Source organism: Pezoporus occidentalis, unplaced genomic scaffold (assembly GCF_034315485.1).
Source record: "Pezoporus occidentalis ecotype Australia unplaced genomic scaffold, CSIRO_AGI_Poc_V1 ctg79, whole genome shotgun sequence".
Lineage (NCBI taxonomy): Eukaryota > Metazoa > Chordata > Aves > Psittaciformes > Psittacidae > Pezoporus > Pezoporus occidentalis.
The window spans coordinates 2,524,956-2,769,640 of record NW_026916147.1 but is presented as its reverse complement, the minus strand read 5'-3'; the positions used below and the strand labels follow the sequence as shown (position 1 = coordinate 2,769,640).

At 38.6% G+C, this 244,685-nt stretch overlaps 2 protein-coding genes and 1 long non-coding RNA gene across 7 annotated transcripts; 2 read left to right on the top strand and 1 right to left on the bottom strand.

The window, feature by feature from the left end:
• The first annotated feature begins 5,738 nt into the window (after positions 1 to 5,738).
• On the top strand, positions 5,739 to 9,023 carry POU4F2 (POU class 4 homeobox 2). The gene is made up of 2 exons (XM_062602773.1): positions 5,739 to 6,039; positions 6,493 to 9,023. Exons 1-2 carry the CDS (start codon positions 5,749 to 5,751, stop codon positions 7,432 to 7,434), a joined length of 1,233 nt encoding a protein of 410 aa, XP_062458757.1. The 5' UTR covers positions 5,739 to 5,748; the 3' UTR covers positions 7,435 to 9,023.
• Positions 9,024 to 28,251: 19,228 nt separating this feature from the next.
• TTC29 (tetratricopeptide repeat domain 29) lies at positions 28,252 to 165,407 on the bottom strand. Of its 5 annotated transcripts, none has more exons than XR_009961592.1 (12): positions 165,242 to 165,407; positions 162,233 to 162,329; positions 158,711 to 158,794; positions 141,689 to 141,912; positions 129,245 to 129,430; positions 106,029 to 106,241; positions 102,729 to 102,814; positions 86,760 to 86,851; positions 79,421 to 79,544; positions 76,174 to 76,405; positions 42,547 to 42,654; positions 28,252 to 28,517 (listed from the first exon to the last, which is right to left on the bottom strand). XR_009961592.1 is itself a non-coding variant. In XM_062602788.1 (12 exons), coding segments are annotated over exons 1-12 (1,452 nt in total). In that variant the 5' UTR covers positions 165,282 to 165,407; the 3' UTR covers positions 28,437 to 28,516. The 5 variants fall into 5 exon arrangements, 4 of the variants coding, with proteins under 4 accessions (XP_062458771.1, XP_062458775.1, XP_062458772.1 ...); XM_062602788.1 differs by lacking the exon at positions 42,547 to 42,654 and adding an exon at positions 28,644 to 28,716 and having other exon boundaries at positions 28,437 to 28,517; XM_062602787.1 differs by lacking the exon at positions 42,547 to 42,654 and having other exon boundaries at positions 165,242 to 165,406.
• Positions 165,408 to 165,606: 199 nt separating this feature from the next.
• Positions 165,607 to 239,056, top strand: LOC134155515 (uncharacterized). The gene is made up of 4 exons (XR_009961593.1): positions 165,607 to 165,854; positions 165,981 to 166,061; positions 215,630 to 215,753; positions 238,276 to 239,056. It is a non-coding gene; the product is annotated as an uncharacterized LOC134155515 (long non-coding RNA).
• The last annotated feature ends 5,629 nt before the right edge of the window (positions 239,057 to 244,685 follow it).

Here is a 244,685-nt window from a genome sequence, read left to right as displayed (position 1 = left end):
ACCTATACATTGGTGACAGCCTTCTCAGAAATGTGATGTTTTCATCACCATTTTCAATGGTTATCACCTGTCATCGTTTTTCTGTGATGGTGCCTAGTTAATCCTGGGCATGTATAAAGACATCAGCCAACACCTCTCACGATGGAAGAGGAGGAACTCAGATTTACCTTCAAAACACTGCAGAAGAAGATAGAGGACACTGAACATTTGGAAGGGCTGAGAGCTCTGCACTGAGAATGTGCCCATGCTGGTGACCAAATGGAAAATCAAAATGTTTTCTGTGAGTTAGAGCAAGTCTCGAAAGATCACTGACATATGAACACTGTCTTTTGTTGCATGGACTGCCTGCCACCAGCCCCTGGGCACAAGGCTGAACACACAAGTTCTCATCGCTCCTTTTAAATGGCATACAGAGGTGAGGAGGAATTTTTTGCTTAATTAGGGGATGTGTTTGGAATATGATTTGTGATAATACATCCATAACGAGGGAAATTAATGAAAATAATTAATGAAGGATAATCTAAGATACCGGGGTTTTGTCTAAATCAGCAAGAGTAGAGTCCCAAGGACATCTGCAGTGTGATTTATAGGATTATTTTTTTTTAATGATCCCTGAGATCTTAATGTTCTCAGTGCAAGGAGGGATTGTGGAAGTGGTTAGGAAGGGATCCCACCTGTGAGGCTATTTGTAAGATAGGTTGCTGTGAGAGTTAAAACTGAATTTCTTATCTACTTCATATTGTCCAGTATTTCTTTTCCTTTAGTAGGCACTTTATGCCTGTGAATTTTCCTCTTTACAATTTTCACTTATCTGTAAGGAAAAGCAGTGAAGTTTGCTACATATCCAGCTGCTTTGATTTCACACAGCGTTTGGACAGCAGGTGTATCTCAAAAAAAAAAAACCCTCAACAAATGAACAGAAACACAGGCAAAATCTTGGCCTTGCAGGATGCTCAAGGCCCTTGAGCTATAAAGCATACAATGGAAACTTGAATTAAAATGATGCATTGAAAATAACTTCTGTATGGAGCCATGGCAAGCCAAACAGATGATGTATGGTGCTGATATCAGCTGTTGTTTAATAGGGTGGCACAGCATGGGGTCACCATTGCCACTAGTGTTAACCAAAGCTACGGATACAACAAGGTCTTTCCCAAAGCCTCCAAGGCTGTCAGAGCTTCATTAGAACCCAAGGTGTGAGCACCCTTGGTCTCCCATGACAGACCAGGCCCACCTCAAACAGCAACTCTAGTGAGAAGAAGGGGTTGAAATCCCTGCCATATACCTGCCAGAAAGCCCTGCACAGAGGTAGGACCTGCCTCCACCTCCAGCCAGCTTTCACCCTCCCTCCTGGAAAAGTACTTTTTGGCTGGTGCCCTGAGTACAGTGTAGAACATGCCATGTATGTACATGAGCAGAGGACAGGCAGTGTGACCCAAATGGCTCCTGCTTAGTAGTCTGCTCACATCTTTCTCCCACAAAGAATGTTCAGCTTTCTTTGTCTAAAATGTTGAGTGGTTATGAATAGTAAGGATAGACTATCTGTAATTATTTTTAAATTATTAATGGTTTTGTTAGATCCCTTCACTTTTACATTAGGTTTCTGTTAATGTAAGTTAAATCAAAACGTACTTCAGTTCCAGGCAGCTCCCAAATGTATTTTTCATTCTTTCATAACATTACTTCAACTTCTCGATGAGGTGTCTGTGATAAAGTTTGCTCCCGAGCCGGCAGACTCCCAGTCCTAATGAATTCAGCAGAAGCAGCACCGAGCAGGCTCCCATCAGCCGAGCTAGATGGCAAACAAGGAGGCCAGAGCTGCATTGCCAGTTAATGTAGTACCCCCAGCTCGCAGGTGTCATACCCTATTCATAAGGAAGACTGCGGAGGCCACGGGAGTATCATTAAAGACAAGGGGGGAGTTTATCAGCATAACTGAGTTACTTTATTGGCACTTTCCATTACACCAGACACTTCTGATCAGGAAATATCTGCCTAGCGCCTTACTCGGGGCTCAGACGTCGCAGGCGGTGAGGAGTGGGTATCTCACACCGCCCTGCCTGCATCCCTGCCTCCGGAGATGCTCTCAGCCGGGGCGAAGGGCTCAGCTCAGCGCCGGACGACCCCAAGTTATATTCTATCTCCTCCAGAGAGCCCCCCAACTCCTTCCGTTGTCCCTCAGTTTGGAGGGGTCCGGGAGCCCGGGGCTCCGCCGGGACGGGACGACCTCTGGCCCGCCACTGCCTGCCGAGGGGAGCGGCGTCGGGGAGGGGAGCTTGCGGTGTTAAACGCATGCATTCAACACAAACGCCACGAAAATGTCTGGATAAATTATGCAGAGGGATTTCTGGATTTCTTTCAAGTAATTAAGTTTCGATTTCTTGCATTTATTTTAGGGCCAGGAAGCACGAGGCGCCACGGACGGCAAAAGTCTTCATTGATCGTTCCGGGCTTTAAGTTTGACTTCGTGACTTGACTTTGCCTGCGGCGGCGGCGCGGCCCCGGCGAGGACGAGGGGCGGCGGGGCCCCGCCAAGGTTGCATCCCCGGTGCCTGCCCATACAGAAACCAGATTTGGAGGGAAGGAGAGGGGAAGCCGGAACCGGTGCAGGCAGCGGTGCCGGGCTGAAGGGGGCGAGGCTGCAGGGGGTGCGGCCCGACGGGGCGGCCTGTTCCGGTAGCTGCCGCCACGGCGCGGATTGCAGCCATCCGTTTGAACCCGCGGAGGCGGGAGCGGGTGTCCCCTCTTGAGCACCAGGGGAGCGGCGGGGAGGCTGCAGGGGCAGCCCCCCAGGTAGAACTGGGGCTGGTGCTGCCCCGTGCTCACAACAAAGGTAGAGTTTGCTCAAAGTGTAGCCCGCATCTTCATGGATTAAAAATTCATAGGGCGCATTAGGTTCGGTAAAATATGAATGTGCGTCTTTAAATTTTAATCGTAAATCAGAACATGGATACATGAGAGGCGACAGTGATTTCTCCCCAGATGTCTGCGTGGGTCAGGCTGTGGGCGTGGGCAAAGAGAGGGAGGGCTCTCCTTTTATTTAGGAGGCCCGACGGTGCTCAGAGCCGGCTGTGGTGCCCGAGGCCCCGGAGGACAGTCGAGCTTCTGGGGGGCGGCGGGGGCTCCACCGCTGCTGCCGCTCTCCTGGGTGTCCCTCGCCACAGCAGGCAGAGGGTGCAGCCGGGCAGCAAAAGCAAACAAACACCTCCCAAAACCACAGGAAACGGGGGCAACAGGGAAAGGCGGCGGTGGCGGGGCCGCGGGCAGCGGGTTACTGGGGCTTCGCGGGGCCCGGCCCTCAGCCAGTCCCCTTCTCCTGGGGTGCCACCGGCAGGAGCGGCCTCCGCGGGAACCCCATGGGGCCACCCGGAGCCCGACACCGAGGAAAGTTTTCCCAGCTGTGCCGCCGCGCTGCTCCGCACCCTGCTGCACCCCGGGCGCGGCCGCTCGGGGCGGCGGTGAGCGCTCCGCGTTTCGGAGGATGGGTTGTCAGCTGCTATTAAAATCAAGATTAATTCATATTAACGATATGCGTTCTCAGTTCTCCCGTGTGACAGCATACATTAGAACAACTATTGCGAGTAATTAAACTCCGTGCGGGAGGGGTTAAATGTATAACGTGGAGGGGGTTTATCCTCGTCCTTCTCTCTGCCGAAGTTCAGCGGGGGAGCCGGACGGGCAAAGCCCCTCCACGGCTCCTCGGACCCGGCGCCAACGAAGTGTTTTCTTTTTCTTCTTCTTTTTTTTTTTTTTTACCTCTCTTTCTCCCTTCCATCAGGAAGCGGGAGGTTTCCCTCCTTCGCCCGCACGCACCTCCTGGCAAGCCAGGGCTGAAGCGCGAAGGGCTGCGGCAGGGGATGGAGTGCGGGAGCGGCCGGGATCGCGGAGGGAGGTGGAGAGAGGCGGGGGCACGGGCAGCCTCCTCCCCGCCAGCCCCTGCCTGCCACTGGTGGGCCGCGCCCTGCCTGGGCCCTGCCCGGGTCTTGTGAAATAAGGCAAAAATATTCTTGATGGCTTTTTCTCGGGCGTTGGAGATGCTCGGTGCTTTCGAGTAATTAGACAAGCCAAAAGCCTTTTGAAGATGAAGCAAATTGGACAACCCTTGTTAATTAGAACATAATCTAAAGTTTGAAATTATATCACTCATGAAGTAGCCTAATTAAGATGACGATATGTTAATAGCCTACTGAGACGCGAGGCGCGGAGGTTTGGCATGAACTCCTTAAAGGCTTGCAAGAAAATCCTCTTTCCTATGTTGTCATTAATAAAAGATTTCTATAGACTTCAGCCTTTCAACGGTGACATACAATTTATAGTACACACAATGCATTAGCCCATAGTGCTGCTCAATTTTTTTACTATTATGAAAACTAATAAATTCGTCAAGCTGAATTAAGCATACAAATCAGATGAGGCATAACAGATTACATATTGAAGCGCTGTGTCTCCCGAGCCTAAATGAAATTTCAATCTAATAATTCCTTCCTGGCCCGGCCATAATTTGTTTAGAGATGTTGTTCTACTTCTTTCCAAGCGCTATTCGCACCATAATTAAATGATACTCAAGCTTTTAACTTTGATTTATTTCGTTTCTCCGAGCTGGCGACAGTGAGAGCTGATACAATGTAATTTTTTTTTATTTATTTCCCTTAAAATTACCAAGTCTGCTGTTTAGGTGAGAAATTAAACACCTAAGCACTTATTTTAACCTTCCTGCTGCAAAGTGAAATTCATGGAAATAAACCTGGCCGCTGCCAGTAAAATTGACTTTCGCAGATTTCTTTTCTCTTTCTTTTGTTTTTCCCTTCTTCTTTTTATTTTCCTTTTCTCCTCTTTCCAAGGCAGCGGCAGGGGGAAGTTGACGGGACAGCGCTGCTCTTCTGCAGGACGATCCCTCCAGCTCCCCGCCTGCGGGGAAGGGGGACACCAGGAGGGAGACATTCCCGGGACGCTTCTCCCTGTCCTCCCCTCCGCCGCCCCCCCGGAGCGGCGAACGGGACCAGGGCAGCTCCCGGAACACTCCTCGGGTGCGGGGTCGTTGTGAGGAGCCGGGACGGGACTTTTCTTCTTCTTTTTTTTTTTTTGTTTTGTTTATTTTTTTATTTCATGGCGGTAGATTTGAGGCGGGGGCTCCTCCCCTCCCCCGCGCCTTTTTTTTTTTCCTTCTTTTTTTTTCCCTTCTTTTTTGGCTCTTTCCCTCCCCGTTCCGTGAGGCTGCGGGGCGCTGCGCGGCCGTGAGTGCCGGAGTAAGCATGGGGGTGGCGGGGGGCGGGCAGGGAGCGGTAGCGGGGGGGTCGGGGCCGAGGAGGCAGGCGCGGAGGGGCCCTTCCCGAGGAGTTGGGCTGTAGTGACAGGCGAGAGGGGAGGGGAGGGAGGGGAGAGAGTAAAACCCACCGGCGCGGCGGCGGGGAGGGCACTTCGAGAGAGGCGAGAGCCGGCGCCGGAGCGGAGGCGGCGGCGGACGGCGGCGAGCGCCGGAGCGGAGGGCGGGCAGGAGGCAGCCCGCGCATCCCCGGCTCGCCGCAGCCGCCTCTCCCGACAGCGTCCCCCCGGCGGGGCTCGTGCGGCCGGCGGGGGCCGAGTCGGATTTTTTTAATTTTTATATTTTTACTTTTTCGCGCTTGGGGGCGCGGAGGGGGGGAGCGGCCGGGGCTCCTGTGGCTTTTCCGGGGGGTCCGGGCCCCCGGCCCCGTGCCCCTGCCCTCCTCCGGCGGCTGTCTACCGGCGGGCCGGGCCGCGGCGAGCACCATGATGATGTCCCTGAGCAGCAAGCAGCCCTTCGGCCTCCCCCACGGCGGCGGTGGCAGCGGCAGCCTTCACGAAACCAAGTACTCGGCCCTGCACAGCGCCTCGCCCTGCCCCTCCGCCGCAGCTGCCGCCCCAGCCGCCAGCTCCCCCAGCAGCAACGGCACCAGCGGCTCCGCCGGACGCGGCTCCGGACCCGGCAGCAGCAGCTCCGGCTCCGGCTCGGGCTCCGGCTCCGGCGGCGGCAGCGGCGGCGCGGAGGCGATGCGGCGGGCCTGCCTGCCCGCCCCTCCGGTAGGTGCCCGCCGCCCGCCGCCCCGCTTTAAGGGGAACCCCTTGGCGGCCCCCGGATCCGCCTGATGTTTTTTTCATGGCCGCGCAGCAAATCACCCGGCGCCGCCGGGCGCTCGCCCAACTTATGCATGCGGCGGCTCCTGCCGCCCGTATTAATTTTTATGACCTGGGATGCTGCGTGCGGCTGGTGTGTGTGTCCGCCCGCCCGCCCGTCCGTCCGCCCGTCTGCCCGCCGCTGGCTGCCTCTGTGCGAGCGGCTGCGCGCCGCGCCAGCTCCCTCGCCCCGCTCGCTCCCTCTTCTCTTCTCCTCCCCCCTTCTCCAACCTCCCCCCTCCTCCCCTGCTCCAGGATTTCTCTTTTAACATGCTGGGAAGGTTTTAGTGGCACGGCGGAGTGCGCGGGGAGGCGAATTCCCTGCTGAGCGTTATGTGTGCCTTCTATTTGCAATTGCAGAGCAATATATTCGGCGGTCTGGACGAGAGCCTGCTGGCCCGCGCCGAAGCCCTGGCAGCGGTGGACATCGTCTCCCCGAGCAAGAGCCACCACCACCACCCGCCGCACCACAGCCCCTTCAAGCCGGACGCCACCTACCACACCATGAACACCATCCCCTGCACCTCGGCCGCCTCCTCCTCCTCGGTGCCCATCTCCCACCCGTCCGCCCTGTCGGGCACCCACCACCACCACCACCATCACCACCATCACCACCACCAGCCCCACCAGGCGCTGGAGGGGGAACTCTTGGAGCACCTGACGCCGGGGCTGGCGCTGGGGGCCATGGCGGGCCCCGACGGCGCCGTGGTCTCCACGCCGGGCCATGCTCCGCACATGGCCGGCATGAACCCCATGCACCCAGCTGCGCTGGGCATGGCCCACGGCCACGGGCTTCCCGCCCACATGGGCTGCATGAGCGACGTGGACGCAGACCCCCGCGACTTGGAGGCCTTTGCTGAGCGATTCAAGCAGCGCCGCATCAAGCTGGGGGTGACCCAGGCCGACGTGGGCTCGGCGCTGGCCAACCTGAAGATCCCGGGGGTGGGCTCCCTCAGCCAGAGCACCATCTGCCGCTTCGAGTCCCTCACCCTCTCCCACAACAACATGATCGCCCTCAAGCCCATCCTGCAGGCCTGGCTGGAGGAGGCCGAGAAGTCCCACCGCGAGAAGCTGGCTAAGCCAGAACTCTTCAGCGGCGCAGAGAAGAAGCGCAAGCGGACCTCCATCGCCGCCCCGGAGAAGCGCTCGCTGGAGGCCTACTTCGCCCTCCAGCCCCGGCCCTCCTCCGAGAAGATCGCCGCCATCGCCGAGAAGCTGGATCTCAAGAAGAACGTGGTCCGCGTCTGGTTCTGCAACCAGCGCCAGAAGCAGAAGCGCATGAAGTACTCGGCTGGCATCTGAGCCGCGGCCGCGGGGAGCCAACAGCATCACCGTAACAGATAATAATAATAATTAAAAAAAAATATAAATAAACAACAGCAACGAAAAAAAGCAAGGAAAGGAGGAGCCCCCCTTCCCCAGCCCACTCCACAGCCCGCCCCGCGCCCAACTTTCTGGGGGAATTTCCCCGCGGAGCCGCCTCCCGGACCCGGCCCGGCAAGTACCGCTGGTTTTTATTCTTACAGAACTCGCCTGGGTGCAAGCGCGAAGGGAAATCCTCGTAGCGGCGTGGCCGCGACGCCAGGGCTTCCCCGGGACCAAAACTTAGAACCTAGAGTCGAGGCTTCGCGCTGCGAGAGACGTCTCGAAAGTATTTTGATTTAAATGATGATGATGATAATAATGATAATAATAATGATGATGATAAAAAGGCAGGGTTTTTTTCTGCATTTACACTGCGTATTATAAATATATAAATATATATATATTTTTACTGTGGTTATAATCCTTTTCCTTCTCCGAAGTTATAACGCTTAGGGAAAGAGCTGATCCTGCTGTGTTCACTGGTCTTCAAAAGCTATTATTAGATTACTGCCAAACAAGCCCTTGTAAATTATTAATTTATCTCTCTAGCAACTTCATTTCGTGCTCATTCTAATTAATTACACCTCTTTAATCTAAGTCTTCATACAAGTAAAAAAAAAAAAAGGATAGTGAGAATCAAATATTTTGTGTTGGTAGGATTTATGAACGTGAGCTTTTTCTCTTCTTCTGAACGTCCCTTTTGGCCATCTGTAAATTGTCACCTAAACCTAAGGTATTTCTCTGGCGAGTATTCTTATTCGTACGGCGTCGGCACCCTGTAGTAGATGTCCTACATTATTTGTGTAGCCTGATTCACTGTCCAAGGTATTTGTTTACCGCGTTACATATTTAATGGGGATTCCCACATTGTCCCCAGCACACGCTGCTCCCGGAGCGAGAAAGGACGCGGCCGCATAGGTGACAGAGGGGAGGGAGGGAGGGTGTTGGGGTTGTCGCTTCGGGTTCCTTGCCAGCACAATATCCGTCTTTCTCAATTTCAGAGATGTATCGCGACGGGATTCAGACTGGTTCGGTTATTTATCTATCTATCTATCCGGTTGCTTATTTATTTATTTATTTATTCGGTCGGTCGGTTATTTATTACCTTTAATCACAATGCTTTTCCACGGAGGAAAAGTCCCTTTTGGAGGTCTGGTTGTAGCAAAGCCAAGTTTCAATTTGTAGGAAAGGGAGGGAGCTATGCTGCACTGCTTGTAAATTCACAACTGGTTTGGTACATTTCTTTTTGGAACGACAACAATAAACAGAGGGTACTCGGTTGGGTCCCTGTATGGATTGTAAATATTTCATTGGCGCTGAAGAACATATAGATATATTCTTACAGATTCTGCTGTACCGCTGTTCTATCCGAGGCTGTTTTGAAGTCTTAAGTTCTGTACATGTCCCGATTTCGTTTGATTATTTTTGTTTTGGTTAATAGGAGGTTTATTTATTCGAGTAATGTACTAAGTTATTTTTAAATGTTGTTGAATCGTCTTTCATTAAAAAAAAAAAAAAGGGAAAAAGGGTTTTAACGTTTTCTTGTCCAAACGCGTTTGCAGCCTCATGCTTTAAAACCCTCTACCCGAGCTCACCGCCGCCTCCGGGCCGGGGCTTCGCTCAGGCCTCGGAGGCGAAGGGGTGGTGTCGGGGTCCCCCAAATCGCGCAGCTGCGGAGGGGGGAATTAGGAGAGTGGCCCGAGGGTGCGGGAAGCACCATGGACAGCGCCGAGGTTGTCGTGGGCAAGCGTGTGCGTGGCCAGAATTGTGCGTGGAGGTTGGTGGGGGATGTGTGTGTATGTATGGGGGGTATGTGGGTCTGGGGGTGCCCCGCCGTGCCCCCGCTGCCCGACCCGCTCTTGCCTCCCGGCGCGGGGCAGCCCAAAGTGCCATGTACGAGCACGCGCAAAAAAACAACAACAAAAACAAAAAGAAGGGATGAAAAAAGTAATTTCCCCGCGCGGCGCTCACAAAAGCCGGGGAAACCCGACGGCGGAGGAGGGGAGGGGGAGAGGAGATCATCCACCAACCGCTATTAAATATTCATATTTCCCCCCAGTCACCAGCTCCAGCTGCATCTTCAAAGCCGCTTGGGCACGCCGAGGGTGCCGGCCTGCTGGCGCGGCAGGGGCGGTGACTCCGCGGGCGCGGAGGGCCGCAGAGGCATCGCCTCGTCCTTTCCCCTCCCAGCACGGCCGGCCCAGGCAGGTCCGCCTCCGCGAGCTCGGCATGGCCAGCGCTTGTCGCTTCGTTACCGTCATTGCTACGGTACCATAAAATCCCGCGGGCACGCAGGGCTCCCGCAGGTGCTCAGCGCAGCTTTTCTTCTCCTTCAGCCCCTGCCGGGGCTGGAGGCTCAGGACGGCTTTTTGGGAAGGGGCGGCGCTGCCCTTCAGCGGAGCCCGCGCACTCCTGCGCGCGTCTGCGCGCCCCGGTGAAGGGTCAGCCCCAGGTCTGAGCTCCCCGTCGGACCTCTCTCCCCCCTCCCCCCCCCCCCCCCGAGAAATGCTCCCCTGCCCCCTGCCGCACAACCTCTGCGGGCATGGGGTCGTGGGGGTGGGAAAAAGGGGTGAGGGCAAGCCAACCCGGCAGGGACCTGGGCCAGTGGGACCCCTGAAAGCAGCAGAGAGCCCCCCAAAACTGTCAGCAGGTGCAGGCAGCGGGCGGAGAACAGCCTCTGAACTGCTGCTTCGCCCTCTTAAATGAGCCATTCACTTAAAGGCTATTACTGGCGAATTAATAAATTACACAGCGAATTATTAAATCCAGATAATTACAAGGAATAAGTAAGTAATCATTAGTTATCTCAGCTAATTACTGTGGGTCAGAGCGAGCGAGAATGTGAAATCCTCCTCGGGAATTGAAATTAACTTTGCACAGTGAGTCTCTGCTTGACATCCCCAGTCTGTAGGCACATGGCAGCTCCCCTGTGAGCTCGGCTTTCTATTTAACTTGGAGAGAATGGAAATAAAATTAAGTGGCGATGTGATAATAGGAAGCTGCTTAGAAAGCAAACGCGGTGGGTTTTATTTTTTTTCTACGTTTTACTGCCTGAAGATTGACTGCTCTCTGGTTTCCCAAAATTAAAAACCTGAGGCAATTGGTCGACTTCCCCCAGTACCTGCCTGTCCAACACATGCAGATTATAACAAACGAAAGGACAGGAAGGAACCGGGGGAAGGGGGGGGGGGGGCTCCGGAGGAGCCAGGCCGGGCACCGGGCATCCCTCCGCTGCCGCTCGGCACCGCTGCCCTGGCCGGGAGGGGATGAGGCCCCGCCGTGCTTTGTTTTGGGAGACAATAAGCTGCCGAGCGCTAATGAGGGTCCCTGGCTCTTCCGTTGATCTTTCGCCAGATCTGTCCAAGAGCTGATGAGTGTACCCCCCTCCATAATCCATAACATCACTTCCCACTTTCCTTCACGTGCATCTTTTGTATACAGCAGATCTATAGGAGGAGACTCTCACGCTGCCCTCGCCGGGCTTTGCCCGCATTAAAACAACAACAACAACTGCTGTGCGTGCACGGCGAGAATAATATCTCGGCTTCCTTGCCTTTATCAATTGCAATTAGGTGGACAGTCTTCCCCCTCTTCCCTTGCTCCAGTCTGGGATGATAATTAAAATTTAATGAAGCCTGGGAGTAGCAGAGCTCTGCCTGGGGACGCTGGAATAGAATATTTTAACTGTACATTTACACCAAGTGTCTGGCTTCAAAGACGTGACTGCTTTTAATCTCGAATTAGAAAACCACAGACCTGAAATTAAATATTAGCCACCCTCGGCCTCCCTTCCTTCCCGACACACTGTCACACCCGTGTTTGCTTGCCTTGCCCCACGACACGCACACCCCCGACGTCTCGGGTCTGCAATTACCCCCGCGTTAATAATGGATGGCTTCGGCGGGGCGCGGATTTTTTCCCTTTGCCTTTTTTTTTTTTTTTTTTTTTAATCGGGTTAATGCAATATTAATTGCTCGTGGCTGCTATAAGAATGCGCCGCGTTTTCCAGAAACAAATCGATGGACCGGGGTAGCGAGCGCGAAGCAAGAGGCGCAGCCCCGGGGTCGCCCGGGTGAGTACGGCCGGCCCTCCGCGCCCGCGCAACTCCTGAGCCCTGGCGGGTGGCAGCGCGCCCCGGCCTGCAGGGCACTGAAGGGGGAAAGATAGGGGGATCACGGGTTTTCCCCCCGAACCACTTCCCTGGAGGGGCTGGCTGGTCTGGGGTGGCGCGGAGACCCCGGCCCCAGGCCCCCGTTAGCGAGGAGGCGGCAGACGCCAGCAGCAGCCCTGCTCCAGGGCAGCCCGGTTGGTTTGTGGTCCGGACGCGTTAACGGGGAGGGAGGACGGGGACACAACACTCCCCTCCCGCCTTTATTGTTATTGTTGTTTTGGCAGGTGGGACCCCTGCCCTCCCGGAGGAGGGAGACCGGACCCGCAGGAGCGGCCCCTGCCCCGCGGTTCTGCTCGGCTTGGCTCACCTCACCCGCAAGGTACACGCAGTGTTGGGAGGGAGGAAGAAACCCCGCAGGGAAGCGTGAAGGGGGATGGAGAAAAGGAATCCCAGCCCACCAGCCAAAAACAACCCCCAGGCAGGCTCCGAGGGCTCCCACAGAAAGCCGGCCTCCCCTCCCAGCGGCGGGGCGATGCTGACCCGCTCACAGAACCCCAGAGGGTCGGGGGGTGTCACAAAACCAGGGGCTGCCTCCAGCTCCCGGACAGGGTGGGTCAGGCCTTCCCTGCCCTGCCACCGGCACTTGTTGCCAAAGAAAATTGAAAGCAAGGAAAAGAACATAATCAAACCAAAGACCTACCCCAAAGCTCAACACAACCTCCGAAGTGACACAACAGAGGGAGAAAAAAGGCCGGGACAGCGCCGGAGTGGGTGTGTGTGAGCAGGAGCCAGCCTCGCAGCTGTGCCATCCTTCCCGGCCCTGCCCCAGGGGTAGCGGAGGGTTGGGGCAGGGCCGGGGAGAGGGCCCAGAGCGACCAGCCTCGGAGAAGGACCAGTCTTCGACCTTCTCCCCCAGCAAACCCTCTCCGCTGCCCGTGGGGGCCGGTGGCACTGCGTACGGCGCGGAAGGGGCTGTGTGTGGAGAGGGGTCAGAAGCATGCGCGGCGCCCCGCGGTGTTTCCGCAGCGGGCGGAGCCGGGGGCTGCGCACCCCGTCCGGCTGCAGCACAGCTCAGCGGCGCGGCGGGGCTCGGCTCGCTTCTCGCCTCCCCGTTTATACAGAACAGGATCATTTACATAAAGTCCTTAAGGCAAATAACTGTTGGGTCTCTAATTTATATCTGATCGAAAATTAGCCGTCATTATGCGCTCCATTAGCAGCGTCTTTAATGTGCTTCTAAGCACCATTTGTCAAGCGGCTTGTTAATATCCTTCAAGTCTTTAAAGTTGAGAGCTCATTAAAGAGTGCGCTCTGTTATTGATGTAATTTAGATGAGTTTGGAAGACCGAGCGCGTCGCGGACAACCTGGAGGAACGGGGAGAGGCTGCGGCTCCCCCCGGGGCAGCACCCCTCACAGTGGCGCCGGGCCCTGGGGAGTGGCTGCCCGGGGCACCTTCGTGGGCTGGGGCGCAGGGCATCCCCCGGCAGCGGGAGTCGAGGGAAACCTCTTTTGGCCGAGGCGGAGTAAACCCCCTTAATGATGCGCAGACACGGCTCCGGAGGCTCTTCCCCGTTCCATCGGAAGAGCATAAAGGCCAATAAATTACCTCTGCCGCTCGCCTGAAAATCCACCTACTCCGTCGGGGTTTTTCCCTCCGCTGCCGCACATCACTTCGGTGCCGCCTCAGGCGGTAGGGAGCCTCCTCCGCATCATCCCCCCCCCCATCTCCCCGAGGCTCACCCGGCCCTGCTTGGCTGCGAGGCTCGCAGACCTGCCCCAACCCCCCCGGCCGCAAACCCCTGTGAAGAGCAGGCAGGGAGGGGGGAGGCCCGGCTGAGCCCTCCCCGTCCGCCCCGGGCGGAGCGGGAGCTTGCGGGGACGGTCTCCCCCTCCTCCCTGCGCCGCCGTCCCCGGGCTTCCCCCGGGCGAAAGCAATAAAGCGGGTAATTAGACTGCTAAAGACGGATGTAAATAACGGGGAGGAGGCGGCGGTGACAGCCGTGCGGAGGGGCCAGAGCCCCCGGGGAAGGGACACGGAGTCCCGCAACGCGCGCCCCGAGGCCCCGGAGAGGGGCCCCCGCTGCCCTGGCGGCATAGGCAGAGGTGGGGAGGCCGCCGGCAATCACTCTCCTCGCAGGGGGGGGCTCTCGCCATGCATCGGAAAGTCCCCTTTGCCCCCGGACCCTCCCAGAGCCTGCGGTCAGCGTCCAGGGCAGAGGGGCTGCGGGGAGAAAGGTACCAATGGCCTTTAAAACCCCGCTGCAGCCTGGCACAAACACCCGCACTCCCAGGGGCTGTAACCGGCTTTCTGCCCAGGCCTGCCTCAAATGGGTATTTACCTCACCACAGTCCTGGAGACACACTGACACCCGTGGGAACGTCCATCTCCTCTCCAGCTGGGAGCGAGACCTGTGAGCAGCCTCACAGCCGCATCCAGCCCTCCCTGCCTCTTGGACAGCGAGCCCGGGGGGGGGCATCTGTGCTGGGTGGAGTGCGTACAGCCCTAGACCTGCACGCAAGAGGGCTGGTCCTGAAGAGCTGGACATGTCTTCTTCTGATCACAGGGTCGCTGCCGGCAACGTGAGCCCCCCCCGAGAGCCACCACTGCTACACCGGTCCCAAATACTCTCTGAATAGCGGAGGATAATGCCTTCAGGACAACGAGTGAAAGCATCAGCCCAGGTAGGCAAAAACAAGAGGCACAAAGAGCCACCAGAGGCCCAAGGCTGACGCGTTGAACGGTACTTGCAGAAGTGCTCATAGCTGTTGCCACCAGGAGCATACCGGAGATGTGACACAATGGCACATTGCTGTGCACGTGGCTGGCATGTGCTTTCCTTGTCTGCATGTGGCATCTGGGGATTGAGAGTCCTCAGGGTGTGTGTGAGTGCACGTGTGTGACCTGCTGGATTTGAGAAGGGCTCACTGCATGGTGGAAAGCCTTTTCCTACCCATATGCTCACTTGAAACCCTCGTAGCTTTTCTCCTGCCCGTGGCACCATGTTATTTTGACGGAAAACTATGGAAGTAGGTGGGGTAAACTTAACATTGAGAACATACATATATTTTTGGGGGGGGGAGGAGGGGACATTTTACAGGGAGTTAGCTTTGTCTGTATTTAACAAAGACATTAAAAGCCATCATGTCAAACATAGCTGGGCAAACCAGGCCATGCCAAACAGAGTGAGGGAAAGCCCTGGAAAAATCTTGTGTTAGAATGATGAGAACATTTTATGGCAACAGCACTTACAGCTTTTAAGCAAATGAGAAGCAGTTCAGGTTCTTGCCTTATTCTGTGGGCAGACATGGTAGCTGTGCAGCAGTGAATGATCTGTGTACAGGTCCCATTCCCATCCCAGTAATGACTGTGACTCTTGGGGTGGGCTTCTGGCAGCTACATGTGTGGCTGTGCCCACCAAGCAGCAATGAGAAGCACAGTGGGCCAGAGAAGAACTTGATGAGGAAGGCTTGAACAAACCTCACCATAATAAAAGTGTCTATCCTGCAGGTGCCCACAAACACACACTTAAAACAGATACTATGCAAAAGATGTAACTTCTGAAGCTGTTTTTATATCCTGAGTTGTAAAATTCCTGGCCTGATTGCTCTTCATTTTGGAAATACAGATTCCTTAAGAATACATTCTTAAAATGCAGCATTGCTAAAAATGACTGTTAATGGACGTGCCTGGTGCCTTGACACATAACTCTCCCAAGTTTTTTGTACTTAAATACCTTATGTGAAGATGCCCTCAATCCTTTCCTACTGGCCCTTCCTCATGGAGCAGGGGAAGCTCAGCTAGGATCCTCTTCCTAAGTGCTGCAGCTCATCCATGATGGCTGGGGTGTCTGCCTGTGCCCCATTACCCTCCCACCTAACTGCAACTTAAACCACTCTGTTTCAGCTTCCATCAACAAGCAGACACAGGGTGGATGTCAATAGTGGGCTGCGGGTGGTAGAGGGTGACATGCCCAGTTCTTGTCTCTGTGGCCAGGTTGATCCCTGGTCTGCTCAGGATGGATGGGGAACACTCACCTCCCATGGCTGGGTGGCTGTATTCAGAGAGGGGTGATGGCTGATGCAGCCCAGGCTGTGCAATTGCTGCTGGCCCTGGTGAGGACACTACTAAAAGCCAGTGCTGGGGCCTGTGGCAACACCTGTGCTACAAGAATACCACCATCCATGCAGCATAGCTGAAGGGATGGGATCCTGGGAAGCCACCCAGTGCAGCTCTTGCTCGAGCCTGGGTTAGCGCCACAGGTCAGCACCTCCTGGCTGTGCCTACATCAGGAAGTGAAGCAGGATAGGGGCACCAGCCTGGGCACAGACAGCTCTGCCAAGCAATGCCTGGCCGTGGGCTGGGAACAGTATGTGCTCCAAACAGGCAGTTTGGTTGTGCCTCTGCGGTTTTGGGCAGGAAGAGAGGAGGGGAATCAGCAGTCACACAGTGCCTCTTGGCCCCAGGGCTGGAGAACATTTCCCAGCTGGTTCTGCAGACTGACAGGGATGCAGCCACCAGAGACCACCTACCACTTACCTAAATGTTTTTCTTTTCCATAAATCCTCTTCCCTGCTGGGGAAGTCAGGCTGTGTTTGGCTTGGGTATGAAACCCAGCCCCCCTCCCCATAAGGTGCTGAGCAGCTTTGTTCCCCTGAATTAGCCAGCACTACTTTTAACTCATTGAATAGTCTGGAGTAGAGCCAGCCAGCTGATGGGCTCTTGTCCAGATGCAATTTTACAGAATCATAGAATGGTTTGGGTTGGAAGGGACCTTAAAGCTCATCCAGTTCTAAACCTTCTGCCACAGGTGGGGACACCTTCCACTAGAGCAGCTTGGTCAAGGCCCTGTGCAGCCTGGCCTTGAGCACTTCCAGGGATGGGGCAGCCACAGCTTCTCTGGGCTTCTCTTCTTCCTAATGTCTAATCAAAATCTCCCCTCTTTCAGTTTAAAGCCATTCCCCCTTGTCCTATCCCTACACACCCATGTAAAACGTCCCTCTCCAGATTTCCTGTGGGCTCCCCTTAGGCACTGGAAGCTGCTCTAAGGTCTCCCTGAAGCCTTCTCCAGGCTGATCAAGCCCAGCTCTCTCAGCCTGCCATAGAAGAGGTGCTCCAGCCCTCTCATCATCTTCATGGCCCTTTTCTGGACTTTCTGAACAGATTCACATCCCTCTTGTGTTGGGGGCCCTGGAGCTGAAAACAGTACTCCAAGTGGGTCCCACATGAGTGGAGTAGAGGGATAGTTTTATGAGTCAACGGCACCAGGATATGGTAAGGTCTGGACCTTGCCCAGGATGTTACTACTTGTCCTTTAGATGAGCCTTGAGCAGCCTTGCATGCTTGGTAGCCCCTGCACACATGCTGGTGAGCAGAGATGGGGCAGGCACAGGCTGGAGCCAAGCAGCTGCTCTGCTGGGGTAGCCCATGGGGATGGTATACAGCCCCAGGAAGATGGGGAGAGGGTTTTACATTTTTAGGCAGCTGTTAAAATGTTTTCATTTAATCAGCTGCAGTACGTACACCTCAGTTAAGCAGCTGTCATCTGAGCTGGTAACGGGGATGTGTAATTTCGATTCCTACCTTTCTGTTTCAAAGCTGTGTCGTTTTGAGCACTTTGATCCAAAGACTAAACTTATTGTGGCATATTTATGTAGATGACATTTTCATTCACTCCTTTATTTATTTATTTTTGCAAAACACATCACTCCCAAGGTTTCTAGTGCTGAGGCAGAGGTGCCCTGTGAAGCAAAATGCACAGTCCAAACTCCAGCACTTGTGTGTGCTGCAATAGTCCCATCTCATATGTGCTGGCTTGAATTGCAGGAGGAAGAGTGCAAGCAGAAAAGGGAAAGCCACACTGGGTATGAGTGACAGTGTATTTAACACCATGTCCCAATAGACTGGCTGTTGTTTTGGTTTATTAAAGGAGGTTTTTTTTTTTCCCCCCCCTAGAGTTTTACAAATCTTTCTGGGTCTTCATGGCAATTCAGTGCTTTTGCCCCTCTCTCTGGTAGTATCAGAGAGCCTTAAGTGACATGGTCTAGTGTGAGGTGTCCCTGCCCATGTCAGGGGGCTGGAACTAGATGATCTGAAGGTCCTTTCCAAGCCAAACCATTTTATGATTCTATGTGCTGCTACCCCACCTTACAGTAGAGGAAAACAGACATTTGGGATTGATGAGAAACTGCAGAGAAGTCTCCCAACTCCTAGGAGAGCGCTCAGACCAGGAACCAACCCTGCTCCATCTGATAGTACCTCCAAAAAGCTGAACCAGTAATGTCCTTGCTTATCTCATTGCCAGGACACTGGCAGCATGACATACCCATCGAAACACCCATTCACCTCCAACCTCAACCTCCAACATGGCAAGATGTGGTGTATTTCCCCACCAGCAGCACCACAGTCATTTTTAAAGTTTAGCCTCAGGTACAGCAGAGGGGAGGCTGAGTGGCAGTGGAATGGCAAATGCGACTTCCCTAGGTCTTTTTGTTGGGTTCTCTGGTGTCAAATAAGGCACAAACTCTGACTGATGCTTTTCCTGAGGACTGAGCATTAATAAAACTCCTTGCCTGGGGCAGTCTTTCTGGTACATGTGTGATTTTCTGCCTTTTCCCTTGTGTGGGTTGCACATGGGGTCCCCTCTGTCAGCTGCTTCACTGCACAAAATCTGGGGGGATATATTCACAGATAAGCCCTTTCTGTGTTTCATTGGTCTGAAGTGGATTTAAAGCAGTTTTAAAACCAGTCTGAGGCTGATGGAGGCAAACAGAGGTACAAACAGACAGGGACAGCCATGTGGAGTGTGGTCCCCCAGGCCCTCCTGAAGAAGCTGGGCTCCCATCTGGGACTGAGTCACCTGAAGAAAAAGAGATGCTGCTTGGGTGAGCATTTCAACACCCAGGGTACCTCCTTCACTGTTTCCTGCCCCCTAGACTGCTTCTGCTGCAACAGCCCTCATCCTCCCAGCGCCTTAATGCACCTTCTGTCTGAGTCTGCCTTTAATTAAGTGGGTCCTCCTGCACATGGACATGCGTGAACACAAACAGCCCCATTATCCACATGGAAATGGGCACTTCATTCCTGTAGCAACATTTTAAACATCCTCACCAGTAGTTTTAGATGTCTTGTCTAAAGATCACATCAAGAGAGCGCTGACTGATAAGATTTAACTGAGAAAACTCAAAAGGTTAAATTGAAAAATAAAGGTTACTCCTTAAGAAACAACAGAGGCACAGAACTTCTCTAAAATTCTCACATTTACAAAAGATTCTTTGATTCATACATCCAAACTTTGAATCCTTGGGAAAGCAATACTGATACCAACCCTCCCTTCACCCTTCCATATCCCTTCTTCCCTCCTTTACCTTTCCAAATTTGCCTATGGGCATCTGTGAGCAAGTTTTCTTGACCAGAGGAAATCACCTGCTGGCCTGGCTGCTGGTGCTGGGCTGCTCTGTTAGGTTTTGTGCCAGATCTCACCCAGTGAGACCTCAACCGGGTGTATGTTTTAGGCATGACAATCTTTAAACTGTCCTTGGCCCAGCAAAGAAAAGAAGCTGCTTACCACATAATGATACCCTGCATGCCTGAAGGAAGAAAACCACCTGCAATTATAAAGGACCAATATAACAATTAATGTGGTTCATTTTCAGTCCAGGCTTTGTAGGAAGAAGATGCTGCTCCGCCTTTCCTCTCATTTCAAGATTACAAGCCTTTCCTTGACTTAGGGAAGCACTGTGATCAGATTAAGGCCGAATACGACAGACCAACATCTCAGTACATGTGTAGTTCTTTATTTTGAGGTATCTGTAGGCGCTTTTGGCTGGCATTTCATCACACCTCAATCTTCTTTCTACTGAAGCAGAATCGCTCTCATACACTGTAAAACAACGTTCCTACCTTACACTCTAGGCAGTAAGCTGTAACTATAACACGCACATGCAGCCCAATCTTTTTTGCGCCAAATACCTCTGCAGTGCCAGCTGTAAAAGTGTCATATGTATAAGGCATTGTACTGCCTGCTGACACCCCCAGGTTAGAAGTACTCTGCTTCTGAAGCTGAAAATACCCCTGGAGTACAAAACCACCAGAGTAATATCAATTGCAATTACAAGTCTCAACTAGATATGCAGTGCTATGGCCTTTTCAATATTACATTTCTAGGGCAACTTTTTCCATTGTGCATCATTCAGTCACGTTCAGTCACAATTTGTTAAATAACGCAGGGGCACTTCATCATGGAACAACATTTGAGGTGATTTACAGTTCCGTCTTTTAGCAGCACACCTGTAAATTGCCATAAATAATGCTAACCCCTATTAAGGAGACATCAGGGTGCTTCCACGCTGAGAGAATAAATGGGGAGGCAGTTGTGTCTGATACTGGGTAAGAGCACTACCAGTTTACAACTCATTGTGTTACTCTGATGTACAGATCCATTAGCACCCCCCACAGCTAGGTCTCAAGATGAAGGTCCGAGTTTCTCATTTAGCAGCAGGCTGGCATACAGAGATCAGTGATATTCTAGGCCTTTGTTTTTCTTGAGGTATGATAACAAATCAGCTATTTGCAGCAAAGCTCAAGTAGAAATAGCTCATCATCTTTACTCCTCCTCTGGATCAAGTATTCATTCAACAGGCATACAAGGTTGACAATGAAGGAAGGCTGACAAACCAAAATCATAGGCTATAGCAGCACAGAGCAAATCCTACTGTTTCAAAGGCTGCTGACACCTGAGAACTGGGGAAAAGTTGTGAAGTCAAGAATAAACACAGATAAACAGAATTTATCCACTTTTCATGAGCACACATGAGTTTACTCATTTTCAGCACTACAGGGCAGTTTCATTTTCCCTAGCAGTGAAAACAAGTTCATGATCATTTCAGAGATGTGACTTACCTTTGGTTAGGAAGCGGTTTCAGACAATCAGAGAAAAGAGACGGTGGTTCCTTGTAAAGAAGAAACTGCCCACACCAACTTTTTGGCAAGTGGTGTGGGGTGGGTGAATGACCTTCTGCAGCACCCAATGTTAATCAAATTGTGAAGACAGAGGGGAGAATATGAATGAAAGGGAAAGAGGAAACAAATGAGCACAAGGAAGAGTGGAGAAGAAAGTGCAAATAGGAAATGAATACAGAGGCTCAAAATCTCAGTTTTACTGGCATTTGTATTTGGGTTTCAACCCAAAGCCTTTCTGCTGGGGAATGAGATTCCAACTTAGTTGTGCTGTGAATATCCACTTACCTCATCAACAGATTAATTTATTTTTAATACTGTGATGCTGCGTGGGGAAAAGGATGAGGGAAGAAGACAAAGCTCCTAACCAAGGAACTGGTCACGGCAAAGTCATGGAAAGCACTCCCTTCTAAAGGGTGATCAGTACAAAGGGATGTGAAAGAACAGCTAATGATGGCATGACCACTTTAAATTATGAAATAAACTTTTTCAGCTCATAGCACCATTACAAACACTTGTGTTTCCAAGGTGTTGAAGATGATTTGCAGGTAGAAATTCAAAAGGCCTGAGTACAATCATCAGGAAGAAAAGGTGCAAAGACATGTAATTCAGGGCTACCAACATGCAGATATTTATGTCAGCTTGTAGTATCTGGGGAGGCTTTGGAGCCTTGGCTTCAGAAGTCAGGACATGACATGAGAATTGCAGCTTCCATTATGGAAAAGCTGCTGCAGGAAAGAGCTTTAGCATATACCCTGAATAGACTTCTAAGACTCAGAAACCAGAGGAAAAAGTAAAGGACTTCAGCTTGTCTTCATTGAACACAGCTCTCAGGACCTATACAATGATTTGAGACCATGCAAATGATGACCATATTTAAAGCAGACTATGTACATGTGCTGGTCTCACAAAAGATGAGGAAAAAACCTATTACACGAAGTTTTTGTTCATTCATACAGCTCTGTGGAGCCCGTGTAGCACTGCAAAGGCATCGGAAGGCCTTGCTGTGCTGTGGAAGAATTCATTCAGCCTGTAGCTGGCATAAGCCCTCTCTTCTTCATGGGTATAGTTGTTACTCACCAGATGTGGCCACATCCAGGCAGGTGCATGCTGGGCCAAATGCTCTGAACTACATGTGGCATTCAGCTGAACAGAACTGGCTCTAGTTTAGAGGTGTGAAAGCCTCTTTCTGGCTGGCTTGCTTAGTCAGTACCATGACAGGCTCATCATGTGCAGCCCATCATCATGTGCTCTTTCAGCTGATGAAGACCACTATATATTTCCAGCACCTTTTTCCTTTAAAAAATAGTTAACTCCACTCTTACTCACAGTCCTGAAGATATTTCACTCATGTCTGATATTATGAAATGTACAACAGGGACTGCAGAAATGAATCACACCATCCAATGGTGAGATTAAACCCAGCAGCTTTCAAGGGAAAATACATTGTCTCACTGATGGAAATACCACAGCTCCCTACAGTGGGATGTGGGATCTGGGAGAAACAGAGGGGGTTACTTCTTGCAAATATATTAGTTTAGGTTTTTTATTATTTTACTTTGTTCACTTTCACAGCATGTTTTTTCATTTACTTTCAATAAACTACAAAGTTTACTGGCACAGATTTTCTAGCCAGGTCCCACTATCCTGCAATTTTCTAATTAGGAAGGAGGAGGAAAGCAAACCCCTGGAACATGACTTACACCAGTAACCCCAACCAGCAAACTCTGATTGAACATCACCTGCTCTGAGGCAGTTTGGCATGTGTGCATGGGCACAGCTTGTGCCAGCACAGCACTCCTGGTCCCCAGCTACTGTGCCAAGCCTGTTATGCACAAGTTATCTCAAAGATGGTTCCTAGTCCCAACATCTTACAGTATAACTGGCTCCTACTGCACTTAAAATATTCACAGTGATCCTTGACATCTTTCTTCCCCCTGCTAGAGCCACCTTTGCTGGCCGGCAAGTTTGTGTTTCAAGAGACTGAGCTGGCTTGGTCCACGCTGATTTCACACAAGGGTTTTCAACTGTCTGGCTAATGAGAACTTCCCCTACAGGCACATCAGTGAGTCTTGTTTGTGGTGTCCCCCCTTAGTTATTCAGAGTAAGTATGCAGTGCTAGTACTGATTGTACTGCTTCTGTGGAGCCCCAGGCTCCGGTGTCACGGCAAGTACACAGCCGCTTGGCTGACCTACAGCCATGATTTAAAAACAAACCCGACACACTGCCACATAAGGGAGCTGCTGCCTGCCCTTAGAACCTCCACACAACCAGCTCAGGAGCAGCTACACCTTATAAGCCTGCACTGGTGTCCATGCATAGCTGGCTCTGTGTATAGGATCTGCTCTGTTGCTGGCAAGGCCAGATGCACCCTCCCCTGCTCCCATGTAAACAGAGAATGCAAGTGCTGGATTTCAGTGTGACAGAAAGAATTTAAAGTGCCATAAATCCTCTCCCCTTTCTGTTTAACTGTCCCTGTCTCAAGCCATTGCTTAGCCATTTCTGCCAAATGCACTGCAAAATGGGAATGCATTGGTGATACTGCTCTCCCAGAACAGACGCTGGTGGAGGCGAAGTAAAAGCAAAGGCTCTAATTCATCAAAATATTCTAATCTCACAGAGCTCCTCTGAGAGTATCGGGGCTCAGCAGACATGAAAGCTCATTGCAATTCAGAATGTAAAAGTTAAAGAGGCTGCTGTGAGAGAGTGGGGCCTGGAGACAGAAGCCAGGTAATCCTGAAGTTCCCTTATCATAAATAAATTTTGTCTTAATCTGTGCTGTGAACCTAGCATGAGCTTGCCCAGAAAGCAGAGAGCAATGCCAGGGAAACTGATTTCCTGGTACTCGCACAGAAAAGGGAGAGTCTGTAATTTTCTTGGCCAACTGATGCTGAGGAGCCGGGAGGCAGACAACTTTTATGAAAGAAACAGGGGAAAATAACTGTGACCACCATGCTTCAGGGAGGGCTCTTTGAAGACGTCTTTAGAAGCACTGCTGTGTTCAGTTCAGATTCAAGCCACTTCAATTACAAGCAGTAAACTTGTGACCAGATGGGGCAATGTTTTCTGAAACACTCCAGGAAGACTGAGGAGCAATGTTGGTGGGGATAGAATAGCTCAGTGTAGAAGAAATCAACCTTTCAAAGGTGATTCACTGCTGCAACAGGAGCATGTATGTCCCAGATCAGGGGCTAAACATGCCAATTATGACTGCTGGTATTGAAAGAAGCTGCCTCCTACAGACAAGGCTTACCTCTCATCAGTCTGTCTGGGGAAGAAGATCTCAGTCCTGTCTGGGCTCCAAGCTGAGTGCGAACCGGGATCCACTGCCAGTCTGTGTGCTACTGAAAATCTGCTGTCTATCCTCCTGCCCAGCCATACTGCAGGCAGCCAGGCTGCAGAACTGAAGAATGGGAAGCTGCTGGAACAGTTTAAGACTTTCCCTCCTGCCCTATCACAATCTTACAGACACCTGAGCAATTCCTTTGGGGCTGCACACCCTCAACTCCCAGAGACTGCAGGCAGGGCCATCACCAGTGGTTCAGATCTCACCCAAGTCAGCTGCTCTTGTAGCAGAGTTGTCTGTCAGCCTTTTGTGTGGTAATGAAACAAACAATGTTAACCCAAGTGAAACAAACCTACTAATTCAGCAGAGATGGGGACAGGGGATTTTGGTTACTAAATTGCTTTTTTGCTCATTGAGATTAATTCCTCCCACATGCTGCAGGTGAGCTAAGTTTAAACAGCAGACTTTCAATTAAAAGCACACTCACATCTTTTTTTCTTTCTTCTTTGCTAAATGGGCTTGAGACCTTGCTTGACTAGCAGCCATTCTGGGCTTTTATTCTGCAGTTTTAAAAACTAAACCTTACATGTTTAGAAAGAAAAGTTTATCTCCTAAGATTAAACTCCTGGCAATCCACTTTACCATCACAGCGGCTGGGCTCCTTCATGCTCAGCATCCCTCTTCAGTGTTATGCCTGTGTCAAAAGAAGACTCACAAATGGCAATATTTATTAACATATTTATTTATCTTCAAAGACAGCTTATACGTTCTATCTGCTTGTAAGCATATGGCAAATATAGAGGCGCTATGAAGTTATGCTGTCAAACAAGACACAGTTTTGGAGAAAAAAAACGTTCTATTTCTTTTCTTTGTAGGATCTGTCTTTAGAAATACCTGACTGAATCTCAGGACAAAGGCCTTGATGTACACCACTTCTGAAGGCTAATGAGTTCTCTCCTCATGTGTAATAGCTGAATCTCACTTAACTACGTAAGACTTTAACCTATTTCTTGTATTTTTACATGTATATTATGTTTTTTCAGTTATATTCTACTTCTTCATAACAGTAAACTAAAATGTGGCTTTAGTAATGCCTGTTATCAATCTTATTTATTCCATCTATTTCTTGGTAATTATGTATAGTGTATTTCTTGGTCTATATTTGGATGGCCTATTTAGAGATGAATAGATTCCTTCCAGAATGGCAATAACTTTTCTGTGACTCAAAGATTAATTTTCTAAATGGCTTCACAGGTGAAATACCTTGTATAGTATCATAATTAACAAGATATACCCTATTAATGGCCATAAAACATGATTTTCATAAACAGAATTCTTCCTGAGATATAACCATCCCCTCTGCTATGAATTGTTAGTCAATACCATCTGACACATCCACAGTGAAACCTACTAAAACCCTATTCAAAAAGCAGTCTTAATTGCCAGTCTTTCATACCTTAAGACAGAGATTTTAGAGACATCAATATTACACCTCAGAACTATTCAGAGATCCATCTGCTGTAATGTGTTTGACAAGCTTTTGTTTTGAAGCAGACCAATTGGCATTATAGGCTAAATTAATTTACCTGCTTTCCTAACTTCATTAAATTATGCCTATAATTTCTCAGGTACACTAAAATTTACAACTGCAATTCATATTCTCTCTGGAGTCCTCCTTTCTGATTGCAAAGTCTTAAGGGCCAGGGCATTAGGGGCATTCTGGAAAAACTTGGAGGAAGGGTTGCAATGATAATGAACCAGGCAGAGTAGAGATTAATTCTATTCCATATGGGAGCTCCTTAAAGAAATTAGAGCATCTCTCATGTGAAGAGCCAAAGGACTAAAGTTCCATTATACTAACTCTAATCTCAGCCGGACTATGTCTGACAAGAGATCACCAAACAAATATTGGAAGAAGCATTGGTAATTCAGAAAATGGTGACTTCTCATCTAAAGAAATACTGAGTCGTTACTGCAGCCAAGTATCTGTGAGCACTGCACTTCACACTGCGTCACATGTGGTGACAGACCAAGGCCTGCCCATGACCCATGGAGTTTGGGCTGTTCTAACAGCTGACAGGTTTGTTCCAGGATCTTGTCCAAACGATAAAGTATGGAACAACATTCTGCCTAGCCTCCTTGCCCCATTAATTTGAAAGAGAAAGCAGAGCCTTCATTTTCCTGCTGAAAATGCCTGTGAGGAGCAGAACAATGCCTGAGAATTTAGCTCAATAAAGATAATTTTCTCTCAAAGCTTCCTGATGCTAGGGCACACAGCTTGCATGTACATTATTACAGGCTAATAAAACTTCCCTTATTTTCATCAAAAGATTTAGGACTAAAAAGTATAATTAAAAAGTATGGGAAAGTTAATGCTCTAGAGGATTAACCTGTGACAATTTTTTCCACAACCATATAAAAATTATCACTTAGTAACATGTCCAGTTTGGCAAAAAATAGTGATTATCATGGACACTGTTTAATATAACTGCATAATAACTTCTGGGACACGTACACAGAATGGTCAGTTGCTGCAGAAATGTACATGAGGTTAAAAACCATCAAGAATATAAAAACCTGTCTTCCTTGAAAAATTGAGAATTGTCTTTTCTAGAATGTCTGCTTGGTTTGTGTTATTTATTCTTACTATGAAGGATAAATTAAAATACACCATTTATTTTGGCAATATTCTGATAAATATTATCAAAAGAATTTGACAAGTTCTTTTGTCAAATTTGTCAAAATTTGTCAAATGAAATTCCAGTTATTTAAAATAGCAACTTCTTACAAGCAGTCATACTAATCAAGATCAGAAGAGTTTGCACAAAATTGTGCTGGTTTGATATGTATATATATTTATGTCAATAGCATTAAAATATAAGGGGTAGACTGGATACTCCTTTTGTTTATATTAAATTCATGGTCCTGTGTATCATTTTTCTGGTTTTCATAAAATGTTCACCTCTTTTTAACCCTCAGCAAAGAGATTTGTATCTTCATGTGTGTGCATAATTACACATAGGAACATATTTTTCAGGTTTGTAAAACATTTTATAAATGAATATTTCTTGGTGTTCATTTAGCAATAAGCTTGGTATTCAGATGATAAAGACCTCTAAGTAAAAATAAAATTATTGAGGTATTGTAATTACATTGCATATACACATCAAAATGTGTACATTATGTATACTCTTATTAGACCATCAAAAATGGTCTAATAAGAGCTAGTTAATGAAACGTTTGACGAAAACGTTTCTACCATGCCTTAAAACAGGGAGAAATTCTATTGTCCCATGTCAACCAGTTACTCAAACTGCAATCCTGAAGAAAACTGTGAATTGAGTTATTACTATGGCAAAAGCTATTGTTTGCTCAAAGACTGCCATAAAAACTGATTACAGGTCTAATGGATCTTGTTTCAAATGCTGAATCTGGAAACCTCTGTTTAAAGAAACAAATGGTTGACTGTTTGGATTCAGAAAGCTCTTTTTATGTGGTTTGAAAGAACAGATTTTCTAATACATGAAATTATGAAAGCTTGCACCAGATAAAAGTTAAAGGTTCTAAATCCTGCTTTTACATATATTTTGCAAAGTGATAACCTCCATCTTCTGTCCTCTAACTTTTCTTTGGACCAATAGCAATGGCAGCTGGAAAATGCCTTCTGAGGACTGTGAAGACAACAGGAGTCTGACTGCTGTGGATTGTATGGGGAATCCACAGTCAAGAATTTCATCAGCTTGAAATGGGAGACAATTCTCTACACACACTCCAAAATCAGTGCTTCAGATTATTTATTAGAAAGAATTGAAGCAGATTTTTTTTACCTGATTGTGTGAATGAACACAGGCTTTGCTCAAAGGGAAATTTCGTGTTCACTTTTGAAAATGTGATGTACAGGTATTCTACCAGATGTACTTTCATTGTTAAATACAGTTATTTCAGCTGTGCCTGTAGATTAACATTGCACTTGAGACAGTCAATGACATTTCAAATGCTTTGATTGTACAGGCTTTCAACACTTTCATGAGCGTACTCAACCAGATTTTAAACAAACAGTTGTGCTTTGGGTCCAACCTGCGTTATAGATTAGGTAAAAATCGCATCATAATGTGCCACCCATGTTGGATCTACTCTATTTAAGCTACAGTTGAACAGCAACTGTTAAGCACAGCTGCTAAAATCACTGATAGCCCTATGAATAAGGTGTCAAGCTTGTAGTTGATTTTTTCGGAAAGGGAGAATAATTTGGCGTTTAACGAAAACTCTCCAGGCACGTTCAGAACCTGATTTTACAAGGTATTGTGCATCTTGGATTCCCACTCAGTAGGCATAAAGTATGTTTATTATCTTAACAGGAGGATCTTGACTCTTTGAAAGGCAATAAGCATTTGGGGCACAACATGAAAAGTTTTTATTCTGTATTACTCTTTTTCTTTTGTATTTATTTCAATGACACCAGCTATTTTTGATTAAAAACATGCAATACACATTGAAGCCACATTTCAGTCATAAAAGAACTTCCAGCTCTCAGATATTTATACTGTAACACTGTGCTTCCATTTAAATGACAAAACTCCTAGCAAAATTCCTACTTGGTTGCATGACTCTTCAGTGATCTTCCTGTACTCATTACTAGCTTCTCTGTAAGTAAGCAGGCATCTTCTATAATGAAAAACAGCAAATAAAAAACAGTAAATGTTGTAAGTATATATACACTTTGATATCCACATATTTTATATTTGGGTTCAGCATCTGATTAAGGCTATGGATTAACAGCAAATACTGTACCATGAAAGATCTAGATCTGGTGTCTCTGGAAGAGGCTCACAGGGCTCTGAAGCACTTGTTTCTTTATCAGGTTCTGTTATTAAAAAATAAAAAAAAAGAAAAGAAGTGCATTAATGTTTTAGACTCACAACATTCTTAATGGTAAAAAAGCCTGTAAGGTTTATTTGAAAAGTGCAATACAGTAAAAAGTCACAGAAGAAGGAATCTAAGACAATACAGAGGTGAGCCACAAAAGTCATAATCTTAGAATACAGAAATTATAGGGTTTTCTGTTCTTATTTCTTGCACTCCTGTGAAGCTGCTCTCAACCAGACCAGTTTTGCAGGATAGTTCCAGGTGGGACCAGCTGAGGAGCCAACAAAGAAGATGCATATAGGAGAAGACAGCACTGAAAGATGGCAGGCAGTAAGAAAACTATCCAGGGGAAGAAGCCAGCGGTGCCAAAAGCAAAAGCAGAGTGAGGAGGTTGGATAAGTGATGCTGCTACCTCTCAGCAGGGTCCTCCTAACGGGATGTAATCAAAAAAGCCAGTGGCTGGGAGGCAACGGCTTAACTGCAGCTTTGGGCAGCCATGCATTTCCTTTGCTCCAGTGATCTGTGATGCTCAGCCTTGCTCCTTCCTTGCTCTATCTCTGCGCTAAACTGCCACCTCCTAGCTGCACTTTCTGCTCTGTTCTCAGTGTCTGTCCAGCAAGTCTCTCTCTGCCTAGTTACAACCTCCCCCCTCTCTGGGGGATGGTTTCCTATTTTGGGAGCTACTGATGTGGGTCACCTCCTCAAATGAAGAAAGTGCACATATATCTAGTCCATCCCTGACATATATTTGTCAAATCTATTCCAAAAGGCTTCTGACGAAGGTTGTTTCACAACACCCCTAATCTCTACATTCCAGTGCTTCACAATCTTGTAGCTCAGTTTCTTCCCTGATACTCAAGATAAATATTTATTGCAAATTAAGCTGATTTTTGTCTTTTTCTACCTTTGGTAGACATGAAGAGCAGAGGAATGCCATCCTCTTTTATAACAACTCCTTATAGCTTGAGAGACTATTTCCCTTCCTCTAATCTCTTTTTGAGGTCTCTTCAATATTTGAATTGAAGATTCAGTCTCTTCAATATTTGAAAGGAACTTGTGTTTTGTAGACAAGGATTATCTGGACAATCCTTGGCTGGATCCCCCTTAATTTGTCACACCTCTTTGTACTGTGCTGCCTAAAACTGGACTCTTTCTTTCAGCCACAGCAATACCAGTGGTACTTATGATATCCTAATTTAATGTCCAAAATAAATACATTAATCCAGTTCTGGTGGAGATGAAAAGTAATGTTCAAAGCAGTGTCTCTGCTGATGCAATGTTTGGAACAGATACAAACTACTGGACCACTCAATACTCAATAAAATTTACATTTCATCATATCATAGGTTTTTATTAAGCAAAATGGCTAACTAGGACTTCATCTGTAGTTGTATTCAAGTAAGAATAAGACAAGTAAAACTATGAACAACATCTGAGAATTACTGTAAGTTGTGATATGAAGTCTTATTTTGTATGAAGGCAACATGTATGTTAGGGATTTACTGTATCTTTAGCAACGTAGTTATTCCAGGTAACATCTTCTGAAACCAGGCTTGAAGTACATCAATGGAAATTCCTTTACTAACAGACCACGTCTAAGCAAAAAACCTAACAAAACCTAGTTGAATTCAAGGCAGTCTGCTCACAGCTGCAGAGTCTATAACTTCTCAGTTTGGCTTAGGAACTCAAACACTGTGAAGCAGCTGAGAGCCTCATGCAATTCCAAAGTGCTAACAAAGGGTCTGAATTATGTTGCCCTACCCAGCTTTAAACCAGGGCAGCATTATTGCTCTTTCCAGTGGAAGATTATTGTTGAAAAAGTGGTACAAGACAAATGGGTGACTCAAGCCCAAAATGTGATTACGTTTGTGTAGTAACATGCGTATTTGCAAGTAAATACACATAAAAGTGTGACTCTGACAGCAATGTATCTTACATACACTGGCACATGCAAAAATGGTGGGGATGTGTACATGATGGGGAATTATAGCATAAATTGCTTTTTTTATGCACCTTTTGGCCTTTTGCCTTCACACTTGGACACCAAGCTATTATTATCTGATTAACACTTCTACCCTCCCAGCAAATATTAAGCGTATCAAGGATAACTGATGGAATACTGGACCATAAATGTTTTCTTGGCATTTTTTTGGTGTGTGCTATCTAGGAACAATAAAAGCATCTCATATTCATAATGATAATACATACATACCACCACAGATCACACCATCAAGCATTCTTCTTCTATCATATTGTGTTGGGCAAAATGCAGAGATAAACATTAATATGTATTAATAGTATGCAAATATAATTTATCATAATAGGATGTTCCTGACACATTATCACTGCTGTTGATAAAATATAATTAAAATTGTCTGGCTGAATTTTCAGTGCAGCTAGAATTGGCATCTCTCTTCTTGCTGTTTACATGTGTCTGTCTAAAGAGTGTTACACTCCTAAAAATCTCATTATTCCATTATGTTCCTGGGAGAAGGCTAAGCAGAGCTGCTAGTTCTTTACAAAATATAATCAGTGAGAAGTCATACAGGAGAATGAAAGCTGCACCTACAAAGACAGAAGCTAGAATGATCACTAACTCCAGAGAGGGCAGGAATTTTTGGCACCATTCTCTCAAAAGATTCTAAATGACATGAAACAGGCAATGCTCGTGTTCCTGAGCTTGCAGGCCCATGTGATGGGAAAGCATTCAAATCCAGGTTTTTAATTGTTCAGAGTTTGTTGGACTCTATTAAACAAGAACTCCACTGAAAAGCTTCATGAACTGATGAAAGATCATAAGAGGACTATTGTTTTGGGAGCTGAAATTGCTTTGGAAAAAAAAGAAAGGTAGTATTTTGAGGAGATAACAAAAGTTAAGAATGAGAGTAGCATGCAGGAGGTGACCCAGAAACCATTTTTCACTGTCTCTTGCAATAAAAGAATGAGGTAGGATATACTGAAAGCAGCAGGCGGTGAGCTTGGAGTCAAAGGAAGGGCTTCTTTGTGCGTGGCTAACTCATCCTTAGAACTCCCTGCTGCAGGATGCTGCAGGAATGCCCTAATTTTCTGCAGGCTCAAGAAGTAACATGGCAAACAAAAGAAAAGTCTGTACCTCTCCTACTCTACCACTATAGATAACTGGATTAAGTGGCATAAAATCCTCTAATACAATACCTCAAACAAAGGCAGCAACAGTGCTGTTACGTTTTCACGTGTATTTAGGTACACATATGCAAGCAAGACCATATTTGCAACTGCTGTTAACGTGAGTGAACTCTTACTATGTTGTACATATATAAGTATTAATATAAGCAAATGCAGTGTTTTCGTTACTGTTAGTCTATTTTCCTTTAATACAGCTAATTCCACTGTCAGCCAATACTGTAGTTTTGTCACAAGAGGGAGAGAGAGAAAGCAAGACTATCTCACCATATTCTTTATATCCTCCCCATGATTTAGTAGGGCATGCTAGATTGTCATGTTGGTGTAATGCAGCTGATGAGATATAATCCATTATTGTAGTTTAAAAATTAACTTGCATTTTTAAAGGTCATGCAAACGGTTTTAGTTATATAATCTGTAGAACGATGTAATGAAGTAGTAATAAAGATACAGCAGAAAATAATATGACTGCCAACAACATGCATGTCCCACACTCGTAGAAGATCTTCCTATGTTTTTTTCTGTCTTGACAAATGAAAATTGATGCAAAGCTTTTTGAAAAGCAGATTGGGCCTACATGTTTATCCATGTATCCTGACTAGGTTCGCTTGGAATGGAGGCAGTTGAACTTCAAGGTTTTATGAATATAAAGATTAATGAATTTGTACAATTTGGCCATGCAAAGCATTTTTATCAGGCATATTCCATTTAGAATAAGCAGTAAACCATATATAAGGGTTGTGTCAAAGTTTACTGAATAGGGCCCTTGGTAGCTAATGTAACATTTCTCCAACAAATCAAAGGTATTGTTCTATGCTCACATGAATACACAGTAGCCATTACCTTAAATTTAAAACTCACTGTAAGCAGCAAACACACTGTGGGAATATGAAGGCCATATTGTATCAGTGGAGTCTGCAGAGATTTTCTTCATATGGCTTTGCCTGGTTGAAATATATGTTGCAGTTGAAAGCTAAAGGGATTACTTTTGAATAGTCATCACAAAGGTTGATTATATTCGTATATCATTTAGCTGGACCCTGCAGGCTATTATTCCATTAGCTGTGCTGGCCCTGCACTGTCAAAAAGTTGATCATATAATGTAAAAAGGTTACATGCTCTGTTAAGGTAGGTGAAGTAACTTGAAACAGTAATCTTTTAAGAGCACTACAGCTTTGTACTTGAAAGTAGATTGCATTTAAAATAAATACTCTCAAAATGGAATAAACACAATAACCCTACCTCTGCTTCTTATTTGTCCTATTTTGAATAGGCTGTATATAATTTGAATAAGTTAATTGTACCAGGCAAGATTTTTGCTATATTTTTTCAACCTCATATCCGAAGAACTATACTTCAAAATAGCTGTGTCTTTATGTGAAATGCTTACTGAAATCATGTCTCTGGTGAAAAAGATTTGCTGATTATATTTCCCTTGCACATACAAACACACGCACATTTTCTTTCAGTGCTTAATAAAATGGATCTTCAGACGGTTCCATTATGTGGATGCCTTAATATTATTTTATGCTAAAATGTGGACAGCACATTAGATTGAAAGCATCTTACTGTTCCACATGGCAGAGTAATCATGGGCTATCCCTAGATAGCAAATGCTCCCATTGGGAAAACAATACCAACAACACAGGCTAATGAATCACAATAGTTATTAATCATGGGCATTTGTAAGAGCCACATATAATACAGATGAACTCTCAAGATTAGACAGGTTAGAAGGTGGAACCAAGGAAAGGACAGGAGATCACCCAATTGCATTTTAGAAGTTTACAGGTGAGTGTTTGTTCTAGTACAATTGTGCCCATGCTTGCTTCAGTCTTTCTAAGCAGGCAGAAAAGAAAAGAAACAATTTAGTCAGCTGGGTTCACTTAGCTTTCAGATCCTTGCAGGACAATGTGGCAAAAATTAATAAACAAATAAATGCACACCTACAAGACCCTTAGGGCTTATGGCCTAGTTAGAAATGAGACAGCACTTCCTTTATTAGACAAAGTTGTTTAATTTAGATTGTAAAAGTAAGAGTTGGTTCTTTTTCAGTGTATCATATATATTATTCAGGGCAATGAATAAGTCTTTATGAGTACAAATGGGAGTCTTTAATGAACTGCAGCAAGCATTTGAGCAGGTATGTTTCTCTGAATAAAGGCTTCACAGATGGGTAATTTTATGAATGAGAAGCAGAATTTATTTTGCATGCTTTTAAAGAGCCTACTCAACTATGGCACTATAAGGAAAGTGCAAGATTTTTCTGGTTTGGATGAGAAAACCTAATGGGAATATGAGTTTTTCCCTGCCTAATAACTTCTATTGTTTACTTATTCATATTCAGCAGTCCTCAGACAAGTTAATCTTCCTCTCTCACAGAGTTTGGGCATGTGCCAGACATTTGTTCAATGGAAATCTCTCTTGATCTTACATCTTTCAGTTCTGTTCATTATGAAAATTATACACTCATCTGACAATGTAGTACAGCAGCATCTTTTGCACAAACTCTTTCTTGAATATCAATTTTAACTGTTCTATCATGTCAGATTGTTGACTGTAGGTAGAAAAAAGGTATTTTCTCAAGGCCAAAATATGACACTGTGTCTTTTGTGTATCTGGAAGTTAGGGATCACAAAAATTCTACACAAATTTTGGTGACACAGAAAAATCAGCTTTCAAAACAGTCATCAAGAAGATCATTTTGAACATGAAGAAACCTAAACAAAATACCAGCCAGTTTTTAGCTTATAGTTTTACCTTTACTGTCAACAATTTTTTTATGAAATCCAAACTATCAGTTTAAAGTTTCAACACAGCATCTCATCTCTTGCTCTACTCCAACTGAAGCTAGGGAGAAATTAAGGAAACAATGTTTCTGATTCAGTATCTTGAAATGGGTTAAAACTTAAACAGGGGAAGTTTAGATTGGACATAAGGAAGAAGCTCTTCACTGTAAGGGCGGTGAGGCACTGGAATGGGTTGCCCAAGGAAGCTGTGAATGCTCCATCCCTGGTGGTGTTCAAGTCCAGGTTGGACAGAGCCTTGGGTGACATGGTTTAGTGGGAAGTGTCCCTGCCCATGGCAGGGGGTTTGGGACTAGATGATCTCAAGGTCCTTTCCAACCCTAACTATTCTATGATTCTATGATTCTAAAGTTTCTCAGTCAAGGCAAAATTTTCCAGCAACATAAAGCAGGATGAGTGCCTGCCCAGCTGGTTAATCAAGGCTTCCACAGTGCAGAGAAGAATTCCCAGATGGCCTAGAAGGGTTTCTTTCCCTTCACCCTCCCCCACAGAGGCAGAATAAATATCACAACTGGAACCTACTTTCTCTCTCCTAAGGACAGGACAAGCCCTAGGGGAGCTTACAAAGTTCTGAGCAAAAGGGGTGCTGCTCACTCTTGTGGTAGATGCCAAATTCACCCTTGGCTACCCTGAGGAGCTGGTGAGGAAAACATACAAAGAGTATAAAAACACTTCCACTACCTCTGTATGTGCTGAGACCCATGAGTTATTAAAGATTGAGCCCAAAAGCTAGTTAGAAATCCTTACAAAAGGAAATCTTTACCTTGCTCACAGAATGTGGTATTTTATAGTCCTGGAGAACTTTTGCCAGCATTTTAAAAGATACTACTATAGGCATTTACAAAAATGTGTGTATTTGAATGATGTAAGCACAGAAGTTTTTAACACTGTTTTATAATCACGAGTAAAATATAAACTCATCGCAAAGCATAAAGAAGCAGTAAGTGGACTGATGTTTCAGACAACATAATGATCATAACAGAAGCAGAATATTTGGTTTCAATTTGTGTGCAGAATTATTATTGCTACATTCATTTTAAACCAAAGCAAGGTATATCAGGTGCTCAGTAAATAATTACAGTACAGTAGATGTGAAAACACAGATTTCAGACATAGCAATGATTCTAAGACCAACTGGTGCCCAAGCCAGTTACCTGAAAAAATCTTGCCGTCTTTCCCCAAATCACTAGAGTCCTTGTCCTGTAAAACTTTTAAATAGTCTGTTTGAGAACCTAGTTTATGCACTTATTATGCAACATTTTTACATGGCTACACATAAAACCTCATATCTTATCCTTTACTCATAACATGCATTAATTCTGTTAAGTACTGCTATAAAGGCACAGTTAAAACCTGCAAGATAGAATAGGAGGACAGTTCATAATTGCATTTTGCAAACTCCACTTTGTATCCATTGAGCAAAATATGTCACTGAACAGAGGAACTTCATATTTAAATCACTGGTAGTGTGTGATTTTTTTTCAGAATATGCAGCTTGATGTGTCTTCAAAGGATCTGGCTACCAGAGAGTGCTTAGTACCCCTTTCTCTGAAATCCAGGTCTCTCAAAGGTGTCCCAAAGGGAGGGAAAGCTGGAATGATTATTTAAACAATTCCTCTTACTTAATTATATTTCATTAGCATACTGTGGTTCAAATATAGTATCAAACTGCTCTGATTAGATGCATACCTGATTTTAACTCATTTTCCTTAATCTCCCTATTTTGACATGAGTGCTGTATGTTATTTTATTGAGAGTTTCTTGCTCTGCAGAACTCATTCTTTATGTTCTGGTTTGGCTCTGCTGTTTCCTGTCTTCTAAAGGCTTGCCTACTCTTCTATAATTCTATGTAAGAGTACTTCTCCATGGTTGAAACTTCTTTATTTCAGCATCTTCAGTGACTATCCTGCCTGGTGGCTCACAAACTGTTTATCATCGAGGCTTCTATAATGCATTTTTTTTTTTTGCCTGGGAAACTGCCTTCCAAGAGCTTAGCCAAAGGTCTCTTTCTGGGTACAGAAATTGATGTCAGTAAAGCTGAGAAAATCCAGCAAGGCATCTGCTACACAAAGAAAAAGGATCCCAGGGAGACTTTTTTCTCCTTACCTGACTTTAGCTTTACATCTTCTAATGCACCTTAGGCATGAGTGCATCCTCTCTGGCTAAGGAGGTGTAGGGGAAAAATCTGGAAGATTGTGTTCTTTAAAAGAAGACACACGATCCCTTATGGAAGTATCAATTTTCTCGTGACTAAGGTTTTCTGGGGAGAATATCATTCTCTGTAGCAGCTAAGGTCCTTCTCTAAAATTGATGCAAAGCGGTCCTACTTCTCAGTTAAAAAAACAATCAAGAAAAAACAGCTGCTGGAAATTAAGGTCCTGGTTTCAGGAACCATGTGAATCCTGGATTCACATGTGGTGACATGTATACAATGCTGTGAGATACTTCTCTCACAGGCACTTCAGAGAAGCTTCTTTGTCTCAGTTTTCTTTGCTGATTTTACCAACATAATGAGATCAGACCTACTTTTCTTCTCCAGGCATTGGGAACAATACTTTTGCTGGGCAGAGTAATATTGAGTATTGGGTTTCTCCCTCTTAGCTTTTGGATTTATGCCCATGTTCTTCCAGACAACATGGGACAACTTGAAAGGCCACTACTCTTCTTCTGTCTTCACAGTTGAGAACTCTATCTTTCAGGCCAGTCATCCACTTCTTTGAATGAGAAATGGATTCACAGGAAGAAAAGGTTACACTGAAAAATGGAAATGGATTTTCTGTTTTATTAGCAGTCAGCATACAACTTGTGAGTAACTTCAGAAAGTTATAAAACTACAGAGACTTCTAAGAACATGCCAGTAGAAGCTAGAATTTAAAAATAGTTGCTTTGGCTAATCTGAGCCCTACCCTCAAGTGATGCAACCAATGCAGCTTCAGTGAAGTCAGCGTTGTTATGTCAGCTTAGCCAAATTGCTTCAAAATAGGCCTTTTAAGAAAACATTTGACTTCAGTAATTTTAAATTCACTTTGAACTATGCCATATCAATCACATTGCTCTAGGAACAGCAGAGCTTGGAAACATCTACTAGGCAAACAAATGTTTTCATAAAGTAAAAGATGTTGCTCTGCCACTGTATTCCTTGACTGCAGTGACAAGGGTGAGATGAGAGACACCACTGGATACTTCCAGTATGGCAGAGACTTGAGACTGAAGGAGGGCATGGACTTCTAGGCCTGAGGGTAGGAGAGCAAGGATTTGGTTTCTTTTGTACCTTTCCCCCAGCCATGATGGAAGGGGAAAAATGAAACAGGGTTATTTCTGTGTTGCTGCCATAAGTTAGACTGTTAGGGGACAGTTTGACTCTCAGTTCAGTCCCTTACAAAGGCATCAGCCGAAGGAGAAGACACCATTTCAGTTACATTTGCTGCTATTTGAAATGCCAGTGACAAAAATGAATGACAAAATTCCGTGCTATAAATTAGAATAAGACAGTCCCACCTGGAGGTTTAAGAATCTCCAAGCAAAACCTCATTCTAGCAAGAAGGGATATTTCACAGGCACAGATCTCGAGGTTTGCCCTTCTTCCAATAGCAGAGCTATTTGATCCTGGTGTGCAAATTCAATTATTAGGCATAAAACTTGAAAGTACTTTGGCTTCTTCTAGATTTTGTTTAGATTGTACCTGTTATATTATGAACTAGCTAAGAATGTATGTAATATGGAAGAATATAAACGCCAACCATCCACAGAGGCTTTATTTGAACTGAGCATTGGTTTGTAGTGAATTTGACAGGCTCTGCTAGAGCAGTACAAGGCCAGTGCACTCAGTGACATGAGCAACCGCATCCTTTACACGCATCTTCAGCAATCATATAAACTCGGTGTGCACAAAGAGGGCATGGTGGGTCACATGCAAGCCTGCCAGGCAGATGGCAGTGGGCTCGCAGGCCTGGAAGGGTTTACTTGTCTGACTGCAAACCTCTGTGGTGAACTGCTTGCTGTGGCTCTATTTAATTCTTAATCTTTGCTTCTCTTTAATTCCTAGCTGCTTTAGAGACCTGTTGTAACACAGCAGGTAAAAAAATATTCACATGTACTGTCAAGCCTCCCCAAAGAGCACTAACTTGACACGTAGGCCATGACAGCTGGGCTTGGACTACTAAGAAATCTAATCCAGGGTTTCCATCATCTCAGTTGTTGCCTTTCTTTCATTACAGTCTGACTCAGCCCCTAATGGATTCAGCTTTATAAAAATCAGAAAAAGGGGAAAAGAAAGCAATTTATTCATGTTTCACTAGATCTCACAGAAGACATGAAATTTCTCTAAAAATGCAAATTATTTTGTGCCACACAAGTGAGACTGGGCAGCTAAAGCTCTTAGAGGAAGGGTCTTTCCCAGGGCTAATGTTTTTATGCCCAGTGATTGAATAAATCGATCCCTTTATTATCACATCTCTTTTACTCTCCTTTTTCTTCAGAACCATGTAGCCAAAGGTACCAAAGCACCCTTTTTAATTCTAAGAAAATTGATTATGCTTGTTAATTTTGTTTTTAATCCCAGGCATATCAAAATAAACACCATAGATGTGTAGCAGAAATCAATCTCTCTTAAGCACCAAGTTGGTAAAAACAAGGATTTAGTGAGAAGCCAAGATGTAAACAACTAATGTACAAACTAAGCCCTTATTTATGTAATGTGCCTTTATACAAGCTCAATATAAACCTGAAAGAAACTATTTCAGAAGAGCAGAAATGGTTTACTTGCACTGCATCAAAAATGACCCCATAAGACCTCCTTTACTGAGATAGCCCAGATATTTAATGTGAACATATGTTTTTAAAGGATTTCTTGTCTTATGTCCAGTCATTCCTGTTAATTCATGGGACAGCATACTGCAGATGTGCTCTTTTTTATGTTACATAAAGCAAAAATTACATTTAACAAGTGTAAGGTTGGTCATAAAAAATAAATAAAAATAGACTCTTAAAAGCGGGGAAATCACAAAGTGAAGCTATCAGTCATTCTTATTGAGAAGTGTGAGGACAATGTGAAATAAAACTTGCACATCTATGAAGAGACATTCCTAATATGCCAGCACTTGGCTGTTATTTCACGTTCTCTATAGGTTGCTTTCATCAGCCCAATATTTCTTCCTTTAGGGTAAGCCACGATGAACATTTTCCCTTTCTAGTCACTGACTTCAATTTCAATAGAAATTAAATATTTTGAACCTATCTGCAAGTTTGTTTACTTGAAAGAATTGAAACCAAAGTCAGCGTTAGTTTTTGTGTGTTTTACTTCTGGGTAAGAACTTTAAGCATGTGTTGTAACAGCAGTGTTCTTCATTATCATAATTGTTTAATATGCAAATAAAATAACTTTCACAAGATTATTTTTCTAATACTAATCCAAATCTAAGTACCAATTTGTGCACCTTATTGATAGGCACACTAATCATTATAATTGATATTTCTGTATGGTTTTACTCCTTCCTGAGTGCAGATGAGATAAGCAATAACTCTTTAAAAAAGGAATATTCTCTTCTATTTTTACTGACACAAATGATGTTGATCAATCATCATCGATACACACATCATTTGTAGTCAAGTACTATTCTCCCCAAAACCACTTCTTATGTTGGCATAAGATGGCATATTCAAAGACTTACCACAAGGAATTTCTAATTAGAAGCCACTCTTAGAGTTTTAGTACAGTGTAAATTCAAGCCAAGACATGTAACCATACTTGGCTTGTGAGGCTGTGAGATCAGATTTCCTTTAATCAACACTTAGAGGACAGACAGAGAAGTTGTTCCTTCGGACCACTCTTCAGCATTTGAAACTACAAAAAATTGCTGTCTCACCTCAACAAAATGGATGGAGTTCACAATAAGTTAACAGTAAGACTTAAACACAGCTTGAATCTTCCCCAAAGTAGGCACTTTTGGAGAAACACAATCCCAGAACCAGCCTTCTTGTAAAGTTCCACAAGGACTAAGGGTAAGTTTAGTTCTTTGTAATAGCTAGATACAGTGTGAAGGGAAAGATCAGTTAAGACAGTACCAAATGCCATGCAAATGACTTGAACAGACCAAGAGATGGATTTGAAGCACAACTGAATGTCACCTTTTGGTGTGCTACTTATGTTATTGGTAATGTTACTTGATTCATACCGGAATATCCACAGAGGCACATCTGCACAGTAGCTAAATCACTTCTGAATTTTGCTCTTCCTTACTAATCACAATTCTAAATGTCTAAGTGAAATTCAGAAACAGAAATCATTCTGTAGTCTTCTAGGATGCTGCTAGTTTAGAGATCACTAAGTAAATTCACTGACATTAAAAATACAGACTTCTCAAATACATATCTTTTAGATCTATTTCCACTCTCATTATTGTCTGTAATGGCAAAAAACATCACAATTAATAATTATATGAAAAAGCAAATTTACAAGGAAATTGGTTTTCTGATTTTATAGGAAAAACATGTCACAGAGAGCAATATTTACAACTCAGTTCCCTGGGAGCTTTTAAGAAATGCTGCAAGAAACCAGAGTATTTTATTATAACTTATTCTGAAGCTTAATTACACTCACACATGCACAAAGGACTTACAAATAAATAAAGACTACAGCTACTGGCATTTTAAAAGTAATTTTTGTAGAGAGGTTTGTATTATGAAATGTGAGATATTTATCTGAAGAGTTCCAAAACTGTTTATGGACAGCTAAATTTCTGAAGACAATGCTAAATATTTTTTAATATGTCAAATAATATGTTTGCTGAGGTTGCTAATATGTTTGTTGTTGACCAAAAGTGAGTGTAAACAATTTAATGTGAGCTGCATCACTGCCAAATTAGTAGTTCAGGTGCGGACTGAATCCTAACTTTGTCAAACATCTCAAGTTTTTTCATTAACCACTGGGGGGATTGGTATTAAATGGTTGCAATTTTAATAACCTGAAGAACAGAATTCTTCCAATAGTGGCAACTGAATCCTGGTGTTTCTAATGAAACATTTTTTGTACAGCCATATATTTTCTGTAAAATATTAGGCTGAGGTTTTTACCTTTCACTCAAGTCACCAAGGGAATTAAAAATCTTAAAACTACATTTGTATTCCATCTCTCCCCAGCTATACTAAAATTATGGTTGAACCTCACTCCTAAAAATGTTAACTAGTGAAAAAAAAAAAAAGAAAAAAAAAGAAAAAAAGAGGGTGAGAGAAATTAAAAGCACAAATAACTAGATCCTCAATAGTCTTAAAACATGCCATGAAAAACTATGAAGTGAATCATAAACTGCTGTCCCAAAACTGAATCAGGTATCAAGGAGTGCCTGAGAATTTTCATTTTTTAGTTTATAAGTTTGAATCAACACCCTCTGTGTTTTTAGGATCATAATCTAACTGTAGCAGTCACATATTATAATCTTGTTTATGTAAGTATTAAATCCTACCTTAACAGAAGTCCCTAACACTTTATGTTAGGATTTTTTCAAGACTTCTCTACCTTTATTTCCTGACCTAAATCAATGAGCCAATTCATAAAACCCCCTCTCTTCTTCTATCAACATTATCCTTTAACTTTAAAGGTCTTCTAGCTTGGTGTTTCTTCATCTGTGTAGGTGTATGCACTCTGATAACTATGGTGGGATTTGGAACATTTGCTAAGTATTTCATTGCATGCAAAGCTCACACCAGCAAGCTCAAAAGGATATCTGTCTGGTTTTGATTTTTTTTTATAATTGCATTATGATGCTACTTAACTAACTTGAAAGCAAAGAGGCCTGACATCTGCAGACAAGGCCTTAATACAAGGTTATATAATATAAATTGAAGGTTAAATTTTTACTTACGTACTTTTATGTTTTGTTCTTTTAAATGTAGGTCTTGACTACGTAAAGAAAGTAAATAGGAAAATCAGCAGGCTGAGGACACCATAAAGTAAAAAATTAAAAGTTAAGCTGTCAAGAAAAGGACATGAATTTTTTATCATTTTTACTTCTTTAAATTTTTTTTCAAGCATTTAAACAAACCATGACATTTTAATTTAAACATACATCATACAATTGTGAGAAAATGTAATCTGTCAAAAATGTACTATGAGAGCTTTAAAGATAACTTTGAAAAGCTCACACAAAATACCACAAAACACACACCACATCCAAAAATTCCAAAACAATTCAGCAAGCCTACCACCTTTAAGCATTGCTTTACAAACAGAAGATCAGCCAAAAAAAGAGCCACAAAGGATCACAAACTGGATTTTCAATCTCTTTTGAATCCCTGACCCCCCTTATTGGGTGACCAGGCAAAACTCTTAGAAGATGCAAATCTATCTTTGAGCGCTGATGTTACTGCTGATTGTACTGTTTCATTGCATTTATGTATTCCAAACTCTTTCTTTTCCTTTCTCTCAAATACACAGAGACTTGTAGGATAGTTTCACTGAACTATTCCCTCCATTTGTTTCCCCAGAGGTTCACATTGTTCCTCCAATATGTAACGCAGTGGTATTTGCCTAAATGAGCAGACAACTTAAAGCAATGTCCCTTGAGGAGTAAGTTTCTTCTTCCACTCCCAATTTGATGAAGATGTTATCTCTAAATTCAAATAGTGACATTGCTATCAAGCCAAATTTCATCTCTGATTATTTAACCAGTGCTATGAGGAAAGAATTAGGAGTGAAGTCCCTGTGGGAAAAGAAATTCAGAGAAAAGATGGAAGAAAACCCTGAAGACAGCAAAAATGTGAAAAGAATAATGAAGGAGGAAGAATGAAGAGCAGAAATGGTCATGAACAATACAGCACTTTTTCTCAAATGACTAATAAGACAATACAGTGAAGAACCAGTAAATCACTAAAAGTTTAGTTAACCCAGAAGGTTGTATTCTGATGCTGATTACTGTAGAAGCTTTCCCAGGACTTTTCAACATGCAAGAAGGTAGATACAGATGTCTCTAACATATAGCTCTTAATTAAAAGCAGAATCATGGCCTCTGTAATTTGACATGCCTGTCAGAAATTCCCTTGGATACCACAGGAGTACGTAGCTGTTTTGCAGTCACTCTGTATCCTGCTCGTTTGCCACTGACACAGAAACCTGTTCACTGCTGCAGCCCAAGAGCATCAACTTGACACCCTCCCTGCACCTACAAATAGCTGATGACTACCTGGCTTTAAAATCAACTGTAATGTTAACTTGCACAGTGCCAAGATATTTGAAACAATTTTCTAAAATAAAAGAGCCAAAATATGTCAGGGTATAGGCACAAAAAATACAGCTTAGTCATTTGCTTTATTTTATGAGGACTGCACAAAGGTAACAGCACAGATTTCAGGTACCACATTTCCACAGATTATATTGTTTTCCAAACAGAATTTATTATTTCTACTTGTACCCTTCTAATAAAATAGTGGGAAGAAGCATAATTACATGCTTCTTTTTAATTAATTATTTTTTTTTAAAAAACCCCACACACTAGAGTTAAAAGAGTTCAAGGAATAAAAGATAACAGTAGATGGGTGAAATGTATTCTTGGGATGGTGGTCGCTAAGGAAGACCTTCAGCAGAGACATACATCAACATCTTTATTTTCTAGGTAAGACAGAGGAACAGTCCCAAACTGAAACATCATTAGAGGAGAATTAGAACAAAGTCAGAAATGAATCAGTCAAGAAAGTGGTACTTGTTCAAGAGGTTTAAAGGACATACACATACCTATTGCTTAAATCAGCCTCAACACCAGAATAATAAAAAGTGTTAAACAAGACATTAATTAAAACCTATAATTTTCCCTGGGAGGAGAGACCCATAGAAATCTGATTCCATACTAGGCAAATTAGCTACTATTCTAACAAAGGATATAATGATAGATAAATGAATTAAAATGTTATAATGAAGAAAAGAAATCAAGATAGCTTTTGTAGAGTTCTCATGAGATTATTGTCATTTTGAGGAATGCATGAGGATCTGGTTGAATATTACTTGGTTGATTAGATTCTCAGAATGCTTCAGATAGCTCCTCTGGATTAATAACTAGTTAAAGGTAGGAAATAAAGGTAAGAATAGATGGATTGATTTTCACTATGGAGACAGATCAGTGGTGAATTCAGCAGGGATCTAAGGCAGAATTTGTACAGTTCAACATTAAAAAAAACCAAACCACGAAATGTTAGTGAAGAGCAAAGTGACAGAATGTACTGCTGATAAAAAGCTACACGGCGTAATCAGTGTAAAAACTTTAAAGAACTTCAAAAACCTTTTGTGACTGGGCAATAAAGCATTGGACAAAATTCAGTGTTGATAAACACGAATTAATACACATGTGGAAAACAGTTCTTTATGTATCGGGAGATTGCAAGCTTCAGGTTGATAGAAAGATGACTGACCGTGGGATACAGAGATGTGTATATTTTCATGAGCACCATGAAGAAGTGAGGAATGATAACTCACTACTTCTCACAGAGGAAAAGCTGAGGGGCCACAACTAACTGTAACACAGTGAGTTAAGGACAGATTCAAGGAAACTGTATTTTAGCTGTGAAATTCAGTGAGGTGCCTTGGCTGCCAAAATTATGCAACATTTAGAAATACGCTAGACAAGTTCATGGACAAGTACAGGAGTGCTTATTAAATATTGTGAGATCTACACTCAACAGCTTCTTCAAAAAGTTCCTTTCTTGCAGGTTGCTGAAGATGTGGAGAGAATACCAGACAGAAATATCGCTTCCAAATTTCCTGTTCTTAAATTTTTTCCTAATGTATTAGCCACTGCTAGATATATACCAGACTAGATAGGCCTTTGATCTAACTTACTGCAGTCATTTTTCCAGTATATCATGTTAATAGTAGAAAAGAAAGATCTCTAATAATGGAGATTAGAGAAGGGTTAACATAAAAAAACCTACATAGGAACTCTTGGAATTGTTCCCTGTATAAAATTAGACTCTGATAAACACTATTCCAGGGTTTTCATCACTCTTTAAATTTCCCATTTTTGGTCACTAAAACTCAATCTATTAAACTTTACATTTCTGAGTGTTAATGCCCATTTTGCTCCCATTCAAAAGCTACTAACAAATGATGGTTTGTGAGCACTGATCTTTCCGAGATATGAAATGATAATTTTTACTTGCAAAAAGTAATAATCTGTAATAGTAAATAGTAATCTGTAAATAGTAATAATTCTATCTGTCATGCTAACATGAAGGTATTTAGACTGTTTTCCTAGGTTTTCTCAATCATAGAGCATAACAGCATTTCACAGAAAGACTGAACATTAAACTGTTATTCAACACTTTACCCAATAGCTAGATCCCTTTACTTCATATACTGAAATTGGGAGCACACTACTAGTTATTAAAAAACCCAGTAGAAGCACTGATATTTAAAAACAGCAGTGCCATTTCCTAGAGCGAGTGGAGTTTACAGGCTAGTCTTCAGCTTGCAGATCATCTGCAACAGCCCTGTGGGAGGATAGTTTTTATAAATAAAATATTTGTGAACAGCAGTAGTCACAGCATTATTACAAAGTCCAAAAAAAAGATATCAAAGGGCACTGTTGCATGCGTTGAGCAACAAGTCTGCATTTTTTTTTCCCTGAACAGTTGTATGCTTCTGTACCATACACAGAAAAAAAAGAATTTTTAAGGTAGTTTAAAATACAATGCAGGATACATTTTTTAAAATGTAGTGATATTACTTTTGTGCATACATGGAATTGTTTTTACCTACTGAATTAGTTATGATTGTTACCATCTTCACATATTTTGCATTTGACTGAGGATATATTCCAAAATCATTGCTTATGCCCTAACTCTCTTTTTCAGCAAAAGAGTGAAAGGCTAGGGCAAAGCTGGAGAAAACCTTTTAAAAACAAGGCAAAATCACCCTCAAATTTGGCAGACTTCAAGCCTTTGTGCACACACACTGGCCCTTGTTCAGGCTCCCTCATTTTTGGCAGAGTAACCTAAAGCAACTATGTCAGGAGCATGGAGAATGGTGATGGGTAAAGAAGTCTGCAGGAAAATGAATAAAGCTCTACTCTGTATCACCTTTTAACCGAGTTGCTGTAGGCAGCCGGAGAGTTGACGGTGTGAACCTATCTCCAGGCTTTCAATCATTATCTATCTGTTGTCGTCTTCTGTGAGGGACTTTATCTGCTAAAGAAGCATGGTCTGTGAAGCCATGGGAAATTGTACAGTAGTTTGCAACACACCTTGAGTCTTGCTACAATAACTTGGGAACTGCCTTGACTCCGCATTCCTGTGGGGTAAGCCTGATTCCTAAGTGTTTATTGTGGAAGTGCAGAGGGCTTAGGTAGGTACAGACTTCATGCTCTCTCTGTTAAACGAAATGATGAGGACTTTGGGATTTGGGTTATAATTGGGTGATGAAAAAGCTTTCTTGAGTATTGAACAGATCTTCTTGAGTATTGAACAGACTCAATTTATAGAAACATGTTTGAATGGAAATGCTAAATAATTTTTGGATAATATGCTTATAATACATTTATCATTTACAATGAAAAAAAAGTGACAAACTAAAAACCTGCATAAATGTATGAAAACAAGTTCATCAAAATACATCACCCATCATGAAGCAAGTGCCAGCAATGAGTCTGCCAGATTCAAAGGCATCAATACAGTGCGATACACAATCTTAGTTCTTGGTAAACAGAACATTACACTGATCTGATTAATGTGAAAAGCATGATGATCCAAGAGCATACATTGGGATTAAATATTACTACCAGACCTGCACATCATTCAGTAAAAATGGCAGGATTTTTAATCCTTTAAAGTACTGCTACTGCATCACAGTCCAGATTTTCAGAGATGCTATCACTGGGACAAATACAAATATCTGTATTGATCCTGCCATTTCCTCCCATGCAATGTCATTAGCTTCAATCAAAGACTCTGAAACGAAGCTGAGCCTCGATTTTGCGTGATCACCAAGCATAAATTTTATGGGTGGCAGTAATTTATGACAAAATGTTGCGGCAATCTCTGAAATTTTTAGGGCATCACAGCATGCAGATAGAAACTGTTGCAAGCCAATAGATTTGCTTGCAGATTTGGATCAGATTTTGTCAAAGATCTCTGGATCACACGAAGTTATTGGTAGCAGTATTTAAAAAGAAAATATATTTTTCTTCTGATATACTAATATAAAAATGTTGGTTGGTTCTTAACAGTTCTTGTTCACAGCTGAGCATGGCGGCATTGGTCACAAAAGATTGGGCATTAACCTCTTAAAATGATGCAATTTTTATTTGATTTATTTATAGGAAATGCCTATCATAAGCTCACAAAAAAGAATCAGCCCCTGTTTTTGAGATTAATGTGAATGCTAGCAATGCTATCCTTGTGGCTTCAATGATGCATTTTTATAAAGCATAGTCACTGCTATGTCCATTCTTCTAGCAATCACAGTATCTTTACTAGAAACCTGTTCAAGCAAGCTTCCAGTGCAGGTTTTGTTTCCTGCATATATTTCAGTGTTGAAATAGGAACTATGCAGCACATTCCTGGATTATATTATCTGAGTTGAGGGTGAAAGCCACCTTGTATTCCTTTGGGTAGGATGTGGGAGTTGGAGAAGACTTTAGCTGAGATCATCCCTAAACATTTATTTTTTATTTATCTTTTTTTTAAACAGACTTGTGCCTGTTGTTCCCCTTTCACGTACTCTATCTTTGGTGTCGTATAGTATACATAATTTAAATAACCAGGGAATCTCTCTGGGCTCAAAACCACCTGCTGGCTTATATTAGCTAATTAATGGTGATTTATCCAAGTTACTAAATTGAGTGGAGCTGATTGCCTTTAGGAATTTTGAGGACGTTGTAAGAATTTTTATTATAATTATGCTTATTTGATAGGCAGTCCTCTTAAAATACTTTAAAAAAATGCCTGCCAGCTGATTTTCAACTGTGCCAAATGAAAGACTTTGTGTTGTTTTCTACTTGAGATCATGTATTCAGGTAGTTTGTTTACTGTGCTACTCAATTTCATCTTTCTCTGCCTCCCTCTCATTTTCTCTTTTATATTAGGGTTTATTTGCCTAGGTTTGAAACAATGACTGCTTGAAAAATAGTACTGATCTGGAACCTGCAGAGCTTAATCATTTTCACAAAAACTAATATAGCAGATTCATTTTAGCCAAACTTCTCTGTCATGCTGACCTGATTCCCAGGGCCTGAAAGTGTGAATTTAATGGTGGTACAATGTCTGAGGTAAAAATATAATAGAAACCTCTCAGCAGTATATCTATTGGATCAGTGTAATTTCTTTTTTTTCTACTGGTCTCAATGTCTCTTAAGGCAATCTAGTCTGCAGACAGCAAAGGAGGCTAGCCTTCTCTTTTATTGTGATCCCAATGCTACTTATACTAAACAAAGAATAAGCTCCCTAGATAAGGTATACAGTAGACATCTGTTAAACACAGAATCCTAGAGGAAAAATTACCCTTACAAAATTAAACTGTTCTTTTTCTGTGAATTTAGGAAGATACTACTATGAGGTCTATCCTGAAGACCAGAAAATAAAGTTATTACAATTTGGCTGTATTGCCATTGCTTTTTAACTTTAGGGGTGAGAAAGTTTCTCTCTTAATCATTTTCAGGTACTAAAAAGAGAATTATATACTGTGTTTTCTAGAAAGTAATGAGAACCTGGTGGTAGGTGCATTGGCTTCCGGCACACATTTGTACATGTAAATTTAATGGAACTAAACTAATTCACCAAATGGAAGTAACTGTTTCAGTGTATCTCATGCATGAGAAATTCTACTCTTGCTTTATCAACTCTTCCACAAATAATCATATTGTGCAAATTCTTTCTACAGAGACTCATATGATAAAGGGCACTTAGGATATGACCCAGCATAAGGGCATGTAGTGATCGGACAAGGGGGAATGGCTTTAAACTGAAAGAGGGTGGATTTAGATTAGCTATTTGGAATAAATTCTTTACAGTGAGGGTGGTGAGACACTGGAAAAGGTTAACCAGGGAAGCTGTGGCTGCCCCATCCCTGGCAGTGTTCAAGGCCAGGTTGGATGGGGCTTGGAGCAGCCTGGTCTAGTGGAAGGTGTTCCTGCCTGTGGCAGGGGGGTTGGAACTGGATGAGCTTTAAGGTCCCTTCCAACCCAAACCATTCTGTGGTTTTATGGTAAGTGTGCTCTCACAGATTCTTCTTTATACGAAGTGTTCTGACAAAGCCTTGTCTGCTACTGCTGAGTTGGGAGAAATTGTAGACAAGTTTCCTCAAAGTCTCAGTTAATTTTATATGAGAAATTATATAAAAGTTATTATTTGTAGAAAATGTCTTTAAAACTGGAGTGCTACATTTAGGCATTTAATGCGACATCTTTGACTGAATTCCAAGAAGTGCAAGATAATAGTGAGAAAAAAACAGTCCTGGAATATTTTTGATCAGAATCAATTTTACCTGAATTATTTTGGACAGGCACTTTTGTAGCATACTATTTAAAACCCCAGTCCCACCACCACACCCCTTCCCCCCATTTCATTCTTTTTGTAGGCTTCTTATAAGTAAAGTGTGTATTTCCATTGGGAGTAATGGGTAATCAACATCTCAAACTGCTTTAAATATTTAGGTATGGCTTTCACTGCCTAATTATAAATAGCCAATATTGAAGAGATCTGACCTTCAGTTTCAGCAAGCTTTTTCTTGAATAATGAAAGATTAAGAGAAGCATTAATGAATAACTGTGCTTTTCTGTGGTTATTTAAGAAACAAGAAAAAAAAAGTAAAAAAGGAGAGGAAAAGTGAGTTCTTAACATTCCCAAATCAAATTAGTGGCAAAGGGGCAAATAAATACCTGTCTCACACTGCACAACCTTCAGTGCCTTATCCTTTCCAGATATTACTCCCTATGTGCATTTCTGACAGTCTCAGTCCTTCCTGGGTATCAAACGTGGCTTAGTATGAAAATCAGACTCCATCATTTTTGTCCAAGTTAGGCTGTTCTTTATCATTAGGCTTTCCTCTCTGAATAGTGTTCAACGAAGTAAACCAGAGAAATTCAGAGTAATTTTTTCACTGTTCATTCATTAAAAATTATCTTACTGTTCAGCATAATGGGAGACAGGGAACAGAAGTGTTACAGTTCACATCTGTAGTTGAACTTGTTCACCTTCATCACAATAAAAGCTACAGAGCCTTTGCTGTCTTCTACAGCAGAATAACTAATGCTAGAATTATTTTTTTTTACTAGAAAACCACACCTTTTTTGGCAGAGAAGACAAAGCCAACTCTCCCTCCAGTTTCTCTACAACCTTTGATCTCTTAGTTCCCCTTTCTCCTTCCCCTTGATGTTCTGGTCTCTCTGATCTTTGTTCATCACTACCATATATGTCTGTATAATCTCCCACTCGTAATAGCTTTAGGACAATCAGAACCTCATCCTTCATTTCTGGCAGATGTGCATTTCTTTGGAAATGAAAAGCTAAGTAATCCTGTGGTCTCATTTTAGACCAGTTTGTCAATGACGTTCTGCAGGACTTTTTGATTATGACTGCCCGAATTCAATGAGCAGGTCAGCGAATTATGTCTATGAGCACCAGATTTGCAAGATTGTGTAATAATGAAAAATACATAAAAGAAAATACAAGGGACTCTTTGTTGTGTCATATCATATTTAAAGTATTGTCTGATTTAGCACACTCAATTGCTGCCCATGAGTATGTACATTTTGCTTAATATGTTGATAACACTGAGTTTAAATTTTCATTAACTTTCTGATATATTTACTTACTACATCCAAAATAAAAGAAGCCTAATCATTCAGTAACTAATTGTTGAAGAGCATAAGTAGCTAAACTTGAAAAACATGATAAATGAAGTATTTGCCATCACCAAACAGTAAAGCAAGAAATGAAAGTATGAGTTATAAACATAGCCTCAAAATCTGCTGCACTGCACAGTCTGAAAGCAATTTATTGCAATATATATGGCATTGTGATATCTAGAAAATGCATACTTATTGATAGTCCTTATTTTTATCCTTATTTCAATTTCTCCCCCACAAAAATGAATACACTGATCAAGTTAAATATTATTTAGCTGAAAAGCCACTGTTGAATGGAATGAAATGATCTTTGTGTCTCTAACCAACTCCTTCACAACTGGTAAAACCAAATTGAGCTTAAATTCAAATCTCTGAGTAAGAGATGAGCCAAACTGCCTATCTGTAGAATGTATTTCATTTAGGATCTATTCGCATTTAACACATCTAGGAGTGCCTGATATTTTGAACATACTATACTCTTCAGAAATAAGCTGTGCAGCTTTGGACTCATTATTATTTTCAAAAAGAATTTCTTGTGAGAAAATACACTTTAACTCATAGGTACTGTCTTATGCAATGTACTTATTAAAAACAGCACATCCCTGTAGCCCAGAGGGCTGACAGCTTCCTCCAAAGCTGTACTGCTGCTCTGAGCTAACCTCCAGGGGCTACTCGAGAGTGATGCAGACTTCATCCCCTCCTACAGAGTCTGAACATTTCATACCTACAACAGTCTCAATCTCAGCTATCCTGAGAAATGCTATTCCTAAGGTGGCTACTGAACTTCACTTCTGGTAGGGAGGCAGTTTGGCTGAGCAGAGAAGAAAAAAAAAATCACCTATCATTTTCAAAAGATTTCAAACAATTTTATGAAAGAACAAGAGCATGGATTCAGTGCAGCTGAGGGCTTTTTTCCTCCTGCTCAGACACAGGTAACATTTGTTTCCATTATATCACTCATCCGTGACTTTTTATCTCACATGATGAAAATATAACAAAGAAATAAAACTGCCAAACTCTGAGCCTTATGACTGAGACAGGGAATGCTCACAGACAGCACTGAAGAACAAAAAAGCACTGAACAAATTCAGTTCAAAAAGACTGATCATATCCTGAGGTAAAGCTAGGGCTTTTTTGTTGTTGTCTGTTAAAAGTGGCATAAAATCTTTAGAGATTTTTTTCTCCTAAGATGATATTTCTCTAGTTTACTAGATACACTGTTTTACTTTGCATGAACACCCTCTTTGACATAAAGTTCAGCCTTCGGGCTAGCATCACTTATCCCTGTTTCCAAAAATCCTCATATTTGATCATCACATTTATTAAGTCAGACTCTGAAACAGCTTCCATCGTTCTATAGCCCTTTTATCTTTCTCTTCCTCCTCTAAAATGTAAGCAATCAAATAGTTTAAAGGCTTATAAAAGAGTGGTGAAATAATAGATACAGATTAACCAGAAAGTATTGTACTCAATTATTTTCCAAATAGTTGTCTGAATTTCAAATCCATAAATACTTGTAATTTCTATAGGCCAAAAGACATGGAAAAATGCTCAGATATTTAATATTTTACAATTTACACCTCCCTCCCCGATTTTCTGTTTGCTCAGTTTACCTTCAAAAGTCCTAATTTCTTGGGTTATAGATCCTTTAATATTGAGTACAGGGAGAAAACACTGCAGACCAAACAGAACTTCTTTCAAATTTATCTTGTTAGTTACCTATGCCTAAAGTTGAATTAACATGGAAACATTTTTAAATTGAAAAATAAATTTTAGTGAAAATCATGACTATGTCAGAAGACTTGGCAGCCAGAGAAACAATCTTGTGAGGGCACATAAAATGTTGAACAAGAAAACGTATCCCTTGGTGATATCAGCCAGTGAAAACAAGCATTTCAATTATAGCATGTGGTCATCTTTGGATGCTAATTACCAGAGGTTCTAAGACTCAAAAATGCATGTAACAAAACATTTTACCTTGAAGTAGCTTTAAAACAGTAATTATACAGTGCATTATTTGGAAAACATATCAAGGCAAGATTGACTTGCCCTTGGAGAAGCAGGAAAGTTTTTTAAAACGAAGTAAGAACAAGAAAGTAGGAAATAATCTCCACCCCAAATTCTTACTTGCAAGCTACTCTTGATCCTAAACACTACTACTTGCAAGCTACCCTCAATGCGTTTTAAACAGGATCTGTGAACCACTTTCCAGAGCAATTTGGATTGGAACCCCTCTTTGACATATGTCCCAATCATACAGGAATGCCATATTCAGGTTTTCATAAATAACTAAATACAGAATAGGAGCTTCAGTATTCCTCACAATTCTAGTTTTGATTACAAAGGTCTCTTAGAAATCATTCAGTAATTTCACCACTTTCTCATATGGTGCAAGCTTTTCAGCATTTGCAGAAAAAACCCATGTACACCAATGTATGCACACATACATTTTGTTACAATCAAACAATTCATGTGAAAAAAAAACCAAACCAACAAAACCCCAAACCCTAAGAAATACACTGAATTGCTGCTAGACCCTCTACCCTCCCACACTTTCTAGCCAAAGCTGCCAACATTAGCCTTTAGGTTCTATGCAGAAAGGATGGTGATGGAACTGCATGCTGCTGCTCCCTTAAGATAAACTTGTCAGATTTTGGGCATGCAGCCCAGGGAATAGCAAAGGAGGAGGTCACAAATTTAGAATATGTATGTTCTCTTCAATGTAATATTTGAATGTGAAAATGTCTGTACCTGAGGATAAAAAATCACAGAAAAGCAAAAAAAAAACCTTGTCCTATGTAGCCAGCACATTCATGAAAGTGCCATTAATAGCAGCTTAATATGAGGTCATGCACATGGCTTAAGCCCCAAGAGCTAATGCTTTGGAAGGAGACAAAAGCTGAAAATGTAAAAGATTGAATTTACTACTTGTAGTAAATCCTGGTAGATTTAGTAGATCCTGTAGTAGATCCTGCCAGCCCAGAGCCTGATAATGGTAAGAGATAAAATGGGCCTGGGCTGGAAAGTTGACAACGGAAAGTTGACACTTGGTAATGCCTGTTCAAGCAGGATGAAAAGACTGGTTTGTTATTCTAGCCAGAGAGAGGAGAGACAGGCAATGGAAGGAGGGAGGAGTATGAACTGCAACTGTGAACTTTGCTCCCTAGAGGCAAAAGTGGATTTCACTCAGTCTTCTTAGCTTTCCCTCACATTAAACCTGAATACAAAGCTGATTCTAGGCTTTTCAAAAATAGGCAAAACTGAATATTGTTACCCTAAGAATCTATTGGATGAAAATTAATACTTTGGAAGCCTTGAAATGGTTTCTGCAGAGGAGCAGGGATAAGAAGAGAAGAAAGAACTGGAGAGCTTCCATGGAAGAAAGGATGAGGGGATAATTTGGGGTAGGCAAGGAATAGCTCTCTCTTACTATCCTTCAGTCAAGAAATAATTTGGAAAGCTACTTTATAAAAAATATCAACATCTTAAAGCTGATGTCACAGATGGGCAAACTGAGGTACAAAGAAATTATTTTACCGAAACTTTCGTAGCAAATGAGTGTTTATTTTCAAATAAAATGCAAGTTTCTTTATTCTCAGAAAATAACAGATATATCTCCAGAATTACAGCATGTTTAGAATGCTGCTGTTTGTATGTTTGTATGTATGAACAAATATATATATGTGTATATAAATCACACTCATCCTAGTGCAACTCAAACCATTGAAACATGTGGACATATATATATATATATGTATATAAAATGGACATCACACAGTCTGTTCCTCAAACTGCTGTAAGTTTTTCCCAATGGCTAATCGGAAGCATTCTTCCAGTAACTGCACTTTTAGTTCAAGCTATCATGGACAAAGATGAAAGATCATTATTTATTTTCTCTCCCTCTTCAAATTATACATTTCTCAAATCTGCTATTGTGTCTTCCCTCTGTTTCTCATGTAGAATCAGAAGCTCAAAATCTATAATTAATCTTTTCTTTTTGTCACAATTTTTAGATACTTTTCAATTTTTCTGAACTTTCTCCAGCTTGTCTGCATACCTCATAAAGCATGATATCCAGAACCACCTCGGTACTAAGTTGAGACCTTATCAGTGTCGAGTAGACGGAAGGATTACTTCACAAGTCATCATTTTTTCATATCCAACAAAATGTTTGCAGTTTTTACAACAGCTTGACACTGTTGATTCAGGTTCAATTTGTGCTTTACTGCAAGTCTAGATTTTTTTCTTCCCCTCTCTGTACAATTGGTACTTGCTCCCTTTTTTTAACTCTGCACGTGTTTATTCTTGATTATATAAACTCACACACACACGCATTCATGCTGAGAACATTACTTTTGGAATTGCGATACCATGAAACAGAATGCTTATGCTCCTTCCCTAGTTTGTATTATCTGCAAATGCAATAAGCATACTCTCCATTCCAGCCTCCAGAGAAGGAATGAAAATACAAGACAGTACAGACTCAGATCCCTGCAGAAGCACATGCTAAACAGCCTTCCATTTCTAACAACAGCCACTGATAGCTTTTATCAGTCACATTTTTTGTAATCATTATTCAGTCACTTAATAGTAGGTTCATGTAGTCCATGCTTCATTATTTGCTAATAAATATTGTGTATAATACTATGCCAAAAGCTTCAGACAGACTATAACATATATTCTCCTTATTTTAACTTCTTTACACAGAAGTCCTGTTGCCCTGTTAATTATTTTGGCTTTACACAATTAGTTTTGGCAAATCCATTTTGGCTGTCATGCACATCCTTGTTTTCTCCTAGGTCTCTGTTAAATATTTGATTCTATGTTCTGGTATTTTTCCAAGACAGGATCTTAAGTTGATCTTTCTGAAATTCCTTGGTGGCTCCTCCTCTTTCTCTTTCTAAAAGCAGGCATCAGGTTTGTCTTTTTCCACTACTCTGGAACCTGACTTGACCTCCGTCAGTTTTCAAAAATGGCTAATGACCTCAAGATTGTTCCAGCCAGTTTTTTAAGTGTTATAGGATGAAGTTTCTGAGGCCCATCTGATTTGAAGAGCTAACTTCTCTAAGTACTCTCTAGCCTACTTTCTGCTGCTCTAGCCTTAGATCTTCCTTTTTTTGTGGCAGATATAAACTCTGTTTGCCACATGATCCCAGATGACCTTTTTCAGTCAAGATTAAAGCAAAAAAAGCATTAAAGCACATTGGCCTCCTCTAGGTCATCTATTGAGAGTTTCTCCCCTCTGTTGTATAGCAGACTAGTACTCCCCTTGATCTTCCTCTGGTTAATAACGTACTAATAGTTTGCTATCCTTGATGTCCCTTGCTAACTGTATCTTTACCACAGCTACTCTTATTTTCTACTTTATCAGAACATGAATCTTTTCTCCTCTGCTACATGTTCTACTTTCTTCATCATACTTCTCCATATATACAATTCTGTATGATCAAAAAAAAAATAAATCAAACTCTGGTATATTGGTATACAAAAGATGTTCTTTTTGTCTGTATCAACATATGCACTTCTGCCTGAAAAATGTCATGGTGTTATGAATTTTTCAGTATTAGGAGAAATAGAGGTGCTATATAAATAATGCTTTAACCATTTATTGATTGGTGTTTTAACAATATCTGACTCCGCTAAAATCACAACTAGATGACTGGAAACTCATTGCTTTATTTAAACTCTGTGTTGCAGCATTGACAATTTTGGAGACTTGAGTTTAGGGATAAAAATTGGTGCTGACAAGCAAATTAATTGGAAAGAAAATTATACTGAAATTAAGCATATCTCAGCACTGGACTTTTGGCATGTGTCTCAGTACAGGTATTGAGAGGTGGTCTTAACAGAAACAGATCCTCTGGGGCCTGGCAACAGTGGGGGCACCATATGGGGTCTGTGGTCTCAGAAAATGCAAGGAAAAGGAGAGGGAAAACTCAGGAAGGTGGACGAGAAGGAAATGTTATAAAGGAAGACGACTACCATGGCAAGAGAGAATAAGAGTGAGGGAGAGGACAAATATTTTGCTGCCTTTGGGGCTTGGAAGAGCTCCTAGTATCTTTGTCCCTCAATAAATGTGAAATTTATTACTAAAATCACAGAAATTATTTGTTTCTTCTTCAAAATACATCTGAAAGAAAACAGTAAGAGGAATGAAGCAACCATAAAAGCTTAGCCTTTTAAAGCTTGTTTAAATCTTTCAGCTGAACTATATCTACAATAAGGGTCCAATCCTAACCCTTACTGCAGTGAAACTATTCATATGGGCAGAGATTACTCACACGAGTAAGAATCACAAATGTGTTTTCTAATGTGCTGATACTGAAAAAAAAAAGGTATTGATTTTTCTGCATGTTTAAAGGATGCAATGTGAAATAATATAAAAAAGGCTTTAAAAGTGATCTGATTTCTGTTTATCTCAAGTTGGAGAGAAAACAAATTAATAATTTGCAAACCAACAAGAATTTAACCTTGAAATGCCTCTGGTCATGAACTGTTTCAAGAAAGGAAAAACAAAATTAAAACGAAAACTGAGGATTACATTTTAAAATCAAGAAAAGAACAGCTTCTGTACAGAGGAAGTGTTTGCTTTGTACTCTGCACAGATGCTGTACAAGCAAAATTCACAGTATATTAATATAAACTGTCTGAAAAAAATTCGACCTGATTTCATAAGACCAGCAAAAACAAAACAAAGAGAAGCATGACGTTTATGGGCTTTTTTCTATAGCACTGCCATGCAAGCTGAGCTGTGGAACTCTGATGGAAATATTAGAGCTGTTGTGCCTGAAAAAACGCAGTGATCATTTCATTCTTCCTGTCTTTTAATGCTCCAGGGTTTTGGAGACGAATAGGAGCAATAAGTTCACTTTGCAGAATTAATGCTGTAATTCTTTATCATAAGAGCGGAGCATTACCTCAATCTGATTTTTCTACAAAATGGTTCAAAGTCTATTTTTAATGATGGCCCTAATTTGTTAACACCTTTTAAATTATTAATACCCTTTATATTCAAGTAGTTATTGCATGTCATAACAATGTATCTATGCAGGGAAATTTAATAGTATTTTCTGCATGTCAAGAAAAGGCTTGTTCTGCAAAATGCTATTAAAACTGATAATGAGCTAAATATTTGCCATAGCAAACACTGAAATTACTATATCAATCAACTTTGGGTTCTCTTATTCAATAAACAAAATTTAACCTATTAACTTTGCCTAATTTTAGGCAGGAAAATGCTTGTTTTCAGGCATATCTTGCCCTTGACTTCATATCTTTATCATCTGATAACTACATTTTCCTGGCCAATTAAGCCATTGTTTTGAATCAGATGTAGCAATAGAAGGCTTTATTCTGTCTTGAATGCAACTATATTACTAGATCCTGAATGCGATTTCCTCTGAGCAAATTTAGACTACATTATAAGGCACACATCTATCACAGGAAAACGATAAGCTATGTTCCTGAAGACACCTTTCACATTAAAGAAGAAGAAGAAAAAAAAAAAAAAGGATTTATATTAAGTCAAAAAGGTAAAATAAAACCTTATAATGCAAATCTCTTAACTCTTCAGTTTTCAGTATCTCCTCAGATTTGTCTATGTGGCAGGATGTTTTGGCTAATATTTTTTTTTAAATGACTCCAGAAATATAAAAACTGCAAGCAAGCATCACCACTGGCAGGCACAGGAAGGAAAGAATCCTCTTTCATGAGCATCTAAAGCATAAATCCAAATGCTGATTGAATACCTTACACCCAATTCAGGAAAAAAAAAAAAAGGCAGGTTCCACCTCTGAAGAGTACAAGCTGAAATGGCTTATTGCATAAGATGAGAGCCTTGCCTCAACACTGTCTGCTGGTGTGTGATGTTGCTGTTCACGCCTAAGTGCCTATATTCGCCCCCTCACTTTACTTTTGTCACAGCAAATTGTTGTGTGATCAAGAAGGATCAAAGTGCACCCTCTAGAGGCTAAATGCAACCTCTGGCAGGATTGCAAGTCACCCCTCACCCGAGGGCTGCATTTGGCCCTAGATCACCTCTTGTAAACAAAACAACCGTAGGCGGTTGTGAGAGAGGTGTTAAAAATACTATTTTTGCATTGGTTTCTTGATGCAAAACGCTAGTAAGGAATGTTCTTTCACAAGTGTATCCTGCAAGGCATTGCTGTCTGGGATAATAAAACTGCACAAACAAAATGAAGAATAAGATTTTCTTATGCCTGCCTGCAATAAGGGCCACGTCTTGCTCATGCTGGACGACATCATGAAGCTCATAATAATTTCAAAGAAACTGAGGGGAAGCAAAGGCAGGCAGGCTCCCCCAGGTTCGAGGAAAAGAGTTGTATATACTAATTCAATAGCTCATCGTTCTTACTCAAAGACAATCTCAATATAGAATATATCCGGTTAAATGATTCAGAGCCATTCCTGAATAGAAATTAACTGTGCTGTAAACGTCATTTAGGCTACTTGTAAAGGCTCATGCTTGTGAACCTTGTTCCTCAGCTAACAATGAAAGACTACTTCTTTTCTCATATTTCACGTCCTGCTATACCTCCCTGCTGCTAAATAAAGCACCCATGTGAAAGAATACCAATTTCATTTAATTAGGGGTAAGAACAGTATTAAGTTATTTTGTCTACATAAATCACATGAAGAGTGGACCTGAAAGTACCAAAACCCCACTCAGAACAAAACCATTACGTAGTAAATGTCTTACACTTGGCTTTCCAAGACAGTACTCTGTTCATTAAGAAACAATTTTCTATTAAAGATCTTATTTTTTGTACTGATTATTAAAAAAAGCTTTTTTTTTTTTTTTTTTTTAATGGATACCATGGATTGGTCATAAATACATGTAATGTCTTAAACTCTTTCATAGTTTTCTCTGGTTACCAAGATAGACCAAATTTTCAGGTACAACTTTGCAATCATTCATGTATAAAATTGCATTTGATATAATCAAATCTGAGTTTGTGTCAGGAATTTGTGTGTAAAAGCAGTTAAATTATAACAGCAATTCTGTCTCCCTTCCCCCCTCCCCAGCATAATAAAGCCAGGAAATTCTGAATTACCTTAAGGTTATATTTAAAAGAATCTCAGATTTACAAAACAGTTGCTGTTGATGGTTCAGAAGCAGTTACCTTGTAGTGACATGTAATATATATATAAAATGACCACTAGTGGCTGCAGTTTCAGTTAAAATTGATTTTAAAAGCCACACTTTGCTGTTTCAAGTATTTCTGCTTACAATACTGCTAACATGATAGGAAAAAAAGAAGGAAAGAGTGACTCTGCAACAGGGGAGTGTTGCTCACTTCTAGCTCATACCATGCCACCACAGAGAGATACAGCATCAGAGGTATGTCATGCAGAAGCATGTGGCATCAGCCAGGTATACCCACCCCTTCCAGGCATCTACTGAAATTGAGCCACTGTGGCTTCATCTGAGATTGTTCTATAGGCCAATTTTTTAAGTTATTATATTTGCTAATTATGGTTTGTTAATCTTACTTTTAGCATATAAAAAGTTGGCTAAAATCTCAAACTAGAGAAACAAAACTCTGTATAGCAAAGCAAATATGAAAGAACCTCATGGGTCTCGGGTAGATATGAAAATCAGGCAACTGCCAAACGTGTATACACATACTGTATATATATACATATAAATATGTATAAAAATAAAAATTCTGTGCAGTCAGGATGTACAGCCTGGAGAACTGCACCAAAATCAGTCAATGGAGGCAACTTTGGAATAAGGAAAGAACTATGAAGAGTCAGGATTACTTAAAAAAAACCCAAACTGAATATATTGGGGGTGTGCATGCAAATAATCCATTTTTTAATCAAAACTGTCATTTAAAATAGTAAGTAAAAACTAAAGTTGCAGCTCACTCTTTCAGCTAACACATATCATCTGCTAACACCTCAGAATCACAATTAAAACAACACTGATAGAGGGAAGCTTTTTTCTTCTGTTCCCAGGAATCTATAGATTACAATCCTTCAGTCTTCTAAGTAATGATTACTTCTGAAGCTCTTAAGCCCTTGTTTTATCCATGGAGACTGAGATTCTCAGGACATAGGAAACCTCAATCTAGTCTAAATAAAATGCAACAGTCTCCTTAATATCTAGACCACAAAGTTCTGTGTACACAGAAATTATAAGGTTAGGAAAAAAACATTTTCCCCTTAACTAAATGTGACTGTTAACGCAGGGCACGTGCAGGTCCCACACATGCATCCTTGGAAACATTTACAGCTAGAGAGGCATTGAAGATGCAATGATTATGAGAACTTGAACACAAAGCTTAAGTTTATGGAAATCAATAATGGACAACATATCTTAAGTCTGACAATGTTAATAGACAATTTTCTTCTTTCCATTAGAAACACTCCTCTCCCCAACATCCCCAAACACAGCGGCATCTCACAACATAAAGACCAAAATGGTACATGTTTTTGCAGTGCTCAGTGCACATCTAAGTAGGGGAAAAAAACCACCCTTATTCCCCAGCAAGGCTCCATCTATCAGTCTGAAGCATTCACAGCAGAGTGAGATGACTGAAATTGGTAGGAGAAAATCAAACACACCTCTATTTCATGTGAAAAAAATGTATGGAAGACCAACTAACTGCCTGGCCATAACTGCTTCTATAGGATACTCATTCTGTTCAACTGTGACAAAGTCTTTTTCCTGAAGCAATGTCTCCTTGAGCTGAATGCTTGCTGGATGCAGTTTGAGTGGGTTTTACTTTCTTACTTGATCTGTTTGGAGATTGATACTTTTTGTACTCTCTTCCTTTAGTTATAACTTCTGCAGAAGACAAATAGAGCCTCAGACTTTTTTCACAAATGAGCCCTATGCAAACATATAGCCTTGCCAGCTTCTGACTTAGAAGCTTCTCTGCAGGAAGCTAATAGAGGCCGCTATGGTTAGATCTTAGGACAGAAAGAGGAGTGACATTTAGAAAAGAATTTGACTTGAAAACCTGGACCTAGGAGGCTGCTGCAGATAGGACTATTAGAAGGGTCCCCAAGATCAGAAAAAAAACAAACCAAACCAAACAAAATGCCTTAATTTGCCATGGGAGGGGGGAAAAAATATGAAAAGGGAATAAAAGCATTTGATAAGGGCTCAAAAGATAAGCCATTTGTCTTGTAAATATTTCGATTTCTATTTAAGAAAGACTGGCAAAACAGGAAGGACTTAGTACAGCTTTATAAGAATCGAGGGTTGTGAAGGCACAGAGCAGTAGTGTAATCATATTTATTTGAGGATATGGATTCAATTACTGAACTCTGAACCTGGAGAAAAATCAGAGTCTGGTTTGTGAAGTATCAAAACATGCTGTCTAAAATGGATAAAGAGACTGTTCAGATCTCACACCTGGGTTTCTAGAAGCACCCTCAGTCATAAATAATGACCTAAAGCATTTCATTTGAGTTCAGTTGCACCTCTAGTAAGTGTATGATTGGATTAACTCAGTAAGATGAATTCAGAAATCTAGCTGCTTTCCTGCTTAAGAAACTTATGTAAGGAGAAGAGTCCTGAATTATGTAAGAGACTTTGAATAACAAAGCTTCCCAGCACTTAGAGAGACCATTTAAGAATTAGCAGCAACCCTTCCCCTGCATTGGTCTAGTTCTTGCTGATGAAGCCCTTGTTTTTCCTGCCCTTTTGGACCCAATACCAATCTACTATGCTCAGCTGAGTGGACTAGTCCTACTGGACAATATAACTGGAAAATAAATAAAAAGGAAACAGGATCCTTGCATCTACTGTCTACCTTCTTCCAGAAGTCATGCTCATAAGAAGGAACTACATCCTGTCATATCGAATTAATAATTAAATAAGTAATCCTTATAACCATCCTTTTCAGAAATCACTATAAAATTTCCTTCTAAACCCCGGCACTTGTCATGTGACTCCTTTCCCCCAAGATTACTGCAAAGATGGAAGAAATGAATTTGAAGTCCTTATTGGATAGAATAGATGCGAGTCTGAATTACAGGCAATTTTAGACATAAAGGTAAAATGTTCTAGTCTTTTCCTGCATCATTTTAGCCTTTAGAATAGATTGTTCATGGGTGCTGTGGAAGTTCCATTGCCAGATATTTTTTAAGAACAGGCAAGACAAACTTCTCTTAGAAATGACATAAATACAATTACTTCTAAGTTGGGGCTGGAGAAGATGATTTCTTAAACTCCCTTTCATTACTATTTTTCTATGATCCTATGTTTATTGTCCTGGTTCATTATATTCCAGTTCTGGAAAAGAGTAGAGTTTATGCTGCCAAGACAATTTGGGTATCTTCAAATTAACCCCACAGGCTTTTGCACTGAGAAAGACTGCCAACTGCTCTTCACGTTTTCCCTAGCCTGCCTATGATCCTTCTAACTGGCATCTAGTCAAAGTAAGATTGAACCTGTACACGTATGTGTTTAAATGAATCGAAGTCCTATAGTTTATAGAAACAAACGTTATAAACTGATTATTCTAAGCAGCAGATTGTGTTTATGTGGAATCTGAATATATCTGCTTTGATTGTCCTATCCAAGTATCTCTAAGTAAACAAAACCTCTGTCTCCATGCCTGATCACATTCAACTCCTACGTCCTAGGTAACTGCATCATCACAAGTGGTGAAGATTCCAGCTTTCTCTATCAGAAGACAATTATTTCTTCTTTACAGACTATATTGAGGATAGGTCTTTCTCTAAGATTGTCATTAAAACACACCCAGGGAGCGCACACAAAGAAGGTGGCTTAAAGGTGCTATATAATATTACAAAACAAATGAATTGAGCGAAATTTAAAGATAATTATGCTAATAAGCTTAAAGTATAATAATACAACTGGAAAGAGGCAACAAAGTAGCAACTTGTTATTTGGTTTTCAATATGAAAAGATGCAAAACATTTGTCAGCCTTATTGATTACACTTAGCTTTAACTGTTCTTACTCAGCTGTAGGTAAGCTGTTAAATGATGAGAACCCCAAGTAGTAGCTAAGTTATTGCACATACATAATGCCTAACTGTCCTGGGTTTAGCAGTAGCAGTCATTTTTTCTCCTTCTGAGTAGCTGGTTCAGTGCTGTGTTTTTGACTTCCGGCCTGGGAACGGTGCTGATAACACTGATATTTTTAGTTACCTTTCAAATGTTTTAGTTTGGCCAAGGACTTTGTGAGCCTCATGCTCTGCCAGGGAGGAGGGGAAGCCAGGAGGAAGCAGAGACAGGACACCTGACCCAAACTGACCAAAGAGGTATTCCATACCACAGCACGTCATGCCCAGGATGTAACTGGGAGTGAGCTGGAAGGGCTGGGAGACTGCGGGGTTGGATGAGGTATCAGTTGGTGCTTGGTCGGGCTGGGGGGGGGGGGGGGCTGGTGCTGAGGTCTTCTATTCTCTTCCCTTGTTATTTCCTTTATCATTATTATCATTGGTGGTAGCAGTAGTGATTTGTGTTATACCTTAGTTACTAAACTGTTCTTATCTCAACCCGTGGGAGTTGCATTCTTTTCGATTCTCCTCTCCATCCCTTCGGAAGTAGGGGGAAGGAAAGAAGGGGCAGAGTGAGTGAACGAGTTGCCTGCCTGGTTTTAAACCACGACACTAACTCAAGGGTTCAAGGCTCAGCTAGACAGATTAAAAGCACGTTATACAATTATATATATAAGAAGAACTTTAGCAATCAGCATCTGAAGAAATGCCATACTGCAGATGCCACAGTACTGTTATGACAATGAATAACACACACGATGGTAGTCTCTTTCTCCAAATATCAGATGTCACAGTGTGCAATTTATTCACATCAGAAAGATTGTTTAAAACTTACACTGTAAGGAATCTAAGTTCCTGAACTGATATTCAAGTCACTTTGGAATTGAAAGGGATGGAGAGATTTCATGTGTTGTATTTGGAACAGCACTTCCAAAAGACTTAACACTGATGTCTTCTTCAGTCTAACCAAGGAGGGAGAGTAACAGTTTCCTGCTGATTTGATTCTGTGGTGACAAAACTGGCATGAAGAAAGGAGTTACACTGCAGTCTGCACAGTTACTTTATGCTGCAGACTGTGCATAGTATTACCAGCTCCAGATGGCTCAGGGAACAAGGGATTTAATTTGGGGAAAAAAAAAAAAATGTTGCAAGAATCTAAATGTAAGACTTAAATGGGAGATCCTAATGGCCGAAATGTAAGATCCCAGATCTACCACACAATAGACTATTGTGGACCAAACGGTACATTTTAAGGTAACCCCTAAAAATTATAGTAGGACTTAAAATGAAATAAAAATTAGCCAGACTATATATAGCCTACAAACCAAACCAAACCAAAACAGTAAACTGCTGTAAACACTTTTAAAAGGTTAAGATTACGTCAAAACTTTCCAGAAAATGGGGAACCCCGTGAGATATACTGGTACAGAGATGTAGATATGCATTGTTCCATGTACAAAATGATGTGCATATATATATATTCTGCAGGTATAACCAAGGATCAGAGTTCAAAACGCCCTGGAAAATCTTAACATCTGTGCCCAAATCCTCTAGATCTCTTACTCAAATGGGAAAAAGTCCTCTGAAAATAAACACTGATTGCCTCTTCAGTCAAAGGTTACAGTGGATTCATTGCTGACTTCGTCCATTTGCCAGCTGTTGGCAGTTGTTAATACAAGGATTTGATTTCTTTATCCAAGCATCATGAGCACCACATTAGTATCTTCAGAGAAAGATCTTGACTGTGAGCTGCAGTTCCGCTGCCCCAACTCAATTACTGCATTCTTGAACTGCAATGTATTCATTTGTGGGCAGTGGGGCAGCCGGTGGGAAGGTATTGATTGGAGTACAGTGTCATGTGTAGCAGCGAGAGTAAGATGAAAAGTGTTTTCTGCTTAATGGGTTGGTATTAAGTAGGTGGGAATGGCTTCTAATTAGCCAACAATTGCTATGTTTCTCAGTTTCCCTCCCTTCCCTCCTCCCGTCGGTCACCAGCTGCCAATCTCTCTCTCCTTTTCCCTTTTTGTGTGGAGTTCATTGCTCACTGTAGTGAAAGCCTTTGTTTAAAAAAGAGGGCTCCCAGGGTCTCATCTGCCAGGGTACAGCTTGCTGCCTGCGATGAGTAGCAACTGTCAGTTTATTTTATCTCAACCTTTTCATCATTCTGCTGAAACTGGTCGAGTGAAACCACCTGAGAGACCTGAGGATTCAGTACCTACAAGTCATTAGCCAGGACTGCTCAGTCTCTCTCCCTCCACACATCAAGTCAACTGAACACTGCTTAAAATATTATCCACTTTAACCCCGTATTTTCCTATGGATGTATAGAACTCTTCCTGCATCTTTTGAATTATACTTGCATGATCATTCCTTAAACATGCTACAACTGTGATTAGTAATATATTTTTCAGTGCTTCTCAACCCAAATGCTCAAGCAACATGCTTTAGAAATACAAAATATAATACACTAAAATTTATTAGAATGCCTTCAGTCAGAATCTCCCTTTTATCTAGGTTATGTTCCCCAGCATACCACAGCTAGCAATTCTCACAATTATTTGAACGTCTGTTTTTCATAATGAATCTCAGGTAAATGGGATAAATTCTGTTCACAGTTACACTTATGCAACCGCCTCCCCCCCGCCCCCCCCCCCCCCCCCAACTCAACAAGATTTTATGGGCATAATAAAAAACAGTATTTGGTTCACAATTTTTAGCATATTTACATTTTCCTCTCTTTGCCGTGTAGTTTCTCTCTCTGTATGTACATATACATGTATATATAATCCACATGTACTTCCACCTTCCAAACAGCTACTATAATTGCACTACAACAATTAATAATTAAAAGTATGTAATAAAAAGATTTTATTTTGAACTAAACCCAAATTAAATTTATCTAAATCAAATTTCAAAGTCATTAGCCTGAACAATCTTTTCCTGGTAATCACAGCTAACTTGTTGCTGTCATTATTAGCTACTAAGTTTTAATATAGCAACTGAAATATTGCTTTCCCCCATGCAAACAGTGAGCTATTTCAAGATATATAAGAGATGACAAGAACAGAAACCCAGATATCCTCCAATATATCGATTGCTTAAAATCATTAATGTTTCATCTCAGTTCTCTTCTTACTGTGCATACTTGCAGAAGTATCAACAAAATAAAATACAATTTGCTTTAATATTATTCTCAAAAATGAGCTAAAGGTACCAGTGAGGATAAGCTTATTTTCAGGGAATTACACATCTCAAGATGCTGTTTGGCAGAGTGAAAGAATCTGGAGTCAAAAGACTGGGCTCCCTAGTACCCTGAAGTGACTTTTTCCACCAGGAGAACAAAAGATTCAGGTAAACAGAGGGCTTCAAGTTCTGCACACGGGATAAGGAATCAGTGGATAGCCCAGAATTACGAATATTGTGCAGCATGCAGCCCTCTCCCCTCCTGATTCCTACCAACTATAACATTTTGATTTTCCTTGACACCAGCTACTGGGGCATAATCTGAAGTTCTCATTCCTCAGATTCCATGGGCTCACAACATGAACTGAGCAAGACTGCTATATGGCATACTCAACCTCCATTTTTCAGGTTAAATTTTATATTGGCAGTGAGTTAAATGCACAGTCCTAACTATGCCCTGGCTGAGGTACGTAGACACAATCAGACAGCTTGATGTTCATATCATTTGTAAATATCAAGCAGCACAAAATACACCTTCACAAAAGAGACATAGTTTGAGTACAGGCTTTCACAGACATTATCATTAGTGTATGAATAAGAATAAAGTTCAGATATGATGGTGATGGGCACCTGCACTTACCATTTCAAAGACTGCTGCATAAGATTAATTCCCCACAGAAGCTGACACTAGCAGCACTGTTTGACTAACATCCATAGCAGCTACATCTCAAAAATCAAAAAATGTGCCAGAATTTTTAGGAAAAGGAATTGGATTAAAACACTGTAGCAACCATGGAAAAATATGAAAAACCCCCTTGATTCACAACAATTTCAAATTGGCCTCCCATGATCAATTACTCTATCTGATACTTATTATTTTCAGTATTATAGGATAGTAGCTACACGTTTGAAACGGTGCACTTGTATGACACACTATGGAAAATACTGTATAATTACTTAGCTCTGTGGCAAGATTTGTATGAGCCCTTAAATAAGAATATTTTGTATTACAGATAATATTGAATGCTTAACTAACTGAGTAGAAACAAGTGGATGAGCCTGGGGGCATGGTCATCTGCTTAAGCATTCATTTGGATCTTCAAGGTAATTAATCACTAGTTGTATACTTAAATTTAGTCAGTCCATTCACTCAGGTGATTAAGGCCTCTTTAAAGGTTATTTTGATACTTTGCATTTTTCTATTAACCAATTTACTGTGATATTTAATAGGAAGTGTGATTCTTTCCAGTGTATTCTCTCATCACAGTGTAATAAAGACACAGCATGAAGATCGGTGCCAGAATGCCAAGTATGAAGAAACTAAAACACCGCTCTTAAAAAAACATCTATTGATTCTACTGCAAACACAGAAGATATACCTAATAAGGTATAGATTGAGATGCGAACTACAGGGTATAGGGGTAACTGACTTCTGCTCTTTGAACATTGACTGGAAACATACATAAAATTGGGGTTTGGAATGAAGGTGTGGAGCCAAAAAGTGGGGAGAGAATAATTTACAATATGGAAGTGAAGAACAAGAGACAAAACAAATGTAGGACACCGAACAGACAGGAAAGGACGAAAAACAAGAAGAAAATTACTGTTTCAGAAACTGTTCCAAAAAACATGATATATTCTTAGTGATTATGGAAAAGAATAAAAAGAGAGGTGGATTTTTGGGCAAAAGAAATATGGTTTCAGCTGCCAGCTGTTTTGCATTATGACTCTTCTCTTTGTCAATGCATTTCTTATGCTCTGGACTGCAGGCAAAGCTGAAACTCCTAGGTGCCTCCAAATCAAGGGTTTCTCTGAAAGTGTCCTAATGTGGCTGGGCAAGACTTTCTGTTTGTTTTGTGCCATTCAAGTGTCCTAGAGAATCAGAGCAGGACTGAGCTTCAGCTCTGAAAATTTAAACTGGTAGGGGACTACAATTTGGAAGAAGCACTGACAATGCAGTGCACAAAGCTATACTAGTTCCATGGATAAAGCTACACTAAAGAGTCTGACAATATATTGTAGCTTGAACACCACTTCCAATGTTGTTTGTTTTTTTTTTATTTTTTTCACAAGAAAGAACAATTCACCTTATTTAGGAAAATATTTTTTGCTGATCTAAAAAGATTGTCTGGGAAAACACAGCTGGATGGCAACAATGTTTAGCACAGGTTGTGTCTAAAGAAAATAAATGTATGGTGAGATTTAGATGTTTCCATTGAAAGTATAAGATGGAAGAAAAATCTAGATGAGATCCAAATCCTCCTCTGGTTAAGATGTTTATATGTAACTGATGTCAAGAATACTCACAGTCACATTAGGCAGGATGATATTGAATTTTTTGAAGTTATAACACCACTTAGCTATACAAGAACTGCCAACTCTTGGCAAAAAATATGAAGAAACTTCTCCTACCATATTATTCCATGGCTAAACATCAAAATATTCCACAAATCCTCTCAAATTTGGTACTGCCAATCCACACACCTGGTCTGAGTCTGATCCTGTGTCGCAATCCCAATTAAGGCAGCATTAAAAGAACAGGAAAAAAGAAAAAAAAAATCACAGGAAAAAAACCTGGATAGTGCATTTGTACAAAGCATGAGAACACTGAATATTAACACTTCCTTGTCAGACAAACTTCAGCCATCAGCAGAAAACACAAGCTACTGCACTCACAGCTAAACTGACATTTAAAATGTGTTCTCAGACTCTTCATTCAGAATCTGCTGAGTCAGGCTGCTTATCACAATGCAACAAAAACCTTCCCTGTCACCCTCAGTTCTTTCTGTAGTTCAAGCAATAATCACTCTCACTTTCTAAAAATATCAAAGTAGATAAGTAGACTTAATCAAATACTTAAAACCAAACCCCAATTAATAATAAATAAAATATGTGAACCACTGTCCTGGTTTGGGTTGGAATACGGTTAATTTTCTTTCTATTAGCTGGTACAGTGCTGTGCTTTGGCTTTAGTGTGAGAATAATGTTGATAACACTCCAATGTTTCTGTTGCTGAATAGTGCTTACCCTAATGAAGGACTTTTCAGTCTGTCATGCTCTGCCAATGAGGAGGGGCACAAGAAGCCTGGAGGGAGCAGAGACAGGACAGCTGACTTGAACTAGCCAAAGGAGTATTCTATACCACAGAATGTCATGCTCAGTATAGAAACTGGAATTGGAGTTGGCCAGGAGATGCCAATTGTTGCCTGGGGATGGGCTGGGCATTGATCAGTGGGTGGCGAGCTGTGCATCACTTGGGTTTCTTGGGGTTTATTCCTCTTTTTTTCCTTTTCATTACAATTATTATTATATTTTACATTAGTTAAATTATTAAACTGCTCTTATCTCAACCCATGAGGTTTTTGTTTTGTTGTTTTTTTTTTTTCCTTATTCTTCTCCCCATCCTATTGAAGGGAAGAGGGAAGTGAATGAGTTACAACTCAGTTGCTGGCTGGGGTTAAACCATGATAAGCGCATAAGATGATTTTCTGAAACACATCTGTTCCATGTCATCAATGTCTATATGTAAGCATGCTGGTTTTCAACAATTACATAGGATATTTTGCATTAATATCAAAGGTACAGCAGTAAAAAAATAGAAAAGACTGAGATTCTTTAAACAGAAAAGTGAGAAAAGCTAAAATTCAGCAACTGGTGAGTGCTAGGTGATACGAACAAGCAGAGGCAGTACGAGTTTAGAAAATTTTCAGGGAACAGTAAAGACAGAAACACCTCTACATTTTTTTTTCCTAATCATTTTTCTTTAAATGTACATATTTTGACATTTCTAACCACAGTATTTTTCCAGAAGAAAGCAAATTATTCAAATCAGTAAACCCCACAAAAATGGGAAGAAGCTATCCTATGAATTTCAGTGGGGAACACTTAAAGCATTTCAGCTACTTCTGAAACATGCTTATGAAGAAGTGAGCCTTTGTGCTCTGGTACAGGGACAGCCTTGGAATCTGTACTTGGTTACATACCTTTCAATAATTTAAATTCATAGTTCTTATTTAATAGTGGGAACAAGTGTATAATTCCCTTATTCCACGTTCAGCTGTATTTTCTCAGAAAACACTGAAACCTGTCTCTAAAGTCCTTTCAATTTCTCATTATTTTTGGTCATATTAACAATTTGATATTGACGTATATCATAAACATATAGAACTTGAAGGAGTGTCCATTACAGATCCTACATCCAGAGTCTTGCACAGTGAACAGACTGCTGAGAGGAAGATGGACCCCAGAGGGTTCTTGTGAGGCACAGGCACGCTCTCAACTTCCCAAAATGAGGGTCTGAGTCATTCCCATTGTCTTTACAGCAGTGGTTGGGAAGAAAGTCATAGTTTGTCCTGTTCAAAATCAGTCAAGCTACTTTGTCACTAACTTTACTTGACAACATAGTTACAAACCCCACTAATATGCCATCAAAAAGAAACATGTTAAAATAGTGACTGTATGCTAATTTCAGTCACCATACAAGCTAATATATATTTCCCTTCTGTACATGCTAACTGAAGAATAGACCTTTTAAAGTAATAAATATAAGAGACACAGACAGTGGTTTTGAGGGAGTGCATGTATGTGCACAATTCTGATAGTCCTACGTCAGTATCACGATAGGCCAAAATCTGTGATAGAGCTTTAAATATGAAATATGGAGTGAAAGGAACCTGTTAACCCAAGCCACTACCTTTCCACTGATATCACATAAAAACTATTTTATGGATGTTTATCTGTGTAAGGTACAAATACTTGCTGGTTTTATAGTTCTGATCAGTACACCATGCCTTCCCTTTTAAATATTCTCAGATCACAAACTCTGCTACCACCAAGGCAAATTTACTGGGCAAATCAAAATATAATTTACAATGCATGTTCCTGATGAAGACTGGCTTTGATTTGCTCAAGTACAGTCGAGCATTTTGGGTACAGTGCCATGGCATAACAATTTTCCTTAGCATGCATTTGAGGTACCTATTAAAGAAGGAAAGATAAGATTCGTACTGTTAGAAGTTTTCCTGGAATTAGTGTTCTTCAGAAAGAAGAGACAGTAAAAAATGCAGTTTATCATGTTCTAAAGAGGAATGCTAGAAATAGTTCTGAAGTTGATGGTACAAGATAATTCTGTTGATTGTAGGACGTCACAATTGATGATATGGGTAAGACAATAATTTACCCTGCAGTTATAGCTATTAAAAAAAAAAAGAAAAAAAAAAGAAAAAAGACCAAACCAAAACAAGAAAACACGGAAAACCTGTGATTGTAAAATGTGCCAATTTTTCAGAGTTCTCTGATGTTAAGAAATGTAATCTAAATTGTTCTCAAAAGCACAGAACGTTTCTCAAGAAAACAACAGAAGACTTTTTAGTATGAGGAAAATGATACATTTTAAGTCTACTCTTAAAAGTGTTTAGATGATTTCAAGCATCAAAGACCTCTTGCTGAGGCACAGCCCTACTAGATGCAATGACCTAGAAGTTGCCAGACTCACAGAAAACACAATTCCTGGTCAGCATTTCATGTAATCAATATAAAAAATCTGATCCAAATTTTTCCTGCCTTCAGCACCTTTAATTATTCTTCTCCCTTGGAGATTATTTATTGAAAGACTTGTGAAATATTTTTTCATCAATGTTAGTCGTGCTGTAGGTTCTTTTTTTAGGTTCTAACATGGAGTCACAAGCCTTTTTATCTACTGATTCTGCTGATTGTTTTGAAAATATGTTTGACTAATCATAACAGATCAATAAAAAAATTATTTGTTCTTGCAGTGGCATCTCACAGTGGCATAAATATTCCTTTTGTAAGCGAAGACAGGTGACCAAGTCAAATGCAGGAGATGGAAACGTTGTCCTTTACATTTATAAACACAGTTTTCTGACAATCCTGTCCCTTTTGTCCATGACAACTTTGGTCAAAGCATCCATTTTATTAATAAATGTTGAGATAAGTTGAGTAATTAATGGTTCTTCCTGCCTAGTTGTTGAAATGATTGATTTAGAAAATAAGTCTTGGTTGAAAGACATAAGGTACATGGCAGTACTTGAATTTAAATATCATTGCTTGTCTAATAGTCTAAGTATTTATTCTGTCTAAGAATACAGAAACTACCCTGATTTAAATTTTTTTTTTTTGTGACAGAAACATTATTCAGTCAGAAATAAAAATTTATTACCTTCCTGTCATTAAATCCCCCATGGATTAAGAATTAGTATTGTATCTTGTCTTTAGCTGTTTCATCCTAAAAGGACTGAGAAAAATCTAGTAGGTTATTGATGCTGAGCTGTTTGAAAGAGCTAGAATTACTGTTCTATTATCACAGCAGGAATTTCCAAAGTGATGAGTTCATCACAGGATGCACAGACATTCTCCTGGAAGGTAGGATAAAGGCTGTACCTGAAACTCAAAGCCAGTGAATAATATTGAATTAATGCCAGGTCATGTTTTGCCAGACAAAGATATTAAAAATGTAATGCCAGTACTAACAAGAGATTTGGCACACAAAACATGAAGAATGTTACAGATTGTGCTGACAGTGTGACACTATGTTTTCCTGGATGTAATCTGGGGTATCATGAGAGTAAGCTTGGAGCACTAATGAGAAGAATGATATTGAACTGGAAGAGATGCTAAATATGCAGTAGCCACAGGGTTCCTGGAGTTAACTGGAACTAAAATAAAAACTAATACTGAAAGTAACAGAGGGTAAACTAGGCAGAAATGCAGAAGGAAGAGAATCTCAGCAGGCAAAACTTGTTTCTGGCATCATGCTTGCCAGGACATAAAGGGTTTTTCTAATCATACTCTTTTTATCCCTAAGTACCGTTAAAAAGAAGCGTGAATCTCAAGCTTAAAGGGGCACATACCATTTCAGGATATAAACAAGTTTCACCATTGACTGGAGAAAGCAATGTATAAAAGTAGAATGGAAAACCTCTTTAGGTGAAAGAAGTAAAATAAATGTTGAAGATACAAATATCATCCTATATTGTTGAGGCTCCTGTTCTTTTGTTGTTGCCATTGTTGATTTTTCTTTGCCTCCTATTTACATCAGCTACAGCTAATGATCCTCATGTGAAATACATATAAAATTGCTTGACATTGGATTCTTCTTTGACCATATTGGGATTCTTGGCATGTGCACTACAGGTCTAGGAACTTACTGTCCTTTGCAGGAGACATGCACCCAGTTAATTCTGCAAGCCACCAAAATCTAAGAATGTGCTGAATATTCACTTATTGAGGCAAAAATCATAAATATATACAGTCATTGAAAAAGAAACCCAATGTCATTGAGAAAGGACTGCCCTGTTACCATCACTAGAACTCCAAAGAGTGTGCTACCTAATTTGTCATCACTTTAGCATGCCAGTGAATGTCTTTGTTCCACAGTTCTCAGTTGCTTCCAGTGTTGCCTCTGGTATCCTGGCTCCTATTAAGCTGCTAACATCTTTGAATATCAGTCTATTAAACCACTTATTTTATATATAAAATTTACAATTGAAGTTATACTTCATTTTCCAATGCTATTAAAGGAAAAGGTACAAAAGAAAACAGCAGACATGCAGTTCTTTGTCTTTGAGAGTATGATAACTGAGGGAATTTGGACACAGTAACTCTGAAGCTCCATGTTACGAATTTGACCCAGCTGTCATTTATTTGCACTATACTCCACATTCACACTCTCCACAGGAATACAGAGAGGAAAGCTTTAAGATGTAGTACACTTGTCCTTTTTCCTTCCAAAGAACAATATAGTTTAATACTATCAATACTTGGAGATAATGCATTATTCAGTTTTTCTTGTATTAACAGATAGCAAAGGGGAAAAAAAAAGTAAAGAAAATTTAACCCATGAAGAGGTCTACTCCATACAAAGTCCTCCTCTACCCTTTATCTCAGATAAGGAAACACAGTGAAGAAAACAGAGTAGGTTTGGTTTTTTTTTTATTCCTTCCTTCCTCTCCAATGTCAAGTATAAGGATGCTAAAAATAAAATAGCATGTTCTTCCGAATTCAAAACTATGCTCCCTATATCAAGCAGAAATTATTTCTTACTTTTAGAAACAGGGAACTTATCCTTGGATGCACATGAAAAACTGTCCAGAAATGAAGATTTTAAAATTTTTTTTTAAGGATTAAAATAATGATAATTGAATAAACTAATACAACACTGCTTGCCCATAACGATGTTTTGGAAAACAGCACCGAAAAAAAGTAAGTTACCATCCATAGCAACTACTACTATCTGTTTCTCGTTGTTATATTTTTTCTCCCCGTTTTATCCCTGTTTCTACCTGTTATTAAACAGACTTAATTCAGCCTTTAAAATAAGCGGACAAAGGAGTAAATCTAACCCCATTCAGCACGTGAATTAAACCCAGGAAATAACTTAATAAAAAACCTCAAGAAAAATGACTTAACTGTTGAGGACAATGCAGCACTAATGTGTTTCATAACCAATGTCTTACCAACTGTAAGAGGGTCAGTGCACATGTCACTTCTGTTCTCTTTCCATGCCAGCAGATACTTGAGGCTGATGACATCTTCTGCTACTATATGGCTATTAAATGGCACCATCAGTTTATGAGCCTTTGCAATGCCATAGTAAGCTTTTGTTTCATCCACTAAGGGCAAATTATTTAAAGTTTTTGCTGTTTCATAAGCCTGACTGAAATATTCACAAGCTTCATTATAGCTCCCCTGGTAAAGAAAGAAAAAAAAAAAAATTGTAAAAACTACTTCTAGACACCTGTATTTTATCCTGACATTATTGTTAGAGCCTGTTCCTCTGGCACCTCAAAGATGTTGCAGCTGAGAGGCCAGACCACAGAATGACTCATGGCAAGGTATTAAGCAAACCTCCCTTGCTGTTTCCTAAGCTCTAAAATCCAGGTAACACTGCTCACATCTTTCTCAGGAGCAAAACTGGTTTTGTAGTATTTTGAACATACAATACAAATTAAAGCACCTCTGGATGATGCCTTCCATTCTCTCTTATTGGTGTGGAATTCTGCTGCCCTGATGGCACAAACTTCCTGAGTGAAAACATTTTCAGAGCTGTTGTATTCTTTCACTCTCAGCTCAATTTAATAAATTTGAAATTTCCTTGTGCATAGAGCATAAACCAGGAGGAGAGACTCCAACTGATACCTGTTGCACTTGATATTACTTTTGGGGATCAAAATTTATATAACTGCTAAAATGTGCATGTAATTTAAAAAGGAGGAAAGAGTAACAGAAATTCAGGTAGTCTTTAAGCTTTGTTTAATACAAGAGAGCAGATTCAGGCATATGGGGATACAATAATGAACAATAAGCAGTAGGATAATAGATGAAAAGCAGAAACATCTACATATCATACTCATGAGAACTATAATAGGTTAAGTGATGCAATTAGTGAGAGGAATACAACAAATCAGGCTAAGAAACTTGAGAAAAGTAAAATGAAAAAGACACTGTGTCATGTTAACTGACAGAGTTTGCATATTAAGTAAGGAACTCTTAACTTACTTAACTTACTTAAATTACTTAAACTGGGAGAAATTAGACCTAATACTTGCACATTACACAAACCAAGGCATTTTAGGAAACAAGAAATATACGGGTAAACCAAGCCTGTCTAGAAAGCATGAACCAATTGTTCAGCATTAAAGAAAGACAGTGATGGTGATGGAATAGTAAGATGACAGAAATGTAAAGATACAGCAACAGCATGGACAGAACAAAGTGAATTTGGTCAAAGTCACTTTATGAAGAACAGTAAAAGTTATATACCTGGTTTACTAAGGGCTCCCTAAGGACATATCTGGGTATAAATGGAGATATCTTTTAATTCGATGAAAAGGATAGTACTACTGCAAATTGTGTCACCAGGGAAGTACAGAGTTGAATAAAAATACCCTAATAATGAATTAGGGAATACTGGTGATGACAGCTGACACCAAGCAGGCAGTGACCCAAGAGAGGAAATGGTACTTTAGATTCAGTTTTGGTAAACATTGCTGACCTTGCAGAAAAAATGGTGTATAATATAGGGAATTGTAAATCTTGAGAAGATTTTATTTTATGTTTAATTTATATATTTTATGTAAATTAATTAGATTAAGTTACTAACTTTCTTCTCTTCTGCACCACTACCTCAGTTCAAGGCAGCAAATTCTGAAACGTGAAGGATAATTTAGATAATAACCAAAAAGTGGTTAATTCTTAAAATATCAGTTCTCATAGAACTGTTTATTAGCAATGGTGGCAGAAGCAGTGAGATATAGTTAAGCAGAATTTAGTTAATTATTTTTTGAATTTGGAGTAGAATAATTTAGCCAGTGTCACATCACTCTACTTTCTTCTAAATTTTAGATCCATTTTAGAGTTACTTTAGCAAGTTCTCAAGGACTCAAAACTTGATTTTCAATGTGAAATTTAGCATTTGTGCTAAGAATATATGTACAATAGAAGCCTCTTAAGCTAATACAGAGAACAGAGTAAGAATATTTTCTACAGCTCATGAAAAAAAGAAATAGGCCAGCAGCTTTGGTAGTGGGATTTCTCTGTAAGAGAAATCCAGGAAAAAACTCAAAGGCATCTGATGGTAGTGGAAGTGAAAAGGGGCAAGTATCCTCTTCAATATATTACACATGGAAAAGAAATTCTGACAAAAATCAGGGCACAGAAGCTAGAAAGGGTGGTTTTGAAATGGGATTTCTATTTTTATTTTGTTCATAGTGGAATTGTTTCCTAATTTCCACAGTGTACAGGCTGTAGGACATTGTTTTTATTACTCATTGTATCTAAATAATGTCATGTAACATTTCAGCTCTAAAATAGGTGTTTAAGAGCTCAACATGAATCTTTCACTTCTGCAGCAATGTTTTTAACTCTTCTCGTTTAAAAAAAGTGCTACTGCAGTGCAAGTGCTACATCTCTAGATGCGGTAAGGGACAGAGTAAGCATGGAAATCGCTAGTCAGACAGGCTGCCAACAGAACTGCTGCCTTTGCAGGATCCATCCCAGAACCATTCAGTGACTGACACATGGGTCTGAAAGAAGCACTTCAAAAGACCTTAGAAACTATAATAAAGGAGTTTCTTAGTCACCTCTGGCTCAATTTAATATTGCCTATCAATGACTATCTATTCATTTAGACAGGCCAAATCAAAGCCATCAGACTGGATGGAGGCATAAAGGAGGGAAAGCACTTCCACTACCAGAACACTACCAGCACAGACCTTTGCCAAACTATTTGTTGCTAGCACCCACTTTTTAAATTTAGCTGAGAGAATGTAGAGAAAAAATAAAAGCTAAATTAAAATACTGCTTATTAATACTCAATATAGTATACATTCATTTTAAAAAAGCATGAATTTCAATGTGTAGTACAATAAAATTTCATTTGCGTTAACTCTTTATGGGCATATGAGGCTTGAATGGTGATTTGGATGCAGATTTTCACAACATTGAAAATTTTCCATAATCTGAATTTGGAATTTTTACTCACCTTTTCTAGAACAAACCCCTATGCGTTAAATATCGTGTGAATTTTTCACCTCACCCAAAAACTTATGGCACATTTTATTTAGTCACACAATATTTTCTTTGGTAGCTCTTGTAAGACATAATACCTGGATGAAATAATTCTGGGCCATCTCTTATGCAAACTTAGTTTTTTACCATGAATTAAACCCAATTGTTTGACATATTACTGCAACCAATACTTACTCTTTCATTGTAAATATTCCCAAGTAATACACATGCATCCACCAGGCTTTGTCTTAGATGAGCATTCTCAGCAGCCTTCATGAACTCTTCCAAGTGCTTTGTAGTTTCAGCTGCTTTTCCCTGACTGAAGCAAAGGACAGGGACAAAAACCACTCAGAAGGTTTCTCCAAATGCTGAAGAACTATCTGCCTGTTCTGAAGCAACTTTGTGATGACTCATTCATGGTTGGACTTTATTTCCGAAATAGTCATCTGGGCACTACCTGTGCTGAGACCAACAAGACAAGTCCACACAGAACCCCTGAGGGCAGAACTGGATCCTTTAAGTGAAATAAAGTTTTTCTTCTGAATATGGTGCCATATTTTACAGCCACAAATGAAAATGCAGGGGATGATTTTATAGGGGTTTTGGAGTTTCCATTTTTTCCAGGTTTTTCTACTGAGCAGCTGATAATATTTTCAATATAGCAGGACCCCACATCCTAAAAAATAGGGAAAGAAGGTAAAAGGCTAGTTTTTCACTAAGGCTTTTTTGGGCTCCTGTCATTCAGAGATGCCATTTCTTGCTCTAGAACCCTGGTGGTGCAGCAGTAGCTCCATAACAGTGCTGTCTCTTAGTTCTGGGGATAACAGCCTTTCCCTGGATGCAATATTGCACTTTGGCTGGGTGGATAAAAGGCTGCTGGAATCACACAGGCAAACCTATAAACTGTGGATTGCAGGTGTCACCCCCAAATCCCAGTGAGATCAGAGCAACCTGAGGTCACAGCTGAATCTAAGTTGAAAATTGGCTAATGTACTTTGACAGTAACATTTGCAGATTTCCTTTATTTTTTAATAAAGCCAGTCATATTAACAATATAAGATCTCTGCAGTATGATTACAAGACATAAGATAGATATCTAGGTTTGCTTGTGAGTAAGCCACTACACTCTTTTTCCCTTTAAGGCTTAAGCGTTGCTGCAGCTGACCTCAATATTAGCCATGAACTTGAGTCACTAATGTAGGAGCATAGCATACTAAATGTCAAGCCACCAAGCAAGCCAGAAAAATCTAGGCTTAATTAAGAAACTCAAGAAATAGAATTTCCTGTAAGTGATAAAGAATTGTGATTTATTTATCACCATTTTAAAACACCTTAAAGTTATCTTCCTGCAGCAAATGACTGAGGTTCATTTACATTACAGTTTTTATTATAAACTATATTAGGGATATGTGCTTTCAAAATCTGTCAGAAGTCTGCAATTCCCTCCCATTAGAGTAATTATAACAGGATAGACCCTGCCAGAATAGGAAACACAACAAAACATGGCTGCAAATTTACAATATTGCAGTGATTATCTATGTGACTGAGATGAGCTAGATTCCTAGAAAAAGATGCTAAAACACTGCAAACCAACTACCACATGTTATAAGCTACCATAAACCTTAGTTGTCAATAAGCAGAGCTGGATTTACTACAGTTTCCTAATTAAGTATTTTAATATAATGAGAACATTAAATATGCTGTACTGTAAACATCTGCCAAGCATCAAAAGGCTTCTAAATTTTAGAATTAGAAACACATTTTTTTAAATATTTTTTTTTTTCCTAAGAAGAGAAAATCAAATGTTCCTCCACAGAAACACAGCATATGATTTATATAAGTTAAAGGACAAGGTTAAAGTGTTAGACAAATATTAATTCCAGTTTTTCTAGTTTTCTATATGCAGTGCACAGGTGCAACTTGAAGAGCGTATTATATGGTATAATCATTAAATCCATTCAACCAGACCTTTGAGAGTTAAAAAAATATATTCTGAGGAAAAGGACTCCTTGGTCCAAGGAATGAGAATGAAACAGTGCAGAATATTTGTGTATCAAGGTGATTCCAATTTCCAATTGGGAAAACAGGACTGTTAACACCCACATCCCCTGACAACTGTCCAATTATGTATATCACACTTGGCCTACTGTTTGCAGTAGAAGTAATCAATAAAGGATGTGGTTGAGTGAACATAGATTTTGGTTGAACCAATGCATGAAAACTTAATCATTTACTCAGAGTGGAGAAATCAAATAAAGCAGAGATGAAACAGCCACTAAGGGGTTTGTTGATTGTGCCACCAAGTTTGCAGGCTAGAGGCTGAAAGTAATAAAGCAAATGGAATCAGTGACAGGAGAAAATGTAAAAAGGTTTTCCTAATTTCATGAATTAATAGAAATGTTTTGATGTATTTTTGGTCATTTTTTGTATTTCACATAAAAACCTATGCTCTGCATATAAAAAATATGAAAATTGCTAGGGCATATAACCTCTTTCAAACAGAAATCAGTTTGATATATCAGAAAGATATTCCTCACTGTTAGAACTTCACTTATGCCAACTAGCAATCGGTTGGTAGAGTTTAACAATTTTTCAAAGGAAGTACTTTTAAAAGCACTCCAGCTTGAGATATTTAAAGTATGCTAGAAGGATTACTGAAACACTTTATCCTGTACAAGACCCAATAACACGATGAACAGGTCTTTCCTACTCAAAGGGCTAATATTTTATAGTTCCTTCAAAAACCTACCTGTTATTTTATACAGCCATATACTTTCTATCTCCTTAGACATCACCTCTTTAAATGCATAAAATGTAATTTCCAAAAGATATAGTCATTCATGATCCCACAGATCAGTTATGATGACTTCAGCAGAAGAGATTACAGATCTACAGCAACTCATTTTCCAGTTTCATGCTAAAATGCCCTATGAGATTTTTACCCCTATTAGACTTTTATGAAAATATGCACCTTTTATAGGATTGCTCATGTGATTGAATTGGATGTATAAATCATGTGTCCACAAGAAGTCATTACCATGGTGGACACCTGCAGAATAAGTCAAGAACACGATGCTATTATGTCAGATTTTTCCCTGGAAAATGACATGCCTAAATGCACATGATAGAGTTTTTTAGTTTCCCATGGTCTGTGAAAACATCTGGAATAGATTTCACAAAATATTCCAAAGCTATAGACAAGTTCTGAGTGATTTAGGAAGGCTCAGCTGACTTCCTACAACCTGTCACAAGGCAGTAAGTGTGAACTCTCAGATGTTATGTTTAAAACATATTATTTTAGAGAAACAGCCATCTTTTCTTTGTAAAGACATTACACATCAAATTATTATTTGCACAAGTCTAGCCTAGATCAGATAAAAATACAAGTAAAGAAAAAGTGATCAAGCTGAGTATGGAAATTCTGTCACCAACAGTATGTATTCATGCATTTATCCAATGTTTTCTGAACAGGCTTGACAGAAATTTGCTTGTTTGTTATAAATCAGACAATTAAATATCCAAAAGTTTGGTGTGAAAGTAAACAGAAATGTTTTTTTAAATGTCCCTATGCTGGCTTATCAAACCGTTTTTCTCTGCCTTTTCCGCCTATAAGGAAGAATCAGTAGAGTCAGATCAGCATGATTTTATTCATGAAAAATTCTGTTACTGAATTTTAAGAAGTAGGTTTGCCTGAAATATTCATCACACTGGGTTACCAAAAGTGTTCTGCCAGAGAGCATTACATGGCAAAACAATTTATCTAGGACTGCTTAAGACAGCAACACAGAATCAGAGTATAGTTAAGATTGGAAGGGATCTCCAGAGCTATCTCCATTCACCTTGCTCAGAGCAGGGTCAGCTAGAGGAGGCCTGTGGAATTTTGAGTGACTTTTGAAGGTCCTGCTCTGCCAAGCTCCTTCCCAGCCAGTCATCCCACAGCCTAGGCTGGTGCCTGGAGTTATTTGTCCCCAGATGCAGGATGTTGCATTTCCCACTCCCGAGCTTCATGAGACTGCCTTTGGCTCATTTCTCCAGCTTGCTGAGGTCCCTCTGAAGGGCAGCACAGCCACCTATGTATGGATCAATCATTTCTCCTCTATTTTGTATTGTCTGCAAAGAGGTTGAGGATGCACTTGGTCACATCATCCAGGTTCTTAATGAAGATCGTAATCAGTATTGGTGTCAGTACTATTGTCTGAGTACATCTCTAGTAACTAACCTCCCACTGGACCTCATGCTGCTGTTTACAGTTCTTTGAAGAACAGCATCTCATCTGGTTTTCAGTGTACCTCACTTTCTATTTATCTAAGCCATATTTTATCGGCTTATTTATGAAGAGGTTATAGGTGATAATGACAGAAGCCTGGCTAAAATTGAGAGAAACAACATCCACTGCTTTTCCTTTCTCCACTGAGCCAGTTATCTTATCATAGAAAGTTATCAGGTTGGTGAAGTACAAATTCCCTAGATTATTAAATCTAATCACCCTTTTGTCCTTAATATGTTTGAAAATTGCTTCTGGATCATTTGCTCTGTCACCTTCTCAGGGATAAGAGCAAGTCTGACCAGCATGAGGTTTCCTGGATCCTCTCCCTTTAAGACAGAAGTGAGTGACATTTGCAACCTTCTAGTCCTCAGGAATCTCCCCTAGTTGCTACAGCCTTTCAAAGATAATTGAAAGCAGCCTTGATTTGGACAGCTTCTTCAACACTCAATTCAAATGTTGCTTGTGCTATTTTCTCATGTCAGAGATACTTTACAGACTCAGCTATTTCTGCTGCTTGTGATATAGTGAAAGTTATAATGGAGTTTATCCATTTCTACTTAAAACAATGAATGAATGGGTTTTATGGAATGGTGTTTCATGATCTGTTACACCTCCTAACAGAATTAGCCTTTGAAGAAAATGGATAAAAGCTTCACAAGTCTTATGATCCTCAGTCATGGAGTTCAAGCATTACAGAAGACATAAGGCCCACAGACAGATTATATATCTTACCTGAGACATGTATCCCATGACTGGAGTATAGCTATTGATAGCTACAGGGTGTTCAGAAGAGACAGGTGAGAAAAGAGAGGTGGAAGGGTTTCCCTCTACATCAAGAAATGGATAGAGTGTGAAGAGCTGTCTCTGAAGAATAGCCATAAGCAGGTTGAAAGCTCATGAGTAAGAATTAGAGACCAAGGCAGCAAAGGAAACATCTAATACATGCCACCCAATCAAGGGGAGTCTACTGATGAAGGCTTCCTACTCCAGCTACAGGAGGCGTTGTGCTTGCAGGCTCTTGTCCTGCTGGGGGATTTCAAAATAGTGACATCTGCTGGAAAAGTAGCACAGTGAGCTGCAGGCAATCCAAGAGGCTCCTGGACTGCATTGAGACTAACTTCTTAAGCCAGGTAACAGAATGCCCTGCAAGAGGGGATGTGATACTGGAGCTGTTAGACACCAACAAAAATGAGCTAATTGATGACATCAAGATTGGAGGCAGCCTGGGCTGCAGGGATCATGCACTGATGGAATTCACAGTCCTGAGGGATATGGGTCAGGTGAGGAATAAAGTCAGGATGCTGAATTTTGAAAAAGCAAAATTCTAGCTCTTCAAGGAGTTAGTCAATAGGACCCCTTGAGAAACCATCCTCAGGACAAGGGAGCATAACACAGCTGGCAGATCTTTAAGGATGCTTTCCATAGAGCACAAGAGCTCTCAATCTTCAGGTGTAAGAAATCAGGAAAAGAATGCAAAGTACCAGCATGGCTGAGTCAAGTCCCGCATGTCAAACTAAAGAGCAAGAAGAAAATGCACAGGCAGTGGAAGTAGGGACACATACCCTGGGAAAATTATAGGGATGCTGCTTGGCTATGTAGGGATGGGGTCTGGAAGACCAAGGCACAGCTGGAGCTGAACTTGGCGAGGGATGCAAAGAATAACAGGAAGGGCTTCTAAAGGTATGTCAGCCAGAAAAGAAAGCATATCCCCCTGATGACTACTCCTGGCAAAATGGTAACAACAGACAGCAGAAGGCTGAGGTACGCAACAAATTTTTGGCTTGGTCTTCGCTGGCAACCTCTCTTTTAACACCTCTCAAGTGGATGGACTGCAAGATGTTGACTAGGGGAGCAAAATCCCTCCCACTGCAAGAGAAGATCAGGTTTATGAATACCCAAGGAATCTGAGCATACATAAGCCTATGGGATCTGATGAGAGGCATCCCAGAGTCCCAAGAGAATTGGCTGTACATTTGAAAAGTCATGGCTGCCAGGTGAAGTGCCTGGTGATGGGAAAAAGGGAAACATTGCTCCTATTTTTAAAAAAGTGTAGAAAGGAGGACCATGGGAACTAATGACCTGTCAGTCCCACCTCTCTGCTTGGAAAAATCATGGAGCAGATCCTCCCAGAAGCTATGCTAAGACATGTTGAGGTCAGGGAGGTGTTGAAGCAGGTCTGCAGAAAGGCTGGAGCACCTCTTCTATGAAGACAGGCTGAGACAGTTGGGCTTGTTGAGCCTGAAGGGAAAGCTTATTGTGGCCTTTCAGTACCTTAAGGGGGCTTATAAAAAAGATGGTGGCAGACTTTTTAGCAGGGCCTGTTGTGATACCCTTGTGTGGGTAATAGTTTTAAGCTGAAAGAGGGTAGATTTAGATTAGATGTTAGGAAGAAATATTTTACAATGAGGGTGGTAGCTGTAAGTTATATATTAGGGAACTGAAGAGACCTGTGATTATTGCTAGCCCCTATGTGCTCTGAGAGAAAAGGGATCTAACTCAGACAGGAGAATTTTCTCTGTACACTGAAATAAACCTAGTGAGAAGTCCTCCTCTATAAAAAAATTGCCAACCTCTATCAAGCATCATATGCACTGAAGTCCCCAAACATAGGAGGAATCAAGGATAAGTTGCAACCTTAATTTTAACCTCTTTTATGTTTCTTATTTCATAAGATAATTACATTAGACAACTTCATTTCAAAATTATTTGTGTAACAAGTTGAAGAGTTAAAAAAAAATTCACCTGGAATTAGATTTTAATTTCAGATGCTGAAAGGAAAACATTGAAGACAAACATTTTATTTGCGACAAATTTATATCTAGTTACACATGTACAAACTACAAATTCTTCCACAGAAGAGAGTACAATAAATAGAAACTTAGAGCTCAGAGAGATTACACTGAGACACCTGCTGAAGCTTGTTACATTCTTTAAAGTCTTTTTAACCTGGAAAATATGCCTGGATTCCCATTTTCCAGTAAGATCTCTCCCAGTCTTGGGTAAAACAAACAAACATACAAAAAACCACAGTTCCCAAAGTAGGGAGGGGAAAAGGACATATTATAGTTTACAGGTAAAGAAAAGCTTGGATCATACACTTCAGAAAATATGTACCAGCTTCAAATAACTTTCCATGAAAGGGTCACTTACTGCAAGAAGGGCACTGCTTAAAATTTAAGCAGTCAGTAATGGGAAGTGACAGACCTCTAACAATTTAAGTCTTTCACAGTTGAATGAATCTGCACTGACAAGGATGTCCTAACCTACCTTACCAGGATCTTGGCTATAGCTGCATATGCTCTGCTTAGGCCAGCAGAATCACAAAGTGGTGTGAAGATTTTTACAGAGGTGTCCAAAGTCTGTGAAACAGGAAAACAAAACCCAATAAATACAATGCTAAGATTTTATACTTTTTTTTTTTTCAGTCTCTGTGTCCATATGAAACACAAAATTAAAAGTTTTCCCACTTGTACATTTCTTCCTTAATTAGCTGTAATGAGACTAGTTTTTTGATCATTACTTATAGTTATTTGAAACTACTCAATAATTACAAATTAAAGAGATATAACCTGCATTTAAATCCCTGTATTTTAGCACTTTGCAAAGCCAAAGGGATATTACCTGATTCACAATATAAATTTCCTTATCCATAATTTAAAAGATTTTAACAGGCTGTGCTTTTATGAATGTCTGATAATCAATACCTGAAGATGGTATCTTTTGCATTCATAGTGTTTTAGAATAAGATGAAATAAACTTAATATTTTTCTTTCTTTAAACTATCAACTTGACAACTTTTCTTAGTAGAATCTGGATGCATGGGAAGTCAATAATTTATAGGCTATTCATTTAATTTATGTTGCCTTAAAAAAATGCAGATAAAGTTGTTATTTTTATGACTATTTGCACACACAAGCAGTTTGTTAACATTGGCTGGGAATGCTCCATTATCATGACCACTTCCTTAACCATAGGCTTACAGCTGCTGTATAAAAATGTGTGATCTTAACACTGCCATCACTACTATTGCATAATTTCTCTTTTCAGCCCTTTTGTTGCCAATGGTTATGATGGGAGAGTACATATAAAATTAAATCTTATTCTTTCCTCCCTCCTCTTTATTGCTTGACCCAACCTATTACACACATGAGGAAACAGCAAATCTCCAAAGCCGATCTATGGAAATCCTTTTTGCACATTTCTAAGAAAGGAGTAGTGAATGTCATTTACCAGCTCTGAAGGGGGATGGGAGATACCCAGGGACATATGACAGTATCGTGCATGCCCCAAGATGCCTATTTAAACTAAGATAAAAGATAGGGCATTTTCTATTAAGACTGCATCCGCTGTCATTGAAAAAAGTACACGGGTCAAAAGAAAACAAGCTGTGTATGCTAATGCTGTGGATGTCACCATTTCTACCAGTTTCCACTACTCAGATTTGCTTGTTCTTGAAAGAGTTTTACTCCATGCAGGAGTATCCTTGGACAAGGCTATTTTTTTTTTTTGTTTTTTTTTTTTTCTTTTTTTTTTTTGTTATATAAGCTCTGCACAAAAAGTAGCATTTATTAATATGCACTGCACTAATTACCATACTCAAGTACTTTCTTACCAGTTATATTCTCGGGTACATTAGCATTGCATGTTATACTTGAAGGTCATTCTCAATTGAGTCATTCTCAATTGAGTCATTTTCAATGCACAAGATGACAAAAAGAGCATAAAGACACCTCAGTTAGTAAGTTGTCACATCAGTTCAAAACTCGCCCAAAACTCAAAGTTGTCAAAGCTTGTAGCGTGTCCTTCTAATACTCCAGGATGATATCAGAGATACACACAAGTGTCCAAAAAACAGTTCTTGGGTTTGCATTTAACCCAGAGGAGCTACAACATTTGTTGTAGTAATTGCGTCCATATAAGAAAACCTGCCATAAAAGTGTCAGGAGGTTTCCAAAACTCTTATGTACAGGACTGAAATCCTGAAAGACTTTAAACTGCCCTCTGCAATATTTAACTAGGCCTCTGGTTGTTACTATCTAGCACAAGAATTTTACTTTGGTGCCTAAGGCTTGGGCTACTGTACTTTTCTTTTTATTAAAGATATGAAAAAGCCTAAAAAGTACAGCTAAAACCAAGGGAAAACCTAGACAGAGTAGGTAAAGTAAAAAGTTGGTTCACTGCATCCCTGAAACAGTTACTAGAAAGAAGTAAGTAAATAAATAAAGCCACTTATTTGTATTGATGAAAAGTGCTCATTTTCGTCCCAGATTACTACTATGTTATACAAATCAGACATTTCACTCTAAATAATGATTAAATAACAATAATTAAATCATCTACATGAAAGGGAGGAAATCTTCATAAATTACAATAGAAAATATCATGTATTAGAAGTAGAAATATAATACAAAATATGCTTGTATTTTAAGTAACTCCTCCAGCTTCATATATTACATACAGACACAGAAAGGGATGTATTCTTGATGGAAAAGAGCTGTGCAGTGCCCCTGTACACTACAGTTGCCCAGTATCCATTTATGTAGAGCAAGTGCAGGGGAGCCTCCTCAATTATGGTTCATGCCTTAACTTCAACATTCAGGATAGAAAAAGAAGTGGAGATAGGGCTGGATGAAATGCTGGATTAACATGTAAACGTTGGAGAAGCAAAAGTGTCATTATTAAAACAACATTCATCTCCTTCAGTATTCTATGGTAAATATTGTGCATTAAAATGTCATCTTGGTAACAATGTTTGATTCAGAGATTTAGAGTTACTGAAGGGGCAAAATGTCTTTCTTTTTTTTTAATTTTAGTATTATTTTGCTATGTACAAAGATTTCTGAGGAAGTAAGCTGTTGCAATAAATTTATCCTGATCATGCTAGACTCCATTATAAAATTTCCATACTGTTTCAGAGAGTTTGATACTCCTAGCAACTAGTAGAAAAATACCATTGTATATGCAGTTGAACAGATCAGAATAATGTACACTTTTTTCTCCCTCTGAAAAGAAAATGTAAGATAAGTTTAACAATATAAAAATTCTGAAAACTGCACTGATTCTGATAATGAATTAATTTTTGGCTCTGTATGACAAAGCACACTGTCTCAAACTTCATACTTCTGTGGGTCTACAGTAGAATTACCAGCTAAAAAACCCAAAATAAAATGACAATAAAAGTCATTCATAAAAAAAGTCATTCATAAAGAAATGAAGAGTGGATTTCAACTGCTTGTTCTTATTTATGCAGAATGTGGGAAGGTGGCAGGGTGAAGACTCTAACTTTGTCTTCCACATTGCAGACAACTGTCCTACATGCTATCCAGTATTATTTTGGTGTATGCAGAGTTAAAAAAAAAAGGCAAAAGGGAAAGGTGAAAAGAAAGAGAAAAGGGGAAAGAAATGGAAAAGAAAGGGAGAAAGAGAAAAAGGAGTTTTTATGGTTCCAAAATAGGAATAAATAAAAAAAAACCAAACAACAGGATGCATTGCACAATTTCCCTTGTTTTCCTGTTCAGCAACAAAAGCTGGACGCAGGTGCATCTGGAAGGGCGATAGCTACTGTGGGAGCACCTCTTTCCAAAATCAACTCTCTTCCTGGGTCTTTGTAAGTCTATTGTGGCTACAATTAGTTATAGTGCAAAGATAAAGTAACAAGCTCTGATTAAATCCTCAAACTAGAGCCTATTTGTCATATAGCTCTTGCACTGATTCTGTAGATAGCGGTGATTTTCATGTTTACCCCCTTTGCCAAGAAAGATATTAGTCAGATCCCAGGAGCAGATTTGCTTCTAGTTATCTCAGCATTATGCCAGTATGACCCTTGTGGGGTTATTCTATTAATATAAAACAGCTCCTCCGCTAAGACTCTCCCTCCTCAAAACCCCAGTTTTGTTTTTTTTTTGTTGTTGTCACACCTGTACTTTTATGCATACGCAAAAGCATGCACATACCTCGTTAGCATACACTGAGGACTCAGACAAAAGGCCATAGGCTGTCCTAAACATTGACACATCTGGGGATAATGGACAAAAGAGTAAAAATCGAAGGTATGAATTTATGTTGAATGAAGAATATCTATCCAACTCGACACAAGATTAATGCTACTACCAGTATTTTGCTATTTTGGTAAAATACATTACTCTGACAAAAACATGAAGGCATAATATTGATTTATAATACTGTAACTTTAAAAACCACAAACCCATAGCTCTGGTCTCAGCTTTGCACTTGATATTGTTGTCAAACTTTATTGGAAATACATTTATTTTGATTTCTGAAAATCTAGCTGTGTTTAGCCATTTCACAGCTGGTAAGCAATAAAGATGCTTCTGCCTCATTTACAGATCTTGAACATGAATCAGACAATCAACTGGAACATTAGTCAAAGAGATCAGTAGCTAATGATTTCTGACAGGCACTGCACTAACAGGCTAAGGCCCAGCCTGGCTAGCAAGCATGTGACATTTTTCTGGAGCCAACAATAGGTGTTGGTAGAAGACAATGCAGTTAAGAGAGACTACTGGCCTCATACCACTTAGAAACTCTTAAATACTTTCAGAAAATACACATAGCTCTGACAGTCACTAAATAATCATTTTGATACCATTCAGTGAAAATAAAAGACAATAGAATGCATAGGCATTTTGCAGTTCAGTAAACTCTCTCCCATAGCTCCCCAAGAAATGCATGTTTAAGAATGCCTAAAAATCAGAGTTTCTATTACCATAATTTGAGTGGTTACATGCCTGTGGCCATCCTGGGTAAGGTCAAAGAAGAGTTTCACAATGCAAACCCATATGTATTCTTATTTTGGCCAAAATGCAGTGTGAGAAAGGTTGGACAGCAATAAGAAAATTGTATTGTTCATGTAATGTATTGATTACAATAAACAGAGTTTATTGATCCCAAGAAAGTAATACACCAGTATCAACTGAATGGCAGGCTGCACCTTGTTTAATGATAAATGTATTCGGACATAATGAGCATCCAGGGTAGAAGCAGTACAGCATTGGGTCTGCATGCTCACAGTTAAGGGATACTGAAACTGGGTGCCATGCTGGGGAGAGAGTGAATAGTCCCTGATTTGCTAGAATTGTTAGTTCTCTCTCTTTTCCCACAACTGAAACACATCAACTCGAATTCTGTAAATGTGAACACTAACTTCTTGCCCTTAGTCACATCCAATTACACTGGACTTCACTGTTTTGATAAATAAACTTTGATTCCCCCCCCCCCAAAAAAAAAAACAAAACTCAAACCAGAAATGTTCCTAGAGACAAAGAATTTGTCTGCAATAGGCCAAACTGCTATTCCAGGGGCTTTAATGTGTGTATTTAGATAACTCATAGCATAAGCATGCATCTAGGAGCAAGGGAATCAGGGATACGAGGATGGGAAGGGATGTAGAGGAACTCACGCAGAAATCTGGCTGAGTCAAACACAGAAATGGAGCACCCTTGTTCTAGGACATGGCTGTCAGTAAGGTGTTGCTTGGTTGACACTCTCCCTGAGGGATAACTGTTCTATTCAGTCCCCACTCTTCCCTCCCCCATTATGCCTGGCTATCAAGTGCATTGTTTACCTTGACACTCCATAAACTTGAATGGAAATTCACAATTTGGGTTACTCTGTCTGTATCTGTTTGTAGCATGAGAGAATACAAAAATTTTACTAATTCCTTAACAGTCTACCAAGTTAAGACCTAAGGTTCTTTGTCTGTATTTAGTCTTGTATGCTTTGCATAATACTCAGAGTATTTTGCTTTGATTCTGAATGGATGATATGTAAATACAAGTAACTAACTGGAAAAGTTCCTTTCCCCAGAGCAATTTCAAATGTCTGTTGTCTTCCAACAAGGTCAGGAGTTCACCCTGTATGCTTCATTTTGCTGCACAGGAAACTTTAAAGAGATGAAATGTACACATGATTGAATAAACATTAACTTTTTTTCCCATCCATTTCTTCTGTATTAGCCTCTGGATGGATTACTGTTCTTAATTCTGGCCTTCTGTGCCACTAAATTATATTAGTTCTGACTCTTTACACCTACAACATTTCAGGAATGCAGTCGTAATTTTATTATTTAGTATCTCTCATGAAGCATTTTATTAAAATAAATTAAAAAAAAATAATAAATTAAAAAATCAGCCAGGCCCTTCAAAGCAAACACCTATGCAAGCATAAAAGTCAGGTATTTTAGTTTGTTAATACCATGCATTTTGAAATCTCAACTGCAAGAGACATTACTCTAGTAAATGTTGTTGCAATCCTTATTTAGTACAGGAATGTAATGTTTTCCAAACCAGCCATTGTTGACATATTTCTTCAAAATAAAGCATGGCTTAACAGTCTGGAGTGAAGAAGCTTCATCTGTTACCCTTTAACAGCAATATAAGAGGAAAAACCGGTTTACGTATCCTTTCTATCCTGACAGATGTGACAATAGGTGGAAACACTGCCTGCCAAGAGCTTTTATCAAGTATGTTATAACAACTAGTAATAAGTGTAAATAATAAATGGCTACGATCTTATGGGAAACAGTGGCAATACTAAACAATTTTTGGTGCTTGCTGATGGGAGCCTGCTAGTCTAGGAATTCCCTGGCTTCCCAGTAGAGTTTTGGCCTGACAATAAACAACAGTTTAATACTTTATCTAATCCCAGACAGGAGGTAAGTTCAACAGCAAGCTTTTGCAGATGTTCACATCCAATAATCTATCCATAATTGATGAAACAGGGAGGTCAGATGTAATGGTTGCTACTATTCCAGCAACAAATAAATGGTTATTGACAAAACAAGGCAGTGTGGCGCTGAGTGCTGAACAGTGACAAGCATGAAACAGTGCTGAGACAGAAGTACTGATGTGAATACAGCCCTTCATCTTGAGAATTCCTCAATGTGATGTGTGGCACGAGGGCCACACCGACACATAAGCAGATGGAGGTGACTTGCAAAGGAAAAATGAGATTCTTCAAGTACATAAAAGACAAAGGCGGAGGCTGAGAAAGAAACAAGGAGAAAGGGGTGGATGAGACTGGAAATTTGGGTAAGTGCAATAATGTGAATTGTTCAGAAATGTTTCTGTATAGCAGCACTGTGATCCAGATGTCTGGACTGCTTTTATCACACTGTTATGTCTACATGAATGTACCTTTCTGTCAGGTTGCTGTAAGCCTCCTAAGACATTAATATCATACGATATGCATGTATATGCTTAAATGCCTATTACTTCTTAGACAAAACAGCTAAAAATATTCTGTTTCATGCTTACTAATATCTTTAGCCCACCCATGAACAGGTATTTTTAATTACACAGTTTTATCTAAAAGCAAGTAAATAAATCCTTAAATGTGCATAATGCAATGGAAAAACCTGCAGAGATAATTTTTTTTTGCATACCTTCCCAGTTTAAGTCGGTTAAAAGCCATTATTTTTCCGCCTACCTATATGAGAGTTAAGCAAAAGTTCTTGTTCAGCTGAAAACCTCATGTTCTTTGGTTTAAGCCCATGTAAGAAATGGAGTAAAAGGATTAATAGACTGGTTTTATTGACTGAATAAAACTTGACTCATTTAAATGCAAATAGACACTTGAAATCTTTTGCATCTACTTCAGTGCTAAAAGATAGTATTTTTACAATGTTTACAGTGTAATATTCTAATACGAAAAACAGCAGAATGAAATGGTGGCCGTTATTGTTATATGTAGTAATAAAAAGATTGCAGACAGAAATATTTTAAATATTAATATTACTGAAATCACTTAAAGCACCAAGGAATGTTAAATCGGTTTATTTAGAAGTACAATTTATTTCACACTTTGCTACCAGTTCTTTTGATCAGCTCTGAAATAATACATAAGCTGAAAGCAAAACAGCAAAAACAAATTGCTTCTAGCAATGAAGCAGCAAGCTCCATGCTTTATACTGGCACACTTCGGTGTTTTAACTTCTCAAGCTATTTACTTATCAAAGGATAAATTTTAAATTCCTTAAGATCTGATGCCTGAATCAAGATCTCTTATTCTCCAATCTAGCTATCGATGGTTCTGATAGAGCAAAGTTGTTAAGCATTTGCTGACACCTGAATATGTGCTGTCTCATTGAAGTCAATGGAAATAACTGAATTGAAATGTTAACACGTATTTAATAAGTAAATTGCTGTAGCTTGAACTATACCAATTTGAGAAAACAACCTAATTTTAAAAGCCTTACTTTATAGACTTCTTTTTTTTTAAGCCTGTACATTTAAACTAAACTATAAAAAGGAAAACAAACCCTCCCAGATTATGAATATATTTGCACTTAAGTGCTGAAATTCCTGAGTTTGTACAGTGTGGACACAAATGTTTCATTTCTAAAAATACATAAAAAGTCTGACTTTCATAAGTATATTATCTAAGAGAGATTTTTTTTTCATACAGTTTTTCAGCCATTTCCTTCAGCCCTGGGTATATGTGTGGTTTCACTAATGGACATACTACTGTTAATTCTTAAGATCTTTCATGCTATTGTTTCTCAGATAATATAAGCTACGAACTCAGACATGCTGTAGCTAACTCTTTCCTCCAATTATATACAGCATTTAGGTTCAAGGTTTAACACACATAGGCTAAAAATCCAATATAGTCAGAAGTACATAAAGTAAATAACCTCTATAACATACAGTTGTACTGCTTTGTCATTTTTGTTCCTAGCCTGTGGGAATGAAATGAGTGGAAACTTGTATATCGGTAGTATCGGTAGTTATTTAAAAAAAAAAAAAAAAGGAAAAAAAAGGTAGTATATTTTATTAGGTACTCTAAAAAAGAAAGTTTCAATAGAGTAAGTAGAAAATGCCTAAATCACATTTTTTAACTGACAGAAGACAGTTATTACAGTTTTAGGAACCTCAGTCAGGGCAAGTGGACTAACTGCAACCTTATATCCAATAAAACAGACACTGTATAACTGTAGTCACACTCTGAGCTCCTGCCTTGCTTGGCAAAGCATAAGGAAGAGTCATCCCCATTGGCCAACCTGCCAGAGAATAGCAGAGATTGTTCTCTCCTATCAGCATCAAAAAGGTAGGACAAGAGTGAAGGCTCCATGATTGCTAGCTGCTTTGCCCTGCATGCCCTGCATTGTGAAAAATAGATTCAAAGATATTTTCACTTCCCTGCAGAGCAGCTTAAGGAGTTTTTATGACTTTGTCCCCAATGTTTCAACATATTAGAGCTAAGTAAACCTCCAGTACTGTACTAGACAATTTGTTTCAACTTCAAAGAAAACAGCTAGCAACAATTTCATGGAAATGATTCAGAACCATACAAAGAATTCTCTTGATCTTACCATTTATGTTGTTCTTATTAAAGCAGAAGCATGTAATTATTCTTATTAATGTTGCACTGCAGCCCCTTCAGTTCTTTTGTAAACTCATACGGAGGATGTATGTGAGCAAGTGCATCTGTGTAAAAGATAACATAAAACTTGCCATTTTGTAGCAGATATCCTTAGTCAAAATCTTAAAACAACAGAGTATGAAGTTTGGGAAACTACATTAGATACGTTAAATTGCATGACTTCTAAATTCAGGATATAAGTAAGGCTACATAAATCTAATAAATGCATATAAACCCAGGAACATTCATACCATTTGGGAGTTAAAACCAATCATGCCAACAAAACAATGTCCTCCGTGCATAGCCCCCAAACTTTATGTCACCAACTTGTATTCAGATTCATAAGAACACTTGTGGTCAGATAGTCCTAAAATTCTGAAAAGGTGCTATAGAGTTATCTGATGGAACACACAGTCGAATCTGCAGCTCACTGCAGTTGTCTTGCTCTTTTGGGATGTATGAATGATTAAATTTAAAATTGTAAAAGATGAGATGAAAATCCACCCATTTATGGTAGCCAGTCTTAGGGAACATGAGACTCCTGAAGAGTAAGGCTGATATCAACAAGTTACTAGTGCATTTATTTTCTTTGTTGCTATGGGAAAACATGGAAATGTGCTAATCTGATTTGCTTGTCATCAAGTAATAGATTTTTTACATATGCAACTGTTTTTATTTTTCATGCTCTATAATTTTTGTATAACTTCACTGTTACAATTCTGCAGCAGCACTACATTTAAGACTGTTTTCTTACAAAGGGTATTCTTGTAGGCCACTTGATAAAAATCCGTTTTTTACTGAATGGAGTTATTCTGATGCCATTAACCAAGAAAAATGCAACTTGAAACACAAACTCAAAAGGAAAATGATATCATGTTCCAAGGAAAGTATAATAGACACCATGCCACCAAGGAAAGCATACATGTGTCGTGTACAGAAGAGAACTGAAGGAGAATAGCGTCATTACATCTCTAGGCTACTCAGAATATTTTCCCTGGTTTTTTTTTTTAGGTTTTCAAGAAACTGGCTAAGACAGGAAAACTGTTACCTAGATTAAACTAGCAGAAGGAATCTTCCCTTCACTAAGAGACTGTTGACTTTCATATTCAAATAAAAAGTTAGATCTTTCTTTCATCTTAGGAATTAAGTGCTAAATTATCAAAAAATTGTAACTGATCAGGCATCCACCTTTTTCCTAAAGTTTTGGGTTTTCTTTAAGATTCTCAACACAAATAATTTCTACCTTCTCAATTCCATCAGTATTTGAGTTAGTATATTTTGTCAGGGCAAAGTTCACTACCAGCACTAATTGTTCTCACATTACTTTATTGTACTATCTTCACAAATGACTAGTAGCAGGGTGACCTTTCAGAAACATGAAATTTAATCAGTTTCAGAATTGGCTCAGTAATTCTAGGCCTTCAAGAAGAAAACTTTTCTCTGTACATAATCCATTGTCACTGTCAAGATCAATCAGAAATGCCTACTTTCAAAGATGACTCAGAGCTTTGTTTGTTTTTTTTACTCCTCAGATATGAAAAATACAAAATTTCTATGACTACAGTTTTAAGAACAATTAAAAAATTGCTCTAATAAAAGTGAAGCCTCTAAGAGTGAAGCTGTTTAATGTCTTTTTTGGCAATATGGACAGTGAGATTGAGTACACCCTCAGTCCCACTGTCCATGACACACCCTGAATGTCAATAACACCAAGTTGTGTGGTGCAGTCAACACGTTGGAGGGAAGGGTTATCATCCAGAAGGACCTTGACACACTTGAAGGGTGGGCCAATGCCAACCTCATGAAATTCAACAACACGAAGTGCAAGGCCCTGCACCTGCGTCAGGGCAATCCCAGGCACAGCTACAGGTTGGGTAGAGAAGTGATTCAGAGCAGCGCTGTGGAGAAGGAACTGGGGGTGTTGGTTGATGAGAAACTGCACACGAGCTGGCAGTGTGTGTTCACAGCCCAGAAACCAACCGTATCCTGGGCTGCATCAAAAGGAGCGTGACCAGCAGGTCGAAGGAAGTTATCCTGCCCCTCTGGTCTGCTCTTGTGAGACCCTGCCTGGAGTACTGTGTCCAGAAATGAGGCCTACAACGTAAGAAGGATGTGGACCTGCTGAAGCATATCCAGAGGAAGGCTGTGAAGATGATCAGGGGGCTGGAGCACCTCTCCTATGGAGACAGGCTGAGAGAGCTGGGGTTGTTCAGGAGAAGAGAAGGCTCTGAAGACACCTTATAGCAGCCTTCCAGTGTCTAAAGGCAGCCTACAAGAAATCCGAGAGGGACTTTTTCCAGGGGCATGTAGTGAAAAGACAAGGGGAAATGGATTTAAACTGAAAGATGGTAGATTTAGATTAGGTATAAGGAAGAAATTCATTATTGTGAGGGTGGTGAGACACTGGCACATGTTGCCCAGAGAAGTTCAGATGCCCCATCCCTGGAAGTGTTCATGGCCAGGTTGGATGGGGCATTGAGCAACCTGGTGTAGTGGAAGGTGTCCCTGCCCATGGCAGAGGGTTTGGAACTAGATGATCTGTAAGGTCCCTTCTGACCCAAATCATTCTAAGATTAAATCATTCTAAGATAAAGAATGACAAGACCTCTTCTTAAACTGGTATGCTAAAATGTTGGGTTTTGGTGTTGTTTTTTTTTTGAGCAGGTGATGCATTTGCTAAGCTGAGAATGTTACATTTCATTAGTAGTTGCTAAATATCACTTACAGATGAATAAAAGACAATCTGGTTGATTTAAAAGAAAGAAGTTTGAAATAATTTCCATTGCATACTACCTTTCATGTGTTTTGCAAGTGTTCACTTAAGTGCTTCTTTTTGTAGTAACAGTAATGCAAGATTAAACATAAACTCAGTGTCTACCCAGTCACCATTGACAGAAATGTTCAGCCTTTTAGCAAAGCACTGGGATAAGTAAGCATATCTCAAAGGAACTACCTTTCACAAAGTTTGGGAGAAAAGAGGATGACATTCAGTCCACCATTTGGAATTCCTTTACTGGTTAAGATCCTCCTTGATTCACTAAATTCATGCGTACATATAGGTGTAATCTATATAATTAGATATAATAGATATAATTAGATAAAATCTACTGTGATACTCATTTCAGGGTATCCACATCCCAGACACATCTACTTGTATTCTCTCTAGCTGCATGAGTTGAGAAAAAATTTTCACTTGTTTTGACATAGGCTTTTGCAGAAATTAATTTTATGGTCATAAATCACCTCTGATTACTTTAATAGGGTCATTTCAAATGTGAAGATGTCTTTGTAAGTTCATAAATTTTCTTGATAATTTTATGCCTGTGGCTTGTATATCGTAATTCTGACAATTCATGCAAGTAATGCTATGTCATAAATTACCACATTTATTTTTGGCATGAGTCTCAGTACTCATGAGCACTGCCTCTATTATTTAAAAGTGTAACATATCTGAAACACAGGATTCAATATCTAAAATATAAGAATACTTAGAAAAAGCCTAATGCTTAGACAAGGGATGAGGACTGGAATTCTCCTGATGATTTGGGATGCAACTCTAATTAAAAGAGGAAATAATCCATGATGTCCAACTATTTGAAGCATTATTGAAAGCCCAGTTTAAAAAAAAATTTCCCACATCAAGCCTTAGATTGCAATACCTCATGCAAAATTTCTAATGACACAGAAGTGTTTCAGTTAATATTTAGCTTGTTACAGAAGTGTAAAGAAAAATTAGCAAATAGTAACTTATTTAAAAATTAGTCTAGATGGAGAACTCTCCCTGACAAAATCTATAATGTTTAAGATAAAATCTATATAATGTGAACTACTCATGTTTTGTGTCATATTTTGTGGAATAGCCATTAGGCTTGATTATAAACCAGATGATATGAAAAATATTATGAACATACCACACTGCTACTGAACATAATTAGTTCCCAGGTTTTTAAACTTGCAAACACTTATGTGTTTACATCTGAGTAGGTCCACTGAAATCAATCATATATATCAAACACAATTAAAGCAATTTATACAGATTACACACCAAATCAAATTACGTAAGATTAAACACCAAGTGCCTGGCAAATAAAACACTTTCTCCAACAAAACTAGCCCATTCGATACAAAGTGACTGTGTATTTTTCATATAATAGGCTGCAGCTTAATCATTTCAACCTTTAATTACTGCATCAGATAATGAATATTTTGAACATATGCTTCTCCGCCCTGTTAGAAGACACAAATGAAAGAGAAACAAGTTTATATGCGTGCTACTGTGTGTGCATGTTGGGGGGAGGGAGAAGCACGCTAAACAGCAAAAGGAACCAGTGGCAACAATTGGAGGAAATGGTATCTTAACAGCTGCTCCTTTCAGATTCCCCTAGAAGGAGACTGCCTGAGGTGGACCACAGCAGAAAAGGATAAAGAAGATGAAAACTGATGTAAAACAGGAAAATAACTGCTGAGACCCCTGAATCTACACCCGAATAGTCCCAAACTGTGTGGCAAGACCTCTTTAGCATGCTACAGAAGCTGGTGATGAACTACATATTACCATGAGGCAAACTGGCTCCTAGCAGTATTGTCTGCATGTTATGTGTAATGATAACCAGTAGTCCTCTGGGAATAGGATGCAATGATTTCATCTCTGTAAGCATCTGAGCTCCCCTTGGATACAGAGACCATTAAACTGAGAACAGAAGGGTAAATTTTAGGCAATGATTTCCAATTGGACAGTGAAGACAACTTGTGCTCAACAGCACTGTCAACCACTGATATTTTATTGCTGTCTGTATTGATCACTGTGAAGGACAAAAGGAACTAAAATTGTACCCCTTCTTCTAAGCCCCCTAACACACACTATTTTTTCTGGAAGAAAGTACTTCATAGGTTTTCCATATTAGGAAATGCCATTATAACATAATACAATAATATATAATATTATTTACACTGAAATGTATTGGTATTTTCATTACTGTTAAAATAACATTTTATACTCTTAACATAAAGTATCATTTATATTTTGTACTACAGAGTCTTTTTTGCCTCTTTTTCACATTGCTTTCCTTAACTCTCAGGTGTTTTTGTAAGACCAAACCCAATAGGCACAACCTATCATGTATATATTTTAAATTGATTGTAGTACATTACAAAACTCAAGTTTTCAGAATCTTTCTTAAAAAAAAAAATAAATCTGCATATGACAAAGAGAAATTGATCTTCCAAATGACTGCTGTAATTTTTTGGCAGGAGCAAAGGGGGAGCAATGCAGGGAAGGGAAAATATAAGCAAAATGGATCCTGAGGAGATAATGCCAGGACATGTAATATTTCTGGCACTTTCAAGGGTGGTTTGATCCTTTGCATATCACGGAGACTGTGCAGTCTTGTTCATTAATTAATTTCTCCTGTGATGGAGAGTTCAGATATGCTCTCAGGCTTCTTTATTTAGCACATTTGTTATCTTGCTGCTCGTTACCACTCACACAGTTTATTGCAACTCTCAGAAACTTAACAGATAAGTTGATCAGGTAAGAATGCTGGCACACTTGTCAGTCAAAAAACAATGAAGATAAAGTTCAGTACAAAAAATTCTAGACTAATCTCTTGTACCGTATTCTTGGAAGAGATCAAATAATCTTCTTCTCAATGCTGCTGCAACAATTAAATATAATTTTATAAAATTATATGTAGCTTTTAAAATTTTGAAATATTTTCACATTCAGCTACACACTTTAACTACAACTGATGTAAGAACAGGCTCCCACTTTCCAGCATTCAGTTGATTTATATGGAAGATAGGCATATCAGCATTGAGGAATTATATATAATCAATAACTCTTAGAAATGATCATATCACAAACTGTTAAAAGCAAGTAGGAAGATATTTCAAGACAGAAATCTAGAACCTTTCCTATACTGCAGAGGCCAAGCAAGCAATACTGAAACTCATGCTGAATTCACTCTGTGACTTCTATCAGCCTTTTTCTGAAAAACATAACCACCAGAAAAAAATAACCTCAAAGAATGAACTCTATAGAATGTGTTCATTAATACAATACCAAGTCATTCTGCAGTTACAGGAAGAAACAGAAATAACAATTATCCAGCTGATTAATTGCAATAATAATGGAAAAAATATTCAAATAAATTAATTTTCCACACAATATTTTTAATGGAGGACTGTGAATTCTCTTATGACTGGTACAGACAAAGTCAAGTTGCTGCTTATCTTTCCCCTCATACTGACCTACAATGAACTAGAGGAACCCTCCTTTGAGACTGGAATTCTACATGTAGAATTCTCATTCTGTTAGGATTATTATGCATGGGATACTCAAGGGAAACATGAGGAGCTTGAATTGAAGTATCAACAGAAGGGACTGCATCTTTTTTGCATTACAGCTTTTCATACCAAAAGCGATTCATGTTTCTTCTAAATTCCTGATGTTCTGAAAAGCTGAACATGTGAATTGACATATTTGTTGCTCACAAATATGCTGCATCAAACTAGCTTGCAAAACTGGTGTTTTATACCAAAACCCCAACTAAAGAGTAGCTGTTTTATATACGTATGAATAGAGGAAAAGGAAAGCTAGTCACATATAACCTGAATTATAAATTTATATTATTTCTACAGATCCATGCATGGAAACCTGGACTCCATCAGTTCTGGAATTTATTTGAACCTTAACTGCTTAAGCCACATGGATCCCTGTTTACAGATCTAGATACTGTTATAAAAGGTCTGTGGGCCAAGTCTTTCCAAGTCTTTTCCACTCTCCAAAATGCCTAAGATGCCAAGGAGTCAGAGAAAGGCATTGGGAAAGCTAAAACAAATTTAAAATAAACTTACTGATAATGCTGTCTGGTTTTCTCCTGCAAAATAATACGCTAAACTCAGGCAATATGTAGCTTCTCCTTGGATCTTCATTTCACCTACTAAAGAAAGGATTAAAGTTACACTTTACCAGCATAATCTGTACAAATTACATTAGTACAGACAGTTCTTGCAGGTTCTAAAATAACATGCAGATGTTTAAATACTACATTAACTATTCCCTTCTCCTTACTGTTGCCAATTATTTATTTCCAAAAATGTATACTGACACTTAAAAATAGATGCAATGGATTTAAGCGGAGTTCAACAAGAAAATTCAGCAAAGTCAAAGAAAATATCTTCCAGTAAGTAACGCAGTAAGTAACATGCTGTAATGGTCTCTGTCATGAGTTGCTTAATAACAGTGTCTTCACGTTAGAAAATCACACTAGCCTCTCTCTATATATGAATATACAAAATTAGAGTAGCTATCGATATATAATCAAAAATATAAACACAACATATGTTGACCCGTACACTTTGCTGATGTGAAACTTCATGAAATACCAAGACAGAACTCCCAGTAGATAACATTCATATTTGTTATTCTCATGGTCATTTTGCAAGATACTGTAGGGTGGAATAGCCAAAAAGAAAAAAAAGGAAGGATAACTTACACTTGCAAGAAGAAGTCATAGAAAATTCTGCACAGGCAGTTGCTAATCGAAGTGCATCACACTTTTCCATGCCAGATTTTATTTCAGTAATACTGATCTAACAAACACTGCTTGCTGGTCTTTTTATATTTCTCCCTCAATAGAAAATCATCCATTCAGTACTGAAATTTACATAAATTAATTATATAACTGCTTACTGTATTCAAAAATTTCCCTCCAGAACATGAGTATCCATTAAAAAAAAAAAAAAGTAACAAAAACTCAGTCTTTCTATTTTTCTAAATCCATCTTGTCAAATGAAATAAAGAGTGGAAAAATCAAGCGGAAGCATAAGTACATATTAAGATGTTTCGTAAAGTGCATAAATACAGCTGCAATGAAAGGAGAGATTATCTGTTTACATTACCTACTAATAATTTCTTTATGTTCAAACACATAGAAGCCTACATCTAGTTCTGGAACTTTTTGAATGATATAACTGCTGAGGCCATAGCAGTGCTCTACTTAATACATTACAAAAATTATGAAAAGTCTGCAAATCAAAACCCTGATGGTATTTTCCAGTGCTCAATAACCCTTAAAAGGCTTAATGAGGCAAAAAAAATACAGATGACCAGCGGGATAATAAATGAAAATTTTCTAGGGATATAAAACACTTCCTTCCTCACTTAAGAACAGTCTGAGAGTCTGAAGTGGATGATATGTAATTCCAATTCATAAAATACCTAAAAACAGATGATGGTCCAGAAGGACAGAAATAGATATTACAAATAGTACCCAGAGTCAGTATGGGTTTGACTAAATTAACTATGGGCTTTGTAGGTAGAGGTTATGGTTCTGGAATGGGGACTAGGCAACTCATCTGAAAGAAGCTTTTAAACCTTTATATTTAAAAGGACAATGGCAAGTATATTCTGCACATATTATTAAATTAAAAAAACTAATGTATCTGGTGCTAAATATTGAAGTAATATTATATATTAATTTTATGGGCAATTCATATGCAAAATATGCCCCTTAAGGAATACCATGAAAGGTTCTTGAACTGGTGTGATTGGAAAAACATGATCACTTGAAACCTTCTATCTTCTGAGAAGCACTCTAATAATCATCTTGGATAACCATCTAGGAAAAGTAAGCCTGTAGAAGCGGACATTTAACAGCATCTTATAAGAAACAATGACTATTAAGATTTCTAAAAAAATCTGGAAAATTATAAGTATTTCCATAAAGTCAACTTGTAAGATTTCCCCTCTCTTTTCTGTTCCCTCTCATGTGTAAGAAATGCTCCAAAGCAATTTCTAGCCGATCAACTTCTCACATTATATATAACATTCAAATGCTATTCTATTTTCCCCCAGTTTTAAACCTATCCATACGTAGACAGAGCTTCATACAGACCTTATTTAGAACAAGAAGGCAATCAGGGGTGGTCAGCACAGATTTAATACAGGCAATTTGTTCTTCACCAACCTGACAGTCTTCTACAATAAGATGATTGTCTTGGTGGATGAAGGAAAAGCAGTGGATTTTGTTTCTCTCAATTTTAGCCAGGCTTCTGTCAGTATCTCCCATAACATCCTCATATAGAAGCCGAGACAGCAAAGCAAAAGCAACAAATAGGATCATCCATCAGGCAGAGTGTTGCAAGCAGATCAAGGGGAGGTGATCCTTTGCCTCTGCTCAGCATAGATGAGGTCACCCCAAGAGTGCTATGTCCCATGCTGGGCTCCCAACACAAGAGAGAGAGGGACGTTGTGCAGCAAATCCAGCAAACGGCTGCAAAGATGATGAAGGGACTGGAGCAACTGTCCTTGGAGGAGAGGCTGAGGGAGCTGGGACAGTTGAGGCCACAAAAGAGAAGGCTCAGAGGGGGATCTCATCAGTACCTCTTAGGCAGTAGTAAATAAGATGGAACCAGGCTCTTAGTGGTGCTCAGTGACGGGACAAGAAGCAATGGACAAACCTGGAAATTCCATCTGAGCTCAAAAAAGACGCAACTTCTTTATTGCGAGGGTGTTTGAACAGTGGAAAGTATTTTCCAGAGCAGTTATGAAATCTCCACCTGTGGACGTATTAAAAACTTCACAGGACGTAGTCTATGGCAGCCTGCTTTAGCTAATTCTGGTGATCTCCGAGGGTATCTCCCTATCTCAGCTATTCTGCAATTCTGTAATTTTTTCTTTAGGCTTCCAAGTATTAAGATATATGGAAGTAATTTTGTTTTCTTATGATAGAAAACTGCTTTTTTTCAAGTACTGAATAAATATGTAGAGTGAAAAGGTAGTGTCCCAGCAGCAATCAGCACTCAAAATTTGCCAAACCAAGAGTGACTTCCGAATCAGAAAATCAGTGGGCTGAGCTTTTGTCAGTGACTTTATTTCCTTATTATGACTTCACTGTTGTACACTATTATTCCCAGAAGGTGGGTTTGTTTGGTGTTTTTTTGGACACTAAGCTTTCAGGAACCTAAAGGTTCTTTGCTGTCTGCAAGAAGGCTTTTCTGCTTTAGTAAGATATGGAAATGTATTGATAGCACTGGTCTTTGCATTTCATAGGAAATAATCACCCCGTCAAACACTTGACAATTTATACTTTTGGGAAAAATCATAACATGCATGTTAAATAAAGCAGTGGGAAAGTGTTATTTTCCACCTACCATTTTTTGCCATTTTTAAAGCTTTTTTTAATGTTTTGATGGCCTGTTGGTGTTCATTATTTTCTAGCATTTTGTCTGCTAGTAATGTATAAATTCTCCAGAGATACTCAGATGCCAGTGAATTGTAAGTACGGCCTGTCACATCCTTCCATGTTGAACCAACCGTTAGATGATAAAATGTTTCATAATACTCAGCAGCTTTCAAGGCATGACCTGGAAAATGTAATTCGTAATTACAATCAGTATAATCAATACAATTTTTAAGTTATTAACCTAGAATAATATTCTCATTAGAAATAAGCTGTAGCAAACCATATCAAAATTTTTCAAGACACTTCAATATATAACTTACTAGAAAATTTCCTGCCTAGAAAATACCGCCAAATCTCACAGTTACCAGTAATTCTGTAATTTAAATGTATCACGATTTAAATTAGCTTTCCTTTGTAGAGTCACAACGTTGGGAGTGTGTGATCCCAAAAATGCAAAGTCAGAAGTTTCTAGAAAATACACCTCTTATAGATTCATTAAAATACCTTCTGTGGATCATATATTTCAAAAGCACATCTATGCAGAAGTAACCACAATTCAAACTGTTCCTCAAGCTTCTTCTTTCATAATGAAACCCTGTGCTGAAAGATTTGAGATGTGAAAAATAGAGGTATCAAAAGTGTCTGCTGGGGGGGGGGGGGGGGGGAAGTCAGTCTTCATTCAAATAAATTAATTGCTAAAAAAAGAATTATTATGCAAAGTAATTTATTCAACAGTTGTTACTAGGCCAACTCTGGTTATAGTAAACTTACTGGAAAAACATCAACCATTAATAGATTAAGTATTGATACTCAACTAAGACCTCACTTTGAGGTCTTCAAATATAAGTTAAACATCTTTAAGGCAAGCAAAAGTCTGAAGATAAAGTTCAATTCCTTTCAACATGTAAGTAGTTTTTTCCTCCCCTTTACCTTCAGCTAGACTTATCTCCATGTATACATGCAATCTAGAAGATTTCCATGTTTCCTAGACAATGGAAATTCAATGCCCTTTGAAAGAACAGAATAACTTTTCTTTATACATAATAGGTGCAGAAAAATTGCTGAGAGGCAGGTAAGATGAGACATCTTACATTAATAAAATGTTATACAAAGAATGTTCTATAGCTGGGAGAACTGTGAATGTCTTGCTTCTTAAGTTTGTTTATGTGTGATGGAGGAATCCTGTCCCATAGATCATTAATATATCAGTTGCTATTTCTTTTAAAAGCTGAAACAAGCCATAAACTAAGTTTGTATAGATGTGCTTGCACTTTATACCTCTTTTGAAACATGCTTTATAAGGAACAGTTTCTGTTTTGCTGTTTTTACAGTGCTGAATTCAAAGTACAAAAAGAAGCAAGGAGAAAAGTTGCTTCCCAGCTGCGGGAAAGAAAGCGAGAGGAGCTTGGAGAAGGACCTTCTTTAAGGATTCTGAGAGAAAATGAGGCTAATTCCCGAAGCCTCCAGCCAACCTAGAGGCAGCAGAAGAGTTATGACAGATCCCTCTCATTAACTTAATTTAGATTTTTGTTTTGCATATGTTACCGTTTTATAGCCATGCTTTCAATTTTGCAATGAAACATAACCCTTCTCTTTATTAGAGTTAAATTTATTTTCCTACTAAGCTTCTTTGATGATTAAAATGAATTCAACTAAAACTGAGATGTATAAGAAACTTTCGAAGAAGCAACTAAGAGTTTAATAGAAAAATCATTTTCAGGCTCTATAACCTATGATCCATATAAGTCCCAGAGGACACAACAAAAAGTGGAGTGTCAGGTGAAAAGGGAGACAACGGGCTTTATTCAATTTCATTCTAGCTAGGGAAAAGTATCAGAAAGATGGTCCAAAATGTTGGAAGTAAAAGCATATTGTTATCAGACCCTGTAAACAGACAGGGAAAGATCAATACATTCTTCCAAAAATGTCACAGACTTCATATCAGGCTGAACAAACAGAAATGCAAAGTGAAATTGTCATGACCAGTAGAAGCTGTTTAAGGATTCACTGACAGTTCATGTAGCAGGAAATAGAGATGCAGACTTGCTAAACCCAGATGAAAACTTGTCCATTCTAAAGAGGCTTCCAATTTGAATTTGTGTTTTTGCCCATTGAGTCCAGTTAACTTTTTAGGGCAAGCCCAACCCAGAGGTCAACAGAATGCCAGTTATCCAAGTTGCTAAATGCAGATTTAAGATATTAATCAAAGAAGCTGGCGTTGGCCTGGTGACAAATGGCAAAAAATTGAGTTGAAATAGAGTTAATATATAGTTAATAGCTAGATCTAGTATTGTATCTAGTATTGTATCCACTTGAATCCTCATAAACACATACAGACTTGTCCTTGGAATTCTCCCAAAAGTTTATTAATCAACTGATTGTCCTTTTGAAAGGGTATTCCTAAGTGATCTATTTTCACTACATGTGTGACTCTATTCTTTAGAATAGTAGAGTTTGATTCATGTGTAACTCAAAACACTTCTAGTAAGAATGGGAAGCAGCAAACAAATGAATGGTATCACCTGGACAAGAACTTTGAAGCTGAACACAGTATCTGAGTTTCTCCTAACATTCTCTAATATAATCTCTTAATGGGACATACCATTTAGGTAAATAATACATGCAACCTTCAGAAATATTGTTTAGATTGTTAGAACTATTCGGTACAGTAATTCTTACCCATGCATCCTCACTTGCAGTATCCCCTTGAGAAAGTTTCTGTCAGACTAGAAATTGAACTCATATATTCCATACACCCCATAGTTCTCAAGAGTTGACCTAACCATAAGTGCTGTGACCTGACATCCTTTTTACCAGATCTCAGTAAAACCTTTTTAGAAACAATCCGTCTACATCAAGCTTCAAAACACAAAAGCATCTTTTTGGTAGTATTCAATTGTAACTAAATTGCATTTGACTTCACTGAACTACCAAGAAAGATTATGAGGTAAAAAGTAATACAATCTGCTCACAGAAAAACTAAAAAGAAGAAGCCGAGCAAAAAAATCAAAATACTTGCTAGTTTCCTAAATGAAGGAGAGATGTAATTCCTGACCTGAAAGCCCTTACGTGGTTGGGAATTTGTTTACTGAAGACTTTTGAAGTTATACTAGCTATTTGGAGACCTCTCAAATTCATGGAAGGGAAAACGTTTCAGAGTTTGGATTTAATTCTGCCATCAAAATAGTCTGAAATCCTTTGTTCTCATTGGCAAATGACAAATTACTTCTTTAATCCATAATGTTTATGTGAACTTCAAATGTTGTGGGGAGAAAGAAAAAGAAACATTGTCAGAAGGGTGGCAAGTTCGATTCAGTTAGAATTACGGAACATTCTGAGAGTAAGATTATATTTACCTCACTTGAGAAGTGACAAGGTAGACTTTTAACCGACTTTTTATCAATGGAAAAGAAAAGAAAAAAAGCAAAATGACAGGAAAAATAGTGAGTAGGAAAAGTTTGTAGAAATGCATCTTTTATACCTCTAGGAATTCAAAGAGGAAAACACAGAAGGTGTTTCTCAGAAATGTATATTTCAAAAATTTTTTTGGAAAGTGTTACACAAAACAGGATAGCTATTCTCAGTTGGCAACATTAACAGCAATTGTATATTTCTTTTCCCACTGGCACACAGAAATTAACTCAGCATATACTAAATGGAGTTTGAGAATCTCTGATATCTTTTCCATGTTTATAAAAGGAATTTTAAAAATCCCAACAAACCATGAAACACAATGTACCTCTTACATATATACATATATACTATATATATACAACATATATACTATCACTATTAAAATGTTGTAGCCTTATATATCTTAGGGCATAACAGAAGAAACCCTATCAGCAATAGTTCAACCTTAAATAGGGGAAGTAAACATAGCCACAATATAATTTTGGGAGGAAAGAATCAGTTTTAAACAATTATATGAATACAAGACATTATTCTGCCACTAACAGTATCAAATTTTAGAAATTACTCTTATTTTCATAGCAACTACATATGTATGCACAAAGATTTGTGCTACAGTTTTCACTGAGTTGCTTAGAAGTCAAAAAAATAAATCTATTCATTCAAGCAAAAGAACTTGGTGTAATTTTGTAAATACTGAAGAGAAACATTTTTACATTATCTAAACCTTCTCTTTATAATACCCCTTCCTAAAACCCCCTCCAAAAGTATACATTTGTTATATCAAAATAAATATCAAACCTAAAGGGGGATGCATGGAGACTACTATTTTGCCTTTTTTTTTTTTTAAGTAGAAAGATTGACTAGATATTAACACAAATGGGTTTAAATGTGAAGCTGCCATAAAAGCAGGCACATAAATGTAATTCTCCCAGCCGCTATTTTGATGCACATTTTTGATTCCATGAATATTTTATGAAATGGACCAAACTAAAGCCATATAACATTCCTGCATTACTGATGCTTGCGCCCGTAAGCTACAAACATTAGAGGCATGATTGAGTGCATTAAAATGAACTCATTCAGCAGTGCATTGATTACTTGAAGGAGAAAAAAAACAAAAGGGAAGTTACTCCCACTTAAGAAAACAGCACACAAATTTGAAGTTTTCCATACTAAAATTAAAGATAACAGATTTTAATAATGTGGTATTTAGTAAATAAAGGCAGCGCAAATCTATCTTGAATTCTCTATATGCAGTCCTGATATTAATTAGATGTGATGTTAATTAGGTCCACAGATTGCTTCCAGTAGTGTACAGGTAATTTAAAATGTCAAAATCTGCAAAATGCAGTGACTGACCTGGTGTAGCTCCATGCCTCAGCAATACTGAGAGCACCTAATGATTTCCTTTTCTATCAGATTGTACATTCACCACTGAAAATAATGCCACAGAAACAACCACACAAAAAAGTGACAGGTCCGCTAGGTACATTTCTTCAGCAGCAGTAGTATAAGCAGAAAGCACATTTAATTCTAAAATGTAAACAGTTGTTGAGGACTTTAGAAAATACTTAAATTTAGCTTAAAACAACAACCTAAAGGAACAATAAATCTTTATGTATATTATAGTATATTTCAACCTAAAACTAGGAGATCTTTTTAATCAGTTATTTCACTGTGCAACATGGACATAAAATCTGCTTGAAGCAACAGTTAACAGTAGTAAAAAAGAAAAATGTTATTACTATTTTAAAATATATGGCTTACATTTTAGTTTAACTGCTTGAACTACTTATTTTTAGTTTCATATGATCAGTTATGACAATTTGGTAGCACTATTCACGCTGAAATAGTTAAGGATCTGTCACAGTTTACAATGTGAACCGCTATCTACAGAGGTTGCAATTTTCTAAATTACAAGAAGATGCACTGGGAGGTGTTAAAAAAAGTTCACAAGAATCATAAAATAAGGCCCTCATTCAGTAAACAGTAGAACCACCTTGGACTCCTGAGATAAAATGAATTGTATAGAGGTCACTAGGACTGACTCGTATAAAAGAACCTGACTTTGTGCCATCTGCAAAGGCAAGACAAAAACTGTGGAAAAGATTTAAGATGAAATTTTGTGGTTCCTTAGCTCTAGAAAATTCCTCTAAATCACCACAAATCAGACAACAATCAAGATGAATATTTTTAAGATAAAGTGTTATTTGTGTTTACTATACAGGAGCTGATAACTTTTTTTCAGAAAGATTCCACAGGGAGCTTTAGCAAAATGACATAGACTGTTCATAAGAATATTGTAATGAACACACTGCCTCATCACAGTGTATTCTGACAATTTCCTCAGTTTGACAATACACCAGTAGATCTGTCCCTAGAGTGCAAGCTGCTCAAGGTCAGCAGAAAGCATGCCTGGGAAGCAGAAAGCTTGAGGACATAAAGGAGAGGAGAGAGATAAAAGGAAAGTTGAGCATCACACAACTTGAGATATGGCATTGGTAGACTGATTCCCTGATGCATGTGTGTGTGTGTGTGTGTGTGTGTGCGCACGTATATATATAGTCTTGTCTTCTGGGGCCCTAATTGACTTACCTTAAAGCTAAACACACTTAAAAAAACCTAGAGGATGGGGCATATTGTAGCACCCACTGTAGGACTGTTTAAAGTACTATATATCACGTCATAAACACATTATGATATTAAAAACGCTTTAAAAAGGTGTTGCTTAAATGATTCTTTAAGAAGTACCTCACAAACTGGGATAACACTGGTTTCTCTGGTTGCTTGACTGTCCCTCCCCTGATGCTGCCAACAGTACTGAACTGCAAAGAAGGAATAGTTTCCCAGAGACAGCTGAAACAACAGATGTTTTAGGGATAGTTTACTGTGGACTAGAAATAATAAAAACCCTGTAATTAACTGAAGAGCACATTACCAGAAGAGGAACTGCTATGAAAAATATTCTTTTTCTTAGAAGAAAGCATGAAGAGTACAGGTGGAACAGGCTCTGTTGTAGAGGAGACTGGAACAAAATCCTCTTCTTGCCCTTCTTCCAGTTACTGCACTGCACTCTCAAAATTCTGGGTTAGCTCCAGGCCTTAAGTTGCTTCTAGCTTTATGTAAAACCTGTCAGATTTTCTCTAAGAGACATAGAGCTGTTCTCTATATCGATTTCGACTGCTCAGAGTAACTCTACAAAGAAAATTCAGTGTCAATTACATGATTTCCCCCAAAACTATATGCACACAGACATTACACATTACAGAGTGGTACAAAATATACCATATGGACATACATGAAAGACAGTAATAAATCAAAGAACAATTTCATACTAAGTGTAACCTTAACTTGGAAAGTTAGAAACATAGTTGTGATTACCGTCTTGCTATCTGAACTACATTATATCACTAATGTTTCCCTTTTCTTTAGGCTTGACAGTGAAAATAAAATATTTCAGGCATTTTCACAGAGGGTTAGGATAGAATCTAGAATCTTTGGAGGCTTTGCAACATTTTTTGCACAAATTGGTTTAGCATTTTGCCCACATGCAACCTAGAATAAAAATAAAAGCTCACACTTCCAAGATCAGTTTCCAACTTCAGGAAAAAACTGACAACTGAAGCGGTCCATACAAAAATTACACTAACTTGCCTGTCTTCATTCATATTCAGATGAACTAACACATTTGTTTGCAATCAAAATTCCTTTATCTTTTCAGGTTAACATATTTTATGAAAGCAGCATCTGTTAGATGCCTTTTTTTCCAATTTGTTTGATTTTATATAAACAAACAATTTTGATATATGTCAATTTCAATATAGAGAACATTGCAGGCAATGTTGGACACTACTTGAATAACAACACACCCATTTTAAAAAGAATAGAATTCTTGCTTCACGATAACATTCAAACCTTCTTCTTTCATGTTTGTAAAGCTTCAGAGTGCTTTCTGTATGCAAAGGCTATCTAAGATGCAAAACGTATTCAGGATTCTCACAATGTAAGGCTCCAGGCTCTGAATAAGAGCAGGCCCACACTCAGTAAGATGCTTACACTTCAGGTTTCACAGATATTTCAGTATTTATAGGCAGGTATTCAAATGCAGGGAGGAGAGGGAGGTGAAACTGCTTTGCAGTTAAGTTTTTCACGGCTTAAGGGTTTTTTTAGCTCAAGAGAACTAAATGAAAACAAGTTATATTACAATTTCATCTCAAAGAGTAATATGATCATTATCTTTTAAATACAGAAAGTGACACTGAAGCAGATGAGTTTCAATAGATTACTCTTTTTTTTTTTTTTTTGCTATTTCATGTCAAATGCTTGCCTCAAAGTTTTTGGTAGCAATTACATGTTATTCAGATTCGACTCCATTCCCCTTACTTTTCACAGCTTCACCCTAACCCTAATCCTAACCCTAATGCTCCAGCACCAGAGCTGTTCTATTGTGCAGATAATCTACTTCAGAAGGATGTGTTGAGTAGCAGGTTGGACTAATGACCTGCTGAGGTCCATTCTAACTTGAATTATCCTATGATCGCCTGAAGAGTGAGATATTTGTATTAATAGCTTCATAGTGTTTGTTTTACCTATGACTTCTACAGATTACTGATAATGGCTGATGACATGCAACCCTATCAGCTTTCAGTCCCACTGAGAAGGCACCTCCAGAAACAGTACCTCCCTTACCAGTTACTAAGAGGAAACACTGTCTCCAGGAAAGTTTATGATGACAACTGCTAGTTCAGCTTCAGTAGTCCAAGATCTTGCAAAGCTTTGAAGCAAAAAAATCTGTTAGGGAGCAGGCAGCTTTGAATGAAGCTTCATCTCAATACCAGTCATTAAGCAGTAAATAATTAAAACACCCTGGAAAAGACAGGTAAAATACAAGCAGCAATGTCAGTAAGAGACATGAAAGAGAAGAGAGGGAAAAAGAATTTAAAAAAGCAAAGAAATAATTCATTTGAAGTTTTAATAAAGTTTCATTTGCAGTCTTGTTTAAAGATATATCAGACTTTGGGGACGCAACCTAATTAGTTTTATTCTAAGTTCTAGTCAAAGGCCTTGGACTTTGAATCTTTAACACAGATCAAACATAGTATGATTTACTCACAGCTATCAATACTTTAAAAGGATCTCTTCATTAAATGTCATAGTCTTATGAACATGCACATAAAGCAAACAGCAACATTTGATAGCAAAAACATTAAGAATATGATTCTTACATATGGACATGTATAAGCAATTCACTTGAGTATTACACTTATATCCAAGTGTACATAAAATATATTCTAAAAATATTTCTGATATGATATCTTTAATCGTTCAATGCAAACAACAGCAATACTTTTTCAGCAATTTTATGATGTATTTGAAAATGAACTTTACAATCACCAGATACCTAAGAACAGTAACTAATTTATGATTGGGTTTTTGTGCATATATCAATATTTTTAAGGAAAACATAAATTACAAAGTTTAGAATTAGCACTTTTGCACTGTCGTGAATATTCCAGAGGATCTTCTCATTACAGAGAAACAATACAGAGCTGTTCCCAGGCATTATATTAGGACTGAAATATTCTCCATTTGAAGAATTAAGCTAAGAAAGTGGCGGTGATGGTGAAAGGATTAAGGAAGCTTTGGCAAATCTGCTCATATTTTTCTAGTGTAAAGAAAATTATTAGTTCCCTATGCTTAATTGTAAGTCTTGATACATACCAACTGACTGAAAAGTGTGAAGAAAGCCTTTCATTTTCACAATAATTATTTTCAGAAATTAAAATAAGAACTCTACAGAATTGTCCATGAGTTCTCTTATTCAAAATGTCTCCATTGCCTACAAAACCTTTTAAAAAAGTAATTATATGAAGAAAATTTTTATGACCTCAACAGGGCCTTCTTGCTTTCTTGTTGTATGTTCAGAAGCTTCTTTCAGGCTCTAGGCATATATTAATTTGAACTGAAAACATACCTAATTTCTATAACATCAATTCAGTACAATACGTGCTAGTTCAATACCACTAACGAGCATGTGATGTCATTTATAGAGGAACTACGTTCTGCACATGCATGAGGATGAGCTCAATTATTTAATAAACCTTCTAAATCTGTCCTTCCCAGGAATCTATCTGGATTTAGGGCTGCTTAAGTCTGCCATTGCCTGAGAAAAGCATCTGATCTGAAGGCTTTCTCTCCTAGAAATCTGCTGTTTATACTTTTTAAATTATAGAATCATAGAATAGTTAGGGTTGGAAAGGACCTTAATATAATCTAGTTCCTACCCCCCTACCATGGGCAGGGGCACCTCACACTAAACCATGTCACCCAAGGCTTTGTCCAACCTGGCCTTGAACACTGACAGGGGTGGAGCATTCACAACTTCCCTGGGCAACCCATTCCAGTGCCTCACCACCCTTACAGTAAAGAACTTCTTCCTTATATCCAATCTAAACTTCCCCTGTTTGAGTTTTAACCCACTACGCCTTGTCCTAGCACCACAGTCCTCAATGAAGAGTCCATCTCCAGCACTCCTGTAGCCCCCCTTCAGATACTGGAAGGCTGCTATGAGGTCTCCACGCAGCCTTCTCTTCTCCAGGCTGAACAGGCCCAACTTTCTCAGCCTGTCTTCATAGGGGAGGTGTTCCAGTCCCCTGATCATCCTCGTGGCCCTTCTCTGGACTTGTTCCAACAGTTCCATGTCCTTTTTATGTTGAGGACACCAGAACTGCACACAATACTCCAGGTGAGGTCTCACAAGAGCAGAGGAGAGGGGCAGGATCACCTCCTTCGACCTGCTGGTCACGCTCCTTTTGATGCAGCCCAGGATACAGTTGACTTTCTGGGCTATGAGTGCACACTGAAGCCAGCTCATGTTCATTTTCTCATCGACCAACACCCCCAAGTCCTTCTCCGCAGGGCTGCTCTGAATCTCTTCCCTGCCCAACCTGTAGCTGTGCCTGGATTGCCCCGACCCAGGTGTAGGACCTTGCACTTGCCGTGGTTAAACTTCATGAGGTTGGCATCAGCCCACCTCACAAGCATGTCAAGGTCCCTCTGGATGGCATTCCTTCCCTCCAGCTTATCAACCGAACCACACAGCTTGGTGTCATCAGCAAACTTGCTGATGTTGCACTCAATCCCACTGTCCATATCACCAACAAAGTTGTTAAACAAGACCAGTCCCAACACCGATCCCTGAGGGACACCACTCGTTACTGGTCTCCAGCCAGACATTGAGCCATTGACCACAACTCTTTGCGTGCGGCCATCCAGCCAGTTCTTTATCTACCGAGCGGTCCATCCATCAAATTGATGTCTCTCCAATCTAGAGACAAGGATGTTGTGTGGGACAGTGTCACACACTTTGCACAAGTCCAGGTAGATGACGTCAGGTGCTTTACCTCTGTCCATCAGTTCCATAGCCCCATTATAGAAGGCCACCAAATTGGTCAGGCAGGATTTCCCCTTAGTGAAGCCACGCTGGCTATCACCAAGCACCTGGTTGTTTTTCATGTGCCTTAGCATGCCTTCCAAGAGAATCTGCTCCAAGATTTTGCCAGGCGCAGAGGTGAGACTGACTGGTCTGTGGTTCCCTGGGTCATCCATTTTCCCCTTCTTGAAAATGGGGGTTATACATCCCTTTTTTCAGTCATTGGAAACTTTACCTGACTGCCATGATTTTTCAAATATGATGGACAGTGGCTTTGCAACTTCATTTGCCAGCTCCTTCAGGACCTGCAGATGGATTTCATCAGGTCCCATGGACTTGTGTATGTTCAGGTTCCTAAAATGGTCTCAAACCAGATCCTCTCCTACAGTGGGCCTAGGGTCTTCATTCTCACAATCCCTGAGTTTGCCTTCCAAGACAGTTGGTGTGATCAGAGACTTTGCCAGTGAAGACTGAGGCAAAGAAGTCATTAAGAACCTCAGCCTTCTCCAAATCCAGGGTAGCCATTCTTCTAATAGGTGGCCTACGTTGTCCCTAGTCTGTCTTTTATTTTCTACGTACCTATAGAATCACTTCCTGTTCCTTATGCTCATTTTTTTTCCCAGTTAACTTATGCATTTAATTCTTAAGCAACCAGAAAACAACCCCTGATATTACCACTTTGTGAAATAGCGTAAGCAAAGAATAACAAAGAAAGTTAGCTTCACTTGATATGATGAAAATCAATGACTAGAAGTGTTTTAAATGGTCAAACTGGGTATGCAGAATTCCATGTGCCATTAAGGGAAAGTTTCTTGAAGTTCTCTGATGTGGAGACTCTTTTTAAGAATATGTCTCCATGTGAACTTACAGACCAAATTTAGCAACAGGTATATGTAACCAAAGACATTATGAGACAATGTAAGTTTTCACGTCTGAAGTATTCATGATAAATCAATGGTATTTGGCTACTACAAAATAAGGTCTGTTATATGAAGAAAAAGTAAAAGAATCAAATGAAACACTGTTTTGTTTCTTTTGTTTGTTCTCTCCAAACACTGAGCAGTACAAAAGAAATTTTTATGTCAGTCTCCAAAGGAAACAAACCTATGACATGCCCATACTATCTTCCAGTCAGATTTGCAGTGAACTTCAAACAAATTTGCTAAGAAGTTGTAAGAAGTCTGTAAGATAATAAATTCCCACCACTTTTTAGAAAATTAATAGCTTAAGAATAGACATCTATCCAAATTCCAAACAGACAAACAGGTAGGACTGTGCTGTGCATATTATAGAGGACAGCATGCTGCTTTGCAGCAACTAAGCACTGAGAAGCATGTTCACATTTAGTTTTCAATTTATTACTGAACCTTACTAAGTACAAGTGTTGCAGAAGCATACAGGAAATAGTATTGTATAAACACAGAACAGAATGGTGGTTCCTGACTCAAAGGATAGATAGTCTCTAAATCTATAGAACAGCTACTCTCCTTAAAACCACTGCCATATTTTGAGAAGCATTCAGGCTTCCTATAAAAAAAATTACATAGGGATTTTTATCTTTAAATCTCTTTTCTCTTTTTGGTCCACATTATGAAAAATCCAATTATAAAAAAATGACAAAGGAAGATACAAGGATAATCTTTTACAAAAAATCACAAACTTACCTGAGTATCATTTTAAACCAAAAGAAGTTTCTTACAAAAAGGAATCTCACTTTTCACAAATGTCCCCCACAGTTTTATTTTATTTACCAGCTGTATCCAATTTTGTGCATTGTAAAACAGCACTTTTCATTTCTACATTATACAGCACAATGTGGATTTACTGTTTAAGTGAGCTTAGCATACTTGCAATACAGGTAACAATATAAAAATCTAGTAACATAGAAAGTGCATGTCGGCCATCCATCCCACAGGTGAATTTTGTTCTGGCTATACTTCGTAACCTCCTAGAAGCAAAGGGCAGTACAGGTTTATGCAATTAAAATGTCACAAAATGTTCACACACAAAAGCATAAGAAATTTCATAAGCAATTTTAACTTTTGCCTTTTTAGACCTTTTTAGTACTTCATTTTGCAATATTAATTTTTTTTTTTTTTTTAATCTGAATATAAATGATTTCTGCCTGAAGCCAAACCAATTGGGGAAATTCTGCTTAAACATGCATATTTCCTCTGCATATATACTCATGAATGTATGAGGAGTTTCTCTCATTTGTGCACTACAGTCTTTAATTGAAAAACACTTGCCATAAATACAAAAGCAACAATTTCTTATCAATGGATTAAATAGGACCTGCTAAGAACAAGAAAATAATCAATTTAGGTTTTTTATGTTCCAAAACACAAAGATCTGTAAATCGTTGTTTACCAAACATATTTAGAAATTTGTACTTAATCTTCATAAGCTTTTATCAAAAGCCCATTAAACTGAACAGGAATTTTTCCACCAGCTCTATTATTTCCACCAGCTTTGATTAAAAACTTTAATTTCAGCAGCATGCTTACATGATAGGCACAATCCTACTTCTTGGTCTTAATCCCGATTATCAAAGTTTGTAGGAACCGTGTTTCCCACCCCTACCCCCACCCCCAAATTAATTAAATTTATTTGTAAGTTCCTTGTGTTCAGTAGCCTTTCAACCATAAAAGTCTGTATCAAATTCTAATATATAAAATAGACTGTATTTTATCCATGATTACAGATAGAACAATTAAACCTTTCTCATAAATTAGGTGCAATTTATTAATATTTTCGGGGTGGGTGCAGAGAGATCAGAAATTATCAACTCTGGCATAACACTGCTCTGACTGAAAAGCAACAGGAGCTTAACATCGCTTACAATCAAGGCAGAACTGGATTAAGACTGAACACTTAGAAACCTTCATTAATTTGGAGAATATGGCAGATTTTTTGAAGTGTCTAAGCTTATTTTAGAAAGGACTGAGGAGACCCTGATCAGGAATTCTTTAAGAATTGCAGTCCGAAAACCACAAAAAGACAAAATTTGATTCACAGATTAACTGTATGTTATAGGAATTATCAACGAGATATCTAACATTGTCATTTGCTTTGCATTCTCTCTGTTACTAATTCTCTCTGCCTTTAGTCTTTCTGGTCTGCAAGCATTTCCTTTTGTTGATCCTTATATGCTAGCAGAGTATACATCTGATGACTAATTCGAAGTCACAACTGCATTGAGAGAACAGCATAATGTTCACACGTTTGACAGCTCTTATGCCTGGGGTTATGCAGTTTCTGGCATGGCACCGATTTACATTTGGAATTAATTGTGAAAGTTTTATTCACTGGACTCTACTGTGATATTTTCATGCTTTCTCAAAACTAGTTAAATGCATCCAGAAATGTTTCCAAGCAACCAGCAGTTATGAAAAGGTGTGTCTATCCTAGTAAACTCTCTTAGTCTTCAAAACAGTGTGACTACATGCAAACTGTTAGAAAAAGTCCTTGCAACACTCTTAATTACCAAACTGCACCCATGAATAATTGCAGAGTAGGAAGGTCCAAGTTAGTACAAGCTAAAAGCATTTGCAGGACTAGTAACACCATTTCAGCACTAGGCTATGCTCCAGCAATCATAGACAATCCTGAGCATAGCTTTACTCGTGCAGGAAAGCAACCATGGTGGTCAGTGGATGTCTACCTTTGTTGCTAACCTCTGAAGTATAACTGTTGAGATCCTTACATTATTTGAGGGTGAGAGGGTAGATATTTATAGTAAGTTTGTAGTGATGATGTTTTCATTACTTCCAGAGTTCTTGATGTGACTTTTCCTTCTCCGCTGTCCCACAGACAATGTACCACTAACCTATCCTTTATAAGGGTGTGCCTTAAGGAAAAACACCATCAGATATATTAATTAGTCATCTTTAAGATTCTCTCACAAATGCAGAATTGTTTGATATTAAGATTGAAATTTTGGTATCATCTGCAGTACTTGCTTGAAAGCACTGTTTATTTTGAAAGTGTGTGCACATATGTATGCATACATATGTGTGCATATATATGTATGTATATATACATGCACATACATACCTACCTATGTACACGCATATTTATACAAACACATCTATTATTTGTAGTGGCCTTAACAGTTGCTATTAGAATAAGTACACTTTCAGATATCTGTTTTTATTTTTTTATTATGCTATTTTTTTATTTTGCTTTTTTTATTATGCTTTTGGATAACATAGAAATATACTATACTTAATTTTGTTATAACTTATTTGAAGCAAATACAAGTACAAATTCCTTGTTCCACCTGGACTTGTTTTATTACTGATGTAAGTTATCTGAATCTTTTTGATGTATATTTAAGGCCTACATAATTTCATGACCAGTAGATGTTAACCATTTAATATAGAAAATAAATCACTCAAATATTGTAATGATGAGCACTGGTAGAGTAAGAACCTATGCACACTACCACTAGCCATTATGTTTATCAATACACACAGACTGTTATTTCTGCAAGATACAGCAGTGTAAACCTGAAGTTCACAACTAACTTCAGCAGAATTTACACTATTAAAATAAAACTATCATCACAGGCTATGATAACCGTATTCTCTAGTACGCAGAAAAATGTGCACATTTGTAATGACTGGTATCAACTTCTAAAAACACATTCAAAGCACAGGAATGAACATTTTTTTAAAAACTAATTTCTCTTAACTGAGATTCTGTAACAAAGTCAGTGCTTACTTGAGTGAAAAGTAATGCTAGATTTAATGGTGGGGGTGAAGAGGGGGAGATGATACTGCTTTTTTTTTCAAGTATATAAAGTGACATCAGCACATTTAATAGCTATATGGGAAAATGACTAGCAACCAAACTAATAATTTATTATCAGCCCCCTGAAGAAAGGTGAACTATGGGGTGAGTGCAATGCATGGAACAGGATCATAACCTGTACACTCTTATAATAATCAATGAGCAGCAACTCATTTGGATAACTTGTAAGCAGAGACCTTATTTTGGTCAATTGCTGAGGTGAGCAGCTCGAGAGAGGACACCTTCAACACCTGAGAGGAGGAAGCTCAGCGTCCGGGAGCCTCAACTCAGAGCGGCACCAGCCACCGAGGGAGCCTCACGTCCTCGGCAGGTCTTGCCCAGGAGCCGGCAGCTCAGCTGACGCGAGCAGGGAATCACAGGGGGCAGAGCCAGGAGGAGCGGCACCAGCCCTGGCTGGTTAAAAACCTGCCCCGGGGATCGCGGCGACCAGGGCGGGTGGAGGCAGTTAGCGCGGGCAGGCCTGCGGGATGGGGAACGCTCGCCTCATGACCAGGGCCTGGTCTGGGAGCTGGGCTCCGGGTGCCCCGGCGGTGGCCAGCGTAGGCACCCAGACAGAGCCGATGAGAGGGGAGGCTGCAGTGCAGAGGTCGGAGTGTAGAGGGTGCCTGCACTGGGCTTGTGAGGGGAAGGTGCACAATGGGCAGGGCTGCACCCGGTGCTCCCTGGTGGAGGTCCTGAGGTGCGGGACGCTGTCAATAGACTAAAAGATGTCAGGGAAGCTGAGAGGAAGCAGGACTGCTTGTTAGAAGGGTGGTGCCATAGTCAGGGGTTTGGGTGTCTTGAAATGGGACCCAAGTTAGTAGGCCAGGTCTACTGGGGTCTGGTGGAGCTGCAGAGCGGTTTTGGTAGGAGGCTTGCCAGACTGGTTAAGAAGGCTTTAAACTAGGTGTGTTGGGGGAGGGGGGCATCATTCCATCCCAACACACCCAGTCAGTTGCCAGCACCTATAATAAATGCTTGGAGCAATGCAGAGATATTCCAGCTGCTCCAGCCAATGAGCCGGCTTCATTTGGAGCTCGGCTCAGATGCATCTATACAAACGCCCGTAGCATGGGGAACAAACAAGAGGAATTAGAGATGTGTGCACGTCTACGGGGGTATGATATAATAGGCATCACAGAAACATGGTGGGATGGCTCCTATGACTGGGGTGTTGGAATGGAAGGTTACAGCTCTTTAGAAAAGAGAGGCCTGGCAGGTGGGGGGGGGGGGGGGGGGGGGGGGAGGGGAGCTGCTGTTTATGTTAGGGATAGGCTGGAGAGTATGGACCTCTGTCTGGGGACAGGTGAGCAGTCAACAGAGAGTTTGAGGGTCAGGGTTAAAGGGAGAACAGTGATGGGAAACATTATTGTGGGGATCTGTTACAGACCGCCTGATCAAGAGGACTCTGTGGATGAAGCACTCTACGGACAGATAGGAACAGCCTCACGCTCACAGGCCCCTGTTCTCATGGGTGACTTCAACCACCCTGACATCTGTTGGAAGGATGGTACGGCCCAGCACAAGCAATCCAGGAGGCTCCTCAATTGTGTAGAAGACAACTTCCTTCTGCAAGTAATAGAGGAGCCGACAAGGAGAGGTGCCATGCTTGACCTCGTGCTCACCAACAGGGAAAGGCTGGTTGGAAATGTGACACTCCAGGGCAGCCTTGGATGCAGAGATCATGAGATGGTCGAACTCGAGATCCTCAGGACAGTGAGAAGAGCATGCAGCAGGCTCACTGCCCTGGACTTCAGGAGAGCAGACTTCGGCCTCTTCAGGAACCTGCTTAGGAAGGTTCAATGTGATATAGCCCTAGAGGGCAGGGGGGCCCAAGACTGTCGGTTGATTAAACTTGAATTAAACTTGGCTAGGGAGGTGAAAGATAACAGGAAGGGATTCTATAGGTACGTAGCGAATAAAAGACAGACTAGGGACAATGTAGGCCCCCTCCGGAAGCTGTCAGGAGAACTGGCTACCCTGGATTTGGAGAAGGCTGAGGTTCTTAATGACTTCTTTGCCTCAGTCTTCACTGGCAAAGGCTCTGACCAAACCACCTAAGACTTGGAAGGCAGGAGCAGGGATTGTGAGAATGAAGACCCTAGGCCCACTGTAGGAAAGGATCTGGTTTGAGACCATCTTAAGAACAATATGGCTTCACTAAGGGGAAATCCTGCCTGACCAATTTGGTGGCCTTCTATGATGGGGATTATGGAACTGATGGACAGGGGTAGAGCAGCTGAAGTCATCTACCTGGACTTGTGCAAAGCGTTCGACATTGTCCCACACAACATCCTTGTCTCTAGATTGGAGAGACATCAGTTTGACAGGTGGACCACTCGGTGGATAAAGAACTGGCTGGATGGCCACACGCAGATTTGTAGTCAATGGCTCAATGTCTGGCTGGAGACCAGTAACGAGTGGTGTCCCTCAGGGATCGGTGTTGGGACTGGTCTTGTTCAACATCTTTGTCAGTGACATGGATAGTGGGATTGAGTGCAACATCAGCAAGTTTGCTGATGACACCAAGCTGTGTGGTTCGGTTGATAAGCTGGAGGGAAGGAATGCCATCCAGAGGGACCCTGACATGTTTGTGAGGTGGGCTGATGCCAACCTCATGAAATTTAACCACGGCAAGTGCAAGGTCCTACACCTGGGTCGGGGCAATCCAGGCACAGCTACAGGTTGGGCAGGGAAGAGGTTCAGAGCAGCCCTGCGGAGAAGGACTTGGGGGTGTTGGTCGATGAGAAAATGAACATGAGCCGGCTTCAGTGTGCGCTCATAGCCCAGAAAGTCAACTGTATCCTGGGCTGCATCAAAAGGAGCGTGACCAGCAGGTCGAAAGAGGTGATTCTGGCCCTCTCCTCTGCTCTTGTGAGACCTCACCTGGAGTATTGTGTGCAGTTCTGGTGTCTTCAACATAAAAAGGACATGGAACTGTTGGAACAAGTCTAGAGGAGGGCCACAAGGATGATCAGGGGACTGGAGCAGCTCCCGTATGAAGACAGGCTGAGAAAGTTGGGCCTGTTCAGCCTGGAGAAGAGAAGGCTGCGTGGAGACCTCATAGCAGCCTTCCAGTATCTGAAGGGGGGCTACAGGAGTGCTGGAGGTGGACTCTTCATTAAGGACTGTGGTGCTAGGACAAGGCGTAATGGGTTAAAACTCAAACAGGGGAAGTTTAGATTGGATATAAGGAAGAAGTTCTTTACTGTAAGGGTGGTGAGGCACTGGAATGGGTTGCCCAGGGAGGCTGTGAATGTGCCATCCCTGGCAGTGTTCAAGGCCAGGTTGGACAAAGCCTTGGGTGACACGGTTTAGTGTGAGGTGTCCCTGCCTGTGGCAGGGGGGTAGGAACTAGATTATATTAAGGTCCTTTCCAACCCTAACTATTCTATGATTCTGTGATTTAACAAACAGATTTTTTTTTTTTTTAAACAAGTTAAAATCTCATTCTGTAAAGAAATATCACTAAAATAATGTTTGCTTCAAGCCAAATGTTCCTTTTGTGCCTATAGAAGGCTACGCAATTATTAGTCTTTTCTTTCCCTTGTGTACTGACAGCCATAATCACCTGCATCCAAATACCACGACTGAAGTCTACACTGCTGACACTTCAAATGTTTATCTTTAAAGATTAATGAACATCAGATTATATCCAGCCTTTAGGACAGGGACCAGGATGAAAGTCAAAGAACTTTAAATTTGATTACACAAATATTACCCAGCAAATTTATTGATTCGCTTCCAAGGCAAACAACAACCTTTACAAGTATGTGTTTAACTTTATATTCACAAGCAATCAGTCCTAAGCATATATAGACAACTTCCATTCACAAGTAATAAAAAATACACTGTTGGGTGACATAACTGAAAAAAACTGGTACGAGATATTTAGAGTTAAAAAGATGCACATATGAACAGAAGACTAACTTTGTGTTCCTGCAAATTTTCCTATCTTCCTGGCCACACTATTAATCAATGAAGTTAATATAGATATGATGACTTAAATCAGATGAAAGTATCATGTAAGTGTTAGGCGTCATTCACATACCTACAGAGATATCCTTGTATTTATATAGAACCATAGAATGGCTAGGTTTGGAAGGGACCTTAAAGGTCTAGTTCCAACCTCTAGTTCCAAACTGCCTGCCATAGGCAGGGACACCATCCACTAGACCAGGTTCCTCGAGGAATATAGGCACAAATACATATTCGTATATGTATATATTAATGCACACATACCTGTTTATACATGTGTATTCCTGTATGTATATACACACCCATAGGAAGTGAGCATCTGACTCATTCAGTTCACAAGATAATTAGATTACATAATTATAAATAACTGAGCAAAGACCAATTTACAAACTATATCCATCTGCCTTAATATTAAAATTAGCATGTTTAGAATTTTACTTATAACATCATAAATACTTATGCAATTTTATATGATACCTGCTCCTACACCTTTTCTTCAAACAGAACTTGTGGTTTAATTTTTCACCCACTGAAAATAAAGAGTGCATGGAATACATCTGCTGTCTTTTACTCAGTAGTCCCTCAAAACAAATCCTATGCTTACTCACTCAGCTTTTTCCTTTTTTTTTTCCTTTCTCTCCTGGAAAGAAACATTTGCAAGGACGGATCCTACTATACAGTGGAGCTTTACCCTGGGCAGTGAAAAAACACTTTGCTTTATCTCTTCCTACCAATGTTAAAAATAAGCTTCTCTTTCTAATATTTTACAGCAGGAAAATTAAATTCACCCTTCTCTGAGCATCTCAAAGTGTATTTCATAACTAATTGGATTTTGTAATGAGCTTAAATATATTTAAGTATTCAGCAACTTTTGCTTAATACATCATAGAACTAGAAAATGCTGATTTATTTTTTTTTTTCCAGTGGTTGGATAACAGTAGCGAGACACACTTACTTAGTATAAGCCTTTGAAGCTGCAAAAAGCTAGGGATATTTGCTTTTATGCACATTCTCATAATTTTATTTTTTTAGTAACTGAAGGACCAAGTGAAAAAGCTGCAAAAAAACCCAAAACAAACCGAACCATCAACTTCGATAATTTTATCCTACTGAGCATCAGACAGATAAGCTAATTAAGTATTTTTCACTCAAAATGACGATAACTTGGTTGTGACTGACTGGGCTTTAAGCATGTGCAATCTTATCTACTGGAAAACTGGATTTAGCTTAACTTAAATTCCTAAAACAATACTGGAATAAATACATACTCAGACTATTCCCAAGCATTTAAAGAAAACATGAAAATATTATAGCCAACTCCAATACGTCAAGAGCTTATGTCATCAAACCAATCTTCTATTTAAGTTAGTAAATTCTTTCTCACTTTGACTATAACTTTCTTGTAAATATAACTTCTATATAGTAACAATAATTTTTATAATATAACTTCCTTGTAAAGCATGAGGGAAGCGTAGTCCACCTGCAGTTATTGTTAGGTGAGTGCAAACTAGTTAGGAAATCCCATACAGATGTTGGTTATAAGTAGTTCATTAGAACTACTTATGTGGAACTCCAGTGTGGAAAAGGTATTTGATGAGGTTCCACAGATGCCTGTCCTAGGTCCAGTTTATTAATTATCATTTTCATTAAGGATCTGAATTACAGGATAGAAAATGCTTTTAAAATGTTCAAATAATACCAAAGTAGGAAAAAGAGAAAGCATGTTGAAGGACAATTCAGAATTCAAAGCAATATTGACAATTTCTAGAAACTGCCTACAAACTACAGGATGCTACCCCATGCAAAAAGAAAACAACATATTGCATTTTGGCAGAAATAACTGCTGATCTCAGAATGGAGAAAGAGTAGCTGGTTAATGGTTCTTCAGAAAAGAATTTAGAGATTACTGAAGGTCATCATGAACTGAACTGAATATGAGTATGCAATTTAAGTTGAAACGAAGAATGTGAATGTCATACTTGAAAGTACAAATGGAACCACTTGTAAGAAAAACAAGTGTTTTTTTTTTATCATTGATAGGAACTGAAATTTTAAAACTGAATTCAGCTCTGGGTGTTGCAGGCAAGACAGATATGGCAACAATTCAGAGGAAAACAGTGTGAATTACAAGCAGCCTAGAAAACATGAGGACATACTGAAAAAAAAAAGTGTGATGTTTCAACTACAAAAGAAGATGAGAAAAATAACCCAGGACAATCACTTCTTAAGGGGGTGGGGAGGGGAGAGGGAAGGGGACATGAAGGAGGGGAGGAGGAAGGGGAGACGTGGTTTACGTCCAGGTTTTTGTTAGGAAATTAGGCTATCTTTCAAGACACACCCATTCTGTCAGATATTTACAGGAATTGCACAGTTTCCAAAAAATATTTCGATTTCTGTGAATCTTTTTTCTCTCTAAGAAAAGCCATTCTATTCAAGAAACCAGCCACAGACTGAGCTCAGAGTTGGAATAGTTTCAACCCACAAAGTCAAACTTAAAAATAAAACTGTGATAGCTATACAAACCATATATATTTTAAGCAATGGTTAGGCCTCCACTACACTGTGGAATTCAAACTGAAAGAGAGATTTTATTCAGTTACTTGAGGTTCACTCATTGCTTGTCTTCCTACAACATGAAAGGATGTAATACAAATATAGGAAAACACTTTTTTCTATACCCAGACTACGATACACACACAAAGCCTTCAGCTGTGAAAGATAATGTATATGTTTTTAAACATAGAAACAAGGTTCATCTTGATATGAGAAAGTAATATTTACAGTGAGAGCAATAATTCACTGGAACAGCCTCCCCAGGGATGTGGTAGGGTCCCCATTACTGGAGTTTTTCAAGATGTGATTTGACAAGGTGCCTGAATGATCTCATCTTGGCAATCTTTCCCATGAAAGTTTGGGCCAGAGATCTCTTCCAGCCTGGGCTGTTCTACGATTCTAATTACTTCTGTTAATATCTTTTCTAATTTCAGAGTCTCACAGTTTGAGGATACAGATTAATGAATGGAGAAAAGGAGCTTGTGGTAAGATACAAATCTGAAGCAAACACCAATGTGGCAGTTGTGTACCAACAAACTGGGTGCCTTTTTCAGTCAAACTATCAAAAGGTAGTTTTTAAAAAGGACACAAAAAATATAGGGCATTTTATCCAAGGATTAAACTGAACTACTCATTTATACCTCTTAAATCAACTCAGTTTGTGTAACCACAGATGCCATTCTATTCAAACACTGATGGCCTGAGGCAGCATTACAAGTCTTGCCAAAACCAAGCAAAATGAAGTAAGGTCAAACCCAAAGAAACTTTGCACTGAACAAATGCATCCTTTAAACTTGTGTTTTGTTTTTCATCTGATGGAGTACTCTCAATAGTAGATGGAATGTCAGAGGAAACAGATCTGTGGATAATTACAGATTTTTCTGTCTTCCTATTTGCAGCTCCAAAAATTAAAATTGTAAGAATTTTAAAACTTCTTTCAAATTATGGTTGCAAATCAAAGATGGCTGTCTAAAATACTGGTAAAATACAGCTTTATGACCTCAGTGACTTACCTTGTTCCTCTTTGATGAGGCCCATATTTGCATGTGCTTGTGCCTCTCTTTTCCTGATATCAGTTGTTATTAGTTTAGCAGTGTTAAAGCATTCCTCATGAAAGTAATTACTTAACCACTTGTCCTCAGGGTCATTGAAATAGTAGGCCAAGTTAAGCTGGTTATCATACACCTCCTCATAGTGCCCTTCAAGAAAAAAAAATACAATCAAAATGTTAGATTATTATCAGCTTTCAGAAATTTTACAAATTACAGCAATAATCATGTAATGAAAATTAGGAGCTATTTATATTTCCACCACTCAAATGCCAAGTTCTCCTACATGTCCACTCAAAGAAATATAAGGGGAAAATGATAACCTTACAGATTAGGCAGAACTGAGAACTTTACAAAGCCACAATAAATTGCTCTTATTTCTGTATGCAAACCCAAAATTCAGTTCAATAAAACATGTAGAACCTAGATAAGGCAAAAGAAAGAAGCTACAGTGAGCAAAAAAAAGTACACAGTCACTTCCAGGGAAGTGTTTGTCTGAGCCGCTTAAACCTGAAAAGGCACTGAGAGCATTCAAAACAGGTCTAAGGGGGTGACTATGGTGATGGAGATAAAGAGACAAGTAGATCACTCTGCAGTCAAAACCCATTAATTCATACAATTTTAAATGTTTAAAGAAAGTCTTTCTTCTAAGTCTTACTGCTTTCATTTATATTCCCATTTTTAGCATCCTCAGAAATTAAGGACAAAGAAATTTTACACCTTGCCATGAAAAAGACAGGTCACTAGGTATTGCTCTCAGAACAAGCGTGGAAAGTAGGGGAGACTCCTTTATGATCTGAAGAAAAGACATGATCCTGCTCTTTATCATCTCAGACAGCTAAATGAACACACACTAATGCTAAAATTTATACAACAAATGCAAGTCACAAATCTAAGTAATATTACAAACTTATCAATAAATATATCATTCACAATTTAAAATTTCAGAATAAGAGCCTCCATGGAATTAGTTCTTTCTCTCAGAAAAGCACCTAAAAAAAAAAAAATCCACAAAAAAAATCTTCTTTGAATTATTCCAAAACTATATTAATTTGGAGTAGAGATCTAACACTTATGTGACAACTCTTACAATATCTTATCCCTAAGGAAGATCTGAAATACATGTTCCCTACAGCATTGTCCTGGGTTCAGCAGTAGCAGTCATTTTTCTCCTTAGTAGCTGGTGCAGTGCTATGATTTTGACTTTCAGCCTGGGAACAGTGCTGATAACACCGATGTTTTTAGCTCAGTAATGTTTACCCTGACCAAGGACTTTGTGAGTCTCATGCTCTGCCAGGGAGGAGGGGAAACCAGGAGGAAGCAGAGACAGGACGCCTGACCCAAACTAGCCAAAGAGGTATTCCATACCACAGCATGTTGTGTCCAGTACATAAACTGGGGGCAGTCACCCCAAAGGGCTAGATCACTGCTCGGGTCAGGCTGGGTATTGGTTGGCAGGTGGTGAGTGGTTATATTCTCTTCCCTTGTTATTTCCCTTATCATTATTATTGTTGTTGGTAGTAGCAGTGGTTTTGCGTTATATCTTAGTTACTGGACTGTTCTTATCTCATCCTGTGGGAGTTACATTATTGCCATTCTCTTCCCCATCCCTTTGGGAGCAGGGTTAGGAAGAAGAGGGGGGAGTGAGTGAGCAGCTGCATGGTTCTGAGTTACTGGCTGGGCTTAAACCATGACAAACATGAACCTATATGTTTCACAGCTAAATTTATCACTAGCTGAACTAAGATTTTCTTTCAACACTCTGCTTGTGTCAGATGTGAATAGAGGATAGTTAGCTAAAATTCCATGGAAGCTTTGATTTGCTATTTATTGTGTTTGTGGCTGCTAAATGAATGTAAGCCGAACAGCTACTTCTTAAAAGAATTTTCACGTAGTTGGGTAAAGATGTTGTTAAGAAGCACAAGTCTTGCAGCAGGTAAGAGACTGTGTGCTAGATGTGTGAACAGCACTGCTTTTCTTTGGGAGTTCTGCAATTTGTAAGCTTTGCTCAACAAAGAGAAAAGGGGGAAAAGGAACACTGGGCTATTGAGCACCACACAGAAATCAAGAGGAAAAAACCAATACTTCAGTACAGGCAAGATCTCACACAAAGTCCTTATCTTCTCTAAGTGTTTTAAAATCATGATACTGTATCAAAACAAGTTTGAAGAAAAGTTTTGAAGAAGAAGTTAAATTCTGGTCTTTTGTTATCTGCAGGAATAACTGGGGAAAATCCAACTTTCAAAAAGGACTTCTGACTGTGAATTCTATCAATCATCGGCGCAAGTCACTTCTATTGTTTGGAACAAACAGCCGCAATTACTCAATAAAGTACTTGGAATGTATCACTAAACCACACAAGAAAGTGTTTCCTCAGCCTCATCTCTAGCATCTCTTGTCCCAAAAGTCAAAATGAGAAATTATGTATTGTATAATAGGAAGTAATCTTAATCTCCTCCTATTCTGTCTGTTGTCATGATTGTAGTGATAGGACAAGAGGTAATGGGTCCAAGTTTAAACAGGCGGAGAAGGTTAGATATAAGGAAGAAGTTCTTTACGGCAAGGGTGGTGAGGCACTGGAACAGGTTGCCCAAGGAAGTGGTAAATGCTCCATTCTTGGCAGTGTCCAAGGCCAGGCTGGACAGAGCCTTGAATGACACCACCTAGTGTGAGGCATCCTGGCCCATGGCAGGGGGATTGGAACTAGATGAGCTTAAGGTGCTTTCCAACCCAAACCATTCTATGATTCTGTGATTCTATGACTAAGTTCTTTGACTGCAGAACATATTGATAAAGCTTTCCAGTGCATTGCACAACACTGTAAGAACTTTATTCTGCCTTCTGAAAATATTCTGTTACCACCTAGTCATGTTGCAGTCTTCAAAAAGTTTATCTAGTATTTGTTTCTCCCTCGTCTTTATCTATTCCAGCCATTTTGGAGAATATTCCTGAATTTTCCATGCTTAATTTTCTGAAATCAAGCTGATAAGTTTTTTCCTCATTCTTGAACAGTCTCTGGTTTTGTCTTTTGATTTACATGTTAATTTACCTTCTTTAATGCTAAAAATTACTTTTCATTGCTTTAGCCTTTTTAGCTGTTATTTTGCTGTCCTATTTATTTTCTCACAGTTTTTCCTCCATGAAGTAGTACCTCATATTTCTACCTTTTAAATAATTCTTATCAAAATATATAAAATTATGATTTTTGAACCAGTTTGTGTTACATACATTTCCATTTTTAGTATTTTAAATAATACCCCTTCCAAGAAATAAGAGTGTTTCACAGTCTCTTTAGAATCCCCCAAATAGAAATACCCCATAAATTACATCTAGATTATAATGTCATGCTTTCATTTGTATTTAAGGTTTGATACCAAAACATCAGTTTAAGTTTGGAAATTTGGCTTTGAGAAGAATAATAATCTACATACAGACTTCATCTATTCCTGATCAGAACACTCTTCATGGCTGTGAGTTTTCATGCTTTTTGTTCCCCCTTCAGGCCAAAAAAGTACCTTTTAGGTACCTCTTCTGCAGAATATGCAGGAATGTACATCATATAAAACTTATTCATGCATTAGAAATGAAGAATATTGTGGTAAAATAGCCTCATAAAAATCTCTGCAAATGATACTGCAATGGAAGTAACAGAACTGATTTGGCCTTAATATATGTATATCTATCTGTGTATGTGCACACATAAATCTCTGTATATTTAAGCACATCTGTACATATGCATAGATTAAAAAAATCAAGACACAGTTGGGATTCACCCAAACTAACCGATTTAGATATAGGTATGGGTTGCCTATGATCCCTTTACTCTCATTGAAGAAAAGCAGACACTTGGCTATGGTTTATCTATTGCAGCAGAAGGGAGTGCTTTTAAAGATTATTTCAAAAGTAAAAGGCAGAGGTTCCAACGATGATTACAAGTACATAACAAATAACTACATGAACAGAGAAATACAAAACCTAATTATAACAACCAACATAAAGATAACAGTACACATTATATAGAGATTACAGCTAAATGCAAATGAATTTAGAAGATACCAGAAGATACATAAAAATGGTTACAATAACACAGTAAGAGGAAAGATAATTGGATTGTCATTGGAGTAGAACACTAGATACAGATTTGTTGCCTTTGAAATCTTTGCTACAAAGTATCAAGGCACTAATGCTACATAAAATTACGCAAATAACTTCAGGTAGTGCCCTACAAATCCCAAGAGAGGGAATTGACCTGAGGCAGACTATTGCTACTGCCACAGCTTTGATTGAATGAACTTTAATGTGACCCTCTGATGACTATCCTGCCAGTGAATAACAATGAGAAGTGCACAAAGACAACCATTTCTCTGTAATTGTCTTGGACAGGGGCTGACCAGATATGCTGGTTATAAAATAAACCCCAAAGAGAGATTTTAAAAGACATATTGTATTCTGGATTTGAACTCTGATTTACAAATCAAGAAATTCATTAAGATTGTTCCGACAGCAGTAGAGCTAGCACATCAGACTTAGTAAAAGTGAACTTTTACCTCCCCAGGAGAAGAAATGTATTAAAATAGGTAAATACTCTTTTCTATAAAATATACCATAGTTAGTTCAGTCATTAAGTCTTTGAGCTCTGAATTTTTGTATTTTTCTACAGCTGATAACAGAATGTATGTTGACAAGTAATCATTATGTATCTGTTGAGATATATATATATATAAAAAATTATCTGCATCACTTATCAAACAGAGGCTGATGGCACTGGAATGTGATACCAATGAACAGAAACAGAGGTCTGAATCACACAAGCAATTGTAAAATGGTTCCTGCAAGGCAAATTCCTGGTTTTAAACAAGAAACAATTAAGAAAGCACATAAATAAAAGTTCAAAGGCCGATCCCATTAGTATGTCCAAAATTATATTCATTTCATAAAACACTGGAAGCTAAATTCATGCGGAACATTGTCTTTACTGAAGATCTGAAGCAGGGCTAAGAGCATATCTTATCAGCAATTATCCAACAGAACATTTTTTCAATGCCAAATTACCAAATTGAAGGTAGTAATATTTCACAAAAGCAGAAAACAAATTAAAAGTCGTGCTGTGTTACAGTATTTATTTTGTAGTATTTTAATATTTTTATGTTTCTGTCACAGAATTTAAATTACAGAAAACGGACATTTCTTTTTGTTTGAACTGAAATTTACAGAATACTTAGTTTTTATTGACATTTGAAATGGAAAACAACTTTGAAATCGGGTGTGCATGCACAAAAGGAAAGTACACCTATCAAATCTTGCTGAGATCTTTTTGTTATTTAAAATAAAAAAATCCCTTCAAATTGACCTTAACCGTTAAAACCCCATATGTTAAACAATATAGTATTTCCGGCTCTGCATCAGGATCTCTTCAAGTGCATTTCAACTGTCAAGTAGGATTTCCCCTTGCTATGCTCAAGCTACAGCTTCAGATTAGACCACTGAACAATATCTTTGTTCCTGGGCTCTTCTCAGCCTTCAAGCAAGAAAAGGTGTGCATGGAACAGAGGATCATTCAGTGGATTGCATGTTCGTGGTGTTCAGCTAGACAGCTACTAAGTAGTGCAATGCATGGGGGTAGCGAGGTGGAGTTTAACAACCTCAAGAGAACTAAGGTGAGAGAAAACAAACATATAGAAGATCTGCAAGCCATACTACTATGATGTAAGTACAATTGCTGTCACATGTGCATGATCTCCTTCATGCTAAGAGGTAGTGGAAGAAAGGAAGAGAAGTACAAAACGGTCTTTAGAGAGCAGATAAAAACAACATCATGAAGTGATCCTATCCTGGTATTGTCCTTGAAAAGAGAACTGTTGTTGTTAATGGAAAATAGAACTTTTACCTATTTTTGAAATACAGATATCAGAAAGGAAATTTTCAACATCCATTTATGGCTCAATATTTTCTACTCAAAAAAAGCCCCAGTCAGTCATTTGTTCCTGCCAGATGAAGGCCATATGGAAACTTTTCAACAGCTGATAACACTTATCTTCCAGTTCAGTTACTTGTTTTCAGCGAGTATGATTTGATTACAACTGACCATTTATTATTGCAGACATATAAAGGAGTGGCCTAAGATCAATTAAGTCACTTTAAGTCACTAGGAGTCATTTTTTTTTTTTTTATGTCAGAATGAGACAACATTAATACTGGAAATTCCATTTTTCTTTTGCCAAAGAGATCAATACCAGTGACTTAGCAACAAGACAGCTGATGCTGTGAAGAATTCACATACAGAAAGATCCAGAATGGAGACTGCTGGGCTGAAAAGAAGCATGAATGTCAATAGAGTACGTGCTGCAATAAGTTTATTTCCACCTCGATCCATACCCAGCAAAGAATCAGTCCCATTTGCTTGTTCAGGATAATCATATAAACATAGAATCATAGAATCAACTAGGCTTGAAAAGACCTTTAAGATCATCTGGTCCAACTTTTACCCCAGGACTGCCAAGGGCACCACTAAATCACGTTGCCAAGAGCCTCATCCACACAGTTTTTGAGCACTTCCAGGGATGGAGTGGTGGTTTCCACCATTTCCTTGGGAAGCCTGTTTCACCAAATAAGTGAAAACTGAGAGCAGGACCCATAAAAAAGCTTAAGAACACACCCACTTTCACTAAGCCTGTATTTTTACATCAAAGAAAGAAATAGTTAATAGTTAACTGTGTAGATAATTCATGCCTTACACGTGTATCTTAAATCAGGCCATTAACAATCATGCCTCTACATCTACAGGTTGAGGACAACCCGATCATTCTTTTTTTTCCAGAAAGCTTATCCATAACCTAAAATCACACACAAAGAAATGTTGATGTGTTTGGCATGCTGACATCATTCAGTTTCAGGCAGACCTGCTGTTTCCTATCTATCATGAGGCATAGTGTACAAAGAGCACATCCCTTCAGACACTGCTGGGTACATAAGGGGAATATATTCAATGAAAGTACAATCTATACAGAGATGCTAACAAAACAGCCAGGAAGTAATTTTGCCAAGTTACGGCAAAGATATCTAATGATAATGATATAAGGCACTTAACTGGTAATCTTGGATGCTAAAGTGGAACTCCAAGACTTTGCAATGAAAACACACTACAGGTTTTTTCTAAGAAATGCTGCTTCTGCTGAAGTCAATGGTAGTTCTACAATTGGCTATATTTTGATAAAGCTTCTTTCCCGCACAGAAACACTTCACTTTTTGTAAGATAATTACAAAAATAAAAAACTCCTCCACTGGTCCCTAGCAACTGCTGTGTTTTTCCCTGTGATAAAAACTGAGTACAGAAAATCTGCTCAGAAAATAAAAGTGTTCCTTTCCTCACCCACCCAAACCAAATAAAAGTATGCCTCTTCCAAGCAAATATTAACAGAGGTTTTGGTATGCTTATCCTTGTTCTTTCTTTGTAACCTCTTTCTATTTTTGGTTTTTTTTTTTTTTTTTCAAAATAGCATGGGTAATATGGTTATTGCAATGTTTCTAGCCCAGCCTAAGGCATAAGTGTGAAATCTTACAGAAAAGCTTTCTACTGTAAAATGCTGTAAAATACTAAACTCTGTTCTCAACCTTAAGTACCTCAGACAAAGAAAAATTCTCCAGTGCAAAAATATCATACTCGTGCTTTCTTCATAAACTTCATGAAAAGTCATCTTTTACAACAACAACAAATGATAACTCATACTGTCTAAAGTTTACACTGAATTGAGTTAAAAAGAGCCAAGTTAGCACTTCCTTCTAATTCTGCATGTCTGGTATTCTCTAGAACAAGGGTCTGCAGCCTGTGGCACACACAGATTCAGCATTTAGCATACAGCGTACCACAAAGGTTGCATGGGGTCAGGAGTCATGAGCAGATGTAATCTGAGAATAACAGCAGCTTCCAGATCTTAACTCCTACTCTCCACCAGCTGTCCCAGGGATCAGCCAACAAGCAGTGCCTTTTGGAAGGCATGTGCATACCCAGGTATAGGTTCCATGCACTGGCTTTGGCACGGTGAACTCAGTGATCTGTTGCTATAGTGCTGACTGCTCAATTCACATTGCAGCTACTGAACTGTGTCACCTTCCTTGATTTTGCTCCTCTGCTCTGGCAAAGTAGAGCCAATGTCTGAGACATCTCTTCCTTTAATTATTCTTGATTTGTGCATTGCATTCCCTCCAACCTGTACAGTGCAAGTAAACCAGCTCACTCTGACAAGCACTGATCATACCAGCTCTTCAAGGCCTCAGCTAGTCCTAGGTAAAGATTCAGTTAGGGTTCTGACCTATATTAAATATGTAGTTAAGATGTAATATGAAAACCAGTACTTTCCAAGCCCTTCTGAAATAATACTGGGACAGATCACCTCTAATTTGACAAAAATCAAATTTGGTACACTATCACCGAGGGGCTGGCCTCAGCCTAAACCACATAATTGATGCTCTGCAGTATAATCTGCATAACATCATTCATTCTTCTAGTAGGCTCAGTGCTAATGAACTAAATAAAAGTAGCTACATCATACTTTGATGAGATGATTCAAAGAAATAAGTGCCTTAGCCTAATGAACCCACAGACCCAACAAGTAAATCAGCAATGCATTATAAAACAATGACAGATTATAGCAGCCAAGTAGCGATTTAAAGTATCAGTTACATTCATATGGCAAAATGAACAAATGTACAAATACCATCTTAGAGGTTTTAATTTTGCTTTGAAATATTTTTATCTGAGGAACAAGATTACCATTATAATGCACGGTTCTTCCAGGCACACATTACACTGGGTGCTGTTAAAGATTTCCAAAATATAAATAAAAGACTTCTTAGTCATGTTGTCTTTGTTCCTACATCTTCCCTGTGACCTACTGAAATACACACATATATAGAGTTAAGTTTTGTCTGGGTTTTAGACAGACAAATATTCTATCTAGTTAGTACACCACTGTAAGGTATGGTCATCATTTGTTTACAGGGTAGAGGATATTAAGTTAGCAACCCTTAACATCAGACAGGGATGGACAGTGGCTTCAAAATCTCCCTCCTGATAACTTGCAGAACAGTACTGAGTAGGGGCTAGGGAGCTATGCCTTTTCAAACAAATAGCAGCAGCACCTTGCTAGCAGTGTATCATACCTTTCAAGGACAATTATAGCTTTAAGTGAAATTACTCTGAGCAGTTCAATCAGTCAGTCAAACAGAGAGGCCATTTCACAGCTTCAAAATATAACTTTATTTTTGAAAAAAATCCCAAACATAAAACCCCAAACAAAACCAAACCAACATTTTCATGCACATGCCAAGAAATAACTGTATACATCAAAAGCCGAGCTATACAGGTATGTTGCTTTGGCATTTATCCTGCATTCTTTTATAAAAGACTGTACTACTACACTTATTTAAACAGCTAGACTGTCTCACTTTATTTATTTTTCTTAAGCTGCTGAGACTAGAACTAGTAAAAAAAAGAGGTTAGTCCAGGATAATGAAGGAAGATCAGGGAATAAATAGAAACAATTCAATTCTAAAGTCAGAAACATTTACATTATTTGCATTAAAATGGACCAAATAGGAATGCAGTCAAGTATTGCCAACATTTCTGCCACTGGTTTGGGGATAATGTTGTACCTAGAACAAAACACTGTCAACTATTTTTCCAAGAAGCTGCAAGGATTAATGCTAGCTGTCTATTTTTAAATACTTGGAAGGTTTTCAAATACAATGACAATGAGATTAAGCAGACAAAAAAGAAAGGTATTTTCATTGCACACTATAATATTGGTAATAACCAATTAAAAGAAAATGACTCTTGTATGATCTGAAATTCAATCAAAGTGTTCCACTAAAAATGAAAACAGAGAGAACATTCACTGGTGTATGTGAAGGCAAACAGTCTGTACAATCTAACAGTGATAAAATGTTACTATTTTCAAACCCCACAGTAAAGAAAGTAATTCCTCTTTGATATCAGCCTCCACATCATGGCAGATGGCACTGATCCTGTTCAAGCAAACGGTTTATGTCCAGCATTATAGTATCCTATAACTACAAACTATCAAAAAAAAAGAAGATTGGCATATTCCACCAGCAAATGGAAAGTAAATACCTAGCTTTCTCTGTGTGCTATGGTAACAACCATAAAACTATAAAACAGGAGCAGCAGCTCTAAGTTATGTTCACGATTAAGACAGGAACACTCTGTGATGCAAGAATACGAGGTGAGAAAATCAAATAACAAATAAGAAAAGTTTTTACTGACAAGGTAAGTGGAATTTTGCTTTCCACTTACCACTTCAGTTACAGAGCAATCCCCTCATGAAGTTTAAATTTTCAAAAATCTTACAAGTCACAAAGATTACTTTTTTTTCCTCCTAGTTTATACCTGCTATGTCTTCCACACAACTCTTAGATCAGGACAGCATGCTTGAGAAAGGTACTTTCAGCCTAATATTAGTGATAGCAGGCACACTGCGAAATTCTTATAGTTTGCACCCTCAAATCTTACTTTCATCCTTGCTTGAACTATGCCAGCTGAAGAGCAAATACCAGTCATCTGCTGTTGTGACTGCTACATCATGGTAAGTTCCAGCTGAGGTGAAATGCTGAATGCTTCTTAAATAGTGTCAACTAGAGTTGTCAGGAGATCATAAGCCAGAGCCCCAAGCAATTTGGTTAGAATCAGAGAGTAACTGGATTAGCAGAACTACTCAATTAGTATTTGATGAGCTGTGTAATTCATGTTATCTTCACAGCACTACTAGCTCTAACACCTGCAATATGAATTAGCATCTATCGCTTCACATGTCAGGTGACTTGAGCCTCACTTAATGCAAACAAGAGATTTGTGCAAAGATTTGCACTGAAACAGGTGAAAAAATCAAAACTAAATATACCTCAATCTAAAAATTCAGTAAAGATGCTTGCCAGCTCTGGAGATATGTTCTCATTTAATCTTTCATTTTAATCAACTTTAACAGGTAAAGCTAGGAGATACTCTTTCCTAGATGCAAGATACAGTCAGTCAGACAATTGGTAGTATTTTGTCTCTGTGAGAGGTGAAAGACTTTCAGAGCCCAGCAACAGCAATTGCTGGATTCAGTGAGGGAAAGGGCCCCTGCCTTTCATAGGGACAGAAACTGCATGGTCCACACTGCCTTGAGACTTTGGCAGCATGTCTGCCAACTCTGTTGTCACACGTCAGTCTGTAACACTGTAGCACTGAAGGAAGGCAAAATTGTCTCCTTAAACAGCTGCAAGAATCAGGCTCATCAAGGTAAGGCATATGTACTACTTTTTGAACAAACTGCTGGCAGTAGTATGCTCCCATCAGGGCAGTCTGAGCGCAGAACTTTTCTCTTTTACTCCTGCAAGGTACAGGGGTGCCTATTCAGGTTTTAGACATATTTCATGCAAATCTGAAGCTTCCTTCCGGTCATAGGATGGCTAGACATCCTGACTATAATTACAGTGAATTAACACTGAAGAACAACTTTTGGCTTTCATAATAAACATAAAATAAACATTTAAAATTAATGTTTTTTGTTGTTTTTTTTTTTTTTTTTAGGTGTTGAAAGGGTTTTTTTTTTTGCTGTTCGCTTTTAAATTATTTTGCTGTAGGTGTTCATATTTACAACGATCAAAACTTGAAACACGCCAACTATAGTGATATCAGCTCAGTCAATCAAACAGCACTGCAGTTAGAGCTTTATCCACCTCCATCCCTACAATTATTCCAAAGGAGAAAGACAGAATAAGTTATGTTACTATTTATAGTAAAAGGAAATGATAGATATGCCCGCTTAGTAAATAGCAGGCAATGGTGAAAACACAGTAATTTGGACTTATGTCTTCACTAATATCTAGTAATTCACAGGTGGCATTTTACATCTGTGTGCTGTATTTTATTTGACATCTTCACAATCCTTTTTAAGTCAGTCACAAATCCAAGCACAGTTAGCAGACAGGGTATTTAATAAAATCAGATTTATAAAACTATTACTGTGTGAAACAGAATTTCACCTATTAAATTTTTCTAATAAAAAACCCAGCTACTCAAATCAATAGAGAAGGAAAAACAATAAATAATAAAACAATGAGAAATTAATTGAGATCTTAACAAAGCTATAAATACATCAAACATTTCTGATGATATCAAAATGCACTCTACATGGTTTTCCTTTTTTCTTTTTTTTCCTTCACAAAACCTCTCCTGATATCTGCAGTTCCTAATAATTTATTCTATAAATACAGCTTAGTTGACTAAGGCTGAAATGTGCTAAGATGCAGTAGCGTTTCAAATTCATACATGAAACAATTTGGAAGCTTCCCCCAGGCATTTGCTGCTGCTGCTCCCACTGCTCTGCTACCCACAATCCCCCCATTTACCTGCTCGCTGGGCTGCCTCAGCCCTGGTCAGGAAGTGGTAAAGCTGATCCAGCTTATCAGGCTGCTCCTCCAGGGACTTCTGCTGCCATATGGCTGACCCAGGCCCTGCAGCCTCCCTCAAGGCATTCCACTTCTCTATCAGAGCGAAGAGCTCGGAGAAGGACTTGTGATAACCCTGTCGCAGCATGTCTATGCAGATGTTCTTCTTGTATGAATTCCTGTTACTGGGAATAAGAAAGATAGATTTTAAGCCTTTAAACCCATATTCTGTTCTCTGCCTTACCAAATAAGTACAGATAACGAAAACAGCTTTCAAGAAGAGACCTCTTCAGTCCAGCAGCAGGGAAGGGGTATTTTTATCCCCTTCTCAAAAAGCATTCTGCTAAAATATGATTACAAATGTCATACCATAGGGAAGTAAATATGGCAATAATGAATAAATACCTATATATATATATATATAAAACATATTAAAAATATACTGGTGTTCTTTAGCTGATACTGGTAAAAAAGTCTGACTGATGGGAGACCCCCCCTCCCCATGTTTATATTAGTTCATGAAAACACAATGAACTTTTATTTTGCTTTAAAACAGTGCACAGGGAAAAACGAGGCACATTCTACATGTCAAAACGATGTATATGTTTAATAGTTTTGCTGTAGGACATGATGGGGTGCTTTAAAATGTCAGACAAATGCTATGCCAAAAACATAATCACTAGGTATAATTTTGCTTCTGTTTAGCATATAACTTCAGCTGGGACTGGTTTACTGATGTAAAATTCTGATAATTTCTCCCTAAGTTTAACATCAAATGATGCAATGATGAATTTATATCAAAGTTGTCTCATTCATAAACTCTGGTAAGATATGCATATCAAAAAGTTGTGCAATCAAACATTCTCAAGAGGTAACATATCTTTTGGGGTATTATTTATGGAAATAATCAAAATATTTCTTTTATGTGGCATGAAACAATCATTGTGTCCCATCCTGGAGAAAACTATGAGTCCAATGGGACTGCCTGTAACACTAAAGTACAGATGTAAAGGTTTGCAGGAGTAGGAATCTAGCGGGAGGAAACAAACCTTTGTCCCAATAAAATGGCAAGGACCCAGAAGTGTTAGTTCTATATTTTATATTCCATTAAGTCTCCAAACTGTTTTCAAGACTATCTTTTTTTGATTAAAATCCACTAACTTCAGATTCTCAGCAGCTTTCAAATAAATATGAAATTCTGAAATTTGGGATTTATAGTGTATTTAATAAATTCAGATGATCTCATGCTAAACAATAGCCTAATGAGACTAATACTTCTAGCCAAAAAAAGCTACTGCAGTTCTTTAACAATGCTAGTAAGATGGAAGTGATGTAAAAAACTTCTTAACTAGATGTGAATGAAATAAAAAGTAATGTAAGATGTAAGAAGTAAATAATCAGCATAAGTTCACATTTAATACGATTAAATACTCAATAGATGCACGCTAATCCTTCATGTTTTTTTTTTTTTGTATTTCAGTTTCAAAACTGAACACAAAAGTACTACAAAAGCCTGATATAATTTAGACTAGACAGTACTGAATTTATCCTTAATACATAAATAGGTGTTTTTTGAGACTGAAAAACATGCATTGTTCATACATACATGAGAAAAAAAGTAACTATTTTGTACCAGAAAATATTTGCAACAAGTAAATGTAAATGTTAAGAAAAGTAAATGTTAAGAAAAGTAAATGATAAATATCTTTAAAAATGTACATTTTAATTTGCCAGTATATGCTACATTTGTCAAAGACCAGATGCACAGTATATAGCTTAAAAATACTGTAAAGACATTATGTTAATACCATACAATATATTCTCTAATCTACATTGAATGCTTTCTGCTTTCTGTTTTAAAATTATAACTAAAAAAATATTGTAGAATATGGGTAAAAATTCCTATAAACTTCCAAAGGCCTAGAACTGAATCCTACAGTAATACAACTCAGAGCAGTGGAATAACAACTTGCAGAGCAGACACAGGCATATTTATTCCTATAATGTGATCTTTATATGTGTGTATGTGTGCATGCATTAGATCATTAGATGTATTGGAAGTAAACAAGAAAGTATTGCAACAAGATCTTCACAGTGATTAAACAAAACGTCATTCAGTTAATTTTTAACATTTGCTGCATAGTCACTGAGCATAGTATTTATATTTGTATAACAGAAAAAACGTGTCCATGTAACATTATTTCCCATATACTGATCCTGTTTGCTTGGAGTCAAAGCGCATTTTCCCCACAAGATAGCATTATTAGCAAACCAATTCAGGAGAACAAAACACACAATAAAATAGGTAAGTTTTAAAAAGTAGTGTCAATATTCTTTTAATAAATCCTATCCTAATTAATAAAGTGAAATAATGCTGCAGTAATCATACAGCACAGCTCATGTTTTTTTCCTTAGGCAAAGATAACTGATTTTAGCTCACAAGCAATGAAGCTGCTATCTATTGTATAATCATTCAAATTTTTCAGTCACAAAGTTATCTCTCTGTTACTCTTAAAACCAGAAAATACACAAAGCACAAAATAATACTATTGTTTTCTTAAGCTTTTACAATATATCAACTACAAGTGACTGATCACACACAAACAAAATAGGGATAGAAATGAATGATATTATGTGGATGAATGGTATTTGACACCTAAGAGAGAATGACACTGCAACGAATTCTGAAATTTATTCAGTTATTGAAGGGGTTACAGATGGAAATTCCAGTGCCCTTTTTTTCCCACCAAACAGTGCTTTTGAACAGAAGGAGTAGTGTAGGTGACAGAAGTAAACTTTTCATGATATCTTGAGATAAGCTATAAATAAACCCTTAAAATTCTTTTCATAGTGTTTTTTTATATATATCATGCAGCATGTAAAATGTGAGTTTAAATAGAGCATCTCATGTTTAATGTAACCGAATATCACTTTATTTTTAATATCAAGATAAAAAACTGATATCTGATTAAAGGCACATTATTTTACAAAATCCAACTATTAACAGTATGTTTCTACTACATTAATGAAGCAGTTTATGCTAAACCTTTTGAACCTTCCTACCTAATAAATTATTATATATTATTAAGCAGGTAAGTTTGTTTTTCTGCATGGCGCCCAAGCCGATTTTAGGCTTCCTTTGAACAATTATGTTACTTCAAGAAGAAAAATGGAGAAAGACTGGCCTTTCATTTGAAGTGGAGCCGTTCAAGAGGTTTAATGGTCTCTGGGGGCATCTACTGGAAATCCGGAAAACTGCACCCAGGACATGTTAATCCCGGGGCTGTCAGTGCGGCGGGGCACGGCCGCAGAACAAAGGAAGGGACCGCGCTTGTGAAACGCGGGAGCGCAGCGCCGCCGGCAGCGCGCAGGGACAACGCGGTTTGCTCCCTGCTTCTGCAAAGGCTCCGGTTTGTTTTACGCCGTGCCGCTGAAGCACAGTGCCACAGCCACGCAAAAGCTGCCTGTAAGGAGCTCAACCGGTGGAACTGGAAAGAGAAGGCAGTTCTGTCATGTTGGCTGGGTTTAATGTTAAAACTGAAGCATGAGGTGAATATAAACCTAAAGTCCTCTTTCCCTTTCGAATGATCACATGGGCATGCCAGGAAAAAAAATGTTTCAGATGGATTTTTTTGAAAACAGATTAATTTTTAATGAAATATGGAACATATATGTGCACTTATGGTAAAAACAAAGATACCAATTAATCTGTTTTTAATTTCAAGCAGATTTGTTTCATTATTTATTTTTTTTTTTTTTTGATCCCTGGAATTCAACAGATGAAAACTATGATACTTAAGCATAAACAGTGCTGAGAATCCACTGTTCCTCTGTACAGCTACCTCTGTCATTACTGAAATCCCACAGATGTTGTAGCGTGTTTATTTACTCAGACTGGGTCAAACATGAATGAGGTCCACTTAGTAGCTCTGGTAAGGTATGATGCATTTAACCTATACCAGCAGTTACTGCTATGTGGCATTTCATGCATGAAGTGCTGAAAAAAATCTATACCCTTCTGCATGTGTGTCATGGGGTGAGAGATCAGAATAATTTTTAGCACCAAACAATCAACCACGAAGAGTTGAAATTGTCATTTTGATGATGCCATGTTATAGGTAAGGATTTCATGTAGTATATCACAGGGGTGGAAGAAGCTATTTATTGAATGTGGATCTGCAAGCTTGAAAAGGCACTGCTTGCTATTGTTAACACTGTGCTTTAAGTGTACCTCGTATTCCTACAGGCATTATACTTTTCTTAAACTACATAGCTACTTATATGATTTTCTTATACAGATTTCTTTTTATTTATTATCATTGCTATTCTAAAATGACCTGGAGCCATGCTAAGGAACCACAGAAAACTGATTCTAATCTGTCTTTACCCATGCAAAAATAATAAATAATAACCTTCAGCGGGGCTAATGAAATTACACTGTTGTTGCAATCTCAAGCACCTTCCTATCTTATAGCATTGTACTTTTACAAGACTGTTAAGCAAAGCTAGGTGATCAGGACAGTACTGTATTACATTCCCTTTAACTTAAATTCCTGAACAGCAAGGCTATTGGCATTCTACCCTTCGCACTGAAAGAAAGAAAAGAAAAAAGAAATTAAGAGACCAGGAGGCAGGTACAGGTGTTGGAAAAATTCAAAACAGCCAGTATAGCATAACACAGTTATTTAACATTATTTAATTCCCCATGCCTCCTGTCTGGTGTGGTCAATTACAGACAAGCAAAATAAGTGTAAAAGTCTACTATTTTCAGATGACAGGGTTTTTTTTTGTGGTGTGTTTTTTGGTTGTTTGGTTGGTTTTGTTTTTTGTTTTTTTTTTTTGTTTTGTTTAGTATCAGGGTTCATATCTTTAAATTTGTAGGATTTAATTACTACTATAGGTTAATGCTGGCTGATTACAATACAAGTGTATTATAGCACTCCATTTTGTAAAACACAAAATGGCATGGATTAAACAATGATAGTATATGAAATATTAAAGTATACTTCCAGTGTAAAATAATTACTAATTATTATAATGTTTAAAAACTGTATTCAAACAGGTTTCATCCATTTGGGATTTCCTTCTGCAGTTAGTAAATCAATGACTGACACAAATGCCTTGGAGAAGGCTCACAAAATTATGAAAAATAATCAAGACATTTTTGCTTAGGTTTGTTCAAACAAATACATTTTACTATTTTTCCCCTCACATCTCCTGTCTAGAAATCTACAAGAAAATGAAAATTAAATCAAGCATGCGAATACTTTGCTACTTTGTGCTTAATTTATATGCAAACAAAAAAAAATTGAAAAATATGTGCATTAAATAAAAAAAAAAAACAAACCCCAAATCCAAACTATACAAAACACTAAAAAGCCAAGCATGCTGTGAGAGCTTGTAACTTCAGGTTTCTCTGCCTAAGAACTGAAAGAGGAATTATTATTTAGTTATAGCTGAACAGTCAAAACCCAACACTGTTAGTGACCCATATCTGAAATACAGTTCAGACTTCCGCAGGGCGTTGCTGAAAGCAATTATGCCAACACCTGGTAAATTTGGAAGCTGAAGATTTGACTATTGCATTCAGCAATGTTACGATTCAGGTTACAGAGATATAAACCCATGTACTCACACAGTTGAATCTAAATTGTCATGTGTCTGGGCTGCAATCCGCCAAAGTTATAGGTACGTAGCTAATTTGAAAATGTATCTCAGTCATCTGAGTATCTGAGTTCAGTGTGAAAATTTATATACATAAGTACTTTGGTGTATCAGTTGGTCAAGTACTCAGCACATTTTCACTACATGCTGCTACTTATACAGAGCTCTTTAACTGAATCAGGGAACAACTGTCAAATCCTAGTTTAGACATCTGTTTAAATACTTTTATAATACTTTTAAGTACTTTTAAGTACTTTAAATACTTTTAATTCTGTGATTCTATGAAATATTTACTGGATAGTAATATGTTAAATTGTAGACTACAGTAATCTCATTAAAGAAAGTACAATAAGTGCCATTAAGTAGTAATAAACATCAGTTATACATCAGAATTTTTCACTATTAAGGCTGAGAATTAACTTACATTGGGATGGGTGCATGGTTTTTAATTCCAAATTACAAAGCTGAAATAGATACTGTCCTAATTAAAAAACCCACAAACACGAAATCAACTAAGCCTCCAAAATGTTATCAAAGGAATTCCCTACACTAAACAATAAATAAAACATATTGCATGATAATTTGTATGTATCATGAGAGGGAAGAACATGACTTTAAATTGACTTTTGTAACAATTTAGATTTTGGTTTTAAATAAGAAAAGTTTTATGAAGCTATGTATTCAGAACTATTAATAGAAAGATGAAAATACAGTATATCAGAAAACAAGTATATAGGTACTTTATACCATATATTCCATATCACTTTCAGCATCAGTAATGCAGTATTTTTCATCTTCTCTTTCAGACTCTCTGACTGTTGTCAAACCACACTTTAACCTAAATCATGCAATCAAAGGTGGATGCATAACCTGTCAGCAGGATCTCGCAAAGGACACATATATTAAACTCGCTTCCTTTTGTTCAAAGCTACGCTGCCACTTTAATACTACATAAAATGAAAAATTAATCAATTATAAACATCAAAGGATGACACAGAAACAGTACTTTAAAATGAATGTAAGTACTGTAATAATTAAGAATCCTCATTAACCCAGAAAATGGAAATATAAATTTAGCAATGAACTTTTGGAACATTATGTCCCTAAACAGAAATTAAAAGAAAGCACTAAAAATAAAGATAAAAGTGCTAGCCTTATAAAAATATTTTTCACACACACCTGTGAATATTTCAAGCATAATCAGACAAAAACATTACCTTCATTAATCTTCCTGCTTTTCTTTCTAAATTAATTACGTTCATTAACAAAGAGTAATTCCAACCATATTTTATTAACTGTTATTTATCAAAATGAAGTATTTCTCAACTTTCCTCTTTTATTTCAGAGCTGACTTAGTGGACTGAGAGCTAGAAACATCTGAATTTGGAACCCTTTCAATTTGACTTGTATGATATTGGAGAAGTCAAATTTCTCTGCAAGCTTCTTTCACAGGGTACAAAATTATCTTTAGAAAAAGATCATCATAACTATTTACTTTCTGATTCTTCTCAAGCTGACACTATGAATTATCACAGAACCCTATACAAGTCTATACATTTATTATACTACTGCTATGAACAATTCCCACAGTATTTTTGCTTTTGTTTATGATAGCTCATTCAATTCTCTAACAGAATTTATTCAGTAGTCTAAAGACAAATAGACCACACAGAGATTTAGAGGGAAAAAGAAAAGAGAGGATTTTACACAATTCAGAAGGATCCACTGCGAGAATTATTAGGAAGTCGTGACTGTACCAAGGCAAATTAGACTGTTTTTATTTCAGACTCTCTTTGTATGTTAGAGATACTTCACTTTTATGAGTATTTTAAAAATAGAAGTCAGCTGTGCATTGCTTGTATATTATCTTCAGTACTAAATATTGTTGAACTATTGAGAAATGAAAGTACTAGAAAACTGTAAGACCAAACTTAGTAAAAACAACAAGACACATAAAAAAAGGAAAACTTCAGCTCACTGTGTTCTTTTTTATTAAAGTATGTCATGTATTTTATCTTTGCAAGAGTTTGATGAGTTTTTGCAAGTAAAATTCTGTTTCCTCTATACTTGCTAATAGTCATGAGAATCTGTAGTTTGCACCTTCCCATTAAAAATGTATTGTATTTTTTGAAATTATTCACCCCGCCTTTTATCCAGATCATGTCTTTGAAAGGAGGAAGTAGATAATAAATGGAATAATTCATGATTTCCCATTAAATATGAAACTTTCTTTTGCAGAGTTTAGAAAATGAAGTTCTACATAATGTACAGAAGTTGATTAGAACTTTTTTTAACCTTTTCAAGAAAAACCTTTCACATTACACAAACGCTCAGAGAAGTTTCTTTAGGAAAGGCAAACCATTCACTTCCCACACAGTTCTGTTCTTTAGATCACTGCCTAATTACACTAAGTAATAAGTTTATCAGGCCCAAAATTCACAGAGATCATTCATTTAACCAAAAAGAATGTATTCTTCTAAGTGCTAAAAATCTCTTTTTGAAAGTTGTTTAATAAACATTGAATCCTGATCATGGCAAGCAAGATTGTTAGGAATAATTCAGACAGAAAAAAAATACATATTTAAATAATATTGTAAAAGAAATTTAAAATTTATCATCTAGCTCAATACGTGACTTGTGCCATCTCCCTTCCCACAATCAGCAGGGAGTTTGGGATAAAGTGCCTTAATTTAAAAATTCTTTTACTATGAAAAGATACATTTTTTTGGTTGTGATTTACCCTTTTCCATAGTTTTTAGTATTTAAGAGTGAAGAAATATCCTCATAAAATGTGGAGTTGACACATGTCCTGGGTTCAGCAGTAGCAGTCATTTTTACCCTTCTTGGTAGCTGGTGCAGTGCAGTGTTTTGACTTTCAGCTCGGGAACAGAGCTGATAACAAGCGATGTTTTGGTTTGGCCAAGGACTTTGTGAGCCTCATGCTCTGCCAGGGAGGAGGGGGAGCCAGGAGGAAGCAGAGACAGGACAGCTGACCCAAATTAGCCAAAGAGGTATTCCATACCACAGCACGTCATGCCCAGGATGCAACTGGGAGTTAGCCGGAAGGGCCGGGGACTGCAGGGTTGGAGGAGGTATCGGTCAGAGCTTGGTCGGGCTGGGGGGGGCGAGTTATCGGTCGGCTGGTGGTGAGATGATGTATTCTCTTCCCTTGTTATTTCCTTTATCATTATTATCATTGGTGGTAGCAGTAGTGATTTGTGTTATACCTTAGTTACTAAACTGTTCTTATCTCAACCCGTGGGAGTTGCATTCTTTTCGATTCTCCTCTCCGTCCCTCCGAGAGCAGGGGGAGGGCAAGAAAAAGGGGGGGAAGTGAGCGAACGAATTACCTGACTGGGTTTAAACCACAACAGTTCTTTTGGCGCCCAACGTGGGGCACGAAGGGTTGAGATAACGACAGATCTGACTGGATTAATAGTCACTGGTCACAATGCTGATTTATTGGCTCTCAGAGTTGTTTCGCTTGATCTCACAGCTTCAGACCGTTGTAACTTACGTAGAGCCGGTATTTGCTGTGTTAGTGTTTATCAAGTGTGGGGCTTGGGCTAAGGTTCTTGTCTCACTGTGCTTTATGGCAATGGCTTGTAATACGGGCGGGCTCCAGCAGCAGGGCGGGACGGAGGTGGCCGTGGACTTGTACCTGGCCGTCCGGCTGCTCTTCACCGTCCTGGCCCTCACCCTACTCTCCATCTTCGTGAGGCTGCGGGGAGCTGAGGGGGAGCGGCCCCGGGAGCCGGCGGCAGCCGAACCGGCCCGGGAGAGCGGCCCCGGGGACCAAGCGGCGGCGGGAGCGGGGCCGGAGGCCGCGAGGGGACGGCTGCCGGTGGAGGAGGTCGGGGCGGTCGAAGAGCAGAAGGAGGCGGCTGCCGAGCAGCGGGAGAAGGCGGCGGAGGAGCCGAGCCCCGCGGAGGAGCCGAGCCCCGCGGCCGAGCCCAGCCCCGCGACGGCCGAGAGCGTTTCCCGGAAGCCGCCCGCCGAGCCCCAGGAGGACGCAGGAGACCCCGCAGCATTTCCCAGCAAGGCAGAGGAGGAAAAGCTGGACTCAGGAAAAGAGAAGCTGGCGGTGGGAGAGCCGGCAAGCACAGCAGCTACACCAGCCCCAGTGACAAGCACAGCAGCTGCACCAGCCCCAGTGACAAGTACAGCAGCATCGTGTGAGAGTTCTGAAGGATTTGAATGGGCTTTGGGTATCCTTGGGACCTGCCTGCTGATTGTGATGGGGATCAGCATGTTGGCACACACACAGATTGTGTTCTACCCACAACCATTTTGTCTGATCTCAAAAGTTAAGCAGAGTCAGGTTTGGGTCTTGTCTGGGGTTAGACGACAATACAGGGGGACCAAGAGGTTTTCCCCAAGGCTGGACAGTCATGAGTGGCAGGGTGTGTGTGACAGTATGGGCAAGTATCTAGTCCACTGGGCCCCTCCAGTGCTTTGGAAGCATTGGAGATGGAAGGCAGCTGTATGGAGTCCCCAGCAACAAGCTGCAGAAACTGCTGAAGGGGACAGTGAATTATTTTGAGCCTGATGGGCCCAATGCACTTCAGGCCATCAGAGCAGAGATGCAACATAGAGATGGACTCATGATCGAGGGGTGGACTTAGCAATGGACACTAGTGCCCAGGTTATTCACGAGTGTGAACAGTGCACACAGTCTCTCCTGCTCTGGAAGACTGTTACAAGAGATGGAGCCTGACATCATGGACCAGATGGACTCAGCAGCTTTATAGGGACTGGTCCATGCACTAAGATAAGAGTGCACTGAGATAAGAGTGATGGTATATTGAAAATGTGGGATCTGAGCATGACGTGAATGGTATGGAATAAGGGGTGGATAATGTCCTGGGTTCAGCAGTAGCAGTCATTTTTACCCTTCTTGGTAGCTGGTGCAGTGCAGTGTTTTGACTTTCAGCTCGGGAACAGAGCTGATAACAAGCGATGTTTTGGTTTGGCCAAGGACTTTGTGAGCCTCATGCTCTGCCAGGGAGGAGGGGGAGCCAGGAGGAAGCAGAGACAGGACAGCTGACCCAAATTAGCCAAAGAGGTATTCCATACCACAGCACGTCATGCCCAGGATGCAACTGGGAGTTAGCCGGAAGGGCCGGGGACTGCAGGGTTGGAGGAGGTATCGGTCAGAGCTTGGTCGGGCTGGGGGGGGCGAGTTATCGGTCGGCTGGTGGTGAGATGATGTATTCTCTTCCCTTGTTATTTCCTTTATCATTATTATCATTGGTGGTAGCAGTAGTGATTTGTGTTATACCTTAGTTACTAAACTGTTCTTATCTCAACCCGTGGGAGTTGCATTCTTTTCGATTCTCCTCTCCGTCCCTCCGAGAGCAGGGGGAGGGCAAGAAAAAGGGGGGGAAGTGAGCGAACGAATTACCTGACTGGGTTTAAACCACAACAACACAACATTCCACCAGTTCTCAGAGTAATGCGAACAATCATAAGGTGCTCACAGGTCATATCCAAAGATTGACATCAGCAAGAACCATAAAATCATGCTGGGCATGAACATGAAAGAGAAAGAACACTTTACTCCTTTCTCCTTTTGCTGCTATGTTCTTTAGCTACCCTGAGCTCTCCTCTCTCCCTCTGCCTTCATACTGTTATCTACAAAAGAAAAGGCAGCAGCTCAAACCACTAGAACCAAATACTGTGCAATTAGGGACTGCAATACAAGGTAGAAGCAGAATCTGCATTTACACATTATCTGTGTCTAAAATTGCCTTATGCAAGCTTTCTAGTAACAGCAGGTGCCAGCCTTCCTTCCTTGCCTTAATCCCATACCAACAAGTTATTTTTTTCCTAACTCTTACTCTTGGCAGCGCCCCTCCCCTGTCCCTTAAGTGCCACATAACACCACCTCGCCCCATAACACAGAAATGGTCATATGAACTTCACAACCCAGAATTCTTAAGCCTAAATTACGCATGTTCAATTTGGGAAGCCCCAGTAAAGATTTAAGGTTGTGAAAAACCCTCCAACCAGAACAATGTGATATACCGCTGAAGAAGAAACCTCACCCATAACAATATGATAAGCTGTCCAAATCTATTTGTTGAGTAAAAGATTTCATAGGTCACCTATGAAGTCACCTTACTAATTTATTTGGTAAAAGTGACAGCTACTAGAAAGCCTGGATTAATCAAAACCCCAAGAAGATATTTGTGTTCAGCTTCCTTAATAAATTGGTCCATCAATGCAAAAGATAGAATAAGGACAAATGGAAAAGCAAAAAAAATCTAAAATTGAGTACCAAATGATTTAAATAACTTACAAAGAGAGGACAAGATAAGAAGAAACCCAGCTTAATAGTAGGGTTTACTAGCCTGGCTGAACCCAGGACACATGGCTATGATGAAAATAAGGAACAGGACACCCTTCAAGCTAGTCCTCCTCTTCACCAGCCCACAAACTCCATTCTTCTCCTGCAGTGGACTCTGAATCATTCTGGCCTCTAATCAGGTGAGGAGGTTTCTTCCTGCTGTCTTGGAGGACAGATGAGGTTGAATATTCAAAGCCAAATTGGTAGTAGGAGTAAGGATGTAGGAAAGAAATCTTTTATTTCCACAAATTTATCTTGAGTACTCACAATTACTCACTCGGTTATTTTCCAGCATCTTTTTTCCTTAACTGTATGTAGCTGATACTGACACTGAAAACAGCAGAAACTTGGGGGGGGTGGGGGGGAAGTAATGAATTTACCCCTTTTCATTCTCTCACTGAAGGATGGAAAAATAACCTTCTAGCAGATGGCACAAACAGAAGTTGTAAAATAGATGCCAGGTCACTTTTGTCCTGGACTTGCCAGCTTCTTGTAGAAATGCTACTGCAGGAAGTAGTGAACACAACTCTAAGACTTCTACCTGGTCCTTTTTACAACTTTCAAAATCCAATAGTTCTCCAGTGTGGGATTTAATAGTATATTTACATGTTTACACTTGAGCTGGTAACCTTAAATTCTCTATGTAAGCTATGGAACAGGTGCTTCAAAAGTATAATCCACCCTGTTCTCAAGCAGTTTTGTAAATCCTAAAAGATTGGGTTTAACTAATCAAAGTACTTATTCTTAATTATTTAAATTGATTATATGCGGTGATTAACCTAGTCCTCTGTATCAGCTAAATTCAGATTAAAATCCCTTTATCTGAAGAGAAGGACAACAATTTATGGAAGCAAAGGGTTGCTACTATATTCAACCATTTGCTCCTAGAGCAAAAACATTATATTCCAGTTGTCGCTATACAATCTGCAAACTAGTTTAATGGCTGATCTTCCCAGTATTAGCCCAGATACCTGGCAATTGCTCTGGGAGATACAGCCCACCTGAGGGTGAAAGCTTTTGCCATTTTGTGTTTCAGGTGATCTTGAGAAGGACTAGCTTTCTGGTGTATTCTAAGCAGAGCAAGCTACTCTATCTCAAAAAACATCTGATTGAATGCATATAAAATAATCTCATCTCCTGACTAAAACTGTCATATCAGAGCCTGTCTTTACTGACACAAATTTAACAAGGCAATAACACACTGACCCACCACTCAGAAGACAGAAAATACAAACACAAATTTTCTGCATACCTAGGTCAAGCCATATGGTCTCTGGAAAATAATTCAGATGTCATCTGATTACCAAGGGGTCTTGACTGAAGATACTAGAACTGCATCATCCAATCACAGAAATACATCTAGGAGCATCACGAATGGGTGTGAGGTTTTTTGGGGTTTTTTTTCTTTTTTTTGTTAATATTAAACAGAGCTGCTCCTTTCATCAAAAAAGGTTTCAAATCTCTTTTTCTAGTCTTTAACTCTGTTTTGATCATATGGTCATATTTGGACAATTTTCATTGATTTGAAGATTAAAGAGCTGTTACTTGGTTTTCCTGGCAACCCAGTTTCGAGGCATTAATGATTTGGTGAGTCAAGGCTAGGAACAGAAAGTATCACGGAAGGCTCACTGGAGGCCGGTGAAGTCAGCCAAACTCCTCATAAGCTTACAAAAGCCTAATGCTGTAGCAGGAAAGCAGTCACATGCTGCATTAATGGAACCTTTACTTTTTTCCATTTCCAGCTGCTTTCACTGCATTCATTTCTTATTTCAAGTTAAAATTTTAGAGAAGGAAACAAAACAAAATCAATGAAAAAACCGAAAGCAATAACCTGTTTTAATAGGATTAGAGTACTATCTTTCTTAAGAACTGTTTTTATTTCCTCTTATATCATCCTGGGACAAAAATTATGACAAAGAAGAGAAATGAAAAAATCTCCAAATTTTTTCACAGAAAAGTGAGGTTATAACATAAGCACACTCAACAAAATTTTTCGCGTCTGCTGAAGTCTGGAACAAAGTACAATACTGTATAATAGAGGGATAACTGCAACCCTTTTTCCCTTCAGCTCTGAAGAAACTAACTTACTTTTAAAGAATATTGTGAAGGACAAAATTTTAGGGGACAGTTTTAATTTAAATATTGTTACTTTTTTTCCATAAATATGCTACTAGCCATACATGCCTTAATTTAGGAGGTAATAAATCTGCCTAACATGTACATCTCCCCCTCCCCCACCAAAAACAAACAAACAAAAAAAAGGGTACTTAAAATTAAGGAAGGGTGTGGCTACAAGAATTTCTCTTAAAGGAGAAATGACTGACAACCTCCATATTAAACAAAAATACAGATATAAAGATAAAAGTGCAATAATCCACTTTTGGAATGGAAACTATTTAAAGAAATACACAGCATATTATAAGCCATTTCTCTCTTTTTTTTTTTTCAGAAAAACATCTGTTGGCTGCCAAGGCATGGAAAGGATAACATCGATTTCAGTAAGATCATTTACAGATATGGCATTGCCTTAGTTTATAAATTGGTTTAAAATTACAGTTGGTCATTTAGTCTTTTTATAAAGATATTATCCTAGTACTAATTTAATTGTGTAGCTTGTTACCATTTGTTTGTTCTCAAACGATTGTATCAAGTTTATGGAAGAGCAGTAGTAAATGATATACTATAGAAGTTTTGTAACTGCTGAGCTACTATCAAAAGCTAAAATTCTGAGAATAATTAAATACAAAGAATATGAACATAGTCTTTTAAAAGATGTACTCAAAAAAACTCCATAGAAATAAACTAGAATACATGTACCAGTTTAATCTTGCAAGAGGCTTTGATAACTTTGAAAAACAGCATATTACTAACCAGTAAGGAAACACCCCACTTTGTGTAGGTATTGCAGAACAGATGATAAAATTCTCATTTCATTGTGGATTTCCTTGCTGGTTTCTTTTTCCACAACCTCCAGACTAAGAGTTTGGATATAAAGAGAAAAATCATATAGGAAGGGGTTTGGGGTGTGGGGTTTTGTTGTTGTTGTTGGCTTGGTTTTTGTTGTTTGGTTTTTTTTTAAATAGCAGTAAAAGGCTGACATGATCAAATCAGATCTGTAAAATTAACTTTGAAGCCCCAAGGCCTTACTGAAACAGCAGTGACTTCCTGTGTAATCACAGAGAACGCTTCTGTCCCTACCACAGTGTGTGTACTGTGGAAATCCACTGGGGCTAAAAAGACTGAAACAGGTCACTGGGTAGGCAGGTTGCTCTGCAACAATTGCTGTAGAGTAGTGACTACAGCAGCACTGCATAGCTGGCATGGAACTAGGGTGACAATAAATGAATGTACTTATTTCTATGCTTGCTCCCTGGGGTCTGATACATCTCCCCTCACAGAGCAACTACACTACCCCTAATTCAGGGGAGAGGACCTCTTGTCAACACAGCATTTGCTCAGGAAGGATCTGTTCCTTATTTTGGTCCAGCTCATGCAGAACGTGACTGAGTCACAGACCAATTTTAGTTTCCCTCTCTTTAAGCAGAGAATATTTAAACCAGCTATGACACCTAGCACAATTAGTACAACAGCATGATCAAAGTTAACTGTCCCACATCAACCACATGTACTCACAGAGAAGTAACATGGGACTTTCCTAACTCACTTTCCTGTCACTGTCAGGCTGCTCTCTCCCACAGCCCATGACCATGATGACAGTCTCTCATACAGAAATGAAGGAATAAATTGAACTTTGCAAACCCTGGAATGGCATATTGAGAAGGTCCTGACCAATCCTACCATGAATTTTGGTTCAGTGAATCTTTAGTCCTTCATTTTTGAACCTAGGCAAAACCCAAATAAAAGAAGTGGGGTATGAGTTTGTTTTAAATAGATTGCATCAGACCAGACACATTACAGTCTTTGTACTGACAGTCAGAACACTTACTAGCTTTATCATGTTACCATTGTAAAAATAAAGGCAAATTGGACATGTGTTACAGGAAAGAGAAAGGCGTCTGCTGGCTGAGTCTTGTCTGTATGGTTTTAGGACACTGCTAAAGTCATTACCCGTCAACTCAAATTTGGTAATTTTCTAGATTTTAATCTGAAAGTTTTTAGGGAAGGTTTGCCAGTCCGTTTTTGAGCTAGGAAGGAGAAAAGAAGCATGCTTTGCAAGCAACTACTGGTCGAATTCCTGTCTGACTGGTAAAATGTTTTTATGCTGCAAGGGTGATCTTGTAATATTAATTGTTAAGGTGCCTAGAGGCCTTGTATATGCATCTTTTTATTATTTAAATATTGAAATAAATAAATCATCTCACTTAAGCAACCAGCAATTCAGATTTCTTAGAATTTTTTCATTAATTTTGATGGTGCTGAACCCCAGATCTCCTAAAAGACTCCAGAAGAATAAGTCAGTTGTAGTCTCTTGTAACTTCTAAATGTAAATACCTCAGCTCTAAGAAATCAAAAGTTATCTAGATTTCTTTCTTTCACTGTTTTTTTAAATAACTAATGGTGTATTAAACGCTTCACTACAGAAGTCAGCACTTGGGCTTGGCTAAATAGTAATTCGAAATTACAAGAATGTGTATGTCGGTATACAAAGCTTCCACCCCAGAGGAGATACCTCACAGAGGCTCAGGGAAAAAAAAGCAAGGGGGAAAAAAAAAGAGAAACAGAATTTCAAATATAATTACTGACACAATCTTAACAACAATGCTACAAATGTGATATAATACTTTGTTAAATATACAAATTGGTAAAACTGAGGAGTTAAATGCTTTGATATATTTAAGATCAGGAGAAATGAACCATCATTATTTAATATCAACTTCAATTTTAAATGCCAAGTTCCACTAAAAAGGGTAGGGCCTGGGGAGCTTTAAATTTAAATGATTATGATGAGTAGAAACAAAGGAAACAATAAACTTAGGTATGTTAAAATGGCTCAAAAAAAGCCAACTTACGCAGCAGCTTCTTGTTTTGACAGTCCTTTGATATTCTTCGCCAAATAATCATCTATGCCGTCTTTGTCTTTGATCAAATGAATCCTAAATTTAAGTGAAAAAAATTAAAAGAAACACTGTGAGGTGCTAACGTAGACTTCTGCAGCATGTATAATATATTAGCATTGCCAAGTAGAGCTGAATACTGAAATACTGAGAAAGTAATATATCAGACATTCTATAAACACATACAAATATCTTGTTAATTTTTTGGTCTGTAGGTATTTCAAATCTTGATTTCTAGAAGAAAACAGCATTGGTATTAGCTTTCTAGGACCCAGTTACCTCATATTTCTGTCTAAACTAGAAGAAATTGTGTATTAGCTAAATCAGTAATAATTGATTAAGCCATCCATATTTAAACTGTTTTCTAAAGAACCATTACATTTTTGCATTGCCAGTATGGGCCAAAATGGTGCAATCTATTTTGTATTTAATCTTTTTGAAATTAAAAAAAAAAAGAAACCTCTGCAAAAAATGTCCCAAACCCAACTCAAAATATTTTCCTCAGTGCAATGCAGACCTTTAACACTGTTCTCAGCTTTCCACACTTCAATCAGCATATTTCAAAAGGCGGTCCACTAACAGGGTAATACAAAAGGCATCAAAATAAACAGCAAATTTCAGGATGCATGGATTGAATTTTAAAATTAGAACTGTACATCATTTCACCTTTCACTTGAGCCATCATCTCTTTGCATCCGCACTCTGATACACAAGAGATGCCTAGAATTTTAAAGGATGATATATACTTACTGACCATAAAGTGTGCTTGAATAGATTCTGATATCCTGACTTTGGAGGATATTATATTTATAAAAGTAATGTGAATTTATTTTTATACTTCTTTAAAAGAGCATGAAGATTGTCTGGTTAATCACTCAAAGACAAAAGAAATTCAACATCAGTGTTCCACATAAATCTACTACTTTCCTCTTTCTCTCTCTGTATTACACTGCTGTCTTTCATTACAGTGATGAGACTAGATTATTTTCATAATGTTAGTTAATATAAGTGTCATTCTCCTTATTTCTCTGAGAATACCGAAGACACTTCATGAAGTTAATTTAAATGAAAACAAAACAGCTAAGCAATGTAGAGATATTTTGACATGTCTGTATTTAAAACAATGTAATAGTAAAAACTTCTGGCACAAACAGTACATTTAAATTTGTCCCAGAATTTATTACTACTGCTGCACCAAACAGAGGCTTATGCTTTCAAGCTGCACATAACACAAGCCATATGAGCTGCTGCTGACCATGAAAAATGTACACCTTATGGATATTGCCATAAAAATTCAGTTATAATCAATACCAATATTTAATCCATATCAAAATTTTCACACCAAAACAGTCACAATTCAAGAAGATACATTAGGCTAATGAAGATGAGGTAATTACTGCATATTTTAATCTGATGTAAAACATATTTCAAGATCCAGTAGGTTTACATGAGGTAATACAAAAATTGAAAAATAATAACTCTGGATAATTAAATATGAAGTGTTCAGTAGGCAACACAATAAACACTTGGCGACCTTCGTACTTTAAGACTGCAAAAATGAGCTTTGTGCACTTAGAGAACACACTTAGAGAACACATGGGCGGGGTGTCCTAACACTCAAACTGAAACAGTCAACTACAACAAACAAATTCCTAGGCATCACTATCAGCTTGCTGCAATTTAATCTACACTGCAGTTAAAAATCATCTCTAACTGGAACAAAGGAAAACTTGATGCCTTTTCTTTATGTTCTCAAGGGTATTTTAAGAAAAAGCAATCAGGAGGAAAGGCCCTAGAATCAGATACAATTTAAAATGTCACCTGCCTTATAGTCAAGGTATAAATTTCTGAGCTCTGTTAGCTAACACCCTCTAACTTAAAAGAGAACTACAGCCAAGGGGTTGGGGAAACCAAAAGCAAGAAATTGCAAAACAATTACTGTTTACATAAGTTCTGCAATAACCTTTTTTAAAGTTAGTAAAACCAATAAATTATCCCATTCTGGCTGTTATTATCAAATATGTTGATGTAGCAATAACACAGAAAAGGCAGGCAGATGATACATAGGAAAAAATAGGTGGTAGAAAATTTTGTCAACTCGAATAATCATTATTTAAAATGGTTTGTAATACACAATGAGAATTAAAACCAATAAATTTAATTAATGTGAAGAACTGGACTGTGACTTGAACTGGAGTTTGATTCTTAATAAAGAAATGAGGTGAGGATGGCACTGGCTAAAGAGGCATTGTTTCTTTCCCCCCAGAAGTAGTCACTCGCTATTTCCAAACTGGTTTAGCCTTATTTCTTCAGTGTTTCCAGGATGACTCACAGTATTTCATAAATAGTTTATAAAAAAAGTCTGCTTCACCTGTAAATTGGCTTCTATTTAATTTTAAATAACTCATTTATTAAAGACAAATATATTTAATCCAATGGACACCTACTCCAGAGTTAACATTTTACACCATGCTTTCCTATCAATATTTCTGTTACCAGTTTACACAACAAAAAAATAACTACTGTTTTTTTTTCCTGGAAATAGACTTCATGATTAATACACCTGGCTTTTCACTCAAAGAACAGAACAAAGTTCCATAAAGGACCAAACTGATTCTCACAAATCTTTCTATCCTCACTGCCTATTCTGTTAACTTGAACTCCAGTTTTCTCAACATTTCCTATCAAAGAATACAGCAGTATGAGCCCCACCCGAGAGACTGGGCCCAAGGCTTCGACATTACTAGATCCTCACTGCTTTTAGATATGGACATACAGCTGCTGAACTCTGAAATGTCGCAGACTTTTCAGCCAAAGGCTAAGGTGATTGAGGGGGCATGGGGAATGAGGAGAAAAAAGAAATTAGTCACAATTATTTCTGAAATGAAGGCAGTTCCAGGAAGAGGACCATACTAGGGCAGAGTAGTAGCTGAGACCAACATGCGCTAAGGGAGAGAAAAATGTATGGATACAAGTAACTAAAATGAGAAATGAGTGCAATGGAACAGGGAGCCTTGTAGGCATTTGCAAGAAGATGGCTTGGCACTGTTGTTAACTCAGTTATTAAGTACAGGATAATGTTTTTCAAGCTAGTTTTATTCATCATATTTTGAGAGATGCAAAACTATCTTGTGCCTGACTAAAAAAAAAAACAACAAAAAACCCCAACAAAACTAAAATCTTGTCTTTTCATCCGAATAAGTACATTTTCAATAACCTACATTCATAACAATGCTAAACAGAACTAACCTCCTGCAGCTGTTGAAGGGGTTTTGAGAAATTAGGATATCTACCTTACACAGAACACATTTCCTATTTAGGTTTTTCCCCTCTTTTAATTATGAAAATTTCCTAAAAGAGAAATTCTTTGCCTCTGATATTTGCAGTTTTAAATATTGCAAAAACCCAAACAGAATTTGTCACCTTAGCTGACTGAAGCTGTTCACCATAAATTCTGAAAGAAAAAGAGGTACATACCTTGCAGAGTCTAATGAGGGGCCAAGAGTCTGCTTTATGAACCTGGGATGCTCCCCTGGGCTTTGCAGGATTGCTTGAGGCAACACATTCACTTTAACTAAAACAAACAAACAAAACACGTTACTTGAAACAATATCTTCACAATGATAAAGTTTCTTATACTTTTTTGTGCTACTCCTCAGTCAACTTCCTTTTTTTCCCAGTGCATTACATGTGCAACTGGACTCAGGTTCCACACAAATCTTTTCAGGCCTCAGCGTTACTTCAGTAGGACATAATGTGAATGAATGGTCATGATCTTTCTTTCAATGGGTTTCTCTTTTTCCCCGGAGTGCTTTTGATTTGCACAGGAACAACTAATTCAGGAATCTTACTTGCACATGATTCCCTGTTCTTCCTCAAGCTGTCTACATCCAAGTATTAGTAATATTTCAAGTTAATACATAAAGTGGAGAAATGATTGAATGTACAGTGCGCAATGCGACAACAGGCACTGTATTAACATTCAAAATAATACATAATCATAATAGTAACAATCCTTTGAATAAAAAATGTAAGTAATGCTATTCTTACAATGCAGGGTTTTACTTAAAACAAAAGCTGAAAGCCCCACAGTTATGTAGAATCGTCTAGCGTGTCATTTTGAAGTACATAAATGTTAATAAGACTTTTTTGTCATATAGAGCTACTGTGTTTTTTTCCCCAAGTATGCAGTCTACACTTCCTACCATTAAAGTTTCAGCTGCCAGTTCCTTCATTTTGCATGTCTGTGATCTGAGGACGTTAGCAGCAGGAGCACCCTTACTTTTAAATTTGGTTTAATGTAGGTATTGCATGCCCTGCTGGTAGGCCTCAAGGCAGAAACTTTTAATGGGAATGGGAAAACAGAATATAGTAGGAGGGGGGAAGAAATTAACCATTTGCTACATTTAGTGAAATGAAATTTATTTTACAGGGAATAAATGTTAGATATGAGCCAACTTGATTCTGAATGATCAGCATCAGACTAGCAGATATTTTACATATTAACCTTCCTGGGATCAAAAGGCATTCCAGTGATGCAATATTTTGCTGTGGTTTTAGTGAAATAATTTTTTAATTGCATTACTTAGAATGGAATAATGTAGACAATTAGAGACTGAAAAGATGATAGGATATGATATTTCCCCTAAGTCATTCTTTTAGGGCTTAGTACTAATGCTAACATCTGTTACAGAAAGAAAAAGTATTATTTATAAATAAACTAACCTACAATTAAAGGCAGCATTTTACAGAAGTGTGTCATGGAAAAACAAATTCAATATAATAAAAGCATATGGGTAATTCATCACTATAAAAGATTATACTTCTTACAGAGAATGATGGGTTTCTATTCACAAGCAATATAGAAAGGAAAATCTCTTTTTAGGAACATGCTGTTCAGTGAGAAATAGTAATTAAACTTCGGAACAACAATATTGAAGCCCAGAGAAGATGAAAAGCGTTCTACAATCCTTAGTTTTGAGGTATTAGGTGAGAAAAAGCAGGTAGACAACATATTAATGGCAACTGTTGTATTTGACAAGGCAGGATAGTTGACCATTTGCAGCTGTGGTGCAGTAAAGGAGGGGATAAACTGCTGAAAGGAGACCCTGGAAAGCCCTGGTGGAGGCACTGCAACCATGAAAAGCTATCAATTGGTAGCTGTGTTTTGTGGCATGCCACAGGTCACAGGCTCCATGTTGCACCCAGACGGGACGTGGCTGGAGCATACAGTAGCTCCTCACTGGCCCACACACTCCCAGTTCCTACCCCACAGACATCAAGCGTACGATAAGGCAGTCTGGCACACACAGGTCTCACACTAACATGAAGCACAGACGCAGACGTTTCCTGAGTCCAATACTGCCTCACAAGGATTAAAACTATTGCCCTGACTCCTATTTCAAACTCATAGCTTGGGATTGAAAAAAAAAAAAAAATTCTGCTTCATATTAATGCCAATTTAATTTTTGTTTTAGAAGTGGGAAGTTGCTTTCACAGTGAAATGCTGGTTTTCCCTTATTTCCAAGGTAACTCTAATCTTTACAAGTAAATTACAATCATGGAGAGACATGAAGGTATCAGCAACACATCCTTCTGAAATGTGTCCTATTACACTCACATACATTTTGTTGCTGACCATTTAAAGACTACTAATCCCTTTCCATCTTACTCCTTTAATATAAGGCCCAAGCCACATATCATTTACTTAATCAAGCACCACAGACTTCAGCAAAAGACAAGGCAGTGCAGTTTGTTCCTAAAGAACAGCTATATTTCATCACATGATGGAGTGAATCTCCCCAGAGGCTGGAATTACTCCAGTATGCATTGAGGCTAAAGGTAAAATGCCAGCTGATCACAATGGTCTTTCCTGGCACATTTTAGGAAACATGTTTGCTGCCACCTAACTCTTCCCATGCATTTTCTGCATAAATGCAACTGGAAGCTGAGCATTTCTGAAGGGCAGCAGCCTAGGAAGTAGGCATGGCTACATCCAGCTCCCTTTGCAAACCTATTCGCTGCTACCCAGCACCTCATAAAACAAAAGGATGTCAGAGTGTAACAGGACTGACTTACAGCCATGCTTCTTTATTACACTGAAAGTACTGATATGATTGATTAAAACAAATAATATTTTTATTTTATTTTATTTTTAAATCTATAGATTTCATGATAGATGGAATTTGGTCCAAGTAGCCAGGATGAGGCCACAGCCCAGACCAGCGCCTGGTTTTGGGGCAGTCGACCCATGTTCTGAACCTCCTCTGGCTTTGTGGCTATCCAGCCCTGGCTGTGGGTGACAGAAGACAGCCTCCTCTTGCCGCTTCCTGTCCTTCACCAGCCACCAACAGGTACACTTTTTTTGTTCCCCTCACCTGTTAACCATCCTCTTACCCTACATACCCTCAGTCCTGGACTCTGGTACGGTCTCAGCCACTTTAAAGAAATAAGAAAGAATTAACCGAACTTTGCAGAGGAACTAACCTCTACCCATGGTGCTGCTCCTGCAGGATGAGCTCTTCATTGCCGAGCCCTCCAAACCCTTCGCTTAATGGCTTCGTTACTCTCCCGCCGCCGCCTAGGACGAGACGGCGTGTGCGCCCTGGGAGGAGCGGGGGGCACAGGGAGCCCCCAGTGGCCCCAAACGGCCGCGGCCCCTTTCTCCCGAGCCGACTTCGGCCCCGGTACCACCACCCGTAGCCGGGACGCTTGCTGCCTCGCCATGGCAACGGAGGTGGGCGGTGCTGAGGGCCGGCCTCCCGCCTCGCTGCCTTCCCCGAACCCGCCTCTGCCGGGCCCGGTCACCGCCTCGGTCCGCCCCGATGTGAGACACCTCTGCGCTTGGTGTCTGTGGGGCGGCTGGACGCCGAGGCGTGGGGAGCAAGCCTGCTGACTCGCTTCTGGGTGAGGCCTGCGGGCCAGGTGGGCCGCAAAGTCCGACTTAGACCATGGAAAACGCGGAAGCTGTGAGAAATCAGCGCCACTCGAGGTGCTCCACATTAACAGGTCCTCCAGCTAACAGGTGGTTGTGTGGTTTCTTGGAGCTCAAATGAAATCCAAATGAGCTTTTCTGAAGGGGAGCATGTCTCAAAGTTAAGTGAATTTCTGAAGCTGACAAGCAAAGAACCAGTGACAATATCATAATGATACTTAAAGGAAGGTTTGTGGGCAGTCTCTTGGTTTATAGATGAACACCTGCTGTAAGCAGGCTTTTTTCCTTCAGGACCTCTGATCTTCCCGACATCCTTCCGGACTTTTGTGCAACAGAAAAGAGCAAGTAGAAAAATCTAGACCTAATTGCTAAGTAAGTGACATAACATGAAAGCTTTTGGTTAATGAGATCCTGCTGTTTAATTTATTGTAGAAAGAAACTGCTCTTCCAGGGGACAGATCAGGTAAGGAATCTGGGAGATTATAAGAAATGGAAATAGTGAGAAGGAACCAATGAGCTTTTTGTAAATGCAGATGAAAATTATAAGAGAAACATAATAGGATGCTGAAGAATACAAAGAGCAGAGGTTTTTCAGTAGCCTATTTTTTGGTGTTGGAAACCTGCAGAAGAGATCATTTTTTTGTAGCACAGGTTTGACCTATTTTTTATTGCTAAAACTGCTTGGAAAACCACAATGTCAAAATCAATTGTTATAATGTATTTTGGAAGGATCAAGTGGACAGAAAGCACTTCAAAAATGGCATTACCTCTCTCTGAGTTGATGGCAGTCGGAAGCAAATGATCTTGAATGTTTATGGGTCAATGTTCTAACAGATAAGTCAGAAACTGACAGGGTACTTAGCTGATATCAAATCACACTAGAGAACAGCATGACCTATGTCTTACCCACCTACAATATATAGGGAAAACACTGTTGTACTGTGGTGAATTTCAATCTGAGTGACATATGCTGGAGGTCTCATGCTGCCTGTGTTAAAATGTACCTGGCATTTCAAAATACTTTAAATGTCAATTTCCTAACTCAAAAAGTGTTGCATCCAACACAGGGGAATTCTATATTAGACCTCGTCAGATGAAAAGGAATTGATCACAGAACTAAAAATTAGCCATACCTCAGATATAACTCATAATGATTTGATCACATTTGTTATGTGCAAACAGAATTAAGTCCAAACCAATATATATATACTTAATGATTTGCAAGGGCTAATTTTATAAAGGCGAATACCATTATAAGGTAAAGCTGTTGGGAGAAAGAATGTGATCTGAAATAGGAGAATGATAATTGGAAACCGTTTAAGGATGTTAGCCCAGATACCCACAAAGACATAATCCCACAACTAGGCAATACATTTGCTGAAAAGCCAGGGTAGTTTACAAGGAAAACATGTATGAAACAGAAGAAGGAAATGTGGTACCATACATTTACACTGTAAGTAGGAACTGTAGAAAATTGCTGTGGGTAGTAAAAGGTTATAAGGGAAATATACATATGGTCAACAAAGTTAAAATGTGGAAAACAGAATTTTAAGTATAGATGATAGAAAATGATCTGAATAGTGAGAAGACCCTATTAAAGAATGATGATGTCAGCTTTAACCATAATTAGTGACAAACTTTGTATGTTAAAACATATTTACACACACACACATGCTACCTCTGCACATTTGGGAAGATGACAGCTGAAGTAGTTACGTCATATGGCATCAATGAGTTGTTTTTTATTCAAATGATAATGTAGGAGGACAGTTCAACCTCAGTTACTAAACCAAAACTGGCATTAGAGAGTTTTTGAATGAACATGTCAAGAAGTTGTATACACTAATGATGTTCATATTCAGAATTTCCTGGAACACTAAGACATTTACATAAAGAGGGTACAGCTGGTAGTTTTCCAATACTTTAAAAGAATAAAAGGGTTAATAGTAATTTATCAATGTCACACTCTTCACAAGCAAAATATGGAACAGCCAATATAAAAGTCAGTTAACAAAAAATTTTAAAGATGACAGATAATTCTGATTAACTTGTGGTTCTGCTATACACGCGCACACACACACACACACACATGTGTATATAGTCAGAAAAATAGAGCCTGGCAAACAGACTTTGTTTTCTTAATGAGGCTGCAGGTTTCATTTACTGATGTAATTTAATGAGATTTCAGTAAAGCATTTGACTAATTATCACAGGGATTTTGAATGAAGCACTTCAACAGCATAATTGTCTCTATCCTGTGCTTAAACTTACAAACAAAAATTGTAAAGACTGAAATGATAAACCAGCAGACTTAAAATTACTGGTAATATTCTAGAATGATCTCTGAAGTACTTGACAAGCAGCCATTTTACACCATGGCTACATCTTCCATGTTAAGCATGTGTAAATCATTTGACATGGAAGCAAAGTAAGAATTTTTTTATGAATATGTATTCAAAGGATCCTGCATGCCAAACAAAATGTAACTTGGAGAGGACACTCTAGAAAAGAATCAAAGGCAGTCTACACCTATATATTAATACAAAGAGGGAGTAGGCTTTTTGTGGTTAAGGTTGAAACCAACTCCTGCAATGCTGTGTTGCAGCACCAATATAATTAGTTTAGAAATGTTTGGCCTGCAAGTCCTGAAGGGAAAGGGTGTCTGTTCATGGAAAACAAAAACCCACAACAATTCAATTGCTAACACTTTTTATTCCTGTCACTGGGGTAGGTCTTCTTCCAATTCTGTAAGCAATGATAATGTCCGAAGACAGATAACATTTTATAGCAGATCAACTTCACAAAAACTATGTGAAAATTTAATTTGTTTGAGCAAATTTGGTGTTTGGATGTTGCAATATTCAAAAACTGTAATCTAAAGAGGCAAAGAGTACAAGATACTGATAATTTTGAGTAGCTGGTAACCTTTTAGGTAATGTGTTGGTGCAGCTTTTATGGTTGTTTGAAAAGGGAATTGTTAATATACTGTCCATTCTTAAATGTGCAATGCCAAATTATATACATATTGCACATTGGTATACTAGATCACTGTCAAGTTCAATTGCTGGCATAATAGGCTCAGGAATGAGCCAAATATTTGACAGAGAACGCAAGTCTCCAAAATCTTTACTTCATGATTCTTGTCGTGTTTTATCTTGCTGTAGCTTGGAAATGTTCCAGATTAGCAATAGAGAAAAGGATTAGACACCATAAACTTTTCTTTTATCACAATTTCCATTTCTCTTTGCTTATGGCAATTCAAACACTGTAATGGGAAACTAAGCAAAATAGGACTGTGTTAACACTAATGTACTGGTGAACATTTACTTATATAAATTTTTCCATTCACTCAAAACAGAATTACTCATATAACTAAAAACTTGCTAAAATAAGTATCAACTCTTCCTAGTTTAGCTCTAAACAAATAGGTTTAAGGGCTACAATGGACAAATTATTTCTCATCCTTGGCCATTACTGTTCTGCATGCCTAGAAATTTGAGTTTTGCATTGTTAAAAAGTGGGTATAAACATTCATTCATAGGCCTGGAATTTCCAGAGATACTGCACTTCAGTTTTATGGCTATTACAAATGAAAACTGGATTCATGGTAACCTAACACATCTCAGAAAGTGTCTAAATCGGTATTTCTTTGACTTGAGAGACATATATGGTACAAACAAAGGTGGCATTGTACAAAGATTTTATTAGCATTTCTCTGAGATCACCTAATAAACTTATTAGTGAATAATGGAGTAACAAGTAATATGGCTTTCCAAAACTCATGCTGTCAAGTCTTTTCTATCTGCCATTGTATGCCTACATTCTACAGGCATTGCAGAGAAAACTGTCCCAGCATTCACTCTATACGTTTACTTCTGCTCCCTCATTTTATAATAAACTGAATTTTATCCCTTTAATATCTCCTCCTAGTTCTGTGGTAATGTTTACTTATTTCAAGTGTTAGTACTCACAGACTTATAGGTATGCATTAGATTTTAATCTCCTGAAACATTTGTAACATTATCAACTTACTTGGTTTGTCTTCTTTGGAAAGTTGTCTAAAAAGATTTATATAAAAAGTTAATCAAACTACATCACTGACTGGGCTCATCAGTACAACTTTTTCATCACCATAACAATATCTATGTGACATCTAGCTTATCATCATGAATTATGGGGTAAAGGATAAACAACCCATTAAGAAATTAAAGGCCCACAAAGGTGCAGTTTGATAAAGGATAAAAAAACCCCACGGGGTATGTATAATAAGATCTCTCTCCCCCGAAGAGTGATCGTTATCTTTCTTTCATGAGCGTCAAAGACCTGGAGCTTCTCAATGCCTCGGGCAAGTGAGTTTGAAGGTCTCCTTCATGATTGAATGGAAAACAGTAATCAGAATGAGGTTAGGACTGTTTATTTTACAGAGCATTTAAAAAAAAAAAAAAAAAAAGAAAAAAACCCCAAACTTCATCTGTATAACTGATATTAATAACTGATAGAAATAGCCACTATAATCATATGTAGAAAACTTCACTGTGTTTTGTGTATGCACTGTGTCATTGTCTGTTAATTCTGGTATGTGTTGGGACAAGCTCTGTTTCTTGGAGAATTGAGCTGAATAGCTCTGATACATTTATTTGTATAGTCTTAATTCTGTAATAAATGGAAGCCTGTATAAAAGAACAGTGACTTACAGATAAAGATGTCTTTACAACCCCCCAAAAAAGAAGTTATTCTTAAATAAGTTTTCATTTCCTGGGACAAAGTATACAGCCAATATCCTTACTGTACTGTAATAAATTATGCCTTTTTTGTACTAATAGAAGATAGTACTATGAGTGAAGTTCATGATTCTGTATATGGTATGACTTGTGGCTGAATGATAATCTAACTAAATCGAAGGAGGTTCAGTCAAAATTAATGACTTGAGTGATGAAAACAGAATTATCCAGTACAGTTCTCTTCCTTGCCTAATAGATTGTACTAAAATTAATGAAAAAAATATAAATTGAGATAATCAGAAAGGTTGCCAGCAAAAGGTGCTCATATTAAATGACACTGAAGGATTATTTTTTTTCCTCAGTAAGTTGAAATTCTGAAGTTTTACACTTGGTCCCTGCAGGTTGTTTATTCTTAATTGCTATAAAATTCTTCTTCCATTATTGTTTTCTAGCTCTGGTTACACCCATTGATTGCCTCCCATCTTAAACACTGATACAGAGAAGTAAATACATGTTATTTACAGGTAACATTTCATGTTGGAGCCTAGCCCTGAGAACTGTGCACTACTGCAGTGTAAATGATAAATAACAGTATGTTAACTACATAGAACAGATGTCTTTTGAGGTCAGGAGATCTGAAATTCTCTTTCTAGTCAACTTCTGGAACACTGTCAGTGACAGCCAGGATTGCCTTTGGCCTGTTCTCTGTTGGTCTGTGATTTATATAATGTATTCAGGTGGGAGAGTGAGTAGAGGCTCACCTACATTTCAAATGCTCACCTACTGAGGATTGTAACTTAAAATAGCAGAAGTGAAAAGGCATGGAAAGGCCATGTCTAGGAAAATAATGTAGCATTGTTTCATAGTCCTAGGACAAAATTTTGTGTATTGTGCCAGAGATCAAGTCCTTTGGGTTCAGTAGGGCTAGCGATTAATGGATGTTTTTGCTCCCCTGTGTAAACTTCTATAAGGCTAAGAAGCGTTGCTGGTTTTAGGTGTAGTAGATATTAAAATTGAACTTCAGAAACTTTGGGGATGAAAAGCACTTTGCAGGCATACACTTCCAGATTACTTACCTTCAAATTGAACTTAAAATTATGCACCATGTTAAAAACATTGCTTTATATGAATGTAATTTGTCTTAGTACTCTTATCAAATTATTTTGTGTAAGTTTCTGGTACATTGGATTGTTGTTATCAATCAGCCACAGAAGTGATACTGAAATTCTAATGGAGGCCATTTTAACATTCCCTATCAGTGACATGAGTATAGGCTTCTTTTATTAATTGTAGCTGATTAGCCACAAGGCAAACATTTAATTAAACCTTGAGAGACAATAACAATGCACATAAATTATCCATTTAAGAGCACACAGGTCTTTATATTTCATTAAAAATTGTTTAACCAATAACCACACATCTTAAGCTCAATCTGTATTTGCACAAATTTGAAGTCAGAAAATCCCCTGGTGCATTGCTGGTTTTTCCAGACATTTATTTCTTGGTGCATTTTGATTTGTATTTACACTTGGTCATGCTGCTTTCCTGATTAGTGAGACTGCCAGTCAAATAATAGATTAACAATTGATTTTGAAAGTCCTACCAAATTATTTACTTTCAAAATTATTTCAGATTAGTCTAAAAGATATATTTGGTGCTCATGGGATCCAGAAGAGCAAAAATCAAAACAAATACAATGTTATATTGCTATATATTGAACGCTTCTGCTTTGAATTATTTTTGTCCCAATGCAGCTGTTTTCTGTTCTAGTACTGAGATTATTTTTTTTTCTTACAAGAATACATGGTTATTGTTTTATATGTTTTTCTGAAGACTGGCATTATATTAAAAGCATACTTGAGTATGAAATTCAGTTGCAAGCAGAAAGATGAGTACTTAACAAAATACTATAGGAGTATTAATACCATTAGTTCAAACTGTTTCCATGAGTTTGAACAGATAATTATCTGCTCTGCGAAGTGACTTTAAGAAGTGGGAGCATCCTTAAAACACTTGTGTCCAGTTTATTTTTCTTCAATGGATATTTTCTACAAAGTATATTTTCTGAATAATGTAGACTGAGGCAAAGATGTTCTGACAAACAGGTGAGGGAAAAAAAATCACCTGGTAAAATGAAAAATGGTTTTGATAACATAGTGCACTGATTCTTGTTTCATATGATTTTAACACTTACAGCCCAACCTCAAAGTTACAAGAATTTGACACTAAATTCTATTTCACTATCCTGTGATACTGTATGAAGAGCATAGAGAAGTATGATGTGAGGTATATGTGATTTTCCTATTTATGTTAAAAATTACACAGGTGTCAAATATGTCAAATACATTTATGTGTATTGGACATTGCAAATATTTCCTGAAAATAAGTCAAAGAATATTCATATAAATATCATTGCCAGTCCATGCATCTGCTGCTTCTTTACCTGGCTGTTGTCTGTGGGCAATACTCTTAGAACAGAGATCTTTTCTCGCTGTTTTCAGAGGCTTTTATTTTTAGGAGTACTGGGAAAACAGCTTCTGCTTCATTGCATGATGAAAGTACTTTTGAAAATCAGTCTTGTGGGGTACTAACAAAGCTTTGCAAATAATTACTGCTATTACTAAGACATTAAAACAAGATAGAAGACAAGCTACTCTTTCTTGAAGTAGACACTTCTAAGGAAATTGCCAAGCTTAAGTACATGAACTACACCAAAGGAGCCAGTATGACCAAATCTCTTAGGTCAAATGAGTCCTCTAATATCCCAAGCTAGCCTCTTTCCCTTCTTTTCCTTCTTTCCCTTCAGGTTTAGGGATAGGCTCTGTGACTTCTTGCCTTTTTTTTTTTCCGCCCCCTGTTTTATTTTTATATGGAAAGAGGGAAAAAGCAGTTAGAAATCATTTATCAAGTAAAACCAAACCCCAAACCCCAAACCTGAAATACAGTAGATTTGCACAACTGTCTATGAAGTTAAATGTTGGTTACTCCATTCATGTACAAAGGTATTTAGATGGCAAATGAAAATGAGCAGCTGTGAACCACATCACATTCATGTATAATTGAAGCAGCTGAGAATAAAATACTGAGGCACAATAGGTGACAACTGGTAAAAACAAGAGAAGTATAAAACAGGATAAAAAATTCTGGGGAGTATAGAGAATATCTAACACAGGCTGAAGAACCTACAATAACTGTATCTAAATTACCAGATAATATAAAATAATAACTGAACTGATGAAGCCAGAGAATTCAGTGAAGTACTGCCAAGGCACAGAGCTTCTGTTGGAACAATATATTGCTGGAATCACTAACATTTGTCTGATTTTTTTTCTGTACCTTGCAAAGAGAAGGAAGATTTTTTTAACTTGTTGCAAGATGTCCAGAATAGAGAAGCAGAAATTCCCCAGCATAAGCCATTATATCTGTGTCCCTGAAAGAACAGCTTCACTCATTCTTCATGGATCTGCCTCAAAACAGTGTTTAGAGATGGAGGTGACATTTATTGCCCCTCAGTATGCAGGGACATCCAAATGTTACTCAAAGTAATACTGGTTCAGTCCAGCCTTTTCCTGATCACTTATCTAGTCAAAGTAACATCTTTTGGAAAGTGAAATGGAAGACAGCAGCTGGCAATGACAGTTTAGGACCATAAATCCTGGAAAAGACATTTTGCTATGGTAATAGCTGGACTTGGATCTACGTGCAGTTGCAGTAGGCTCTGACGTAAAAGCCTTTGTCTTGTGGTGGCCACATTCTTTTCTAAATGTGAAACAGAAGTTTGTATCAGGCAGTTTCTTATGGATTAGCCTTAGGGAGAGCACACTGTTTATTGAAAAGGGATGTTCTTGGCATTGATTCTTCTGTGGATTAACTTTACTGTAACTATAGTACGTACATATGTAGCAATTTTACACCACAATTTCCTCAGATGCAGAGAATGCAGGCATCTGAATCATCTATCCTGACCATAATTTTTTTCCATAATCATCATGCTTTCTGGATTTTTAATCTTTAAACTCCAGAAAGAAGTGAGGATGATGCTAAGGACTCCTTTTCTTGGGATTTGACTGTCAATTCAAAACCTTTATAACATTTATGTCATACCAACACCAGTCTTTAGCTTCAGTCTTTAGTCTTAAATGTTGCCAGATATATGTTACAGAGTGATTAATAATTTTTTCAAACAGTTTCAGCTAAGTACATAGTATCTCTGTCTTGAAACAAGCTGAAGTTTAGTCTCCTGGCTCACCTGGGAGATGGATTACAGTAATAGTAAAGATAGCAATACAAGTTTGCTGCAAGAAAGATTAGAAGCTAACATCCATAATGAAAGACATAATCTCCTGCTGGATTATACACTGTAATGCCAGCACCCATGTGCCTTTAATCTTGGATTTATTGAGAGAAATTTGGAGTCTCCAGAACTCTGAACAGAGTATTTACCCAGGAGGTACCTGTGCCTCTACTTATGGAAGGTGGCTTTACCAGCTATTACTGGGGACAACATCCCCCAAAATGGCATTTCTCATTGCTGGGGATAGAAGACCTAGTTATTGCTGCTTAGTCTGATGGGTGAAAGGCTTCAGATGTGTATTTGGAATCAGCAGCAGCGTGACTGCATTGCTAAACTGAAGCTGACCAAAGAGGAAGAAAAAAATGGTAGAACTGGCTTGGGACAGTGTGTCGGGTAACAAGTTTGGAAATCAACAGAATTCCTCCTATCTGTTTTGCAGAACCAGAACCTTTTCTTCTTAAAAAGTACAGGGTTAAGAATTTTGCATAATGTAGGTTTATAATCACCTACATTTTAATTTTATAATTGCCTAATTTTGTAATTTTAACAGCTGTCTTCTTGTCTACCCGGTAAACTTTTGCGTCTCAATTCTTGCTTTTCAACCTCAGCAGAATTTAGGCACTGCCTTTCAGTCTTCGTATACAGTTTCAGCATTCAGTTTCTGTGCCTTGCACACTCCTGTGAGAGCTGGGTCCCTGCTATCCAGCCAGAGAGAACTCATTACAAAGACAAGTTCCTTCAGGAATTTGGTGTTTCTTTTCTCAGTTGCAAATAAAATAAAATAAAATAAATAAATAAGTACCATAGCAATGCAATGACTGAAGTGGATGAAATACTGGCATTGCAAAGATCCTACACTTGATTGGTTTTACTTTTATCAATATACAGTACTGGACAATAATGTGTGACACACACAGCTATCTGGCTTGTTTTCAAGCAGATGTCTCTAAAGAAAGAGCTAGTGATTCTCCTTTGCACCTAATGTTTTCCTTCAAGTACTGATGTTTCTTTTTCTAATTTAAAGCTAATTCTTGATTCTTCTTTGAACTTACAGCAAAATGGGCCTTCTTACAAGAACAGTCCCTTGGTTTTGCCATTTTTACCTTTGAATGTTTTTTTTTCTCATTATGTTTACATTGTCTCTTGAAGAGGGACAAAATTCTGTATCCATACAGACAGGGAGTAGTCAAGCAGGGCTTCAGGAACACACAGAAACACTGGACACTTAGTATACAGACAGGCATGCCCAGAAAAGCAGATCATATTGCTTATGGCATAGTCATATCCACATGGAAATTTAGTAAGAGTTATTTATTTATTTATGTATTTATTTTTCTAGGAAAGTTTTAGTCAGGGTCCATTCATTTCAGATAACTTATTTATGTACATGAAAACTCATCAAGACACAGCTTACAATGTCTAGTGCAGGCAGTGGCAAAAGTAGGATACTGACATATAATTGTTGATTGCTTATAAAATAAAATTGAATGAAATAAAATAAAAATCGTACATATGTTATTATATGGCCACTGATTGCTTAATGCAACAATTTTGATTTAAACTTTTTAAGTCTTTGCAGAATATCTGCTTTATTTATAAGTGAAAAAAAAAGTGCTAATCAAGCCTGCTGTTCAGTCTTAAAAGATTATGTTGAGTTAGTTTCTTATCCAAAAAAATCTTGTGTTCATTTTAAAAGGTAGAATAATCTCTCATTATTGTAAGGCCAACAAGTGGCAGGTTAGAAAAGCAGTGAACTAAGCCTTTATTAAAATTCAGTTTCTGTTTATATTTTTGATGCTGTCAGCTGTATTTTCACTAATTCACTATCATAGAATGAAGTGTTATACTTTTTTATGTTTACATAGTTGAATCAAAGGATAAATATTGATGATAGCTGTATGTATGATTTGAAAGTTAAATTAAGTATTTTTAATTTTGGGGGAATGCAAATTATATCTACTTGTACAAATCAAGCATTTCTCCTCCTTTTGAAAATATTGCTACAGGATTTATATGGCAATTATTTAAGACACTATAAGTAACAATAGCAATACTGCAGTTTGCAGTAGTTACTGTAGAATATTGCACTTTATAAATGTGATACTTCACTTTGTATTTCACCCAGTAAATTCAGTTTTTCAAGTTCTAAGAGTGAACAGCTAAATATTCAAGTACACATTTATAATGATGCAGATAGAGAAACAGGTGTGAAAACCTAGACCTTCATGTCTATGTTTTATATAATATATAATCAGCACACAGTTGCAATTCAGCATGATGTTCTTATAAGAGGGTGAGAAACCCTTAACTTTTTCTGGACATGCATCCAGAAGTAGAGACAAGCATCTCTTTTAAGGCAGTGTGGTAGCTAATACTGAGAAATAAAAACGTATACAAGTAAGAATATGCAGATCTAAACTGCTATTTACAAAACATCAATTAGATTATTACAGAGTGGTTTCATTCTTTGATAGACATCTAAAATATAATATGTAATTAGTAATCATCAGTCTAATTGCTTTTGCCTGGCTCACAAACACACTAGCATGCACAGCTTTCTATGTTTCCCCTGTTATTTTTATTTGCTATTATAACCATTATCACAGTATTAATTGTTTTGGTAGTGATCAAGTTACTTCACATGGGGATGCATTTTTATATGCCATTCTGATAAAATACTGACTTCAGTGCATGTTTTTCCTCCAAGGATTAGCTGGAGTTTGTTCAAATTCAAATCCAAACCAAGAAATAGGTATTCTGGTTGTGGGTTGGACTTGGTCATAACCTCCACAGAAGATAAAGCACTTGACTGCATAAATGTTTCTTGGTTGTTGTATGTGATTGTTCACATCTTCAGAGTAAATCAGGTAGCAAAAAACTTCACCTGTGATTTACTTTTAAGTGCATGTGACATGATTTATCATACCATCACAGTTAAGGAAGTGGATTGTAAATTAGCCTAAAATGGTATCCTAGATGTCTTTATATCTAAGAGCTTTGTACGATGACAAAAGAATTCTTGAACACACATTGCTTGCTTTTCCATACAAGTTTTTATACTTTAAATCATTGTGCATCTTTTCTGCACATATATCTGTGGTATTTTAGTCCTTATTTTCTTTTCAAGCATTAGCATCATAAGTGAAATAAAAAGCCAATGTCAGGTGTCAGTTTGCATATCCTTTTTTGATTCCAGTCCTGTGCTCTGATTCAGGCATTCCAACCGCTTATTCCAGTTACATCTTTTGAACTTCCTGTTGCCATATAGATAATTGTTATCTTGCACAATCTTTTTCTATACAGAGTAAACGTGCCACTTCTAAATTATAAGTACAATCTACGGTCAGTTCTTATGCAGTATTTATGCATGTCTTTCCAGAAGGATTATTTTAATGATAATTTAGGCCACTGAAGAGCAGTGAACCATCACTAATAAATTAAAACCTGTAGACAAATCAGATCTCAGATTTCATATTTTCAAAATCATGACAACAACTAAATGATGTGTGACTAACACATCTATCTCTCCCCCTCCCAAGCACTTCTCAAATCCTGTCAGTGACACAGAAGTTTGCAATTTTTATGGTTTCATTTCTGTGAACTTTCACAGGGTTCTACTATTTATGAAGTGGCAGGTACTTCTGGAAAGTAGAGATTGATGTAATATGTAAGAGTAAGAGAAAGGATACTGAGACACACAACTTTTTCTACTTTGCCAGAAATTTGCAGACACAGCTAGTAGAAAATCTGAAATGTTACTGATTAAGTATATTGTTTGGCAAAGACCATTGTGTATAGTATTTCAAAACTGCTTCAGTACTATGGACCAAAATATAATTTAAAATATGGAATAATCAGTAATTGTATGTTATACTATTACTGCAACACTAGTAAAAGGAAGCAAACTGTGACCATGTAATAGAATTTTAAAGTTCTGGGTTTGTTTGTTTTCTAAGGATACCATTGATACAATAATGTAAATAACTCAGGTAACGTGGCCATGCAAACCTCTCAGTTTGTTTTAATTTTTCTTATAGTTATGCATTATTCATGTTGCCTTAGCATATGCACTGTTTTACTTCCCTAATTGTAACAAGCACTTAATTAATTACACTATAACCTCTTGAATCTATAGGCCAACTGTTGCATCTTTAGTTAGTATTTTAAAATCTCACCTTTTGCATTTTTCCTTGTGTCTTTGATGTTTTGTTTCTTACTCTTCTTGTTTGAGTTCTCTGTGGAATAGTCTCAGAATAATCCTGCAGTTCTCTTTTATGACTGAAACTTTGCATTTTAACAGTTGTCTGGAGATAGTTTCTTCCTTGTGAAATATCAGTTTTAATAACAAGAAAAGAAAAATGCCATAAATCTGCACTAACCACATAAAGCTGAAGTCTCTGAGAGACTGATTAACATTGAGACTCTACACAGGTTTTTCAATAATTAGAGTATGTGCTTGCATGGAGCCGTGACTGCTCTGGCCTTGATGCCATTTCCCAGGGCAGACAGCAATTATTACAAACCACGGTGTATTTCCTACATTCTCTGCTGCCAGCCACTGAAGATCTTTTTGGAGTAAAGGTCTCTTAATTTTCTGCCTTCTTGTCATCAGTTTGGATTAGCAACCTGTTTTCTTCAGTTGTTTTAGAAACAATTGACAGCTGCTTTTCTGCTGTAGTATTTTCTTTGCATCTGAGGTTGAAGAGATTGTGATCATAACTTTGATTATATTAACGTAGTAGATAACAGTCTTGGCATTTTCAGCAGGGCAGCTAGAACCAAACTCTTTCCACTATCTTTGAGCTCAAGTGAGTAACCTCCACTCAGCATTCCCAGGCTTTGTGGTATGGATTACATTTATTTATTGTTCTCAGATTTTTATCGCCTCCATGCTTCACAAATTAATTATTCATTGAGGTAGAGGGATCTTTCTTCTACGATACAGTGTCTTCACCTTGTATATACATTCTGTGGTTATTTTGACTAGAATTTTATTGTATGATAAAAACACAAACTATAAAACTGGGTCACCTAATTTAACATTAAAAACCTATATATATATATATACACACTCATGGCTAGTAAATTAAATGTTAAGTGGTTAAATTTAAAGTGGTTACATTGCTCTTTAATTGTACAGGTAAGATTCTACTAGTTATTAGTAGGGAGAAAATGTTCAGATTTCTTTTTGTAACATAACATTGAACTGGGCTCTGTAACTGCAGAACTATATTCCTGACTCCTGGCTGCTTTATGCCTATTAAATTTCTTTAGCAAATATTAAGATGTTTTATGTCTGGGTGCAGGGACTGTTTTAGGGTTCTTATTGCTAGTTGGATATCTTATCAACATACATGTTTAGTTTTGCCCTAAACAGCTAACAGCTGCTGCAGATATCTAGCTGGGCAAGCTGGGTGTAATGCAGACAAGCAACAAGAAGGAACTGAGCAATGAAGAATAATCTCCAGAAAGAAGAAAGGACTATGACTTTGTAGATTAGCAAACTGATTAGAAATCCTTTGGAAAAGGATGTATGTGGAAACTAAGAACAACTTTTCAGAAAAAAAGATAAATTTTGAAATAAAGATTGACACTAAGGTGAAGATTGAAAGAGGAAGAGAAGAAGAATAGACTTCTAATGTGGAATAGGTAATCCAAAGAAATACAAACGGTTAGTGAAGAAAGATCAGGAAGTGTGGAGGATGATGAAAGATTTAAAAGTAGTAGTTAGAATGTGAAGAAAAGAAGGCATAACTAATATTAGTGAGAGAAAGTAAGTTATTAAAAACATGTTGTATACACTTCTGGAGAGAAAATAGAGGAAAAACATCATCAGGGCAGGTATTGGCTGAGAAAGAAGAGTGAAAATGCAGGTAAATACAACTGGATATTCAGTGGACTGATACCAGTGTTGCCAACTACAATGCCTGGAAGTTTTGAAGAAAAGGTGAGATGTCCAAGGCAGCTGTAACATGTAAACAGACTTTTCATTCTCAGATACCTTCAGTAGGATAGGGTTGAGTTACAAGGTGGGAATATCCTGATGAAGGGAGTACAATCTTCTATTGATCTATCTATTCCACATGTTAAAAATACCTTCAAGTCAGGCACCATTTAAAAATGCCATTTTTATCTGGCATTTCTCTTAAGGGAGGGGACCATAAAATATCCTTTTAAAGTAACATCTCAGCTGCAAAAAAGCATTAATAGTGGTGGCTTTGAATTATATATTTGAGTACCAGAGAAATTGTGCTGTGTTAGAAGAAACTGCTGACATTTACACTTCATCCTTTTCTAAACAAAAATGGAGGAAAGCAGCAGACTCTGAAATGAAGAACAGCGTTCTTCCTAAGCCACTTCAGAAAGAAGAGAAACTAACACTGTTGCATCCAACAGAGATGACAAGAGTCATCCACTACTAGGTAAAGAGGAGGCCACAAAGTAGTGTTGCTTGGAGCTGACCTTTCCTATACAGCATTGCAAGAACTGAGACAAAGATGTGACTGATGCTGGAAGAAGGAAATTCTAGCAGAGCAGGTAGACTGGTGAAGAGAGGATTTCTCTTTAGGAATGTCTTAGAATGATATTAGCTGCCAGAGCATCAGAGGAAATCTGACAAGCTAGCAAATGCAGAGGTAGCCTGTTTCTTCCTGCCAGAGATGGGATTAGCTGAGCTGAAGGTGACGTAGAAAAGCACAAATGATACATACTTTTAGTATTGATTACACTGATAAATACTTTTAGCCCAAGATCTTGAATGACTTTCCAGTCAGAACCCTGTTCCAGGTTGAATGAGCTTCTACTCCTGCACCACATACCCTGGACTTCATGCCTCCAAAGCTGTCATAAAAGGTGTCATTCCCATGTACTGCAACTGCTTTTTCTAGGCTTTATGCATTTACATAAAAAAAAAATTCAAAAAATTGAACCCATTCAGGAGTTCCACTTAATCTTGAAGAAACATTTCTCCACAGTCCTTTAATGTTCTGTACTTTTAAATTTCATGCCGTTGAAATCACACTTTCAGAGTGGTTTTCTTCTGACATTTGGATCCTTCTCTGTACTTAAAACTTCATCTCATCTTTGACTCCTAATTGCCAAGACCATTTTTGAACGTTTCATATGGGATTTATCCCCTTACCACTGCTTTACGAATCCTTTATATAGTCTCATTTAACTTGGCTGTTTCTCCTTCAACATCATGTATCACCATCTCCTATTCATTCCCTACATACCTTTTTGTATAAGTTCCACTATAAAAAGTTGCCACCAAGTATTGTATTAAGGTTGGTTATAAAGAGCAGATAGGAAATCTTTGCATTTCTTTTGTCTAGAAGGAATGTCAATTATCTTGTCAATGACTAATATTAGATGTTAATCTGACATTCAAAAAATTAACGAGATTTTCACATTTAGTATCTAGATAAATAGGAAAACAAGTGCTTCAGATTTTATGCCTGTTAAAGAATGTTTTTAGGATATATGGTATTTTTACTTTCAGTATGGTTCCTAGTGCATTGCTTTTTAGTTGTTTTGTAGTAAATTCAGATCATAATTAATAATACATTTCCTAAATGAGGGGTGTTGTAAATGGATTAGCATATATAAATATATATGTGGTTTTATATGCACATAATAAGTCTAGCAGCTCATCACTATACTGTGTTCCAAATTTTAATAGAATTTTAAAAGGGAATAAACATTTTTATTTAGGGAGCAAAAATAGTGAATTAAAAACAAACAAAAAAAGCAAGCTTAATATTCAAACATAGAATTCTATCTGGCTTCAAATAGGGAAACAGACTTCATATAACTCTTTCAGAGTGTAACCCAGTAGTATGTGAAAATGTAAGATGGAAACATCCAATCAGGGAAAACTGTGTCATAATTCTGCACTGAAATGTCATATGCTTTTTTATATCGCAAACAGAAGATATCTGTTTCTGCCTGATGTGGCAGGTGTTATGCTCTCATGAGGATAAATGATATTACATAAACAGTGCACAAAATATTTTAGTAAAAAATAATGATACCACAATGTGGTATCTTGGGATAAAAATAATTAACAAACTATTTGAACACATTCATATCTCCTTTGTTTCAGGATAGTGGGTGGGATCTGCAGTGCCAGACACAGGGCATGTGTTAAATACAATCAGGAAGAAAGAGCCTTTCAGACTAGAATATTGAATAAGGCCCTCATGAAACAGTAGTTCCTCAATTTTATGTGGTCAGATCAAGGGCTGTGCTGGCTTTCCACAATGTACAATGTTTCCAAGTATCCTGGGAAAAGGATGCTGTGGACTCCTGCCTTGCAAAGCTCATGATGCACCCTTTCCTGTGGGCCGTTGTTTCCAGTGCCAGCTGGGTTTTTAGCTAACCAGGGATACTGGCACATGGTAATGAAATTATGTCTTTATTTTACTAGGTAGACAGCTGCTCTGGTGTTAGGATTTTGTGGGATTTCAGGAAGCTTATTTTTTTTTAAGGCAAAACAGGTAATGATAGAGTTTGATGTTAAAATTGAAAATTGATGAAACAGACTATCTAAATAGACTTGTTCAGAAATGTGGGCAGGAAAAAAAACAAGATGCTGGGGTAAAGCAGCACTCAAGACAGACTGATCAGAGGGAGCAGGAAAAGATACAGTTAGGACTGAAGACTGAATAAATTCTCAAGCTGTTAGTAGTATTCTGGAAAAGTGTGGTTGTCTGTGACAAAAATGTTCTGAAGAAGGGCTGATCAAGGTCACATTTGAGACACTAGAAAAACATTACATTGAAAGTAGTTGAGATTTTGTCAACAAGAGAAGAAGATAAAAAGCCAAAAATAAGGGGTGGTGGTGTAAAGATATATAACACAAACAGGCTAGTTATATTTTTCAAATTTGGGTTAAATTTTGAATTTACCCTGCACATACAATTTAAAAATTATAACTAAAACTTAATGAAAAAGTATGTTAAATTTCTTCTATACTAAGACATGCACTCTATGTTTACGTGTTAAATATACTCAGAATTAAATATAAAATGCTCCAGACTTTAAATTTTATTAATTTTATTAACTTTAAAATTATTTTCTACAAAATTCTTAGCTATATGAAAGATTTTTCTCCAAGACTCCTCTCTTGGAATTTTATGACTATGTGAAATTTATAACTATATTTAAGGAAAGGTCACCAACTTCATACTTTCAAAAAAAAATCAACCTTGAAAATGTTGTTTATAGCTCGCTAATGAAAGAAAAAGGCAAATAGCAAGAGGCTGTAATGATGTGTATGTGTTTATATGTATGTATAAATAATTATAATTTTAACTAAATATTTCTCTACTCTTAGATTTATTGTGTCATATTTATGACAGAGAAACTTTTTCTAAAGAAATGTTCCAACAGAAAGAAGAGATAATAACTTCAGTGAAACCAGAGAAATTGAGTATTTACCTTGCTTCTGACATTAATTTCACGATGTGTCTGTGTATAGGTGGTAAGGACTCAGACATTTATTTTTAAGGGTAACAGTTACTGGTATGATTATTAGCATGGAAGAAAGGAGATTTTCCTTAGTAGCTACAGCCATTCACATGAAGCTGAGTTCTACTTCAGGATATGTCAGTCTCCACTATTTAGATGAATGCCACTTGGCCACATGAAAGCGTCTTCTAATTTATTTGAAATGACTTACACTAAGTTACTTAATAACGTTCTGTCAATAGCTGCTGTGCAATTACTTTCATTCAAGTAGGACTCTTACCTGTAACCTGCCATTCAGGTCACACATCTTTTAGTTCCCTGAGTGGATGACTGCAATCTCTTGAACTGGCTATTTTTGTTTCTGTTCTCTGCTCTAAGGTTAAATTAGATTGCTTTTAAGATAGTTAAAAGAATGTTTCTTCTTGCCCTAGACCTTTTTGATTTTGGTATGAGGAACATTATGAACTTTCCTCATTAAAATACTATCTGTAGAAAAATCCCTTTAATAGATTACAATAATTTTTGTTACTAAATAAAATTGAGCAGAATCTCTGTATTGTGTCATAGTGTGCTTTAGATTCTGGACCAGCACATTCAATAAAATTCACAGTTTTATGTGCCTAAAAGGAAGACAGGCTGGACAGACATACTGGCTATTCCTCATTTTTCAGGGACTAGTACTGTGTATGTAGTCCTGTTCTCTGCGACATTCCCCCTAAAAGTCCATCTTTGGATCTGTTCATATAGACGATTGAGGATAGGGCATAGTTTTTGTAAGAGGAAGGCTTACCTAAACTAGAAAGGGTTGACTAAGAGAAGAATAGCTGGAGACCTATATATTCATTCCTCATATGAAGAAACTGGTCAAGGAATGATTGCTCCTTCTCTCTTTTAGAAGAAAAATTTGGGAAACAAGAATTTCTGGAAAATATTAGATGTAATCTAATTTGCTAAAAAGATTAAGAAATCACCCTCATTCTTTTTAAAAAATCTCATAAATTTGTAGGTAGTTTTTGAACTTTCCTTTTTGGTTCTACTGCAGTTCCCATACATTTATTTTGAAAGAATCCACAAAGATAACCCCTGACAGATTCCATTGTACTCATCACTGTATGTTGTTCCATAGCACAGTATTACCTTAATTTCTTTTTTTTAAATTTTCCGTAATTTGAGTGATAAGAATACAAAGTGTGCTTAAAACCAGTACCCTATCTTTCTTAAGGGAATAATATATACATAAATATTGTGTGCAATATTTCTCCGCTATTTCTGGAGCACCCCAACTTTGTATGAGTTTAATTGCATCATTTTTATTATTTGTATTCTATTTTGTTATTTAGTATTCTTCTAGCTGGCATGAGAAATAATGAGAAAGCTTTCAGAATGTACATTAATGCAGGAGTCTTTTTTCCCTGGCTGACATTTCCTATAGACCTACTGTACAAGTGTCATCTGGGAAAATAATATTTGTCACAAATGTATTAGCATGAGGAGTAAAGAAGAAAAAGATTTTAAACAAAATCACGTTGTGTGTTTCTCTGTTTTGTTGTTTGTTTTTTTTTGGGGGGGGTGGGGGTGTTTGTGTTTGGTTTTTTTTTTGTTTGTTTGTTGTTGTTTATTTTTGTCTTTTTAATGGAAGACCTATATTTCTCACATCATTGCTAATATTGCAGAAATCATAGTAGAGGTCACTTCATTACTGACCATTTGGGCAGTATGCAGCCAAAGCTTAGACAGAAAAGTCAGTGTACATAATCATAAAATCACAGAATCATAGAATGGTTTGGGTTGGAAAGGACCTTAAGATCTTCTAGATCCAACCCCCCTGACATAGGCAGGGGCACCTCACACTCAAGCATGTCACACAGGGCTCTGTCCAACCTGGCCTTGAACAATACCAGGGATGGAGCATTTACCATTTCTTTGGGCAGCCTGTACCAGTGCCTCATCACCCTCACAGTAAAGAACTTTTTCCTTATATCTAATCTAAACTTCCCCTGTTTAAGTTTAAACCCATTACCCCTTGTCCCATCACTATAGTCCCTCTCTGGCACCCCTGTAGGCCCCCTTCAGATATTGGAAGGCTGCTATGAAGTCTCCATGCAGCCTTCTCTTCTCCAGGCTGAACAGCCCCAACTTTCTCAGCCTGTCTTTGGATGGGAGGTGCTTCAGCCTTCTGATCATTCTCATGGCCTTCCTCTGGACTTGCTCCAGCAGCTCCATGTCTTTCTTATGCTGAGGACACCAGAACTGCACATAATACTACAAGTGGGGTCTCCTGATTAAAGGGGCAGGATCACCTCCTTTGACCTGCTGGTCATGCTTCTTTTGATGCAACCAAGTATACAAGGCTGTATATAGTATACATTTCACATAATACTATGCAATTCTGTTTGAGCCTGAAGATTTGAAAGGAGGTTCAGCCATGAAATGGGAGGTCTTTTCCCATGCTCCATCATCTCACTAAGATTTAAATAAAACATTGAGAAGTAAAACAAGTTGAGAATTCTTCTCTTCCTGCAAAACAACTGGTAGGTAATACAGTCATCATGGCAAAATACTCTTATAAAGTAACTTTAAAAAGTTTATTTTTGTACCTGGCAGTTTGTATATCTCTGTAAATTGCCACAACACTGTTAAACACAAAATCCACCAGCTACTCTCTCTTCAAATTCCCACCTCAGTTATAAGCAGTTGCTCTATCTTCAGTGGAAGAAAATTGCCTAGAAATCAAGTCACTATCATCAGTCCAGCTCTTTCTATGGGGGTTATCAGAGATAGGAACTTTTCCTGCATCATACGTCTTTTGTGGTGAATCTGACAGAAACTGTCAGGTTAGCGCGAAACAAATACTGCTGCATCCAAAGTCATAACAGAATCAGTATTTTACAGTGACTTAAGATTTCTACAGCCAAAAGAGAAATGCCCCAGCTTCTGGGTATCTTTCTGTTCAAAATGAACACAAATAGTTTTATTTTGAATAAAGATGATCCAAATTGCAAACAAGTAATTCTCCTTTCAAAATATACAAATCTGACACTGCTGAGCCAGCTCTTGTTGCCAAGAAAATACCTTTTTTGTCTCTCATCTCTTCCTCTTGCTTTTAGTCCATTCTCTTTTCCTTTCTCTGCTCAGTTTTTGATCTGCAAAGTCCCTTGGCTCGTAGGAACTAACCTTCAGTTTGATGTTTTAAAAGCTTGCTTGGGCTTAGGCAAGTGGGTGTAACAGTTCAGCCCCTTGTAAGGGTTAGAGATGAGACAATGTCCAGTGGAGACCAGATTTCCTCCAATTTCTTTCTATCCAGACAGAGCACTTAACCTATGGGGTCACCTGAATGACAAGACCCTTTGTGTTTAGAACCTTCTTTAGATAGTTTAATATCAAGTAATTCTATTAATGTTTCATACTCTTACTAATTTTTTTAAGGAATAATCTATTATTAAGTGTTCAGTCCCTTCTCTCTTATCAGTTCAATTAAAGTGCAGGAGGCACATACACCAAGTTGTTCTCCAGCATAAGCGGAATTAACATCTGATATCTTGAGGATTAAGAAGGCTGGGAAGACCACAAAAAACCCTGAAGGTTTTCAATCTCCTCTTACGTATAATACACAAAGGAAAAAAAAGTGCAGTTACTCTTTTTTAATTAAAGAAAAATGTTTCAGCTTGTTGGAACTGTAAATTGTAAATGTGACAGAAAGCTCCTCTTTAAAATAAATATTTTTCTTGACTGGGACCTTTCCAAAGGGTATTCAGCTTTTGCTTCCCATGAAAACCTTTGCCTCTGTTCTCAAAGCATAAGCTCTTCTCTCCACTTCTCAGTATTTTTCTTTGCCCCCTCCACATTTCCACCTAATTATACCAAATTCCAGTGTTGCTACCTAAAGTTCCATTTCAGTAATTTTTAATGCTGCTTATTAACACTATTTATTTACTTCAGACATCCTGTGACTGACTTAACTGCATGAATGTCATGTTTCCAACAAGCACCACGTCTATTTCTAAATTTTTGCATGCAATGTAGTTCATTCTACTCACCATAATTCAGTTGACTTTATCATTAGATTACACAGAATGAACAGCTCACCTCAGGATGAGAATCAGCTTTAAAACATTGAAAGTTCTGTAAAATGATAGTCTACCACATATGGGAATTATGGTAGACCTAAAATTGCTGGGTATATGATTCTCCCTATGGTGGGTGGTAGAGCACCTTGAACTGGGACCTGACAGTAAAAGTGCTCTAAGAGCCCTTGAAGAAAAGCAAGGTTCATGAAAAGTCATTAAGTCTTACTGCATACAGTGCAGCTGAGCACGAATGGGATAATTCTGTCCCAGTAAACTCTCACACTGGTGTCCTTCACAAAAGTAACTTTATTCAGGATTGTGCCATCTTCAACCTTTCACCAAAGCTCTAATGCAGGTTGACAGTTCCCCAGAACCGATTCCTTCTGTTCATGCCCAGACTCCAGAAACCTCAGATTCCCTCCAGTCACTCCCACTTCTCTGCACATTATTATTTTCTCTACTATTCCTTCATCCTATATAGCACAAGCAAAGATTAGAGTATTTTGTTTTGGGGCTTTTTTTTAATATGCTGTGCCTAATGAGAGCCTATATTCCTGTGTGTATGTTACAGAGAGTTCTGTGTAATGCCAATCATTCCTTTGACTTTATTGCTATACTTGGGAAAAATTTTCTGATTAATGAGTCTTTTTACCCATGTCAGCAAAAAGTGAAGAGATACCATATAAACCCAATGAGCTGTGGAGATGGGCAGAGGAATCAGCAGTGTTGTTTATGTGTTTGGCTGACTTACACACAACTGAAATAGTGGAGAATATTCATGCTTTACGTTTTCATAGAGCACTGTGCTGTAAAATGTTTTCATATACTGAGAATGTTTTTTATAAAGTACAGATAAAGCATGTGTATTTAAAAAAAAAAAAATCCTACTTGCATAAGCCTGTACATTGATGACATAGTTGGAAGCACTTTATGAAACAATGTATTAACTCACTAAAATATAAATGGAACCTGTATGTTAATTGTTTTATATGCTCTCCTATACTCATGTTTTATTAACCTTTTAATATTACCATGTATCACATTAGCATGTGATACTCTTCCAAATAAGTTACTATTTTTACCTGGTTTATGAAAATAAATGAGCATTTCAGATTAGCATTTTGATTTTGCATGAAAGCACATAAAGTTTTTCTTGTATTTCCTGATTGTTTCAAGGGCATTGCATCATACCATAAAGCTGAAGACTCTTTCACCTTTCTTCGGATAAAGTTGCTAGTTACTTTAAATTTTACATAATATTTAAAGACTTGAAAATTTATTATTACAATCAGTACCAAATCCTACCATCATTCAGAGGAGTAAGGCACTCAGTAACTTTTTTTCTTCAATGTTCCTGTTAAAAAATACAGTCATGACAAACTCCACCATTGCCTCATTCCCTTCCCTGACTAGAATTTTATCAGAGTAGAAATGTTAGGAAGCTCAATGAAAATACAGTTTAATGCAGCCAGTTAAATTGCCTGAGAGGAAACAGTGAATACAGCTTTTTTAAAGCTTTTCCCCTCAGGCAATTAACTAAGAAACTGGTCACTAACTGCTGGTTACAAACCATTTTGGAGGGATTATTACCGATATTCAGCAGTATAGCTACATTTTGTTAAAGACATTAGGAACTGTAACATGGATGGGCCCATAGTGTTGGGGAAAAAAAAATAAATCACTCTTTTCCCTTGTGATTAACAACAGTTTTTCTTTTAGTCTAGATGTCCCGAATAGTGGGTTCATTATTTGTCATTATCTCTCAATGCTGTAAGAAAGGCTTTTCAAGGACAGGATTCAAATGAAAAGAGTGGAAATATAATATTGATTTCTGGAAAAGTATCACTTTTGTAGAAACCATCACATCTAGACCAGGTTTCAGCTGTTTTCAAGAATTTTAGCTGCCACTGAGAAGTGGTTGACAGAACAATACACAGTAGCTTTCCCTTGCTGTGATCAGCTGTGTTTTGGTGAAGGTATTAGCACTGCTGAAGAAATAACCAAGGTTATATATTCATTTTATATAATGAAGTAGTGTAAGTCTAGGTGTAAGTCTAAGAAAGGGGTTTTGACCTGCATGTTTCTAGCACTTTACAGTTAGTTCCATTCACTAATTATTGCAATTTACATAATCTATAGTATTAGCAAAGATGGGGCAGCCTCAGCTGTAATGGAAAGTGCAGAATCATAGGAAGTTCAGAGCCCGATTAGGAAAAGTTCTATGGAGCTCCAAAAATCTTTCTTTTATTCTTTTCCTAAGGAACTCCATCTAAGAAGATATTTTGACAGCTTAGTTGTATAAATGATATTGTTGAGCGAGAATACAAATTGCAAACACATTTTTTGCATGGCAAATGTGTTTTTCACTCTATTCTATTCTCCTCCATCTTTTAATTTTTTTAAAAAGCCTCATAGATCAGAACATATCATTAGCTATGCTTCTTAGTGAACCTGACTTTTCTTGAGAAATTTACATCTTTCTCTCATTTTCTGTTAAGGTTTCTTACCCTGTTTTCTCACCTAAAGAATTATAATGAGGTAGAGTGAATGAGATCTATGGGGAAAGCAGTGGACCTAGAGACTAAAGGTAAAAGGATGATTGATGGTATGAAATTACCATAAAAGTACAATCAAGATCAGATTTTAAAATGAATTTTTAAGCAGCCTAAGAGATACTCTTTGATTTGTAGTCTGGTGGAATGGATAATGTCTCATTCAGTGGATAAAGTTTCTCACTGTGTGACTTGAGCTTTTTCTGATCTTTCTGACTGGGAGTAAAATGGAACCAAAGCATAAAGTGGTTTTTAATGCTGAAAATATCAAACACAATATTCTTAATGTTGAAACCTAGGCATAGCAGGTGAGAAAAGAAAAATAAATATAAGAAAATTATAGTGTTGGTATTATTGTATTAAAGACACTCTCCTTTTAAGCATCCTCTTGATTTATAAAAATATTTTAAACATATGGACAGGATCAGATCTTTATGTTGGTATGTAAAAAAAAACCCAAATCTTTCAACAGCTTAAGTATTTGTGAATTTGTTACAAAATTAGTAAAGCCTACTAAAATATTCAAACACAAGACAAATACTATAATTTATATCTATTTATAAGTTTTGTAATCTCTGTATTAACTAACAACAGTTTACAGTGCATGAGGGGGGCAATTAAAACAGAGTTTAGTGGGTTTTTATGAATATAAACTATCAGTGAAATTTTTACTATATAATTACAACAAATATTAAAATAAATTTAGCAAAGTTTTAAGTTGAAATTAGGACATTTTTATCTTTCTGATTTAGTGCAACTACAGTGTGCTGTAGGATTGATAAAAATGATTACGCAGTTGACAGGCTTTTTCTTTCAGCAAAATTCTTGCAACTGTGAGTTCTTGTTTTTTCTCCCTCCATTCTCTAGTTTTACTTATTTAATATAGAGGATTTAACATTTAACAGAGGATGGCAACATTTTAAAATAGGAATTCTTTTTTGTTAGCTAATTCACTCTGATGTCAAAGTAAATTTATGATTAATTTCTTTTCTACTATATATGTAATAAAGAAAGATGTGATTACCATTTATGGCATAACTTCTAAGGATTTCTTTTATTATATTGACCCTTACTATATGGCTGAATATTGCAATATTAAAATTATAGACAATATTTTAAAATAGTTTAGCATTATAGAAAAAAAATCTTAAGATTTCCAACAGTTGCTTCTTCTGACAGTTTTCATTTTTTTCCCTCCTACTGACAGTTCCCATAATGACTTTAATCATATAGTCTGGAAATGGAGCAGGTTACTGAACAGCAACAAACTCACTGGTCAATGTCGGTGTCACTTTTCTGGGAGCAGGACTTTTTGAGCATCAAGGAACTAATTTTAACAGCCTGCTGGAAAAGTGTTAAGTGCATTAACTCCCTGTCAATCAATTTTTAGCAAGCTAGCCAAATTATTATTATTTGACTCCAGACATTCTATTGAAACTTATTTGTATGTTATTCTTATCTGTGTACCTTATGTGACTAATGATGATTGTTTATGGAGAGGTGCCTGTCCAATTATTTTTGAAGGAACACAAGAATGCAGAATGACTGGAAGCATCAGGTTTTTGCCAGAGAATGCCTCAGGTAAGAGGAGAATGGCTAGAGGCTATAAGGAATCACAAGAGACAAGTCAGAGTCGTAAATTGGGAAACTGACATATCTCATCTAATATACTTGCTAACTATGCCTTTAAAAACCTTGACATTTAACTAAGTTTGTGGAAAAGTTATAGATTTTGTCCTTTTCTATTGGCTATAACTCATTAATATGATGAACTGAGGTATTTATAATCATTACCAGCATTAGCAGACTAGCATATGGGATCATTTAGAGATCCAGTTAAGCACCTAACAACTGCTCAGTTGTTTATATAGGTTCTGCCTTTTTCAAAGTCAAGTCAGTCAAAAATGATATTGCAAGTTATTTACCCTTTTGGTACTTCAGTGTGTGAAATGGGATGAAAGAATGCTGGTATTCAGCTGAGGCATTTAAATAATGCTTTGGAAGTCCTGGCCTGCTTAGAACAGACTGCAATCTTTACTCTAAAACGGAAATTTCTGATGGTTTCAAGAAAAAAAAAGGTAGCATAAAAACAGACTTTGCAGTCAATGCTGCCTATTAACTCAAATTGATTTATATACACTGGGGACAACTTGGGTTTTTTTTTGGTGAAAATATTCTTTGTCTTTACCCATTAAGGTTTCAAAGCTAAGACACACTGTAATTAGATACATACCCTGCCCATTTCCAATTCTGTATATACAGATTTTTATATGGGTGAAAAATCTAATTTCTGTGTAAAAAGTAAACCAACAAAAAAATCAAGATATAGAATTCTGTGAAATGAACAACAAAAGGAGCTCAGTGTATGAAAACCAGAGATGATCGCAAAAAAGCAGGAGGAGGCACTATAGCACAATAGCTAGAAAGCACTAAGTTTTAATTTCTAAAGAGTTTTCCTGTCTGAAGAATTAATTGAAAACAATATGCTTTGTAAGGAAGCATTTTTATGCTTAGGAAGTGCTATAATTATTCCAAAAAAAGCAGGGAAAATGTGAACGGGGCTAGGCAATGGGGGGAGGGGAAACTATTAGGGCTTGTTTTCCCAGGGTGGGAAACTGAAATTCAGTAAGAAATGGCATTTTGACAAGCACTTTGTATTTCCAACCAAAATGGAATCTTGCTCATTTAATGCAACTGGAAAACTGTTAATTGAGGCAAAGCCTTCAGCTTAATCTTACACATGAGAAACTATACTGACTTCTACAGGATTTAACTCTTTCAACACTAAGAGTTCATTGCTTTTACCTAATGTATGTTAGAACATGAATAAATTATACAGTTACATATTACAGTAGGAGAGAAAATGACTACTACGGTTCAGGTTGTGTGACGTTTTCCATGCTATTCCCATTTCATCAGCTCATAACTTTCTGAAAACTTATGGTTGCCAGTTGAAATTTTCACAGTTTAGGTCTCCGTTGGATGAAAATTGTTTTGCAAAAGTTTCAGGGATTCCTTCCTTTATTTCTGGATATGTGTGAATAAAAACTTATGGTCCATCAAGCAAACATTCTTGTTTCTTCTGCACTATGCTGTTGTCCAAATGGAAAGTGAAAAAAATTTCATTTTACGTGAATTTATGGGCTGCAAATGAATAACTGCATCTCTGCATTTGAGTAGCTTAGTTACTTTGGGAAATAATGAAAATCTTAGAAGAATTTCTATGTTAGATAATTCCCTAAGCTCTTTGCCCTCAGCATATTTTTCATGTGATAATCACAGAGACTTGTTAAATATAAATGTTCTTCAACTGGTTACTCATGATCAACAGTTACTTGGCAATGTTTTGACTGGTCTCATACAGCTGAAGACTGTATGTCGGGCTACACTCAAGTAAGACTTCAGATGTAGCAAAATGAAATCTCAATGTTACAGTAGGTGTAGTCTCCTTGAAATGCTACGTTCTATCATGACTCTAATCTTTCAAAGGAACATGTTGAGATGGCATGCTAATTTTCTTCCAATGACACTGGAAGACATCATCCAGTTAGTTAAAGGAATATGTGTAAGCAACTTTGAAAAGACATTTATGCTTGTGAAAAATAAAATCTGACTGTTCAAACTGTTCATTTCACCCTATTCAGCTGAGGAATTCAGTTCCACAGGTATTTTAGTAGGAACCTTCATAGAGGTAGCAGACTGCTGAATACCAGTCTTTACACCAGAAACCTGGCTACAAATTATTGCCAGCCAGTGAAGAAGTAGTAAGCATATGATCTCACTGAATGTCCACAGAAAAACAGTAAAATATTTTAACCAACTGCCTGAAGGTAATCTGCAGGGCAAGAATGACTATAAAAATGAATTGGTATATAAATGCTTTAAGTAAGAAAGGAAATAATTCCTATCTCAAGAGGCTGTAAATTAGGGAAATAGTCAAGGCAAAAGACAGGCAACACAAACATGAACTTATATACAAATGTGTGTGCTACTATTCCCTTTGAAGCTCCCTTACCATTTTTATGAACAGAACATGAGAAGTGCGTGAAGACAGCTGTGAAACCTTCAGGCAATATGTTTTCCAATCTACAAGAAAGAATTCTGAAGAACAAGAATTTTACTATGAAGAGCAAAGTATAGCAGTAAATACACAATATTACACAGCCTCTTATTTCTTATTATTAATATACAGCTTCTTATTTCTGCTGTACTGGTGTCTGTCACTGAATACTCTGAAAAAAGCCTTTGTAGATCCCTCATGTTCCCACTTTCTTCTGTCAGAGAATATTTTTCCTGTTACTAGTAACTCACTTAAAAAATCAACATGAGGAGCTCTTAGTTCTTTTTTGGTAAAATTCCTCCGTCTTCTAGTTCACGTGTGAAAAGACAAGAAAGTATCCCAGATGTACATTTGCTGTGCTGTTTCCATCATTTATAGTAACATATCATCATTCTTCACAGACCTCCCCTAATTCTTAATTAGACCTTCTCCAGTCATCATTCTCATTCAGTAGTCTGAAATTAATATTATTCTATTTTGGTGTCATTCAGTTAGTGTCTTATCTGTCCTTCCTCGTAAGTTCTTCCGGTGTCACTTCCATATAAATCAGAAAGCATTATAAAGTGTTGTTAGCATTGTCTTTTGGTTGATGTTCAAAATCAAAAATCTCTTTGAAAACCAAAGGTCTATTCATTACCACACCATCTTCCACAGTCTTCCATTTCGTACTGGCAAAATAATTTTCTTTGCCAGCAGAGACATGACTGTCATAATCAGCCCCTCCCTGAGAACCTTGAGATTATGCAGATACCATCAATATTTTTGGAGGGGCTCTAACAGAAAAGCCATAGCAAATTAGACTGTGATGGGCTGCCCCTTCTTGTTCTTTGACCTTTTTCCTTTTGGTTTAATACTTCAGCAAATGGGTAGCAGAACAGAACGTCAGTTCATAGGCGACATCTTAGTATAAACACTTTCACATCAGCCTTTTAAGATAATGTACTAGTCTGGGAAACCAGGCAGCTGAGAAACAGTCACAGAGCCTGATCTGCTGCCCCAGCAAGGTGCACAACAAAACAGAGGGATGAAATGCTGCAAGTTGTGCCAGAGCTTGTAGGACATAGGCTTGCATTTTCTTAGTCCCAAGTGTTCCAAGTAAGGCTGTTTTTTCCTACAAACTTAATGATACTTCTGTGATCCTCAGCTCTGGATGGGGTCATTAAATAAAATGACTAAATAAAAGTGTGTAAGGGAAACGTCAACTACGATCACTAGAAGTTAACCCTTCTGAAGAGGCAACCTGGAAAAGAGAATATCTCCCCTTCAGAATGAAAAAAGAGGACAAGGAAGAGTCGCTTTCTTTCCTCCTTATCAGAATGAAGTGTCTTAACAGATGATGCTTAATTGATAAGTTTGGACAAGAGACTGGGAAAATTGTTCCTTTTAAAATTCTGAATGTAATCTCCTTGTCTGAATTTACAAAGAAAATGGATAAAGAGAAAAGAGGAGAAACAACATCCCAGTTCCTGGCAATTCTTTGGATTCTGTATTAATTCTGTAAAATACATTTCCATAAATGAGAATGGGTTGTTACATCTTTCCCTGGGAAGTCATGCAAATCACACTATGCCAAGCTTCTATGCTGGGTCCAAAGTTGCAGTTAGCCTTTTCTGTAATGCTGTAGACTAAAACCTGAGTCCCCAGTTTGACCAGAATTCTAGTTCCAGCCCCAAGCTTCATTGCTTAAATAATATATCTTGTTTTGGTATTATTTTATATATCTTAATATCCTGCTTTCTATTGGATAATTGGTGGGAATAAGTGAGTAGTAGTTAATCATTTTAGTAGTAGTACTGGTAAATTAAAAAAACAAGATGAAAATGTTTTTGTTTCAGTATGAGATCCTGTCATTCTGAAGGAAGTTAACTCAAGATGCATACAGTATATTAGCTAAATTTGTAAGTGTATTTTCTGGAAAGGTGTATGTATAAGTTTTCCAGTAGAAAGTACTGTTAGTAAAACAGCCACTAAGTACATTCAAACCTTACAAGTATCTAACTGCTCTAACTGCATTGGGCTGTCCATGTTGTTTTCAGGTTGGCTGTTCTACTCAGCATGCAGGCTTAGCACCGTGTATGTAACAGCTGCTGACTTCAGTGGGGCCTTTAATTCTACACGAGTATATCTCTTTCTGCTTTACAATTCCAAAATCTATTTAATCAGATCAGAGACATGTGCATCACTGGACATGAATGGAATAATTATAGAGAAGGTATTTTTAGCAAAACAACACTTGCGGATATACTTTAGTACTTATATTTTCTTGTCTTACTGGGGTGTATAGGAAGGCAACAACAGAGTGTAACCTGTTCTGTATAAGTATTCTTTAATTCTGTCATATATGAATATTTATTTAAGAATGAGGAATAGAGAATCAGCAACCACTGTATGTGTTGTGGCATTGCCTCCCCAGCCACCATGCATGGCTGGAGCTGTGGGTTGATGCTGTGGCATGGGAGAATGGGTTGGCAGGGTTGGCAGCTGTATTAAGCTCTATGCTTCCCATCCCCTTTCCAAACAATGCCTCTTTTGTACTACTATGCTATGTCTGTCTGTATTTTGGGTACAGAAAAAAGGAAACTCCTGTGGAGCCTCAGAATGTGGTGCAGGGAGAAGCGGACAAAAGGTACAGACAGGAGGTTTAAGATGGAATAAGAGCTGAGAAGGAGGGTAAAAAGTAAAGGCATTGAGGAAGAGAAGACAAAGCCTTTAGACCTGGTAATAAAAAGAATAACTTCTTTTGTAGTAAAAAGTGATAACAAGGCAAGAGGCCAAGGATAACCTAATTTATCTTTCCCCATGGCAAATTTGTGTGATCTGAGATTCCAGATAGTTGGCTTTGATACACAAAACATCTGTGAATTACTATTATATAGCTTGATCTTGACCCACTTGAGTCAGCAAGCACTTTTGCTCAATTTTGTTCTATTTATCCAAAACATAAACCAGCATTTCTGTTAAAGAGCTAATCCCATAAATTAAAAAACCAAAACCAATAGCGGCATTTAACTTATGTCATATGCAATCCTTGCCAAAGGGGAATCAATGTGACCCAGGGGTAATTGCATCAAGTTTGGTTCCATTCCTGACTCTGGTGGAGGACAAGCTTATTCTAATTGCTACCTTGCAGGACAAGCTTATTCTAATTACACAGCATTCAGTGCCTTCATTTCCTCATCTGTAGGACTTGTATAATAACTTTTATTTTACCTGAAAATATATAAGAACAGGTTAAAGAAGTAGATATTATTTTTAGTTGAATCAATTATGCCTGAATCTGAAAGTATTTACTAAGCCTAAGCAACACCTTTCACTAGATGAATGAGGTCACCATGGTAGACAGAACACGTAAGTCCACATGAATTGAACAATTAATTTGATCTACTTATTTTTGTTCTGTTTTCTTCCTTCTTTCATATCAGTATACCTGCTACTGTTGTGCTGAAGAAATCTAGGCTTGGCCATTACAGTAACTAGCTAACTATGTGTAAATGGCACACAAATATCTTTGCAGAACCCAAGACAAGAAACATGCAACTCCCCTTACTCTGTTCTAGTCAGTTCTTCACCTCAGTGCATTCTTGACACATGTGCAACTCATCAGTCTGGTTTACGAGAGTACGTTCTCTGATTTTATTGGTGAAAACAGATTTAATAGCCTTCCTTTCTGAAAATAACTCTGAAACTCTGACATCTCCATTAGATTCATTTGCATTTTACTGAACTGATGTTCTTCCAACAGCCTGTTATGTTTTCCTTGCTTTTGTTCATGTATTGCTAATAAAGCAGCCCCAAGAGTCACTTTAGCTGTGTCCCACATTATGTTTAGTTGCATCAACAGTATTATTTAGATCAGAATAATACTTAATTACTTGTGCAATTTTTTCATCAACATCTAAGTGATTCTTTAAAAGGCAGTTGTTATATCTTCAAAACTTTCCATCAGTGTTTCTGTTTGTGGTTTTTGAGAGACAACTGCCTGATACTCAGTATACCTGGCTGTAGGATGTAGCATTTATTCCCACTATTGAGTAAATGGTTTCTCAGAAAAGAATTGCAAGGAGCATACATCACTTTTTTTCCACTAGCAGGGGTTGCTTGTAGCAGTATCACGGAAAGGGTACCATCTGCTGTCTTTGGAAATTGCTTACCCATTGCAGGTTTAATTGCAACAATCTGGTACTGAAGAGTCTTACACCTAACCTAATCTAAATTCGTGTAGACTAGGATAAACTGCTCATACCAATGTGTAGTTGATATTAAAAAGCACAGCTTAATAGCAGCAAAGCAGCTACCCTGTGTTTTCCTTTAGACAATTATAATTGCCATTCACTCTTTAACAGCTATTGTTTTTATAAGTCTTATTTGCAGCTTAGAATTTCTCCTGTCCTCAGTTTACATTTTTCTAAAACTCAGAAAGAAAAATAGAAAAGACATTCCCAGCCCCATACTGCTAAAAAACTATCTGCTACTTCCCATTTCCCAGTATGATTCAGACTAGCAAATGGGAGGTGTCTTTTAAAGCCCATGCTTTTAGCCTGTGTTAGGCTTATCAGTAAATTTTCACCAGCAGCCATCTGTTGTGAAATGCACTGTTATCCCAGTTTATCAGTGGAGAACTGAAGTAGAAGAAAACAATTTACTCTCTCATCTCATACCAAAGGGTTATGATAGAACTAGGACAGAACCTGAATTCCCTCATTTTGATAGAAGGCTTTAACAACATATCACATGAGATTGCTAACTGAAATTTGGCGATTGTATTAATAATGCCTCCATCATTATATGAGGAGGAAAAGAACAATTTATCTTTTATATTACACTTCTACTTTTCCATGTCTTTAAAGTCTCTCAAATTTCATATGTTTTGAGGTGTCTGTGTTGGTGTTGATCTTTTGGGGGAAAGGCAATTTCTGGAATACTTAGGGACTGATGGAAGAGTGATTTTCAATGCAATTGCTTTAAGAGTGGGAGGTGCTAGTGTGTCTCTGCTTTACATAGCATGTTTGCAGCTATCACTAAGGGTCTGTAGATCTATTGGAAGGATGAAGCTGGAGAAGCCGTGTTTGATGGCAGTGACACAACTTGTGTTGAATTATTTGTTGGTAAAAAGAGCCTTCTCTTGTCTAGTGCTGTTAGTACCCTTCCTTGGATTCCGTAGACTGTGACTAATTAAAACAAGAAACTGGTTATTTTTTAGAACAAATGATTAGTCTACAAATATAACCTGACTGTAAAGACATTATTTTAGGGAATTCCTGTGTTGCCCTGCTCATTACAGCATACAATAATATCTACATGTCTGTAAATTTTTCTTATTAGTGCATTGGCAGAGTTGTCCTCCCATGCAAACTTTAAGACATTGTAAGTGCCATGCTTTTGTCCTAAATATTCGGATTATAATCAGGTTTTAATTTTGACTATTAAACTGCTGGTGCATTGCCTATGGTAAATACAAACAAGCTTACTGGAAAAAACCCACCAGTTCATATTTGAGATATCACTGTAATTATCTTAGTGGAGGGCAGAACACTTAACTCAGTATTTTGTCAAGACTTTTGAGCTGAATTAATGTGTCACTATTAGCAGGTAGATGAGCACTGTAGCACACCTATGATGAGAACCAACCTATCATATTTCAGTGGTCTAGATTTTGTGCTATGTAATTTTTATATCATAGAAAATGTTCTTGTAAAATGATTAGCCAAAGGCTATTATATACTACTAAAGATTGAGAAGTGTTCCAACCTAGCTGCGGTGCCTTAAAGATTTAATTCAAGTTACTCTTTGAGTTAGCCTAACTGTAATAGAACAGCCACTTTGCAAATGAACAAACAAATGTGTGTCATTTTTTTGTTTGTAGGCCTAATCTTATAAAGCTTAACTTTGAAGATCACAAAGGATCAGAATATATAAACATTGCCTCCATATGTTAATAAAAACATAGAAGAAAAGTGAACTGCAGCTCCTGGATTCCCTATTGCTTTCTGTTCAATTTAAATAAACTTTTTTTCTTGTCTTTATGGAGCCAGGAAATGATTAAAAAGCTGCAGCAAGTTTTCTTCTTTTCCATTAACATCAAGCAGTTAGCAACAGGTAACTACAGTCAAGTGCCTGTAGTTTTCCTTAGCATGCACTTTACAGTTGGAAAGAAAGGCAATAAGTAACTTTAAAACCATCTGTACTACTGTACAGCTTTGATACTTTAACTTTTTGTCCTGGGTTCAGCAGTAGCAGTCATGTTTCTCCTTCTTGGTAGCTGGTGCAGTGCAGTGTTTTGACTTTCAGCTTGGGAACAGAGCTGATAACAAGAATGTTTTGGTTTGGCCAAGGACTTTGTGAGCCTCATGCTCTGCCAGGGAGGAGGGGGAGCCAGGAGGAAGCAGAGACAGGACACCTGACCCAAACTGACCAAAGAGGTATTCCATACCACAGCACGTCATGCCCAGGATGTAACTGGGAGTGAGCCGGAAGGGCTGGGAGACGGCAGGGTTGGAGGAGGTATCGGTCGGAGCTTGGTCAGGCTGGGGGGGGCGAGTTATCGGTCGGCTGGTGGTGAGATGATGTATTCTCTTCCCTTGTTATTTCCTTTATCATTATTATCACTGGTGGTAGCAGTAGTGATTTGTGTTATACCTTAGTTACTAAACTGTTCTTATCTCAACCCGTGGGAGTTGCATTCTTTTCGATTCTCCTCTCTGTCCCTCCGAGAGCAGGGGGAGGGCAAGAAAAGGGGGGGGAAGTGAGCGAACGAATTACCTGACTGGGTTTAAACCACGACACTTTTGCTTTTTCATACAAGGTATTTAAAAGATTTTACTGGTGTTCATAGCCACTAGAATAAGCACACAGAAAATGTCTATGCAGAATCAACACTTAATGTTTTAGTGTAATACAATAACAGAGTCAAGTTAACACTACGGGCTATTGCGTCCAAAAGCTGTAATATCGAACAGGTGTAGAAGTTGACTGACTCTGTTCAGAGCATATGCTCTCCCTTGCACTGGAGTAAAGCAAGCACTTCCATGAGTTATTGTGTGAGAATTCTCCAGTGTTTTCTTCATACATGTGGGGTAATTTGGGGAAAACAAGGGAAGAAAACTGGAACTTCAGCTGAGCTAATCTGCAGCCATGCTACTGAATAGTTATGTTAACCACTGATGTGCTCACAAAAATTGTGGCAAACATCTCTCTCATGGCTATTTGGAGTGAGAAGGACCTTTGACTGCCTTCCCCCTCATGAAATATGTGCTAGAAACTTGTTAATGAAAGTACACAAAATGGCCTTAAATTATATGATTTAAGATCATTTTGCCTAGAGCATTTGTCACCCTCACATCATTTTTAATCTGATGAATCCTTGGTGAAAGCAAAGAGATACAAGCCCAGTACAGTGAGAGCTCTGACAGTCCTTCAGCGCACTGCTCCATGAGGCTGTTATGACCTGAGATCAGAAGAGCCATTTAAAATCATTACACACAGGTACGCGTCACTAGGCCAGATCCATTTCAGGAATCATTTTACTGCAGTCAGTGAACAGACAGGGATGGTTAATCTTGATAATTAACTGTAATTTACACTGTGATGCAATTAACACTTTTTCATGTGAATGAATTACATTTTTAATGAGAAGAGATTACTGTGTAATCCCATTTTTATTTCATACTTATGGTGTATACTTTGTTCTTCGAAATACTGTTAATATTCTCTTTAACCACATTATGTACAATAATGCATCTCCCTTTTGATTTATAATATATGCTTATGAGACTAAAAGCACGTTAGATTAATAGAGCCACTGTCAATTAAAACACTCCTCCAAAAATGCAGTTTATGGGCACATCAAAGTCTCTTGAAAAAGATCAGCCCTGGAAGGTTCTGGGGGAACAATCTGGGGCTATTTTAGTCATCAGGGGCTGAACTCAGCTCTCACTACTCAGCACAATTCATAGCTGCCTAAATAGCTTTATAATTCAAGAATTTCATCTCATCTGAAGTGTCAAAGTAGAATATGAATAGAGGAGTGACCTTTGTTCCGTAACTCAAGCCATAAAACTCATGTGTTTGGACACTGAAGCAACTGCAAGCTTCCCTGTGAGCAATCCCACCACACACAAACGGGCACATCCTGTATATGAAGAGACATCAGATTTATCTTGGCTTGAATGCATTACAGGGTGAAGATGAATCTCCGAAAGGAAAATCTGTGGTTTTCTTTGCCAAATATATGCATGAAGAAAACACCCTTAGGTCCTGACATTATTTGTCCATCACGAATAGCCAAAGTCCTAGTTTGTACACATTTCCTGCAAAAATATGTCTTTTCAGGCAGGTGTATTTTACCAGAAGAAATTTCCTCACGATAAAAAGCAAAAAATCATTAGACCATTTGTTGTCTCTCTAAAATGCTACTTTGTTGTATCTCTACTTAGCAGTAGCTGTGATATGGGTTTTATTGATTTTCATTTAAATAAAAGAATTTTTAAAATAAATTTTATGAAGAAAGCAAATTCTTTTAATGAAAAGATTAAAGAAGATCCCATTTAACTAACGCAACACAAACTACTTCAGAATTATATTACTAAAAGTAAATTTTCTATTCATATTTCAGACACAGTTCTCATAAACCAGATACACACAAAATAATCCTTTGTAGCTTTTGCTTAAAGATGCCCCTGGCCCCCAAAAATATCTGTGTACTAGACAAAGTATGCATGCAGCAACTGGCAGCTTTGTTATACTTAAAAAGGAAGAAAACTACAGAAGGACGTGCAGTGTGGTATGATGAGGAGATAAGAGATTTTTAGATTTTCTGCATTTTCTCTGTGAGGCTGTGTTGGCAATGTTCATATTAATTTAATTCTGTGACTACGTTTCTTCAGTAAGTATTCAGTCCTGCTGTAGCAGATGATTGGGGATTGCATTGGCAGAAGAAGCTTCAGTTTTCATTTTTACATTCTGCTGTTGGTCATTTAAGGCACATTCAAGGAATGTGCATATTAATAGAAAAGGCACTTCAAGCACGTAGCTGCTCTTGCTTCTCTCGCTACTGCATGAGGGATGCCTTCATTTACATCACTGGAATGTAGAACTAGTTTCAGAAGAGTAAGATGAGGCCCATGAGGCCTGAGTCCTTGCAGGCTCAGAGCCACATCTAGTTATTCATCAATGCCAATGGGTTGTGGATGCACAGTGAGGCTCAGAGAGGACACACTACCACTGTACAGACCCGGGTAAAAGGTAGCTAAGCAGAAAGACTCATATTGGGCCAGTAAGGGTACAATAAATAAAAGGATCTGATCTGTAATGGGCATCTCCACTTGGATATTTTGCAGTGGGTACTATGTTCATCTAGCATCCCTTGAGTAGTGGACACTTTTGTTTAAAGAAAGGAAGCCTGTATGCTCCAAGAGCAACTGCTGATGGCTGTGCTGCTACAAATCCTGTCTACTGACAGTATCAGAAATGTTTGCTGAACACAAGTGCTGTCCACAAGATCCAGAGTCACAAAACTGTACTTGAGGAAGAATACACAGAGTGAGCACAGGTTAATGTCAATGTTTGGGTGAATTTGAAGGTAGGATATTTGCCCAAGAGAAAATTCAGGCATTTCTGAATTTTTATCTTGAACTGGAACAAGAAGGCAGCATTTCTTAATTTGCTACTGAATTTTCCCAAAACTCAGGGAGAACAGATTTTGAACAATTCAACATAAATATAACAGTACAGAAGCAATCTTTGAAAATAATAAACTTTTATTTATTTTTTTTTTTAGTATCATCAATCTGTAATTAATTACTGGAACTGTGAATATGCTGACATCTGGAAGGGCTGTACAAGGTAGTTCTGAGAATAGGAAAGTAGAGATATGTCTGAGTAACACTCAAAATAAAGCCTCATTACCTACAGCTGTTCTTTTCCACTGGAAGTAGTAACGAAGTAGAACTCATCTTTTCTTTATGACATTTCTTTTAATGTCAGTTAAATGGAAGAGATGCCAAAGTTTCTCAATGGAGTTTCTTCTGCCAAATTACACAGACACCATCCTCATGAAAATCAGTATTAAAAAGTGAGGAACCAATCATAAAAGACCCCTACAAAAACCATAGATACCCATTCCACATTTTAGTGCATGGTAAACTGCTGCTAGAGTTTCTCAGCAGGAATCATCAATATAGCCCCAAGAGACCGAATGACATCTTTGTGACTGGCTATTTATCTCTATCTGACTTATGTCAGGAAAATTTGTACTAAAAGCATAACAAATGATTCTTGAGTTTGTAATACCTAATTCATGTGATATAACTAACTGCTCAATGATATATTAATGTCAATCTCAGTTAAACTGGTCCGATTTTGTTTCAGTTGCTCCCAGAAATGAATGTCACCTTATAAACTGTATTCATTTGGAATGCATTGAGTATAACGCAGTATAATGTTACCTTCCAACACCAATTTACAATGGTTTTAGTGTATATATGTGTTAGTATGTCAATCTGTACCAGCCCTTTAGCTAGTAAGGAATTAAACCATTAAGATTAACAAAAGCTTTTAAAAGCTTTTCTCTTCAGCTACATCAGTGTAAGAACAGAGATTGAATCTGTGAACCCTTTTTTAAGTGGGGGCAGTTGTTAATACAATGCAGGGAAATAGAGATGAATGCTGCAGTTTGAGAAAGAGGAGAGGAAAAATGATCAAGGCATATTTCATTGAAGAAGACTAAGCAAGAAAACACCTGAAGCAGCCATATTCTTGCTGGCCCTTTATATTGTTCTGGTTCATATGAGTTTACAGAGTTGTGACATCAAATGAATGAAGAACACATACTTGGAAGAGAAAAGTGACTTTCTGAGGAAGGGAGAAAGAAGTATATCCTTTGCAGGGGGTGAAGGAGAAATGTATGTAGACAAAGAGTGAGAAACACCTGTGCGGAAGAAAGTGGGAACCATGAAGAACTCACAGGATTAAAAAGAGACTGTAACAAATGTCGCATGAAAGAGGAGAAAAATCCTTAGGGATTCAGGACATGGTTTAGAAAAGAAGAAATGAAGCTTAACCAAAGACTGTTTTGGTCATATGAAAAAGAGAATGAAAATAGGTGGCAAATAGGTTGAATGAAATTTAAAAAAATATTAACATTCAAAGGATTCCATGACAGTTTTTTGATAAAGATTCTCGTATAGAGCATGGCTCTGACTGCAAGTGTAAACAGGGCTGTCTGCAGGATGCCCAGATTCATCTCATTGTCCTACCACACAAGCTCTCTTAAGCAGCCTTTGTGTGATCTCGTTTAGAATTACAGTTTTTAAATAAAAGAATTTCCCAGTCTGGAGGCTGCTAAATGACAGGTGTAAATGAAGCAAAAGGACATCTCTTTTATGAGAGTTAGAAGCTGCAGGCCGATTTGTATGAGTTTGAATTTGGTCTGGCTTGCAAATAGATGGAAACTATTAAATGGCAGTGTTAATTTTGAAAAAGGGACTTAGACATTTTTAAGCTTTTAAGTAAGTGAAAAAATAGTACTGAGGTATATCAATTTTTCATGCATGTCAGGGGCAGATATTACTTCTGAGCCTTATGTAATGTTTCAAATACATACATTTCAGAACTGACCATTTAGCTGAATGATCAAGTTAAACACGTATGTCCAAGACAATGGGGCATAGTGACTGGTTTAGGACTGGGTAAGTCAACAATTAAGTGCTGTCAAGATTTCCTGGAGAATATAGAGAAAAATTCAGCGCTTCTTCAACCTTAAAATCATCCCATCCCTTCCACAAAACAAGAGAAATTTTCCTAGTAATTGTGTTACAGTTTGCTAGGTGTCACTAGGACTGTTGATAAGTAGTAAACTCATAGGATAAAAGAAACTGGCCACCTCTGAAAAAGGTTGGTCCCTATTTCACTATATGAAAAAAGATAAATTGGTTGCAGACAGAACACTGAGATACAAAATCAAACTTTAGAATCTCTGCCTTAACATGAATATGCCAAAAGTAGCACCCAAACTATTGTCATGGCGATTTCAGGAAGATGATACTACTTTATAACAGCTCTCTGCATTCTGCAACCTTGGTTTCCCTGCAGTTACCATCTCCACTGTCTTATGAAACAATCTCCAAGTCTTTTTTGCATATCTCATTTGCGTGGATGCTGGTCCAATATGTTTCCTGCTGCCTGTGTATGTTTCCTCAGTATCTTAGTTTGTGAATGATTACTTGCTGAACAGGGCTTCACATGTTGTTGATCACAGTGTGTAAATGGTTACGGCCAGTGAGGGCATAAAAATATATGGAATTGCAACAATTTATTATGCAAAATGTAAGTGACTTTTAGAACCAGATCAAGCACATTTTCCTCTGTGAATATGATACAGCGGTGTCTCCCCTGCCCCACTAACTGCAGAGAAACTAATTTTGTTTTCCATTTTATACAACATTTCAGGGAGCATGTTGTGACTAAATGTCTTTCACAGTTTGTTCTATATGTTTATTCTGTGAAGGTTTATAGAGTAAAGCAGTTCTATGGCTGCTCCAGCAAAAGTGCCAGGGTAAGCAAAGGAAACCTTCACTGTCCCCCAGTTAAACTCACATTTTTGCAGACATGTCCCCTCAGATCGTAGGGTTGACACTAAACTTTGCACACTGTGTTTCCTTCCTCAGTTCACATTCATGCAGCAGAATTATTTAGATAAGCTCAGATTTCCCTGATTTGGAATGGGAGAGAAAAGTGTATGGTGCTGCCAGGCAGAAGATTATATCTTCGTTTTGGTGGAGGTTTCATGCTCTTTAGAGAGACTGTGGTTGTGGCTGTCACTCTCTGCCACACTCAGAGGCTTTTATTATTGTCCCTGTCAGTTAGCAGCCCAAGGTTACTGCCAGCTCTCTGTCAGCGCTTTGATTTTTGTCAGCTATGGCCAGGTCCTTTTAGTTATCTGCTATCTTTTCAGCTTTGTTCAGCCTGAGCTCTACTTGTCTACTAATTAGCTCTTTGGAGATTTCCCTTTTAAAACTCACTATCACAGAGGACAGGAACCGTTCAAAAGTTTTGTGCTTCATAGAAATTCCGTATTCATCCACATTCCATACAGCCATCTTTTTAAAATTAAAAGTGGCAGGTCAGGCCAATTTAAGGTATATAAGCAGCACAGACTGTAAAAAGATACCTTTAGGTTCTTGATCAGGTATGTAGATGAATGACAGAAAAAGAAAAAAGGTTTCCACTGAAAGGACCAGCGTGCACAAATAAAAAAGAAACTATCATTCTGTGTAACGTATTCTCATTTTCTTTATCTTCTGGTGTGCAAATATTGTGCTAGCTGAATATAAAAGTAGCACAACTTTAGGGTACAAAAAAAAAACCCACACTGTAACAACATCAAGAGTGGTCTTACATCAAGGAGGGCCCTGAGGATGTCTTTGTTGTCAACTTCAGAAGAAAAGAGAGGAACAGAAGAGGAAACTGGCAGAAGGAATAGATGCCAAAGAGAACTCAAAGGATTAGGTCCGGGTGAGGTGATCGGTATTCGAAAACAGTCTGCCTTCTGGCTCTGATCTGAGGGAATAGGCTGGCAGCAAAGCCAGAGGGCATAACAGCACAAACACACCTTCAGCACACTGCTGGAGGCTTGCCTCAGTGCCTTAAAAATTGTGGTAGCAATTAGAAATAAACATATATAGGAGCAATAGGTGAAAGTGTTCTATTTATGAAAAAAGTCCTCTTTTTACATAATAGTCTACTTGCATCTTTTTTTCCTTCTTTTTTGCCACTTACTACGTTTTTCTTGTGGTATCTCATCAATGCTGTAAGTTGCGCCTACATTGCACTTACATAGTGTTAATGCCTGGAAGATGAAAGTAAAAACCCTTGAATATATTAATGCTATAACACAGATGTCTTACTTTCTATACTCCTTTTTTAGAAATATGGTGTGGTTAATAATGATGCAGATTGTGCTGGATGGATGAGCAGATGAAACAGGGGAATACAGATTAAATAAAAATTTCTTCAAAGCTTACGTTTGCTTCATAATTTAACTTCTGTACTTGTCATGATAGTAGTAGGTAGGTGCAACCATGCATAATCACATTGTTCTAAAATATCCTGGTGAAACAGAACAAACCTAATCTAAACAGCAGTGCCACACTTGTTCAGGTCACTGGGAAAAAGTGTAATTAGGAAATGTCATCTTGGCTCCATGGTTGAAGGTAATTAGAAATCTATAGTTACAATAAAAAGTATACAAACAATTTTACAGTTGGGTACCAAACATTTATTACTGAAGGAAAGACTGCAAAGAGATCATGAAACAGTCTGTCCAGATCTCCTTTTCTAACACAACATCTCATGCAATTTGCACCTGGTTTCTTATTTTTCTGCTTTCATATATGTCTTACGCATTGGACACAGAAAGAAATACAGATTTGGCAGCTTTTGCTTTGCTAATGGGAAAGTTCCCTTCTTAGGTCACTGCTAACCTGGGTGATGTCTGACCAGCATGTGGTAACTGCCTCCTTAGAGCACTTACACTTCTATCTGAGATCTGTTTTCATTCTTTAGAGCTCAGGTTTTCAATGACCCAAGTATCACAAGGAGCCAATGGTATAGAGGATCTTATTCTTTAAATTTGCCATGTAAATGGGGTCCTTAGCTCCTGATGTCCGGCCAGACTGACAGAACAACAAACATATAGTTGTTTCTTGTTCTTTACATCAGGTGTTTTCAGCCTCTCTTAAAAGTGCCTCATAACTGGTCTGGTTGATAGATTTAGAGGCTTTACACATTTTTTCTCTTGAAGTTCGAAAATTTCAGACATATTCTATTACAATTTTATAATTTTGCTGTTCTCAATATTGTATATACACCATAATCTTTTCCTTGTTGGATTAATCTAAATTAAGCAATATTAGTGGTATAAAAGGAACACCAGTATTTTAGCTGCATGCGTTGAAAGCATTTGGAAGCCACTCCTAATATTTTTGAGAAAAAAATCTGGTTAGTCATGCTCATTTTCAAATTGATTCACAATCTTCAAATTGCAAAATTGAACTGGCCAAATTTTGCATTTGAAAAGCCAATTCATGACTTTCATAATGTGCATTCCATTGATAACAGCAGGTTTGATATGGAAGCTACCTGGTGTCCTTTACGGAGAAGGAGTGCCCCAGACACATTCTCTCTGACACCACATTATTTGTTTGTGAATCTAGGATTTGTACAATAAACAGATGGTCACTTACTTCCAGTTACACACTGGATGCACCAAATGGAAAGAGTTATGTCTGCATTGCATCTTTGTTCAAGTGACACCTTAAATGCTTGGAAGCAATACAGTCCTGAAAACTTACAGATATTAATAGTCTCTTAGTCTCTCCTTCCTTACTAGGAAGATGATATACTTCAGGTACAGGCAGCTGTCACATTGCTTTAGCCTTCCCAGGATAAAGTTATACTCATAACAGGCAGCAAGTGACCCCTGTATAACACTGTTGTCAGTCATTGCTTCTCTGTTTTTCCCTTTATTTTAGTCACGCTGCCCTAGCTTGCTCTGAGAAGCAATAGGATGTTGCAGACATGATCTGCCTTAGTTTCTGCTAACTTCAAATTACTATACCTGAGCAAGCTGATTCACCCAGATATCTATCCAAATGAGTCCTCTTAGCATATTTGGCTGGCAGCATTAATATTCTTTTACAGCAAACTTAATCGACATTGTCTCTCTCAGCCATGCATTTCTGCTCTGTAGTGTGGAGATTAGGGTAAGTAATTGCTTGCTTAACACAAAAATACCTGCTTGCAAAACAGCCTGTGCATTTGCCAGCCAACTCAGATATTATTTCCTCAATTGTAGGCATCTGTTATTGAGCTCATCTCTGTACTACCTTGTTTAAATGAATTGCCCTATGTAAATGTATTTTGTCATTTTTTTTACCAGCTGTCATGCTCCTTACCAGACTCAAGGGCTGTGCCTCTTCACTGAGTTTTTCCACTTGATTATACTGAAATCATTTAATGCATCAGTTGAATCATTTAATCTAGTTCTTGTACTGCATATCTGACAGATATTGCAGTCCTTGAAGTACCTCTCAGTAATCTTTTAGTAGCTTTGTTCCAAGGTGCATACTTTGCTTTGACTGATTTTATTTCTTTGGTGTTTATTTTATGGCTTGTTTGTCCTATTATAATAACTGAGACAATGCATGCCCTGCAGTAATTCAGCTGGCCAAAATCAGGGCGAGGATTCATACAGTATTGTGGTTACCAATGCACCTGCAGCATGGTTGGGATTTGCCTGAGAAATGCCTCATTGACTAGATACTGGCAGATTGGCTCTACTGGACAGCAACAGAAAGAAGAGAGGGTCCCAAGAAAAATAGTCACTAGAAGCACATTACATCACCATCAAAACAATCAGTTCATGTTGAAACCCTCCCCTAGGAAGGAGAATGCTAACAGTGAGGCAGTACAGAAGGAACTTTATATCTCCGGCCTTAATGATTTAAAAAGGTACCCCCTCTCCTCCAAAACATAAAAATCTCTTACAACTGTCTGAAGTCCCTGCATCTGCATTCCAAGACTTGGGTGGTGTCATCAGAGCATTTGCCAGTGAAGACTGAGGCAAAGAAGTCATTAAGAACCTCAGCCTTCTCCAAATCCAGGGTAGCCGGTTCTCCTGATACCTTCCAAAGAGGACCCGCGTTGTCCTTAGTCTGCTTTTATTCACAATGTACCTCCAGAATCCCTTCTTGTTATCTTTCACATCCTTAGCCATTTCATTCTAACTGGGTCTCAGCTTTCCTAACCTGGTCCCTTGCTTAAATACCTTAATAGAAGCATTTTATTTCAACAATATGCCGGAAGGAAGGAATGCCATCCAGAGGGACCCTGACATGCTTTTGAGGTGGGCTGATGCCAACCTTACAAAGTTTAACCACATGCCAAGTGCAAGGTCCTACACCTGGGTCGGAGCAATCCCAGGCACAGCTACAGGTTGGGCAGAGAAGAGATTCAGAGCAGCCCTGCAGAGAAGGACTTGGGGGTGTTGGTTGATGAGAAAATGAACATGAGCCGGCTTCAGTGTGCGCTCACAGCCCAGAAAGCCAACCGTATCCTGGGCCGCATCAAAAGGAGGGTGACCAGCAGGTCGAAGGAGGTGATCCTGCCCCTCTACTCTGCTCTTGTGAGACCTCACCTGGAGTATTGTGTGCAGTTCTGGTGTCCTCAACATAAAAAGGACATGGAACTGTTGGAACAAGTCCAGAGGAGGGCCACGAGGATGATCAGGGGACTGGAGCACCCCCCATATGAAGATAGGCTGAGAAAGTTGGGGCTGTTCAGCCTGGAGAAGAGAAGGCTGCGTGGAGACCCCATAGCAGCCTTCCAGTATCTGAAGGGGGCCTATAGGGATGCTGGGGAGGGACTCTTCATTAGAGACTGTAGTGATAGGACAAAGGGTAATGGGTTAAAACTTAAGCAGGGGAAGTTTAGATTGGATATAAGGAGGAAGTTCTTTACTGTAGGGGTGGTGAGGCACTGGAATGGGTTGCCCAGGGAAGTTGTGAATGCTCCATCCCTGGCAGTGTTCAAGGCCAGGTTGGACAGAGCCTTGGGTGACATGGTTTAGTGTGAGGTGTCCCTGCCCATGGCAGGGGGGTTGGAACTAGATGACCTTAAGGTCCTTTCCAACCCTAACTGTTCTATGATTCTATGATTCTGTTAATAGTCTTGGCCATTAAAAAAAAGAAATCCAGAATCTGATCCAAGTTAAATAAAATCACTGACACCTGCCTAAGTTTGCAGACAACTTTATTAATATTTGTGAGAAGAACTTATTTATTAGTCTATTTACTGTTTTAAATGACAAGCAAATCCCATTCCAGCAGTAGAACAGAAATAGGAAAGGCAAGGAAAAGGAAAGGAAACCCAAAATACTACTCCTATTATTCCTAAAGGGCCACTGTCTTGGGAGAGGTTTCTCTGGTTATTTCTCAAAAAGTTTGCCTTCACTTTGAGTGTGTGCATACTAAGGGCCATAAGGTGGTCAGGGAACGGAAGCGAACCATGTCACACTGCTGGAATCAGGGCCCTTCCCATGTCACAGGCAAAGCAAAGCTCCCATGGACAAAATTCATGTTGTTTTTCTACCTGCCATATTTGAAGTGCAATATGGGCCATTTACTGTGAAGGGAATAGCTGTCTAGGGGAAGGACAGGCAGACAGGATCATGTTAACATTAAACTCATTTTCTTCCCAAGAGCTTCATTAAAGAGAACAGACAGTATTTCTTCAGGGCTTTAACATATACTGAAATCCCCCAAATCCATTTTTGAGAGATATAGCTGTTAACAGCCTTACTTTATAGAGAGGCAAGATGGAAGTCAGAAATTTTGACTAAACATTTGTTAGTGGTCTTCAATTTAAGTCCCTTGGATTTTGGAAGTTTTATATTTCTTCCTGCTGTCTTCCTCCTTCCTTTAAAAGGTGCTGGGCTCCCATGACTACAGCTAAGAAAAGTTGTGCCAATGCTCAGCATCACAGAAAATTAAACTCAAATGATTTCAGGTAGAAGGCCGTTAAAAGTTTCAGTGCAAGAAACTGGACTCTCAGCATCTTACCCAGGTCTTTGAGATTCGATTTCCTCTAGCTAAGCACTTCTGCACCAGAAATTCACAGTGCTGCCACCATGTATCTGTGTGAGTGCAAAATATCTTCAATAGAAAAGGCCAAAGGGCAAACAGCTGCCTCATAATACTTTGAAATTCAGTCTTCGAAGTGATGAATGGTTATAGGGACATCTACAGTCTTTCAAAAGGACAAGAGCCTGCTTTGCTCATTCTCTGAGCTTATCAGGAATGGACCACTCCAAACTGAAAACCTGCAGCCATGGCTAGTGCTTTGATGAACACAGGGACAACGAATGGGCCCTGCAGCCAGGATCAGCATTATGGTAACATTATTATTTAGCTTTAGCTGCCCAGACTGCAGGTAGAGCCTCTTCCCATCCTTATTGCAAAGACTTCATACACATGTTCTAAGCAACAGCTGTTGCATTACTCTCTTGGAAATAAAATATGTTACAGAAGTCTCACCCCCCTCCTCTCATGGCTGTTTTCACATGTTTTTACTCTATACTAAATCAGTTTTATGTCCTTCTTTTCTCTTTAAAAATTAGTGTTTTATTTCTTCAAAGACTGAAGCCACTCTGCAAGGTGAAGAGTATAGTGGAGAGAAGGCACAGCCAGAATTTAGGAAGCTTGAGAGTTTTCCACATCACCATTTTTTTCCTGGCTGTGAGTGCAGGAGAATAATTAAGATTCTTACAATTAATAAAATTGGGTATCTGTGTAACTTCTGACTGTCTGTATGCAATGATTCATTAAAAATGGTGATTTATCTGGTTTGTAGTACAAAGATGAAGTGACATGCTTTACTTTTTTTAAGCAGTTAAAAATCATTCCTCAGTAAATACAGTATTTTGCTTGACTGGGTTTTTACTTCCTAAGTCATCCAAACCTCACTGACATGGGACTACATAGCAGAAATTATTATCACAATTTCGTCTTTGCTGATTTGGTAAATAAGGACAGGAGTCTCTTTGTATTTTGTAACTACCAGCAAGATTTTAAAAGCTTAACAGTGGCCTTGAGCAGCCTCTGTGTCAGACTAAATGATGCAGCACAACTTGAAGCTGAGGTCTCCACATTTGTTTTGTTCCAGGCCTGTTTTAAAAGTCATTTGTGCTGTAATGTTTACAGAAAGAACCAAAGACAGCTGCTCTGTTATTGGAGACCTGTGGTTGCACTGAGCAGTTGTCTACATCTGCAGATGGGTGGTCTGCAGGTCTTTGTGTTCCACCCTTGCTATCTCAGGCTTTTCTCCTCCCTGCATTCTGTGTCTTGTCTCACAGATCCCAGTGAAGTTGGGGAGAAGCCCAACTGTTCCAGCAGGGCCCAGTGATTTCATAGTATTTCACTTGAGCAAAGTCCACCTTTGTGAAAATGGAGGATATAACATAAACCCCCTGGGTGCTGTTACTCGCCCTCTTTCACTTGAGCAGTGCAGAAACCATTCAGATAAATGTGATTATTTGTAATGAAATTCCTGTGCCTGTGCTATTTACAGTAGAACTTTCAGTTCCAGTTGTAGTTTCCTGATTTAGATCTTTTAGCAGTTCTTGTGTCCTATATAAGATCTGTCAGATCCCTGAACAAATACTACTCCATTTTATAGCAACTGAACTATACTTTAACTTTTGTCCTACAGGACAAAAATCCTGGTTTCACAGGAAATGAGAAGAGGAAAACAAGAAAAAGAAGATAATTCTGAGCTAAATGCAAAAAAATAATGGAAGTTGCTAGAAGGGAAAAGAAAGGAGAAAGTGAAGAAATGAACAAGTGAAACAAGAACATTAATTTAATGTAGGCATGTTTCACCCATGTTACACTAAAAAAGGAATGAGCTTGTTCTCATCCCTGCAGGACTGATGCATTTGCCGATCAGCTCACTGTAGGGAAGCAGGAGGGCTGTGGGAGGTCAGGGCTGTTGGCAGTGCATGATGGCATTCCACCTCCAACCTCTGCCTGTGCAGTGCAAAGAAGCACTCCAAGCCTGAAATGTACCACCCGAGTGACAGTTTACACCCTGACACACTGGTGGTTACAAAAAACTTTTACATCATTCTGAAAGCCATTCTTATTCCAGGAATAACAAAGCAAATAATTGTCAATGGTGTTCTGTGTGACAGCAGAAAGTAATATATTCTTTCAATATTTATAGGTAAAATGTGGCAAGGCCTTACAATACAGAGCACAGTGAAGTGTTACAACAGCCTGTAGATCAGAACAGAACAGAAAGGAATCTCCAAAATGCAGGACTGAAATATATTGCTTTACAGCCAGAGGTATCATTTGAGATGAGCAAAATAAAATGCCAATTGCTACAGTCAGCTCTCTGCAATCACCCATTTCAGTAGACAATCTATCAGCTACCTTCTAGAAATCACCAAATATTGTAACACCAGTAAAACGTGGAGTCACCACAGCGCTTATAAAGCCAGGGATTTGCTTCATCTCACATGCAGAAATCAACCTGACACAACAGCTTGTTATTAGAAATGTATTGAATGTGGATCTCTAGAGCAGGGTCATAGCAAGACATTTTTAATTCCAGGGCAGGTGGGGCTCCCACTCGTTTTCCCTCTTGCCCGATCCCTCAGCTGGTCTGTATTACAGCCTTCTGCCAGCACAGGAGTGTCAGAGAGCAGTGTAGTGAGGTGCAAACTTTGATTAGAGCAAGTGTTGCTCTAGCAGCAGAGGTCATTTGTGTAGCCACAACCTATTCAGACAAAAATCTGCTTTTGTCATCCAGGAATACAGTGTTAAAACAAAACGGTGATTTTTGGTTAAGGGTTTTTTTATTTGGTTTCTAGAAATGGCATCCTTATTCAGTATACTTTCAACATAAACTTGGATTTTTCCTAGTGTAGAAGCAGCCTGCAAGAGTATGCGAGAGCAGCTCCTTTCTTTAGTGAGCATACCTTCTGTACAAGGCACCTTTTGTGTTATTCTGACCTGCCCAGAAGGCAGCAATTCCCACTGGCCAAAACTAATCACCAAGTTGAGGAGCTCTCAGCCTGGAGAGCGGTCAAGCAACCAAGTCAGGCACCTCTGATGAGTGGGCCATTTTACCTGTAGCCATTTAAAGTACTTCTGTATTTCACAACCTGTTTCATCCAGTTGTTGTCACATTAGTGAGCATTATATATGCATTATAGTGCATTCTTGGAGAAGGAACACATCTGCGCTGCCAAACACTAGATACCACAGTCCAGCACCATGTGGTAGTTCCCCTACCACATCCCAGAACAGGTGGAGTGTCCAAAGCCACATTTTCAAGATCTGATTAGATCTCTTTATTGCCAGCTTCACAAATGACTGCAGGTTTTTTATATGGCAAATACTCATTTTCCTTCTGTGTCTGTGATTTAATCTACCTTTCTCTGGCTTCTAGACTGATAGATAAATGGGATAAATACACTCAGTTTAACACTAATTCAGAGTTAAACACTTTCCATTCTATGGGTCTACCAGAGAACTTTTAAATGTATTTTATAAAGCGAAGAGGACACACCTTTTCTGGAAGCTACAAAGTCATGTAGCATTTACATGTACGGGTGCATCAGATGATAACAAACTCTTTCAGGATTAGGAAAGTACACAGAGCATACTCAAACTATGCATAGTTTTAACAATGTTTAACAAATATGCAAGCTAATAATCAACATGACATTTGATTGTTCTTGTGCCAATTATCAATAGTTCCTTAATCCTTACCCTACTCAGAAATAAAGGAATTTTTGAAAGAGGAAAAGGTCGAATTGTTTTCCAAATTAGAAAGAAGGGGATCCCAAACACTTTAAAATTTATCTGGAAAATGGAATACCTTATGTGGATTCCCTCTGCATGTCCTTCTGGTGACACAGATATAACTTTCTGGGTATAAGAGCAGCATACTCAAGAAGGTAGAGAAGCTCTCATGACTCAAATTCATAGACTACAGAGATTTCCTATCTTCCATATTTAGTTCTGGTGGATTATATTTTGAAAAGCATTTTTGTATCCCAAACAATGTAGTGGAAAATGAGAAGGGTGAAAAGTATAATTAATACCAAGTAGGATATGTAAAAACGCAACTTCCCTGTGCCAGAGAAGCAATAAGTTTCTACCTGGTCCCTTTTGGTCTAAGCTGTTTGATCAGCTTCCCTCAGTCTCTGTGGATGTCCTTATACTAGTCTAATTGAAGGACCCCTGTTCTCTTTTTATTTTTGCTCTATGAAAAATGCATTGGACATGTCTTATAATGAACTTTGATATGGTGAAATGATAATAATGTCCTAATTATATATAAAAATGTAATTACACTTGCTACTATTATAGAAAAACTCCCTTTATAATGAAGTGTTATGTTAGAAAAAAAGATTTCATTATCAATGGATTCCTTTACTTGTTAATTTGGCCTGTGATTCATCGCTTTAATATTAAAAAAAAATTCTAAGTTACTTTTGATGTTTCTCATTTATGGTTCATTTCTCTGCTCTGGCACCTTAAGATGCCAAAAATTACAAACTTATTTAAGATATACTTTAAAATGCACTAGTTCTTTAAAAGGATTATAAGAAAAAAAGGAGTAAGAGGTTTTTTTCTGGTAAAAATATTTTATAATGGAACATGGAACCAGGTTAAATACCATGGCTGTATTCTCACTGACCAGTTGTCTTTGCTGTTAAAACTTCTTTCCTTGGCATATTATTAAAGAATAGTAGTACTGAATACCTAAAGTTGTTAATGAAAGGAACAATAATAGACCATTCAGAAAATAACAGTTCAGTGAAAGACACATCCAGTCACTTCTGAAAGTCACAATAAAAATCTGAACAAAAATAGAAAAGAGGAGAGAGAATGAACATTGTGTGATCTCAAGTCTAATATATCAAAACTGATATGACTTCAGAATAAGAATATTTTCCCTCCTGTACAATGAGAAAAGTACTTCAGGTGTTTCTATGAGCCAGCAAGTTTTCCTCTGCATTATAAGGTAGCAACTGATAATGCAGAGGAAAACTGATAAACCTGCTTAAAAGCCAGAGGGGGAAGGTGACCGTAAAGCAGTGGTTTTCTAATAATTGAGAAAGATAACAATGCTCTGAGCAGGAAAGAACATTTCCCAGCTCAAAACATAATGTTGTTATGAGGTGATAGAATGTCCAACCAACTCTGCTGAACTACATAGTCGCTGTAAAGAGACATCTCCTAAGACTTTTTAAATTGAAAAAAACGATTTTTAATAAAGTGTATGTCCCAGCTTATATCATCTTTCCAACTACAGATCTTCAGTTTCCTTTTGCATGGAAGACCCTGCCCCTGGTCATTCATCATTTCCTCTTCTTATATTCAAGGTGGCCTCAATAAAAGAGGCTCTGCCCCACTAGCTGCCAGCAGTTGGAGCTCCAACCCTTGATGTAATGGAACTGCCTTGTTACAGTGCGTTATAGAAGCAAACAAAACATGAGGAAGAGGTTCATGCATCCAAAAGCTCCTCTGTACTGGAGACCTAATGGAAGATACCATTCTTTTTTACAAGCCTTGCCTCATCTGTCTTTAGGCCATCACAGCTGTAACACCACTGATGACAAAATTTATCTATGGATAAAGTTAATGTATTCTGCATGATGCTTACCTTGCATCATACTCTCCACTCTTGCAACCTTGACAGATACTTGTGTGAAAATAGCTTTCTGCTCTCTTTATAGTTTACATCCCTAAGTCCTTGCTTCATTTTGCTTATTTGAATGAGAGAAGTAATTACTATTTAAACAAATATTTTTTAAAAAAAGTGAATTTGAACATAACTATTCTAAATGAAACTACATCTGTCCATTTACATGGTTTTACCCCCATTAATCAGGAAATCTGGATGTTGTTTTCCTGCCCACAATATAGTTAGTGTTTATTAAAGTTATATGCAATTACTTGTATCTTGTGGTGACAGAATAGGGTCTGACATTTTCTTCTTACTCACTGTGTAGCCTAGATCTGGCTAGTCCAAATAATTGGGACAATTTTTTAGTATTTGCCTTTCCAATATTAAGAAAGAAAAATAAAAAAAAAAAAAAAAAGAGCGGGGGAGGGGTGTGTGTGATGGAGACAGATCAGAAGTTTGGGGCATTCACTAAGCTGAAGTCAAAGCATTATACTTCACAAGTTTTTCAGCTGTTTCACCCTGCCAAAGCTGAGACTTTCCACCAAAAGAAGAGAAGGAGGAAGAAAAAGGATACTGGGAAAAGCTTCAAAAAAATACATTCTTGCCTTAAGTGAAGTCAGTGTGAAAAAGGCATTTGTTAAAAGAATGTTTCTGGGGACAGGACCACTCTTATGCTGCGTGACATCACTATCTCACATTCCAAAGGATCATTCAAGGTAATGATTCCACACCATTCTGTTACTGTTGTACTAATAGATGAGATTACATTTTCCTGGCTAGAAAATTGACATTTTTAAGATTATTTGCACATGCAAACTAAAATATATTATATAGAAAAACATTCTGATAGATATTAAGCATGAGTGGCTGGTGTATATTCAGATTTATGGTATTGCACTAAAAAGTCCCAATCATGATACTTTAATATCATGACTGGGGAGTATATTTAGCTCCTCTAGACATCCTTTCAAAACATTTTCCTAATGAATTCTTACAGTTGCCCCATGTAACACGGCAATTTATTTCTTCACAGTCAGTAAATCAGAATCTTATCTTAGCGTGCATTTAAGCTTATATAGTTAACTCCAGGAAAATTACTTAAATGAGACCCTAAAACCTGGAAGCCTGAGAGAGAAAGGGACATATCCAAGGCCATAGAACAAGTCAGCTGTAGGACTGGGACATGGGCAACATCAACAGGGTGGATTGTTCTTCCAGCTGTCCTAATAGAACACCTGGCTCCTTTCCAGTTAAAAAACCCCAAACCTATTAGTCAACCTACTGGCTAAATCAACAAAGCATTTGCTAATGGCCTATGTTTTGAGGGTATTTTGGGGTTTGTAGTTGGAGAGTCTAGATATACAGTTAAATAAAAATGAGATCAGCTTGAGAGGTGGTACTGAATATATGCATTCCTAAGCTACTGCATTCTGTTGAACTATCCTCTCTTCAGAGTGGAAAAAAAAACATAAAAAATCAGTGAGAATGTGAGGAAAGGCAGAACAGACTTTTAAAATAGAGCAACAGATGGAGTCTGCAGTAGAGCAGCAAGTGTTGCCGGAGGAGTGGCAACCTCATGCACTACCACAATGTAGAATCCCCCCGAGTTTTTTCTCCTTTGCTGAAGTAGCACTCACATGAGTAACTGCACATGAAAAAAAAATTGGTTTTATAGAGGAAAACTAGTTACAAATTTAATCACAGAAAAAATCTGAATTAATAAAATGGCAGACTTGATTCTGTTCCCTTTCAGCACCATGAAGAGTTGGCTGGGATTCCTCTGATGTTTTGACAGAGACTTTTGGAGTGTTATTTCTGATCATACCAAAGTTATTGGAAAATGAGGGACTTCTTTTTCTGCTTAGTTAAAATTACAATGAAACATTTTAAGAAATGCCTATTTCTTAATTAATAATAAATGCCTATTAATTATGTCCCTGATACTCTTGTCTGTGCAATTTCTGATTCCAAACAGTTATGCAGTGGTGGAGGGAGTCCTTTCTGCCAGCTGTGCTTTTGCCCAGATCTTTGCATCATCTACCTCAACATACTTGCCTGGTAGCTGCACGGATGGGGTCCTGGAAGGTCTACTAGAAAAATGGCTCAATGGACATTTAAAACTATCTTACTGACTACCTTCTGGCATTCAGAGATGCTAATGTTGACATACAAGGCAAGTATTTCTTCTGTTAGCAAAGCCTCACACAGCAGAGCAATCACAGTGATTTCTGACAGAAAGCACAGCTTTGAAGGCTTTAAGATCCTTGCAGCCTTTAAAAATTTCATTCTAAGCTAGCCAGTTGCAAGATATTTCAAAAGCTTTAGCTTCCCATGATCAAAGGCACTCTTGAATAACACTATTATGTTCTCCTCCTTAAATCCTGTCTACTTGGCAGTGTTGGCGAAGAATTTGGCACTTTATTGCTTCTACTAGTGAAACATATTGAAACATGCAAACTTCATGCATATAACTCCTCAACAGCGTCATATATTCTGTTGACATCTCAGGATCTAACAACATGTAGCAGTATTTTGAGAAAACAAGACTGATGTTTATTTCACCATTTAATTTAGAAAGCGGAAAAGTGATCAGTGTTTAGTAATACCATTGTAGGTAAGACAAACATGTAGTTGCCAATTTGTAGTCATACACTTTGACAGTAGAACCCATTTGAAAAAAAAATTGGGGACTAATTACACTCTCTAGTAATAACATCTGACCAGAAAAATGACCTATCATAAAATAAGGTGTTGTGTAAACAAAATAAAACAACAAAAGCTCATATTGCTTCTGCCTCGCATACAAAGTGCAGCAATTCGTTTAGCTTCTAATTTCTTTCTAGGATTGGAATAAGTGGGATTTTTTTTTTATCCTGCTGACCTTTCTCAATTAAAAACGAACAGTACTTGGGAAAAGACTACAGCTGCAGTTTTAAATTCCTGGGGTTTCTTTACAGAGTGATTTCATACACAACACTTTCAGATGGTCCAGTAAGGACCTGCCACTACTGAATGAACAGTATAGATTGCTCAGATGTTCCACATGACAGAAAACATAAGTTTTGTGGAGGTGTGGGGGCAACTTCAACCAGCTCAGTAGGGAAGCCTAGGTCATTTTGTGTCTTTTCTGATAAATCCAAACACTGTCAATATATACAGATGAGTAGTAAGTTAGAAGGCTGTAGCAGAAGCTCAATAGTGTAGCAGAGAAAGCCATACACATGGCTCTTTTAAATGAAGTGCTGGAAAGTCACTCACTGTAGCATGAAGGAAGCACTCTCTTCATAGCAATACTACTGAATTTGCTGTAATTTTAAGTTCCTCAGTGCAGATAATCACCTGCTTTAGGAACAGTGTACTAAATTCCATTTGGAATTATCAAGACTGTTCACAGAGTCAAGCCTCATCACCTTGCTTAAGTGCAGCAAAATTCACTGTGAAGTTTGTAACAATGTCTGCTAGCTGAGTGATAACTGACTGCTTGGAAAACCATACAAACAAGAAACATCTCAGTATACTACTTTATCATTCCAGAATAAATGAAAAATTATATATTTAGGGAAGAAAAACATCTTAAATTAGAAAAAAAAAAAAGGAAATGAATAGGAAGGTTAATTTTTCACCTTGAAAGAGAAGCAACAGCAACAATCATCAGGGTATATACCATCCATACAGGAGCTCCTGCATTTCATCAGTGTTTAAGCAGGGCAGTGTTTAAGCAGGGCAAACTGCTGCTGTTGATAGTAAACCAGGAAGTCAAAAAAGTCTACAGAGAAGCTTTGCTAACTTTTCAAAAACTATTCATCATCACTGGGTTATTCAATTACAATTTTTTCAGTTGAAAAGTATTTGTTTGCGAATGCTGATTTAACATCCATGATGAAGGCAGGAACACTAGAGGGTCCCAAACACATACTAATCACAAAACCAAGATCCTTTTCAGAAAGCATTAACTGAGACTTCTAGTTATGTGTAATCTTTTGTGGATTATCACAGAACTCTTTTTCTTGTTGAAAAAAATACTATCGATATGCCAGTAATAAACTGGAATGTCAATTATTTTTAGCCAGAGAAATGTCAGAGAAATGACACGCATTCTGCCTCAGGAGCTTCACAAACTGCAGACTGAGTCACTACACAGCAACATGTAGCAAACAGCAATATTTAGCCAAACCACTGATCCTTCCACTTTTAAAATTCTCTTGATTTTGTGAAGTGCAGACAACTTTTTATTCAGAATTATGGCAGATTGGGGAATATCTGCAAGACATTTATTCTTCAAGTAGCTCATTAGGGTGATGAAAAGCCACATGATGAAGGAGCAGTGCAATGCTTGAAGAGCTAGGGGTTCCTGGTGTCGTGAATTATTAACAAGTCAATATTTAGTGGACTGTTCCTGCCTGCCTGCCTACAGCAGGTGGTACCCCACTGCCTTTCACTTGGAAAGCATCTGCTTGCTCTGAGCCTCCCCAGAGCTTGCTACAGTCATTTGTTCAATTTAAGACAGACACTGTCATTATTCCATGCAGCACTTCACAGAAATATTTCCTACTAAATGCTTGAACCATCTGAGCAGCACTAGGCAGGCTGCAGGCTTCATTAATAATGCATCCCTGCTTATCAATAGACTTAGACAACTGGTATTTAGAAGCTTCTTCAGAAGGACTGGGTTTTTTTCACACCAGTTAGCTTCATTCTGTCAGTTCCTTGATGTAGACATTACATCCAACTGAGTTCTGAAAGGCAGAGGTGCTAAAATTGTATTTGAGCTGCTCCCTTGCTTTGGAGCACCATTTGATGGATGTAAGTCTTAAGATCAACCCCTCTGCTGTGTTATTCTTTGCTGGTTTCAGAGTTTGGCATGCAGGCAGGGTTACATTTACATTAAAACTGAAATTTGGCTTTTTCTTGCTTCAAATGCATAGAATCATTGACTTTACATTCCCAACAAATTCAGCTTCTGCAGAAATTTCTCTGGACTCAGCTCACAAACAAGGGAAGAAGTGTCAGTATTAGTTATCTCATAATTTGCAGAGGAGTGGCTAGTAGCTTTGGCAAAGCATTCAGGATGCTGAAAACAGTAAAAAATATCAAACTGCTGCCTGGATCAAACAGGAATGTGGAAAAAGTAGCTATTGCCCAATTTAATATAGGGAAAGGGAAAACCAGACATAATTCCATTTTGGAAAAAAGGAAGGTTTTTTAAAAAAAACACAAACGGCATCCTGAATAGTTGTATCAAAGGGAAGAAGTGCTTGGATCCATTCTGGTTCTGCTAGTAAGCCTTCCTTCTGGACCAGGTTTCTCCTCCATCACCCCCTTGGTGACTCCTACAGCCTTTGGATGGATTTCTGCAGTGCAGTTTTTTTGTTTGCTTTGACAACCACAAACTGGTTGGGGTTTTTGTTCAGTTTTTTTATGAAGGACTCAAGCAAACATAAAATTTAATATGTACAGATCTTGCCTACACTGTCATCTTGATTCAAAATTTACAGAAACCTCTTTCAGCCCTGTTACCTCCATCACTGCATGAGGAGAAGCCACCACCTGCTGCAGTTTCTACCTGTTCATCTCTAGCTGATGTGAACAACACACTCAGCAAGGTCATATTTTTGACAGACCTGGAATTCTTCAGTGGTTTCCTACCCCCTTTCGCTGCCTTGCACAAGCAAGACAGTGTACACAGTTTCTTTCTTTTCCTATGTGCCTGACATAATTCCTTAATTCTTCATGATAAGGAAATTTCTAAGTTTGTTTTTGGGTTGTTTTGTTTTGGTTCTTTTCGTCCTTCAACTACAGGAATGAATTAAATAACAGATGTTAGCAGAAAGTATGGAAATATCTACAATAGCAATGGACAAAATTTGCTGTCAGGCTAATTGAAGATTTTTTTTCTATAAATTTGTTTTAATCTAGAATTGCTGAGGGCTAATAAAATAACTGGATATTACCTTTTTTTTTTCTATGCCAGTGATTCTCACTGTATATGCACAAATTAGTCACACATACATATTAGATTTAACACCTCTTGGCCCTATCAGAGGTACTGTTTACAAGCAAATCTCCATGTGAGCAGCTATCTGATCTGCTGTCTGAGGTACAGTTCATTTAAACACCTCGATTGCTGGCAAATTAAGTCCTCTACCCATTGATTTGAGAAATATTCAACCAGAAGAATTGGATGCTGTTTGTACACTGTACTCTGTGAATAATCAAACACTTATTAAAATGTTGACACTGGCACAGGACTGGGGGCTGCTGTATGTGGTCTCAGCATCTGTTGAAGTTCATGGGAAGCTGAAGTTTGTCCAAAAAAGGGCAGAATTTGGCTGTAATGAATAGGATGACATTCACACTATAAACAAGTGAAGCTGAGCTGTAGCTCCAGCTGCTGCTGTGCTTACAACAAAAGCACCCCTTTCAAATATCTGTCAAGAACTGAACATGAAACCCAATTCCGTGATGCTCCAAGGATGGAATTCTGCTAATAATGTCACAGTTACAAAAAAAAAATTAAAAATTTTGTTCTAATAGTTTTATGCAAGAAATAAAATTATTTTGATCACAACTCTTCTAACTCCTTTGAATCACACAATGGCTGAAGCTTTTCATAATGACAGTTATTACAGAGGATTGAACATCCATGCAGAAAAGACCCTTGGAAAGAGTTTGCATCCTAACCCTGTGCACAGCTGCTAGGTCACACAGGATTTCTACAAAGATGTAAGAGCATATGTCAGGAGCACGACTTCTGGATCAAAAGACAGTTCAATCTCTTTGCCTCTTAATTGCTCAGCCTAGCTAAGAGGTGCCAGTGGTTAACTAATTTGCAGCTCCGACCACCGGTAACTATGCTGTTGTTAAAAACTTATTTAATAAATTAAGAATGATTACCTAAGCAGAGGTCCTGTAAGAGGTACAGGGAGTCAATGTACTGATTATGATTTGGGTTTGGTTTTTTGTATTTTGAAGGAATAAATTCCTTATGACATAATTATGTCCTTCTAACAGGGTAAAATTCGCATATCATGTAGCAAGCAAGCACAAGATCTCCCACCCTATCTATAGACAATCTTGATTCATATCTTCACATCCTCAGTGGACAGAGGAAAGGCAGTAGCAACAGGCATGTGCAAAAGCAATGAAAGAGGAAGGAAGCAAGAAATTGTGCAGGGGACTCTGTTCCTACAGATTCAGTACCTCTGAACTGCCAGAAAGAGCAACAGCTCTTCCTGAAGCTGAAGCAGTACCCACCTAGGAATAGGAGCACCAAGCTTCATGTTTTAGAAGGTGTTCTCCATCTCCAAGCTAAGTCAGCCTGTTCTTCATCCGGACAGTATGATTCCTCTGTCCCACCACAGAAGATTATTTCACCCTCAGGCTAGTCTGATTCTTCAAATGCCAGCAAATCAGAATAAGAATTCTAATCTTTTTACAGACTATTTTCTTGCTTTGTGCACAGTTAAAAAAATGCAACCAACCAACCAACCAACAAACCAACAAAACCCAAACCAATAAAACTGGTTTAATAATTTTTAAAGAGATTTTAAATGATACTCACTTTATCAAGGCTGATGAAAATGACAGTAGTGTCAGAGGGTAACAGGTTGCTAATAAATACAATAGTTTAGGAAAGTGCTATTCTTGTCATGGAAAAATATATTCCGAGAAAAATAATACCGCTGTAATTCATTTTTGAAAGCTACAGAGACTTCTTGGATGAGGAATGCAGTTATTAAAGGCAAAAGTACACAATATGTTGTAATGAAATGGTTGGGCTACACACTTCATTAAACGCTTTGTGAGCCACCTGGGAAATTCCAGCTCTCCCCTCAGAAGAAAATGTTTTACGTGGTTAGATCACTAGAGGGAGCACACAGAGCAAGACTGAAGCAAAACCATATTGCCTTGGCGGCTCCAGCCTGCAAGCCGAGCTGAACGTGAGGAAAGATTAACCAACGGGGTGCCCTTTGTATTTATTCTTCCAGCGCAAGAATTACAGTTCCGGCATGCACTGAGAAAGACCTGAAAGCTTCCAGCTATCAAAAATAAGTTGATGTAACAACCCTGAAGTTCGTTCTGAGAGACACAGTTGGGAAAGACCTGACAGGCTGTGCATTGCACATGTCCATTGGAAGAAAACACACTTGTCATATGAGATGCTGAAAAACTTAAAAATTCAGAGAGCACAGCAGGGAGTCTTCCAGAAGGATTCAAAGAACCAATGTGTTTTGAATATGCTCACTGTTTGATTTATCATATGCAAAGGTAGAAAATAAAAGGGAAAACACCAGTCGAATTTTATGTGAATCTCAGAGGAATGGAAGCTAAGGGCTGAACTGCAGATGTACTGGAATATCTATGATATTTGCATGATCATTTCAAAAGCTCATCATTTGTGGAAAGAAAAATAAAATCCAAACCAAAACCCTAACTCTGTGCTTTAATATTATGAGCAGTACTGCTGAAATAATACTGTTTACAAAGCACGTTTCATAGCTTTAGCTCACTTTAATTCACTATTCCTCTTAGATGAGCAACAAAAGCTACATTACAGACAAAAGAACCAGTGCAGAAGAAACTGCACTCATATCACAGAAGGCAGTGAGCTGCTGAAGAGCTGCATCTTCCTTAAAAGAATTTACAATCACACTGTAAACTTGAGGTATACACCCAGCAGAGCGTATAAAGCAAACATGAAGATATTGTTGTACAATGTTTTAGAAATAATACATAATAAAAATAGTGGAAACCTCTCTTTGCTCATTGTTTATCAAAGTCGGCAGCTTATTAACTTCACTGTTTTCCCTTCAACTACAATTTGCAATAACCTCACAGCTGAATATTGTAGCATAAAATATTGAAATTTTAAATTAATACTTTCATTGTCATGATTTTTATTAGTGACTCAGAATAATACCACTAACAGTTATCTCTGCCCACATCCATTGACCCACTCAGGAGGTCCAGAACTGTACTATCGAGCACCGCAGGCTTCACCTGGACAGGCTTACATTGAGTCCAGTGAAACTTTGAGTAAAGACTGACTTTACTTTGTGTGACACTTGCTCCCCAGTCCTTGGTGGAAGGAACAGTACTGTTGAACGCTGACACAGTGCACTGAGCAGTATGCATGCATGTAAAACAGATTATTGCAGTCTTAAACTTCTCTCCTTAAAACAGCAATTAGGAATTTCAGCAGTGAATTGCTATTAATGGTCAACAACCAAGTCTACCAGTCAGCCTCCCTCCTGCACTCCCTCACAAACATAGGGGTGGGCATGCATTTCCACACACAATCTCATCTCTGTGAGGAACTCTTGCTGGATGGTCCTGCAGGATTTTGTAAATCTTAGCCTATAAATGGTTTCTTTAATTGCTTATTGTGATTATTTCACTTGTAGAGAGCTCACTGATTGAGCAATACCTCTTTGGGTAAGAGGCTATAACACAAGGTTGTTCCTATCCTAGCTAATATTTTTTTCTGCTATATACATAGGCAGTACAAGCCTTTCTCTCTGTGTGCAAATATTTATATGATACACTAAAATAAGTCTCAATACACTGAAATAAGTCTCATGTATATAAAGATTGCCAAGTCAGTCACTCACAAACTGAAAAAACATTTCAAAACCAAAAGCAACACCGATCTCTTTGTACAACCTTAGTTTCTCCATGAAACACCAGAATAGTACAATCTTAAATGTCATTAGAACTCTTTTTTTTTCCTCCCTACAAAATCGTTACCTAATTCAAATGTTTACATATTAAGTCCTGCAGATGAAAGGATCATTCCAAACCTTATTCTCACACACTCCACATTCCTGCACTGAGAATAAAAATGATTTCTGTGTCAGTGTTCTCATTGTGCTTTACAGCAAGAATGTCTGTATTTTCACATACACAGCCTCCACCAGCAGAAAAATTATTCCCGTTTTGTAGATGGAGAACCAAAAGCCAGAGAGATTAAAATCAAAGTGTCAAGTGACAACTAATTTTCTTAACAACACTGAGACTGAAATGAATTCTACAGAAGTAAAATCATTTTCATCAACTCTGAGATCATTTACTTTTATATTTTGTCCTATAATCTCCTCCTGAATTTGCTGCAAACCTTCCAAATGGGGCAGTAAAAGAGGAAGGAGTCCTAGGGACATGAATCTCTTCTCTTGCATTTTTCCAAAAGACTTTTCCTCTCTGCCATGGCACCAAGTGGAATGCCTCATATAAGCCCCATTTAGCCTAGCTCTCTGAATGGCAAGCCAAAAGGCTTATGTTGATGTTCTTTCTTTGTTGATGATGTTCTACTAGCAAACAGAACAGGCCCCTCTGAAAAGGTTCTTACAAAACAGACTACAGCACAGATTTTTGCAAAGGGAGGAAGCATGAGGAAGTAGTGGGACTATAGCCCCTCTTCCAGTATTTCTCAGTAACAATGAATGTTCTTTAAGGTTATGAGGTGGGTTTTGCTGATCAGCTGTTTAAAGCCGCCACACATCCCTCTACCTGTGCATGCTCCTTAGGATGAGAAATTTTCCTTCTTGTTCGATTTTTGTTTGCAAAGCTGAAGAGTTCTGGGGGGAACTGAAATGAATAGTAAAGCCTGGTTTAACACAGCTTTTAGCCATTCTTGCTTCAGTTCTGTATCTTTTAAACTACAGGGCATAATTCTTCCTCCTAATCAATCCTCTTCTGCATTCCTTACAGATTCTCTTCTTGCTTTTAACACACAGTTTTAGATGACTATCATTCCGGGGAGATTTATGCTCCTTCCTGCTAGTATCTTGCTTGCTGTTAAAACTTTTTTTGATTCAAAGTTATTATAGTCTGCCTCCTCCTCCACGTTCAAATATGTAAGCTTCCCAGTACTCCCTAAGTATCCTCAGTTTTTCAGTTTGCCTTTCTAAGCCTCCAGAAGTACAGATTTATCTTTTACTTTTCTCAGAAAGAGAACTGGACAAAATTGAATCTGCTCCAAGTTTACTTTTTATGTCCAGCCCCTTTAGATCTTCTTGTTTAGTGAGACTAAGCATCACACATCATTTTTTAATTTTTTTTTGCTGGTTCACTGACTCTTTAGTAAACAACAACCAACCAAACAAATCTACTTAATTCACTTCCAAAAATACCTGAGACCTGACTTTATTGGAAAATAAATTTGGGAAAAAGATTACAGTATTCAGAGTTCATTTTTCAATGAAGTTTATTTGTGTCTTAGTCTGGGAAAATTAGTTACCCATGATCATATAAATTCCACTACCACTTCCTGCCCTCCCACTCCCCACCCTCCACTCACAAAATGGATATCATTATCCAGTTCTGAGCCTTGGATATTTCTCATCATCCCTCTTTCCAGTGGTCCCTTTTTTTATTTCACTAACAGACAGTGCTATCTCACTGCCTATATATACAGTTCTCACTTTACTCATCAGTTTATATCTTTCAATTTGTTAATCCAGAATATGTCATGTCTTCCATATTCTTATCACTACTACAAGATTTGGTCTGTATCCAGTCCTTGGAGTTCTAATTCCTGCTTCCTATTTTCAGACTTCCAGTAGCAGGAGGAAAGGCCAGTTGCAGTGACATAGCTAGTGTACTTAATATATCTTTCATTTGCCAGTGTTAAACATTACTTTTTTCTTAATTTCATCATCATGTAACTATGCCTCTTTCCCTTCTATTGTCTGTAGCAGGCTTAAGTTTTAGCAGCATCCTTCTCCAACTTCCTAGTTCAGAGCTTATTTTAGCAGTCATGTCTGCCATCAACCTAGGAAGGGCTTTCGGTCTTTCCTGCAAATGAGCTGGAATCCTCCCTTTAATGGACTTAATTCTTACATGCATCACAGAGGTCACATGGTCATACCTTAATAAGATCATTACACCCTGATTTGTCATTCCAGGTCAAAAGGCCTTAATCTGCCTTTGCCAAAGGCTGAGTTAAGCTCCTGCAAACTTCTAATGAACAAAGGAAAGATGAAGGTTGATTTTATGGGAATACCATATGAAAAAGCAAGCAATGCTTACAAACATCAACCATTAGGTGAAACTCAAGAAGTAACCCACTCACAGTGTTGCAAAGGGCCTCCATACTCATGACTGTGCTTCTCTATGCACCTATTTTGCCACCACAGTCCCACTGGCCTCTATTACCATTCCATTTATGAAACTAAGGTTGGAGAAGTGCAAAAGAGTGCAGCAAGGGGCTAGGTAGAATCTATGATTATTTTCAGCCTGTTCAGAAGTTTCAAATGCCCTGACAGCAATTAAATGCAGTTAATATATTACCTGGGCACAAAATATTAAGAGGTAAAATCTCAGGTAGCATAGCATCAATCATCTGCTTGCTCCCACATCTATCCCTAACCTTCTGTGCTTCCCAGGAAAGAGCTACTTCCCAGGAGTATCTTCAAATAGGATTAAGAAAATAATACAAATTAATTTCATGTGTAAATAGTTGAGGATTAAACCCAAATAGAAAAGAAAATTACTTCAAGGAACAATAACACAACTTTTTATTTAAAACCTAAGAAGGCAAGATCCTGCAGGGCGAGGCCCCTTGCCATATGAAATCCACATTTTGAACTGCTCAGATCAGAAAATGTCTGCAGTTTCATGAAACCTTAAGGCTTTCTGTGATATTTCTATCATCACTGCTCTTGTCCTAAAAGCGTTTGCCTTGACATCCCTTACTGCTGTTGCCACCACACACTCACAGGTAATAGGGCACAGCCTGGGCTTTCTTATGCTGAGATGTGAGAAATCAATTGAATCCCCAGCAGATGAAATCACTGGTGCAGAAGGTGACTAAACACTAACAGTTATTCTGTGATACCAAAGTCTTGAAAGAGGATACTGCAAACACATACACTACAAGGAAACAAAAAGAAAAGAAAAAAAAAAAGATTTAATTTACAATAACTCTGCATGGTATTGTTATTTTGGGTCTCTGTCCTACAAAGATGCTACTATTCACTGATAAATCAAGTATTTCTCTCCAAGTAATTTCTATTCACTGATAGGACACAGATATATGATAAGATATACACACTGATATATGACACCACCACATCATGATAGTGAAACATACAGAATATTTCTATTCCCTTACAATCATGCATTAAAAATAGAGAAGACTGACAGTGGAGTCTTTACACACTGTGAGAGGAAACATGATTTTTTTTCTATTCTAAACTTGTGCGATTCTAGGCTCAATATGCTTATTTTACTAAATAATATCTGATTATTATATCCTGGACATAGTATTTATAATATACAATTTAGTCCTAAGTATTAATAAATCCAGCCTGGCTCCTCTTCCTTCCCATCTTCTACCCCTCCACCCCCCCCTTTTTTTTTTCTGTCATTCTCTATATTTTCTGCTGATTTTATCAGCATCTTCTCACCTCTCTCTCCGATTCTTTCTCTCTTTGACTTCACATATTGCCTTATGTATCTGTGCTAACATCCAGCTGAGCGGCACAGATCATTTTTTTTTAAGTGTGCTCAGTGTGTCAGTCTTATTATAACCTACTCATGATGATATATTACACTTGAAAGCTTCTAGTATAAATACGAAGAAGTCATTTTATCTATTCTCAGAAGAATGTTAATCATAACCCTTTAATTATAATGACAAACGTATACATATCTGAAAGGAAAAAAAAATCAACATTGTATGGTTGAGCATAGAAATAAATGTCAGAAGATGCATGTTATTGTCTTGGCTTTTGCACAGTCTTACAGTCACAAGGAAGCAATCCAATTTTGTTTTGTAGTTTATTTTACCTGTCAAAATACACAAATACTGGCCTACTTGGCTGGGCAATGCTTAGTTCTAGTTAATGTTTATAAAGGTTTTGAAAACATTGACTACGCTAATATAATGTTGATATAACACAGGCTAAAGAGGAGCAAATTATTATTAGCTGTCAGTTATGTTTATTAGAAAACACCACGGTTGAACATTCAAACTAGTAAGTTGGTAGAAAGAAGAAGAATAGAGAGCAAAGAAGAGGGGGAAAAGTCTGATTTGAAATTGAATGTAATGGAGCCCAAGAGTGATACAAGGCAACAAACTTTTGCATGAAATCCTCATAATCTGCACAGTTACTCCTCTCCTGAAGTGTGAAACGGCAGCATACACACAGAGATATTGGTCAAAATGAAACTTTCTAGTTTTACATTCTCCAGCTTTCTGTATACACTCTGTGCTGTGACTATACTGATGCTAATGGTATGAGGTCAATTAACTTTGATCTGTAATGACAAGAGCACTAGCTCCCTAATTTAGTGGAAAAAATAAACTTTCAGCAACCTTGAATACTCCCTATGCACCGCCGTATGCTTCCTGACGGACTTATAATTGAGCACACTCTAGCGGTCTCTAGCATGATAAAAGAACTGTGCACACAAAAGTACAGTCAGACAGAACAAATGGGTTCATACATTGCAGTTAAATATGACACAACGGTTCATCTGTGGACAACTCACCCATGGTCTTCCAGTGGTTTGAGAACCCTCTGGCCTAATGACTGATGATGTTCAATATTTGTAATTTCTGATTTCTGCAGTTTGCTTCTCAATGAGATCATATAATGCTTTATAAACCAGGTTGGGCAATTTATGGCGAAAAAATGTACCTCACTATGTTAACCACTTTGAGAACATAATTTGTCCCTAATGGCTTTCTGTAACAACAAGAATCCAAAAGAAAATTAAAGCTGATAGAGCTGTTCTAGTAATGTCAAAAGTTGGCATTCTTTACCAGTCTTTAACTTAAAAGCAGTTCTTGTCAGAATAATGATAAAGACATCACAGAAATTTTGCTTTTCATCTGACTGACATAAATCAATGATCCAAACACTGAATCATTACATATGTATTTTTTTAAAATGAGTATAAAACATGCCAGCTTGTCTACATTTTGTATTCATCCTTGACAGAGTCAGCTATACCTTTTCTCCAAGCACTCACTCACAGTTGAAACTGCTCCATCCTCCCAGTTATAACACTGACCCTGTTTAGAAAGCACATCACAAATAGATGCACTGAAATCTGCAGCCTTTTCCAGGGTGTGAGCTGACATAATGGGCAGCTTTGCTTTCCCCTGGGAGCAAGCACTCTCTTTATCACTAGAACAAATGACCTGTAGAAGAGGTATCCAAGGCTAGACGCTATATGTCCTTATAAATGCCAGATCAGGTCATAACACATTACTGTGACTCACTGTGTTAATGACCAAGTGCTTCGATTTCCAGCGGAAGCATGAAGACATATCAGGCTGAAGTCAATCTGTGTACGTCAGAGTACACTTTCTAAGTGCTACTCTTAAAACTTCACTTTCCTTTTCAGCACACACTTTGAAATTCATTGTTAAAACAGACCAAACCACTCACATTATCAACAAGCAATTGTGATCTGTTAGAAACAATGTAAATGACATGTTTTTCACATAGGGAGGGTGGTTTTCAGCTCTCAAGGGGTCTCCTGTAGGATTCTTAATTTTGGAGTTTTTCTTTTTTTCCCCTCATTCCTCACAGTGGGCAAATGCCAAAAACTATATATCCTTCCTCAGAAGTACAGGGCTCCACCTCATTCCTCTATAATCTTGAGAGCTGAGAAGGATTACTGAGCCTAAAAAAGAAAAACTTTTTTTTTTTTCAGGCTTGAATGAATCAAAGGAAGAGAAATAGAACTATGTCAGATTTTGGTGGAGGAAAAAAAACCAAACAGGAGAACACCACCAAAAACCAAACCCAAGCCCTGCTATGAGAAAAAATAAAGATAAATTAAGAAAGAGGAGAAATAGAAATGAAAATAAAGATTCAGTGATAGAATATGGGACAGAGAGAATGGACAGAAGATGGAATCAAAACCAAATTATTAAACCCAAGTAAAACAGGTGAGGAGTTTATTAATAAAAAAGAATTATTAGAAGTAAAACTATTTACTTTCCCTTTGGTGCATCTGTTAAAATTAACAGGAGCCTAGGGAAAAAAAATAAAAAAGGAAAATGTTAAATGTCCACAGTGAGTAGAAAAGCTTCTCAAAGAACAGAACAGAAGAAACCCAGGAAATGAGAAAGAGAATACGTGTGAGGGGAAGGAAAAAAAGATAAAGATATAACATAAGCACATAGGCTTTCCTTCATACTAGTCACCAGTTCAAGCACCTTGTAACCAAAACCAGCCATATTATGGAAGCCTAGTCTAGCATTGCCACCAGATACTCAGTTCATGCCAGGCCATGAAACACTTACCAGAACACCAAAGTAAACAGAATGCTTACTGCATCAAAATAATGTATCAGAGACAGAGACCAAAGTAGAACACAGGAAGGATAGGACTAGTTCATGACTGCTAGCTTTTCTGACACCACACACAAAGCCAACTCGTACTCCTAGACTGTTTTCAGAAACTCGTTAACTGAATTATTCTAAAAACCAGTGTTTGAACTTCAGCACCTACTGCAATGAAAAGCTGACAGAGCAATGGACCATGCAAATTATTTATCTCCTTCCTCTGCCAAGGATATTACTCTCCTGCACACTGTGCTTTTATCTGCATTTATCGTCAAAACTAAATTAATTGAAATAGTTTCTTTATCTTCCACTGCTTAGAAATCCTTCCTATTGTTCTTATCACAAGGCAACTTCTAAGTGGAGCCCCTTTGCTTTTCTATGAAAGTGGCATAAATAACAGTGGTTGGAGAAACACAACAGGTTTGGTACAGCTGGTTATAGTTAGTTGATTTTAGCTGGCTAAGTCTTAGGTTTTCCAGCACAGGAACTTAAACAACTACTTATTTTGCTTTAAAAGTTGTTGATGCTATTTTCCCCACACACATTGCATTATGTTAAAGGTAAAACAAGAACAAGTTTTAAAAATAAGTCTTTATCTGATGTAAACAGCTTTTTAAAGAAAGTGTCACAAAAGCATTTCAAATTATATAAACCACTACTAGATAACAAATTATCAGAGCCTTGTGGTTTAGTCTTGGGTTTGTTGTGAAGACGATTAGAGTGGTGCTTGCTCTCTTTTCTTCCTGTTCCCTTCATACAACTGCGTGGAAATTCCTCTTAATCATATTTATACAGAACAAAAGGTTACCTTCCATTTTTAGAAAGTCGGATTACCCTTTCTATGAAACTGCTAAAAAGACACAACCACAGGAAGGTTTGGAGACAGTAAATAAGAAAGATAATCAAAGCTAAAGTGAATTTAATGTGAAAATAGAAACTGTTTGGTCTTCTGCTTTACCATTTATGTTTACTTCCAAATAAATGTTCCTTTCTTTCCTTAACATGTTCTTGGTGTTTAAAAGGGTACATATATTAGAACTCAGCTTGTATCTCTCAGAGAAAGATAGTAGCATTTATACATCATACATGTTAGAAGAGTTAGAAGTATCTATTCTGCATATAGATGTACTCAGACATACATTTTTGGGGTGTGTGTGTAAATATGTACACACGTACAGGCTTCTTGGTCCCACAAACAACGCGTGGAAATAGATAAAAATAAGTTTCCCTTTTCTACACAATACCAACCATGTGTCTGGTTTTAAGCAACACAATTACTCTTCACTAGAGCCAGTGGGAAATAGATTCAGTAACAGCATCTGAAAGGTACGGAATATAGATCAGTCCTTGTTAAGTTTATATTTGATATGTGTGTCATGTTAGCGAAACACATGAGCAGAAACTCTCCAGACAGTAGATTGCCATTATTAGCTTCTTCCCAAGCAACTCCGTGACACCTGTTTTCAGGCATCCTGATGAATCAAAAGTACCTTCAAATACATTAAAGAGCGAGAGAAGCAGCAGGTCAGAGGACGAAAAAGATCTATAGGTTGGATCCTTCACCCGTGAGAAAGGAAAAACACCCACACCTGTACTTACTCTTAACCTTAGTAAATTACCAGGATTTATTTGGTTTTTTGCAGGACTTTGTTTCATTCTAAATTGCTGCAGCTCTTGTGCTTTCCTTGATACCTCTGTATGAAGGCTGTTACTATTTACCATCTCGCAGTGATATGTTACATTTGATTGAACATTGCTTCTGTCATTTACATTGACAGAATTATTACATCGGTAATAATATTTTGCAAGAATTTTATAGCTTGAATTATTACATTTTTTTAGAAAGAACTGTTTAATGCTTCAGAAATGTTCAGGTTGATAGCATTCACCAGCTATGAACTAGCTAAGTAACAAAATACAATAAAGAAACCAGGATTTTTTCCGAGCAAAAAAAAAATTATTTGCTAAGCTTATTAGATATTTCAAACATCCGTGTTAATCATGCTAGTCTTTTTTAAAGAGCCAGCCTTGACTTTGTGGAAGGGATATTTATGCAGGGTAGCTGTGATAAATAAATAAGTGCTGGAACTTCTAATCCTGTGCATAATTTTCTGATGCAAACTGAATATAAATGGTTTTCAATCACATTTTTCTACTGGTTCTCTAAACATTTGATAGTGTGCAAAACTTCATGCTAGAGATTTGATTATGTAAAGCTGCATATACATACACACATCGTCAAGAGTGAAACCTGTCAGAAAATTAGACTTTTAAAGTCTCCTTTTCAGTGGTAACAGAGTGTGCCCTTTCTTACATAGGCTGAAGACCCATTATACTCTCCTGTACCTACGAAAACCCCAGTTTCTCAGCTAATTAACCTATGTATCTTTTGTTTGCTCTACAATACAATAGAAAGGTGATCCTTTGAATTAAATTTACATAAAGCAGCAGAAAGAGAGGCTGAGTTAGGCTAAGTATCCACATGTACCTGTGGAAGTGCATGTTTCATAGCTGTGGACAAAGATAATAACATGCAAGGAACAGCTATTCCAGAAAATGATGTAGCCTTTCATCCTTAATAACCAAATAAAAAATGGGAAGTCAGTACTTGAGAGCTACTCTAGCAAGCAGATCTCCAGGAAATAAGGTTCCCCACAGACTTCTCCTTGATCTTTAAGCTTAACGTGAAACATTTATATGCACGCAGCACCTGGCCAGAAGACGTGGGAAGACACTTTTATCACACTGGCTGTATTTCTTTCTTAAATAATAGATTTCATCTTTTTTCCCCCCCCTTCCCCTGGAAATGGAATACATGCTCAAGAATGTTTCTGTACTTTCTTTTTTTTTTCTTAAACAGTTTAAGAATAACCAGACAATCTTGAAAACCTCAACATCACACAATCTTGAAAACCATCAACACTCCTCAAACTGCCTGGTGCTGAATTGCATCCCAGTTTTTGAATGTAAAAATATGTAGTCAAAGTAAGTTAAGCATTATTTGGATGAAGAAGTACTTAAGGAAAAAAAAAATGTGTTAAGGTTAATTGAATGCTAATCTTCCATTCACATTTCTTTGACATCCAGACACATGGGTAAATGAGGCACAGACAAGATCCAACAGAAACTACATAAGTCAGTTGAACTATGTACAAGATTTTCCCAAAAGCATTCCACAGGAGTGAAGAACAGCAGAATGGGAACCTTGAATTGTTGCTTCAGACTGTTGGCAGCTTCACAATAGTTGACCCACTTGTGTCTTAAGCAGGAGTTAACTTATCAAATATACAATATGCATGCAAACCTGTACATGCTGCAGCTATATCTTCATATTCTTCGAATTACTCGTTTTATATACATCCTTAATGCAGCAAGCAGCAGTTAAACATGCAAACCTCCATAATAACAGCATAAAGCAACCTCAATATAGATGCTTCCACTGAAGCAAAAAGGCAAACACACCTTGATTCAAGTGATAAGCAGCTTAGTGCAGTGTTTTGTATGTAAAATGAAAGGGAATTTTATCATGGTGGGTTGCTGGGTTGTTTTGGTTTTTTTTTTCAGTATTAATATTTTCTTTAAAAATAAGAAATCCCAAAATATGTTATCCTTTAAGACCAGAATCTATGGAGTGCATGGGCTGAGAAAATAAAGCCATTTTTTTGCAAAACAACTCATTACATCTTTCTCAAACAGAAAACTTAGATTTTGCTTCAGCTTTGCAAAGTTGTCCTGCATTTTGTCTGAAAGCAAACGGGAGGGGAGGAGAGGGTGGGGCAGGGGAAAAAATATATCCAAACAAGATTACTCATAACTGCAAATTGGGGTGTTTTTTCATTTGGGTTCCTGGCTGTGGCTCTATTGCTACTATGGTACAGAGATTTTCCTGTGGTTTAAGTGTGAGAGAACATACGTTTTAAGAGAAACTGTGGAAGAAGTTTTTAGCCTGGTTACTTCTGTGGTCTGGGAGATGCAGATTTGCAGAATTTGGACACCAGATTTTAGCCTTAAACCACCTCTTGTATTTCAATTTTTGTCCCTTTTTCAGGATTCCCAGGGATTTGATAAATAAATGCTAAGAAGATCACAAGTACACAGGAGAAAAAACAGCTGCAGAGGCTGCATGCAACTCAGCAGTAACAAATGCAATTAGGCCCAGAAAAAGCAAGTGAAGAAACACTGGGAAGAAAATGAAAATAAATCTTTGCTGCAAAGTGTGAATTAGACTTGTATCACCTAAGATTAGGATTTGAAAGTAGAAAAAGCAGAACATGAAATACCTTAAAAACATTTTGGGTTACTACACCTATTATAAGAGCACTCATCTCTCCAGCTGATTTTTCTAGATTTGCATATGTGGAGAAGAATAACAAATATTCCTCTTTTTCTGCCTTCCCTTGTGTGAGGGTGTGTTGTTTCCAGTTAGCATTTTGGAATCCGAGGCATGGGAAATTCTCTGCACAAGCCAGCGGGAAATCAACACTCCCCCCCAGTGCTCTCTGATGCTTTGAAAGCCTTTAAGAGCCCTCACCGTTTTCTTTGCAATGCTCAGGAAAGAAACTTCAGAAAAATCAGGAAAAGTGAGGCCACTAGTTTTCAGTTTTCAGCTAGACAGTCTTGAATTTGGGCAGGTTAAGCTATGGATATGAGTTTAGTGATAGCGAGCAAGCCATTGTGACTGTAAGTACTGGGGTACTTGGTCATCCCTGCAAAGTGCTGCTGCGTTCCTTATGCTGCTATGTGAAGAAATGTGAATGCTTTGGAATAGGAGTCAAAAAAAGCCCAGCATAATAAGCAGGAAACCCACTGTATTTTGTGGCAAACAAAGGGAAGTCAGCATGGCTGCAACTCAGAGAGCTATAGCTTAGCAACATTCTTCCGACACACAGGTCTAAACCCATTTAATAACACCCAAATCCAGTTTTCCTGAGCCAGTATCGCAGCCACTGAACAGCTGAACAGAAAGCAGGCTTTGCTTTTCTCTCCCATGTATTTTGCATAGATTGCTCTAAGAACAACAGAAGGCAAAGCACAGAAGCTGAGACAGGCAGAGAAATCCCAAATTTTTAACAGAATCCTTAAAAGATGCACATTTCCAATACTGTGTCATTTGAGGCAGTTCATATCATAGCTCAAAACAGAGCTTTAGACATCTAGAATTATAGAATAGTTAGGATTTGAAAGGACCTTGAGATCATCTAGTTCCAACCCCTCTGCCATGGGCAGGGACACCTCACTCTAAACCATGTCACCCAAGGCTCTGTCCAACCTGGCCTTGAGCACCGCCAAGGATGGAGCATTCACAGTTTCCCTGGGCAACCCATTCCAGTGCCTCACCACCCTTACAGGAAAGAACTTCCTCTTAATATCCAATCTAAACTTCCCCTGTTTAAGTTTTAGCCCCTTAGCCCTTGTCCTTTTGATGCAGCCCAGGGTACGGTTGGCTTTCTAGGCTGCGAGTGCACCCTGAAGCTGGCTCATGTTCATTTTCTCATCGACCAACACCCCCAAGTCCTTCTCTGCAGGGCTGCTCTGAATCTCTTCTCTGCCCAACCTGTAGCTGTGCCTGGGATTGCTCCGACCCAGGTGTAGGACCTTGCACTTGGCATGGTTAAACTTCGTAAGGCTGGCATCAGCCCACCTCACAAGTGCGTCAAGGTCCCTCTGGATGACGACTAGGTACTTCTAATGTAAATGAATGTAAGCAGACATAGAAACTGGGCAAGTCCATTGTCCACTAAGTAAGGGACTTGTGAAGATATAAAATTTGGACACAGCCAGTACAAAGGGCAAGCACCTAGGTGAACCATATGTCCCTAGTGTGAATTTACACCTAAAACATCAGTGTTAAAGTTGGCTTATTTGGCTTGCTAAATACATTTATGAATCCATATTCTTTACAGTGAAAATACTTGTTTTACTTGAGATTATTTCCTGCCCTCATGAAGCACATAGAGAAGGAATTGCAAAGTTCTGCTCCAGCATTTTCACAGTCATTCCAAAGGCTGAGTTTTGGTACATCAATTTCAGGTGGAGACAACAAGGATTGCTTCAAATATATTCAACTATTACTTTTTCAAGAGGAACTAAAGACAAGCTGGCAACAGTATCCAGCCTCTGCACCAGTCTTACATTGCTCTACCGTGATCACAGCTACATAGCCAGGGATGCTATTGTCCTTATAATTTTGTCTCGTTTCTTTTTCTGTTGTTTTGTTGTTGTTGTTTGGGTTTTAAGTAACACAGGAGATGGGTGGCAAATCAAGATCACTGTAGGGAGAAAAAAAAGAAGAATATTCTTAGAATCAAGGCAGTTGAATGCTGCCTGAAGAATTAGGGCCTGTGTCTGCCATGGTACATAACAAAAGGCAGTATTCCAAAGAAAACCTTAACTTATATGATGTTCACTAATTCTCTCACTTCTTACATGTCCCATGTGGAACATCTGGCCAAGTTGGCTGAGTGCTTGCATTTTCAGCCAAAGTTTCATGTATCAGTGGCTGTCTGAATACCTAATATGGTATAAAAAAGCAGCACGCTTTGGAAAGCATTTTCAAGACATCTCATTGTGACCACCAACATTAACAGCAGTTTGGCAATTTTGACCCGTCTCACAACACTGCCCAGGTTGTCCAGTAGCGCTGCTTGTTTTTTATATAGACAAAGTATTACAACAGTGTCCACAAAGAAATTATTAATTCAGCCATCATCACACAATACGAATCATATCTTTTTCAATGAAGATAAAAGAAGCGTTGAATGCTGCTGATGTAAAGACCATCTCATCTGAAAACGAAAGAACGTGCTGACATGGTAAAAATAAGCAGTTTGGTGTTTGTATATCTAAACACTGCATTTCTACTTCTGTAGAAAGGAGAAATCACAGGATACACAGGCAATATTAAATTTAACACATATGCTTTATTTTGCATCGTTAATTCTTTTTTTAATCCAGATTTTTTTTACTGCAATACTCTATGAACTCATCTATGTAGTTATCAAGAATCCTATGGAAGAGACAAACCCTTAAAAAGTTAAATCCAAGCGTCTCCAGTTTGGGAACTGTAATCTAACATGCTGCTCTAGAGCCAGTGGCAGCACAAAATTCTGTCAAAGATTAGGGCTAAGATAACAAGAAATGCAAGAGTAAGTTAATTAAACAATACTGACTAATTTTCTGGCATGGAAACCATCACACGTCATTCTGGTAAAAACAGAATCAATCAAGTTCGTGATTTCCATTTGTGGTTTTCAGGCATAGTGAACTCAGTGGAGGACACGGATTGTAGCAGTTTTATTCATAGGCAGGATCACTCCCTCTGAGCCATTACAGTTCCAGTTAACTCTGGAAGTGCAATAGCACTTCTGGGACTCCTGCCACTTGACGATACTCTCTCCGCAAGCGCACTGGGGTATTTCTGTCAGATGCACCACTAGCGCGTGCGTGACCTTGGCTTTGAAATACCCCGTTCCCCGAAAATTCAGTGTGTGAACGCTTACGTGTGCCTTGCGATCCAGCGGCTGCTTGTTTGCCGGCATGGGGACGCGGGTGGCCGAGGGACGGGCGCTCAGGCTGACCCCGCCTGAAGAGCCTCCCTTTGGAGGTGGCGAAGAGCAATGGTGACATCTAGTGGGCACGGGCGTGTGTGACACGCCGGGAGGAAGGCGCCGGTTACAGGGCTCACCCCTTCGCCAGGAGCGGGGAAAGCCGTCGCTCCCTAGGGAAGCCTTGTTAGAGTTTCTATAACCCTTCCAAGGATGCCATTAAAAGGTATTTTAGATAAGCGCGTGGTCCCGAGTACTTCAGGGGAGATGGGGACAGACGCAGAGACGTCAGATTTCAAAGCATCCGCTGCTTCGACCACAGATGTCAATTTAAGATGACAAGCTAACAAGTCTCCAGTCAGCATACATATGTGCGTTTGGTTTATTTGGTTTCTTTTTCCCCTATATCAGAAAAAAATAAGGGAAACCGTTGACACCACAACTCCTGTGTCAGATTAAAGATAAATAATGATATTATAAAACAATAAGAAATAATGAATAATAAAAAATAATTAAGAACTGCTCACTGAAAAGGCTATGAAGAATTTTCTGGACACTAATATTTTTCCCCTTCCTATCTTAGAAAGCTGAATCATTCTTGCTGTTTCTGGAAAGCTTCATTCAGCCTAATACTGACGCTCACAGGGGAAACATGCCATGGAAACGCCAAGGGCAAATGGTTAAAACCTGGCACATAAGAATCAGTTGAAACCAGAACCTTACAAGTGGGAGTGCTGAGCAAACATACAAGGCATAATGCTGTGCTCTAGCCCTCCAAAACTTACACAGGGAGGTCAAATTAAATACGCTGTATTTTGCAGCCCAGATGTTTTATTGCACCCATGCAAGTCAACAAAAGTTTTCTAAAAAGACATAATGTTTCACTAAAATGTAGTCCTGCTTGAACATTCTTCAAAAAATAGGGAACGACATGTACATGCCAGAGACCCTTTGAGGATTTGTTCAGTGTGACACATCCGTTAGTGTACGAGATCAAGTCCTTGGGAAGTGTGACACAGGAAGTTTCGTCAGCCAAACCCAAACTTTTCTCTTATGAGCATGTGAGCCCTGTGTTTATTTGTCATCCATACAGCCAGCAAGACTTCTGCTCCTTTTTGGGTTTTTACCGGAACAAAGTTTAGGAGGCTTATCGTGTCACAAGCTTTAGAAAGAGGCAAATAGAGCTGTGATGGTTTAAACCCTATCTACACATCCCTACTAGCCTTGGTTTGCATGTTCCCAAACCTATTACTCCTAAATAATTTACAAGAAGATGGTACACACCTTTTCCATCAGTTTAAAGCTAAAATGCTGGACTTCATGTTACAGCATCTGAGACTCAAGCACTACCTTGACTCAACCTTAGAGGTGGAAACCTCCAGCAGAGTTGCAGCATGGAAAGCTGCAGATCAAGGAAACAGTTTAAAGTACAGTGTCAAGATTCACCAGAATTTGCTTGACAAATCCCCAAGCCAAAAAAAACCTCTGAAATTTTCACAGACACCCAGGTGGCTCGCTCTAGCCTATCAGGTGACGGAGGCAGAAAGAAGTGTTTCAGAAAACTGCGTATAACGTATACGGGGCTGGGAGGGGGGCAGAATCCACTGCAAAACATATTGCAAGACCTATCCACAAGGCCAAAGCCTTGTCAGGCTTAGCATCTACACCACAGCAAATAACACTCTTTTCTACACATGTTCTTACAATACTGCCAAAACCTCTTGCA

Excerpts from the sequence above, each read along its gene's own strand:
- POU4F2 (XM_062602773.1), top strand. The coding sequence starts at position 5,749 with ATGATGATGTCCCTGAGCAGCAAGCAGCCCTTCGGCCTCCCCCACGGC. Across the intron at positions 6,040-6,492 it reads CCTGCCTGCCCGCCCCTCCG|AGCAATATATTCGGCGGTCT; the intron begins GTAGGTGCCCGC and ends TTGCAATTGCAG.
- TTC29 (XM_062602788.1), bottom strand. The coding sequence starts at position 165,281 with ATGAAGAGCTCATCCTGCAGGAGCAGCACCATGGGTAGAG. Across the intron at positions 162,330-165,241 it reads GAGCAGCACCATGGGTAGAG|TTAAAGTGAATGTGTTGCCT; the intron begins GTTAGTTCCTCT and ends TGTTTGTTTTAG. Across the intron at positions 129,431-141,688 it reads TGAGGCAGCCCAGCGAGCAG|GGCACTATGAGGAGGTGTAT; the intron begins GTAAATGGGGGG and ends TTTTTCTTGAAG.